Source organism: Balaenoptera borealis (assembly GCF_965194805.1).
Source record: "Balaenoptera borealis genome assembly, chromosome: 15".
NCBI lineage: Eukaryota > Metazoa > Chordata > Mammalia > Artiodactyla > Balaenopteridae > Balaenoptera > Balaenoptera borealis.
The window spans coordinates 2,084,806-2,373,163 of NC_138871.1; the positions used below are offsets into that span (position 1 = coordinate 2,084,806).

At 48.9% G+C, this 288,358-nt stretch overlaps 1 protein-coding gene across 5 annotated transcripts; it reads right to left on the bottom strand.

Annotated features, from left to right (window-relative positions):
* Positions 1-48,177: 48,177 nt before the first annotated feature.
* NCK2 (NCK adaptor protein 2) lies at positions 48,178-187,584 on the bottom strand. Of its 5 annotated transcripts, XM_082357466.1 has the most exons (6): positions 187,159-187,414; positions 186,193-186,337; positions 121,829-122,011; positions 90,356-90,597; positions 70,620-71,329; positions 48,182-49,713 (listed from the first exon to the last, which is right to left on the bottom strand). In XM_082357466.1, exons 4-6 carry the CDS (start codon positions 90,579-90,581, stop codon positions 49,519-49,521), a joined length of 1,131 nt encoding a protein of 376 aa, XP_082213592.1. In that variant the 5' UTR covers positions 90,582-90,597; positions 121,829-122,011; positions 186,193-186,337; positions 187,159-187,414; the 3' UTR covers positions 48,182-49,518. The 5 variants fall into 5 exon arrangements, with proteins under 5 accessions (XP_082213595.1, XP_082213592.1, XP_082213594.1 ...); XM_082357469.1 differs by lacking the exon at positions 186,193-186,337 and having other exon boundaries at positions 48,178-49,713; positions 90,356-90,594; XM_082357468.1 differs by lacking the exons at positions 186,193-186,337; positions 187,159-187,414 and adding an exon at positions 187,492-187,584.
* Between the last annotated feature and the right edge of the window lie 100,774 nt (positions 187,585-288,358).

A 288,358-nucleotide genomic window follows, 5' to 3' on the forward strand; every position in this document is an offset into this window, starting at 1 on the left:
GAAAGGCACACTTGTTCCCTAAGACTGGGAACTGGGCAAGGGATGTTCACTCTCACCACTTCTAATCAGCATTGTACTAGAATTTCAATCCAAGGCCATTTATCAAGAAGAAGAAATAAAAGTTACTCAGATTGGAAAGAAAGAAGTAAAACAATCTCTATTTTCAGAGGATGTGATCTTGTATACAGAAATATTGATGTATATGACTAATAAACTATTAGAACTAATAATTCGGAAGGTTGCAGGGTACAAGAAAATAATTCCATCTTCAATAGCATCAAAAAATAGGAATAAATTTAGATAAAGGGGGCAACACTGCAAACTACAAAACATTACTGAAAAAATTAAATAAGATCTAAATAAATGGAATGATCCCATGTTCATGGATTAGAAGATTTAATCTGAAGATAGCAATACTCCCCATATTGATTTACAGATTCAATGCAGTCTCTATCAAAATCCTAGCTGTCTTATTTGTAGAAATTGGCAAGCTTATCCTAAAATTCGTATGAAAATTCAAGAGATCCTATATAACTAAAACAATCTTGAGAAAGAAGAAAGAAGTTGGAAGATTCTTAACAGTTAATGAAACTTACTACAAAACTACAGTAATCAATACTGTGTGGTACTGGCAGACATATAGAGCAATGGAATAGAATCTGGAGTCCAAAAATAAGCCAGTACATTTATAATCAGTTATAATCAACTTATAATCAGTTGATTTTCAACAAAGGTGCCAAGACAATTTGATGGGGAAAGCACAGTATTTTCAACAAATGATACAGGGACAAATGGATATTGACACTCAAACAAATGGAATCGTGCCCCTTCCTCATTTCATACACAAAAACTGACACAGAATGAATCATTAATATAAATATAAAAGCTAAAACTATAAATCTTTTAGAAGAAAATACAGGAGCAGATATCCATGATCTTGTGTTAGGCAAAGCTTTCTTAGATATGACACCAAAAAAATGAGTGACAAAAGAAAAAATAGATAAATTGGACTTTCTCAAATTTAAAAAATTTTCTGCTTCAATGAATACCATCAAAAAAGTGAAAAGACAAGACACAGAAATAGGAGAAAAATAGAAAGCAGAAAAAAATTAACCCTACTTTAAAAATTGACAAAAGATCTTAATACACATTTCTCCAAAGAAGATACAGAAATGGCCAATAAGCACAAGAAAAGACACTCAACACCATTTGCCATCAGGGAGACTCAAATCAAAATCATATTGAGTCACCATTTTATACCTGTTAGGATGGCACAATGAAAAAGACAATTATAACAAGCGTTGAGAAGGATGTGGGGAGACAGGAACCCTCATACACGGTCGATGAGAATGTAAAATGCTGCAGCCACTTTGGAAAACAGTCTGGTAGTTCCTCAAAAGGTTAAACATAGAATTACTACACGGCCCAGCAATTCTACACCCAAATTGTTCCCACCCTCAAATATGCCCAAAAGAAATGAAAACATACGTCCACATAAAAACGTGTACATGAATATTCATAGCAACATCAATAACAAACAGTGGAAACAACCAAAACTGATGAATCGTTAAGTACATCCACAAAGTGGAATGTTATTCAGCAATAAAAAGAAGTGAAGCATTGACACACGCTACAGCGTGGGTGAAATTTGAAAACATTATGCTCAGTGAAAGAAGCCAGTTACAAAAGACCACATGTGGTATTATTTCATTTGTACGAAATGTCCAGAACAGGCAAATCCAGAGACAGAGCATCTAGTAACGCCTCAGGCTGGGGCGGGGGAACTGGGGTGAAATGGGGAGTGATTCCTAGTACCGCTGCAATTTCTTTTGAGGGTGATGAAAATATTCTAAAATTGCTTGTGATAATGGTTGTACAACTCTCCGAATATACTAAAAGCCACTGAATTGTTAGAAAAGCCCAGTAAGCGTGCAGATGCAGTATGTATTTCACACGTGAGCTAGCTGGTGTTGTAGGGTCGAAATACTGAGCCCCCAGGGTGTCCACCACTGCGCTGGGTGATGAAGATAGACACACTTATCCTTCACAGAGCCCGGAGCCCGGCTTAGCACATGTCAGGCAGTCAAGTTCAACACTGACAAGTCTCAAAATAGAGAATTTAAAACAGAACAAATTCCATGCTTTCCTCGTGCTATATTCTGTTTCCGTCTGTCCACCGACTGGGAAGACATTTCAGAATCCTTCCGACCTCTGAAGTTAACCGTACGAACTGCATGAAACCGAGGTTTCCAGGTGCTGGGATCCACATACCAGACGGAACTTGTAATAAGCTAGACCTTTGTGTCCAGGTGCGGGAGATTTGTTTCAAGCCCCCAGGGAGTATTCTGGCGTGGTGTTGCTGGGTTTGCTTTATGTATTTTCCTGATTGCATTGACCATAAATTTCCATCAGCTTGTAGGGGTTCCCATTCTTCTCAGCAGGCCGCTGATCTGTGTCATAAACGGGCCAGCCTCTCCCGCACTCACCAGCCACTGAAAGTACATCCGCTCACAGACACGCCAACAGGCTGGGACCAAACCACAGGTCTTGTCTCCACCAGTTGCTCTTTCCATCTCAGTCTGGAAGATGGTTCCCTCTGATCTGTTCCCTGGTAACCTGATCCCCTCCCTTCTCATCTCCAGGAGCCCCAGCTAGGTCTTCAACAAAAACTCCTGCACACCTGCCTTCCCCTCATTCAACCACAAGCTTCTTTAGGAAGGGATGTCTCTCTTTATAACACCTTCCTTGTGAGTTCCTGTACTGAGACTCACACAGCACTTTCTATAAAATGCGCACAGGCAAGGTAACTTTTGGTTCAGCTACCAATTAGCCAGAGACTAGCTGGGACTCTGAAAACAGATTTTTCCTGCCATCTATTTCTGGTAAAAGAAAGTAGATTTGTAAAACACAAAGGATTGTGCCAGGAATTTAAAAAACAAAAAGATTTTGTAAAAACCTTCTGGGATGTGTCCGGGATAAACAGACAGACGTGATCTTTACCTTTACAGTTTCTTTTGGAGTCGAGTGGATGCTTGCCACATTGGCTTGAAATGTCACCCCTAGAGATTCATCTTTTAGTTCCAACCCTTTTCCTACTGTGTAAACGTAAATTCTCGAAAGATAGGTAATATATTAAAGTCACGTGGTTTTTACTGTTGTAGTGTGAATTAGTTGATTGGTGTCTCAGGTGACAGCTCACAACTCCTGAGGACTTGTTTTTGAAAGAGATACAAAGACACGGCCCCCAAGTTTATTAGGGAGGCGGGTGGGCAGATCCAGCCGAGCAGTGATGGTGCAGGTGCGGAGTCCGCCGGTGAGCTGGCAGTGCCGGCACCCAGTTGGAGGATACAAGGTGCCTCTCAGGAGAGGGGGCAACGCGAGGAGAAGGGGGGGAGAGGCTGCCGGAAGGAAGGAGGAGACGCACCCACCCCAGAACCCACGCGCAGATGCCTGGGGCCACTGGAGTTCTGAGCTCTCCGTGCGATGCTCCGTTGCGGAGCTGGCTGGTACGGCAGTCAAAGCTGTCGCGAGGTGCCGGATCCCAGCTCACCGTGGCCCTGTCACTCTGAGAGGCTGCTTCTCAAAGCTGTGACAGGGTCCTTGAACTCGGCCTGAAGGGTCCTCCAGGTTTCCCACGCTTTCTCCTCACCAGGCCCTACTTACACGTGAGAACTTCCTTCCTGACTCCCCGCTCGGGCTGTAGAGAAGCCTCCCGGGTGCCTGGCTTCTCTCAGGACCCCGCCGCCCCGGCTGCTTGTGCTTCTCCGGTGACCCCTCCCCACGTTAGACCATAACGGCCTGGAGACTAAGTGGTGCTATTCACCTTTAAGCTCCTGCGCCCAGCAGAGGAGACCCTCAAAAAATAATAATAACAAAAACAAATTTCTTGACAAATGAAGTGACTAGTTTACAGTGTTATGTTTACAAAAATACAGCCATGAATCAGTATTTCTCTGAGTAAATAAACCACTGAATTTGAGAAAAGTATTCTTTCCCAAGGGCTTTGCCACGATGGGCTCCTTGGGTGGGTAGAGAGCTGTTTATGGAAGCAGGGGTTTTCACCTAAATCCTTCAGTCTCCTGGAGCGTTCAAAGCCCCTATACACACACATTCTCAATTTCGCAAGGCAAAATATATCTTTCCCACCTGTGGTTCCATTGACAAATTATTTACAAAGCTAAAAAGGCTTTTTCCTGGGCCTTTGAAGAGGTCCCTTTTGTTCTTTGCCATATGACTGAAAAGCAAGAGCAAATCCACACTGCAGAAATAACTCTGCCGTATACCACGTGGGTCAGATAATGCTCGGTAATTCAGTCATCTGGGCCCTTTCCATGTGAAACTGATCCTGGCTAACAGGGCCAGATGAATTATGGGCTTGGGATTTGGTCTGGCAACACCATAAATCACAAGGAACTAGGCACCCTGAGACTGAATTCCTCCTACGTCTTCCCTGCGAGGGAGGAGGGGTCAACCAGCTGGGAGCCAAGGACCCTTGAGAAGACCCCGCCGCCTGCTGGGCCCAGGCTGTCCCTGGCTAACGGGGAGGTCCCTGCCCTTAGACCAGCCTTTCCTGTAGGGGTCCCCTGCCCTGTCAAGTCTGGGAAAATCAAACCAAACACTAAAAGACTATGGCACTAATAACACAGGGTGAAGGATTTCCAAATCTCCAAGGATAACATCTCATCAGGGATCAGGACTAATTCATCCTTTTTTTGGTGTGATTTTTAAACCTCCTTTAACCTTGATAACCTCTTGAATTTGTTTTTATTTAAATAGGTTGAAATGATATAAAAGCAAGTAAATAAATAGGCACATAAACTGGAAAAAAAAATCATTTTGGCTTAGGGATTCCAATACTGTGAAATTTTAATTAAGCACAAACCAACTTACTAGAATTCTAAATTAGCTAGAATTTTTAATATCCCAGTATGTATATATAATCATGTATTATTCATTTTGGTCTGTCCACATCTTTATGTATAATGTTATACTGGCTGAATTTCTATAGCCCTTCATTTTGGAAACCTGGGATTCACTGATAAATTTACTATTAGCACCTTTTTCTTTCAAATATTCCATTTAAAAAATAGCTTATATACATATCTAAAAACAGCTTACACATGCTTATTTTTTAAAAATAGCTTATATATACCTCCCTAAGGGAAGTCTGATGGACATAGCCAAGTTTAGAAGGCGTGCAATACCGCGATTCAGTTTTGACACTAGCCAGGCAAAGTTAGCACACGGAGTTAGGACTTGGTCCCAAAGAAGACTCCCCTCACTTCAGGCACCAGCCACAAGTTCCAGGGTTCCCAAGGCACCCACACTACTGACCACCAGGCTACAAATCCAGAGGGGGCTCACGACCCTCTCAGGTTCAATAATTCCCTGGAACGACTCACAGAATTGAGGAAAACACTACACCTATGATTACAGTTTATTATAAGGGATACAAATCAGGACCAGCCAAAAGAAGAGACCCCTGGGGTGAGGTCTGGGAAGGTTCCAATCGCGGAGCCTCGTAGAATTAATGTGCACTACCCTCCTGGCACATCGATATACGGTTACCAACCAGGAAGCTTAATGGAGATTTAGTGTCCTGAGTTTCTGTTCTGATTTTATTAAGTAGATAATTGATTAAACGACTGGCCACACTCAGTGCCTCCGTGTCTGGACTGTGGCTTCCATGTGAGGGGTACACCCTGGGGAACATGCCAGACACCCCACTGGGCCGTGGGAAAGAACATCAGAACATCGAGTTATATCTATATCGATTTTTCATTTGTTTGGTAGGTTTTACGGTGTGCAGAAGACATTAGTGTAGAAGTACATGTGTAGACATATAATGCAGCGATATGCTCAGACATTTGTAATGATAAGAACTGTGCTCTAAATCAGATGGAGAGCATGTTTTAGAGATTGAGGAGGTAACGTCTCTCCAGGCTAAAATCCTACATTTGGTTCCTTCTAACAGACTGTGATGTATTCCCCTCTCTTGATAGATTTACCCCAATACACGTTTGTTTTGTTTTAATGAGGCCCTCAGACCTTGGGCATAATATCACGCTTTGCACTGATCTCTTAGTGTTCAATGTTAGTTCTCTAAATTTGAAAACAAATTGTTTTTCTCTCCACTCTGCTGTAACAGCTTCCATGCTGGCAAATGCAGTCAAACCACCTAATCTTTCCGGGAGGGAGGACCAAGATTGCTGGCCTAGGCTACAGAGCACCTCCCTTTCTTCTCTTTCTCTTGTACTGGGGGCGGCAGTCAGCGTCTACGCCCTCTGGACACCTGAGGGAATCACAGAGCTGTCCTCAGGAAGCCGACAGGTGGCGCTGTGGTCCTGTGCTCCGGGTGGAGCCGGGGACGCAGTCAGAGAGCTTGTTCCCAAAGGGAGGACAGAAGGCACCTGTCACCGACCTGCGCGTGTCAGGTAAGGACGCTCTGCTTCACCGTACGATTGTGGAAATAATGGCAATTCTCAAAGGCAGCCCTGAAAGCTGGCGGAGACTGAGGAAACGCTTCCATTTTCCCCCAAACGCAATTTGACAGCAGCTTTCTTTCTGGCTGGAATTCAGGGTTGGAAATCATCAAAGGTCCCAAGGCTGCAGGACACGGCCGGCCACGGTGGGCGGCCCCAGCGCTGGTGACGGTTCCCTGGAGCTGCACCTGTCGTGAGGACCTGGTAAACGGTCCAGATGGCCCCTGGGATCCATCCTGTCAGCAGACCCCCTTCCCAGCCCACCCAGACCCCCAGGTACCCAGAGACACTCCCCGCTGCGGTGCCACCACTAGAATCTCTCCTTCCTCTTGTCACACACCAAAATGTACCTTTCCATGGCCCATTTGTCTCCGGTAACTGCAAAGTATTTGAATGAAGACTCCTAGAAACGAATTTTCCATCAAATTGAAAACCTTTTATCAATTTCAATTTCTCTAAAACTGAAATATCTGGCCAGGCATCGGGGAGGCCAGGTGGGGATATTTAACAGTAGAGGGCACTCGGGTTCCCTTAAAGCCATTGGTTTTCCACCCTGGCTGCACAAAATCACCTGGGAAGACTTCTAAAGTCCTGATGCCGCAGGGGACCCCAGCCCAGGGCCATGTTATGATCTTTGCGGGCCCCTCCTCTGTAGAAAGTACTGAAAATCATATTTTACGACTGTGTTGGTAGAAAGACAAATATCTTAATGTTGCATATAAAACCTTTCATCTAAAAGTTCTTTTTCTTCTGATTTTAGACAAAATACAAACACTCTGTGGGCCCGTAGAAGTTTTGTGGGCCGCAGGCACCATGCCAGCTGCGCCTGGTGGGTGAGTTGGCCCTGCCAGGAAGGGCGAAAGCAGACTTTTTTGGGTGGAACTAAGGCTTCACTGTTTTTCCTAACATCTCCTGCCATTCCAGGATGGAATAGACGCTCACGCCAACCATCCAGGAAGGAATGCCTACTCGCCGGATGGTGAAAAAGAGACCAGAGAGGTCACCTTCCTCTGGTCCCAACAGACCACACACAGCCAAGGTCAGCCTGAAATTCTGGCAGGACAAAGCAACACTAATTCCATCATCATCATGCCTCTGGGATTCTGACCCTCACCTGCCTGATAAGACAGCCTTGAATCTTAGAGTGGAAGAAACAGGAAGACCTGTACACCCATCTCGTTTCTACATCAGAAACAGCCCTGTTGCGGAACTGCCTGGGCCAAGGTCATGGAGAGGGGCTGGAGACAGAACACGCCTCCACATTTCACTGCAGGCCCCAAAGGGCAGCACGTGAGCTGCAGGCCAGGTGTGGGGCAGGACGGAGCAGGGCCCATCATTGTGCCCAGAAGCTTACTGGACCTGGCATCTCACAGATGCCATTTGAGCCGAGTTTTAACAAAGGTTCCTGGGTTGCCATGGAGATGAGTTTGGGGGCTGAGAAGGCACAAAGCGTGGAATTGGAGGGGAGTTCGAGTGTCCTCCAGTGCCACTGACTTAAGTGTTTCCCATTAGGAGTCAGGGCATTAATTAACTGCAAACACCTGAGTCATTTTCTTGGTGCCCTTTCTTGCAAAGGCAGCCAAGCAGCGGAGCTGAGTGCTTAGCTGGTGGAATTCTTTGTGCCTTCTGTGTACACCCCCTGAAAGTAAATACAATTATCGTCTGCCAAACCTGCATTCGTACAGTTTCCTCACAGCCATCAAATTAAAAATTGGGATTGGTGCACAGGTAAGACAGAGATGGAAATATAGCCCAGAAAGTGAAGGAAAGGACTGTGGGGAAGTAAAGCTTAAACGTTGATGACAATATATGTTTTCCTTGGTGGGGATGTCCTTCTCAACACTGCAATCAACACAGCTTGAAGCAGCCTTTCTGAGCCCATTACTGTTGGCTAGTTATTATGGTTTCTCACCAAATCTATGCCCAGCGAAGTACGGCATAAAAATGTTTTAAAAGCCCTTGATCTACCTTGCATTACTATTTTTAATCACTGCTTAGAGGAAGATTGAAAAGAAATATACCAAAATGTTAACCAGATTTGTGCTCGAGGGATGGGATTGTTTTATGGTTTTTCTTCTCTCATTTTTACCTTTTTATTTTAAATTAGATTCACAGAAAGTTAGAAGAATAGTACAGAAAGATCCTGTGTTTCCTTCACCCAGCTTCCCCCAATGCTTACATCTTACATAATAACTATAATACAATCACCAAAACCAGAAAGTTAACTATTAATCTGACTACAGACCTTATTCAGATTTCACCAGTTTCTACATGCCCTTGTGTGTGTGTGTGTGTGTTTCTATGCAAATTTATCACATATGTAGATTTGTGTTCTCATGTTTTTAAAACTTTTTATAATGAAAATGTTCTTGTCTTATTATAAAGAGAAAAGCTTTACTTTTAGATTCTTTTGTGGGAATCTGTCCCAGAAAAAAAATAAAAACTCTAAATATGTACATTGCTAGGCTCAAAAATATTTCTCGTTAAATTACTTATAAACAAATTTAAACCACTTAAGTGTCCAACTTGATGTAATTGAATGGAATTAACTGGAGTACATTAGCTTACTGGATGTTGTGCAGCCGTATGAACTGTTTACGGAAAAGGATGTGATAACAGGTAGGTGTCATGATGTGGTTAAGTGGAAACAAGCTACAGAACTGTTCAACTGGATGACTGTGGAAAGAGGTCAACACACATGGTGGGGGAATGGGAGGCAGACATACTGAAACCGTTCTTCTCCACTTTTCCTAGATTTTCCAAAATTCCCTTCTTGAGAAGGACTTTCAAATTTTAATGTGCATCACTGGTGACCTTATTAGAATACAGATTCTGATTCAGTGGGCAGGGGCCCAAGCAGCAAGTAGGGGCCTAAGATATGTTTCTAACAAGCTCCCAGGTGATATCGATACTGTTACTCCATAAGCCACCCTATTCAAACAATGGATTATAAGAAAACGGACCTTTTAGAAATAAAGTACTTCTTATGTTTAAAACTGGCCTCAAATGCCAAAGCATACCAAAAAAAAAAAAAGTCCATCAGAATCTCCAGATTCCACTTGGATTTCAAGTAACAGAAGTGCAGACCTGGCCTCATCCAGCCCTAGATGGTGAGATTATTCCTTTGCTCTGAGTTACCTTTTTTTTTTTTTTTTTTTTTGGCCACGCCACGCGGCATGCAGGATCTTAGTTCCCCGACCAGGGATCGAACCGGCGCCCCCTGCATTGGAAACACGGAGTCTTAACTACTGGACCGCCAGGGAAGCCCCCTGAGTTACCTGATTTTACTGAAGGTGGGAGCATAGTTTTCTACAAACTCTTAGCTGTACTTGCTTCAATCCAAAGCTTGAGTCTTGCTGACACACTGCTTCCCGGGGAGACCTTATTTTGTCCCCTTATCATGATGCCTAAGAACCTAGGACCACACAGAAGGCAGGAGAGCAGTGCTCTCGGACCTGACAACTACCTGTTTGTTCAAGAAAAGTAACTTGAGGAACCCAGACGCCCCTTATCTCTTGGCGGCCTGAACCATGAAGCACTTTATTTTTCTTTTAATCTTTCAGCAGGGGCTGTTTCTGTTCTTTGGTTGCCAAATTAGATTACGGTGCAAAACTTTCTATTTTTAAAACACCGCGGAGTCTTTCTTGGGAGTCAATAAAGCAATATATGATGCCTTTTATTTATTTTGTCATTCATAGATTCCAGGGCTCTTCTATGAATAGATTTGACCTTTATGACATATTCTTATTAAAACACATGCATGTTCTGTGCAGAATATATGGACTTTAAAAAATGTAATCGGAAAATAAACTCCCTAAGCTTACACGAGGGTGTTTTTTGCTTTGCTTTGGTTTAGCCTGGATATAACATGCACACCTCTTTATGAAGTTGCTATCATACTGTATTAACAGTCTTGTAATATCTGCGTTATCTTACTTCATTCTCAGAGTAGCCCTGGGAGGAAGCAGGGCAGATGTTCCTAATTCCAGGTCACTGGATTGGCTCACCGCAGTGGTTATTCCACAGCGGTTCCCAGAGCTGTCGAGACTGCTCCTTCTAGGACCTGGTCTGGCACCTCTACGGGGACACTGCCTGAAGGCCACTCACAGCCCAAACTGCTCCACAAATATATCGATGAAATAGACTCGGAGAAAGGGAAAGTTACTCCTAAATATTCGTTGGATGAAATGGAATTTATGGAGAACTGCCATCTTGGAAGAGGTGTCTGCAGTGAACCACATTGTTTCCATCTGTTACCCAGTCCAAGCTCGTCCTGCTCACCACACGACAGGCCAGTAAATTGAGAGACCAGTTGCTGGGGCAAAGAACAGCGACTTTATTCGCAAAGTCAGCAGACCAAGAAGAGGGTGGGCTCGCGCCCCAAGGAGCCGTCTCGCCTGCGTCAGCGGTCAGGCTCCTTTTATACCAAAAGGGGCGGGACTAAAGCCCAGCACTTCCTGGTTCCCGGCAGCCTCCGGAGGGGACGTGTTAATTTCTCCCTCGTGCAGGCATTCACAGGTGGGCCTGCTCAGGAGGGTCCCTGGGGGCTAAACACAGGTGTTTGAGCTGAATGCTCATTACCTGGGAGGCAGGGCTCCCAGAGATGGGCCGTTATGTAGAGTTTAAGCGTATAGGCAGCATCCCTTTAGTAATTAACTGGTAATAGGATACAGAGGTTCTTCTCGATGCCAATTACCCACCGTCAACGTCCATTCCACAGTCTTGTGGGAAAAAGCACAAAGACTGCCCTGGCTATTTCCTACTGAACGGGGGCGATGAATGTTCTTTAGAATCTTTAGTTGGTAGTAAACATTCCCCATGTTTGAAGGCAGAAATTCAAGATAAAACACAAACAGCACTTACAAGCGCTAGCCTTCAGAGAAGCAAACGAACCAGTTCACAAGTCGGGTAAAAGTCCAACAACTCCTTCCTCTCTCCAACAGGGTATACCCCACTCCAATACGAAACAAACTGGCTTATTCCAGAGAAAAAGCCCCAAACGGAGAGGAATAAAGTCGCCGGCTGTACACGCCGGAGCCACTTACCCTAGCGTACGCAGCCCGTCGGCTCCCAAATGTCGATTCCTTCCTTCCACTGCCAAGCGCTGGGGCGGCCGGTGCTGCTTCAGAGAACTTTGAAGGGCAGGTCCTCAGGACAGGGGGTCCCGGCAGCTGCTAGGGTCTCACCCCAGAATTCCCCAACCAGGGCGGGCAGGCCACGAGCAGCAAGGCTCCTGGGTGGCTTCATCAAAATTGGTTACTAAGTCCAAGCTTGTACTGCTCGCCACACGACAAGCGCATAAATCGAGAGGCGAGTTGCTGGGGGCAAAGAATAGTGACTTTATCTGGGAAGCCAGCAGAGCAAGACGGCGGACCGGAAGCCCAAAAAACCGTCTTGCCTGCGTTAGCAGTCAGGCTCCTTTTATACTACAAGGGGCGGGACTAAAGCCAAGCACTTCCTGGTTCCCGGCAGCCTCCGGAGGGGAGGTGTTAATTTCTCCCTCGTGCAGGCATTCACAGGTGGGCCTGCTCAGGAGGGTCCGTGGGGGCTAAGCACAGGTGTTTGAGCTGAATGCTCATTACCTGGGAGGCAGGGCTCCCAGAGATGGGCTGTTATGGAGAGTTTAAGCTTATAGGCAGCACCCCTTTAGTGATTAACTGGTAATAGGATACAAAGGTTCTTCCCTATTACACACCCAGCCTAGATAATGACACTAATCAGAAGTGTATTAAAACCAAGTCTCTAATAAACAGATTGTGGTCTTTGTACACAGCGGAGTTCTATAGTCTAAGGAGAACAAATGCTCTCCAACCACATGCAACAGTATGAATGAATGCATCTGTAAACATAACGTGCAGTGAAAGAAGCTATGCACAAAAGAATACACCTTGCATGGTGACATTTATATAAAGTGCAAACACAGACAAAAGGAATGGAATCCATGGTGTCAGAGGTCAGGAGAGGGTTCCCACTGGGAGCGTGGTGACTGGAAGTGGCAGGGGACAGGATTCTGGAAGCACTGGTAACATTTTGCTGTTGTTGTTGTTGCTGTAGAAAACAGACTTTTAAAAAAACACTTAATTGAGTTATGATTGACACACAAAAATCTATTTGTATTTAACGTATAAAACTTGGTGAGTTTGGACATAAGTATGCACCTATGAAACTATCACCTCTATCTATCCCGTAAACACATACATCACCTACAAAAGCTTCCTGCTGCCCTCTTTATTATTATTCTTTGTGTGTGTATATATATGCTAAGAGCACTTAACATAAGACCTACCCTCTTAGCAAATGTTTAAGTATACGATACAGTATTACAAACTAGGGGCACTGGGCTGGACAATATATCTCTAGAATTTACTCATTTTGTATAACTGAAACTTTGTACCCTGTGATAATACCTCCTCGTCCTCCCGTCCCCCCAGCCCCTGGCAATCACCATTCTACTCTCTGCTTCTGTGAGTCTGACTTTTTTAGATTCCATGATCACGGAGTGTCTGTCCTTCTGTGTTCGACTTATTTCACTTAGTATCATGTTCTCCAGGTTCATCCATGCTGTCACATGTGGCAGGATCTTTTTCCTCTTTAAGGCTGAATAATATTCAACTAAATGTATATATATGCAACTGTACATTTTTCTTAATCCATTTATTCATCAATAGACACTTAGGTTGCTTCCATGCCTTGGATATTGTGAATAACGCTGCCGTAAACATGGGAGCAGAGATACCTGAGATCCTAATTTCAATTTTTTGGATACATACCCAGAAGTGGGATTGCTGATTGTATGGTGGCTCTATTTTAAGTTTTTTTGAGGACTCTCCATGCTGTTTTCCACAGTGTCTGCACCAATTTACATTCCCACCGATAGTGCACGAGGGTTCCCTTCCCCGCAAGTCCCCCCTCAGCAGCACTTGCTATTCTTGTCTTTTTGATAATAGCCATTCTGACAGGTGTGAGGTGATACCTTACCATGGTTTTGATTTGTGTTTCCCTGGTGATTAGTGATGTTGAGCATCTTTTCATTTACCTGTTGGCCATCTGTATGCTCAAGGGCACAATTCCACACCCTGGGCTTTAAAAAAATCTGGTTATTTGAGGATTTTATGTTGTTGAGTTTGGGGAGTTCCCTATATACATTGGATATTAACCCTTTGTCAAATATATGGTGTGCAAATATTTTCTCCCATTCTGTCAGTTGCCTTTCATTTTGTTGATTTTTTTCCCCTTTGCAGCAGCTTTTCAGTTTGTTGTTTCCCACTTGTCTATTTTTGCTTTTGTTGCCTGTGCTTTGGGTGTCATATCAAAGAAATCATTGCCAAAACTGATGTTGAGGTGCTTTTCCCTTATGTTTCTTATTAGAGTTTTATGGTTTCAGGTCTTACATTTAAGTTGTTAATCCATTTTGAGTTAATTTTTGTGCCTGGTGTAAGATAAGATTGCAATTTCATTTTTTTTTTTTTAATTTTTATTTATTATTTATTTATTATGTTTTTTATTTTTGGCTGTGTTGGGTCTTCGCTTCTGTGCGAGGGCCCTCTCCAGTTGCAGCGAGTGGGGGCCACTCTTCATCGCGGTGCGCGGGCCTCTCACCATCGCGGCCTCTCTCATTGCGGAGCAGAGGCTCCAGACGCTCAGGCTCAGCAGTTGTGGCTCACGGGCCCAGTTGCTCCGCGGCACGTGGGATCCTCCCAGACCAGGGCTCGAACCCGTGTCCCCTGCATTGGCAGGCAGACTCCCAACCACTGCGCCACCAGGGAAGCCCCAATTTCATTCTTTTTTATGTTGACATGCAGTTTTCCCAACACCATTTATTGAAGAGACTATCTTTTCCCCATTGTGTATTCTTGGTGCCTTTGTTCAGATCACTTGACAAAAGACTTTGAGACCAAGGAGAAATGTAAAGACTCTGAGTAATATTGTTTCATGATATGGGAGAGAAAAGAGACAATATTTCTTAATTAAAATGTGATTTTTCAATATTTCTCATTATCAGGTTAACTGGCACGTATTATAAGACTCCCGATTATGTCACCTGTGTTGCTAGAAATTCACATATTCAGATGGGCCATCCACTTTTCTGTGGGGTTTTCTCTTTGGGAAGGTGGCAGCTCTCTCTAAATATAGGGTGGCACATCTTGCTTCTTGATCTGGAGAAACACTGGGGTATTCTGGAAAACCTTTGAGCTGCACGCTTCCCCTGAGTGCACGTTTCTGTGTATTCTATTTCACTGAAGAAGTTTTAAAAGCCTGTTGTTGGCACTGAGAATTGAAGGGCGGTAGAGTTACCTCTGCCTCTGCAGCCCTCACACCCCTGCCACGCGAAGCCCTCTGACCTCACGGACCCAAGAGCCGCCAGCTTACTCCCTGGGGACTCAGTGGGGACTTGTAAACCCAGTGGAGCCCTTTCTTGAATCTCCAGGATGGCAGACCAGCTGTTTCACCTCTTAAAACACTGACCATTGGGCTGCTTCATCCTGGCTTCTGACTGTGGCCCAGAGCCGTACCCCGCTCGCCTCCCCCTGGGGTGATGGAAGATGCTGCCTGACCCTGACCGGCCTGGGTTGGGGGGATGCCGGGTCCTCTGCTGAGGGCACATCTGTGCCGTCCCCAGCCTGTCTGCCCACAGGAGACCAAGAATCTGTCCCTTTGCTCACTGCTCCTCAGTCCATGGAAGTGGGGATCATTCTCCTGCTTTTATTCTTTCAGGCCTCAAACATCTGAGCCTAGCTGGGCAGGGCCAGGGGCGGGCCTGACAGCACAGAGGGGAGAGCTGCTGTCCGTCTGGTGAGAATTTGGCCCATGTGAGTTTTGATTAACATCCCTCGGAGTGAAAGGAAAGCTGGAGCTTGCTGGCAGGTTTTATCTGGACACTGTCGGTTTTGCTAGGGAGGATGGCGGCTGCCTTGGGGACCTGTGTGGGTTCCTCCTGACCCCTCGGAGGCTGGAGGCCCTCCCTGCTGTTTCCCTGCATCTTCCCACCCTCTCCCACCCACCTGTCATAGCAGCCGCTCAAGGGCACAGTTCCACACCTGAGCTCTGCAGGTGATGTTCTGAAGGACTGGGGCCTTGCATAACTGTCCATATTCAGAAGGCGTCCCCCTGGCTGGGAAGTGGTGGCAGCAGAGACAAGCCTTGCTCTGCTTTATAGCCTAAGGGCAGATTGTCTGGAAGTCTTCACTCTTTGGGAGGATGCAGCTTAAGTCGTTTGGAGCAAATTTTTCCAGGTGGTGTGAAAGAAGCATTTATTGGAGCTGCGAGTGGAAACAAAGGGCAGGGCTCTCACGGGACAGGAGGTGTTTGTCAACGAGGTGGAGAGTGAAGTCAGGAGCTCTGCAATGTCTTCCAAGTCTAACATCCCCTGTTTGTAGCCTCTGTTTCTAAATAAGGGAAAATATAACCAAAAGTTCCGAAGGATAACTCATCCTTCACTCATCCAATTCACTGAGGACTGTCCATGTAGAGGAAAAGTTAAAAGTGAATAAAGGAAGCTGAAAATGTTTAAAGGTAGAGTTGACAATTCTAAAACCTAAGAAATTGTTTTAAGAGATGAATTCAAACTAAGTAGGAGCTGACAGGCAGAGAAGCCGCACAGAACTAAGACCACTGAGTGAGTGCAGTCCCAAGGACACCAGAAGCATAAAGAAGTCAGGTGCAGGAGAGCCTGTGCAGGGCTATTTGGTGGCTCCATGAATTTGTCAGGATCTGCTCTGTCATTCCCAGGCCTGTCCCATCCTCCTGGTCCAGGAGGGAGTGAAGCTTGAGCCACTTCAGCTGACATCTAGGAAGAGAGAACTCTGGCTTCAAGGAAAGCGATTTCCTGCGAGTGCCTTGGGCAGGTCTGATTGCATCTCATTACCTAGAACATCTATATGTGACCTCTGTAGCTGCAAGAGAAGCCGGAATGCCTTTTGGTTGGGCAGGAATGCGGATTTTGTTATTTTGAGAGAAGGGAAGAATGGCTATTTCTGTCTGCCTCTACAGAGGGTAATATATAAAACTCGGGATACACAAAACACGTAAGAGAGGTGATGATTCGCTCTACATGTGACATTTTGTTTTCCCTCCGTAGCAAGAGCCGTGCCCCGCAGCTCAGCATCCGAGAACCTTCCTAACAGTCCCTCCTCCTCCCCTCCCTCCACACTTACCTCCTCGTCACACCCCAGGCAGCCCTGCGCTTCTGCTACACGAGGGACCTCTGAGTTCTGAGCCTCTGCTCGCTTCACCCCAGCTTGAAGCTCAATTCATACACGAGGGGCCGTGCTAAAACCACTGTGTTAAACTAAGTGGGCAAAGCAAGAGCAGCCTCTGGGAGGGAAGCTCGTGGACACACACATGCACAGACACACAAGCACACACGAGTCAATGACTCCCCCAGGAAGGAGAGCCCCCTGTGCACAGATTAGAAACGGGATGAAGAGCCAGTGGGCTGGAAGCACAGTAGGTGCACACAGCCCGTAGCTTGTGGGATCTGATGCCATCTCCAGGGAGACTGGGTCGGAATTGAGTTGAATTGGACGACACCCAGCTGGGGTCACAGGGAATGGCTGGGTGTGGGGGAAAAAACCCATGTTGGAACTGGGTGCAGAATCCTTAGCCCCCAAAGGATTTATTTAGTTTATCAGCACTAGTTGAACCCTCCAGCCTGACAGCAGTTCTGGGCGACTAAAGATCCACGTCTGGGAAACGTGACCAGGCACCAGCAGGTCCCCACAGGCTTGCTCCGTGTCCCTCTCGGACCGCAGCCAGCGGCGGATTTCTGGGTGGAGAGCGACGCAGCGGGGACACAGTAGGGCCACCACCAGCACATGTGTCACCAGGAAGGCGGGTGCACAGAATTCTGCGCTGCTGAATGAGGGTGGGTTTTGAGGGTTTTCACTCTGCCCTTAGCTGAGCTGAGCTCTGGCCTCTTAGCGTAGAGCTGGGGCAGAGGAGAAACATAGGAACTTAGCAAAATGTTTCAAACAATGGTCCTTCCAAAACTCTCCTCATTTGCTTCCATTAAACTGGACCTTACTATTTATATGAGACCTGGATGTAAGTACATTGCTTTTTGTCAGCTGTTAACCATATGAAATGATTCAGAGTCAACTTAGAGTTGAATAAAAGCTAATATTCTAAGTACCACTTAATATCTTAGTTATATGAAAAATTTTCAATAAAAAATGAGATCCAGTGGGGAGGAAAGCCTAGGCCTGCTTGAGGTGACATGAAATAACCGACTTTTACTAGCACAGCAAGTGTGTTACACGTAGCTTCATCGAACGCTGTGTGTCTTCAGGGTGTACGTGTGACCCAGGACTTTATTAAAGTATGTTAACCGTACAGTATGAAAGGGCATTCCCAAGTCAACGGGCCTGCGTCCTTCAAATTTCCACAGTCAAGTGAGGGGTCCCAGAGCTACACTAAACAGGTCATGGGAATTAGAAAAGAATTGTTTACTTATAGGACATAAGGTGACATTTATATGTTGTTCTTGTGGTCATTCCCTAAATATTTAGTGAACCCCTATCTTAAGAGGAATTATCTAAAACTTCGAAATAAGGAGTGGGGCACAGCTTGTTCTGTCAGTGTCACACTGTGGCATTAACAAGCCTGCCCAAGGGGTGTTTAAATCTCTAGGAGAATATACCTGTTCCATGTTGCTGGTCACTGGTTAGATCCCAGGCTGTGCAGTCACTGGTGGATTTCTACCCACTGGAGAAGCTGTGGTTCCATCGTCCTGTAGAACATTAAACCACTGTTTACAGATAGAATTGACAATCTTATTCTGCATTCTGTTTCTCAAGATGCCTAAAACTACCCCATTCCTTCAACTGCTTTCTGAATCACCATTATTATTATATGTGTTCCCTTATTAATAATCTAATAGGTCTTTGACATATTTATTCAAGCTTAGGATGACACCACAGTTTTGACTTGTTGGAAGTTGTACTCTGAGCTGTGAAAGGTATGCAGGAATATCAGTGACAACTCCTGCCCTGTCCACAGGGGAAGGCTAGAGGAAGCACAGCAGGAAATCAAAAGAGTAATGATTTAGAGCCAGAAAGTTAGGGAAATCTTTAAGAAAGCAGGGATGTCTGCAAGAGTCTGGCAGTGGGTAAGGCGTGGGCCATGACCTCCCTGTGCTTTGGGAAATTTAATTTCATTCCCTCTTACTTTTATCCCCTTGTCTTTATTTTCCTTCACTTTTTAAACCCCCAGACCCTCTCCTCCTTCCTCATGCTCACCTTTCCTCTTCTGCTCCTGTCTCCCTTTGCCCCCAACCCCTTCCTTTGGAAGAACCATCCTTAGAGGAATCGGGCAGTGGTGCCTCCCTCCCATAGACACGGAGCTGAGCTCGGCTTTCAGCCAAGTTGCCAGTTTTGTGCAGTGGGTTGGAGCTCATTCTAAGACAAAAAGCCTTGAGGTAACAGAGGATGAAAACAGAGGCCACGGAGCTGGGCAATCTACATTTATTTAAAATGGTTTCATGGGGACTTCCCTGGTGGCGCAGTGGTTAAGAATCCGCCTGCCAATGCAGGGGACACGGGTTCGAGCCCTGGTCCAGGAAGATCCCACATGCCGCGGAGCAACTAAGCCCATGTGCCACAACTACTGAGCCTGTGCTCTAGAGCCTGCGAGCCACAACTACTGAGCCCACATGCCACAACTACTGAAGCCCACGCGCCTAGAGCCTGTACTCCGCAACAAGAGAAGCCACCGCAATGAGAAGCCTGCGCACCGCAACGTAGAGTAGCCCCCGTTCGCTGCAACTAGAGAAAGCCTGTGTGCAGCAACGAAGACCCAACACAGCCAAAAATGAAATAAATAAATAAAATGGTTTCATGGAGTTGGCTGTTCCCTTTAATAGGCAATTTAAAACAATATCAACATTTATGTGGCGTTTATACAGCTGGGACTAATACCGCCAACCCCTCCATCCTGAGGCACTGAGGATTATATAGACACCAGTGGTCTAAGCCTTCGGGGGAGCAGAGCAAATTTCTCCCTGGAGCTGAAATCACTCTTCCAGGGACGAGGGGGGCCATTTGCAGCCCGGAAAGAGGATCTGTGCTCAGTGGTCCCGACAGCCCTCCAGGAGAGCGCGGTCCCCTGCCGACGCCGGCCGCCGAGGCTTTCAGGCCCCTCATCCCTCCGATCAGCCAGGATCCCAATCAATCCATCAGTCGAGGCACAGAGGCCGAGACTGCTGTCCTCAGCGGTTTATCTGATCCCATCTTAGCTGGGCCAAAAGGAAGGCGCGAAGACGATTACTTTCCTCTTACAGACCCAAGCCATCTTGCTAAGTGAGTGGATCCAGAAACAAATGACAGCAACGAGAACTTGGACCCCAGCCTCACCCCGGCTCACACTCCACACATGCGGCAACTCCTGGGGCCGGAACAGAGGCTGCAGGCTCCCCTGGGTCCCCACGTGTGGACCTGGACAAGAGGCTTTTGCTAAACAACTCTACTTTCCCGTGGAAGAAACAGCGGCACTTTCCCACTTGGAAACGACTTTTGTTAAAATTTCTTTTTATAGAGAGACTGAAAGCCCAACTGTGTCCAAAAATGGCTCAGCAGAGGGGGTGGTGATGTAAACAACGTCTTCCTCTCAAGTTGACAGAGGCTCATTATCTTCACATCGCTTCCAGCGCCACCAAGATTAGCCTGTGTTGATTCTGAAAGTTGTCACCTCCAAGGTTACAAGACACCCCACTGCCTCTGATCTGCAGATCCCTGGGGGCCTCTGATCAGCCGAACACCGGCTCCTGACCTACTTGGAATCTGCACCACTGGAAACTGTGCGGAGTCTTGTAGAATTGGGGGCTGGATTATAGGAGTACCAGGCAATGCTGCAGGTGAGGGACTTTCACTGTGACTGACCCCAGGGCAAGGGACTCAGTCTTTTGTCTGAGAAAAATACTGCCAAGGAACCACGGGGCAGTCGAAGAGGCCTTTAGACGGTTGAAGACTCAAAATGAGGCTAATTGTAGAGAAAGAGCAAGGACACAAAAAAGGGAGGGAGAAACTTCAGGAGAGGGGGTCAGAAGAGGAAGGGTGGGTTGAAAGCAGGATCAGACATCAGAAGAAGGGCCGCCAGAGGCAAAGGCTGGTCCTCGGGGCTGCCAACCAGCTGCCTATCTGGCCTGAGATCATTTCTTTGTTGATTAGACTAGAACGTCAGAATGCTCGGGATCACGACAGTATCCCGGTTCTGGGCTTCCCTCCAGACCAGAATCATCCCGCCTCGCATCTGCTTCCTACAGCAATCCCCGTGTTTCTAGCGACAGCTGCTCACAGCCATCTCTCCTTTCTAAAATGTGAGCAGCAAGGAGCACATCCCTGATGCTTTGTTTAGCCTGCCTTTCCGTTCAACTAGCAGGATTGCATACTGAGAAGTGCCTATGTTGTATGCAAACACCACGCTGTTTCATATAAGGGACTGGAGCATCCGCAGATACTGAGGGACGATCGTGTATCCTGAACCTGTTTTCAGGTTGCCCATTGCAGATCCTCTCGGCACCCCAAGTGTTTGGTTTCCCCTTTTCTTAAAATTTTTATTTATGTTTGGCTGCGTTGGGTCTTCATTGCTGCGCACGGGCTTTCTCTAGTTGCAGCGAGTGAGGGCTACTCTTCATTGTGGTGCACGGGCTTCTCATTGCGGTGGCTTCTCTTGTTGCGGAGCACGGGCTCTAGGCATGTGGGCTTCAGTAGTTGTGGCACATGGGCTCTGTAGTTGTGGCTCGCGGCCTCTGTAGTTGTGGCTCGCGGGCCCTAGAGTGCAGGCTCAGAAGTTGTGGCGCACGGGCTTGGTTGCTCCGTGGCATGTGGGATCTCCCCGGGCCAGGGCTTGAACCCCTGAGTTGGCAGGCGGATTCTTAACCACTGCACTACCAGGGAAGTCCCTGGTTTTCCTTGAAAGCCTTCCCTGGGCCCGGGTAAGTGTGTGTTTGGTTTCTGAATGCCAAGCCCTTGCATCATTTCAGCTTCCGCACAGGCTTGGGCAGGACAGCACAAGTGTTCCCACTCCCTCTGTTAAGCTGTCCGTCCGGGAACTGAGGCTCTCTGCGCCATCCAGCGCTCGCCCGTCCATGGAGCGGAGATGGTCCTGACAGAGCCGCACAGGGGCCGCTGCCTGCAGCTCGGAAGGAGGAGGTGGGCGTGTCCTCCTGCTCAGTGTCAACCGTTCACATCTTTTCCCAACAGGGGAGAAAGTCCAGGCTCGCTCGATATCTTGGCACCAAACTTAACAGATATTCTTTCTTCCTTTTTCTCAAGAAAGAGATTCCTAAGCGATTGTCCGTCTCCATGAAGCACGTACTGATCAGCATGGCTTTAGTGTTGCCCTTCCTTTTCCAAAACCACATCATTTATTGATGGGGGCAGGCAGGTCAGAGTCGAGGGAAGACGACGAACAGCAGGTTAATTGTGAAGCCCAAAGTGATGGCGCGAGAGGAAAGGAAATGGGTCTTGATGCTCTCCGTCTGCAAGGGGACCTCACGATGCAGGAAAGGAGTCCTGCTGCCTTCGGGGCAGGACTGCTGCTGACCTTGCAGTAAAGCTTGGAAGGACCACACCCGACTCACTTGAACAAAGAGGACAGAGTCCTGGTTCTTGGCGCTGACCCCTTGCTTTGTGGAGGATTGCCACCGAGGACCAGAGAGGTCAAGTGCCTCACCCAACAGCACACAGAGCCTCTGTCACCCAGACTTCCGTTTTTGTTCCCCTCCCTCACTACTATTTTTGGCCAATTATGCCTATATTGCTTATTTGGCAATGTCTTCATGAGTCTAAAATTTTTGATTTCAGAGCCAACTGTATTGTTTGAAAGAAAATTGGTTGAACATCAAGGTTTTCTAACCACTACACAGATAACTTTTGATTTCATCGTGTGTTATTTTTAAATGTTTAAAATTCATTTTAAAACATTTTTCTTATTTCTTATTTATGTTTAGAAATTTTAGATACTTAAAAAATTGTGGTAAGATATACGTAATATACAGAAGGTGAAATTTAGCATTTTAATTATTTTATGTGTCTAGCTCAGGCAGAGGTGCCAGAGAGCGAACGGAAACAGACAGGCACCCCGAGGCCTGGGCACAGAATCGGCACAGCGTCCCTTCTGTTTCAATTCACTGGCCAAAACAAGTCACGTGGCCAAAGTTTAGGGAGGGAGATGTGTTCTTCCTCTTGGGGAAAAACCGTAAGTTCACACAGCAAAGATCCAGGTACAGAGGGGGTGCTGAAGAACTGGGGTCAGTAGTGCACCCTCCAAATCCAGCTGTGGGAAAATAACCGAGCACAACCCATCCTCTCCAGAGAGGCAGTGGCAACCCGGCGGCATCCAGATGTGCTCCTTCAGCACCGGACTGAGGACCCCAGCAGGACGCAGCCAGAACCCGGGGGGGAGGGTGTGAGAGAAAGAACCACACACCTGCCCCTCCCAGGGCGCTACCTGGGGTCACCAGCATAGCAGCAGCCGAGAGAATGAGGCACTTGCCTTCCCCACGCGGGTGGAAATTGTCCCTTTGCCTCAGATTCTCTTCACAGAATCTCATTAAATGGCAAAAATAGTCTTCTGACTATTTTGCTAGAGTAAACCCTGCTCTTTCCTACAAGAGAAAGAAGAAAAGGTATACCTTCCACCTTGCGCACAATCCCTCCAGGATGCAAGGGCCGTTGGCATCAGAGGCTGTTGTGATGGCTTTGCTCTCCAGCAGCTGGAGGTGAGCACCTGGGACGAGCTCAGAAGCAAACAGCTCGGCCCCTTCTGCTGCCACTCGGGATCCAGGTGCGGGGCCAGGTAATTAGAGCGACATGCCTGTGGCTCGTCTCACTGTGGCAAGGCGGGACACATGGGAACAGAGTCCCAGCCAGGCTGGGCTCCTTTCAGATGCCAAGTTCTCATGAACATTCCGGCCACATCGTGGTCCACATCAGGGATGCGGCCGTGGGAGGGCTGGGTGGCCCCAAGTCCCCTGCTGTCTGGGTCTGGTCACAAGAGGGAGTGTCAGAGATACAGGAGGGAGGAGTTGCCGGGGGCTCCCCTGCACAGCTGCTCACCTTGGAAGGGCCCGGCCGTGGGCACTCCTCCGTCCTGAAAGCTCTCCCCAGAGCTCTTCCTCGGTCACAAGGATCTGAATGACCCCTTTTACTGAGACCATGTCTTGGGGAGGCGGGGCTCTGGGAAGCAGAGTTTATGCAAAAAAGACAATCGAGGTTGGAGGTGACGTGATGAAAATGGACATCAGGGAGAACAGGAGAGAGACCTCTCTGTGGATGGGTCTAGACATGGTTAGAGAGACAATAAAACTAAGTGTATTTGTATTGCTAATCCGTGGTGGACATGACAGACTTTTTTCCATTTTACCAAAGTGCATTACTGAGGACGGACAGATATTGACAAATCTGTCCCCCAAACTCTTTTTTTTTTTAGTTATTTATCTTATTTATTTATTTATTTTATTTATTTTTGGCTGCGTTGGGTCTTTGTTGTTGCGCGCGGGCTTTCTCTAGTTGCAGTGAGCGGGGGCTACTCTTCGTTGTGGTGCGCGGGCTTCTCATTGCGGTCGCTTCTCTTGTTGCAGAGCACGGGATCTAGGCGCATAGGCTTCAGTAGTTGTGGCGCACAGGCTCAGTAGTTGTGGCCTGTGGGCTCTAGAGTGCAGGCTCAGTAGTTGTGGCGCACCGGCTTAGTTGCTCCGCGGCACGGGGGATCTTCCTGGACCAGGGCTTGAACCCGTGTCTCCTGCGTTGGCAGGCGGATTCTTAACCACTGTGCCACCAGGGAAGTCCCTCCCCCAACTCTTAAAATACAAAAACTAACCCAGACCCACAGCATTTCTGTTTGCCCCTAACTGTCCCTCCAAAGACTTCATCACAGCTCTCCCCCGCATCATGGCCGTATTTCCCTCCCCATCAGCTCTGGGCTTCCTTCCTTCTGGAACAAGCTGGACCATAAGCTCTTCGAGGGCAGGTATCCCCCCGCCACCCCTCTCACTGGAGCATCCTGGGCTCTGACTTGAGTCTGGCACATGGAGGGTGTCCAGGCACCGTCTTGGCATGGATGCAGCCTTGTGACACAGCCAGGACAGAACGAGCCTGCAGGGACGGGAGCTCCTAGTGGGGTCAGCCTTAGACGCTTCTCCGGCCTCTCCCAACTTTAGCGATGGAGGTGGTGGTGATGGCAACTTGACGTAGGTGTTCTTTACTCAGAGAGGAAACCCATGCATGACTCAGCTCAGTTTATGCAACATTCCCTCTATTCTGGGCCCTGCCGACTGCATCCTCCTGGGATCCTTTCGTACACCCTCTCCCAGGTTTGCAGGATCGGGTAGTTGGAGCTGTCGGCTCCACCAGGTTCAGACCCAGTTCTGGCAAGAACTCCTCGTGGGTGGCGCTTGTCTTTCCTGGTGCATCTCAGGAAGAGGCGGGCCTGCTCTGGGCCTGCTCAGAGGTCAGTCTGCCATTTGCTATCACTATAACTTCCCACCCAGAAAGGATGAGATGGGGTGACCTTTAAACTCCCACCAGAGTCTGCTTACATCCACTGAAAACACCGGGGCAGTAAGAACACACTCTGACCTTGGCAATGGCCACACTGGTGGGGTCAGCCCTTCACAAGAGCTCAGCCTGGGGCCTCGCATTCAGGAGGCCCTCGTTAATAGTGGCTGTTTTTACTTTATAGATGAGAAACCCAGGGCTCGGAGAGTTAAAAGACTTACCCAAAGTTCCCAGTCAGTGGGTGGCAGAACTGGGGGAAAAAAACAGCTCAGTTTGATCTAGAAAGTTTGGTCTTACTCCCTGACCGCGCTGCCTCAGTGGGGACACGCCTGCGTGGCAGAGGCCTCGAAAGCCAGACTAAGCCCCCGAGGGACTCTCCCCTGTGGGGATGGGGAGCCCTGGATGGTTGCGTAGGAAGCAACCAGAGACGTGGTAACTTAGAAGCCCGTCTGGCGGCACAGAGTAGGGGGATTTCTGTGAACAGACGCCAGGGGCAAGGAGACCAGCTAAGATTCTATTTTAATAGGAAAGGGTGATGGCCCGGGGGGAACACCGAGCTTCTGTCCGGTCCCCGGAAGATAATGGTAACATTGGGGGAGGGAACCCTGGACCCCAGGGTCTGAGGATCATAAAACTGGGAATCACCTTCTTCTCAGCCCGCTGCTCATTAGCTGGGTCACCCAGGCTTGAAGACGTCTAGGCAGGTCTTATTCCTAAGAGTAACCCAACAAGGCAAAGAAGAGGGTGAGATACAGTAACAGGAAGATGAAGTGAGGGCTGTAAGTGGAAAGGAGTGTGTGTGTGTGTGTGTGTGTGTGTGTGTGTGTACGTGTGAGTGTGCATGTGTGCTCGTGTGTATGAGTGTGTGTGCGTGTGTGTGCTGGGTAGAGGTGTGGGAGTGTGTGTACGTGTGTGTGCATGTGAGTGTGTGCTGGGTAGAGGTGTGGGAGTGTGTTGCATGTGTGTGTGCATGTGCATGTGAGTGTGTGCTGTGTACAGGTGTGGGAGTGTGTGTACGTGTGTGTGCATGTGAATGTGTGCTGGGTAGAGGTGTGGGAGTGTGTTGCATATGCGTGTGCATGTGCATGTGAGTGTGTGCTCGGTAGAGGTGTGGGAGTGTGTGTACGTGTGCGTGTGCGTGTGAGTGTGTGCTGGGTAGAGGTGTGGGAGTGTGTGTACGTGTGCGTGTGAGTGTGTGCTGGGTAGAGGTGTGGGAGTGTGTGTACGTGTGTGTGCATGTGAGTGTGTGCTGGGTAGAGGTGTGGGAGTGTGTGAGTGAGTGTGTGTGTGTCCACGTGTGTACGTTGGATGGGGCGTCTGAGCAGAGGACCGACCTCAAGCCGCAGGTACACGGTTGCATCTGGCAGTGAACATCGCAGGCACATCCCTTCCATGAAGCTACCTTGGTAGATGTGCCCTATAGTCGGGCCCCTGCTCTGAATACTGGACCTTCCGATCTACGAGAAGGAGAAAGTCCCGGCATCTGCTGTTGTCACAGGGATCTACCCTACACGCAGCCACACACTTCGCGCCCCAGATGGCTCGTGCTTTGAGGCCACGAGGACGGTGGGGCCGTTTCTCTGCCTCGACTCTGTCGCCCTGGTGGGCACACGGCGAGGTGGGGTGAGGCATAGGCTGGAGGGGGGCTGGTGAGGCCACTTCAGAAAAGACGGGAAACTGGCGGTCAAAGTGCTGGCTAGAGCCCTCAACACAGGCAAGAGAAGCCTTAGGTGTAATTTTGAAAGCTTTGACAAATGCAGATTAAATCTTGAAGAGGTTGGCTACATGTTTTGGGCAGAGGGAGAAAAAAAATTTTTTTTCAAGTACAAGAAACTCTGGTTGAGAGGAGCAGATGCGTTACCAAGAGTTGCACTTAATCACTTAGCCATCATTTCCTGAGAACTCTGAAAGCCTCTGCTTTTAGGTTAGAGATGTAGCAGATTGACCTCAGGAGGAAAATCTGATTCAGGCTAGATTCAATCTAAGTTGATTCCCATACCTCCAAGACCCAGGGGCATTTTAAACACCACAATTGCGTCACTAACTACTTAAACAACTTTCTAACTGCCCTGTCATTTTTGAGTGGCTTTTGCAGCTTCTCACATTTCTGACGCAGCCGTATTTTAAGTAAAATATTATTATTTTTAAGGTATTCTGTCCTTTCTCATCATCTTAAAAAGATCTTTATTATTTTCCTCCAGGCTGATTTCGTTTCTCTAAGGTCATCAGGGAAAACCCTCTGGTTTCTGAAAGCTTGCCTTGGAAAGCCAGCGCGTGGTGGAGATCCAGTGTCCAGATGCAAGACTCACACAGCCGGGCAGCAGGAGGGCCAGATGCCCTCGCAGCCTCTCTGCTCTGACCCTGTGCCTCAGGGCGCCCTTCACCCAGATGTCCGCGTGAGGCGGGGACGGGCTGCCCCAATGCCCGGCCAGCAGCCAGGGAGGTTCTTGAGCCTGATGACGCCCAGGACCTCCGCTTTCCTGAAAGGCAGAGACATGCTTCCAGCTGGAGGCCCCCGAGGTGAAGCAGGGGCCCAGTGGGGATCCTAAGCGGGGTGTTGATGACTTTGTACAACAAACGAAACAATTTGAAAACGATCCTGGAATCTCTCATTTTCCCCTTAGTTCCTTCTTACTTACCTTCGGGTCCATCGCTCCTGAATTTCTCTAGAATTATTGAAGCGGATGGATCCGTGAGCACATCTCACCTTGTAGACGGGCCCAACGGGTGCGGATGGAGAGACAGGGCTACCCTGTGTCCAACCCCTGCCCCTCGCTCGCCCCACGTCTGTGCCCAAACCCAAGGACCGGCCACGGCCTGGAATCTCTACGTCCTGCAGCACCCACCACTTGGGGTGATGGAGAGCCCAGTTGTCCTATGAGTGTCACAGGTGCTGGTAGCTTCTGTCCCTGAGCTGCGCCCTCCACATCCCTGTAGGCAGATGTGACCCCTGACCTCCCCTCCTGGAGCGTAAGCACCAGAGGGAGGGTCTGGGGTCTGGCACTGCCCACGGTGCATCCTGAGTCCCAGCACTTGGCCTGGCCAGGGCAGTCATTCAGTTAACATTCTAGAATAATGAACAGACGACCATCCCTCCCACCGTTACTGCTCCTCCAGGCATCTTTCCTAATCTCCTTAGCACGTCTCCAAAGTCCAGGGGATAAAGAATGGCTTTGGTATTATTTCCATTGTCACCAAGTAATCCTGTCTGTCCTTCTGCTTCTGTCTGTGTCACCTCCATCTTCAATGTGAGGACAAGACACCCCTGGCAGCTCCGGAGTGTGAGCCCCTCAGATTCCCTGAGGCTGGGTCCAGTCAGAGCCAGCACCTCGGGGCTTCCTAATTTCCCTCTGAACAAATCGGGGTGCGGAAAAGCCCTTCCTGTTCTTCGGCAGCTTCTTCAACCTTGCGCACAGGCCCCTGGTTGCAGAGGGGCTGGTCACCCACGGTATCTTACACTGACTGCTCTGGGTGTTTCTATTCTGTCTTCCAAAACCCACAGCCTTGTTTGTGCAATTTCTTTAAGGGTTCGGGACCTTGGCCTTGCTTTCCAGTGACATTCCCATGGAACTTGAGAGATGGACGCTTTCAGAGCACACCCTCCCTTGGTGACATCAGCGGACTGCCTGGGTCTGCGGGAACATCAGGGCCACGGCCGGCACGGCGCCAGCTCCAGGGCAGCAGGAAGGAGGGCGGGGGACGGACGCGGCCAGCTTGGCTGTGTGTGCTTTTTCCTTTCTCCTCCTTCCGAAGGGGAAGAGCCAAGACCCGCTTTCTTGGCCACATGCTCTTCAAGAATGTAACGTCAGGGGAGAGAAGGGAGGAGATGCTCTGGGATGAGGTCCAAAGGATGCATGTGCCGGTCCAGCCCCCACGTTTGGGGCAGTCACAGGCTCTCCCTCCCTGCAGCGAGCAGGTGGCGGGGCCTCTCGTTGGAGCCTCCCCTCCACCCAGCAAGGCTCTGTCCTCAGAGACAAGAGCCTCTGTGACCCCTTGAGGCGGGAGCAGGGAGCAGGCCCTGAAGAAGCCCTGCTCCCCCAGAGGTTTCCCGGAACTCAGCCCGTGGATCCGGGCCTCGACCTGATACGGCAGAGTCAGCGCTCACGAAAGCGGGGGCAGCTCCCCAAAACCACACTCTCAGAAGACAGGAAATCACAAAACGCTGGATACCGTGTTTAAAAAACCAGTCTCTGCACAGAAATAACTACCTTTCATATAGAAAGTATGAGCGTTTGATAAGCAGATAAGGCAGACGGTGGAGGGTGGAGGTCCTCGGCTGCCATCCCCTCCCCCCCCAGCCCCCAGCCTGTCACCAGTCACCAGGCGGGGCCGCCCCCAGAAAGGCACGGAGCCCCTTTACCAGGGTCCAGTCACGACTCGGTTCATCGAAGACCACTTGCGCTGAAATAAAATTTTTTCAGCCCTTAATTTTAGACTTTTCACCCAACCATCTTTTTAAGCCTGTCAGAAGGTAGCCGTGTCACTGGGTTTCCCTGTATCTCCCTTTCCCCAGCTTCCTTTGGAGAGACTTGATAAAAACAACAAAAGTAAGAGAAAAGTGGCAAACGAGGCAGGATGTGAGCTGGAGGAGGCTGGCGGGTCCTGGGGCAGAGCTGGACCAGACTCCTGAGGGGAATGGTCACGCAGCAAGTCGAGGTCAGGCCTGCAGGAGCTCAGAACGGTCGGCGCCTGGTTGGGCCTCTTTGGCTGCTCAGACGTCTGGCCTTGTGAAGGGAACGCCTTTAAGTCCATCCCATGGCACTTGTATTCTGGAACCGCAGGGCAGGAAGGGCTTGTTGGAGGTCTTGGTGCCAGGACCTCTGCTGTCCAGGTCCTGGATCGCTGGGTCGCTCCCATCCCCGCACTGCCCCGAAGTGACTTCTTCCCAGCGTTAGCATGTTTCTCTCCAGACAGCCCTGGAAGGCTGGGGCCTCACGCTGCAAAAGGAGAACCAGAACATAAACTGGTCAGCAACTTGGTCTTGTAGGATCCTGGGGGAGGGCGCATCCTGGTAAAAGCGGCAGAAACCGGTGGGCGGGGGCCGGGCAGTGCGGCTGGGTGACTGCTTGCCCTGCTGGCAGGCCTGTGCCCCCCGAAGCAGACAGCGAGCGGGAACAGGGCAGAAATTCAGGGGGTGGGGGCAGGTGCGGAGCAGCCCACCCCAGACCCGCTTAGCCGAGCCCCGCCTCTGACAGCCCCCAAGCGGGGGGCGGTGCCTGCGAGTTCCAGGTGCCTCCGCGGAGGGTGGGCAGGGAGGGGTCCCGGGGAGAACCGGCTGCCCTCACTCTGCCCCAGGAGGACACCTGAACTGGGGCTTGGGACGTGGAGGCCACTCAACGGATGTCTGAGGAGTTGGCCACATCCAAACTCACCCCCTGATGGGGCTTAGACCCAAGTCTGTCCAATTTGAAGCACGTTTTCTTTCCTGGATCAAACTGAGAAGAAAAAGTGATTGCTCCATGCAGATCATCGGTGTCAAAGGTCAGGGAGCCGAGGGGGTGGGGATCAGATGCACAGACAGACAGACAGACGTGGCTCGTCAGAGGGGAGCCCGCTCACCACACGTGTGCCAGGAGGAAGCAGGGATGCTGGGGACACAGGTCACAGGAGACTTTCGGGAAAGCAAAGGACCAGTGTGTCTGGGGACCAGACGGTGATGAAATGCTGGGGCCTCCTGGAGGACTCCGTGATGGGTGGGGTTCTCGGCCTCGAGATTTCCCAGGACAGAGGGTGTGGGCCGGGGTTCTCCAGAGACACAGAACCGACAGGGTACACAGAGACATACAGACGGGGTTTATCACAGGGATGGGTTCACACTGTGACAGGGCTGGGAAGGCCCATGGTCTGCCGTCTGCGAGCTGGGGACCCAGGAGGCTGGTGTGTAACTCAGGCGAGTCTGAAGGTGTAAGTTCTGGACGGAATCTGGAGGACCGAGGGCAGGAGATGGAGGCCCAGCTCACTTGGACGGCAAGGTCTCCTCCCCCCACCTTCCCTCTCCACCCAGGCCCTCAGGGGATTGGACAGCGCCCACCTGCACTGCGGAGGGTGGTCTTTCACTCAGTCCACCAATTCAGATTTATTTTTATTGAAGTCTAGTTGATTTACAATGTTTCAGGTGTACAGCAAAGTGATTCACTTATACATACATACATACATATATCTATTCTTTTTCAGATTCTTTTATAGGTTATTACAAAATATTGAGTATGGTTCCCTGTGCTATACAGTAGGTCCTTGTTATCTATTTCATATATATTGTGGTGTGTATCTGTTAATCCCAAACTCCTATTTATCCTTCCCCCCTTTCCCCTTTGGTAATCATAAATTTGTTTTCTATTTTTTCTATTTGTTTCTGTTTTGCAAATAAATTCATTTGTATCAATTTTTTAGATTCCACATATAAGTGATAGGGTATTTGTCTTTCTCCGTCTGACTTACTTCACTTAGTATGATGATCTCTAGGTCCATCCATGTTGCTGCAAATAGTGATATTTCATTCTTATGGCTGAGTAATATTCCATTGTATATATACACCACATCTTCTTTATCCATTCATCTGTTGATGGACATTTAGGTTGTTTCCACGTCTTGGCTATTGTGAATAGTGCCGCTATGAACATAGAGGTGCATGTATCTTTCTAAATTATAGAGTTTTTGTCTTTTCCAGATATATACCCAGGATTGCTGTATCATATGGTAGCTCTATTTTTAATTTTTTAAGGACCCTCCATACTGTTCTCTATAGTGGCTGTACCAATTTACATTCCCACCAACAGCGTAGGAGGGTTCCCTTTTCTCCACACCCTCTCCGGTATTTCTTATTTGTAGACTTTTTGATGATGGCCATTCTGACCGGTGTGACATGATATCCCATTGCAGTTTTGATTTCACAGATTCAGATTTTAACATAGTCTGGAAATACCCTCACAGACACACCCAGAAATGATGTTTGACCAGCTAATGAAGCTCCCCCTAGCCCAGTCAAGTTGACACAAAATTTACCATCTCAGAGGGGAAATCACAATTTAACCCAAATACTTCCACAGGGCAGGGTAAGCCCGGAACCCGCTTCCTGTCTCGTGCAGAAGCTGTACCAGTCCAGGGCTGGGCTGTCCCATCTGGAAGCATCACCACCTGCAGCCACTGGACCCTTGGAACGTGCCTGAGGTCTGAGATGAGATGTATTTAAGCGTCAAACAGACACTGGATTTAGAAAACTTATTTAAAAAATCCCAAAAAAGAAAATATTAATAATTTTTATTGAATACTTGTTGAAATAAGATTATTTCAATATATTGTTTTAAATACAATATATTATTAACCTTAATTTCAAGTGTACATGGCTACTAGGAAATTTAAAATGACATCTGCGGGTTGCGTTTTTGTCTACTGATCTAGAAGGAAATCAAAGATTCCCTTTCACACGTTTTCTGACTCCAGGACCCCAGGAAGGAAGGGCTCTGTGGGACTTCCAGAATTGTCTGTTTTGAACTCCCCCACCTGAACCTTTAGGCCCTCCTGGTTCTCCAGAGTCAGAGACACCCAAGAAGATGCTCCTCTAGTCAAAAACATGCCTCCCCCAGGGACCCCTCCTAAAAGGGCCTTGGGAAAGGGACCCTGCAACGGCCTGGAGACTCTGTCTAGAGCACCCCCAACGCCGCTACAGCATCCCATGCCTGTCTCCCGGTGCCTGTTTCTCTGTGTGCTCTGTGGTGTGACCCGCAAAACGCTGTTAGCGAGCTCCAAGGGAGCTTTTCCTGGTGCAGGAATCCTCAGGGCCTTTATACATCAATAGGTATTGTGACTCCCCGAGGGCCAAACATTTCCTGTGACTTTCCCCAAATCGGATGAGGACGGATCCCTGCCGCCTGTTTTGAGCATCGGCTGAGCGTCCATGAGGCAAGGTAGTGTGTTCTCTAACATCCGTCCTGCTCACGGCCCTCCCCATCCCTGGAGGAAGTGGCCAGAGCTACGAGGTACCCACGGCTGGATCTGAGCGGGAGCTGGAGCTGCTTCTTTCTAGAATATTTTGTTCACTGGCATTTGGCAAAATGGCAGTTGATTTACCAACCAGAGGAATTTGCCAATTTTCAACCAACCACTTTCCTCTGCCTGGTTTTGACATTCTCTCCTCTAGCCCTTGGAACAACTTAAGTGCCCTCTGATTTACATGATCATAGGAGAGCTCAAAAAAATATGTGTAATTTCTGTACTGGGGGTAAGAGAGGGAGGCTTCCAGCAATGCCTGATTCATTTAACTCGGGGGGGAAAATATATTCGGTTTCCAACAGGCAGCTTTAAGATTTGCAAAGTGTTGGCTGAAGGACCTTACTCAGTAATCATCCGTATTATTTCATAAAGGGGCTCTAACCCTCCCAGAGTGCGGGGTGGCAGAGGATAAAACCTCTCTGTGGCTGGTGGCAGGGAGCTAACAGCAGGCTGGGGCTGTCTGGCTGGAAGGGGGCCAAGAAGATCATTTTCTTCCATCCATTTTGCTAACAGTGGCTGCTATGACACTCCACCCCAGGCCGCCCGCCCTCCTTGCCCCCTACCCCTCTGAGATCCTCCCGAAGACTCCACTCAGGCTACAGAGAAGCTTACAGCTCCTGCTATCCGCGTCTATCATTAGGGTCCCACATCCGGCCCATTTTTCTCAAAAACCAGAATGCCACAGGTAGGCTGGCCTTGCCACCCGAGGCATTTTCTTACTCCTAGCTCTGCCTTGGTTTCACATCACTCAACAATGGTTTATTAAACAGAGCAGGTACGCGTGCCAGGCCTGGGGCTAAGGGTGGGTCACAAAGAAAAGCTCCCTCTGGACTCTGCGCAAATGGACGAAATCGGTTGAGTTGGTTTTTTTTTTTTTAAAAAGCTCTCACTGGTTGAACTCATTGTTCCTCCTGGTTTCTTTCATCTTGATGACAACTGAATGAAAGTCTGGTCCTGATTCGTGCTGGACCGCATCCTCCTCGAGAACCCTCCCCATGGAATCTCTCCCACCGCGCTGAGCTGCCAGCGCCCCGGCCTTGGGGGGCCTGCCTTCCCTTCTCCTCGGTGTCCAGTCCAAGGGCAGGGCCACTACCGGACTCCGCCTCTCAGCAGGCCTGTCGCTGTGCTGACGCAGCAGAGACCCAGTTTCAGCTGACAACCTCATACCGCAGGTCAGGAAACAAAAGAGCAATTCAGTTCTTGCGAAAACTTGCCAGATTTCCGTGCAACCGATTTTTCCTTCTTGAAATCACTTTTTGTGTTTCCATCACAGAAGTGAATTCGAAGGAAAATGAGTCATTGCGGGTGTGCTCAGCACCGCTGGTCTCCCACGAGTAAGTCCATTCCTGCGTGAAGCTATTAATTTCCACTTCTAGGGTTTTCAGATGTAAAACAAATGTTTGATGTAACGCACACCACTGCCCTGTTATAATTAAACAGCCTCTCACTGCCTTAATTGGCGAAGCACTTCATCGATCAGCATAAATTTGGTCCTTGGGAAGACTGCTTTTACATTAGTTTGACACAGGGGAAAACAGTCACGAGCCTTTTCCTTCTTTTTTTTTTTTTAAAGAGCTCCTGACTTATTTATTTATTTTTTAATTTTTTTTTTTTTTTGCTGTGTTCGGTCTTCGTTTCTATGCGAGGGCTTTCTCTAGTTGCGGCAAGCGGGGGCCACTCTTCATCGCAGTGCGCGGGCCTCTCACTGTCGCGGCCTCTCTTGTTGCGGAGCACAGGCTCCAGACGCGCAGGTTCAGTAGTTGTGGCTCACGGGCCCAGTTGCTGGCCTCGCGGTGATTCTCACGCCGGGGGGCGGCCCAACGCACATGGGCTTGAAAGGGAGTCTCCAATTATGGATCAAATAGATTCCACTCGGTTCCTCTGCAATACCATTCTGGGCACAAGTGCCCCGTATGTACCAGAAGCTGGTCCTGGGGTTTAAGATGTGGCCCCCATAATTCTAAATGTCTTCTTTCATCTACTTTTTTCCGCTGCAAAGTGGGGATGCTAGATTCCTGCCAGGCCTGACAACCTAGAATTCCTCCCCACGCAGCCCAGAGGGGCCCCGATCCATCCCTTCTTGCCCAATTATTAGGGCTGCTGGACTGCCACATGCAGGCGAGTGCTCGCCCCGGATCCTAGAACCGTGAGGGAGTTGAAGCAGAAAGGGGTTTATCCCAGGCGGCTGGGTGGCTTCCAGAATGCTTGGAGAGCAGGAGCAGGGCCCAGGAGGAGCCACCCAGCAGACCCAGCTGTACCCATGATGACCAGGCAGGGGCCGCACCACCAGCGCCCAGCCCGCACCTGCTGGCTCCCGGTCCCCCACCTCTGCTCTCCTCAGACAGCGACGCAGGTATCTCGGGCTCTGCCTTTCTGGCCACCTGACTGCTTCCAAATGAAATCTCCCCCGTTTGCATCAGGGGGTGGACCCGAAGCGATGCCAGCTTCCAGCTGCACCGAGGGGGGCTGAGGAGGGAGCCTCGGGCCTGCAGCGGCGTCATCGCCTCCTGGAAGCCTGCCAGGTGAGCCCAGCCCCCCCACGGTCTGTTACACCTCCTCCTCTCTGTCCCCAGGCAACATGATTGTCTCCGTAGAAAACCTGACGGAATTCACAAAAAGCTATTAGAATCAATGAGTTTAGCGAGGTTGCAGCACACAAAATCCAAATACAAAAATCAAGTACTTACCTACATCCTAGGAACAAACAATTGGAAACTGAAATGAAAATCAATTTTACTTAATATCACATCAACCATATTAAGTTCTTACGGATAAATCTGACCGAAGATGAGAAAGATCCGTGTGCTGAAAACGGCAAAACCTTGCTGATGGAAATTAAAGAAGATTTAAACTAATGGAGATATAGACCTTACTTATAGGCTGGAAGATTCAATTCTCCTCAAATTAATCCACAGATTCAAAACAGACCCAATCAAAATCCAAGCAGACCTTTTTTTTTTGTAGAAATTAACCAGCTGATTCTAAAATCTATATGGAAATGCAAAGGACCTAGAATAGGCAGAACAACTTAGAACAAAGTTGGAGGATTAATGCTACCTGATATCAACAATTATCGTAGAGCTACAATGATCAAGACAGTGTGTTACTGGCATAGACATTGGCAAACAGAATAGAGTTCAGAAGTAGACCCATCCATATATAAACAACTTAATTTTGACAAAGGGGCAAAGACAATTCAGTGAAGAAAGGATAATCATTTCGACCAATGGCGCTGGAACTATTGAATATTCATAGTTTCAAACATTCATAATTTACATTCATGTAAAAAGTTAAGTTTGGATTCATAACTTGCATCATATACAACAATCAACCCCAAATGGATCATAGTCTTAAATGTGTGACAATAAAACTTCTGGAAGAAAGCATAAAAGAAAATCCGTGTGACTTTGGGTTAGGCAATGATTTCTTAGTTACACCATCAAAAAGAATGATCCATAAAAGAAAAAAATTAACTTTTGCTCCTTGAATGACACAGTTAATAGAATAAAAAGATGAACCATAGGCTGGGAGAAAATATTTGCCAGATATATCAGAATAAAGATTTGATAACTCAATAATAAGAAAACAAACAACCAGTTTTAAAAATGGGCAAAAGGTTTGAACCGATATTTTACCAAACAAGATATCTGGATGGCAAAAAAGCACAAGAAAAGATGTCCAACATCATGTGTCATCAGAGAAATGCAAATTAAAGCCACAGTGAGACATCACGACACGCCTGTTGCACTGTCTAAAATCTAAAAGTGCTGGTGAGGGTGTGGAGCAACTGGAACTGTCCCTGGTGGTGGGCTGCAAAATGGCACAACTACTTTGAAAAAGAGTTTGGCTGATTCTTGTGAAGGTAAACCTACACTTACTACGTGATCCAGCTTTCCCACTGCAGACACTTACCCAAGAGAAAAGAGGGCACGAATACATATCCAGACCAAGACTCAGATGTTTACAGCAGCTTTATTTGTAACAGTCAAAACTGGAAGCAACTCAAATGCCCACTAGCAGGTAGGGGGATAAATTCTGGTCCATCCGTACAACGGGACACTCTTCTGCAAAGAAAAGGAATGGATTGTGGAAACATGAAACAGTGAGGATAAGTCACAAATAAGCCAGATGAAATGTGTACACACCGTGTGAGTCTAGAAAATGCAACTCATCATTGGTGACAGAAAGCAGGTGAGTGGTTACCTGGCGGAGGGCTGGGGGAAGGAGTACAAAGGGGGCAGGACGGGTCTGTTCATTATCTTGGTTTGGCGATGGTTTCGCAAGTGTATACCTAGGTCAAAATGATCAAACTGTGCACTTAAATATGTGCAGTTTGTGGTATATCAGTTATAACTCAACGAAGCCGTTAAAGAAACAACTAGGACAGACTAAGTCTGCCCTCTACTCAGACCCTCCACTTCACTTGGACGGGAAGCCCGGCTCATCCACTGGCCCAGTGGGACTCATACCCTCCAGCTTCTCCCGGCCTGTCTGCCCTCCTCTCTGCCTTGATCACTCAGCTCCAGATGCAGCATGTGTGCTCTTCACACAACTGTTCAAAGATATCAGGCATTTGTTACCCGGATATCTCTGTGGCAAGCTCCTTCCTTTAAGCCTTTGCTAAAATGTCACCTTCTCAATGACACCCACCCTGACCACATTATTAAAATCACATGTCCAACCAGCACCCCACCAAAGTTCAGGCCCCTTTCCCTATTCAATTTTTTCCATAGCACTTATCACTTTCTAATGAGATAAGGTAATTTACCCATTTTTATGTTAACTATTTATTGTTTGTCTTCCCTCCCCCCCCCACCCCAGAATATAAGCTTCATGAAGGTGATGTTTACTGTTTTTCCCCCTGATGCATGTCGAGACCTGGCACAGAGTGGGCTTTCAGTAAATATTTGTTCAGTGAATGCATGAATGACTCACTAATACGTGAGTAGTTCTCGCTCAGGCAGAGATAATAACCTGTAAAACCTACATAAATGCTGTTATAAAATCCAGCTCAGAAAATGCTGACATACTTCTTTTGAGAAATGGAAATTCTTCTTTTTAATGGGGTTGCATTTGTCTATTATTTCCTTCAGGATTTACACATTTTATAAATTTTTTTCCATTTCAAATTCACAAAAATCTTGTTTAAGGCGTCCTCTAAAAGCTTTGCTTTTCACATTTATGCCTTTATTTTGGCTGGGATCATGTCTCCTGTTGTAAGTAAGAGGGTGAGGGGTCCTCGACGGTGGGCTGGGTGGTCTCTCCTCCTCGCGGATTTGCGATGCCCTGCCCCCTTCTCTCGAGACCACCACCTAACAGCTACGTCTGGACCAAATGTCTGCATAATGTGGTAAAACTGCCCTTTCCCAGTTGTTCAGTTTTAGGCACTTTCTATCACGTTCCTGCTGTGACAGACCAGGACTTAGCTTCTGCATCCTCTCCTCCGTCTCCCGGTACTTGGGATCATTTTCTTCTGGCCATTTTCTCCCATTTTCTGGGGGTGAGAATTCCTCATAGTTGATTGTTAGTTCTGGTATATCCTATACTGTTCTTACCTCTTCTCTCTATTTTAGAAGATTTTTCTCAAAAGTACTACTCAACCCCTCTGATAAATCTATTAATAAGGGCATCTTATGTTTAATTTCCAGGAGCTGCTTTGTTTTCTCCCTGTTCTTGCTCTGTAGCACCGTCCTTTCCCTCTCATGGCCACACTGCGCTCCAAGGACAGAATTCTTCAACAGTGAGAGGTACGGGCTGGAAGGAGAAAAAGGGGCCCAGCTGGGGGACCCGGGGAATTCAGGTGGATAAACAGCCCAGGGGAACTCTGTCCCATAAAATATAATGTGACCCAATTATGTCATTTTAAATTCTCTAATAGACACAGCTTAAAAAATGAAAAGAAAGAGGTTGGAATGAATTTTAAGAAAGCATTTTCTTTAACCCAGTAGATCCAATACATTTTCATTTCAACATATTATTGATACAAAAACGTATTAATGAGTTATCTCACATTTTTTGGTGCATCTTCGCAACTGGGTATGGAATTTACACTTCAGCACATCTGGACTCGCCACATTTCAAGTGCTCAAGTGCTACACGCGCTAGACAGCTCAGGCCAGCTCCAGGCTCATTTCAAAGCTGCCCTGGCTCCCCCAAGAATGTCCTCCAGTCTTTCTGGAACCTGACCCCCAGCTCTGGCCGCCCTCCTGGCCCATCACTCCTTCCCAGATCCCCGTCAGCTGGGCCTCACCGGCCCCCGCCTTGGACATCATCTGTATTTGTGCATTTGCTCCGGGTTTAAGCCCTTTGAAAGTGCTGGTTCCCCAGGGATTGCCCCGCCCGTCTCTCCACCAGGTCTGGTTCTGTGACTGGCATCCTTGGGCTCCACGTATGAGCCCAGCTCTGCTGTCCCAGCCTCCGTACCCTGGGCTACTGCCCAGCCGACCAGCCTCTCAACCAGGCTAGAAAGGCTGCAGCCTGAAGGTTTCAGGAAAGCTGGGACAGGGCTCATCCCTGAGATCCTGAGCCCTGGAGCCGGTAGGCGACCAGTTTCTGCCCAACCTCTAACTCTGGGTGGGGTGCGTCTCCTACGTGTACGGGCAGTTCTGGTCACGACTGGCTCAGGAACTGGGGTGGGCTGGGGGGCTGCCGTGTCCAGGGCCTGCGCTCAGCACCTCTGTACTGGCGGAGAGAAGGCAAAGCCAGGATGAGGCAGGACAGGGGCCCCCAGTGGTCAGGCCAGGGGCCAGGGGTGTGGAGTGAGGCTCAGGGCATCTGGGGAGCTCCGCCCGCCCCAGCCCTGAGGGAGGGGCTGGGCAGGTGTGCCTGGTGAGTCAGCCCTGGGCCCCACTGCCCTCCCGATGACTTCCAGCTCACACAATAGCACGATCGGGTCACTGTCTTTGGCTGTGGCTTCCGTTGCTACCCAGGGACTCAGCCCAGGGACCTCTAGGGACAGAGGGAATCGGCTGTGAGAGGTCTTTGTGTAAATCTGTCCTCAGGAAGGAGCCAGGGTCACGGAGAGCAGGGCTGGCCCAGGAGGAAGAGGAGCCGGTCCAACGAGCTTGGACCACTGGCCTCTGGGTGTCGGAAAGTGACAGGGAAAGCTTATCAAAGTGGTGTGGATTGACCATGCATTTTAAGCAGGTTTGCAGACAAAGGAGCTTGAAAGTCTGAAGCCCAAGAGAGGAACCCAGTCGATGGATGTCTGGGCCGGGGACCTCCCCCATCATAAAAAATCCCTGTAGCCCAGAAGGCAAACCCAGATTCCTCTTAGGAAAGTTAAGCCACATTGTTGGGGATGACAATGATTTTTTTTTTTTTTTTGGTAGATAAGTACTTCTCAATCCTAGGAAGATTTTTGAATTAAATATATAGATGTTTAATTGAATTAAATTATAGCATTAATATTTTTGAGATAAGAAACTGTATATTTGGTAGTTCATGTATTTATAAAATTTAAGAGAATTTGCCTTGTTAATTTAAAATGTATAATTGAATTTAGACTTTTGAATTTAGGTTGGAATCTTAGTAAATGTATAAACAGCACTGGAGTATTTAAGAGAGCTTAAGACTTAACCATATTTATACGTTTCATTTATTAGATTTCCAAGGATTACTTAAGTACTTGGAAAGGTTTGTTAATTACATAACTTAAGCACTTAAAAAAGGAAATTTAATTAATACACATATAAATGAATTTAAAATACATAAAGGAGTTTAATTCCATTTTTAAATGAAAACAGACATTAATCAAAGTAATTAAAAGGAATTGTCTAATGCTGGGTTTGTAAATAGAATAAGAAGATTTGTAAGCTGGATTTTAAAATTTAAGGAAGAACCAGGGTTTGGTAACTGTATTTTTTTTTTAACTCATGTAACTTCCTTTCGGATAATCTTTTCTATTCTGACACATGCTACAAGATGGATGAATTTTTAGGACATTATGATAAGCTCATAAAAGGACGAATACTATATGATTCCACCCATATGAGGTCCCCAGAGGAGTCAAACGCACAGAGACAGAAAGTAAATGGTGGGTGCCCGGGACTGGGGGAATGGACTGGGTAGTTAGTGTTTTTAACGGGGACAGAGTTGCAGGTTGGGAAGATAAAGAAGTTCTAGAGACAGATGGGGGGGATGGTTGCACAGCGACGTGAATGTACTTAGTGCCACCGAACTGCGCCTTTAAAAATGATGAAGCTGGTAAAGTTTGTCATGTGTATTTTACCACAGTTTTTAAAAGACTCACAATAGGTCACAGGCCACACGTGGTGTCTAGTTTAAAGGATTTTCCAGAAATGCTGTGGTAGATTAGACAGATAAGAAATAACAGCTCTACTGAACGAGACCCTGGGCTCCTTTCCAGATGACACGTGATCTTAATCCGAGATGCAGACCCAGGGGCCGGTGGTCTGTCCTCCCACAAGGTTTGCATATAAATCAAAGTACCACTGGGACCTGGAATATACTTTCCGGCCAACATGCGATCATATGCCCAGGCCTCCTTCTGAGTGTTTAAGGTGGGTTCGGTTTAACTCTCGTTAAGCCAGAGAGAAGGATGCGATTTTCGTATTTTACAGCTTCCCTTCTTCTCTCTCGTTAAGCCAGAGAGAAGGATGCGATTTTCGTATTTTACAGCTTCCCTTCTTCTCTCTCGTTAACCAGCAAATATTTGCTCAGCTCCTGCAATGTCCGGGAGCACGGTGTTAAGAACTTTGAGAAAAGTTTTTAGGTTGAACCTTAAGAAATTGCCAACATTCAACCATTCTGACCTGGAGAAAAAAAAAAAAAGGCATTTCTGTGCTGTTCAACCTGATCTAGAGTTGCTGACAGTCTGATGGGAGAGAGGAGACACACACACACACAGAGGCGGGCTAGCGGCAGTCAGGCACAGACACACGCCGAGGTCTTCCAAGAGGGTCAGTGTGACCAGGAGGAGGTGGGGGTGAGGCTCGGACGCGGGCCCGATGGGCAAAGTCACGCTTCTTACAGAATCGGCCGCGGAAGGGAGGCGGGAGTGGCTGGCAGAGTCTGTCTGTGGGGTTGTGAGAACCTAGTTTTGATCAGGAGACGCTGAGAAGCTGAGGGGCCAAGGGCAGAGGGATCGTGCCAGCTTCCGGCGTTTGGACGTCATCGTGCCTGTGGGCAGGAAGGAGCGGGTGGGCTCCTAGCAGCCAAGCGAGGAGACGGAAGCCCGTGTCCGGGAGGGACGGATGGTTGAGGGGAGGCAATAGGCAAGGCAGCGCGGTTGGCAGTTCCTACTCAGCACAGCGGGGCGCAGGAGGAACAGGGAACGGGGCGCTGTGAACCGGGGGCCCGTGAGCCCCTCACGGAGGAAGAGGTGGCGCGGGGCTGGAGTGGCCGTGGGAGCTGCCCGAGAAAGGCAGGAGCAGGTGATGAGGTGGGGCGGGGGGAGGACGGGAACACAGACGGAGACAGAGCGGGGCTGACCAAAAGCCAGAAAGATGATGGAACTTCACCTAGACTATTAAAAGAAAACACGTGGATGCACTAACCGTTCCCAGCCAAGCAAGCATCTTTTTCAAGGGCGTCCTCAAGGCACGTTCAGGGGTGAAAGGACTGAATCCACTGCTCCTTTCTCTCAGGTTGATTCACGCAGAGCTATTCGACAAATACTGAGTCCCTACTACGTGCTAAACACTGCTGGCAACACAATATCCCCGCCCTCGTGGAACTTAACTCCAGCCCTGCGAGGTGTGTGTCTACAGACAGTAAATAATAACCAGAGTCAATCAGGGAATTATCCAGGATGTCAGAGATTGGTAGGTACTATGGAGGGGAAAATAAGAGCAGGATAAGGGAGATCAGCATGGCCAGGGCAGCTTCACTGAGAAGGTTCTCAAGGAATCTTTCTACATGACCTAGATTACGAATTCAGTATTCTGCACCATCCACCATGCTGTTAACTGACTTCGTTACATTTTAAAATTTGACAAACGGGTTTCTAACAGGCATTTTTGATGAAAACATTGACTAACGATAAAATTATTTTCTAATACCACCAGAAACCAAGCAAAGTCAGCAGCAGAAATCTCTCTCCTAAATATTTTTCTACAACCAGTGCAACTGATGGGACACTGATTTTTATTCACCCAATTTTGGCCCATGCCATTTAAAATACATAAGGATTTTTAAAAATGTACTTTTCGGTCAGATCGTTCATATCCACTGTAGAAAATCTGGGAAATATTAGAAAGTGTGAAGAAAATAAAATGCCACCAATTCCTTACAATGATTTCTAGATAGTTTTATAACCAAGGCCACCATTCCCACCTAAAAAAAAAACCCAAAATACAAAACAACAACCCTAAAGATCTACCACAGGGAGTCAAAGGCTGAACCACAGTAGAGATGGGCTTTCTCCAAGGAACGAGCCAAAGCACTTCAGCAAAGATGTTGCCCTTAAACCTCCAACACCGAATGTGACAGGTGATGAATTAACACCTATTTGGACATCTGCATTCTGGTTGGGCAAATATGTTAATTGGTTTCATTAATTCAAGGTCATGCCTTATGATTATTCTCTACTATTCATGGCATTGGAAGGGAGCTCCTGGTCTTCGTAGAAAGGAATTCTGCGTCTGAATTCCATCTGTGGCTAGACCCATGTTCTAGGTTGAAATCGTTTGAACCAGGCCTCCGTGGTCCCACCAGCAGATGTGGTCTGGAAACTCGGATTACCAATGGCTTCATTTAGATAATAACTCAGCATATTAATCTATTTTTCCCTTTTCATTAAGATCATTTAACAGGCTGTACAAAGGTTCCAAGCATTTTATGTTATTATGCAAAGCAGCTCACCTTATCTACACGTATGATAACGTCTAACAGTTATAATATCACCCTTAAATGGCTGAGCAGAGAGTAGGTCTGCACCCATGCTTCCAAGGCCATGAAGGCACAGGGGTTTCAGGACTTGGCAGAGGTCATGCTGCTGGAGTGACCCAGGTCAGGCCCCCCATAGTACTTACCAATTTCAGGCTTAGATCCAAGGTGGACGCCAAAGTTGCAGTTCAACAACCAGGAAGGGAGGACCACCGCTTCCTTGGCCTTGGGGTTTCCCCAGGCCGTGACCTATTCTTCCACGGGCTCACCCATCAGCGGGAGCTCGAGTACACGGCTCTGGTCCTTTGGTTCCTGACTTTGGCTGCAGAACCTGGTCCCTGAGCCAGCTTAGGAGCTGGCCAAATGCCCGTCCCCTGGGAAGGAGGCCATGCATTTTAAGACACTGTCACTGTGGGTTTTTTGGGTTTTTTAAAACATCTTTATTGGAGTATAATTGCTTTGTAATGGTGTGTTAGTTTCTGCTGTATAACAAAGTGAATCAGCTATACATGTACATATATCCCCATATCCCCTCCCTCTTGCGTCTCCCTCCCACCCTCCCTATCCCACCCCTCTAGGTGGTCGCAAAGCACCGAGCTGATCTCCCTGTGCTATGCGGCTGCTTCCCACTAGCTCTCTATTTCGCATTTGGTAGTGTATATGTGTCCATGCCGTGGGTTTTTATACCAGCCGTCAGGCTCATCCATCTTCAGTAGTGACTTCCAGTCAAGCAACAGGACCTCCCCCCCGCCCCCAGGATGGAACATCACACGTCTTCCCAGTTAGCTTGTGAGGATGGGAGCTGTGCTAGGAGAAATCCAAGTGGAGGTGCAGGCAAATAAGGAGTGGTTTGGTTTTTTGTGTTTTAAAAAAGCCCATTCTAGTCATTGACAACTGGATGTTTCTCTCCAGACAAGGCACAGAAAGGGCAGGCTGTGAGGCTGCAGGAGGTGTGCACACAGAGTGGGAGACAGAATAGTACCTGCCGTGCCGGCTCCACTACCCACAGGAGGTCCCGGGAGCCCCTGCCCTCCAGTGGGTATCAGCGCAGTTGAGGAGCTCGTGGAGGAGCGTTTTCTCACGGGTGGAGCTGTTACCCTCCAGGTCTGAATCGCTGTATCCGGCAGTGGGGTACCACCTGCTGAGAAGAGGGTGCTCCGGGCTGCGTGTTTGCATCCGGCCCCCCAACAGAATCTGGTGGTGGAGGGATCCCACTTCTCCAGTTTCTTCCTTTAGGGTAGTTTGCTGTACATGGAAAAGACTGTTATCAAACCTGTCATCTGATGATATCCTACTTAAGAACTTATGAGACTACCATCATTTCCTTAATATGGCAGTGTCTTGATTGAAGAATTATACTTTTAATTTTCCTGGGCACCTTCCTCAGAACAAGCATATATTTTTAGTATGTCCAACTTTTTCCATTGCCTCTAAGTTAAAAAATATTTGTATTGCAATAGTTTTTTGTAATATTTGTAATGCAATAGAAAACTGCATTTTCTACCATGAAAGAGGTAGAGCCTTAAAAAACCAAAACTTTCTTTTCCAATCCATTCAAGTCGCCAGCATCACCCACATAGCGAGAGCAGCCAGAGAACCATAAACACGTTTGTCGACCCTCGGAACCTACCAGTAACGTGTGCTTATTAACTAGGTACGCGGTACCTCCAGGGAAGTGCTCGGAAGAGGCAACCCGCGGGCCCGTGAGGGGTCAGGAGGTGGGGCCTTCGGGCGGCGATGAGGTCGTGAGGGTGGGGCGCTCCTGAAGGGGGCTGGCGCCCTCATCAGAGCAGCCGGAGGGCCGCTGGCTCTCTCTCCGCCATTGGAGGGACCAAGTCGGAGGTCTGCAAACTGGGAGGCCCTCGCCAGAGCCCCGCCACGCTGACACCGCCACCTCAGACCTCCAGCCTACAGAACAGTGAGGAGTAAATCTGCTGTTTCTACGCCACTCAGTTACAGTATTTTGTCCCAGCGACGGCAGCTGAGACAGGGCAAAGGTCTTCAGGAACTTTGGTTGTTGGCTTGTTCAGCTTTTGCTTGACGCTCGATGGCTATGGTGCTGCCAGCTGGGGCTGAGAAAGGTGAGGGCTTCTTCCCAGTAACATGGAGAAAACCAAGGGGTGTCCCCCTCAAGAGAGGTGACTTCCAGGGATACGGGCTTGTCAGCTACCCAAGTGAGGATGCGGTCAAGCGTGGCGTTGGGGCTGCAGCTCCAGGAGGGGGAGTTGGCTGGAGCAGCACCTCTTCAAACGCTGGACGAGGCTGAGCTCTAAGAGAGGCGGCGGGTTAGCTCTAAGACCGCAGGGTGAGGACCACGCTCCCTGAGGGCCTCCTGGGGCCAGAGCTCTGGGTGGGGCCCCTGAGGAAGCCCGCGGGGAGCGAGGGCAGCGTCACGCGGGTCACGCGACACACGGAGGCCTGGCTGGCGTCCCCTGTGGTCGTGGCCACATCATACGCTCCTGTCCAGGGCGCCACCCCAGCCGACCCCGCACAACCCTCAATACAGAGGTGGAAGCAGCCCTACTGACTTGTGCGCAAACACTCAGAAAGGCTGGATAATTTGCTTGAAGTCACGGGGCCAAGAAGGATGACCCAGCACTCCCACCGGAGTGGCCACGTCTGGACAGGGGAGGCTGTTTCTGGGGACAGCAGAGGGCACCCGGGCCAGGTGTTAGAGCGGAAATGATGTTAATTACATGAATCATACGCTCAGAGATGAATAATGCTGGATTCTAGTGAGCAAATGGCCAAAACTAGACCTGTGTTTATTGAAAAGTAGCATTTTAAAAGAATACTTTTAAGCTTTTTTATCCTCTCAGTTCTGAACTTTGATCTTGAGAAATTATTCTGGCATTCTGGCGCTGGGCGGTAGAAATGGTGAGAAAAAGTAGATTATAAACCAGTAAGTACATAGAAACCAAAGACAAAACTGTAAGGCACCAAAAATGCTTTGTTTGGAAATGTCAGAGTTTCAGGAGATACAAAGATTCTAATTTACAATTTAAGACTTTAATTGGTGAGGCACTTTGGAAGAGAAGATGGAGTTTTAGCTCCTAGAAACAGGATTTAATGGCATTTGGCAAAAGCCACTTGTGAAGAGCCTGGTAGTTCCAGACTGTAATGCACAGGCTGTGAATGGAAAATGAAGGCACATTTGATGCAAACAAATGAGTAAAGACGACCTCATTGTCCCCTGCTGTCTGTGCAAAGAGGCAAGGGAACAGCAAAACCAGATTTGTCCAGGCAATCTCTGGCCAGGCAGGAAGGTGATGGCACAAGTGCCACCTGGACAGAGCGTCGGTGGTCCACACTCCAAACCACACGGGTACCCTACCTGGCACCCCCTCCCCCGCACCCACTCTATCGACAGGCTCATACTGGGACGACCAGTTCACCCTCCGCTGGCCCCCCTGGTGCTAGGACGTCCCGGAGTGCAGAACCTCAGAGATACGAATCCTGATCGAGCCCACGCAGCTGGAGACTCCTACACGGTCGTTTGAGATTAAAAATAACTGTCATTGACAACTATAAGCCTTAAAGAAGTTCCTGAAGCCAAAACGTGTGTCTGTAGCGTGCCCTTTAATTGTTTCTTCCTGAACTGCTGTGTAAATCAGCGTTTCTGCTGTCCAGGCACTCACCGTGTAGAGGGATTCCCGCGTGATGTCAACGTGGTACACACAGCAGGCAGATCAGAGAGTCGGGAGGAAGTGGGATTTCCATGACAACGTCCAGAACCCACCTGTTTTGGCTAAGGTGATGGTCTGCCTCACTAACCTGGAGCTCTATTCTTATGTAACTAGGTGCCCCCAACCTCAGGTCCCAGACACCAGACGTCTAATTTCAAAGGCAACAACTAAAGATACAACGGACTCACAGAGAACAGGAATGGTAGATTCAGTGCAAACTCTCTCACCACATACCTTACTTCTCCTGGAAGCCTCCCCGGCCGCTGTTGGGAGGGCGTGGCCCCGAAGCCAGAGTCCTGGGCTTGTCACATGCCCCACGAGGCACCGGCCATGCCCCGTGCGATCACCTGTGCCTCACCTTCTCCATCTGTGTGATGGGGACGATCCCAGGACCGCCTCGAGGAGCTGGGACGAGGATGCCATGTCCGGCCCAGAGGGAGCGCTGAGCACATGTCAGCTGTGATCAGCCATGGGGGCACCAAGGCCGTGCCCTGTGGCTCTGTATTCCCGGTGCCCAGTGCCCTTGGGGGCTCGACAAAGGCTTTCCCGAGCGCACGGAAGGCAGGCGGGACGGAAGGCAGGCGGGACAGGGGAGAGGAAAGCTGGAGGGGGGAGAGGAAAGCTGGAGGGGGGAGGGCTAGCTGACAACAGTTTGGTGAAATATTTTTAACAGATAATTTCCAAAGAGTAAAGGTAAGATCAAGCTTGAGATTCTGGTTTCTCTTGGAGTCGCTCTAATTAAAATTTATTATTTCAAGATACAAAAATGCGGCGGTAGAAAAAGAAAACACACAAGTAATAAATTTGTTAGAACACCTCTCCAGAAATGCTCTCCTTCGGGCACTGAGCATTTCAGGAAAGGCTGCAGGGGCTCCTGCCCCATCGCTGAGTCCGCGCTTTGCCACAGACGAACACACACAGAGTCGTGTCATAACACGTTTTATTACAATATCCAACAAACTGAGTATGCAAGTTTAGGAGGTCTCAAGACCCCTTCCTCAGCTGTAGGAATGTGCCATCTCAAGAGTGTATATTTAAACTATAAAGGAGTTCAAATGTAAAGAAAAAAGAAAATGCAATTTCTTCATAAACATTCTGTGTCTCCTACTACCAATCACATATCCTTTTGTAAACCCTGAAAAATTTCCCTGTAAAGCAAATTTTATATATATATATATATATATATATATATATATATATATATATATATATATATATATATATATACAGTGTGTGTGTGTGTGAAGTGTTGGTCGCTCCCCTTTCCCAAAGATCAGCTGTTTTCCTTAATCATCTGTATTAGTGTCAACAAATGGCTATAGATACATATTACTTTGAGAATTAAATATATCATTGTGAAATTGAAACGAGCCAAAGGGCAACAGGAAAAAGCACTATGCAGATGGCACATCTTGGGGGAACATTTCCGAAACCTCTGTCTTTCTGAGTCTCCGGACTGACTTTCCAGGACTTCTTTTCTTTATTGCAAGTGCAGCCCCAAAGGCACTGGACAGCTTCTCCCCTCCCGTCTCACCCGGTGGTTCCAGTATTGCTACGCGTGCCCGGGGTCACCCCCGGAGAGTCTGGGAGCTGTGTGAACGCAAATGACACAGATCCAGGGATGCCGGGACCAGGACAGGTGGTCCCTGGGCAGGTGCCACCCAGGGCCCGGCCCCGCTGTCACGTGCGCTGTGGCTCATGGAAGTAAGGGCAGCTCCGGTGCATCCAAACCGCGCCCGACGTCTTTAAAGGGGGGGGTTTGCTGGCACGAGCGATTTGAACAGACTAAGGCTGGCTCCCACGGAGAAGGAATAAAGTGAGTCGACTCGCCCCCTTCCACCTCCCCGTCACTAAAACCGTCCAGGAGGGCCTGGGACGGCAAAGGAGGGCGGATGGCAAACGACCCGACCCGGACAGAAAGGGAAACCAGCTGGAGAGAGCAAGGACGGGACGGCCGCCAGGAGCGGGCGTGCAGGAGAGGCCGGGCCGGGGCGCCTTTCCGGGGCGCGTCCCCTGGGCTCACTGCAGTGCCCGGACGAGGTAGAGCTTCTCCCCGCGCTCGCTGGTGAAGATGGGGGCCTTGTGGTAGTGTGCCACCAGCTCATCCATGGTGTGGAAGCGCCGCTGCCCGATGCAGTAGACGTCGTCCACCAGCTGCACCTTGAAATGCTTGTTCTTCCCTGATGCTTTGAGAGACACGGAGAAGTCACTGGGCTGCAGGGGAGAGAGAACACCAGTTACCACCCGGTCCTGGGCCACGAGCCGTGAGCAGGGCCGGGGGCGGGGCACCGGGCTCTGCATCCACACCCGGGGGGGCGGGGGGGGGGGCGGCCCCTGATCTTCGCGATGACCCGGAGGCCGGCTGAGATGCCCATGTTCTGCAGTGAAGAAAATGGACGCTTTGCTTAGTAGGGTTTCGGTGCTAAATGTATGTCGTTACTTGAAAACTGGAGACTCGTTATGGAATGGACGGCACCAGTGTTAACTGGTGTTAAATGTTCATCTCCCCGAGCTATTTCTTGAATTTGTAAAAAGTGATTTCTATACAGGCAGCAGCTAGAAGTTTCACTTTCTCTGACTTCTACCACTATTAGAAGTTCACCCAACAGCATGGTGCTGGCACAAAAACAGACACATAGGTCTATGGAACAGAATAGAGAGCCCCAAAATAAACCCACACACCTATGGTCAATTAATCTACAACAAAGGAAGCAAGAATATACAATGGAGAAAAGATAGTCTCTTCATTAAGTGGTGCTGGGAAAGTTGGACAGCCACTTGTAAAGAATGAAATTAGAACATTCTCTAACATCATATTCAAAAATAAACTCAAAATGGATTAAAGACCTAAATGTAAGACTGGAATCCATAAAACTCCTAGAGGAAAACATAGGCAGAACACTCTGACATAAATTGTAGCAATATTTTTTTGGATCTGTCTCCTAAAGCAAAGGAAATAAAAGCAAAAATAAACAAATGGGACCTCATTAAACTTAAAAGCTTTTGCACAGCAAAGGAAAAGAAACCATCGACAAAATGAAAAGACAACCTACTGTGAGAAAATATTTGCAAATGATGTGACCAATAAGGGGTTATTTATATATATCCAACATATATAAACAGTTCATACAACTCAATATCAAAAAACAAACGACCCAATTAAAAAAATGGGCAGACGAACAGAATAGACATTTTCCAGAGAGGAAATGAAGGTGCCAACAGGCACATGAGAAGATGCTCAACATCGTTAATCATCAGGGAAATGCAAATCAGAACCACAAGGAGATATGACCTCACACCTGTCAGAATGACTGTCATCAAGAAGAACACAAATAACAAATGTTGGGAGAGAGTGTGGAGAAAAGGAAACGCTCTTACACTGTTGGTGGGAATGTAAATTGGTGCAGCCACTGTGGAGAACAGTACCGAGGTTTCTCAAAACACTAAAAATAGAACTGCCATATGACCCAGCAATTCCACTGCTGGGTATATATCCAAAAAAAACAAAAAACCCAAAATGCTAATTCAAAAAGATACATGCAGCCCAACGTTTCTTAGCAGCATTATTTACAATTGCCAAGGTGCAGAAGCAACCCAAGTGTCCGTCAACAGATAAATGTATAAAAAAGATGTGGTACATATATACAATGGAATACTACTCATTCATAAAAAAGAATGAAATTTTGTCATTTGCAGCAACATGGATGGACTTGGAGGGCATTATGCTACGTGAAGAAGTCAGGCAGAGAAAGACAAATACTGTATGATATCACTTACATGTGGAATCTAAGAAATACAACAAACTAGCGAACATAAAAAAGAAGCTGACTCACAGATATAGGGAACAAACTAGTGGTTACCAGTGGGGAGAGGGAAGCGGGGAGGGGCAATATAGCGGTAGGGGATTAAGAGGTATAAACTTTAGGTATAAAATAAGCTACAAGGATATATTGTACAACAAGGGGAATATAGCCAGTATTTTATAATAACTGTAAATGGAGTATAACCTTTAAAAATGGTGAATGACTACATTGCACACCTGTAACTTACAGAATATCGTACATCAACTATATTTCAATTTAAAAAATTTAAATTTTTCTAATTCTAAGCTATTTAAAAATAAATATTTTAAGAGCAGTGGAAAATTCTGGTTGCATTTTAACATGGTTCATAGTATCCCAGAGGCGGCTATACTATGGTTCACATACAGATTTTATTGAGAAATGTTTAAATTTGTGATTATGTCAGTGCCCTACGTATATGTGAATGTATTATATTTTAGAAAGATGTTATTACTTTTATTAAAATTAGTCTTTCATCTCATTTATTGAAAAATATGTAGGGTAAGACATTGAATGAGGAATATTCTTTGGGGAAAAAAAGTATTGCTGAATTGGATAAACAACTGGACTCACACGAGACAGGCCACGCCCTGGATGCGTGCGCATGAGAGCACAGCATGTACGCTCTACATGGGTTTCTGCTCTCTTGGAAGTGGCCATCCAGTGGGGAAAACAGATAAAGAAGGAGCTGGTATATAGGTGCAAACTGTGCTGAGTTCTGCAGAGAGAAAGGAGAGAGTACTGAGGTGGCGCAGGGCATTTAAACTCGGGGCGGGAGGTCAGGAAAGGCCTCCACAGAAACCGGACCTGGGCGCGAGAGGCGCGCTGGTGGGTGAGCGCTGGGGAGGGGAGGGGGGACGTCGGTGAAGAAAGGGAGAGGGTCCTGCCTCTCCGGAGGCACTAAGTGGCCGGCGCGGCTGAAGGAGAGGAGGACGGACACTGGCCTCCCTCAGTGGCCTCAGAATAAAACCCAACCACCCACCACGGCCCGCCAGGGCTGTGTCACCTGTCCCTGCTTCCCCAGATCCGACCAATGAAACAGAAGGATGCCCTTCCCAACCCCAGTCCCATTTTCACTCCTGTTCATGTGGTTTCTGAGCCAGCCTTTGTCCCCCTCCTTGGTCGACCATTCCCGTAGGTCTCAGCTCACAAGCTGACCACCCTGGAGAAGCCTCCCCATGCAAACCGGATAAGCTCTGCCCCACTTGGCTACTGTCCAACAGAAAGCGTCCTGACACACCAGGCCCCGTAGGGCCGTGTCTAATTCACGGCTGTGTTCCGCAGGGAGCCCTATGGATGGTGGGAGCCGGATAATCCAGGTCTAAACTGAATTCCTAGACCAGGCTGCCTCCTTTCTCCAAACCCAGGAACTTACTGCTGGTGACCACCCACCAGCCCGGCCCCTGCTTCGTGTCCCTCCCAACAGGGCAAAACCAGCAAGCACCCCGCCCCCGTCCTCTGGCTTTTACGCTGACTTTGCAAACATTTGATTTAAGGTGTACAAATCTTGCAAAACAAGAGATCACTCCATATAAACGAATGACAACTCAGGGAAATGGGGGTCTGAGAAAATCCAACTGTGGGGCGGGCTGCCACCTGTCACAGCTGTCGGCAGAAACGCATCTCAGAGACAGATGGATTTATAGTTTGTATTTGTGTGTCCCTTTGCCCCAAACCGACCAAATAAAAACAAATCTTTAAGGGAAAAAACTCATCTTATCCCCATACTAAACCCAGGGCTTGACGACTTGGAGGAAACCCAGGAAGAGACAGGAAGTTTTATCTCTGATTAGGCCTTGGGCTATGTATTATTTTCAGAATCATGGCCATTAGAGGATTAGGGGCCCAGAGCAGGTGGGAAAGGAGACACAGAACTTGAAAATTATTTCCCCAACTTGATCTCTTAGAAATGAATCACCATGGGGTGAAGATCTTCTGAGCCAGCCCAGGAGGGCGACTGGGGATGGGGCGAAGGGGCCTTGGATGGCCCCTCAAAAAGAATGAATCATCACGAACGCTGATGTCACAGATGACCCTGTCAACCAGCGAAACAGCACAGAAGGACATTCTAAGTGATCATCTGCGCAATTCTCAAATCACTACTATTTTCATGAAACTGAACACGATGGATGCGAGCTGGCCTCAGTGTTTTCAGTATTCCCACCCAAGTTGGATGTTGTATATGGTTTTGAAAATAGAACAAACTAAAACAGGTACCGCCCGACAGGTGCTCTGCACCGGATGGCCCGGAGCATCGGCCCCGGGGCCACTGTCACACGGTGATCAGTCCTGGCGGGTGAAGGAGAAGCTCCGTGGGCAGTCACCACGCCCCTGGGTCCAGCAGCACATACACACTAGGGACCGCTCAGCCCTCTCCTGGGGCTTCAGGTTTTTGTGAAGTCATATTTAGTTTCAAGCATCTGTTAATTTCTATAAGCATATACATTCTGTGCTGTAAGTCTGTGCCTTCAGATAAAGATAGAAGGCGACTTCAGTTTTATAGTTTAACACAAGCCGGGCACTGAGCTAGTTTTAGAGATACTTTAATCAATTCATAGACAAAGTGGCATCGTACGGAGGGAGTAGGTGAGTCAGTCAGAGTCGGTATGTGATAGGCTCAATTTTAATTAAGCCCCGTGATCAACAGATGACTCTGAATTTGCTTTTAATTTAAGCTCCTTAATTTAACATCATGGTGTGTCATGTGTATATGCGCATTACAGCAGTAAAACCAATGCAGCAGAGAAAGTAATTTTTAATCTCTGAGTAGAAACCTTGAAGTTAAGGACGTAGAATGAACTAAATTTATGTCAAGCAGGGCTGCTGAACCTTTGGGGAAATCTCAATTCAGCATGAGTACATTTTCCAATCTATGTACTAAAATGCACTGTTACGTGTTACCACTGAATTCTAAACGAAGCCTGAAGATGAACTGGACCAGTGGTTCTCAAACTGAGCTCCCAAGACCGCACCATAAGCATCTCCTGGGAATCTGTCAGGTGAAAAATTGAATTCTCAGGAACCCCTGAATCCGCAGCTCTGGGGCGGGGCCCAGCCATCTGTGTTTCATGAGCCCTCCCGGGGATCCTGATGCAGTTTGAGAAATGCTGAGCCAAACCACCAGAAGTGTTTTCAAATGCTCAGAGCCACGAGGACACGACAGGAATGCGATTTACGGGCTAAGTAGCCTCTCGAGGGAGGCAGCTCTACGGCCAAGCTCACCCCGAGGCAGCGGACGCCCTTCAGACTCTGTCCTGAGAAGTCAGGCCCTGCTCTAGACAGTCCCTGTGGGGAAGCCCCCTGAAGGGACAGCAGGGACTCTCTTCCCTTCACCCCGAGCCGGTCCCCTGGATCTGACGGAGACGCGGCTGCTCCAGACCCAGAACGAACCTGCCCCGCACGACCCCTGAGAACTCGGCCCCGTCGGCCTTGTACACGAGGGCTGTGATCCTTCCAGGCTCAGCTCCCAAACAGCCTCCGGGGAGTTGAGGGGAGTCAAGCGAGGAAGGACGGAGCCACACTCGCCTGCACTGGCAGGGGGTGCCGGCGGGAGGGCTCAGCGATGCTCCAACGCTAAGCTTGTCACAGAACCTTGACAGGTGTCTGCTGGCCTGTCTGCATTGAGCAAGAGGACCGAGACCCACCAGCCCAGCATCTGCGGCGCGAATGATCTGGAGACGCAGGTCCACACGAAGGAGCGCTGTGCGCTTCCCATGCTGGGTACAGGGTGAGTCCCTCATCCAGAGCCAACAAGCCACGGTCATTTCCGAGGTAGGGAGAGAGCTGGACCGGGAACCCCTCCCAGTGGTGGGAGCTCGAGCCAGAACTGCTGCGGGCCTGGATACAGGGTCTCTGCGTCATCGAGAAGCTGAAGACACGCTTTGTCCAGGACCCGGCTGTTTCACCCCAGGACGTGCTCGGGTTCAGAGGAGCGTGTGTACAGGCGCAGCAGGGGACAGGGTCATGAATGTCTGAGCAGGACCACTCATGCTGGCCCCAGGTGCCGACATGCCTCAGGTCCACCACAGGAGTCGATAAACACAGGAGGGGACACTTCATCACACAACAAAATGAATGCGTCAGCACGGACTGAACGATCTCACAAAGTGTGGACAAAAGAAGAAAGTAAGAACAGAACAGCCACAGTGCGATACCAATGGTACAACCCAGAAGCAGACAGAACCAAAACACACAAACGTAGGTCTAAAACGGTAAAGAAAACGACCAGCTCAGAATGAAAGGGAGCAGTGATCTCTGGTAGGAGGTGTGGTGCAAGCAGGAAGCACACACAGGTATGGGAGTAGCTTCCAGAGGGCCAGCAACGTCCTACCTCTTGACCTTGACCTGGGCCCTATTTTTCAACCTTCCTGACCTGGGTTCAACAAGTACTTTTTTTTTTTTTAATTTATTAATTTATTTATTTTTGGCTGTGTTGGGTCTTCGTTTCTGTGCAAGGGCTTTCTCTAGTTGCGGCGAGTGGGGGCCACTCTTCATCGCAGTGTGCGGGCCTGTCACCATTGCGGCCTCTCCTGTTGCGGAACACAGGCTCCAGACGTGCAGGCTCAGTAGTTGTGGCTCACGGGCCCAGTTGCTCCGCGGCATGTGGGATCTTCCCAGACCAGGGCTCGAACCCATGTCCCCTGCATTGGCAGGCAGATTCTCAACTGCTGCGCCACCAGGGAAGCCCCTCAACAAGTACTTTTCAAATGAAATTTTTTGGGTATTATGTGTCACAATGAAAGATGTCCTAAAGGTGCAGAACTTGAAGCTGGAAGACCAGGCTCGGCCACTAGTGAGTCACGGGGCAGGGGCACATCTCTCTTCAAACACAGCTCCACTCTCCTGTCCACCCCCCACCCCGACGTCCCCTCTTTGGGGACACCAATTACATGTATGTTAAACCTCTCACTTGGTCCTGTAAATCTTAGTTCTGTTTACGACAACAGAATACCGTAAACTGGGTGGTTTAAAAATGACAGAAGTGTATTCCTCATGGTTCGGGAGGCTGGAAGTCCAAGGTGAAGTAGCCAGGAGATTCAGTGTCTGGTGAATACCTGCTTCCTGGTTCACAGCCAGCCATCCTCTCACTGTGTCCTCATGTGGCAGAGGGGCCAGGGAGCTCTCTGGGGTCTCTTTTATAAGGGCACTAATCCCATTCATGAGGGCTCCCTCCCAATCCCATCATATTGGGGATCAGGCTTCAGCCTATGAATTTAACAAGGTGGGAAGTTGGGGGGGAAGGACAACATGCAAACATTCGATCTGTAGCAAAATCTCTACGCTCTTTTCTGTATTTTCTGTCCTTTTATTTTTTTGCATGTGTATCCTAACATCTCTCTTCCTCTGAGCTATCTTCCTATTTACTAATCCTTTCTTCAGCTGCGTTTAATCTGCTGTAAACCCACCAAGTCCTTAGTTTCAATTACTGTATTTTTTAGTCCTAGGATTCTCACTTGATTCTCCCTTATTACTTCTAATTCTCTGCTCAGATTGATCTTGCTGAGTTTCTTGAACCTATTCATCCATATACCTGAAAGACTGCATTTCAAAACTCAAAATCTGGACTTCCTTGGTGGCACAGTGGTTAAGAATCCGCCTGCCAATGCAGGGGACATGGGTTCGAGCCCTGGTCCAGGAAGATCCCACATGCTGCAGAGCAACTGAACCCATGTGCCTCAACTATTGAGTCTCCATGCTGCAACTACTGAAGCCTGCGCATCTAGAGCCTGTGCTCTGCAACAAGAGAAGCCACTGCAATGAGAAGCCCACACACTGCAATGAAGAGTAGCCCCCGCTCAACACAACTAGAGAAAGCCTGTGCGCAGCAACGAAGACCCAATGCAGCCAAAAATAGAAATAAATAAATAATTTATAAATAAATAAAAACTCGAAATCTGTGGGTCTGTTCTAATGTCTTTTTTTTATCCCCCCTTTGATTTTGGTCATCCAGTTTTGTCTCCTGGTAATTTTTCTTTGAATGCTGCATATAGTGTATAAAAAAAAAATCAAAGAGACACCCTGAGGTTCTCAATGGTGTTACTGCCCTCCGAGAGGGTTTGCTTTGCTTCCGCACCCGGGGTGGGCAGGGCACCTTAGTTCAATGAGGGATGTAAAGTAACTGATTACAGTCTGGTGTTATTCCCAGTTTGCGTTTGATCCCAGTGTATAGACTTTTGGGGGCCCTGCCCCCTCAGTGTGCCTGACCTCCCATTTCTGCCCCCCAGCACCATAGGACTACTGAAGGTCTACTTCTCTGCTGCTTTGTGTTTGTCTCAATGTTTCGTCCAGCTTTTCTAGCTGTCTTCAGCAGAAGCACTGGTCTGCAAGAAACCAGTCCACCATGAGCAGATGGTCACGTGACATGGGCAGGCGGTGACCCATCCAGGCCCCAGTTCTCCACCACAATCGTGCTGCTGAGAAGCAGGAGAGCTGAGTCACTGGCTCCGTTACCAGGCTGCCTGCTCTCCTATTTTGGCTCCTTTACTTACTGGCTTTGAGACCTTGGGCAAGTTTCCCAACAGTTCTTCAGTTTTTGTAACCACGGAACAGAGATAACTCCTGAAACTGGGAAGAGACTGGGGCAGTTGGATAAACTATAGTAATGTCAGAAGCACAACGTCTTTGGGGAGGTATTAAGCAAAACTGTCACCTAGTGCCCCTTCTTTAAGTTCCTTCTATGAAGCTTTATAAAGCCATCAGCATCTCGTCGATTTTTTAAAATGTCTTTCAGTTAAAGTCTCCAGAGAACATACTTTCCACACCACTTACAAGAGGCCTACATCCTATCACAGAAGCACTACACCGCACTGCACCTTGATCAGTCATCAGTGCTTGTTTACATGTCTCTCCTACGAGGCTCTAAGCTTTCTGAGGGAGAGGCTCCTTCTTTCTTATTTTTATATATTTGGGAGAAAAAACTGGGCCTGATACATAATAAGCACTCAACAGATGGTCGCTGAGCTAACTGGCCCAGGAGTGACTAAGGCTGTACAGACCCCTACATCTGCCACCTGGTACCTCTGAGGTCTCCTCCTGGGTTTCAGCAGAAGGAAAGGAACATCGCTGACATGAAAGCCACCTGTCTGTTCTCTCTTTAAACACAAAGGGCAAAGCACGATCTCCTGAACTTTAATTTTCAGTTCCTTTTGTCTCCTATCTTATTATGGTCCTGTTTTCTACCTGGGCTACTCGTACTATTTGTCTACCGCTGTGTAACAAATCTCCCCCAAACCCAGTGGCTTAAATAACAATTTATAATTGGGAATTTGGGAGTACCTTAAACCTTGACTGACCTGGAGCCACCAAGCTCCATCAGGCTGTCGTGAAGACATGGGCTGAGGCTGCGGTCATCTGAAGGCCCAGCTGGGGAAGCAGGTCCACATACAAGGTGGTCCGCTCACATGAGCCGCTCAGAGGCCTCCGTCCCTGGTCTTGCAGCCTCCATAGTGCTGCCTCAGCACCTCCACAATGCGGCGGCCGGCTCCCCACATATCAAGCGATCCCAGACGCAGCAAAGCCACGTGCATTTACAATCCAGTCCCCGGAGTCGCCCACCACCTCTCCTACCACATTCTGTTCATCAGATGTGAGTTATCAAGTGACACCCTGCTGATGGGGAGGCCGTCACCTCCACCCTTTGAAGGGAGGGTTATCAGATGATTTGTGGACATCTTTTTAAGCCACCACGGGACCGCAACTTGTTAAAGCTGCCTTGGGCTGGACTAAAACATAGACTGGGTCCTGTACCTGTTTCCAGTTTTAGAACTAGCTTCCGTCCTCCCTTCAGTCCTATCTTCCTGCTTCTTCCCACTGCCCAAACTTCCCCATGGTTCCCTTTCTCGTTATTTGGTATAATTTCTCTTTGCAGAATACTGTGCTAACTTTTCAAATTCAATTTGAACATCACATCACTTCTTGTTCTCTCCTTCCCTCGACTATTCTTCAAAGGATTGACTTTTCTATTCTCACAGTTTTTGAACCTGGGGTTCTGAAGAATTATCTGTTAGTTTAAGTCATTCACTCACCTGACATTTTAGGAAGTCATTTTCCAAGGGGAATGTGAGGACAGCTGATAGACTGACAAAAAATCACCCTCTCTCAGGGCTTTTATTATTATCACTATTTTTTTTTAGGTTTTAGGTCCCTATTTGAATATAATCCCTCTAAGTACTAGAACCTGATTGAACTCCACGTCTCCACACTGGGATCACAGTAGGTGCTCAATAAGTGCACTGACAGGTGAATCTCCAATTTGGAGCATCTCTTCCACTATTCGTTCCTTCAGGTAATTCTTACATCTTACCTCTTTGCAATTTCTGCTCACAACAACTTTTAGAAAGGAAAACCAAATTATACCCTCTTTGATACTATTTCTACAGCTTCACTAGCTTGATCCATTGTTTCAAACACTTGCTGAAAAGCACCTTTGCATTTTTATAAAGTTGACGCCCGGGTCAAATGTTTCTCTCCTTTACTCAAGATTTAATCACGATTTTCTCATCACCAGTATTAAAAAAAAAAAAAAAAAAAGGAGCACTGAGAACAGCCCATAATATCCTTTGCTTCATTCTCCATCCCCAATAGCCTAGGTATTGATATGATTTTTTTCTAAGCATGTGGCTGTGAAGAAATAATAGAGGAAGCAGGGACCTTGCTCCCAGGCCCTCCTGAGTCTTTTTTTTTTTTTTTTTAAATAAATTTATTTATTTATTTTTGGCTGTGTTGGGTCTTCATCTCTGTGGAGGGCTTTCTCCAGTTGCGGTGAGCAGGGGCCACTCTTCATTGTGGTGCACGGGCCTCTCACTGTCGCGGCCTCTCTTGTTGCGGAGCACAGGCTCCAGACGCGCAGGCTCAGTAGTTGTGGCTCACGGGCCCAACTGCTCTGTGGCATGTGGGATCTTCCCAGACCAGGGCTCGAACCCGTGTCCCTGCATTGGCAGGCAGATTCTTAACCACTGTGCCACCAGGGAAGCCCCCTCCTGAGTCTTTAATAACCTTAAAATGTCCACGTATCTTTCACTTCAGATTTTAGGGCAAGATGAGAATAGAAGTGCCCCTGGTGTGGTCTACTGAGCCTCCCAGGTGGGCGCTGGGTGGATTTCTGGTCATGCTGGTCTTCAAGCACCAACAACTGATACAAATATTTAACGCTCTCTCTGCCCCCAAAGAGGGGTCACCTTGTCGGTTTCTTATCAAAAGCTGTATCATTCTTTCCCCCTTGTCTGGTACATGGAAATTCTTCTCTCTTTTTTGCTTCTTTAAGGAAAGTATTCTTTTGTCCAGAGAAGTAGTTCCTTTGCCAAAGAAACCTGAGAGCCAGTGGGCTGAAGGCAGATTGTACTCCGCTGATCAATACTCTCCCGGTTCTAATCTCAGAAAAGTGGCCTTCCAGGTCCATCACCCATTAGATCACCGCCACCCCCAGCCGTCCAGCAGAGCCTTTTTAAATCAAAATTGACTCCCTCTCTATACAGGAGCTCTACTCTTTGTGTTTACATCAGTTTACCTTCTAACTGGCATTTTCTATTCTCCTATAAACGTGTCTCTGAAATATTTACTCTGTAGGCCTAAAGCCAATCCCACAGGTGACATGATCAAATATTATGGCTCTCATTAGCTTCTGAAATAAACTTGTTTACACAAGTGAAGAGAAATCGACCAGCAACCACAGTACGGCCCTCAAAGTCCATCTACCTAATCTTTCAACGGAAGTGTTTACGGTCCATTTGTAAGTTAGTATGTGCATGTGTGATTATCCCTCTCTGCGTCCCCAGATGCATTTCCTAAAGTTAATGGGAACACCTCAGAGGACAGACTTTTAGAATACTGCCCTTGTCATTCTCTGTCTTTTGGCCATGCCATGCCTGGAGTGACTTATCAATAATAAATGGTATTATATATTTACACATATCAATTGACAGCTTGTGGCATAAGTACAGACAGGGAATCAATTTTGATTACAAGAAGGCTATACCGGGACTTCCCTGGTGGTCCAGTGGTTAAGACTCCACGCTTCCAATGCAGGGGGCGCAAGCTCAATCCCTGGTCAGGGAACTAAGATCCCACATGCTGCGTGGCATGGCCAAAAAATAAGAAACTAAAATAAAAATAAAAGAAGGCTCTACTGGACGACTAGGGAGGGTGATCTAACAGAATGATAAAACAGCTTTCTGTGTTACAAGCTCCGTGGGGCGACTCTTTTATTTCTCTGTGCTGCTCTTGCCGTGCTACTGAGGCCACGTTTAGGAACTGCTTGGTAACAGCGCCGTGAGAAACACTCACAAATAGGCCAAAAGCGCAGCTGAGACTGAAAGGCTCTGTGCTGATGTAAACCGGAACCACAGTAAGGCACCACTTTGCACCTATGAGGCTGGTGATTATGAAAAAACAAAAAACCAGAACAACAATTGTTGGCAAGGATGTGTAAAAACTGGAACCTTATGCACAGCTGGTGAAAGGTAAAGTGGTGCAGCCGCAGTGGAAAACATACTGCGGTTCCTCAAACAATTCACCAACGAATCACCATTTGCTCCAAAAACTCTGCTGGGTATAGACCTTCAAGCACTGAAGGCGGGACTTGAACAGACACTTGCACACCCGTGTTCACAGCGGCATTATTCACGGTAGCCAAAAGGTGGAAGCAACCCACGTGTCCTTTGACAGATGATGGATAAACAAAGCGTGGTCCATCCATACAATGGAGTATCATTCAGCTTTAAAGAAGGAAGGACATTCTGACCCAGGCTACAGCATGGATGAACCTTGAGGACATTATGCTGAGTGAAGTAAGCCAGACACAAAAGCACAGATACTGCATGATTCCACTTATACGAGGTACTTAGTCAAATTCATAGAGACAGAGAGTAGAAAGCAGCCTGGGGCTCGGGGAGGGGATGGGGAGTTATCATTTAATGGGGACAGAGTTCCAGCGAGGGAAACGGAAAAGCTCTGGGGAAGGATGGTGGTAACGCTTGCACAGCAATGTGAATACGCTTAACGTCGCTGAACTTGCACTTGAAAATGATTAAAATGGTCAACTTTTATGTTATATATATTTTGCCACAATAACAAACATTTTTTTAAAAAGCTGATGTGCTAAAAACTGGTGAAATTCCGGTGGAAACCTTATAATCTGGACAGAGGAAACCAAAGTAGCAGGATGCGTGAGGACACGTGCTCTCCTGCCTTGGAAGTTACTGCAGGAATTGGCAGGGGGGTCCTGGCAGAAGGGATGCTGAGAGGAGGGGCCTCGGCGGGGGTACAAAGGAGCCCATCATTTCCTTCAGATCACCCTCGACACGGCTCAGACCCGGCTCCTGAACCAAAAAGGGTTGCCCCCCCTCTGGCCTGGGGTCAGGCAACAATCATCCCTGAACTTGACGTTTTTCTATCTCCACCTCCTCGAAATGCAACAGGGACTCTGCCTGGCTCTGGCTGGCACACCCACCGGGCCTCCTGAGTATCTGAATATCGGGAGTGTTAGTGAGATGCCTCAGACACCATCTCTGCTGGGCAAGTACGTTCCTCGCCCGCATCTTGAGACCAAAACCTAAGTGCTTCTTGTAGAATTTCTTCTGCAAGTCGCCAAGGAACTGTTTCCAAAGGACACGCGGTGAAGACCCCTGGCAGCAGGGAGAGAAGAGGCGGGCGTGCCTGCCTCCAAGAAAGAAATGCTCAGCAAGCGCCGAGCAGAGCCGAAGGCAAACGTTCCTCCCTCTGTCCAGGCTTCTCACCTCGCTTCACAAGGTGCTTCCCCTTCACCAGGGGAAGAAACCACAACCCGGGCAGAAAACACCCGCCGGAAGGGCCCACGTGCGCCTGCTGGGGCGGTAGCCCCCCGCCCCTCACTCCAGGTCTGTCTGTGCGTGTGTGCTGTTAAAAACAACAGGTTCAGTTCAAAGAAACCCTAACAATTTCAACCATTTCCTCTCATTGCTAATAGAGCGCAGTGACCATCAGACTATAAGCCTTTCACCTCTTCTGTAAACCAAAGGGGGCCCTCGGTCTAGAAGACAAGCCTATTCAGGGTTATTTCTACAGTTGTTTCTTTCCAGCTGTAGCTAAAAGTAAAGACTGAAAGGTCTACACGTTGCATCCATACACACCTTTCTAATACATTAAGTGCCAAAAACTTATTATATTTGATCCAGTTTTTTTAAAATTTCCACTACAGCTTTTTAATATTTGGGGGCAGTGCATGGTGTGTCATCCTGTTGGCCCTTGACTCCTAGCTCCGCGTGGGACTCCAGGAAATGTTCTCCACATTCACGTGTGGAGATCGATTGTCCAGAGCGTGCGTGTGGACAGTCCCTATTCCTAACAGGGACTAGCGATTTTACGTGACAGCAATATAAATGTTTACATCAAGGGAGCTAATGATCTGAGGGACTGTTATGGAAACACTTCTGAATACTATCATGGATGAATTATTTACTTTGACACAGTTTTCTTTTCTAGCTTGAAAGAGTGGTTTTTCAGTTGCCAGTGGTTTACTGGACGACCATCTCTCTCCCCATTACACTTGCAGGCCTGAGGAGAGGGCGTCTGGACCCTCTGGCGGCAGCAGTCATGAGCCAGAGGCCACCGGGTCCGACCCAAGCTCACGAGTGCGTCAGCAGGAGCCCAGGGGGCAGCAGGCACAGAGGAAGGGTTGGGCATCCCCCTGCTGCGGCCCCTGCCGGGTCCCCGTCACCCTGAACCCACACGCACGTTCTGGACAATCGACCTCCACACGTGAACGTGGAGAACACTTCCTGGAGTCCCATGTGGCACAAGGCGTCAAGGGCCAGCAGGACGACACACCATGCACTCTGCGTGCGGAGCTGGCCGTGATGGGGCTGGCACAGCCGTTACGCCTGTGAGCACAGGATCCGCCGTGGGACCCAGGAGCGCGCCCGCAGGGAGGTTTCCCAGAAGCCGAGGTGGCGGAACGAGGCGTGAAGGCTGTGTGTGCACCGGAGGGGGCGGGGACTGTACCCCGGAGTCCTCCAGATGTGTGCAAAGGTCCAGAGGAAGAGAGAGCAGGGCCCACGCAGCACGGCAGGAGCGCAGGTGTAAGAGGGAGAGGCTGGCGGGGCTCTGGGGCCTGGAGGGATGCAGGTGTGGACAAGGGGGACCCGCCAGCTGCCATCAGCCATGTGACTGCGACACCCCAGAGCGTCCGCTGTCCCAGCCCAGCCTGCACGGCCTCCCTCTGCAGGTGCCGTGAGGCAGGTGGGTTTCAGGTAACAAGCCTCTCTCTGCTCTGCTTTCTACATCATCTCCCTCCAAACAAAAGGGATTTGGTCCTATTTACCTTCTTTTACCCATAATACAGCAGAGATGAAACTCCATCCGTATACACTACTACTACATATAAAACAGATAACTAACAAGGACCTGTACTCAGTACTCTGTAATGGCTTATATGGGAAAAGAATCTAAAAAAGAGGGGATACATGTATATGTATAACTGACTCACTCTCCTGTACACCTGAAACTAACACAACATTGTAAATCGACAACACCCCAATAAAAATTTTTTTAAAGTTAAAAACAAAACAAAACAAAACTCCATCTAAATCCCTTCATAATAAATGATAGCTTTGAGGCTGAAATTCCACGATTCTCAAGTGCCTTCTGTATTACTGAAAGGCCGGTTATTCTTTGCCTGCTAGTTCCGTGCTCTGTTAACAAGCTCTGTACCAACACAGGAGCCCCGAGGTGGAGCTCGAGGTGGAGCTCACACAGAATGGAACCAGCAAGGCCCCACCTTTGGGAAGAACTGGGAGCCACACCTTTAAACGAGGCCTCGGGCAGCTTAGGGGTCCTCCAGGGGCCCCGAGAGAAAAGAGGACACACTGAGCGGGGGCCACTATTGATTATACTTTAGGGACTAGCTTTAGATAGGACTCGTGTCTTCTTCACTGACCCCAGTATAGGGTACGGGGCTTTGCATCTTGTTTGGTTTTTTAACGTCCAGTATTGAAGAGACAGTCAGGGCCGACGAGGCTGGGGTCTGAGAATCAGGTGACGAGGAGTGAGCTCTTCTTAGAAAAGTGCCCAAACGAAATGATCTTTGTGGCCCTTCCAGGTTTAAGAATTAAATATGCTTGAGGTGAGAAATATTTTTAAAAATCTAGGCTTAAAACTTCCATCAGGTCCTGGGCCAAAAGCCTGACAATTAAAAACAACATTATGTTTGCAACCGGAAAGATGCGTACAACAGGCTTTTTCTTAACATTAACGAATTTATGAGGAAATATCTAGGGATCGTGGTGTCAGACCATGGACTTAGGAAGCTTGTCAGCAAGTCTCTGCAGGAGGGAATTCAGGCCATGCTGCTCATCTTCTGAGCTGTGTAGGGAGCAAACCTCACTCCGCTCCGGCTCTGAAGCCTTTCCCATCCTCTGCCAGAAACGCACTGCAAACACAGCTGGCTTGTCACAAAACTCTAAGCAGCTAAAAAACGAACAGAAAACACTTTCCGGAGATGAATTCCACTCAACAAAACCTAACGGTCTACATAAAATTAAGCCTTATGGTAATTATAATCTTCACCTTTAGGCATCTTTATATTTCTTGGAAATGTAGTAGTAAGCAGAAATGAGTTTAAATAATTGCTGTAAATATGTATAAAACCATGAAGATGTCACAACAGGAACCAGGGGTTTTCAAAGTGTGGTCCCTAGATCATCCACATCACCAAAGAATTGCTAGAAAGGCAAATTCTTGGGCACTTTGTGGGTTGTTGGGACCAAGCCCTCCAGAAGCTTCTGACACACCTGCAGTTTGAGCACCACTGATCTGGAGAGATGGAGTGATGAAACTGCCTGAAAACAGGGTTTTGGTTAAAAGTTCCAATTACTATAAGAAATGCAATTTGAAAAATATAGCAAGGAACTATGCTAATCCTTCTATTCTGTTTCTTCCTGGCCAAATAATTTTAATAGATTTTTTTTAAAAGAGTAGATGAAACCCAAATATACTGTTAGTGTGGCCAATATATACAGTAAGTTATCTTTAGCAAGTCTTTTCACACGTGAATGTGCTGTATGACAAAAGATTAGTATCTAAATACTACTGTCAGACACAATAAATAAGGTGAAACAGATGCTCTCTTTGGGATCCTTAATGTCTTACAGAGAAAAATGCCTTCCTATACCACAGGCTGATGCTTTGCAGACCTCATCCTAGTTGTAACCTGTCACTTTCTATAGTAATGGAAAAAGTAAAACACTGACCACTTACAGAGCACACAGAAATCTAGTTACTGGTTATTCTTCATCGTAAGTACAGCTTCCTAACCATATCCACAGGATAAGACTGAACAAATATATAAGGATTTACGATAAGCATCAGAAGGCAGGTAGGAATTTTGAATTTGCTAGATTTAATGAGGCTTGGATTAGCAGGTGGAGGTATAATGGTTAAACATGGAGAATAAGAAGCCATACCGTTTCATCTTTAGCTGCTGAGGATAAACGACAATTGCAGATGAGGGAGGAGAGAAAGGGAGGGGGAGAGAGAAGATGAAGAAAGAACAGTTGATATTAAGATTCAGGACAGGAAAGAGAGCCAAAGCAGGGTGGTCCGGTTCATTCACTGACTGATAAAACATGTCTAACAGATACCTCTGAAACACCCAGCATATCACTGACCTGGGATACCGCAGGATATGCCAAAGTTTTGCTTGTTTTTCTGAAATATGCACATCCCTCCCTCCCCCCCGCATCCGTCCCCGCAAGCACAGATTTCCCAGGACTCAGAGCTGGGTATATTTTTACTTTTCAAAACAGAAAAATATGAAATATTTTTAAATGCAAAATATCAAGCAAGAGTCGAGCTTATTTATCTTGGAATCACTCAGGATATTTTAAAAATGAAACACATCTTGAAGATGCACTCTAAAAAAGCCGTACTTACAGAGGAATCACAGGTCCTGCAGTGACCTCAACCAAAGGCGAGCCCTGGGCCCAAAGACCACAAGGAAGGAAAGGAAATTAAATGGGGAGGCTTCTGAGTCCGGCAGGAACACTGACCCAGGAGCTGTGCAAGATTATGAAGCTAAGGGCTCACACCGGCCTGGTGGTGGCTTTGGAAGCCAGGCTCTCACCTTAGAGATGCCAAGATGAACAGAAAAAAAGACAAAGCAGGGGAGGAAAGGAGATGCGGAGACAGTGGCAGGAAGCAGAGGCAGTGGACGGTGGAAAAGGAATAAGCAATGAACTTGTCCATCTGTACGTCCGGACGGTTCCTCACAGCTGCAGACGACAGCTGAGGACAGACTGGCTATGAGCAGGAAGACAGCGCAGCTGGCCTCTCTCTGTCGTGGCCCTTCAGGAGAAGAGCAGCGACACACCTGAGAGTCCCCTGAGCGTGCCTTTGGCACAAGGCAGGCGCACGAACAGCAGAAAATGCCACATGTCACGGCGAGTTCCATCAGGACAAGCAGCCCCGCGCACCCTCGGGCCACCTGGCAGCCTTCAGCCCAAGCCAGTGCCACCGTGGGTGCAGAGCTGACCAAGTCCCAGCAAACAAACCCCTTCCTCTGCCCCGGGAATCAATGGCCCCAGCACACGATGAGATGTCGTAGCTTGGTTTTCTAAGTTAAAACAGAAGGAAAAAAATCTGGAAAGGCTCCCATAAAAAATGGTTAAAATAAAATATAAACAATTAATGTCTCAATGATTTAGAAAAAGTTAGCTTTTTCTCTAATAACGCGAGACAAATGTGACATTGGAGCTTCTTCAAGTTCTGGGATGGAGGCCAGATAAAGCAAGTACCCCTCCACCTCCAAAAGGACTCGGACCCGAGATCAGACAGTGACCGCTGCCTGCATGTGTTTGTCCCACGGAAAAGTGACAGGTCCTCCCTAAGCCAGCGATGCCTCTCCACCTTCTGCCAAGGACGGTCCCCTACCCCAGACCCGGAAAGAAGGACATGGGGCGCTGTCTCCACACTGGGGGGCCGCTTTCGCCCCTCTCCCTTCTAAGATGTCTCTTCAAACCCAACATTCCTAAATCAAGACGATACTCCTCGACTCTGGATCATACCTGTCCCTTGATCACCTCCTACTGTGATCGGGTTACCGGTGCTTCCTCTGAGTTTCTCTCAGGAGGGCTGGAAGTGCTCCGGACCCGATCTCTGAAGCCTCCGCCCTGATCTGTGCACGGAGCTGACCTCACGTTAGAACAACTTAACGTGATGTCCTGCCAGAAACCACCAACTCTGGATAAGAAAAGCTCAGGGATATCATATGATATTTGTCTTTATGGTATCGCTTATATGTGGAATCTAAAAGAAAGGTACAAATGAACTTATTTACAAAAGAGAAGTAGAGTCACGGATATAGAAAACAAACTTATGGTTACCAGGGGATAAAGGGGGGAGGGCTAAACTGAGAGAATGGGATTGACATACACACACTACTATGTATAAAATAGATAACGAATAAGGACCTACTGTATAGCACAGGGAACTCTACTCAATACTCTGTAATGGCCTATATGGGAAAAGACTCTAAAACAGAGGGAATATATGTATATGTATAGCTGATTCACTTTGCTGTAGACCTGAAACTAACACAACATTGTAAATCAACTATACTTCATTAAAAATTTTTTAAAAAAAGAAAGAAAAGAAAAGCTCAGCATTCAGACTTCAGATGCAGTTAACATTCAGGCCCTGTGCGCTTGCCCAAGCACAGGGCAGGCGCCGCCGTCTCCACGACCTGCTGCCACCATCAGGGGGGCCAGTTTCCACCACCATCACATCTGCCCCCCTCTCTTAAGGGGAAAATCACTTCTGGGGCCCCGAACTCCTCCCAGATCAGTCAACAGGGAACCTTGACTATGCACTTACTTATTGTGGTATCAACCTTTTCAGAAGACAACAATTACAGTACATAGCACGAGCTTACTAGTCTTACAGGTTGTGTTTAAAAAATTAAACTGGGACTTACCTGGTGGCACAGTGGTTAAGAATCCGCCTGCTAATGCAAGGGACACAGGTTCGTTCCCTGATCCAGGAAGATCCCACATGCCGTGGAGCAACTAAGCCCGTGTGCCACAACTACTGAGCCTGCGTGCCACAACTACTGAAGCCTGCACGCCTAGAGCCCGTGCTCCGCAACAAGAGAAGCCACCACAATGAGAAGCCCATGCACTGCAACGAAGAGTAGCCCCCACTCGCCGCAACTAGAGAAAGCCTGTGCGCAGCAACGAAGACCCAATGCAGCCAAAAAAATAAAAAATAAAAAAAATTAAAATTAAACTGAAGTCTGCAGGAACCAATACAAAGTAATTACACTGGACTCTATCTTCAAAACTCTCCTTCTGGGGGGACTCACTCTGGAAGGTGTATTTGTAGGGATCGACAAAACCGGTTTAGTAGTACCTCCACAATGAAAACACAAAAAGGCTAATTCCTGTGACACAGCCCAGTTCCCCAAGACGGGCTCGGCCACACACCTGAAACACAGACCTCCGAATTTGTGCTGGAAACCAATCTGCTCCAAGTCGAGAGGCCTCATGCCGCCGACTCTGGTCATACACACAAACTCCTCTCTCTCAACAACTGTCTTTTCCCTTTCCGTTCTCTTCCTAAGTGCTTTAAAAGCTTTTCAGAAATAAACTCAGTGGTGCCTGAGGCAGAGATGTACTGAGGATTACACGGCTTAAAAAGCAAAACCGACCAACCAACAAAAGGCGGTGTCAGAAACCGGGTGCCCGCCTTGCTGAGAACATCTGATGTGTCTCAGACCCAGAGAGGAAACAAGGTCAACCACCAGGGCTGAGACGGCGTCATTAACTGGGAGAAACCAGGGGAGAAAATGACATTTGAGTCTGCACGACAGAACAGGGGTGATCTGAGTCAAGAGGCAGCAAACCTTCAGAAGCCTAACAACACACTGTACTTACCGTGCCATCTGCAAGAAGGCACCTCCCGGAGAAGAGGTGCAGCTAAGGCCGGGCAGTCCAGGCGGATTTCAGCCCAAGGCAGAGCGGGGCGTCTCAGGACACAGACCGAGTGTGTTCATCCCTCTTAACATGAGCCCCACATACCCTCGCTGTTTGAGGCCATTCACACACCTGAGAAGGGAATGGCACACGCACGCACACACATACATACTCTCCGCTTCCTTCGAGCGTTCCACTCCCCGAGGACTCTGTCCCTGATGAGCAAGCCGCCCTGCGCGCCCCGTGCACACACGCACACGTGTACACATCACACACACAGACGCGCACACGCGTGCACACACACGGGCACACCCCTCTGCCCCCCCAACCCCGCACTCACCGAGGACTCGCTGTCGCGGACGAGGAAGTCGCCCTGCACGCCCCGCGCGTTGAGCGCACACTCGGCCTGGTGGCGCGTCACGTTGCCGTAGTACCACTCGCGGCCCGCGAACCGGCCGGCGCGCGCAGGCCCCGCGGGGCCAGAGCCGGCGTGTGGGGCCGGGCCCTCGCTCAGCACCACCACGTAGTTCTTGGGCACCAGGCCGACCTGGCCGCGCGCGTTGCGGCAGCGCCACCACTCGGGGTCGTTCTCGGGCTTCTCGATCACCTCCATGGTCTCGCCCTTGTCGAAGTTGAGCTCCTCCTCGGTGACCGAGCTGAAGGGATACAGCGTCTGCACCACGTGCAGGACCCGCGCGCCCTGGCCGTTGCTGAGCGCGGCGCTGGGCCGCAGGCTCGGGCCCCCGGGCGCGTCGGCGGCCGCCTCGTCCAGCTCCTCCAGCACGTAGTTGGACGGGAACCAGCCCACCTGCCCGTTGTAGCTGCCCCGCCACCAGCCGTCGCTGCACTTCTCCATGACGGTGACGCGCGAGCCCTTCACCAGCGACAGCTCGTCCTCGCGCTCGGCCGCGTACGCGAACTTGACCACGGCCGGGATGCTGAGGTCGTAGATGCGGTCGGCGCCGCCCCCGTTGGCGGGGAACTCCGCGTCCATGCTGGGTGTGGGCGATGCATCGCGTGCGCTTGTCTTCCTGCGGGTCCTGCCGAGGCCTGCGGAGACACGGCAAAGCTCAGTGCGCGGACGGGGCTCAGCACGCGGGGACCCGGCATGGGCTCCACGCAGGCACGGGGCTCAGCGTGCGGCGACCCGGCAAGGGCTCAGGGCGGGGCCTGGTCCAAGGGGCAGCAGCTGCACCTGATATAGGACGGACTGGGTCCCGTGGCTGGTGACCAGCCAGTCACCAGCAGAGAAGGTGACAGTGGCTAAATGCCTGAAAGCTGGGAATTACCAAAACTGATCTCTCTGCTTTCCTCAAAAAACTGCTAGAGCACCAGCAAACCAAGAGGATAAAACAGTGTAAAGCCTGAAAATGATTAGAGAGCATCCCCGTGCCACTACTACAAAAGACAAAACAAAAACAACAAAAAAAACAAGGCATCAGGACAGAAAACGTCTTATGCGTTTTGGATGGGAAGTTGGACAAAATGAGCTTGCAGAGCCGCCCCAGCTCTCAGCACCCCTCAGGGCTGGCCTGTGCTCAGGCCAGCACCCTCTCCTCCATTCCGAGGACACTCAGTGCCCTCCCAGGGCCACCTGGCAGTGGAGCGGCCCCACTGGGCAGAGACCCATACCCCTCCTTCCTCCTGTTCTTTTCTTTCAACACTGCAGAGACTTCTCACAAGTTGTGATGAGTGAATTAGAAGAAAAAAAAATAGCCGATACATTAAATCTAAGGCAGAATTTTTCACATTCTGATTGAAAAACCACTAATGGATCAGAAAATCGGTTTAACGGGGTTGTGACCAGCCTGTATGTAGGTGCTGTCTTCTTTTTAAAAGGGAACAAAATAGAAAATCTCAGAGTGCATCAAACATAGAATTGCTGCTTCAGTCACATATGTGAGTCAGTGCTGAGCTATAATGTGAAAATTATCCCTTCCTGTGCCTGAGGAACACAGCTGGAAAAGCCCTAAGGTAAAAATGCTTTAACCTGGTTAAAATGCACAGAATTCCGGGACCTTGTAGAAAGCGAGCCGAGGGGAGGAAGGCACGTCGGCCCCAGAGATGGGGACGTGCCCCTGGACCAGGGGCCCGCCGTGCCGCTCACCCGCCATGTCTGCCAGCTAAGTCAGTGTGGAGGTTTTCGTGGCATGGAAACTGTGGCCACTGGCAAGTGTTTGTTTCTTCCTGAAAGGACACCAAAGCGCTTTTATGGGTAGCTTGTACCTCCTTCTCCCTTAATTCCCTGCAGTACAGACAGCTTGGTCCTGAGAATTACCTTTGCTTCTACTCCCCTGCCACGTGGGGAGGTCAGAGGAATAAAAGGAGGCATAATGATCGTGTCCGACCACGGAGAGTTGGGCGCTGGCTTCCAGGGCAGACCCGCCTCAGGCTGCGTTCTCTGCCCCGGGACACGTGCTCTGCTCAGTGCCACCAGCAGAGCAAGGAGTGTGAGGTGACAGCACTCCCGTGATAAGCATTCATTCACTTGGGTCTTCAAGTGGAGACACCCTTTTTCTTTTTTTAAAAAATATATTTATTTTATTTGTTTATTTTTGGCTGTGTTGAGTCTTCGTTGCTGTGTGCGGGCTTTCTCTAGTTGCGGCGAGCAGGGGCTACTCTTCGTTGCGGCACGTGGGCTTCTCATTGTCGTGGCTTCTCTTGTTGTGGAGCACAGGCCCTAGAGTGCCTGGGCTTCAGTAGTTGTAGCATGTGGGCTCAGTAGTTGTGACATGTGGGCTCAGTAGTTGTGGCTCGCGGGCTCTAAGGCGCAGGCTCAGTAGTTGTGGCACACGGGCTTAGTTGCTCCGCAGCATGTGGAATCTTCCCAGACCAGGGCCCGAACCCATCTCCCCTGCACTGGCAGGCGGATTCTTAACCACTGCGCCACCAGGGAAGCTCCGAGACACCAATTCTTTAAGCTAATGGCTTCTGCCGTTTCTTTTTGTTCTTCAGCGTCTTACTCAAGTGCACGGGAAATAACGAGTAAGCCGGGACACTGGACCAAGTTAAACACTTAGATTTCCACGTAAGAGTTAATTTGCTTTACGCCTGAAACCATGAGAACCTCTCAACCTTTGATCTCAAAGCTAGGTGAGTTCAACTCTGCAATGACACGGCATTGTGATGATTCAATGGCGTCCTAATCCAGAAGGCACACAGGACAGTTCATGGAAGTAAACTTCCATCCAGAAGTCTTGGGCACGAAGGCCTTCAAACCTCCCGGGGCAGTCGGCACGCCGAGCAGGAATGGCCAGGCAGAGTGCAATTTTTATGGGTAACAAAGATTTCAAGAAATAACATTTAAAAATAACTCTCTAGGAGACCTTTCCAAATTTGTGAGCAAGGAAGCCTACTTGAAGAGCCAGGGAAGAGCAGCTTTTAGAATATTCATGAAGACGTAAAGGTGTCATCGCACACTACTATATATATGATAGATAACCAACAGGGACCTACTGTATAGCACAGGGAATTCTACCCAATATTCTGGGATAGCCTATATGAGAAAAGAATCTAAGAATGAAACATACGTATATGTATAACTGAATCACTTTGCTGTACACCTGAAACTAACACAACATTGTAAGTCAACTATATAATCCAATAAAATTAAAATATATATTTAAAAAAGGCGGAAAGGTGTCCAGATCAACAGAAAAGACAACAGCAGACCTTACGCCTCGTAATACGTGGTGGAAGACACGTAAGTCAGTCATACCGCTGACTTACGAACATACTACTTTGTCTGCTTTTTTTCAAACACAAAACAATTTAATTACTTCAGCCTTGAGCTCCTTCCAGGAACCTTCCTAGACTCTGGGGAGAGTGAGATAAGACAGGCACACTCCCTGCCCATAAGAGAAGCTTATATGTCTCTATCAAGACTGGAACTTTCTACATACAAACACCCCTGGAAAATTAACCTGTTTTGCTCTAATATGACCTAAACAGTCTTTGAGGCAACAACTCTGGGCTGGGGTCTTGGGGGCAGCACAGCAGAGTGACTGAGAGCACAGCCCCAGCAGGAATCCCGAGTCAGTCACTAATTAGCTGTGTGCTCTTGGGCAAGTTACTTAGTCTCTCTGGGTCTTAGTTTTCTTACCCTAAAATGTGGACAACGATGGCACTGGATCAGTCTGCAAGGGGGGGCCATAACAGACTGGGGGGCTTCGACAACAGAAACGTGTTTTCTCATGGTTCTGGGGGCTGGAAGTCACAGATGAAGGGTCAGCAGGGCTGGTTCCTTCGGAGGCCTCTCTCCCTGGCTTACAGACGGCTGCCTTCTCACTGCGTGTGCATTCTGTGTCCTAATTTCCTCTCCTTACAGGACACCAGTCATGCTGAATTAGGGCCACCCTCAGAAACCTCATTTAAACTTAATTACCTGTTTAAAGGCCCTATACAAATACAGTCACACTTTGAGATTCTGGGGGATGGGACATCAACATATGAATTTTGAGGGTGGACAAATCAGCCTAAAACAGGTACCTAAATTCAGATTACACATATAAAGGACCGAACGTGCTTTATGAATGACAATTATTACTCTTACTAACTGGTGTTGAGCTGGGTGTTGAATTTCTTTTTTCTCAGATGTTTTACCAGGAGAGGGTCTAAGTCCTCTCTGAACACTCTTGGCCGTGGCCCTACGTGCCAAACGACCACCCAAACAGAAACTCTGCCCATCAGGCGTTTGGCACCTGGGAAACATTATCTTATGGGAGCAGAGATACATGGCGGCCGGCGCAGTGAAATGCAAGAGGCAGATGTGTGTCAGGGGCGGGTAGGGAGGAGCCCGACCTCACTGACATCTACATGATGTGAACCTCACAACGGTCCTGTGACAGACCAGGCTCCCCCCATTTCTGCAGATGGGGAAACCGAGGCAGAAAGAGACCAGGGAACTGGCCCAACACACGCAGCCAGCGGAGTGGCACAGACAGACCGTGATCCAACGAAAGCCTATTTAATCCAGAATCATCAAGAAGCACAGTTCCATTAGAGGCTAGTGTGAAGCGTGATGGCAGATGCTCATTACTTGTGTCATGATTTCCATGGGCAAATGCATTCAGGGCTCTGAAATGGGGTTTCAAGATCCCCTCACGCACCCTCCCAAACTGTGATGAACCCTTCCTTTGATTCTAGGGAATGAAATGGGCCCTGTGTGTCCGGGTGGAAGTGGGGCTGAGGTTAGGGAAAGAAGGTTTGGGATAAGAAATGCATCAGGAGCAACAGGCCAGGGCCCCAGGACAAGTTTTGGGGCAGCTGGGGCAGGCTGGAGGGGGCGCCGGGTGGAAATGTGTAAATAGAACAAAGTCACCTGGGTTGCTGACAAAGGCTCTCCCCGTTTCCTCTTCTTCCCCAGTTCTTCCCTGACCCTGATTCTGCCCGAGGCCAGAGCCCGGGTGGACGGGGCCGAAGGGCTGGGAGCCCCGGAAAGCAGCAGGAGGGAGCAGGAAGGCGTCAGAGGGAAGGGGACCCACCCACCAGCAGCCAGGGCGGCCTTTCTGAATGAGGACAACCAGGTGAAGGGCTCCGGAGAGTCAGGCGGCCGGGATCACAAGGACGTCAAACGAGCCGGCTCTGGAGGTTCAGGACCCTGTCATCTCCCCCTGCCTGGACCTCACCCGAGGCCACGTGACTGCCGCCGCGTGCCAGCTACGAGATGCCAGGTCGGAGGGGACAGAGACCCGTGTGTGAGCCCCAAGCTCTGGACGGCCTTGGCGTCCAGGTGCTAATTCAAAGGCAAATCCGTTATCTTTTAGGGAAGGAGGCAGTGTGGGAACTCCCCTGCTCCCCACTTTCCCTGCCTGTGTATTTCCCCACATCTTCTGCTTTTTTTTTTCTTCGTTCATTCAAGTCAGACCACCTCCTTCTTCCAGTTGTAGCAAAAACGCAACCTGACTCCAGCGTGTGTTTTGATTTTAACAAGGATAATGTGATTAATTTCCTTCTATGATTTCACATTTTTCCCGACAGGAGAGGCAAGAGCCTCACACCCCTCCTGCCAAGTCCCAGCCCATCTTCACCTACCGAACAGTAACTAACCAGGACCTGGCCCACCAGATGCCCTCGCTAACGGGGGCTTCCGCTCGCCCCCGCTCTGGATCACGTTTGGGAGAACGTGCTTCCCGGCCCTTTCCAAGGCCTGCTCCCCAGGGCCAGAGCGTGGATTCCGGGGCAGCCTGGGCCGCAGACGGAAGCACCTCCCAGAGCAGCTGGCCACACTCCTCACCACACCCGGGCCTCGGGTACCGACCATGTGGTGCGGGACACCCAGGCGGCTCCGGCCAGGCCACGACGGACGGACCGAGGCCCGGGGAGCACTAGCACGTGTTCACAAGATCTAGGACGAATTCAAATGCTGTGCTTGTCTTTTAGTTCCCAAGTTCATCGTAAAGTCCTCCACTGTACAGAATGTGGTGTTTGGACGTCTTGCTGCAGGTGTTGATGCGGCCCGCACTGGGCCCATCACATCGTGGATGAGGATACGGAGAACGCGGCCACCAGGAAACCTTTCCTACTGCCAGCACGTTGCATTCGGTGATGTGAAGCAGCTTTTTTCCCGCAAAGTTATGACTTTCTCTAAACCCGTTCAATAATGTATAAACTGCCATACCTTCCACGAGGCAAGAACAAAGAAGGAATGGAAATCACTGTTGAAAAAAAAGAAAAAGCAAGATGCTGTCTGACGTGGCAGGTGCTCAGGGGTGCTCAGGATTCTAATGTCCTCCATGAAGACCAGGCTCTGAGACCACCTCAGTCTCCTTGAATCTACGATCATAAGGTTGTGCTATTTAAGATGGAGAGGAAATCTCAGAGACGGGCTTGCTCAGCTGTGTTCTGGTTCCGGCTGCGGGAGCAGGCGGCTTGGGAGGGGCACCGAGCCTACTCTCCCCGCCCCCAGCGGCTCTAGTGAGCTGTGCCCCCACCCTGGGGTCCCAGGCAGGAGCCCCTCCGCAGCTGCCCCCGGACAGTCGGCCGAGGGAGGTGGCAGCCGAGCTCCTCAATGGGGCCACGTCCACAGTCACCACATGGAAGACCAGCCACGCGCTGTGCAACACACTTTATCTGCATTTAACAACCGTATAAAATATAACGTGTGCCGGGCTTCCCTGGGGCGCAGTGGTTAAGCATTCGCCTGCCAATGCAGGGGACACGGGTTCGAGCCCTGGTCTGGGAAGATCCCACATGCCGCGGAGCAACTAAGCCCGTGCACCACAACTACTGAGCCTGCGCCCTAGAGCCCGTGAGCCACAACTACTGAGCCCATGTGCTACAACTACTGAGACCGCGTGCCACAACTACTGAGCCCGTGAGCCACAACTACTGAGCCCGTGTGCCACAACTACTGAAGCCCGCATGCCTAGAGCCCGTGCTCCACAACAAGAGAAGCCACCGCAATGTGAAGCCCGTGCACCGCAACGAAGAGTAGCCCCCGCTCACCGCAACTAGAGAAAGCCCACACACAGCAACAAAGACTCAACGCAGCCAAAAATAAATAAAATAAATAAATTAAAAAAAAATACGCGTGCACCATCAGGAATAGGCATTTGATTCTGAGCAGACAGCGTCATTTTAAGTGGTAAACAGCTGAGTTGGATTTAAAGGTAAACTATGCTTTGAAAAAACCTCACATTTACTAATCTTAAGGATTTTTTGAAGGGCCACCGTTTAGGATCAATGCAGTAGTTCTCTCTTGCTTTAATCTGTTCCACACCCTCTACGCCATCCCTCTTCAACAGAGTTCCTCTCTTCTCGTGGTCTCAGCAGGGCCCATCCCCAGGACTCGGAGCAGAGCTCCCCCTGCAGTCTGGGGCGGGGGGAACCGGCTCTCGGAGTCAGTCACACCCGCAGGCGCCTGTGTGAACGAGAGGCCCAGAGACACAGAGACAGCACCTGGATGACGTGAACTGAGCCCGGGAATCCAACCACACTTCCCAGTGATGTGAGCTAATCCCTCTTTAAATTGTCCTCTTCTCCCTGTTGCTTGTTTGTTTTCTTTAGCTGCTTTTGAGTTGATCTCTGTCACTTCGATTAAGGGCTCTGGAAAAAATAAAATGACCCTCCCCCACTCTCGCTCCTCTGCTCCCACCTCACCTCCTGAAATACGCCACTCAGAAAAGAGGTATGCTTGGGTGAGTACGCCGCAGAAAACAGAGCGAAAGTTGGGGAGCCCCCAGGCTTGTGCGCGGGGGTGAGCAGACACAGGCCGTGCTTCCTAATCCCAGGGTAGCCTGGGGTTGAATATTTACCCCAAGAGCCCGCACTCGAGGTCTGTGACTCTGGGAGGCATGGATGTTAGGCTTAACTGACCGAAGCCCCCCGACTTCGACTTCTGCTCTGCTCTGCACGGGGACCCAGGGCCACCGGCCCCATCCGAGGTGGGTCTCGGAGGACCCCCCACCCCGGGCAGCCCGGAGAGCGACGGGCTGGTCAGTGCAGAACATCTCACACCCAGCCGGCGCTCAGGCCAAGCAGACTGGGGCGTGGCTGCCCCAGGTGGCACCTGCCCCTCCCGTCACTCAGAGGCACAACCGCTGCTGCCTGCTGGACGTGCGAGCCTGGGGAGGGTGAAGAACATGTGGAGAGCGGGGGGCGGATCCGGGCAGGGGCCCAGGGAGGGGACGGGAGGGGAGGGAGGAGCAGACGCGTCCGGCGGAGGCAGCATGACTGTGGCGGGCAGGGCGCAGAGCTGGCCCATCTCACCCTCGTCCCCGCGTCACTGCTGGAAGATACTGCACGTGGCACCGCGCCTGCCTCACTGACAGGGACCGGGTCCACTCGAAGAGGAGGACACCCCACTTCCCAGCCGCGTCCAAGACGGAGGACCAAATGCAGCCCTAGGCGTCCAGCTTCGTCGTCCTCCCTGGGCTTGCACGCCCAGCGGGTCACACCTTGGTCACGCCTCTGAGTGAGTGGCAGGAGGGGCCGGCGCCACCTGGAGCAGCCGGGTGATGGCTCTCGTGCCCAGGTCTGAGACACTCGGTACTGTCCCGCTGGTCCCCGGGGACCGATTTCACCCGCATGAAACCGCAGCCCTGCGGCTGCCGCTGCCAGGGCCACATCAGTGCCAGCAAAGCAGACACTTGCCGTGTAAGGTCCTGACAGCAAGTGCGGGGAATGCTTTCTCCTGACGGGCGGGATGTGCCAGACCCCAGGGAGGTGAAGGGCTGAGGATAAAGTCGGGCCAGGAGCCTTTCTCCCGCTAGCAGCTTAAATCGAGCTTTTGAAGATGAAAACCACTGTCCTTTCCTAAAGCGGAATCAGCCTGCTGTACGGCCTGTGGGAAACACCGGGGGCTCCATGGTCCCCCCCCCGAAACTGCCATGAACCCAGGGGGTTTACTTCTTTATTCCTAGGCATGTGCACCTTAGGTGTGTACCCCTCACCCTACGATGAAACGTGCCCTTATGTGCAGTACGGAACCCCCAAGTTCAGGGAGGGGTGGTCCAGGACGGGGCAGGGGGAGGAAGGAGCCTTCCTCAGATGGATGGGAGCCGCCACCCCTGTGGCAGATCCACACGGCCCGCGTCGGGCCGCCAGCTGACCGAGGGACAAAGGAGCCATTCACCATCCACGTGCCCAGATGGTCCCCTTTCCAGTGGGCAGAAGTGCCAGCAGCCAGCGCAAGACGGAGAGGCGTCGGGGGCAAAGGCTACCATCGCACGGGTCCACGGGTCCAGGGCCCAGAGCCGGAATTCCCATCCCTGCCCCTAAGAGAGCCCATTCCCTTGTGAGCAGGCAGGCAAATAACATGACTGTATGTGTAAGCCTGAAGAAAACTGGTTTAGAAGCATAGGATGGTCTACCAAATGCTTATGTCAAATGGTAACATGGATGCTAGTGAAAAGAATTTTTTAAAAAACCGTAATTATAAATTGTAATGAAAAATACATATTCAGTACCTCTCAACACACATACCTGCTGCATCAGCACAAGCATCTCTGAACGTGCAGAACGGGGGTGGGAGTGGGCCGTGGACGCGCAGGTATTCAACGTGACCTTCTGAAGCACCACGCAGTGTCAGCCCCTGGCAGGAGCTCACAAGCGCAACTTTCTGAGCCCACGCCTGCTCAGCAAAATGAAATATGGTAACAAAAGAGAGACAGCGAGTAAAGGGACGACACACTGGTGGGTGCGAGTGGCTGGCAGACAACTGGACCCCAGTTCTGACCCCGCTCCAGGCCCGGCTCCTGCCCCACTGGCTTGTGGCCTTGGCAGTTCTGCACTCTCTTCTCCCATTTCTGCATCCGTAACACGAGGACGTCAGTGGCACTGGCGGGGCGGCTGTGAGGGTCCAAAGCCTGAGGAAGGGGCCGAACGCAGCGTCCCGTACACAGCAGGAGCCGCGCGACTGTTGCCGTGGTGTTTACTGCTCTCATCGCTCCATAAATTGTTTTCCTCTCTAGCTGAGGGCCAAGGTCCGCTGGAGAAAAGAACAGGTGGTGCTTTCTCCACGGAGATGCGCACGTGTCTGTTTTCTCCCTAAAACGCTCCTGCGGGACAGCCTGACCTCAGTCCTGCTCTCTGGGTCAGGAGCAGCTAAGACACGAGGGCCGCTCTGAAGCATCTCAGGAGAGGATCCCCCTCAGTGCAAAGCTGGCCTTCAGTTAGGAAGTGGAAGAGGCACCCCATCTTCCCAGGCTGGACAGAAGGGCTTCCACGACCACACGCTGCTCTGGACAAGGCGAACGCCGGTTACTAAGAGGCCAGGCCCCCGCCGGTTCCAGGAAGGGGTCCTGATGTAGCTGGGCTCGGCCTCCAGGCCCTCGTTCCCAGATGGCTTTTGTGGCAGCGCCCTGCCTGGGCCCAAGGCCTGCTCCTGGCTCTGCTGTGAAGCACCTTGTTACCCTGGACAAGTAACTCAACGTGCCTGATTTTCATAGAAAAGCTGTGGACGAGGTTATCTCCAGAGCCCCTTCCAGGATTCAAGAATTCTACACAGAGAGCCCAAAGTGTCGAGTGAACTTCACTTTTTAAACTTAACCGTACATACTAGGCTATACAAAAACAACCACCGAAGAACCGTAAGTGGCCCTTTTGGATCCTACAGCCAACTCCTGTCACCAGTGTTTGGCTGAGCATGTTGGGCTAAATATTACAGGACGGGTCACTTTAGAGCAGTGCCTAAGGACCCCAACCATTTCACTACCAATTCACGCTCCACTATGAACACCCGCTTGTAAATTTTCCAAGTTAGACACGCAACTGCTTTGCTCCCTGAAAAGAGCCAAAGCTACAAAATCAATGGAGGTTCCCTGCAAACAGCCACCCCAGGATGGCTGGCTTCCAGGAGGAAACACGGGCAGACCCCCAGCCTGAAAACTGACCAAGAGCTGCCCTCCAGGTGGCTTCCCAGCCCTGAGAAGCACGGGGGACAATCTGGATGCTCGCAGAATCCGTGAGTTTGGAAGCAGAGGAAGGAAGTTAAGAGCTGAGAGAGAGGGACGGCAGCCTGCGGGGGCTGATCAGGGCAGCGGCTTGTGGACAAAGATGATGTGAGCAGGGGCTCAGCGAGGAGGAGAGAAACACTCTGCCCACTCGAAGTCACTGATGCTCGACAAGTAGAGCCCCGCCTCACCTGGGTCAGGTGAGCAGGGGCCCTCCCGTACAGAGAGCAGCGGTGGGTGCTCGGGGGAGGAGGGGCCTGGTTGGCCTGCCAGGAGCCCCAGAGGCTCTGCAGTCAGCACCACGGCACCCGTCCTGAACAAACCCCCCTGCGCCCCACACCGGCCCCCGGGGACAGACATGAGCGTGTAACAGGGAAAAGGAACGTTTGAGACATATGGATGAGATCTAAAAATGAGTGCGGGCCATATGGGGAAGCGCAGTTGGAAACACGGAGAGAAGATTTTACTTAATTCTCAGCATCTGTAGTCCACGTTTTCTCTATTCTAAAACCGAAGGCTCCCACTTGAGTAACTCTGAGTCAAGAAAGGCTGGTATCGATGTTCTTTAGAAAAACGATAATTTTAAGAAGAAGCAACCCGGGTGCCAGTCGCTGGGAAAGAAACTGGGAAATGCTTTACGTGGTGTCCTTGTCCTTCCTCAGGGCACGAGGGGCCCGGGGGCCGGCGTGTCTGGCTTCAAGACCCCGTGTTACCGCACACCTGCTTCTCCTCCATCTCCCGAGTGTAGACCCCTCCTCCTTCCCCATCCCCTCTCCTGGCTTTTCTCCCATTAGCATTCTTTTGAACAATCTGTCTCTATTTTGTCTCTAATTATCCTCCCACTAATCTGTTGTGAGTTGTTTTACGTTTCTTGTTCTAAATACTTGGACACTTACGATATATGCAAACAAATCCAAGTTTATTTTGGGCGCTGGCACCACAATCGCTGTAGACATTTCCATAGTCTGTGGGCATTACATTTGGCGGGTCATTTGTACCGTGAACGATCTCGCAAGACAGAATTCTAAAGCGTTCTAAGTTATGCCACATAATACGTAATTCGGGTTCGTACAACGGTAGATTATACAACAGAGACCGAAAAGGTCAACCTCAAGTGTTAAATGCAGCTCTGAAAACCCAGAGTCCCTGCTTTAATACGGGGAAGAGATGATAGTTTAGAGAAGCTGGACCTTTAAAATCAAATTGAGATCTGTCAATCTTCTTCACATGTTACGTACAAACTTTTCAAGGGGCGTGGTCTGGCTCTGCACTTTAAGTGAGAAAAATGTACTTTGTACTTTTTGTACTGATTGCTTAGAAGGTGACTGAGTTTAGGAAGTATGTTTAAGTGACATGTAAAAAGACTAACGGTAATTTTCTTATTCTTTACGGACATTCAACCTAGAAAACCACACTACTTCTAAGACAAATGCACTATAAAGAATCAGCTTCTCCTCTTCGGGTTTATACAGAGCATCATGACCACTAAGGAACTGGGAGGCATGGACCAAACTCACTTGGCAAAGATCCCTTCCAGCACGTGTCGCGATCAGGCTTCCGTGGAGAGGGTAGACGTTTCAGGACTGACTGCCTGGTGACAGTGGTATTGACGCCAGGAAGTCACCTGTGCAACCTGATTTTGATGCTACGTGTGTAGAAATACTTAGCACACAGATGCAAATGCCAACAGTGATTATTTCTGGGTGACAAGATCACAGGTGATTTATGGTTTTTTTCTATTTTCCAATTTTTTTTTAATAAGTATGCCAGTCTTCAATGAATAGTTTTATAAAAGACAGGCATTTCAGACATGACAATTCTGAGGACTACCTGAGTGCAGAAACCCGTGTCACACAAAGAGCCTGTGAATGGCAAAGACGGCTGAAATCTCACACGCGCAGACCCCCTGAACATGCCTGCTGCCGACACAACTGCTGCCAAGATAAGCATCGATTTAAGGAAAAGCAGGTGTGTTCCTGGGACATTTGGCTTCCGAATCATTTTAATTAATGGCTCCTGCTCCCCTCAGTATGAAGGAAACAGGCAGTTATTGATAAGTGAATCCCCCAGGGCCGGGAGAAAACGATGCTCATGAAGTAGCTGGTCCCCTCGAGTCCCAGGGGCTGCAGCAAGGGTGGGAGAAAACCTACCCAGCCCTGCAGGTGGGACCAGGGAGTGACTGGATGCACCAATACCGATGCCAAGCAGGCAGCATTCCCCCCACCCCCCAGGGCTCCCCGCAATCTGAATCCCCAACCCCCGAGGCTGACCAACAATAGCAGAACTTGAGGAGTCGGGCAGACCTGCTTTGAATTTCAACCCATCGCTTACTGTGTGTTCTTGGGCACACACATCCCTTAACCTCCGAGTCGCATTTTTTTCACGTGAAATATAAGGATGTTATTACATTCCTCTGAGGGTTACTGGGAAGATTAAACAAAAAGGTGTACAGGTAGGCAGCACCAACGAGGCACACAGAAATCATTATTACTGCCTACACGCTGGAAAACGCACCCGACATCAGTCCCGGGTCTCGGGTTGAATTTTTCTGCTGCATTAAGCTTTCCCTTTGGCTTCGGGTGCGACGTGGGTGTCGGGAGTACAGGGATGGTGGTTACGGAAGCCGCGGGTCCCAGGCAACGGCTGGCACAGGGCCTTCCTGCCAGGGGAGGGCTTGGGGGCGGCTGTAGAAAGTAGACGGAGGCCTGGGACCAGCCCCCGAGACCACAGCGGAGCGGAACCTTGGTGGAGGAACCTCGCGAAATGCCTCAAACACCAGGGCCCCCCTGCAGGCCGAGACAGAACTGTTTCTACTGGTCAAAAACTCAGCTTCCCGTCAGCACAGCCCGTATGCGACAGCAGAAATCTGAATTCTGTCTCCTGAAGTTGAGACTCAGGCCTGAAGCCTGAAACATTCCCAGCGAAGGGCCTGCCGTCAACTCCAACGCGTCTCGTCATCATGGCCCAGGTTCTCTTCCTACTTCCCTAACCCTCTGGTCTTTCTGCTGGTTGTTCATTCAGGCTGGAAACCCTTGAGTCACCTGTGACTCACCTGCTGCTTCACACCCAGTTGGCACAGAGTTCTGGGCCTTCCCTGTGAAGCCCAGGGCCGGTGACATCCCCCGGGCCACCCTGAGGTCTCGTCCCCAGCCTCCTGCTGACACACTGGCACCTCCACTCCCACCCCGAGGACCAGGATCAAGATGCCTGCCATACACCCCGACGGCCACCCCTCCGTCCACCACGGGGCAACCGCTGGGGCTCCCCTTTTCAAAAGCATCAGGCCTAATGACGGGGGCCTCCCCAGTGCGGGTCACCCAGGGCCCTCAGTGCCGCCGGCTCACTTACTGTCCTCCCACACGCCCCCTGCTCCGAGCCTCTGCCTCTCCCTCCACCGAGGACCAGCCCCGAGTATCCTTCACGTGAAGGATTTCAGTCTCAACCATCTGATGAGACAAGCGGTCCCTTATCCCGCCCTACGGACGCCGCAGCTGAGGCTCTGCGGCGTCCACGGCTCGCCCCGAATCGCTCAACCGGCGTGTGGGCGTGTGCCGAGCCTGGATTTGAAAAGACCCCAGCCTCACCCTCCTCTGTATGCTGCTTCCGCAAGGATAAGACAGGCCCGAGTGGCCCCATCCAGCCGTTTCTGGTGGGCCAGGAGGGGCAGCGCCACTGTCCTAATGACCCCCGCGCACCCGGGCCAGTGTTACTCTTCCGGTTACATCACAGGCTCCAGAGTCAGGGGCTGAACTCTGCCCGCCGGACGAAAGAACGTGCAGCCGGCCTCCCCCGTCTGATCCACACACGCCCTGTGACACGGTGCTGATCTCGACAGCACGTCTGCATCCCTGTTTCAAAGCCTTTGGTTACTGTTCCCAAAGGTCGCTCAGCGGGGAACCAGGTGGCTTAGAAGGACTTCCAAGGGACGGAGCGAGGGAGGGACGCCTCCAACTCAGCCTGCGACAACCAGCGACTACAGCATCCATCACCCATGGCTCATCGGGACAGATGGCCTGCCCTGCTTCAGCCCTACTGGGAACGCTTCTGATCACAGCAAAGACCCACAGTCCTGCGGTGCCGGAAAGAAAATCCCCCCACAGCCTCACCAGCACGGAGGCTGGAGCCCATCTCTCGCCCCATCTCTGTTGCAACAAAAATGCCTACATTGAACTGGCACAGAGCAGCCTGGGCCGGTCCAGCAGGAAGCGGGGTTCCCTCACCTGCCTGCCAGTGATACGGAGGGAACCTGCTGGATGATTACGGGAAGTTCTGAACCAAGTCCCGGGGAACCGTTCTGAGGAAGAATCGGTTGGCACATTCACACCGGGTGGCAACCTCGTGTGTTAGGTCCAATCTCGGCAGGTCCTCGGTGATCCTCTGACCTCTGAAAGACTGATGACAAATGCAAGGCCCTGCGGCACCGCAGATGCCCCGGATAGAGCAGGAAGCCCGAGGTACAAGCTCTCCCCTGCTATGATCCAGCACCGAGGCCTGGGGTAGTCCCTAAACCACTCTATGTCTGCCCGTTTGGTTCAATGTACAGAGAAGCTGTAAGAACAGCACAAAGGACGTTATTTTCCCTGAACTATCTGAGAGTAAGCCGCCAGCGTCCTGTCCCATCACCCCAACACCTGGCGTGCGTCTCCACACACAAGGGCGTCCTTCCTCCTCCACACAAAACCGGGACGTTAACACCGATACACGATTACTGTCACACTCAGACCCCACTCCGGTTTTGCTAGTAAGGTCCTGGTTTTCATCTGTAAAACAGGGAACCCAGTATCACTAGGATTCCCTCTAACATCCTAGCTGCTTAACTCTGTGACGCAGCCCCATCAAACGCCCACCCAGTAAGCCCTGATATTCAACTTGGTGAAAAAAACCCAAGTTCAAGCTAAAGGCATGTGACCTGTCTCTGTCACAGGCCTTCTCTCGGGGAAGATGCTCAGTCAACCGTACACGGATAGGCCTCGAGGAACCCTGGGAACTTCACCCCCAGGAACCGCCCCTCCCCGACCACAAGCATCAACCCAGACAGCGCAAGGACTCTTTTCGTTAGTGAGCGCTGGTCGCCTCCGGTAGCCGCTCTCTGCTCCCAGGTCTGGCTTGGAGTCGCAGAGGCGGGGGGCCGGTCCCGGAGCTCCTCACCGGCAGGTGACTAACTGACCTCAGGCAGGGTCGCACTGGGGCCAAGGCTAAAGCAGCAGCCCTGGGGGCAGCTCACTTCTGGTTCCACGTGCCGCAGGAGGTGGTCAGCGAAGGATGTGTGTGCCTTGGAACAAACCCTCCACGGGCGGATGCTGACAGGTTATAAATGGAACCATAGCTTCCTGGGTAGCCCAAGTCAGCACCTGGGCCCAAGGCAACCATCGCGAAGACAGGTAACCTTCGGGGCTTCGGCGGGTTCCAGCTGCTGTCGTCAAGTGGTGACAAAAACCGTTCTTCAGTAAAATCCCTCCCTGGGAGCAGCTTCCCCATCTCACAAGATTTAGCACAATGCTTTCCAACACCTAACCTGCATGGTTTTATGAGTCGGGTTGTGTAAAACACCAAGGCCAGGCCGGAGCCCAGGAACGCACCGAGCCTTTCAAAACATCGCCTGGGCTCTGCCGGCAGGAACAGTTCTTGAGGATGGCTCCTTGTTATCTGTGGAAAAGTTCTCTTGGACTAATCGTGATCGTAAGTTGAACGTGAGAGGAGACCTAGTGTATCAACGTGCTACCCGTCTACAAATATGAGCTCATATTGTTTTATTTAATTATAAATTATTAAGGGAAAAGGAAGAGCACTAGTCCTTTCCTAACGGAGAGACCTTTTCTGGAAAGGTACTGCTTTCTGGAGGTTACTGTAACAAACTATTACATGTGATTAAATTAAATTGGCGACCGACCTCCGCACAGCACAGGGATACAGGAAAGCAGGAGAGAGCTCTGCCGAGTCACGGTTACCTGCAGTTAGAGATGCCGACACGCAAGGAGAACACAGGGACTTTGAGGGGGAGTCCGGTGCTATTGTGTTTCACACCAGGTGCCTGCCGGGGAAATCTTAACCACGGCTTTAGAAACTGGGTGGATTTCCATGGCAGTAGAATTACAAATGTGGATGATGTCATGAGCCGCTATTAGAAGGTCAACATGTGTGGTGGTGTTTTTGACGTTGTTTTCACGCCTTCTAATACGCAGTAGAGAGAATTTCTGCTGGGTGCATAATCAGTCTACGATCACGCTATAATTCCAACAGCACACCCGTCACGGTAGTTTACACAGGAAGCCACGGATGCTTTAGCGCCAGTCTTCTCTGTAACGGAGACCAGCGGGCGGCAGGAGAGGCTGCGGAAAGTTTTCCCACCTTCCTTCTCGACGCTGATGCCTCGTCAGGTCTGACGATGGAGAAATAAGTCACACCGCCACGGTGGTTCTTGTCGGGGTACCTCCCTTCTCTGTGACACCGTTCAAGGGGGCAATGGAAAACTCACGCCGAGACAACAAGGTCTCTCTTTGTCCAACAAAAGCAAGGCTTTGGGTGACCACGACAAACACATAGAAGCAAAAAAGACAGACAATGAATGGGGGCATTTCTCCCCGGCGATGGGCATACTGACCTCCAACAGTCTCTAGACTACAAATATTAACTGCCACGAATAGACATGGACGTTCAGAACACAGCTTTGCTGGTGTTTTTACATTAAATAATGCTAGGTACAAACGTTTCCAAGGCAGTAATGTGCCTGGCGGGGGAGGAGGCCTGGAAAAGGGTGGTCAGTCCACAGAGGAGAAGCAGATCTCCCCAGCACAGCTCTCGAGGGCCAAGCAGAGCCGAGGGGAGAGAGTTAAAGAGAAGCCAACTTTGACTCTATTTAAGGAAGAGCTTTCTAACAATCTGTGTTCTCCCAAAATGGAACTTGGCTGGCTCTGGGGAAGGAGACGTGTGCCCGCAGAGCTGGGGGGCCATCTGTCGGGGTGGGGGAGCCAGCCCGGCACCCACACGAGGACAGGCTGTCTGAGCCAGGCCCCCCGAGTTCTGAGAGGAGCCCCGGGGACTGACTGCCGCTCGTGAAAAACCGAACCCCAGCGCCAGATGTGCTTCGGAGCTCAGCTGTCTTCTCGTGCTAAAAACTGAAGGGAGGGATGACAAGCTGTTCAAGGGAATTTGTAGGTAACTCAGAGGGCTTGCTTCGCCTTATTTCACTCCCCAGCGTTCCGTTCCATTTCTGGGTGTTTCATTCTTTACTAGAATCTTGAGAATGTAGTTTTGAAAAAGGATAAGAAGACAAAACAAGTCAACAATGTTGAGCATCTCCAAAAAAAGGTACTTTAGTGGGTGAGAAGCTGAAATTGGAAAAAATAGATAAAATTAAGCGCAGGGCACTCCTAAAGTATTTACCTACTCATGCTCCCCGCATGTCTTAGTCACAGTTAATAGAGAGTTATAAGCACAGGACAACAACGTTTCTTTCAAGTGACATGCTTGGAAAAAACGATAAAGAGGGTCACTTGTGAAAAAGAATCAGATTGCTCATGAAAAATGGAATTTCTCCATCAGGCAGAATCTACGGTAGCTGGTGTGATTCTCATGCAGGCCAGTGTCTCATTTCTCTCTCCAAGCCGTGAAAATAACCTAACCCACAACACAAAATTACTACCCAATGAATGAAGGCTTTACTTGGTTTTGAAAAGAGTTAGTGGACCCTTCAAGATTGCAGAAAATGAAAGATGAATATTTTGCAACACTCATCACATTCAGAGTTTAATTTTCTTTTCAGGTTTCCTGCCTGTTCCCCTCCCTCAAGTGAAACTAATTCTCTTGTTAGCATAAAAAGGAAAACCTCAAGGAAATGTAACATGGGTGATAACATTGACCTGTTTCAAGAGTAAACTCTTCCGTGATAACCATCGGTCCCGGGGGCCACCCACATGGTGCTCACAGAAGTAGGCGTTGCTGACTTTCAGGAAGTCACCCTCTCGCATCCTCTGCAGGACGTCCACGCAAAGGCGAGATCGGACACCATCAACTTCAGGGGACTTGGGGTCTTTCCCACATCCGGACACCAGGGAAGGGAACAGGCACGTGGGAAGAAAGCTGGGCACCCAGCAGGCCCCCTGCGGGTCACCCTGGCGGCCTCGTATCACCCCGCCGCTCGAGTCCCCCCGCCTTAGCTGCCACCGTCCGGGACTGCGGCATGAAACACCACCAATTTAACAGAGGGAAAAAATTCCCCGGGTTCAAAGTGCTTTTTTGCCATCTCTTCCTCTATGTGCAAACACCACACACACAGGACTTCGTGAGAGAGAAAAAGATTTGATGGGATGACCTGGGCGGACCTGGGGAACATGCCCGGAGGTGGTCATTCCATTTCAGGACCCTCCAGAAAGTTGATGGCAGGAGACAGAGACATGAAGGGGGCTCCGAAAGACAGAGAAAGGCCAGCTTACATAAACCTCCAAACTCGAGAACCTCTAGGAAATGACCAGCCGGATATTTCTGCACTGGATCTCTCAATGTCCAGAGATTTTTTAAAAAAACAAGTAGAAAGATGTCAATATTTAAAACATACCCCCTTTTTTTTTTTTTCCCCTCAAACGCAAATGAAAGAGATGCCCTCCACCCCGAATCCCGCTGAGAAAGCACCAGGCCCCCCCGCCCTCCAGGCCGGGCCCGGGGTCCTGCCGCGCCCGCCACTCACCGAGCGTGTCCTTGAGGTTCTTCACGAGGGAGCCCTTCTTCAGGCTGTTCTTCCTCTCCACGTAGTTGGACGGTACGTAGCCCGTCCTGTTGGCCGCGTTCCGCACCCGCCACCAGGTCCTGGAGTCGTCCAGCAGCCACAGGCGCTCGTTCTTCTTGATGTCCAGCTCCTGGCCTTGCTGGGCTGTGTAGTCCCACTTGGCTATGACAATGACCTCCTCTGTCATCTTTCATGGAGTCCTTCTGCCAGCGAAACATTCGGAGAGGCTCATTAGACACCCGGCCAAGCGCCATGGCTACTGCATCCACTCGGAAAACTACACCCGGACAGCTTTTCGTTACAGCTTGGCAACCAGCTGTCTCCAGGGTCTCAAACACTCAACCTTAAGATGACCTCCTTTCAACAAGCTTTAGTGCGCTGTTGAGAAACGGTGACCTTATAAAAACGAATCTTAATTTTGCACGTGGGGAATTCTGCTTCTCTGCTAAAAACAAAGAACAACAGAAAACTTGCCAAAAAATTCTAAATAACCGTATCACGATTAAACGTGTTCACTGGATTAAGTGAACACCAGATCCTCAGAGCTGATATCTTTACATCCATTTTCTCAGGATAAGCTGAATTTTATGACCATATTTAATGACCGTGACACACCCAAACCGCAATGTGGTATCCTGGATTGGATCCTAAAACATGAAAATTAGTGAAATCCAAGTGAAGCCAGTCAATAGTCTACCACTAACCAGCGTTAATCTCTCACTTTTGACAAATGTCCCTGGTCAGGTAAGATGTTAGCACTAAGGGACACTGAGTGAGGGGTGTTGGGAATGCTTTGCACTATCTTTGCAGCTTTTTCATAAATATAAAATTATTCCTGGAACTTGAAACACAGATGGTTATAGCAGCTTCATTCATAATTGCCAAAATTTGGAAGCCATCAAGATGTCCTTCAGTTGGTGATAGATAAATAAACTGTGGTCCATCCAGATAATGGAATATTACTCAGTGATAAAAACAAATGAGCTGGGCTTCCCTGGTGGTGCAGTGGATAAGAATCCACCTGCCAATGCAGGGGACACAGGTTTGAGCCCTGGTCCGGGAAGATCCCACATGCCGCGGAGCAACTAAGCCCGTGCACCACAACTACTGAGCCTGTGCTCTAGAGCCCGCGAGCCACAACTACTGAGCCCGCGTGCCACAGCTACTGAAGCCCTCGTGCCACAACTACCGAAGCCCACGCACCTAGAGCCCATGCTCCACAAAAAGAGGAGCCACCGCAATGAGAAGCCTGCGCACTGCAAGAGAGTAGCCCCCGTTCGCCACAACTAGAGAAAGCCCGTGCGCAGCAACAAAGACCCAATGCAGCCTAAAATTTAAAAAATTAAAAAAAAAAACAAATGAGCTGTGAAGCCATGAAAAGACATGAAGGAACTTCAAATGCACACGACTAAGTGGAAGAAGCCCATCTGAAAAGGGTAAGACTGTATGATTCTGTCAAAGACTCTCTCCTTGACCAAACTTTAGTCAGGCTCCTCTGAATCCTCTTCCCAGACTAGGCCTTGACTACTGTATTTCTGTGTCTGTACTTCCATGTCGATTGCCCAATTTCAGCAAGAATCCTGCTGAGTTGGTTCAGCCAGAATCCTCCATCCCTCACCCAGGTGATGTCTGACCATCCTGGCCTGTTTTCAGGAAGGACCCTGTTAGGTCAGGGCAGCCAGAATCCCCTCTTACCTCTGACGTTTCCTCTTAGTAGTTTTCCATCCATCTACTCCCCACCCAGCTCCTGGGCTATACATTCCTACTCTTCCTTCTTGTATGTGGGCTTGAGCCCAATCTCTCTCCCCTATGGCAAAAATCCCTCGGAGTCCTCCCCTAAGTAAAGTCTGCTTAACCGTTCTTTAACAAGTGTCAGTTTTTCTTTAATAATTCCAAGAATATAACATTCTGGAAATGGCAAAACTACAGAGACATTACAAAGGTCAGTAGTGGCCAAGGGCACAGGGGAGAGAGGGGTGATTAGGTGGAGCACAGGGTTTTTAGGGCAGTGAGACAATTCTGCACAATACTATAATAGCAGACACATGTCGTGACACATTTGTCAAGACCCATAAAACATTCAATACCAAGAGTGAACCGGAATACAAAATTACTCCAAAATTAAAAGTTTATTAAAACAAACAAAAAAAGACAGTACATCGCATACCTAGTTAAGTCAATCCTGGAAGTAATAAATAGCAAAGGTATACCTGAATGACTGTAATGAATACAGTTATGAGCTATTTCGTAACTTCTCGGGTAGAAGGTGGGCATTTTTGCAGCAGAAAAATTCAACATTCAGTCCTTTAAATGACTAGACGTTTACTCAAAACTAGGAAGAAATGAATAATGGAAAGACTATTGACTCAAATCCCCTTCTTTTCTGACAGAGAGGAGTTCTCATTATTTATAGGGATGGCTTCAGGATGACAGAGGGGACCTAGCGCACTGACTCCACAAAAGCATGCATCCCATTTTTAAATAACATGACACTTTCTGCTAGATGCTAAAGACACTTATAAATAATACATGTTCTCCTCTTTCATGAATTAACTTCCAAATTTAGAAATAACAAACCTTTGGGGAAGGAGGAGATGTTTCATAAACCTTATGCATAATGTACACAATATCCAAGAAGATAGTGTTTACACAAATCTCATTTCCAAATTGTAGACAATATTGTTATCTACTTTCAGAAAATCTCAAGTCTACGCCGTGTCTCCCTCTATACTGAACTCACTGTCAGGTTAGACTTCTGAAGGTCATGAAGGTCGTTTCTCTTTTTTCAGTAATAATGGGAGGGACCAGAGCAGTAATAGGAATGGGCTTCAGAGAATATTTTATTTGAATACCGGGTTTGTGTCTTCATTACAGTTTCAAAAAGAGATTTTAACAAGAACAGACCATCACTTAAGACCAGTCAAAACAATTTATAAATTTTCTGCACGACTTAGCTACATGAAAAGCAGGTAAGTAAGGCACTGGCTGGGCCTGGTAGGTCTCAGTGCACATCGAACACCACACGGGAGGGAACCTAGAAAATGCCGTGCCCGGCTTCACCCCCATGGGACCCTCTAGGAGCTGGGCCTGAGCATCCACAGTGTGCCACAGGCCCCAAGTGACTCTGACAGCCCTCCTCACAGGTGCTCTTCAAGGGTCCGGGGCATGGCCTAAGCGCACTGCTCAGTCTGGGGGAGGACACTGGAGTGCATGGGGGCACTCATTCACTCGGCAAACACCCGCCTTTCAGGGAAGTGTGAGCTTTCAGGAGACGGAGAATCAGAGATTCAGTGCCTTCCTGAACAACAGAGCCAGGGTTTGAGCGCAGGGCTGTGCTCCTGTGCTCACTTCTGGGGTGAGCTGGGGAGGGGGTGAGAACTAATGTGGGGTCTTTGACAGGCTTATTCCACCCAGGACATCTGTAACTCTGGGACAGAAGAAAAATAAGTTTCCAAGCACCTAAAAAATGAGCAGCTGTTCCTTGGACATAACAAAGGCCTTTAAACCTGTTGTAATTGACTTATGAAAGCTTCCCATCAGTATAAAAGCTTCAGGAGTCCATCAAATCAACAACCAACCACCCCACCCAGGGATCACAGCCCCCCGTCAACAACCACCCCACCCAGGGGTCACAGTCTCCCATCAACAACCATCCCAGCCAAGGATCACAGCCTCCCATCAACAACCACCCCACCCAGGGATCACAGCCCCCCGTCAACAACCATCCCACCCAGGGATCACAGCCCCCCGTCAACAACCATCCCACCCAGGGATCACAGTCCCCCATCAACAACCACCCCAGCCAAGGATCACAGCCTCCCATCAACAACCACCCCACCCAGGGATCACAGCCCCCCGTCAACAACCACCCCACCCAGGGATCACAGCCCCCCGTCAACAACCACCCCACCCAGGGATCACAGCCTCCCGTCAACAACCACCCCACCCAGGGATCACAGCCCCCCGTCAACAACCACCCCACCCAGGGATCACAGCCCCCGGTCAACAACCACCTCCCCCAGGGATCACAGCCCCCCATCAACAACCACCTCCCACAGGGATCACAGCCTCCTGTCAACAACCACCTCCCCAGGGATCACAGCCTCCTGTCAACACCACCCCACCCAGGGATCACAGCCTCCTGTCAACAACCACCCCACCCAAGGATCACTGTCACCCATCAACAACCACCACACCCAAGGATCACCATCACCCATCAACAACCACCCCACCCAGGCATCACAGCCTCCCATCAACAACCACGTCACCCCAGAGAAGGCTGCCAACCAACAAGCTCTATCCCAGAGCCTCTGAAGGCCAGCCAATGAGGACGCCTCACTCGAGTACAGTCCACCAATCAACAACCTGCTCACTTCAGCGCTTCGCATGTCAGCCAATCAACAGCTGTCCCGTTGTCCTAAGCAGCATCTGCTGTTAAGGGTCAACCAATCCGTGAGAACTTCCGCCTCAGATACTCGGCAGATACCGACCTGGTGGTGCGGAAAGCTTCCTGAGCGGAGCGGAGTGGGGGCCGAGCGGGCGGCCAGCGCCCTGGGTGAAGGCGGATGCGGTCAGGGTCCCTTAGGGCCCCGCTGTGGACCAGGGGAGAAGAGTCGCATGGACGGGGACACGGACTGGGGGCTGCACGACCCGGTGGGCGAGGGAGGGACAGGACATGAGGGCCGCGCTCAGGACGGGGCAGGAACCCAGGGCTAAGCAGGAGGAGGTGGCGTAAGTGACCCCGGACAGCGCCTTAGAATAAAACCCCAGATGCTTCCTCTCCTGCTTGCGGTCAGTCAGCGCGCAGGTGCAGCAAGACCCCCGCCCCGCCCCGCCCCGCCCCGCCCCCCAGCACCCGGGCCACAGACCCCACGGCCTCCCTTCGGACGCCCAGCCTGGAGGGAGCCGTGCGGGGGGCGAGAGTTGGGGGCTCCACCCGAGGCCCCGGGAAACTGCTCCAGGAGCCCAGCCGGAGCGGTTCCTTTCAGTCGTGAGCGCTTTGCTATGAGCGTCGGACAGACTTCAATAGCAAGAGGCTGGAGCTGAAACAAGATTATTCCCCAATAGAAAGGAGAGTACAACTGACTTAAATTCCTAATATGGAAAAGCTGTAACAGAGGGAAGTCTGAAAAAGTACATTCTGACTACTGCAACTTTAAGTCAGAAATGGGATTCTGATTTAGTCTAAGAATCACAGAGGTCAGATGCAAAGCATAATAATGCACGTTTATCCCTCCAGCTTGGGCAGTTCAAGAGAATCTAATTTTTTGCCTTCATTAACTAAGCTAGTTATCACCCACCGAAAGACAACAGAAAGAAGAGCCACGAATTTAATATTTTATAGCCAGATCACGTCTCATGTCATGTGACCAGTCTGGAATAGAGCTTAGCAAGAACCCCATGCTATACTAAAGAAAAGAAATTCTCAGAAAACCTAACATGATAAGCTGCTTTTTCAAGTCTTGGATGGAAGAAGATTTTTTTAAAAAAACCCAAACAGACTAGAATAGCTATAAAAACTTTCTTGGCCCAGTAGTTGTCACTAACTCCTAAAATAATATCAATCCTATTCTGGGACTCTCTTTCTAAAAAGGATCCCCTGAACTGCGTCTTGGCCAGTTTATGACTGGGTTACATAATCCTCCTGATAGCCAACACCCCAAAACGCTCACAGGTACTTCCAGAGGGGTCACGGGGACCACGTCGAAGCACTCGGTCATAACCGCAAACAGAAAACATGAGTCAGGGATCTGGGATTCGACGCTTAGCTGAGCCATTTGCGCGTCCTCCTTGGCCTTCGGCTTATTCTGTAAAATGGGAGCAGCAGTATTTGCCTCGCCTCAGAAGATACTTCGGATGCTCGGGAAGCAGCCTGATAATGTCGTGTGTAAGGGGTCGGGGTTTTGTGTCATACGGGCCGGGCTTGGAGTCCTCTGTGCACCTTAGCCCAGCTGCCCTTCTGTCACACGGGGTAAGAAGAGCACCTCACCCGGGAGCTTGTGAAGACAGTTCCGAGCACCCTGCCCACACAGAGAGACCCAGAACGGGAACCACAGTCAGAATGAACGCGCTATGTGCACTGCAGCACACGTGGTCCGTGTAGGGGGCGGGGCGGGGGGGGGGTCGGTCCAGTCCTAGTGACCCCTCCCTCCCTCCCTTCCTCCCTTCTTTCCGTCAGGCTCTCCTGAGCAGCAGATATGCTTCCAGGGCACCAGGGTTCCCTGGAGAGTGTGCAGACCCAGGGTCCGCTCTCTTGTGATTCAAGCCCCAGGCACAGAAGCACCTCTGCAGAGACCCCTCCCCTTCCCTCCCCATCTAAGCGTCACCGTCCAGGGTCTCCTCCCCAGAGGTCATTAGCGTACGACCTACGGCTGTCCTTCCCCGAGAGCACTAGCATCACCTGAGGTTACCTGTTCACTGTGTGGGACACCCTGTTATGTGCTGACAGTGGCTGCTGAGGCTTCAGCCGCCCTGTTTAATGGGAAGGTCAAGGAAAAGCAGACTGATAACTCAAAGTTAACGTATTCAATACGTCTGCCTCATTCATCCTTCTACGGACTGACCAATCTAGCTGGCCTCGGAGAAGACCAGGGTCATATGGCTTTAAAAAAACTGCCAATCCCACTGTGTAGTAGAAACCTTACATGGATGGAATACGATTTATTGAATTCAATTCAAAACAGAGACAGAGAGACAAAACAGGTGTAACATTTTACCTCTAGGATATTAACTCGGAATTTCAGAAAAATACCTGTGTGCACACATGGATACAGACATATCAAAGTATAGAGCTATGAGCAAATAACTGGTTTAGAGAGGAACCAGGTAAGAAAAGAGACTGACTACATGAAAAAAAAAAAAGTCACACTTGCCGTGATTTTCAACATACAGTCTGAATTACTCCAATAATATAATCTACTTCAAGATGCGTCTTGAGGATTTTTCTTTGTACCATCTCATGCCTTCGAGGCAGTCAACCGATTATTATGGAAACTCACTCAAACAGAGGTTTTCTGTAGATGCAGTTGGAAGAATAATAGCCCAGCGCCCCAAAGAGGTCCACATCCTCCTACCTGGAACCTGTGAGTATGTCAGGCTACATGGCAAAGGGAATTAAGGTCAGCTCATCTTGAGGGAGTATCCCGGGGGGCCCGGTGTGACCACAGAGCCCCCATGAGCCGGAAAGGAGACAGAAGAGTCAAGGAGGGACCTGCCAGGACGAGGGCAGCCCCTAGCAGCTGGAAGAAGCAAGGAACAGGTTCTCGCCTGGAGCCTCCAGAAGGTACCAGGCCCTGTGCAACCTTGACTTAGCCCTGTGAGACCTGGGTGGGACTCGTGACCTCCAGAACGGGAAGAGAATACAACAGCCGCAGAAAACCAACGCAGTGAGCAATCATGCCAAGGTCAGTCCAAACAAGGAACACTTTCTATGTTTTCCCTCATTTATCACCATGTTTTCCTCCCTTGGTTCTTATTTGCAAACACTTCAAAACAGTACATTTGCATTAAGGAGACCCACTCAAAGAAACAGTCTCAGAAGCAGCTTTAAAAGACCTTATAAATTCTTTAAGTTTCAGGTCGTGTTGTAGATAAAAGACTTCCCAGAGGCCAACGAATCTGACAGGAGTTGGCAGGAACCTGTGGTGTCCTGGGTGGAAAGGTCGGTTGGTGGCTTTGTACAAGCAGTATCGCTGATTACAGCTGATGCGCTTCAGCTTTAAGTGGGACACAATATGGAATCTCATGGCTGTTTCAACTCTCAGCAAGTTAATTAACCTGTGACAGGGGTCAAGGTCTTACCACTTCCCTGAGGCACAAAAATACACTATGTGTAAAAGAGAAAATAAAGAGAGCAGGCTTGGCACTCAGTCACAGGAGGAGCCGCCAACTCCCCTCGTGCCCGCGGGGCTGTTTCCTAAGTGAGCTCATCCGAGGTCTACAGCCACCCTCTGAAACAGAGAGGATCTACACACAGCCTGAGTGAATGATGAAACGGGGGCTTCGAGATATCAAATAACTCGTCCAAATCCACAGGCTAGAAAGTGCCTGGGCTGGGATTCAAACCCATGAGAACGGTCTTATCCCAAAGCCTGAGCTTCCTTCCTCTTGCAGCTGGTGGAGTCCTGGGTAGCAGAATTTTGCAGCATGGCCAAAAAAAGAAATCCCAAGGGTAAGGCGGGTGCCAATAAACAAAAACTGAATTTCAATTTCATTTTGATAAATTTCATCCGTGAAAACACCTGGGGGAAAGAGAAATAGCTCCTATCTTCCAGGTCTGATCTGGGAAGACTGGTGAGGCTCGCTGGTGAGGCTTGAGGAGAGGCCAAGGAAGGCCAGACCAAGTTGAAGGATAAACTTTCCCAATTTCAAAACACAGGGTCAAAGAGCTCCATTCCTCAAGCCCTTCCCTCTGGGGGTGCGGGGGGGGGGGGAGGGGGAGGGGGGGGCAGGGAAGCCCATCTTTCCTGCTGTCTCCTGTCCCGCTGTCACCCTGAGCAGAGGCCTCTTTCCTGCAGCTGCTCCTGCTGGGCGTGGCTGAACGGTACAGGGCAGAGGCTTCTGAGTCTCTAAGACCCTAGTGACCTTTGCTCCGTGGGTTATTCTGGAGAATGTCTTTTTATGATTTTTCTAATTTTGTTGGATCACAGTCAAAGCCTGTGGCCTGTACAGTCTCTGTCTTTGAGTCTGGAAAGGTCTCCTCTGTGGGCACCGATGGGAGCCATTCCCAGGAATGTTCCTCTCTGGTCGGAGGAGGCCGGGGATGGGAGATCCAGGCTCAGTACCTACCAGTGAGCGACCCTGGGGGGAAGTTGCTTAACTTCTGACCTCCGTTTTTGTTTGCAGACATCAGGATGAAACGAGACAATCACAGGAAGTACCCGATACCTGGTCAGTGCTGGGTAAATGTTAGACATCCCCACTCTACCTGTGTCTGTGTGACGCCCAGTGGCAGGTCTCACTGGACCATAATTCTATTTCTGATTTTTTGAGGAAGCACCATATCACCTGCACCAGTTTACACTCCCACCAGCAGTGCACAAGGGTTCCAATTTCTCCACACCCTCACCAACACTTGTTGTTCTGCTTTTTGGTAGCAGACATTCTACTTACTGGGTGTGAGGTACACAAAATTTCCTAAATGAACTTTCTTGAACAGGATTTGTTAGTGGGTGGCAATTCTCAATAAAGACCAAATTTTATACTTTTTTTTTTTTTATAGCAGGTTTTTTTTTTTTTTTAAGCGCTCCTGACTTATTTATTTATTTATTTTATTTTATTTTTTTGGGGGGGGCTGTGTTGGGTCTTCGTTTCTGTGCGAGGGCTTTCCCCAATTGCGGCGAGCGGGGGCCACTCTTCATCGCGGTGCGCGGGCCTCTCACTATCGCGGCCTCTCTTGTTGCGGAGCACAGGCTCCACACGCGCAGGCTCAGTAATTGTGGCTCACGGGCCTAGTTGCTCCGCGGCATGTGGGATCTTCCCAGACCAGGGCTCGAACCCGTGTCCCCTGCATTGGCAGGCAGACTCCCAACCACTGCACCACCAGGGAAGCCCCTATACTTTTTTAATAAATCTAGGGTTTCTGCTGCACCTTCTCCCCGTCTTCTTTAAAGTGAATTTCTACTATTAATTCATCCTTCCTGCCAGGATCAGCACTTCTCTCCCCCAAATTAAACCACATTAGAAAAATACCTTAAAATGTGAGTCAGTTTTCAAGAGATCATCACCCAGCAACTCATTTTACTATGTGAAATGCCTGGACAAAACCAGTATTCCAAAGACTAGCCTATAAGTCAATACAACTCACTAGCGCCTAGGAAATTTTACAGAAGAAATAGGACTGGAGACTCTGTTGTTTCAGCTAGAATCTGGGAAATACTATTTTTCGCACATAATTTACTGCTCAAGCCCTGGAGTTCCCATTCTGCTAACTTTTGCTAACCTCTCTCAGTTTCCTCCTGGGTGTCTTAGACATTCATCACACTGGGAAGAAGGTCATGAACATCAGGTAACAGCCAAGCACCATCATTTTGGAGAATCACAGTCAATTTAATAAGCCAATTTTATTATATGGTATTAATTGTAAAACAGATGAAAGTCCATAAAACTGCACTGGACTTGGAATCAACACTGCCTTACGCCAACCTGGAAGACATCACAGTTAATGGAGTGATGGGAGAAATGCCAGCAGTGGGAAAATGCCCCAAAAGTCAGATTCACAGAGACAGAGCAGAAGAGTGGCTGCCAGGGGCTGGGGGGAGGGGGAAACAGGGAGAGGTTGGTAAAAGGGTACAGTAGAAGCTTTCAGCTATAAATGAATAAGCTCTGAGGATCTAACGTAAAACATGGTGACTACAGTTGATAACGCTGTACAGTATAATAGAAATTTGCTGAGAGAGCAGAACTTAAATGTTCTCACCAAAAAAAGATAAACATGTGAGGTGACAGATGTGCTAATTAACTATATGGGGAGAATACTTTCCCAATGTATACCTATATCAAATCACCACCATGTACACTTTAAATATCTTACAATTTTGTCAATTACACCTTGATAAGGCTGAAATTTAAAAAAGAAAATAAAAGGAAAAATACCCATTTTTGAAAATGGACACTGATATCTTTGGTGAAACTTGACCTTCCTCTAAAACGTCAAGAGAGCATGAAGTATTTTCAGACAATGCCTACCACTGCTCCCAAAGTAAACAAACAGCCCTCTGTCACTGTATTTAGGGGTTTATTAAGCCTTGCTATTTTTTTCCACAACCATGAAAGTAGTTGTAACTTCTATAACTTAAACACCTGGTTCATAAACATATCAAAGTATAAATGTCATGAGCTTCCTTGAATCAGCTAATGAATTCAGCTACACTATTGGATACCTGACCTTTTTCCTGGCTACCTTATTATTCAGGATTCTCTGCCTAATTCCAAAACATACAAGGGTAAAAGAAGCAGAGTGATTTACAAAACACACTCCCTGTGATCTGGGTCTCCTAGCATCCAAATATGACTAAGCTGTCACAACCATTTTAGTTCTTCAGATGTATGTGGTTTATGCCCACATTCCTACACATTCTGGTTTAGATTTTCCTATTTAATGGGAAAGGTAATTACAGAAAGCCCCTCTGTTCCTCACTCTGGGGACAAGGACCCGCACCCATCATGCTCAGCAGGGCAGGAACCCAGTTCCTGAGAAGGGACCTGAGCTACTCTGGTTTAATTACTAAACAGACACCTCTACAAATTCTAGAAAGATAAATGCTAACGTTTATCCCAAATGTACGCTTCTCTTAAGGAAATCTTCCCTATCATTCAAGAAAACAATGAGGAAATAAAGATTTCTAGCATCTGTACGCGATTTTTTAAAATAAATTTTATTTTTTAGAACTGTTTAGTTTCCCCTATTATTAACATCTTCCATTACTATGATACATTTGTTACAATTAATAAACCAATATCGATACACTAACTAGAGTCCACGTTTCACTCAGGCCTCCTAAGGTTTTTCCCTAATGTCTTTTTCTGTCCCAGGATCCCATCCGGGACACCAGCTTGCCTTGACTCGTCACGTCTCCCGACCCTCCTCTTTGCTGACAGTTTCGCAGACTTCCCTCGTTCTGATGACCCTCTCGTTTTTGAGGAGGACCGGGCAGGTGTGCTGCACGATGTCCCCCGGGTGGAATCTGTCTGATGTCTTTCTCTCCACAAGGGCTGGGCTCTGGGCTTTGGGGAGGAGACCACAGAGGTGAAAGCCCACAGTCCCTGCGTTGTCTCGGGGTGCCTGCTGTCACTGTGACTGCCCCCTGGGCTGACCCCGTCACCTAGCTGAGTCCTGACTGTCTGGTTTCCCCCCTGCAAAGTCCTTCTCTCCTCTTCGCCCCTGGGCTTTGGGGAAGGAGGCTCTGAGCACAGCCCACAGTTGCCGTGGGGGTGATGCGCCACCTCCTTGACGGACAGGATCTGCAGAAATTATCTGGGATTCTGCCTGGGAGATTTGCCTCTTCCTCCCCGTTTTTAGATTTATTCAATCATTTATTCATATTAGTATAAACATATTTATTTTATACTTTGAGCTACAACCAATACTTCTTATTTATTTTGTTGCTCAAATTGTGCTAACTTTGGCTGTTGGGAGCTCTTTTCGTTGGCTCCTGTGTCCCTCTGACATACCCTGTCATTGCAAGTGTGTGTCTGTGTGTGTGAATTTGTGTGAGTCTGTGTGTGTGAGTTTGTGTGTCTGTGTGAATTTGTGTGAGTTTGTATGTCTGTGTATGTGTGTGTGAATTTGTGTGAGTTTGTGTGTCTGTTTTTGTATGTGTGTCTGTGTGTGAGTTTGTGTGTGTGTGTTTTTGTATGTGTGTGTGTGTGTGTCCGTGTTTTTGTATGTGTGTCTGTGTATGTATGTGAGTTTGTGTGTGTGTGTTTATGTGTGTCTGTGTGTGTATGTGAGTTTGTGTGTGTGTTTTTGTATGTGTGTATGTGTATGTGAGTTTGTGTCTGTGTTTTTGTATGTGTGTGTGTGTGAGTTTGTGTGTGTTTTTATATGTGTGTCTGTGTGAGTTTGTGTGTCTGTGTTTTTGCATGTGTGTCTGTGTCTGTGTGTGTGCACACGTGCATGCGCATGCGCTCAGAGCACATCCTGACTTTCTGGCGCCGCGAGCTACTCCGGCTCACCGTGTGTACCTGCCGCCCCAGTCTCGGGACCACTGCGGCGGATTGTACTGGCACCGGCGGGACCTACGTCCCACTTCTGGTGTGTGTAACACGCAGAGCCCTCCTGCGGTGACACCAGTCCGGCTCCTGGGTGTTGTTGAGAGCAAAGAAGCTCTTGTGAGTGATGGGACTTGATGTGTCTTCCACGCGCCTTCCCTCCCACCACACAATGCTTTTAGGTGACGCCTTCCGCTGGGTCCCTAACCTGCTGCTCACGGCGTCTGCCCTGCGGCCATCCGTCCCCTCCATGTCCACCGTCACCTGCTTCTCCAGGTTCGGCGCCATCACCCCCTCGCTGACCTGCCCCGAACCGGCCAGGCTGCCCTAGTCCCACCTGCGGTCTTGGCTGTACGCACTTCAGCTCCTCCAAGCGTAATCCTTCACCCTCCACTTAGCGGAGCCAGGACGCGGTAACACGTCAGGAGCACTTGCAGCGGTGTCCGTGCTGTAAGTCAGAGCCCCAAGCGCACGTGTAGAGAACTCTGGCGGCACCCGCTCCCCACCTGCCCCAGGGCAACCGATCGTGCGAGAGACGCACCCGCCCCCCGGCCCACGTCCTGTCGTCCTGTCTCTGACCCCGGCTCCCCTGGCAAGCCACGCCCACGTCCTCTGTGAACGCCCTCCCCGGTGAGGGCTGTTCCAGATCTTGCCTCTCTGCCCTTGAGCACCGCCTCCCACTCCCGCGTGGAGCTGGTGAATGACCTTGCCTCTTCCTTCACTGAGGAAGCAGAAGCCATCGGGGGTCCCAGGGCTGCAGGCGCCTCTGTCCCTCCAGTCCCCGGGTGACCGTCGGGGGCCACCTCCTGCATGTCGGACCCCACCCACCCCCTCTTCCCGAAGGATCTGCTCCTCTGGTCATCCCCCCCTTCTCTCCACCGTGGCACGAGTACTCCGCTCTCTTCTGGGTCATCCTTCCTGCCCGCTGACGGCGGACACGGCCCGTGAGCCCGTCGGGGGCAGCTGCCCCTCACTCGGCTCCCTGGGGTCACGCAGCCCTGCTCTGCCTCCTGCCTTGTCTCTTACTGGCCCCTCCTCGTACCCAGAGATGCGGCGGCCAGGCCTCGACCCTCCCACCCCCGTCTCTCCCCAGGCTGCTCCCAAACGCAGCCTCCAGCCCTGCTCCCCTCCAGATGCCGCCTGCTACCCCGTCGCGGCGACACCTCCACCTGGATGCCCCACCGCCCTCCAGACCCATCCAGACAGAGCTCGTCGCCACCCACACCGAACCAAAAGCAAAAGAAAACCAATCACATGAACGGCAACCACAAAATCCCACCCCCCGTCTCCCCAGGTCCCCTCTGAGTACACGAACATGAGACGACCATTCACCCAGGTGCCCCTCGGGGCAAGAATCCTAGCACATCCCACAGCACGCGGCGTCCCCATCGTTTCATCAGCAAACCCCGCAGGCTCGCCTTCAAGATCCGCCTCAGATGGGACCAGCGCCGGCCCTGCCGCCGCCCAGCTCCGAGCCAGCAGCAGCAGGGCCCGGACAAGGCGGCCTCCTCCTCCCCGGTCCGTGCCCACCCTCTGGTCTGACTCCCAGCAGCAGCCTGTGGTACCTGCGAACGGACAGCGGGCTGGGCCTCCTCCGCTCAAGCCCCGCCATCCCTTCCCATCACGCTAGAACACAACCTGAAGCCACTGCCAGCGCCAGCTCTTCCGCCAAGCCCACAGCCCCCGCTCCCTGGCACCTCCCTTGCCCTCCTCTCCCTCTCACGTCCACATCCCAGCCCTGATGAAACCCAAGCCTCCGCCCAGCCCCACGGCCCCAGCTCATCTAGAAGAGCTGCTGCGTCCCCCCTGCCGCCCCCGCCCGACAAGTTCCCTGCTCTGCTTTCTCTCTTCCTGGCACTTACAGGGACTTCGCGCATTATTTCTGGCTGTCTTCTCGCTGAGTGGGACTCCATGAAGACAAGGATTCTGTCTCCGCGCAAACCGAGACCTCAGAAGCGCCTGAGCCCGTGTACCCAGCAAGCACTTGAAGGCGTGCGTGGACGCTCTGCTGCTGTGCCAGCCCCGCCACCAGCGTGGACACAAGACACTGAGATGCTGCCTCCGACGCTGAAGCCCTGGTTTGCGGTTGGATTCAAATTTAAGCAACTTCATTTAGAACAATCTCACCTCTGGATACCATCATTGTTACTCTACGTAATAAGGGCTCTTCACTCATGAGGGAAGCCATGGAAGAATTCCAATTGAAAATTTAAATTTCATGTCGTGCAGCTACTTTGAATAAAACGGGGGAAGTACATGGAATATACATAAATATTCATGAAATACAGATCAATAAGGAAGGGTGAATCTTCCAACTTTTTCTGACAACTGGTGAGAGCCAGCAGCAGAAAAGGAAAGATGAAAGTTTAGCAAAGCTCATTAAACTACTGAGAAGGCACCGTCTCAGACTCTACGATATACCTGGCAAAAATCAGTTAAGTACTGTCAATAAAATTCCGGCATTTCAAAACCTTGCATTTATCTTTATCAGCCCCCAAATTTAAAAATAGGTTGTTGAACACTGAAACAACACAAAATACATATAAAACCCTTCCAGCAGAGTTATAAGAATACAAGACTCCCTTTTATAAGAAAGCATTAACGTTTATAAATAGTGGTATGCCATTTGTGCCACTGCTGGCACAGTAAAAGACTCTGTTCAAAGAAAGTCTGGATTCTCAAGTGAGAATTATCGATCTTCATAGATCAAAATATGATGAGATATACTTGTAACGAAAACAGTACATATAATAACAAAGGACTGGTACCTAGAATATATAGAGTCCTGCAATTCATGAAGAAACAGACCAACAGCTCAATTGAAAGCAAGTGAGGACAAAGTCATTGCCCACAAGGACAGCACAGAGGATGAATCGACACAGAAAAAGTTCCACCTCGTCCATGATCTGAGATGACAGTGAGATGCCTTTTTATGCTAGATGGACAGAAATGGACCAGGTGATGGATGGCGTGAGTGTCAGGGGGGCTGGGGGGCAGTGGGAGTCCTCATATTCTGCCAAGACAGGAACACGGCAGCCCTGCCCGGGAAGACAACGTGGGGTCATCTGGTAAAGCTGGGCGCTGACACAGCACACGGGAAGCACCTCCATGCAGAGAAACTCTGCGCCGGGTCAGGGGGCCTGCAAGCTGCAGGCAGAGCAGCCCTGCTTACGTCGGTTAAAGAGGGGCCGTAAATGAGAATAAATGAGAAAGGAGCAAGGCAATGGATGGCCGAGTAAGTCAACCATTGGGGGAGAAGGCCAACTTCCCCAGGAGAATTCAAGGAAGTGACACGGATCCTCCCCACTGGAGGAGGTAGAGCGTAACTCCCACCCTCAGGGTGGGCTGCACCTGGAGACGCCCTCCCAGAGAGGACAAGCTAAGAGCGGGCAGGAGACAGCTGGCAGCTGCGCCCGCTCACCAACAGGTCAGATGCACGTGTGAGCCCTGATGCCCTGCGGTGAAGATGGCACTTTACCTCCGTGGTCCGCCCGCCAAAGACACACTACCCCAGTCCAACGAGGAGAAAAAGAGTGGACAAATCCCACCCGAGGGGTACCCAACACGTCCTCCTCAAAACTGCCGCGGTCAGGTCATAAAAACAGGGCGAGCCTGAGGAACCCACAGCCTGAGGACACACGGCAACTACCTGTGACGTGCGTGATGCGGGTCCTGGTGGGACCGTCCACACCCGCGGGTCGTCCTCACTCTGAAAGACACTTTATCTGATGTTAGCACAGACATTCCTGCCTTCGAAGTTTCCATTGTGATTAATGTTTCCATGGTCTACCTTTTTCCATCCTTTTATTGTCAACATATACACACACATATAAAACGTCTATACAGCATGCCAGGAGAGTAAAGGACACCAACTTGGCTGGTATTTCACGCTGACAGGGAGGGGTGCCGTGGGGAGCAGTCAGGAACGGCCCCTGCCCCGGGGCTGGCGCTGGTCAGAGGAGTTCAGGGCCCTTTACCCGGGAACCCATACTGGAACCTGGCTCTCATTTGGGAGTTAAGAATTGTCCGGCATGTTAGTTACATTTTTGCAGGACAAGCCCTGAGTGACCAGGTGTTCTGAACACCGGCCCCCTCAAGTTTTCCATCCCTGAGACAGTCAAAGTGACAGCCTCCCCAGCCCCCCGCAAATGTCATCCACACTGCAAGCAAAACACCTGTGGGAACAGAACTGGGTCTCCCGGGGTCAGCCTCCCAGGGACAGGGAACATCCGAGGCCCAGCCCTTGAGTCAGGAAGGACACAGCGTAATCATCTTCTGGTTATCAGAAGATCCGCTGGGATCCTACAGGGCCAGGAGCTCCGATCCTGACGGTCAGGACGCGTCGACGGGAGGGGCTCGGACCCTGAGGGCTGCAGGGTCCAGTTCTGGAAGGGAAGGCATCGCGAAGGTCTTCAGGGTTTGCAGGGTATGACACAAGTGACAGAGCAGGACTGACCACGTGCACTGCCTTCTATGAAAGTGGAACCAGTTCCCATCCCTTCTCTGCAGGTGACCCAGATACTGGCCCCACTGGGCAAGAAATCCCTAAAAGAAGAGAAATGATCATTTCCCTCTCACACAAATAATACAGACTCTGCCATGTGATTTCTCCACCAAGGACCTCCGCCCCCCCACCCCGGCTGGAATCTCCAAGCACAGAACACAAGGCGTGGAGGGCAGGTATCGGCTCCCGGGCCGGCTGTGATCTCAGCACCACGGTGCCCGGCGCTACTGCCTGCTTCTCTGTCATGTCTGTTCGATTTCTGTGCCTGAGAGCAGTCTCCCTCGAGGGTCAGCTCCCTGCAAGGATCAAAAACCACAACTGCCAACACACACTGTAATTAGGCCTGGAACGGAATTTTTTAAAGGCTCAGGAATTATCTGAAGTGTGAATATATGAAAATCCTCCAGTGGAGGACCTCAGAAGGTCCCTTTAGGGGAGACGGGTGGCAACATACAGACGCTCAGGCCCCTTCGGCCCGCTCCAGGTTGGTCTGGAGTGGGGTCCGAGCGTCCCAGGCGGCCCCGCGAGGACAGTGCACATTTCAAGGTGGCCCAGGGCCCAGCGGGGGTGAACGTGCACAAGGGGAGCCGGCAGGGCCAGGGGGCCGATCCCCCGCCTCCCTCTGACCTCACTAGGCCTCAGCCCCAAACGAGCCCCGCGGCGCCCCAGCTGGCAGGGGATGCAAAACCCAGGGTCCGGGTCAGCAGTTTCCAAACTGGTGATCAGAAGGACTTGGGAAGCTCCAGAGAGAAAGCACGAACGTCTAGGCTTCCCCAAATTCGAGTCCCTGGAGCTGGGGCCCGGGGTGCGTGTTTTCAGAGGTCCTCCACGACCCTCAGAAGGAACCAGGTATGGGGATGTCTCTGATGAAGCACTGACACCTCGGTTCTCTCCTCCGCCAGCTCCTCGGAATCCCGGTCCGGGGAGCTTTCAGCCCCGGAGACCCGGACCTGCCCGCCCAGCCCAGAGTGCAGCCGGCAGGCACGGGGCAGCTGAGGCCTGTGTGCCTCTTCTGGAAAGAGGAGGGAGGTGGGCCGCGGTGTGTCCCTCTCCACGCCGCCCCCAGCCCCTAACCCAGCGTCCGTCTCCCCCTGCGCCCGCCCCACGCGGCCAATGGGAGAACGAGGGCCGGCAGCCTCCGCCGCTGAAGCTCAGGGAGGCCCCGGAGCCCTTTCCTGGAGGTGGGACTCAGGTGGCGGACGGGCGCCACGAGGTTGCTGCGCCTGGGGAGGGACCTAAGCTGTCGCACACCCTGACCTTTGCCCAGAATCTGCGGGGTTGGCTGCAGTCCTGTCCCTAGATGCCCGGATCACAGACCCAGCGCTCACCCAGTGCCTCCGCGCGACTGTCCCGGAAACTAAGGCCCAGAGGGCAACACACACGATGGGACTCTCAGCCCCTCCACCGCGCACCTGACGCTTCCTCCAGGAACTTCTGTTCCGAGCACAAGTTGGGATCTACCCCCTGGGAAAACATGACCAACGTTCTGCAAAACTGTCTTCATTAGGAGCTTCCGGGTGATAAGATGTGGTCATTTGAAGGTGGCCTGTAAGCATGCAGCTCCTCCCACAAAACAGGCCCCCACAGACCCAGGCTACCGACAGGGAAGATGTCGATGGCTTTCCCAGCTCTTGCCGTCTGGGCACGGCATGTCCCTCTTAGCCTTTGTAAGTGCCACAGACTCTACCTCAAGAACTCAGGTTCAGAGCACAGGCTACAAACCCCCAATGCCTCCAACCAAAGCCAGTCTGACTGGGCAAGGGGGTCTCGCATCCCCTCCATTTCCCACTCATTCCCTGAGAGCTGGGGGACCCAAGCAGAAAGCAGCGTTCTGCGGAAACACCCCATCTGTGGATGAAGCATTCTGCTTCCCCAGTGGGCCAGGGGGCTGCCCTGGGCCGTCCTTGACCGCGGCTTGCCTCTGTGTGCCCAGGCAGGTCTGCACACAGAAAGGTGGGAGAGCCAGGGGCGGGCCAGGGAGCCTCCACCAATCCTACCAATTCACGTGTCAACGTGACTGTGGGACGAGGTCGACTCCGAGAGGCTCAGAAAGCAAATGTCATCTCACAGGGAGATGTGGGGTTGGCCCCGAGTCAGGGCCCAGCAGGTGGACACGGTTTCCCCACTCACCAAGCACTGAGGGGTACTGGCCTCCATCCAGAGAACCTGCTTCTGTTACTATCCTGTTCATTAACACAGCACCAAAAGTCGCTCTCCTTCAACGGTGATCTTTCACGGTCTTGAGTTATTCATCCTGTTTTATAACCATCTTAACATCTTGGAGCCAGACGGTTTCCAAAGAACGCACTTGTGGTGTTATAACAAAGGCCAACAGGAGAGTCGACACTGATCAGCAGAAATCTGAAGCTCAAGGTGCTCTGTGCGCTGAGACACGCCAGCGACAGGGGAAGGGGGGGGGGGGGTCCCTGGGGCCACCACCAACCCTCCACGGTGTTCCGGGACCAGCAGGCTGCACTGCACTTTGCCACCCAGCCCCTTCAGGTCAGCATGCCCTGCAGGTGGGTCCGTAGAGGGATTCTCATTCTGCCGTGGCAGTTTAGCGCTTTTCAGCTTTATCGAGGTACACTTAACTATGCAAGGAGTTGCACGTATTAAATGTGTACAACTGGGTGAGTTTGGACATATGCAAACACACCTGGTACCATCACCACAAACAAGGTAATAAACACATCCATCACCTCCAAAAGATGTACCCGTTCAAGGTCTAGTTTGCTTTCCAAAAGCCTACACCCCCCTACCCGGCAATACACACAAACACACAGCAGGAATGTGTTTTGCTTTTCTGGAGGAAGGAGGCCAAGGAAAACACTTCACCTCTCCTACTTTGGGAACCTCAAGCGCAGCAGTGCTTTATTTAAAGCTCCGTGTGGCCGGTGTGGCTTGTTTTTAAGAATCGCTCTCTCACATCTGCATCGTCTACACGCCTGGTCCAGGGACTCTGAGAGCAAACAGCGCGTGTGCGGTCAGCACCCTGCAGCCCCGGTGCAGCCGTGAGTCACGGGTCACCATCTGCCGGGCCGTCTTGGCAAGTAAAGCAATCTCTCCTGGCTCTTTTCCAATTTTTATAAAATGGGGGTTGGGGGGACATAGCCACATCACCTGATCTCAGAAAGAATCTATATGAAAATGCCTTTGTAAACTGTAAGGTACAATTCAGAGAATAGTGGAGAAATGACTGCAAAGTTAATGAATTCAGTTCTACAATCTGTCCTAAGCAAAAGAACTGGGGTGCGGGGAAGGATTCGCTTTTTGTGTTTTTAATTTGTGTCCAGCCTTCGAGGAAGCCACACCGTTGGGGCATGTCGGCTGTGACAGAAAAGAGAAATGCTTGGCTAAACTTTGACCGTCACCTCAACCATCAGAAAAGGATGATTTCACTGCCACGTAAAGAAACGGTAAATCTCGACTTTATGCAGCTTCGCTCTGGACACAGGTGCCGTGGGAAGAGCAGGGGACCCCAGGGATGACCCCACACACAGGAAGTGTAGGAGGTCCTTCAGCCTCCACAGATGACTTCCCTCTCAGAGGTCAGTTGGGAGTCACAAATACACGGCAACATCTGGGAAGATCACAGGTGCAGGTCCCAGGCCTGCCGAGCTGGCCTCAGCTGGGCCTTGAGCTGCTGAGCTGGCCCTGCGGTCTTCAGGAGGTACCGAGGCCTTTGGAAGATTCAGGTCCTGTCTCCTACCCCCCAACCCCTCCCAAAGCCTTCCTCCCTCCTCCCATCTTTAGGTTTCCAAAAGGGGCTCGCTTCCAAACCCTCCTCGGTTGCTCGAGATTTTGCTACGGAAAATAAATAAATAAAATTCACGGTCAAGTAAGAATGAAAGGCTTTGGGTCAGGAAGATGTGGGTTCACAGCCCACTCTGCCCTACGAGCACAGGGTTTTGGCCAGGTTGTTTCATCTCTCAGAGCATCAAGGGGTCCCAGGTTCAAGGTAAGCACGCAGATAACAGGTCGCTGCCGTGTCATTGCCACGGAAGGTCAGAGCCGGGGGGCAGACGGAACGCGGGCTTGGAAGCAGCAGCTCGGGGCCAGAACGGAACACGCTGCTTGTGGGTTCCACTCTGTGACCCTGGGCAACCCTCTTCGCTCCCCTGAGGCTCAGTGTCTCTGCCTATGAAATGGGGGTAAAAAGATCTGCATTCCAGCCCCAGATAATATCCTGCAGGAGACATGGGGGGGCCAAGTACCTGGCAAGTGCCCGGTACATTACAGGTGCTCCCACTGACTCACCAGCAGCTTAACTGTGGTAGAATCAACACAGCAATATTTTTTTTCAGCAACGCTCAATACCTATTGGTCAACTATTTAATCAATTATTACAGATCTAACCACTATATCGACTGCAACATCAAAGTCTACGGCCATCCCTAGACATTCAGTAGCCCCTAGAAAGACTCAACTAGTCCAGCTGCAGAGGCCCTACCCCAGGTGCCTCAGGGGTCCCAGTGAATCGGGAGTCGTGGTAAGGGGATAGGATGGTCCCTTCTATTTTGGCAGAAACTCAACAAGGTACTTTCAGGTATCTAGCCTCCCAGCAACAGCTGTGACCCTAAAAACTTAATGACAGAGAAATGGGTCTTGCATGTGAAAAGTCTTTCTAAAGAATCTCTGTGGGTGCAAAGTGAGTGACCGGCAATGTCCAAAATACCAAAAAGCTGGGATATGGTAAAAGACAGGAGTAAATTTAAGTCAACTTTACTTAGTATATGAACCTTGGGAAACTGTTGTTATAAAAATTGAGGCTGATATGAAGGCAAGTAATAAAAATTTCCTTTACTAAAAGAAATATGACGGGATAGCATTCTTACAAACATGAAAGTGACAGACATGCTTAACTTATTTTCTCCTGCTGGATGCACAATTCAACAAACCACTGCTGCTTCTACAGTAGAATGGAAAATGATGCGTACAGACTTAAAATTGTTATCAGCTTAAAACATACTATTATAAGATGTTTTATGTAAGCCTCATGGTAACCACAAAGTAGAAACCTATAACAGAGACACAAAAGAGAAAGAGAAAGATATTTAAGCATACCACTCCAAAAAAATCAGCAAATCACAAAGAAAAGAGACAAAGCGGTGAAAAAGAAACAAAAGAATATAAAAACAGTAAGAAAACAATTTTAAAAAGGGAAGTACATACCTATCAATAATTACTTTAAATGTAAATAGACAAAATTCTTCAATCAAAATACACAGAGTGGGGCTTCCCTGGTGGCGCAGTGGTTGAGAATCTGCCTGCCAATGCAGGGGACACGGGTTCGAGCCCTGGTCTGGGAAGATCCCACATGCCGCGGAGCAACTAGGCCCGTGAGCCACAACTACTGAGCCTGCGCGTCTGGAGCCTGTGCTCTGCAACAAGAGAGGCCGCGATAGTGAGAGGCCCACGCACCGCGATGAAGAGTGGCCCCCGCTTGCCGCAACTAGAGAAAGCCCTCACACAGAAACGAAGACCCAACACAGCCAAAAATAAATTAATTAATTTAAAAAAATACACAGAGTGGCTGAATGAATAAAAAACAAGACCCATCTATATGCTGCCTACAAGAGACTCACTTCACCTTTAAGGACACACACAGACTGAAAGTGAGGGTATGGAAAGATAGCCCATGCAAATGGAAACCAAAAGAAACCCAGGGTAGCTTATTCTTATATCAGACAAAATAGACTTTAAGCCAAAGAGTGTACTAAGAGACAAAGGAGGGAATCATATAATGATAAAGGAGTTGACCCAACAAGAGGAAATAATAGTTATAAATATTTATGCACCCAAAATAAGAGCACCTAAATATATAAAGCAAATATCAACAGACCTAAAGGGAGAAATAGACAGCAATACAATAATAGTAGGGCACTTCAATATACCACTTTCAACAATGGATAGATCATCCAGACAGAAAATCAATGAGGAAATTTGTACTTAAACTACACACTAGACCAGATGGACTTAACAGACAATGACAAAACAGTCCATCCAACAGCAGCGGAATACATATTTTTTCTAAGGCACACATGGAACATTCTCCAGGATATCACATGTTAGGCCACAAACAAGTATTAATAAATTTAAGAAGACTGAAATCACATCAAGCATCTTTTCCCATCACAATGGTGTAAAACTAGAAATCAGTTACAAGAAGAAAACTGGAAAATTCACAAATATGTGGAAATTAAATAGCATGTTACTGAACAACCAATGGGTCAAAGAAGAAATCAAAAAACATCTTGAGACATTAAGAGGTACAAACAACTACGTTTAAGCAACAAGGATATATTGCACAGCACAGGAAAACATAGCCATTATTTTGTAATAAATTTAAATGGAGTATAATGTATAAAAATATTGACTCACTATGTTGTATACCTGAAACTAATATAATATTGTAAATCAACTATACTTCAATTAAAAAAAAAAACCTTGAGACAAGTGAAAATGGAAATACAATAGACCAAACCTCATGGGATGCATTAAAAGCAGTTCTAAGAGAGAGAAGTTCAGAGTGATAAAAACCCACATTAAGAAAAAACAAAGATCCCAAATAAACAACCAACTTTACACCTCAAGGAACTAGAAAAAGAACAAATGAAGCCCAAAGTTAGTAGAAGGAAGTATAGAAATAAATGAAATAGACTCTAAAAAGATCATAGAAAAGATTGATAAAACTATGAGCTGTTTTTTTTCAAAAGATAAAGAAAATAGACAAACCTTTAGCTAGACTCACCTAGGAAAAAAGAGAGGACTCAAACAAACAAAATCAGGAAAAAAAAAAAAAAGAGGAGACATTACGTCTGATACCACAGACATAAAAAGGATCATGAGAGATTACTATGAACGATTATACGCCAACAAATTGGACATACCAGAAGCGGATAAATTCCTAGAAACATCAAACCTATCAAGACTGAATAATGAAGAAATAAAAAATCTGAACATACCAGTTATTAGCAGGTTGACTCAATAATCAAAAACCTCCCAACAAACAAAAGTTCAGGACCATATGGCTTCACTGGTGAATTCTATCAAACAATTGAAGAATTAATACCAATCCTTCTCAAACTATTCCCAAAAAATGAGGAGAGAACACTTCCAAACTCATTTTAAGAGGTCAGCATCAGCTTCCCTGGTGGCACAGTGGTTAAGAATCTGCCTGCCAATGCAGGGGACATGGGTTTGAGCCCTGGTCCGGGAATATCCCACATGCCACAGAGCAACCATGCCCGTGTGCCACAACTACTGAGCCTGTGCTCTAGAGCCTGCAAGCCACAACTACTGAGCCCGTGTGCCACAACTACTGAAGCTGCATGCTTAGAGCCCGTGCTCCACCACAAAGAGAAGCCACCTAAATGAGAAGCCCATGCACTGCAATGAAGAGTAGCCCTCACTCGCCAGAACTAGAGAAAGCCCACGCACAGCAACAAAGATCCAACGCAGCCAAAAATAAATAAATAATTAAAAAAAAAAGAGGTCAGCATCACCCTGATACCAAAACCAAGAACACTAAAAGAAAAGAAAACTACAGCCCAATACCCCTGATGAACATAGATGCAAAAAATTCTGAACAAAATACTAGGAATCTGAATTCAACAGCACATTAAAAGATCATATACCATGATCAAGAGGGATTTACCCCAGGGACGCAAGGATAGTTCAATACCTGCAGATCAATCTACATGATACAGCACATTAACACAACGAAGGACAAAAAACATATGATTATCTCAATAGGTGCATAAAAAGCATTTGACAAATACTCATTTATGATAAAAACTCAACAAAGTGGGTATAGAGGGAACATACCTCACCATAATAAAGGTCATATATGACAAGCCCACAGTGAACAACATATTCAACAGTGAAAAGCTGAAAGCATTTCTTCTAAGAGCAGGAACAAGACAAGGATCCCCACTCTTGTCACTTATTGAACACAGTATTGGAAGTTCTAGCCACAGCAATCAGACAAGAAAAAGAAGTAACAGGGACCCAAATCAAAAAGGAAGAAGTAAAACAGTCTATATTTGCAGATGACATGATATTATGCATCATAATATCAAAAACCCTAAAGAAAACTCTAAAGACTCCACCAAAAAACTGTGAGAACAAATGAATTAAGTAAAGTTGAAAGATACAAAAATCAGTTGTGTCTATACACTAACAATGAACTATCAGAAAGAGAAACTAAGAAAACAATCCCATTTACAACTGTATCAAAAAGAATAAAATACCTAGAAATAAATTTAACCAAGAGGGTGAAAGACTTGTATACTGAAAACGATAAGACACTGATAAAAAGAAGCTGAAGAAAACACAAATAAATGGAAAGATTTTCCATGCTCGTGGATTGTAAGAATTAACATTGTTAAAATGTCCATTCTATCCAAAGAAATCTACAGACTCAATGCAATCCCTGTCAAAATTCCAAAGGCATTTGTCTCAGAAATAGAAAAAACTATCTCAAAATTTGTATGGAACCACAAAAGACCCTGAATAGTCAAAGTAATCTTGAGAAAGAAGAACAAAGCTGGAGACATCATGCTCCCTGATTTCAAACTGCCATTGACCCTTGAACAATGCAGGGGTTAAGGGCAATCAAAAATCCACTTAGAGCTTATAGTTGGCCCTCTGGATCCACAGTTCTGCTGCATTTGCAGTTCCACATCCATGGATTCAACCAACCATGGAAAGTGCAGCACTGTCGTATTTACTATTGAAAAAAATTGGAGTAAAAGTGGACCCCCACCGTTCAAACCCAAGTTGTTCAAGGGTCAACTGTATAGTCAAAACTATAGTAATCAAAACAGTATGGTATTGACATAAAAACAGACCTTGAGATCAATAGAATAGAATAAAGAACACAGAAATAAGGTCACTTAATTGGCCTAATGTGGGCACTTAGTTTACAACATAGGTGCCAAGAACATACAATGGGGAAGGTCAGTCTGTTCAATAAATGGTGTTGGAAAAACTGGACAGCCACATGCAAAAGAAGGAAACTGGACCACTATCTTACACCATACACAAAAATCAACTCAAAATGGATTAAAGACTTGAACATAAGACCTGAAAGCATAAAACTCCTAAAAAGAAAACATAGGGGGTAAGCTCCTTGACAACTCTCTCGTGATGATGTTTTGGATTTGACACCAAAAGCAAAGGCAAAAATAAGTAACAAGCGTCTGCACAGCAAAGGAAACCATCAACAGAGTGAAAAGGCAACCAACGAATTGGGAGAAAATATTTGTAAATCATATACTTGATAAGAGGTTAATATCCAAAATATATAAAGAACTCATACAACTCAACAGCAAAAAGACAATCAGATTAAAAAATACGTAGAGGAGGGCTTCCCTGGTGGCGCAGTGGTTGAGAATCTGCCTGCCAATGCAGGGGACACGGGTTCGAGCCCTGGTCTGGGAAGATCCCACATGCCATGGAGCAACTGGGCCCGTGAGCCACAATTACTGAGCCTGCGCGTCTGGAGCCTGTGCTCCGCAACAAGAGAGGCCGCGATGGTGAGAGGCCCGCGCACCGCGATGAAGAGTAGTCCCCACTTGCCGCAACTAGAGAAAGCCCTTGCACAGAAACGAAGACTCAACACAGTCATAAATAAATAAATAAATAAATAAAAGAACGTGAATTTCAAAAAAAAAAAAAAAAAAAATACGTAGAGGACATTTTTGCAGAGATGTGCAGATGGCCAACAGGCACATGAAAAGGTGCTCAACATCACTGATCATCAGGGAAATGCAAATCAAAACCACAATCATATATCACCTCACACCTGTCAGAGTGGCCATCATCAAAGGGACAGGAGATAACAAGGTCTGATGAGGGTGTGGAGAAAAGAGAACACTCTCGCACTGTTGGTGGGAATGCAAATTGGTGCAGCCACTATGGAGAACAGTACGGAGGTTCCTCAAAAAAATTAAAAACAGAACTCTCATGTGATCCAATAATCCTACTTCTGGGTATCTATAAAAAGGAAATGAAAACAGGATCTGGAAGCGGTATCTGTACCCCCATGTTCACTACAGCATTAGCCATGAAAGCCAAGATATGGAAACAACCTAAGTGTCCATCAATGGATGAATGGATAAAGAAGATGCGATACGTCTGGAGCCTGTGCTCCGCAACAAGAGAGGCCGCGACGGTGAGAGGCCCGCGCACCGCGATGAAGAGTGGCCCCCGCTCGCCGCAACTAGAGAAAGCCCTCGCACAGAAACGAAGACCCAACACAGCCAAAAATAAATAAATAAATAAATAAAAGAACGTGAATTTCTTCAAAAAAAAAAAAAAGAAGATGCGATACATAGGTACGTATATGCATGTAAGCACACATACATAGCGCAGGAATACTGTTCAACCAGAAAAAGGAAGGAAATTCTGCCATTGTGACAACATGGACAGACCTTGAGGGCATTAGGCTAAGTGAAATAAACCAGACAGAGAGAGACAGACAATGCACAGTAGCATTTACATCTGGAATTTTTTTAGAAGTCTAAGTCCCAGAAACAGGGAGTAAAAAAGTGGCTGCTACGGGCTGGGGGGGTGGAGGAAACAGGGAGAGGCTGGTAAAAAGATTTCAGCTCTAAGACGAATAAGATCTGAGGATCTAATGTAAAACGTGGTGACTACAGTTGATAACACTACTAAATAATTCAGATTTGCTAAGAGAGGAGAACCGAACTGTTCTCATTTTTAGAAAAGGATAAATATGTGAAGCGATGGGTGTGCTAATTAACTAGATGGGGGGACCCTTTCACAATGCATACGTGTATCAAATCAGCACAATGTACGCTTTAAATATCTTACAATTTTATTTGTCAATTATCCCTCAATAAAGCTCAAAAAAAGAGAAAATGATGCCTACGCTCACATTTACGTTTTGGGTATTCACATCAGCATCCGACACAGTCTGAAATCCAGGTCTCGATTACTTTCCTCTACCCGTAAGTCTTGTCCCCTACGCACCGTCTTCCCCCCATAACGCCCACGTCCTTCCACTCACCAGGCTTCTCTTCCGAAAAAGCCTCCAAGTAGATTTTCAAAAGATAAACAATCTTCTGTACAGCATATGATGCTGTTCACATCCTCCATCCCCAGGAAACACCAGCCAGCTTCCCACAACAGTGAATCACACTCAGTGTTCAGTTATCCAGGGAAGAATTGGGCGCAGACTATACATTGTCAAGTTCATTCCAGTGGAAAAGGAAGGGGTGTGTGGCCACGCTCCTCCCATGAGCTCCACTCCCCCTGCAGCAGGCAAAGTCAAGCCAGGGAGTTCTGAAGTCCGTAACTTCAATATGTGTGTGTGTGTGTGTGTGTGTGTGTGTGTGTGTGTGTGTGTGTGTGTGTGTGTGTGTGTGTGTGTGTGGTGGGACATTGGGGAGGGCAGGGAGGACTGAGCTGGGAGACAATACAGGGCAGGGAAATGCAGCCCCTGGACACAGGGGGCTCAGGGACCCCCTCAGCTCACCCTGAGATGCAGCTCAGACATCCCTCCCCAAGACCGCTCCCCTCGGCCCAGCCCCAGGGGTAGGTGGGCTGAGACGGCACCAACTTGGGGTGCCCGGCAGCGGGGAAACGCTTCCGAGGCTGACCCCTCACGTAGCACTCTACCAGGTCGGCACTGCTCTCCTTTCTTTCCAGGACAGGGCAAGTGACAGGCTGACCAAGCCGTCACTTTTCCTGCGGGCACATCCAAGACCCCTGACCCAGCAGCACATGCGTGTTCCCACCCGTTACTGCTTAAACGACGTGGAGACCGCTTACCCGCTAAGCCACCCAGCCTGCCCTGTGCCACGGGATCCATGACGCCTCAGTTCCACTCCCCCCTTCTTTAAAACTCACTCAGTTTACCCTGCCTCGGGCACCTGAAACTTGCTCTAAGAGCCTGACTGCAGCTGTCACCAGAGCCCCAGAGCTGTCAGGGTCGCACCCCATCCCACAAGGCCACGAGAAAGAGAGTCCGGAACTGTATTTCATCTATTTTTGTAGCTGCTAAAACAGTCACTGCAGGAAAAACAGCCCAGAATCCAGCTGTGCTCACAGTCAATATTTATTACACGAATGGACAGCCCTAGTGGTTTTCCCACTGGACAGTTTTCAAAACCACGAAAGTAATTTTTAATAAGTAAATCAGGGCTTTGGTGTGGCTCTCATAAACTTATAGGAGTAATTATTTAAAATTACGTGCATATAAATATTTTTGTAAGTATATCCACGTGATAATCTATGTATGACTGTCCATCTAGTGGTACCCAGGCATCGACTCTTGTTTGTGTGATGGTAACAGACTTCTCCTGGGCACCTGTGCAGAATATACTGCCCCAATTAAGTGTGTGACTTCCCCGACTCACCACTTTCTGGAAGAGGACCCTGACAGTCACTGAGAGTCTATTAATGTCACCCATGACCAAGACCTTCTAAAGAAGTCGTGTAAGACTCCGTGACTGATGAATCACTAAAGAATTCTGATGACCAGATTCCAGGATCTGCGCTAATTCCTAGCTTATATTCCCATGAAATCTGACAAACTGATTAATACATGACTGCATTTATAAATGACCAAGTTTTAAAAGGTTCCACTTCAATGGCTATTGAAAACGTTGAATGGTCATAGCCAAGACTTTTTTATGTAATAGAAACCTCCCAGGATTAGACATGAAACACCCAAAGGCGTTCTACCCGTATAAGGTCTGGAAGAGAAACCTTGGAGGGTCCGACCAGCGCCTGGGGGGACGTAAAGCCACTGAAAACCAGCAATGTCCTGGGGGAAGGGGGACCTCAGGGTCACTTACGGGGACACAGTAAGGGGGAGGGCTTGGATCAGCTGCTGAGATGAGCTCTAGGCTCTCAATTCCAAACCAGGACCCAGACCTGGAAATCATAATGGACGCCTCCCCTCTTTAAACAGGTGGGAGACTGTCGTTTGCTCCAAGGAAATCATAAAGGAGAATTCATCATCTTACCCTATGAAACACTACATATTGATTCCATGCCCTGTGCTCACCACACATCAAAGGGGAACGTAATTGAAATCAAGCTGGATCCAAAAAAAAAAAAAAAGTGGTTGAGGAGAAAAACCTGACTTACAAAAATTTTAGTAGTAGTTTTAGACCAAATGAAGGAAAATTCTAACTTATATTAAACTAATAAATCTACAGCAATCAAACCAAGAGATTTTATGGTCCAAAGTTATACGTTCAAGAATAGTTTAGAGCCAAACTTATGGTTACCAAAGGGGAAAGGTGGGTATATGTATGTGTGAGTGTGTGTGTGTATATATTCAGTCATATATATATGACTGAATCACTTTGCTGTACACCTCAAACTAACACAACATTGTAAATCAATTACACTCCAATGTAAAATAAAAATTTTAAAAAAGAAAAAGGATAGTTCAAAGCAATTTGTGAATAATAGAAGCAAAATAAGGTTTTGAAGGAAAGCTCATAAATTGGGTGTTACCCCTACACTTCGGGGCAACACTCTGGAGGTGAAATTGGACCTTCTCATAAAGCACTTCTACTGCCCAGACAGAGCTGGGACCCCAGATGAACTGAACCATTAGACAGCATCTCTTATAATCTAAATCAAATGTCCCAAACCCTTTGTTAGGGCTGAGAAATGTCTGTTACAACACGTGCTTTTGTCCAGCGTCTGCTATGATCTCAATCCACATGCTGTATCACAGGCACGATCTTATTTTAACGCACGAGCGGATTTCTCATACAAACCCTTCCTCAGAATCCTTATCTATTTGCATGTTTTGATGCAGACTTATCTTCCCAGCATCCAAATTGGAAAGAAGCCTTCACTAGACGGAGCTCACCCTGAAGACAGCTCCTATATATCCTGGACCTCCCCCCGACCCGCCACTGGCCCAGGCGGCACACAGGAGGCCCAGCTCCTCCAGACCCAAGACTACCTGTCTGGTCCAGAAGCAGAGGCGCTGGGGTGGCTCACAGGTTGGATGTGCCCACTGTCCTGCTTCCTAGCTACCTGATGCCACCACATGCCAAAGAAGGAATGGTGAGTCTGATTTTTGAACCAGATCCGTTGCAAACTTACATTTTACAAGGCTCAACAAATCAGAGCTACCTTTATTGCCATTCTACTAATGCAGAGCGAGCATCTGAGGCAAAAGCAGCAAGTCCTCCCGTCTGTTTTAGGCAGGAAGCCGCACTCACCTTCGGCACTCAGTTAGGAGAGAGGACGCACGACACGGAGCTCCTCAACGAGTGAATTCTTCAACTACCAGCGCCCCCGAAGTCAGCAAGCTGCAGGAATTCTCCAAATTCTCAAATCCAACTCAAACCTCAGCGGAGAATGGTGATCCGGGAAATCACTCGTAGAAAAGGAACATAGGAAATCTGAAAAGAAACAGAAAGAACTGTCTATTAGGACCGCTTGCTTGTTTGATTTTAAGTCACTGCTTGAGAAATAACTGATTACTTATTTGCCTGAAACCATTATTTTTAATAGACCCCAGAAAACAGGTGCTTTATATTTACTGACCTCAACCCAATCAGAAACGCCCTCACCCTGCTCCACCTTCCAGGCCCCGGGCCGGCTCGGAGGCAGAGGCTGGGAGGGTTGGGGACCCCTGGCCATAGCCGAGGGACCTAAGCTCCCAGGTGTCTTCCAGCCCCCTCGCCCCAATGCCCCTGCCCATGGCCTCAGAGACTGCCGAAAAGAAAAGAGCGGTTGCCAAGTAGAAATTCAAAAAGCCTGTCTGGGAGCCTAATTAGGGAGAAGAATTACAGAGCGTGGCTATCATTTAGAGACTCCATCTCCTGCACTGGCCGTTCACTGAGAGAGATGCACCCCTTCCCCCCAACCCACAGCTTTGTGCTTATTGGGGTGAACGTACACACACTACTCTGTATAAAATAGATACCTAACAAGGACCTACTGTATAGCACAGGGAACTCTGTTCAATACTCTGTTATGACCTCTATGGGAAAAGAATCTGAAAAAGAATAGATATATTGTATGTGTATAACTGATTCACTTTGCTGTACACCTGAAACTAACACAACATTGTAAATCAACTCTACTCCAATAAAAATTTTAAAAATCCCTGCAGGAATCTGAGGACAGCATCCCGAAACTACAAGGAAGTCAAGCCGAGGAGCTGACAGAGGGGACCCGCAGTCCCCTCCCTCCTGGCCGTGGAGCTTGCTGTCACCTCATGACCACCACAACTGGGTAACTATTTTCAGTCCCAACCTATCATTTCAGGGGACCCTGAGGCTCTGTGGACCTCCGAAGGGGTTCACTGTCATCTTTAATTACGCTTCAGACCCAGAAGGGATCCGTCCTGACAGTTCACTCAGACAAGATCTATTAATTCATCCCCAGCATGATGATGACCCAAAACGTTAAATACCCCACAGAAAAGTCGAATTCTATTTTAGTCAAATAGAAAAGGATAATTCAAGTAGGGCTCTCATAAAAATGTTATAAGGCAAGTTCATAAATTTTGATTAAAAAATGAATTCCTCTTTATGCATTCTCTGGCATTATTTTAAGGGCTTGCATGATTCTTTTCAAACGTACGATTTAACACAGGACAAGGCACTGGGCAAACACAGCGGGGATACGAGATCGGGACAAGATGTTAGACATACAACAGGATGACGGCGCCCTTCTCCCTGCCAAGCGTTTACAGTAACGCGACAGGTTCTGCAGAAATAGACGTTCTGGTATCTGGACTTGGGGGTCCTGACCAAGGATTCTGGTTTCCCACTGTGGGCCTTACACGTGCCGTTTACTGGAGAAAGTCACCAGCTAAACACAGCTGCGCCTGCAAGCACCAGCGCTGTATTAGTATTTTCATGGGTCCTTCTGGACTTAAGTTGTAGTTTTAAATTTTTCATTGAAAAGTGAACATGCCTGAGTCAGATCTCCCCAAGCCAATGCCCGTGGGCCTCTGAGGGCTGTCTGGGTTGCTCTCCGCGTGCACAATGCTCTCACGGGGGGTGTTATTTAACCCTCCCAATAACCACCCGGCTTAGATATTAACACCCACTTTAATTACACGGGGCTTAACGATCTCAGAGAGCTGAAAGGCTCTCCTTAGTAGGCTTTAGAGTGAGGAATGCAGGCCTCCAAAGCTCTAAACCCACCGCACCAGTAGCAAACTTAGTGCCGGAGAATTTACCCGCCCAGTGCAAAAGCACGATGGCCTGGCTCTGGAAGCCCGGTCCTCTGACACTCGGTGTGGCGGAAAAGCCAGACCAAGGTGCAGGATCTGAGCGAACGGAGAAGCCCCAACCAGAGGCTCTGCTTCAAGTTCACGTAAAGATGCCCTGGCCACCTGGGGACTGACTGTGGGAGATGAAGGGGCAGCGTTTTCCTAGAGAAAAGCGTTTCACTGACGAAGCGTCAATGAACGAAGCACACACCTTGGACAGAAATGAACACAGAGGCCAAAACCGCTCTCTTGCTGGGTCTACATGCAGTGTTCCCACTACCGTGCTTAACGTGGGTTACGGGCTTATTCAAAACCTCTGTTAAGGATGAGCATTTCAGATCAGGTCTTCATTACAACCTGTGATCAAATCCATCAGGAAAGCGTACACTTTTGTGCAGAAAACCACCTCCGACTGCGAACGCTGCCAGGTTCAAGGTCACTGGGACCGCGGAGGCCCTCACCCAAGAGGTCACTCAAGGACGTCGCACAGCCCGCTCAGGCGGGAGGGGACACATGGAACGGTGCACGCTCGTCTTCAAAGATATTTCTCCACGAGCATCACCTGCATCTCCCCACAGAAATAAGAGAGGAGGAGGAAGGAGTGGAAAGGAATTAACACGAATACCAAACGCACCTCGTTCTCCACATTGATCTGGACCCCAATCACTTTACCAATGCAAAATCCACGCGATTATCTGAATTCCCTGCAACAATGAGGTTTTCTTTTTCTCAACTATGTTTTGGAAAGCCCAGGCCCGACCTGGGGCTCTCCACAGCCTCAGGGGGCGTTCGGCTGAGCGCCCACACCGGCGAGGGTGCCCGGGGTGGCTGTCCCCCCAGGAGCACCGTCTGCCCCCGCGGGCCTGGCTTCTGGACGCCCGAGCCAGCCGTCCCAGCCCAGCCTGAACTCCCAGTGCCACAGGGTGCCTGCCCCAGCTGGTGTTCTGGAGAGTCTGGGCGGTCTCCTCCGAACCTCCGTGCGTGTGGCCGTCCAGTGTTGGCGTCCATCACTAACGGGCTTCCCTGCACTGGAGTCTTCAGGGTTAATGAGAGGCCCGTGCCCTTCTGCTGAGGCCCAAGGTCACTGGACACGCTGCCCTGCCCACTTCCCAACTGGCCAAACTGCCCAGGGGACTAGAACCCCCAAAAGGCTCCCTGCAGAGACCAGCCTCCCTCCTCCTGACTCGCAGAAACAGAGGAGCAGGCTGGGGAGAAGCGCCTGGACACGTCCCAGAGGACACAGCCCTGGCGGCTCCACCTTCACCAAAGCGTCGTCCACCTTCATGGCAACCCTGGGAGACACACCTGACCATCAGCTCAGGAACGAAAGCACCAGACCCTCAGGCCACAGCCAGGATTCGAGCCCAGGCCTGTCTGACTGCAAAGCCCTCTTTCTCCCCACGAAGATCACCACTAAAGGGCCAGAACCTGGAGACTCGGGCAAAGGTCATCCGTCGCCACCACCTGTCTGGAGTGTCTGCCACGCTGGGGGGCCCTGCTTCAGCCACCCAAATCAGGGAGGGACAGCATCACATGGCTTCCAAGACTCAAGCCCACGACCACACACACCACCTTCATTTGAGAAAGGGGGAGGGGAGGTGGGGAAGGGATGGGACTGGGAGTTTGGGGTTACTAGATGTAAACTATTCTCCATAGGATGGATAAACAACAAGGTCCTACTGTACAGCACGGGGAACGATATTCAATGTCCTGGGGTAAACCAGAATGGAAAAGAATATAAAAAAAGAACGTATGTATATGTATAACTGTGTCACTTTGCTGTACAGCAGAAATTAACACAACATTGTAAATCAACTATACCTCAACAAAAATTTTTTTTAATAAATTATATAAATAAATAAAAACAAAGGTACTGATTCTCTTAGATGTCAATGCAGAAAAAAAAATGACTGAGTAACATTATCTGACTGTTGAACACTGCACACAAGCTGAAGATTCCCAGGTTACAGCAGGTGACCATCATGACTGAACCTCATACTTTATGCAAAACACACCCAGGGAACCACCCAGACCCCTGATCTGCAGACACAGCTAAAGGCAAATGTCTTTTTTCTTTTATTAAAAAGAAAAAACAAGCCATGATTATTATAGGCCCTTTCTTCGGCCTCTTCCCCATCCCAATGGGACACCACTCTCCAGACCAGACCCCTCGGTGGCCCAGGTGGTCGCCCAGCTCAGAATGAACACCAGGATCGCCCCCTGAGCAGGCCCACCTGGGCCAGCATGGCCTCGCTGACCTCCCGCAGAACTGGCTGTATTTCACATCTACTCAACGACTTGGTGGAAAACTTGATTCGAGTGGGAGAATGCTGGTTTCAGACACGCAACAGAGCTACACAAAAGTCTCCGTGAATGACCTGGCTGAAGATGAACCCTGGTTCCTGCCTCGTGTGGACGGACACCAGGCCGCTTAGAAAACGCTTCTGGATCTGACACCTGGGCTTCCAGGGAGAGGACACACCCACCTCTCATCACCCCTCGCGCAGCGGCCCCGCCAGGCCTCAGTGCTGACGGCCAGATGCGGGGTTCCACATGTCAGGAGGTCCCGCCGAAATTAGGACTCTTACTCAAGATAAAGCTGTCCTGAAAAGGAAGCCATCAAATTCTTCCGCAATGGGCTGGAATCGATTTTAAACGATAACACTGGTTATCAGTTGATTGTAGCTGTGGATCAGACGTTGATTAATGAAAACGGGGCAGGGGCTTCCCTGGTGGCGTAGTGGTTGAGAATCTGCCTGCCAATGCAGGGGACACGGGTTCGAGCCCTGGTCTGGGAAGATCCCACATGCCGCGGAGCAACTAAGCCCGTGAGCCACAACTACTGAGCCTGCGCGTCTGGAGCCTGTGCTCCGCAACAAAAGAGGCCGCGATGGTGAGAGGCCCGTGCACCGCGATGAAGAGTGGCCCCCGCTCTCCGCAACTAGAGAAAGCCCTCGCGCAGAAGCGAAGACCCAACACAGCCAAAAACAAATTAAGTAATTAATTAATTAAGTTCCTCCTTAAAAAAAAAAAAAGAAAGAAAGAAAACGGGGCAGAAAAAGCACGAGTTTCTAACTCTGTGGACAGCCTGAGAGAGACAAGCCTTCCAGGACGGAGAACAAAACTGCCCACAGTGGGTCAGCCACGCGCACCGGGACCAGAGTGGCACAAGGCCGTGGGTCCCAGGCCCGGCTCAGCCCCCACACATCCCGGTGGTCCTGCGCCTCTGTGTCCTCTTCCGTGACGAGGGTCCCCAGCTCCAACCTGTAGCTGTGAGATCAGCACATGGGAGTGGACATGAGAATTATCCAAAATCAATGGTGTGGTACCAAAAATGTATTAAAGCTTATCTGAAATACCATGACAAGGAAGTCATAACGCAAATCTTAATATGGACTTAAATTTTATAGTTGCCGCCTCAGAATTCTAGCAGAGAGGAATGACATCAGTAACACCAGTTCTGATGGTTTGTAAGCTTTTGTGTATATAGTTGATGTTAGCCTCTTAAATACAATAGTCCCCCATCCTCCAAAAGTCCTGATAGGCCTTTGTCTTAAGCTCTTTCCACTAACCCAAACCGTAGTTTTCAGAATCAGCATATATACATATGTGTGTGTGTGTGTATACATCTGAACGCCATCACTAGACAGTCTAATTACATAAGACATTTTAAAAGGGTCACCCGCGTTCTTTATGAAGTGTCTGCAGGATTTCACTGTTGCCCAGGTAACTACACCACTAATAAAAAGCATGCTGACCAAAATAAACCTTCAACACAAAAACACACTAGAATAAAACCCCTTTTGTTGAAAACGACAGACAGAAGGAAAGACAGACAGAAAGGAAGAAAGACACACACACAGACACTGAATTCTCATCCGAGATAACTTAGACACCAGGTGATCCAAAGGGCCCGTCTTACTGTGAGTCTCTGGAAGCACTATTTTGATTATTTTGCTGAAGTTCACGTCCCTTACCTTTGGGGGATGAAGGACTGAAAGAATGAGGGAAACTGCAAGAAAGGCCATACACACATACACACACACACACACACTTTTTAAAAACAGAATCTTGGAAAGCAGGCAGGAGGCCCAGACCAGGGTGTGCCAAGAGGGGTTACAACTAATAAACTTGTGGGGTGGAATCAGGGGGGAGGTATAATTTTACTTTTAACTGGATTCTTTTCTGGAACACGTTCACACTGTGTCTCACTCGGGTAATGAAGATGGAAGCTGTGAGATCAACTCCGTCCTCCCTTTCCTTCCCTCCTCCACTCCGTCCTCTGCCAGAAGCCCGGCCGGACACGGGGAGCACCTCCCTCCCTCCCATCGCCGAGCAGGCTGCGAGGACAACGTGGATTACAGGGCTCCAGGGATCTGGCGTGTCACACACCCACCTGTGTCCCAGGTCACATCACATCGCCGACCTTTTAAGAAACAGAACAGGCCTCTCACCATGAGTGTGGAGGACGGGTTTTTACAGCAATTAGATGAAGGTGATGGGAAAAAAAGACCGGGAATGGCCCATGCATGACCTTTGGCATCTGAGCAGCCCCTGGGAGGGCAGAACTATTAAGCTCTGCAGCAAAAGGTCGGGAAAGATTTCGTGGGAAGGTTGGCTTTTTTTTTAAATTTTATAAATTACTGGTAACTGAGAAGCCTCCTGCAGAATGGATTTGGGTCTAAGAAATGGTGAAAAAACACCTCACTTCACATTGCCCTACTTCACTTCTGATGGGTAATGAGTCAACGTGATGTGTTTCCCCCATTTTTGTGTAGGGTTGATACTCATGTAGATTACAGTATCCCATAAATGTATTCCATAAAAATTCCACAACGTATAGAATGAAAAGGGAGTTGAATAAATTAAATTTTCCCATTAAAAAAAAAAAAGGCTAATAGTTATAAAAATGTAATTTTCAGAGAACAAATTTACGATTATTCCAACTGAATAGAAATTTTAATGTCACTGTGTTTTTAAAGTATATTTAGGGGGCTTTTGAATATTCTGAAAACGGTCAAAGTGTATTCACCCACATTTTCCCCAAATGCCAGCTGCTTTCACAATTCTGTGCCTTTATGTCTGCTATTTCTTCCGCCACCCGGGGAACAGCCTTCCTACCTCCAGTCTCCCAAAACCACTGTCCAGCCAAATCCAACTCATTGCCCAGGAATGAACTCAACGGCCCCATCTTCTGGAACGTTCTACAGGAATGTCCTCCATTCCTGCAGCCATCGCTCTTTTATAACCAAACTCCCCTTTTAAAGGCTGTGCAGACTGAAGTGCCTCTAGGAAGGGACGTCCACATGCTGGTGTCCATATGGCTCTCGGCAACATGGCAGGCTCTCGGCAAAATGACTCTTATCAGACATTCATCATCCAATAAACTTCCACTTCCTCAGTGATATCTGTAAGATCTGATGCAACTACTGTGCAATGCCTGGCCCACTCAGCGCCCCAGAGTCCAGAAGCCTCTTCTCCCAAACTTCAAACCAAGAGACCACAAATCCCTTACACAACTACCTGAACCAGCCCTTCAGTATCAACACGGAGCCTTCAACACAGAAAGCAGCACATCTCTGCCAAAACCAAATGATGGTTCTGCTTACGAGCCATATGTCTTTTTATTGCTACAAATTTATTTTTCTTGAGTATTTCATTTACTATATAAATTAGCAAGAAGCCAATGAGACAGACTGAATGAATCAAAGAGGACTTCTAAACTCTAAAGCTCGAAAATGTATAGATGACTTCCCATGGCAGCTGCCCAATTGATGTCATCCATAAAGCCATTTAAATACTGTGTCTGGGCTGAAATCCAATTAAGTCATTTCTGTCCGAATATCCCCAAAGAGCCTCCTGCTGAGTTTGAAGTGGAAATAATTGCAAATGCCAGATTAGCTGTGTAAGCACTTCCAGAGCTGAAACCCAACAAGAGCATGAAAATCTACATGCCCAGCTTTTCAACTGGGCACAAAGGAAACATTTCAACGATCGTCTGGCAGAAAGAAAGCCCACGCCCTCGTGCAGCCAGGTCTCCTTAGATAATCCTCACGCCCTGCACGCGTCAAAGAAAAGCTGCGATCCATTCATTTACGCGCGCAGTGAAATGACAAACTTGGGCTCCACCATGCCATTCTGTGCACGGAGGAAACAGAATCAAGACGAGATTTCAAGCCTTCCCTGAATTCATCATTTCCCTGACCGACCCCTTAGGCAGGACACCCTGAAATCAGTAAACCCTGAAATCCACCACCGTCTTCGTGCATGTAACTTGTTCCGTGAGAATGTGCAAGCAGAGACAGGACAGTCAGGGAATAAGATAAATCTCCCCTGTACCTTGTGATCCATTACTCAGATTTACAACTCAGCAAAACACAAGGTATCTTCAGGTGACGTGCAAGAGCTGAAACCGGCGTGTTCCAACCACACATTCCAGAGACGGAAAGGGTCCCCCCTGCCTGTTCACTGCACGCAGATCTCACTGACACCTGCTGTATCGGACCTTCTGGAGTTGGTTATGACACCAGCCCCAGGTAAGAACCACTGTTGCAGAGAAAAGGAGAGCAAGTGAGAAGGGTCGAGTCAAAAACATTTATCTCCAAACCCTCCATATCGAACACCAGGCTTGTCTGAAAGAAGAGTCACCCAGGTGACGAGGCCAGCCACGCCTCCGCATGTGACAAAGGACACAAGGAACCTCTTCTAGTGGCCGCACAGCCCAGTCTGCCTCTTACCAGCTGCGTGCTGTGGAGGCTGTCACTTGGCTTTGGACACTGGGTTTCCTTGGAGACAGTATCAGTCACCTCGTTGATAAAAATAAAGTCACACTTATTCAATGGAAATGTGATGCACATCTGCTCCGTGCAAACACTGTATGTAAATAAGGCACAGCACAGATGCCGTCCTTCTTAAGGGACTCGGTCCAGCGAGGGGCCAAAGTCAAGCGTGGGATGACACAGTGGTGCTTCTTTATTGTATCTGCTGCAAGAAAACTCACCTATAAAAAATTCAGTTAAACTTTTCTAGATAACTTCGAAAGCAGATGTGTGCTATCCAAAATACCTGCTAACATCTGCCTTAGAATTAAAAAAGAAAACTCTAAGGAGACAAGCAAACAGTGTATACATGAACATAATAGTTTTACATAAAAAGTAATTCATGATGGACTAGAAAGCAGGTCTGATCTCTCCTTCCCGAGACTAACCTTCCAACAGTGAGAGGAACTGCAGTGTCCCTTGGGGCCTCTTCTGCAAGCAAAACCTTCCTAAGTTGAAAAATGACAGGTTTCCTAAATGTTCTCTCTTCTGGATGGACGTCAAGATAAGTCACCCCACAAGCATTTCTGAAGCCCTCCGAGCACTGTGCTGGGTGCCGGACACACAACAGGCAACACAGACGTAGGCTTTGCCTCCACAAAGCAGACACACAGACGGGTGGACGGTAAGAGCCCAAACGGGATCTCAGGCCCCTGCGGGTCACCCTCCATCACCTCTGTATGTGACACGCGGCCTCGGTGGGGACATCCTTGCAGAGAGTGGAGACGCCGACGATGCGAAATGCATGTCATTGCTGCCCGGGACGTGTCGCGTAGGCAGCACCACACCTGCACGGCCTCTCACACCGCACCTGGCAGGTGTTTTCTGAGAGGAAGCAGAGGACACGTGCACTTCCCTGACCCTCCTGGTCCACGTCTTCACTCCACTTTCAGTCCAGCGCTCCAGCTTCTCGAGAGTTTTCGTTCTGCTTCAGCCCCGGATGACCCCATCCCTCCATCCATGCCTCACCTGCAAACCCCACACGCCCGTTTCCAGGTCTCTGCGTCCACGCTGCTGTTCAGATCATGGTCAAGGGCAGGACACACCTGAGACCTTCCTTGGGAGGGAGCAAACTAGCAGACCGCACTCTGGGGACGGCCATCCCATCAGCCACCACTGCACACGACAGTCCTCCGCGTAGGGAGACGGGCGTGTCACCTGGGTGCGTGAGATGCCAGCTCCATCCCCGACTGGCCTGTCTTTCGACAAAATGCCTGTCTCTAAAGCTCAGTTTTCTCACCTATAAGATGGAGGACAAGGAGAAAAGTATTACCTTGCATACCTGCTGTAGATACTAAATAGCATACAAAGCACCTGGCAAAGTTCCAGGTCCATAGTAGGTGCTCAGAGAAAAGGCTACTTTGTCCCCTGTACTAGCATCTTAATATAAAGGGCCGGCGTTGGGGGGGCGGTGAACAGAGGGCCACCCTGCCCCAAACACCCCACCTCTGAACTGGGCCTCCTGAGACGACCCGAACAACCCCGGCAGCTGCCATCACTGTGGAGATAAGAAGCCGCTGGGGGAGGGGGGACTTCCCTGTGGTCCAGTAGCTAAAACTCCGCGCTTCCACGGCAGGGGGCTTGGGTTCGATCCCTGGTTGGGGAAGCTCCACGAGCCATGTGGTGCAGGCCAAAAGAAAATAAAAAATTAAAAAGTTTTTTAAAAAGTGTGCAATTCAACGGTTTAAAAAAATAAGAAGGAAAAAAGACAAAGAAAGACAGAAGCCACTGGGGGGGGTGAGAGGACATGGGGGGATGAGGGGCACTCGCCGTGTTTCCTTTGTGCCCTGGACCACACTCCTCACCGGACTGGCTGAAGCCAGCCCTGGGCTAGGGCCTCTCACCACTCTGTCCCTTGGACCTTCTCCTTTTCTTTCTGTGAACGTCCTACACCCTTTGTGTGTGTAAACAGACTACGAAAGTAAAAACGCAACTGTCCCTCAACCATGCGCTGTGTCACAAGACCATGCAGGGAGGCAAGAGAGATGGTCAGCGGATGGGGCCGGGGTCCCACAGAGCACGGCGAGGGCGGATGACCACCGGCCATCCCCAAGGAGCCGGCGGCCCAGGGCAGCAGGAAGGGTCCAAGGCGAGAACGTAGGGTGACATCTAGACCTGAGGGCTGCGTTCACAAGGGGGTCCAAGCTGACCCAGCCGCCTGCGGAATCAAGCCACAGGGCATCGGGGGCTGGCAGAGACGCCCGCAGGCCTCCCAGCTTCACGCCCACTCTGTAATCTGTGCAGTAGTCTCTCTCCTGATCTTGCTTTTCCCTCCATTTAGAAAATCAGAACATCTGCGGGCTCCAATCTTCCAGCCCTCCTCTCCTTCGAGGCCACCGGAGAATCCCGGCAGGACTTACGCCAACCAGCCGTGAACACACATAAACATCCCAACTCGATTCCTGCGTGTGCAGCCGCGAGGTGCTCTCCCACGGATTGCCTCCCGTCTCAGTGCAAGTCCTTCTTAACGATGCGTGTTCAATACGCTCTGTCTTGAAGATCATTCTTGTGGACAAAAGACAGCAACCAAAACACCCAGACACACGTGACACTTGATCACGCGGGCTCCTGCTCCCGGTGGCACCTTCACGAGCGCCGAGCCCAGACGTCCCGCCATCCTCTCAAAGAGACCAAAGTCAGACCCTGGAACGCGTGGGCGAACCTCCCTCACCGGGACCAGCTTTCTGCGTGCTCCTCACACGTACCTGCCCCTCTCTTATCCACCCTAAGCCCTGCCCTGCCTACCTTCACCTTCAGCCCGCGAGTCCAGGAATTCTGTGCCGCGGAGCTTCACACACCGAGGAAAGGAAACAGACCGAGGAACTGGCTGTCACTTACTCAGCACTTACTGGGGATACAGACAAGGCTAAGGCTCCTCCTGCATCGTCACCTTCCGTCCTAACACCAGGACGACACTTCACTGTCCCCAGTCACACCAGAGAAGTCAGGGGATGTACACAGGTGTGCCATGCGCACAGGTGTGCCCAGTGCACAAGTGCAGTGGGAATTGCAAGCCCGCTGACCTGGGAGTCCCTAGCCTTGACCCTGGGCGTGCTTCCCCTCACGCGGAGACCAAGGAGAGCCAGACGGCGCGGGGTGACCGAGCCAGACGCTGCACTGACCCTTTCTTCCAGAGGAGCAAGTGCTTAGGCGGAAACCAGTAACGGTCTCTGTCAAACACTGAGGTTTCACTGTGTCATCTGAACACAGACAAGATTCCTAAATGATACAGAATTCCTAAAGACCAGAAGCTAAACTTACTAAAGAAAGTTCTTCAGGGAACTCTTACATACTTTCCAAAATGTTCCCTCCCCGCCCCCATTAAAAAAATGTTGTCACTGGGACTTCCCTGGCGGTCCAGTGGTTAAGGCTTTGCCTTCCGATGCAGGGGGTGCGGGTTCGCTCCCTGGTTGGGGAGCTAAGATCTCACATGCCTCTCTGCCAAAGCAACCAAAACGTAAAACAGAAGCAATATTGTAACAAATGCAGTAAAGACTTTAAAAACGGTCCACATCAAAAAAATCTTAAAAAAAAAAAAATGTCACTATTTTCATTCAAATTTCCCACCAGGCATCCTTCCCTCCTCCTGCACCCAAGAACACAGCTGGCAGGATGCGGAGGGGGGTCCAGGCGAGGCCACCGTAATGACTTCTTGAATGGATATTCATTTTTTTACCCACTTTTGGGTGCACAATGGAGGGGGCCATCTGCCTTCTACCCCGTGCCAAACACTCAGTGACCTTCCGGCCTGTGCTGTCTCATTTACCTACATGTAAGCACAGGAATTAGCTTTTCTTAGACTCTGATATAATGCCACTTTGTTTTGTTTATTTAAAGTAATGGGAAGATTTCAAAGAACTCACCTGTTCATGTTTGGTGTGGGCTATAAGGGACAGACTAATGACACATGAGGAAATAGGAACACAGCCCCAAAGCACCTGGGAATTTGGTGCATGATACAGGGTGCCAGCTCAAGCACTGGGGAAAAGCTAAGACTTCTCAAAACAAGGCCACAGGATACCTTGGTAACCGTCTGGAACCTTCACATCCTATGACAGGACAAACTCCAAATGCATTGAAGATTTACAGTGAAAAACAGAAGCATAGGAGGACATATGGAAGAAATACTTTATAACCTTGAAGGAAGAACTTTTTTTAAATCTAAGATTAAAAATCCAGAAACCACAAAAGATGGATGAATTCAATATATATAAATATAAAAACTTTTGTACACGTCAAAATATACTCCAGGCAAACTCAAAACACAAAAAGTTAGGGAAAATAATATTTGCAATTCATGACACAAAGGGCTACTTGTCCTGGCACAGTGAGCGCTCCTTAAAATTGATTAGAGAAGGGTGGGAGGGAGGGAGATGCAAGAGGGAGGAGATATGGGGACATATGTATATGTATAACTGATTCACTTTGTTATAAAGCAAAAACTGACACACCACTGTAAAGCAATTATACTCCAATAAATATGTTAAAAAAAATGATTAGAGGAAAAGAAAAATTGGTTAATTTGAAAGAAGAAAAACAAATCAAAAGAACAATGGACACAGGAAAACCAGGAAAGAAGATACCTGGCTCTCAAACAGAAGAAAAGGTACTGCACTTCACTCATAATAAAATAAACGTAAACTAAAATCACACCAAGGTATCACCTCTCACCCATCAGGTTGTGAGATCAGAAAGTACTGGGTGGGCCAAAAGGTTCATCTGGTTTTTTTTCCGTAAGATGGTTCTAGTAGCACTTAGTTGTCTTTAACTTCATTCGAAACAATTTTGTTAGACCGTACGTGACAACTGTCATATCAGCGTGCATTTAAAAAGACTTATCAAAATTGGTGAATTTTTGTGTAGCCATTTTAATATTAAAGATGGAAGAAAAAAAGCAACATTTTCAGCATATTATGCTTTATTATTTCAAGAAAGGCAAAAATACAACTGAAATGCACAAAAAGATTTGTGCAGTGTGTGGAGAAGGCGCTGTAACTGATCGAACGTGTCAAAAATGGTGTGCGAAGTTTCGTGCTGGAGATTTCTTGCTGGACAATGCTCCATGGTCAGGGAGACCAATTGAGGTTGATAGCTATCAAATCGAGACATTAATTGAGAACAATCAATGTTATACCACAGGGGAGATAGTCGACATACTCAAAATATCCAAATCAAGCACTGAAAATCATTTGCACCAGGTTTGGTTATGTGAATCACTTTAATGTTTGGGTTCCACGTAAGTTAAGCGGAAAAAAACCTTCTTGACCGTATTTCCGCATGCGATTCTCTACTTAAACGTTCTGTTTTTAGAACAAATTGTGACGGGCAATGAAAAGTGGATACTGTACAACAATGTGGAACGGAAGAGATCGTGGGGCAAGCGAAATGAACCACCAACCACACCAAAGGCCGGTCTTCCTCCAAAGAAGGTGGTGTTGTGTCTGTGGTGGCATTGGAAGGGAGTCCTCTATTATGAGCTCCTTCCAGAAAGCCAAACGATTCATTCCAACAAGTACTGCTCCCAATTAGACCAACTGAAAGCAGCACTCGACGAAAAGCGTCCAGAATTAGTCAACAGAAGATGCATACATAATCTTCCATCAGGATAATGCAAGACCGCATGTTTCTTTGATGACCAGGCCAAAACTGTTACAGCACGGCTGGGAAGTTCTGTTTCATCCACCGTATTCACCAGACATGGCACCTTCGGATTTCCATTTATTGAAGTCTTTACAAAATTCTCTTAATGGAAAAAAAATTCAATTCCCTGGAAGACTGTAAAAGGCACCTGGAACAGTTCTTTGCTCAAAAAGATAAAAAGTTTTGGGAAGATGGAATTACGAAGTTGCCTGAAAAATGGCAGAAGGTAGTGGAACAACAAAAGAGGGAATACTTTGTTCAATAAAGTTCTTGGTGGAAATGAAAAATGTGTCTTTTATTTTTACCTAAAAAACCGGAGGCACTTTTTGGCCCACCCAATAGGATAATAGTAGCAGGGCATCTGTGTCAACTTCCTACTTTGTGCAATTTGGTTAAGATGTGAGGGAGCTGGATAAAGGGTATACAGGAATTCTTTGTACTATTTTTGCAACTTTTTGTAAGCCAAAATGTACTTCAAAAGTAAAAGTAAGAAAACTTAATTTTAAGTGTGATGAAATAGCATACCGCAATGGGTGGCAGTGGACGCAGGTGCTCACAGGCTGGTGAGGAAAGTACAGAAGCACACGGCGCCACGGGGAATGCGGGTAGGACGTATCAAAATGGACCAAAAGGACACGGCCGAAATGCCATCAGTAGGCAAACAGTTTAATAAACAGCACCATACTGAAGTACCATCCACCTGCAAAACAGGATGAATGTCTCTTAAGTTCTAAATAGGCAAGACTTCAAACATACATTCTGAACTCAGAAAAGTAAGGTAAGGACATTTTGGGTTCTTCTCCGCAAATGTATTTTGAGATGCCTCACCCGAGTGAACTTAACTATGTACCAGGAACCTTGGTGGGTTCCCCACAGGCTTCTCCATCTAAACAATACATAAAAACATGTTTTCAACCCAAGCTACGCAGATCTTTGGGGAACCTCACTAGTCCCTTGTGACAACATAAAGAGGAAAGCGTTCCACGCTTCATTCATTTCTTCTCTCCAAATCAGTCCCCAAACTCTAAGGCTACTCTTTATTAAATCGAAATGCAATTCACAGACCATCAAAATTCACCAACTAAAGTGTACGATTCAGTGGTTTTACTTATTTTTAAAAATAAGTAAAGGAGAGGTGCCTTCATATTATAAGAAGAAAGAGGCAGAAAGCCAGAAGAAAACAAACAGCTTGAGTAACCTAGTACTTAGCTATTTCCAGAACATTTTGGATGTACACACAAGAAACCGTGGCCTTGACCCTGCTGAGGCACCATCTGGATGCCTGAGACAGAAGGGAGGCTTCCCTTGATGTTAGGTTTCAGCTGCCTTTTTTAAAAAAAAACGTGCGTTAAAATTTTTTTTTAATTTTTTTCGACAAAATGATAATAGTAGATAGAAGAAAACAAAACTTAACAACAAGCTAACTTTAACTCCTACGCCTTTCACAGAATATCAAAATCCCACAGAAGTTATGTTCAAACACGCATCTTTGGGAAGTAGGAGATAATTGAATCCTGGCTCTGAAATAGATGGATCACAACGGTAAATTAATGAAAATGGAGTTGTAATTTTGTTCTCCTAGGAAATGACTTGAATCAGATTAATACAGCTAGTCATCCTGCAGTCAGGCCTTACTTAAGGTGATGAAACGGCTTAGATATCTGCAGTCAGTGTCAGAACCTTTAACAAGTTATGAAACCATAAACTAATGAGTCCACACTACATCACTGACAGAGTTCCTTCAGTGCCAGACTTCTGAGCTGGTTTTCTTTTCTAGAAGCATCCAGTTTCTATGGGAAGGCAGACACCAATAGGATTTCCCAGTTTAAGGCCTTTTGCTTTGTTTTAACTGATTACGGTTACCAAAGGCTTGGTACCTACCCCTAAGCCCGACCACGGGAGACTCACAATGAATCCATGACGCCTTCCTTTACTGTTACAAGGAGCTTCGTCCACCGCTGGGCAGGGATCCCACAAGGCCAGGACCGTGACCCCCATCAATCCTGAAGCCCGAGGGGCTGTCTGGAACGTGGTCCCCCCATACCTGCGCAGGAGTGCTTAAGAACTTCATCCCACCTGCCCCCATCAGAAGGCCACCAGCCGCTAGGGGTGCCCTCTTCTCCTCCTTGGAAAGACGTGGAAACCACTTTGCCCTCACAGGGCACTACTCCCTGCCCTAGACCCTGAGTTCAACACCCACCACCCAAAAACAACACAAACCGTTTATTTCTGTGCTGAATAAATTAAAAAATCAACCAAGCCTTCAGACCCCTGTCAATATTTAGGGGCTGCCCCCAAAGCTAGTATAAATGCTGAAATAGCGGTGAGTCCTTCCAAAGGTTCTCAATGTCCAAGGGAAGAGGCCTGTAAGTCAATGTCAACCCTTCCTGAGAGGGGATGGGGGGAGGCAGGGGAAACACTGAACGAAAAGGGTTGGTGGTATAAGATGCCAGTCAAGGGTCTAAAAAGGATAATAAATGTTATCTCTTGGTGCCATGAATCTAAAATCAAAAGGGATTTTGGTGACTTGATCTATTTCTGCAGGACCACCCTTGTAACCATCACAAGACACTTTCACCCCCATGAGTGCCATCCAAGCAGCCCCAAGAGTCAAAGATCACAGGAAAACGTTGAACAAAATGATCCTATAAACCCAGCTCCCCAGGGCTGACGACCTGTGAGCCGTCACCTTAGGGTCTGACTTTCCCATGACACCTCTTCCTTTCCACGGAATCAACCTGTACTGCGTTCACTTGTGTCACAGAGACATGATCAGTGTCTGTCCAGCTGGCTGAACTGACCTGGAGAAGGCTGGGCAGTACCGGGGCGGGGAAGAGCGGTGACACAGGACCTTAGGGAAGGACACCACATCACCTGTCTCCTGCATCACCACAGGCAGGAGGGATGCTGAGATCCAAGGCCAGCAAGCCCATCACAGCACCAGACACGACCACCTCCAACACCTGCTTCCGACGCCCCGCGATCACACTCTAGGCCCTCCCTCTGCTAATGCTCGAGGGCAACCAGGGCCCTCGCCGATACCCCTCAGGTGTCCCGACATGAGAAAAGGAGTGAGCTCCACAACCATGTCACCTTAAACCACAATGAGATGGAATCACTCACCCCTCTTCTTAGCTGAAACTGAGTATCTCATAAGAAACTGAAGGGCGGCATGGGAAGTACAGAGATGGGAAAAGTTCCCCCAGAGGAAGGGGGAATGTCATCAATGACAAGAGAACTTCCTAAGAGCAGCAAAGCTGCCCACTGCCCACTGGTCACCTACACTCACATGTGCCTGTGAATGAACTTCTTTCATAAGCGGGTAGCACGTCAGGATCCACCGTGAAGCCGCAGTGTCACCAGAATCACAATTTCAACTTCAAGCACTTTAAACCGTCCTGCTGGTGGGTGTTGCACGTGCCTGCACCGAACAAGAAATCCCATCTTCCTGAGACCCGTCATAAAGCAGAATCTGCTCCCTCCAAAATACTTGGTCGCACACAGGATTTATGCCAGAGTAAAAGGAAATTGCGCTTTCTGGTGCTGGATTCTCCCTCCACGCAAGCCGGGAAAGCACAAGTCACTGATGTTCTCCTGCCTTTTCATTGTAAATGGTTTACGTTTTCCTAAAGCCCTAGAGGTAAAAATCTAGTTTTACTGGAAAAGAAGGGAGAAAAGGGAGGAAAAAGAAGAGAGGGAGGGAGGGAAGGAGAGGGAAGGAGGTGACCCAAGCTCTCAAGGCCCCTTGGGACCAGGCAGGGTTTCTGACCAGACACACGGACACGGACACGGACACGGACACGGGGCCTGATGCTTCTTGGCTGGAAGGCTGTCCCACGCGCTGCAGACGCTGAGCGGCTGCCCAACCCTCCCTCGAGTTGTGATGATCAAAAACATCCCCAGACATCTGAGGCGATGCCACACGTCCCCTGGGGATGAAATCACCGGGCAGAGAACCACTGAACTAGAATACATGTAAATTAAACAGGCCAGGTTTGGGTTTTTTTTAAAACAGCAAAAATAAGGCAGAAATAGTCACGCATTTTCTAACTATTTTGGAATAGGATTAGACTATTTAGGCGGCAGTCGCCTTAATTATCCCTTCCAAAATAACCGAGTAAGTAGGCACACACGGTTTAACTCAGTGTCATTGATTAACTAAGATACAACTTGCCCCATCATTAGAAGACAACCCTTCAAACTCTAGTTTGGGCTAAGTGTATAGACTATGCTATTGTTTATCTAAGAAAACATCAAGTATTAAAAACAAATATCTAACTTATGAAGACATGTACGTGCTTGCATTAGAAAGCAATAAATACAAGGGAGAAAACAAAAATAATCCGTTTAAAAATAGTGATGGAAGGAGAGAAGACAGAAACACAAAGTGAACCTCTCTGAGGACATTCTTTTGGCTCTGGACCATGTAAACGGTTTACATAATTATAAACCAATATTAATTTTTTAAGTCCTAAAAATCAAAAGCAGAATGGAAACAAATTAACCAAATTATATACTGAGGTGGTGGCATTAACACAGAGGGAAAATACTCTGAAAGACTTTGAAGCACAGTCATTTGACTGCATTTTCCTAGTGGGATAAATGGTGAGGACAGAACATCTTCAGCTGTTTTCAGTACTCATGGTGTTGCCAAAAATATTGGTGGAGATATCCTAAACCTTTCTATGGTTTGTGTATAAATAAAGTAGGATAATCAAGCGAATAAGTGATTACGTTCATGTTCTCAGGGACAAAAATTTTCGGCCTAAGAGAAAAGAGATACAAATATAAAATCAAAGAAGTAAAATGCCTTGTAATTCTAATTTTGAATTAATAATCGTGTAAATTTACACTAGATTATGTTAAAAAAAAAATGGATCAAAACAATACCACCTTTGTGCACTGAAAAGCCCCAAACACAATGGCCAACCGGGGGGCACTGAGCATCCCTGACTCCCAAACTGTGGTCCCCAAATTCCATCTCCTGCTGAAGGGAGCCGGGCCAGAGGCAGACACTGGCCTAAGGAGCCTGAAGCCCCACAGGTGCTCACCAAGCACCCCCAGGGAGCCGGCACTGGCCGCAGCTGGGCCTCCCCACAGCAGCAAGGATGTCAGCTGCAAGCGACGGAAACACCTGAGAAACACCTGAAATCACGAGCTCCTGATTTCTCTAAAACCAGACAAACACCTCACTGGTGGCTTATGAGGACGCGGGGGAACCAGCACTACTTCCTCTGAAAACTGCCAAATAAAGCACTGACCTCCCAGCACAACTGGGCCTTGGGCACAGCTGTGTGTTCTCCTCGCTGGGCTGGCAGGTGTGGAAGGGCAGCCAGGGCCGAGGGCCAGCATCCCTCTGGAATGATGAATCACGGACCATGGCCACGACCTCCACGCCTCCCATGTCCCCCCGATACCAAGCAGGACCCTGTGGGACTCCTGGGCACAGAAACCTTTCTGCGTTCCCCAATTCTTGATTACAGGAAATAGGCTTCATTCAGCCTCCAGGACCTTCCCTGAGTTCCAAGGAGCAGGTTCGAACAGTTGCTAATCAGGGAAGGGAGGGGACGCAGAGACAATAGAGGAGCAGCCAGGAAACAAGAGTGCAGCCTTGGGCCAGGGTCCTGGTTCCCCTCAAGGGATGCACACAACAATATCTTTGAGCTGTTTTGCAGACACTGAAACCCCCTCCAGGTGGGAGACGTTAACTGTCTGCTGCTCACAAGCACGGAGACCCCAGACCAGTTGGAACCAGAGGGTTGGTGATGCCCACTCCCGATGACCTCACCACCAGCCAATCAGAAGAGTGTCCACGAGCCGACCACGCCCTCTTTGAACCATTACTATGAACCTCCTCACGACCCCCTCCGGGTTGGGACACGCCGTCTTGAGGGCATTAGCCCGCTATGGCCCCCTCTGCCTGGCAAAGCAATAGAGCTCTTCTTTTCTACTTCACCCAAAACTCTGTCTCCGAGATTTAATTCTGTGTCAGGGTCCAGAGGCCGGATTCGGCTTCACCCTGACAGAAACATGCACGGCACCGTGGAGTCATCTTGCCGGAAAATCAGGCCAGAATCAGCTTTCCGTCTGGCCGGCAGTTTACAGGACACACGAGGACACAGAAGAAGGCTTAACGGGGGTCTAGTTAGCAAACCGCAGCAGTGGGAAACCCAAACTGGGGACAAAAGACCCGGTTCCTGCAACCAGTCAATCCACAGCGGAGGAAAATATGATTCCACTGCAATGTATCGACCTTATTTGGATCTTGCTTTGAACAAGCAATTTTTCAATAAAATGTTTGAGATAGCTGGGAAATTTGAACACTGGCTGCCTATTTGGTTCAGTTTATTAATTAACAAAAATTAATAAGGAATTTTTGTTACTGGAATATTTCCTATGATATTTTCAGATGAAAGGATAACTGGGATTTGCTTTAAAAATAAATCATTGGAGGGGCTTCCCTGGTGGCGCAGCGGTTGAGAATCCGCCTGCCAGTGCAGGGGACACGGGTTCGAGCCCTGGTCTGGGAGGATCCCACATGCCGCGGAGCAACTAGGCCCGTGAGCCACAACTACTGAGACTGCGCGTCTGGAGCCTGTGCTCCGCAACAAGAGAGGCCGTGACAGTGAGAGGCCCGCGCACCGCGATGAAGAGTGGCCCCCGCTTGCCGCAACTAGAGAAAGCCCTCGCACAGGAACTAAGACCCAACACAGCCAAAACTAAATAAATAAATAAATGAATTTAAAAAAAAATTAAAAATAAATAAATAAATCGTTGGAGAGGGTGGCAGTTTAGATAAACAAGACTGGCCATTAACTGGTAAGTCCTGAAGCTGACATATCCATGATTCATTCTTTGATTCTACCTTAAGAAAATGACACTGAATTGATTACGCTGTTAACTAAGAAGTCCCATCTTACAACAGGACAGCATCAGAAGATATGAGAGCTTGAAGGGCCTTTAGAAAACTCTAGGCTCCAGACTGCTTTCTACGCACGAAGGCCAGCGAAGCAGCTCCAGGGCAGAGAGCTGTTACCCGCAAGGCCACGACGGGCACCTCCTGTCTCCCCAGTTATCAAGGCCTGACCGGGTAGAGGAGATGGGGGAGGCCACAGAGGAATCGCTACAGAGCCTCATGCACACTGCACGAGCCTGCGGTTTACAATCAACTGCTAAGACACTAAGGCCCTTCCTGCTGCTTCTGAACATACTTCCAAAAAAAAAATCAAAAAAGGTTTTTAGCAGGTTGAACTCCCCCCCGCTACCCGCCCAAAATGAAATCCGTTCATTCGATAGTCTTACCTATGCAAAGGCTGCATATACAACAGATATTAAAACATTTAGAGTCGGGATTCCCTGGTGGCGCAGTGGTTAAGAATCCGCCTGCCAATGCAGGGGACACGGGTTCAAGCCCTGGTCCAGAAAGATCCCACAGGCCGCGGAGCAACGAAGCCCGCGTGCCACAACTACTGAAGCCCGCGCACCTAGAGCCCGTGTTCCGCAATAAGAGAAGCCACCGCAATGAGAAGCCCGCGCACGGCAATCAAGAGTAGCGCCCACTCACCGCAACTAGAGAAAGCCCGCGTGCAGCAACAAAGACCCAATGCAGCCACACACACAAAAAATGTAGTGTCCTACGAAAACACAATGAATATGAGCAGCTGTGTCTTTTTCACACCGATCAGACTCTGCACACTCCTCCCGGCTCACGGGCGACAGGAAGAGTGTGAGGCCCTGATGTGTCTGAATTATAAAATTATAGAAATGAAAAACTGCATCAAGCCCTTCCTTATAGAGGTTACGGTGATCAGTTCTAGTATAAAGTGAGCCAATTAGAAATGCTCCTTCCTCTAGAAAAGTTGACCATATAAAACAAAGGAACACATCGGAGCGCTGTATCAACATACAGTAAACTACACACATAAACATACAAGAGTAAGGACATCCCAGGGACAGTGAATCGAATCACGAGACCACCGCTGGAAGCGCTGGCTGGTGAGGACAGTGAGAGGGAGAACGTGCATTCCCTAAACCCACACCCCATACACCCTCGGCCCCTGCCAGCCCCAAAGGACAGTCATCCTTAAATCCACACAGCTCACTAGTCTTCTGGGGTCAAGAGGCAGAGATGGGAGCACGGGAGGTTAACGGGGGGGGGGGGGGCAGAGGAAAAATGGCCAAGTCCTTACAATGCGGCTGTAATTGACATCTCTACCCAGGCTCCTCCAGAAGAAATCCACATTCTCTTACAAATTACTAGAAATTAAACCCTAAAGGGAAGGATTAAAGCTCTTCAGCTCTAAGCACTTCACTTAACAAAGGAGAAAAGGCAGGTGCAGGACGGGTGAGCCCCAGGCCACAGGGTTTCGGGGTGGATCATAGTATCAGGCGCCTTCGATCACGCTGGTCCAGGGTATTTCCAGAGCCCCAAAGCGTCCTGAGCTGGAGGGGCCACACCCCAGCAGTGTCCTCCAACTCCTGTCAAGTTCCAACGACAAGAGAACTGTCCTCGGGGTTTGGATCTGTGTGCTGATGTGAAAGGGGGATCGTCGGGTTCCGGCTGATTCCTTATGAAGCCCTGTGGGCGACAGCTCTCCTCCCTGGCCACACGGGCGTGGACTAGCCAGCCAGACCCCTCCTGGGGCACAACTCAGAGGCCAAAGCTCAAGAGGCGAACGCTCCACCCACGTCCTGGCTGTGCACACCAGCTGGCGGTGAGAGGCCCACCTGGACGGGGCCTCCCTCCCCCAGGGGCTCAGAGAACAGGGGCACCTGCAGCCCACCTGGCGCCCAGCTGTTCGCCTGAAAGTGAGGACACGCTGGGGGCAGCGAGACCCCCCCACGACTGGTGAGACAGTCCATGCAGCCTCGCCTGGAACCGGAGGCTCCACCGGCCTCCTCTGGGATGGGGGGCGGCTCGCAAGAAGGGGCCGGTGGAGGTTCAGGGGGGCTCCCGGGCCCCCTGCCCAGGGATCCACTTTCCAGCAGGCCACGTCGCCCGCGCCTGGCCCAGAGCCTCACCCCGTGCCAGCCCAGGGGCCTGAGAGGCAGAGCCCGGCATTGGTTACCACCTTGAGTCAACAGTGCGGGAGCCACTAAAAATAGGAGGTAAGCGATTAAACAGGCTGCAGGAAGGGAGGAGACGAGAGTCTGCAATCATAATCGCATCAACCGATTCTGATGACAAAAGCGCCGTTTCCTAATGGCTACTTTTACATGTAAAACACGTGCAGGCCCTCCTGGGGGCTCCGAGGAAGGAGAAACGGGGTACCGCATATTTAGCTCACAAATCAACTCTGAATCCCTCCCGTCGTACAAACAGGGGATAACATTTCACACGGCAAAAGCAATAAACACTGAGGTATTTGAAGATGGGCCACTTCTGTTCTTTTGCGTTCAACGGATGCCTGAGGACACCAGGATGCTAGACTCCAACGCAGACACCCCCCATCAAAGCAGGGAGAAGGCAGAGCCGACATCCACGTGTACAAAGTCAGCTAATGCTACCAACGCCCAGGCTGTTCTTCCTTATCCGGTGGCTCCACCTGCACCCGGACCAGCGGCAGCACCACCTGGGAGCTTCTTAGAAATGCAAATTATTGGGGCCCACTCCAGACTCCTGAGGCAGGAACTGGGCATGGGTGGGGTGCGGGCAGCATTCTGCGTCTTAAAAAGCCCCCTGGTTAATTTGGAACAAGTTCAAGTTTGAGAACCAGGAACCACAGGGCCGGATCCTCACAAGAGACCATGATGGGCAATAATGCTTTACCGGGTGTTTTCCAGACCTTTATATTGGCAATATTATTAGGATGGTACCTGGCAAGAGAATCAGCTTTATCGGAAAGACTCAGAGAAACTTCATTGGGAAAGAACTCTCTTATTTGGATCAAAAGAAGTCGGTTAATTTTTTTCTCATTGAAAGAACTTTTTAAACACCCGGGTTCAAGTTCACCCTCGGCCTGGTCATCACCCCATGGGAGGGTCCCGGTCAATCAGCTGAGGAAGGAGAACAAGTTCGGGCCCTCGACTGGCCCAAGCACTGGAGACTGGCGGCCTGGGGGAGGGGAGACTGGAGGCCTGGGGGAGGGGAGACTGGCGGCCTGGGGGAGGGGAGACTGGAGGCCTGGGGGAGGGGAGACTGGAGGCCTGGGGGAGGGGAGACTGGAGGCCTGGGGGGAGGGGAGACTGGCGGAGAACGTGCATTAAACAGATCGCGGTCATCATACATTTTAAATAGGAATCTGTCTATATCCATTTAGAATTCTGGAAAGATGAAATGCAACTCCAATACATTTTTAAGAACTCAAACCAGTAAATAAGAGCTCCATGGTCCTCTCTAGTCGTCCTCTGTCAAAAACACACAGAATTAATACAGATGGCTTTTGTCTTAAAGCACAGGGAACTGAATGGCAATGGTTTAGAACTGATTTAAGCTATTCTAGAATGAAGAAAAGGAAAGAAGAAAACAAGGGGGGGGAAATATGCATTTTATGGATAAAGAACACTGACAGAAAACAAACAAACATCAGAAAGCCCTAGGAGAAGGGACACTGGGGGAAGGTTAGTCAGTTCTGCAATGGTAAACAGAGGAGTCTTACATGCCCTATACAAACTGTGATAGATGGTACAGCTACATATACATATGCAAATGTTTAAATATATAGTTATTTCTATTATTGGGTTGGCCACAAAGTTTGTTCGGTTTTAAGTGCCTAAAAAACACATTTTTCATCTTCACCAAGAATTTTATTGAACAATGTATTCGCTAACTAAACGAACTTTTTGGCCAGCCCAACATCGGACAAGAGATGAGGTACAAGCAACAGTAGTTTCAGACCATCTAGCCCTGTTAGGAAGAAAAGTTAATCTGGGTAGACAGACAGCACTCACGGGGCCGCTGGGGGCCGGCAGGTGCCAGGTCCTTCACAGGGTTAACTTTCACGGCCCTGAATGGAAGGAACCCCCAGGCATCTCGTGCCCAGAGAGGGGCAGGCAGAGCACCGAGGGGAGGCGAAGGCCAACCCCTAGGTGGGGAGGCCAGGTCCCCAGTCACAGGCCTTCCTGGGCCAGCCCACTGCCTGCGCCGGGGCGGCTGGGATGAGGGGGTGCCGGGTGCCAGGCCCTGCGCCTGGCTCGCGCTCGGGTAGCCATGACTGTGCTGTTACGGACTCAGGATAAGCGCTCTGTTCTCTGTGTTCGGTGTCACAGGCATCTGTCTACACGCCTCCTCCTCCCTCACAGCGGGTGCTGAGAGGTCTGCAATTTACTGGTCCGTCCAGCACCCTGGTCACGCTGCCCTCCACGGAAGAGTGGATCAATAAAAGGCCGGATGAGTGGATTAATTAACTGGTAGAGAAACGGACGGTGGAAGGGACGTGAGAATAAGGCTGGTGAGGCAGGAGGTAAAGGAGAAATGCCACGGCCACACGTACGTAGATGAAAAGACGCGAAGAAAAAAGAGGTGAAAGATGCTCAGTGCCGGGGAAGGCGGTCTGGGTTGAATCGTTGGCCTCTCCCTGGGGCATCTTTCGGGAATGGACCTCTCTCACCACCAGCAGCTACGAGCACTGGCTCGCCGGAGCACACCAGCGAGAACAGACAGACACAGCAGGTCCTGGGAAGTAAGCCCCCTACCCCGACCTCCCGCCAAGTCCCAAGGCAAACGGCACCGCGGGGCAGGGGAGGGGAGGGGAGGGTTGCAGGCTGGGGACACTGGAATGAGTGTCAGAGGAGCTCAGGCGGCTTCCAGGCCACCGGAGCTGTTGTAGATCTGACATTTCCCGTATGCCCAGGGCAGAAAAACCCACTGGGTCCATGCAGAGTGTGAGAATAACCATAGTACAGTTCTCCACCGGCTGTCTTTTGATTGAGTCCCTTTTATCTTTTTGGATAATAGGAATTACATCCCCATGGCCATACCTCGACTCGTCTCTCCTAGGGCATCTCAAGGGAAGGAATCTTCCCACCAGGCTCCTCGGTGGCGGGGGGAAAGGATGGTCCCAGTTCTTCTCCCATCTGTCTATAGACACTACGGCCGCCTCGGGCTCCAGCTGCCCAAGTGCACCCACGGTTTCCTAACTTCACCCACATCTCCACGCAACCAGCATCACAGGACGAACGACTTGTGTGTATCGTAGGAACACTGAAATGGGAAATGTCAGCAAGGCTAGTGGCCTGAGGTCACTCCCCCGCTGGCTCCTCGGGGCATGGACCGGTGGCTGGACCTCAGGCCCGGAGCAGGGAGCAGGCGTGCCCTCCCCAGGCCAAGCCTTTCATGCCCTTTGTTCCCAATTGTGATGGCGCTACAGTTTCCACGAGGTGAAGCGAGAAACTTTCAATGGAAAGTTACAGAAACAGACTCACAGACACAGAGAACAGACTTGTGGCTGCCAAGGGGGAGGAGGGGTGTGGAGGGACGGACTGGGGGTTTGTGGTTAGTAGATGCTATCTATCACATATAGGATGGATAAACAAGGTCCTACTGTAGAGCACAGGGAACTCTATTCAATATCCTGGGATAAATCATAATGGAAAACAATATGAAAAAAGAATACATGTGTATAAGTGGATCACTTTGCTGTACAGCAGAAATTAACACAGCACTGTAAATCAACTCTACTTCAATAAAAAATAAATTTAAAAAAGGAAGTGTTTATTACAGCCTGAACCACAGATGTGCTCAAGTTAAATGTGAGTGATGATTATTTTTATTATAGGAATGAGTCAGTGCATTTATGCTCACCTATGTTGTAAAAACCCACAAACCTCTTCACACTGCATAGCCCTGGACCCTTCCCCACTGGGACGCAGGGAGAACGACATACATTCCTTTGCCCTCTCAGCACCGTGTCGGTTCACAGTAGAAACACCAAGTGTTTCTTGGATTTAACATGTCCCTTCACCTCAGTAAAAGCAGCACCAACACTTACGGGCCTGAACAGGCTGTTTTAAACACCTTGCTACGGCAGCGAATTAACCCCTAACCCCTCCTCCCCCTTTCCCCTACCCCCCAGCTCAACCAGCAGGTGGCAATGCTTCTCCCTGGGTACACCACTGGAGTGGGAAGAAAGGTGGCAAATTTCTGTTAAAAATAACATGGTAAACACTTTCCTGAATAAAAATGGATTACATCACTGCCAAATGCCATACACTAGACTGTGGTGTGGAGGCAACATCCTACAGAAGGGACCTGCCCCTTAGCGGAAGGGGGTCCAGATAATTACACGGTAACCCTAAAAGGCATCCGCAGGGAAAGAGCATTTCACTTTGTCCTGCAAATCCCGAATTCATTCAGATTTCTGACTGTCCCAGGCAATAACATAAAGAAAGAACAGAAATGACTCCTACTTCGGGGAAGGAAAGTCCTTGTCGCCCGTCCCCAGGGCCTCTGCATGAATCCCCACCGCACACTCAGGGACCGGGCTGTCTTGCTCTTTCACTCTCCAAGAGCTGAAGTTTTCCATTTTTTTTTTTTTTTTTAAATTTATTTATTTATGGCTGTGTTGGGTCTTCATTTCTGTGCGAGGGCTTTCTCTAGTTGCGGCAAGCGGGGCCACTCTTCATCGCGGTGCGCGGGCCTCTCACTATTGCGGCCTCTCTTGCTGTGGAGCACAGGCTCCAGACGCGCAGGCTCAGTAGTTGTGGCTCACGGGCCCAGTTGCTCCGCGGCATGTGGGATCTTCCCAGACCAGGGCTCGAACCCTTGTCCCCTGCATTGGCAGGCAGACTCTAAACCACTGCGCCACCAGGGAAGCCCAAGTTTTCCATTTTTAATCTCTTATCGGAGGAAAATGCAACCTGGACATATTTATACAGGACTATTACTTGGAATGTTCATTGGGTTTCCTCATGCCAACCTGATTTACAATCCCCAAGGGAGGCAAAGTGGAAAAACTACGCCCTTCTTCTAAGTAAGGGTTGCCTCCCTAGGAACCCGCCCACTGTGGGAACTACCACAGATCAGCACACGCCAATTCAGGTGCAAAGCTGACAGCCAGCAAGAAGGGCCAGCGCAGAGTCACGTCTGCATGAAGCTATTTTACCCTGAAGAGAAAGCATGGTATATGTGAGCTCCATGCAGAGTCCCAGAACATGGGCGCCCTGAAACACTCACTAGCTCTGCCTCTGACGGAAAATTCCATCGGAGGCAACTCCTATCCAGCTGTAGACCAGTTAACATCTCAGTGACATCTAATCAGGAACAAATTAATGCAGAGACTGCTAACCGTGCCTCCATCCTTCCCATCTTCCGGGCTAGGCTCTAAGGTCTTTTAAGACTTTTTTCCTCCTCCCTCGGCCCACCTATTTACTTCCTCATTAGCTTACTGGGTTCTTCTTTCAAAATATCTTTGGGTGATTTACCCTCTTCCCTCATCCCTGGTGTCAACCTTGTCGACAAAAATCTCACAGCAGCTGAGCCCATCCCTCCAAGAACAAGAAGAGCAGCCAACATTTCAGCGCTCACTGCCGGCGGGGCCGTCAGGGGAAAGGGGGGACGAGAAGGAAACACACAAAGCACAGCGAGGCCGGCAAGGCTGCATCCGCCGTCCCTGCCGCCGCGATGGGAGGGTCCAGTTGAGATGGCAGCCACACCCCGTGCATTTCTGGGCTCCGCCTCAAGAGCTAAAGGGGTGCCCTGATGCCTCACAGGGAGCATGGGCAGCGGCCGGACTGGCTGAGCCCAGACAAACCCAGGAACCCGCATACACTGCCTGCTGCCAGGCCTGAGCCTCAGAGGAGCCCCGAGAGGCCAGGAGCCTGCCCTGTGGGCCGACCTCTGTGCCAGGAGCACCTGCGAACATGCACGCGTCCCTCCGCAGCCCCCCAGTGCCCGACGGGGGACCTGCAGGGGGTCACAGCGGCCGACGGGGACCTGCGGGAGGTCACACACGGCCGAGGGAAGGAGTGGCAGGGCCTGCTTCCCACCGCTCCAGGACCCATGTCGGCTGTTCTGTGCTGCAGTATTTTTATTTACAGAAAAGGGATTTATCTACAGCAACTTGGCACTAGGGTTGCGAATTGCTAAGCGTGTCCTCTTCTAACAGATACAAGGCTGGTCTTCCACCTGCAACGCTCAGAGCAGTGACGTCTCTGAATTTACCTGTGACACAGCAGCTGTACGAGCCCATTCGAGGGACAGGCCAGCACCCAACAGCTGAGCCGGGGTCAGGCCGAGACGGCCATGGAAGAAGGTTGGATGGATGTTCTTTTTTCCCCTCCCAACTGCACCCATCACAACCGGAGCACAGTGAAGGGGGCCTGGCCCTATGTGACTGGTGTCCTGGTAAGAAGACGCAGACACACAGGGGCTGCCATGTGAGGGATTGGGGAGGCAAGGATGGGTGCCCACAACCTGGGAACCTGAAGCTGGAAGGGGCCAGGAGGGACAGACTCCCCCTGCAGGTTACAGAGGGAGTGTCAGCGCCCTGACCTCCGACTTTCGGCCTCCAGAACTGTAAGACAACAGATTTCTCTTGTCTTAAGACACCCAGTTTGTTGCCACAGCCCTAGGAAACTGATAGAGTTAGTTTCTGGGAACTCGGGGAGGCCTCCAAGGCCAGACCGTGGCCGTTCTTCCGAAAGGCTCCAGCCTCGACGGCCGACGTCCTACAGTTCAGCAGCAACTAAGTGGCACCAAGGAGCCAAACCTGATAAAGAACCAAATGATTTCCTCTTTGACTTTAATAATTGGGGGTCTTTTAAAAATGGCTGTAAAGCCATACACAAAAAGCGAAGAATTCTTTTAGAGCTGGATCAAAGAAATTAAAAACACCTGAGATCAGACACGCGCTCTCACATCTCTGGGGAAAGAAATACACTGCAATAATCACTCAACTCACTGACCACAAAACAATGCTCTTTGAAATTTATAATGCTCTGAAGAAACACCAAAAGAAGTGACTTAATCATTTACACAAAATAAAAGCTTTAACAGAGGAGAGTCAAGAAAGTCACCTCCAGGGGATACGTATTAAAAATCAAATATCAACACTGACAAATCAGTAACGTTATCAGCACCAACAATTACTCACCTACATCATCTCATACACACAGCAGACATACGGCACGTAACACACAGAACAGTTCACAAATTGCCCAGCGCTCTTCAGAAGTGATCAGGGGTTGAGGCCAACTCCGTGCCCACAATCGGTCCTAATCTGTCATCAGCCAACAGCATCACACGGGACTCTGCGTTCTGCCCCTTCCCACCCGAGCAATCTCCACCCACCTGTGGTGGAAGAGACCCCCATGGGGAGGTAGATGTCCCAGGACGATGTGTATCGTATTTTACCATCTGCCCTCCACCCCCATCCTCGGTAGATAGAAAAGTACCCGCACATGCCTGCTCATCAAATTGTAATAAGATGTTCGCGTAAAGCACAAACCCAGGCTCTCAGTTTCGAAAGGATCTATCACCGTGCCCGGGCGGTTGACCCCTGACACGACCATCGGCATTTCTGAGCACAGTGTACCCGGGGCAGGGGCTCACCAGGAGCTGCAGATGCTACGGGCGATGCCGTCCATCCTCCTGGATTCGGCACAGCCTCGGCCGTTCCGAGCAAACCCGCCCGCAAGAAGGGAGTTAGGGAAGCTGCCTCCGGTGAGTGACAGAGTGCAGGCCCCCCGGGGAGTGGGGCTGGGGGCCAGCCAGGCTCAGGCAGCTTACAGAGGGCCCTGGACACTCCTAAACAGCAGCACGCTCTCACCGCCACTGCTTGCCCCTTCTAGATCCTTACGTAGCTCAAGGAGAGCCCGACGTGAAGGCTCGCTGCCGCCGTGTTGGTGCAAGGCCAGCGGCAGCCAAGAGCCAGGCTCTCTCCTTCCTGGCCCGCGTCAGGGGAAAGCACAGCAGATCCCAGGAGGGGTGACAACCAACTCTCAGAGCTCTGCCCTCCCCTAACCCTCACTGGCCGACAAGCTCCAGCAAGGCAGCTTCCCGTCCATCAATCCGAGGTGCCCACGACCTGGCCTGGCCCCAGAGCAGCTCGCTGCCTGCATGCTGGCGGGACAGCCGCCCTCGCCGACAGATCAGCTGCAAGCGGTGCTTGTGATGACCTGAAATAAAGGGGCAGCGCCCATCTCACCCACGGGCACATTGCAGCAGTCAGCAGTCACTGCCCCTTCACCCACCAAAAACAGCCAGCCTCACAATCGGGAACGTCAGGGACGCTGCGTCAGCCCATGTGACCTGAGGTCAGTTCTGGGGACACGCGCTCGTTGTCGCCCGTGCTGGAAAGAAGCATAACTGCCACCGCTCCCCCGAACCGCCCGCAGCTGCCGCTTCTCCACGGACAGCTCCAGCCAAATGATTTCAACAGGCGGGATCCTTGGACTCTCAGAAATTATCAGAATCACCAGATCCTCAGCACGACGGCGCCCTGCCTCCCAGGAGACAATTCGGGGGATGAGGAGGCGACGCGTATTAACTGGAGAAGGTCCGGGGGGGTAACGCAGAGCCTTCAAAGGGGAGATGCCATTTCAGGCCCGCAAGGAGGCGGGGGGGGAGGTGGGCCAGGCACTGGGAACGGCACGTGCAGAGGTCAGGGGTGGAAAGTGCATGTCCTGGCTGGCAATGGCCGGTGTGGAATTTACAAGTGCCACACGCTGGACATCGAGGCAGAAGTCAGATGCGTAAGGAGCCCAGGCTTTAGCAGGACGTGGGGACCCAGAGGCTCATAGGAGAGAAGTGAAACAGTGCAGTGTATGTATTACAAAGTCGAATGCAATAAAGAGGCTGACGAGAGGGAGAAAAATCTGGAGCAAAAGACACAGGACCACAGCCAGCGAGAGACGAAGGCCCCGTGTGGGCAATGAGAAGGGAGGGGCCGGGTTCTCAAGGCTCCGGGGACCACACGCTACCCTAGCCCTGTGGCTGCAGGCTCAGCACCACTTTCCACTCGCAAAGGGGTCCTGGTGTAGACAAAAATACGATCACCTTACTCCATTCCATTTGGACAGGTTGTAGGGCATGAGGGAGAAGCAAAATGTGCAGGTGGACATAAGAATTTTAACCCAGAGACCAAATAAAAACACGTGTGTGTGTGTGTGTGTGTGTGTGTGTGTGTGTGTGTGTGTCCTTTAGATAAATTCACACATATGATGCCAAAGTATGAAAACTTGGTGATGGACATCTACGTGTTTATGACTATCAGCCCCCAACTCATCCCAGATGCTGAGAAGCAAAGGTTTTAATACTGAAAATATCACGTTTAAGTCCTTTCAAATGTTCTACAATAAAACTCATTACTCTTGATTAATCATGCAATTAGAAAATGTTTTTCAATTCAAAAACATATGCCTAGTTTCTCATGCATCCAAAATATGCTTGGTTAAAATAACGTCATATCATAAGGAAAAGGCAAAAGTACACAAACAGCAGGAGGAGTGGCTTATGAAAATCAGAGTAGAACTGAATTAAACGATCGAGGGACAGCAAACACGTAAACGCCAGAGAATTCTCAGCGGTAAAGCGTGAGGGTGCGCATGCGATGTTACGTGAGCAGGCAGGAGAAAGGAAGTCTGATCACACCCGGTTCCCGTGGGCGCTGGTCCCCCAAACTGCTCTTCTCGCGTCAGTTCCTCCTTTTCTACAGCGAAGAAAATTAAGCCCATCATACAGATTTAGGAGCTCCCTGAAATAAACATTCTGCCCGGGATGTATGTGTGTATACAGGGGTGTGCTATACACCACGGACTCACCAAGAAGTCCAACGCCAAAGCTGATTCGTGGAATAAAATCAGAGTTCTGCCCCCCTTCCTTCTCCTGTGCACCCCTTCCCCCAGCCCCAGAGTGGGGGGAAGTCCCCCCCTCCCTCCCGCACCGCGAGCCGAGGCACAGCACACAGCGCGCCAGCTGGTCCTCCACAGAGTCTGGACTCTGGGGCCAAAGTCGGTCCCAGGAAACCAAGGTGAGCTGCAATGCTGCACCCTCCCCCTGGCAGGGGGTAGAGCGGGACACGGCCACACTCTGATACGCAAAAGACACTATAATGATTAGATGGCAATTGACCTAAAGCAGCCGCCTAATTAAATTAATGCAAAGAGATTAAAAGCCCTGAATGCTGGCCTTTTGAGTGATTCTGAGACACACTAATCATTGCTAATAAAATTTCTCTCAGTAATTTCTCAATTTAAATCTTTTAAAACCAGATTTCTGCATTTAGAAAACTATATATTCTTGGAGCATATTCGCAAAGCTCTTTTTAAACTAATCTTTACTCCAATTTATGGCACAACCAGCACGGTGACAAGGGCATTCTTTCCTCCCGTCCAGGCGCAGTGCACGGGGACGCCAGCTGGGCGTGCAAACCCCACGCCGCCCCCTGCCCTGGGGCCCTTTTCCCTACTCCCAGCGTGTGGTTATTATGAGGGCGCCTGCCCTGCAGGACAGCACCCTCTACCCCGTGGGGGATGGTCCCCTGACTGGCTGAGCACCCCACCCGGGAGGTGGGCTTCAGAGCAGAGCCAGTGGCAGACGCACACCCCTCCCCTCGCGGTCGGCGGAGGCCACTTCCCACCATGCGCGCTGGAAGGGGGACAGAGGGAGGGGCTTCCCAGGCCCCCTACACGCCCCACCCAGCACCGGGTCCCCTGCCAACATCCCCTGACAAGACATCCTCCCTAGTGACAACTTCCTCTCTTGCTCAGGGAGCTGGAGAGGGCGTCTGTCGCCTCCCCAGGCCCACTGGAGAAGAGAGAGGCACATGTGGCGACAGAAGCTGGGAGCCACACAAAGTCTAGCCTGAGACGAGACAGCCTCCCAGGTCAGCGGGGAAGCTAGGCGGGTGGACAAGGAAAGCCCTCTGCCCTGGCTCGACCCTCCTGAGCCGTCACCCAGCAATCTTCTCTTCGGTGAGAGCCAGGAGGACACAGCATCCTCTAGATGCCTGGGGCTGCTTCCTGCGTGTCGCTGGTGAACTGCCTGCACCAGGGCTTCAAAGAGAGGCCTGTCCCTCCACCCACCACGTGACCTGCCAGGGGAACCGCAGGCCCCCGGGTCCTCACACTCAGCAGCCGGATGAGGAACGGACATGCAGGCGCCCAGGACCCGTTACCCAAGTCCAGCAGCGCCGGTCACCTCTGTTAGCCCGGGCCGGCCGTGCCAAGCCTGCCTCGGTGCGCGCGTCCACACCAGCGGGTGAGCAGGTCTGCGGGACGAGTGGACCCTCCCCCGCGGCTGGTCCACCTCCGACCCCTCAGGGAAGACGCCCGGCAGACACCACCGTTGCCCACCACGGGCCAGCGCACTGGGTCACGCGCTCTGCCCACACCTCGAGTGTCCCCGCGCCACATGTGGCTGCTGGTATGGGCATCAGTACCGCTCTCGTGCCGCCGGGGAGGAAAACTGGAAAGCTCTGTTTCCCAGGCCCGTGCCAGCCGGATTCTTGTTAGTTCTGCCGGAGAGTGGCCCTGGTGCGACATTAAAAGGCAGGCGGAAGGGCAGAGACTTGCGGTCCCCGCCGGGAGGCTCCAGCTGCTTCCCGGGGCTGGGGGCCCGCGTGAGCCCACAGCTCCGCTTCCTGCTCGGGGGGCGCGGTGCAGGGGTCCTGGATTTGCTCCCCAGACCTAGGACAGCGGCAGCTTCTTAGTTCCCATCTTTGGGTGACTCACCTTCTCCCGTGGCTGCTGCAGCCCTTCTCACACTTCATACGCACCCCCTGTCCGATCCGGCCTGGCCGAAATTCCTGAGAGGTTCCCATTTCCTAAGAGAGAGGCCCCAAGGAAGAACCCGCGGCCCAAGTAAAGCAGAAGTCACCTGGAAAAGGAGGTCGGCAGTGGTGACTCCCAGTCGAGTCGAAACAGAAAGAGACCAGAGGGCTGTGTCACTCCTCACCTGTCACCTGGGGTCTGATGGCTAACGATCCCTGGGCCTGGGCAGAGACCACATCGTCCTGCAGGACAGTAGCACTAGAACCAGCTGGGCAGGCAGCCTGCAGGAGGAGGCCACAGAAGGAGGCTGCGGGAGGGAGGCCATAGGAGAAGGCCACAGGAGGGAGGCCGCAATAGAAGGCCACAGGAGGGGAGCTGCAGAAGGAGACCACAGGAGGGGGGCTGCAGGAGGGAGGCCGCAGGAGGGGGGCCGCAGGAGGGAGGCCACAGGAGGGAGGCTGCAGGAGGGAGTCTGCAAGAAGGAGGCCGCAGGAGGGAGGCCACAGGAGGAGGCCGCAGGAGGGAGGCTGCAATAGAAGGCCACAGGAGGGGAGCTGCAGAAGGAGACCACAGGAGGGGGGCCGCAGGAGGGAGGCCGCAGGAGGGAGGCCACAGGAGGGGGGCCGCAGGAGGAGGCCACAGGAGGAGGCCACAGGAGGGAGGCCACAGGAGGGAGGCCGCAGGAGGGGGGCTGCAGGAGGGAAGCCGAAGGAGGGGGGACACAGGAGGGGGGTTGCAGGAGGGAGGCCACAATAGAAGGCCACAGGAGGGGGGCTGCAGAAGAGGGGCCGCAGGAGGGAGGCCACAGGAGGGAGGCCACAGGAGGCGGCCACAGGAGGGAGGCCACAGGAGGAGGCCACAGGAGGGAGGCCACAGAAGGAGGCCACAGGAGGGGGGCCGCAGGAGGGGGGCCGCAGGAAGGAGGCCACAGGAGGAGGCCACAGGAGGGAGGCCGCAGGAGGGGGGCCACAGGAGGAGGCCGCAGGAGGGGGGCTGCAGGAGGGAGGCCACAGGAGGAGGCCACAGGAGGGGGGCCGCAGGAGGGAGGCCACAGGAGGAGGCCACAGGAGGGGGGCCGCAGGAGGGAGGCCACAGGAGGAGGCCGCAGGAGGGGGGCTGCAGGACGGAGGCCACAGGAGGGGGGCCGCAGGAGGGAGGCCGCAGGAGGAGGCCGCAGGAGGAGGCCACAGGAGGGGGGCCGCAGGAGGGAGGCCGCAGGAGGAGGCCGCAGGAGGAGGCCGCAGGAGGAGGCCACAGGAGGGAGGGAGGGAGGTAGCCAGCCCTCAACAGCCACTCAGCAACCAAACCTATGAGGAAATTCTCAAGTTCCTTTCCTTAGTCATGTTCCAAACGTCAAAGGTCCTTCTCTGGGCCAGGGGACAACCAGGATACTCACACGCAGCCCTCCACAGGCGGGGAGGGGAGGCACAGGAAGCAGCCGGCGTCCACAGCTGGGTGGCCCTGCACCGGCCACACAGATGGCCCACCTGTCACACGCCTGGTGACAGTGGGTCCTGACCCCGCCCCCAAACTTTCTTTGGCTACTTCCAGATGACGTTGAAATTTCAAGATATTTGGAATGCTTTATGGAAATTAGGGAGAACGATAGGAACCGAGTGTGCTACAGGAAATCCAGGATGTGACCACCATAGGTGGGACAAAAGTTGGGGGCCTCCCACCCCACCCAGGACAGGAAAGGGAAGCGAGAGCTGCCGGTGACACCGGACAGCAGCGCAGACCCCGCCAGGACTCCCTGGGGATGGCCGAGGGCCACACGTGGCCTCCTCCACACCCACCTCTCCCCGGAGGTGGCCTGCAGCCAGGGACATCCGCGGTGCTGTGCCACAGCAAAACGCCAGGCCTTCATTTTCTTCAAGCCATGTCCTGGGTGGGAGTCATGAACTCCCTAAGCAACTGGGGGTCAGCAATCATGCCTCATACTGGTTTTTTTTTGTTTTTTTTTTGCAACCGCAAAACCAAAGGGAACTTTAACAACCAGCTTGTTCACAGATGAGGAGATTAGGAGCATGACTAGTGCATAAAGAAAAAAAATTCACATCAGAAGAATCCCAGTGAATCAGCGCAGCTCTTGGGAAGCTTACACACTGGGAAGTGGGGGTACTCTAGTTATGCCACCCAAGCACGGGGGTCAAGAAGGGAAGACACCTAATTTTCAACAGGGTATAATTAGCTGATCATTCTTCACTTGAAAGGTAGCCTGAGACAGACAGCTCCTTTGTCTACAGCAGAAGCTATTTAAATTAAGCCGCAAACTCATACATAATGTTTAAAACCCAAAGGAGACAATAAAGAACATATCAAGGGGCTATCATGACATGTGAGAAAAATAAACAAATGGGAGGAAACACAATTTCAAACAAACCAATTTGAAGTTAAAGTTAAAAATTACATTCTGGTTAAAAATAATACCAAGAAATGATATATACCTGGAATTTGCTTTACAATAAAGTAGTGGGAGCACGGCAGGGGGTGGAGGGAGGGGTGAAGATGGGACAAGACTGGCCCCCAGCTGCTGACCGCTGGGGCTGGGTGACATGCTTGCTGGGGTTACCACTCTCTATATTTCAAAACTGTTAAGAATTTAAAATCCACATCAAAACAACCAAATTCTCACCAACTAGGTACCCGTGCACCACACACAGTGCAAATTACTTAGCGCGGAACGGGCACATAAACACCACCCTCGCCCGTGAACATCACTGATTATTGTTTTTCACGAAATACAGTTAAGTCAAAATCAGATCACAGGGTATTCAGACGATGGGACATTACTCAATTTCTAAACGATTCAATCTGGTACCCATTTTAGAAAGTCTTTTTTCAATTACACGTCATATAAAAGTTGGTAACTGTATTTCATTAGATGAACACATAACTCAAAGAAAAAGTTGCTTTATCGATGAGATACTAGGTATTACTCAATCGGAGTCCCACAGATACCGCATACAAGTTGCTAAATAAACGTGAGTTAAACCTGGATCTGCTCGTGGACACAGATTTCTGTGATGGGGCACCACACGACTTGAGACCCACCCACCCCCGCCAGTGTCCCCCATGGTGGGGTCTGTGAGTCCTCTGGCCACAGCTGACCAGACCGGCCGTGGACCGCTGCCCTAACAGACAAAGGAAGGGGCTCTGGGGCCCGGATACACCACTCCAGGGACTTGGCACCAAAGGCACCCCTCTACCCTCCCCAGACGGGCCACCAGATTCCGACCAATACATCAGCTTTATTTTTGCTCGTATAGAAAACACTGAGCGTCGACCAGACCATCATCACACAGGGCAGAGGAAGAGCTGCTGGGAAGAGGACCCTGTACCCAAAACCTGCTTCACGGAGACACCCGTTAGGATTCCTAGACGTGTGGTTCACTTGGGGGCTCTGGCATTTTCCTATGATACAAATAGGCGTGTTTTTTTTTTAAACAAACTAAATCAGGTAAACAAATCATCCTCCAACTACCCAAAGGAGTCCACACCACCGCGCGCTCTCCGAGAAGCCGCCGGGGCCGCAGGCTGGGGGAGCAGGGCCTCCCACAGCGTTCAGCACAGAGCACACACTCAAGTACTTGTTGAACAGGAGACTGAAGCTTGAAACCTTTCAAGGAAAAGATAACCACAGACCAAGAAGCTACAGCATCTAAGTAACGCACTATCATGTGCTCAGGGGTCGCTGCTACGGTCTGAGTGTCTGTATCCCCCCCAAGTTCACACGCTGAAATCCTAACCCCCAAAGTGATGGGCCTGAAGGTGGGGCCTTTGGGAGGGGATCAGGTCGTGAGGGCGACACCCCCTGAATGGGACCTCACAGAGCTGCCGGCCCCTGCCACCAAGTAAGGACACAGGCGAGGCCCTCACTGACCGCCGCCCTGGATCTCGCACGTGCGGTCCCCAGGACTGAGAGAAATAAACGTCCGTGTCTATAAGCGCCCAGTCTGCGGCACTTCACGATATCTGCCTGCACGAACCGGGCCAGTCACTACAGTGCGGGCGCTCTTACAGGACTGGGGGTAGGTGTGAGGGGCGCGGACGACACAGGAGCCTTCCCACTGAGCATAGAGCCCCCTGCTCTGCAGGCCACACGCACACATCGCGGGGGGTCACAAGCAGAGCTCGGGAGACGTGGCTGGCCTCCGAGGTGCCCTCCCTGGCCGAGAAGCCAATTCCAGAAAGCGCTCAGGAAACAAAACTCAGAGGCCCCAAAGGTGTGCCGTCTCCTGCCGTGTCCCCTGCAGGGAGGGTCCCGAGCTGACCCGCAGTCACACATCCAGGCTCGGTGCGGTCAGACGTGCAAACGCGAGGCTGCCCCGCACGGGGGCAGGGGGTCCAGGCCCGGGGATCAGCCCCTTCCGGAGAGTCTGAGACGGGCCGGGCCGTCCGCACGATGGATACGAATGAGAGCAGGACGCGGCCCACACTCACAGGAGGGACCAGGACACGCTTTCCTTTCTCCAGGCATCACCCCCACTAGCCATGGGCAGGTGGGTGGGACACGGTTCTATCTGGAAGGTTCTCCCGGGGACTAAGAAAGCAAGCGGAGTGTATGAGCTGGGCCTTGAGAAAGTTAAAATCAACAGTCTAACTCGTGGCTCTCCAGCTTGGGGCCAGAAAGGTCAAGCATCCCCGAGAGGCTCTGAGAGGCGGCTGCGAAGCAGCCGAGAAGAAACTGCTCTCCGACACCGTCAGCATCCCTCACGGGGCGCCCTCCCCGCCGAGACACCTGTCGCAGGTGAGCAGGGCTCCGGGGCACGGCCGCAGACAGGGGACAGCGCGCCTGCTCTAGCTCCCCGAGGCTTCAAGCTGAAGTCCTGGACGCTTCCGCAGCAGCAAATTTCTAGACGGTGGAAGGGAGGGGATGGAAAATTAGGCCCTCCAACTGCCCTGGGAGGGAGCGAGTCAGCCAGAAGCCCTGGGAACAGCTGCAGGAGAAGCACAGAGCTGAGCGGTGGGCGGGCTTGTCCACGGAAGGGAGCCCTGGACACCAGCAGGGTTTTCCACTTCAGACGGAAGAAAGTCAGGTAGGGGCAGCGGCAAGCTGTGTTAAACCAAGGCACATGCTTTTCCTAGAAAGGTTTACGAAGTCACAGCGAGTCTCAGTAGCTTCTGTTATGACTGAACGTTTGTGTCTCCCCCAGATTCATACACTGAAGACCTAATCCCCAGGGTGATGGCATTTGGAGGTGATTACAGGTCCAGATGAGGTCAAGAGAGAGAGGCTCCGACGGGATAAATGTTCTTAGAAGAAAAGGCCAGAGCCCCTCCCTCCACCCCGTGAGGGCTCAGCAAGAAGGCAGCGTCTGCAAGCCAGGAAGTAGGTCCCAGCAGAAACTGAATCAGCTGTTCCCTTGATCTTAGGCTTCCAGCCTCCAGAACGGTGAGAAATAAAGGTCTGCCGTTTAAGGCCCCCAGTCTGTGGTATTTAGTTACAGCAGCTCGAGCTAAGACAGCCTCTACCTAAGAAACATTAGCTTTTAAAAAATTATCCTTTAGTCACAAGAAAATAACATTTAAAATACATCACCTAAGCCATGTGATGAGAAAGAAAATATTCTTAAAATATCTGTCCAAACCATAACTTAGTTTCATGCTTCTCACTATACAGTCAGAATGAAAGCTATGAAAGAGGACAGAAACAGTGATATTAACAGCAGGATTGTCAACATGGAAAACTGAAATTGTAAGCAATCTAAAAATCTGTCTAATGCACTATAGCTTACTTCCCTAAAATGACTTTCTTGAATATCTGAAAGAATAAAAAGGCTAAAAATACTTTTTCAAGCATACTTTTCTTGACCTGTTACAATCAAGATGTCTGAATGTAAAACAACAAAAATTAACTCAGAACACTTGAGTATCCGCATCCATACAGGCAGGCAGCCCTGTGTGACGTGACACGTGATTCAGACTCTAAAGTGGGACGCCCTCATTTTACAGATCAGAGGCCCACGTTTCTGGAGCACACCCTTCGGAAACGATAGGTTTAAAATAATAAAATTATTATTAATTTTATAATTTTAAAATAATAAAATTATTTTAAACGGGATCATTTTGATCACACACATGCATTTTACAGTAAGTTTCAGCACTTCTTAGCTGTAGAAAAACACTGTATTTTATCACTGATGTAGCTATAACTCTTAGAAAGATAAAAGCCAGATACAAACACCACCCTTTAAAGATCTTCAACATTAGACAGAGTTTAGCACTAAGTCTACTTCTAACTCAAGTCACAGTAACAGAAACTTTAATCATGCCCTCAAGGTCTGAAGAATTTCGCGTAGGTCATGTCCAAAATTCTGATGATATTTTTGCATTTTTTAAAATTCTGATTCTTAGAAATTTCTTTAGCAACCATGCCCCACTCACACAGTTCCCGGACTTTGCTTTCACTCATTTCTCCTCATTTGCGTCCTCACGACAACCCATTTTCCAGTGAAGGCCACTGAGGCCTCCAGGGGTGAGACAACAGGCCTGACACAGAGTCCTCCCGGTTGGCCAAGATCTAAACTGTTTCCAGAATCCTGGATTTCAAACTACAAGGAAAAGCTAAGAACTCAACACTAAGAATGCAGATGGGCTTCCCTGGTGGCGCAGTGGTTGGGAATCCACCTGCCAATGCAGGGGACACGGGTTCGAGCCCTGGTCCGAGAAGATCCCACATGCCACGGAGCAACTAAGCCCGTGCGCCACAACTACTGAGCCTGCGCTCTAGAGCCCGCGAGCCACAACTACTGAGACCGTGTGCCACAACTACTGAGCCTTTGCTCTAGAGCCCACGAGCCACAACTACTGAGCCCGCATGCCACAACCACTGAAGCCCGTGCGCCTAGAGCCCGTGCCCCGCAACAAGAGAAGCCACTGCGATGAGAAGCCCGCGCACCACAACGAAGAGTAGCCCCCGCTCGCCACAACTAGAGAAAAGCCCGCGCGCAGCAACGAAGACCCAACGCAGCCAAAAATAAGGAAAATAAATAAAAATTTTTTAAAAAAAGAACACAGAAACATCACGCAAGGAAGGGAGACCAAAGCCTACGTGAGGAATGAAAATCCCAGTTCTTCCCTGGCTTTCCTCCTAAACCAGCCTTACTGGTTATCCTCAGTGCGCACGGTCCACGCCGGGGAGGAGCCTGACAGCCGGCTCCCAGCAGCGGGAGCTGCCAGGACCCAGATCTAATTGACCCTGTGGTTCCACCCGCAGCAGGCGGCGGGACGGCTTCTCCACACAGCCCATTTCTCAGAAAACCTGCAGCCACAGATGCCTATCTTCCACAGTTTCATTATTCTTCTTGAAGTTATTAGAAGCAGAGTCGCAATTTTTGTGCCACACTTACACCGTCTGTATCTCTGAGCTTCCCTAGAAATGTTACTATATTTTTCCTGAGAACCAGGAACTGGGGGAGTTAGCTGCACAGTGAGAGCCGTGATTAGCCCAGAGGGTAGAGAAGAATGTGAAACGAGACCGCATCAGCTGTTTCACAGAGGAGGAATGTTCTCCAAGGGGGCACAGCCCGCTGGGGAGGAGGAAGGGTGGGGAAGCAGTCAGGCGTCCTGATGCGGCTCAAATACGCGTGGTCCTGGTCCCCAGTTCCCGGTACAGAGCTCCTAAGGCCCGGGAATGACCAGAGCGATAGGAACGTCCCTGGTTATTGGTACCCAGACCCTTACCCCAAGCGCAAGCTGAGGCTAATGAAGTGGCCCAGCGCTGGCCTCCCCGCGTGGCTTCGGGATGGGGCCAGGAAAGACCGGCCTTGAGATCAGAGAGTGAGAACTGCCGGCCCCACCAGGGCGAGGAGGGGGCTGGAGGAACAAGATGCAGGGAGCCCGCGGGCTGCTCAACACCCCGATGTGCTGGGAGGAGAGGGCACTCAGACTCTGCGCCCCTCGTCCCCCCGAACACCTGGCCCTACGCCTCTCCTCCCTCGGGCTGTCCCTGAGCTGTATCCTCTGTAATAAACCATTGATAGTAAAGTGCTTTCCTGATTGAGTCATTACAGCAAATCATCAAACCTGAAGGGGGCAGGGGGGTGTCATGGGAACCCCCAGCTCATGGCCAGTGGGTCAGAGGCACAGGAGGCTCAGGACTTACACCTGGCATCCGAAGGGGCGGTCTTGTGGGACTGAGCTCTTCACCTACGGGGTCTGCACCAACTCTCAGTAGCTGGTGTCAGAATGCAACTGAAGTACGGGACACACGGTTGGTGCCAGAGAATCCAAGACCCGTCCAATTCACAAGCCTCTGGTCCCACGGCTACTGAGCGCTCAAGATGCAGCCAGTCTGGCTGTGTCCTGCTCTAAGGACACACCGGGTCTAGAGATGGGCATGCAAGAAAAAAGCACAAACGTTTAAAAATCACATATCCCAGACTTCCCTGGTGGCACAGTGGTTGAGAATCCGCCTGCCGGTGCAGGGGACGCAGGTTCAAGCCCTGGTTCGGGAAGATCCCCCATGCCGCGGAGCAACTAAGCCCATAAGCCACAACTACCGAGCCTGCGCTCTAGAGCCCACGAGCCACAACTACTGAGCCTGCACTCTAGGGTCCGCAAGCCACAACTACTGAGCCCACGTGCCACAACTACTGAAGCCCGCGTGCCACAACTACTGAAGCCCACGTGCCTAGAGCCCGTGCTCCGCAACAAGAGAAGCCACCACAATGAGAAGCCTGCGCACCACAACGAAGAGTAGCCCCCGCTCGCCGCAACTAGAGAAAGCCCGCGCGCAGCAACGAAGACCCAACGCAGCCAAAAATAAATAAATAAGAAAAGGACTAAAAATAAAAAATAAAAATCACATATCCCACTGGTTTTTATAAGTTGGAATGATATTGGGCTGTATACACACATTACTAAAATTAATTTCATCTCTCTTTCTGCTTTCTTAATGGGATTACGAGGAAATTTAAAGTTCCCTATTTAGCTCGCATTTGTGGCTTATATTACAGTTGTAGTGAGTAGCGCTGTTTTAAATGCCTTCACTTCTGAAAATTCAGGGACTGAAACCCTGTTTGCATCTCAGGTTTTTACAGGTAGAAAGAGAGCGGCTCCCAGGATGGGAGGGTGTGCGTGACGACGAGGCGGAGAAGGCGCTGATGCGCACGCAGTGTGTACGCTGCGCTGGGTCTGAGGGGTGGGTTCGCCCTAACGCCCCCTAGTGGCGAGCATCCCAGCCTCTTAGCACAGAAAACGGCGCCGAGCTCCCGCCAGCAGAGTGACAGAGCGAGGACCCCCGAGCGTCCCTGCACTCCAGGGTGGGCGGACTTCTCCCAGAAAAGGGCCAGATAAATATCTCAGGCTTTGCGAGCCAGTTTCTGCTGCCATGACTCAGCTCTGCCCCCGTACCGGGAAGACAAACACAGGCCGCGTTCTAATACGACTACTCACGAGACCAGCCTGGGAGCGGGTCTGGCCCCCAGGCCAGAGTGTGCCAACCCCTGCTCCACGCTGCTACAAGCAAGACCACGGCCCCCAAGTGGAGTCACCTGCCGTAACCCCACGTCACCAAACTGAGACCTCATTACAGTTTCCGCTCTCCCAGAAGCGGAATCTTAACCCAGTGGGTCAGGAACCGCCTGACCAGCACCGGTCAGCTGCCTGGTAGACACCTGCCACCCGCCCCCTACGGGAAAGTGACCCTGCAATCACCAACCCGCTCTGGCCAGCGTCACTTCCTTGTCCCTGCTCCCTTCTGACGATGAAAGTCCTGCATCTGTCCAGCTCCTCGAGGCGCCTCTCTACCTGCAGATGGGACGCTGCCCTTTTCATGAACGCTGAATAAAGCCAGTAAGATCTCTACACTTACTCAGTTGAATTTTATTTATTTATTTTTTTTAATAGCGGCAGCAGGGCACATAGGCGAGCCCATCTTCCACCACTGACTATTTATTTATTTTATTTATTGATTAATTGATTTATGACTGTGTTGGGTCTTCATTTCTGTGCGAGGGCTTTCTCTAGTTGCGGCAAGCGGGGGTCACTCTTCATCGCGGTGTGCGGGCCTCTCACTATCGTGGCCTCTCTTGTTGCGGAGCACAGGCTCCAGATGCGCAGGCTCAGTAGTTGTGGCTCACGGGCCTAGTTGCTCCGCGGCATGTGGGATCTTCCCAGACCAGGGTTCAAATCCGTGTCCCCTGCATTGGCAGGCAGATTCTCAACCACTGCGCCACCAGGGAAGCCCCGAATTTTATTTTTTAACAACACCATGAACAGAAATAGACATCCTAAATACGTGATTCTATCTAACATCGGTACACCAAAATACAACATTTATAAAGGATACCTTTCACAAAATAGGGTACTGTTGAAACAAGGCTGACCCAGGGAAGTGAAAGCCTGCAAGGTAACTTACTGTTACTTTTACTGGACATCACAGCAGGCCATTTAGGCATCGTCCCTAGAGGTAGTAAGTTCAACGTGGATGACGCATGTGACAAAAATGAAATTAAAATGTTCACCCAAGGGAACAGATGGAGGGATAAAGAGGCCTCCTGGTCAGCGTAGGTCCTGCCTCTGCAGAGAGAGGGGAACACCAGGGCCCACGTGTGTCCTGACCTGGGGGGCTTCCTGCACAGATGCCACGCACCTGGGCGGGCGAGCGCCGCTGTACTCGAGGTGCCAGGTCCTCTTGGATGAGGTACCCACGCCAGCCTTCTCTCCATTCGCAACTCTGACCGACACTCTCGGCACAGCAGGAAAACGCAGCAGGAAGCCTCCAGTCAGTTATCAAACTAACTTGAACACTTTTAAAAATACTGGCTCATGAATCTAAAACTCACTACAGATGGAAATGGCTTGGGGGAAAAACCCACACGCCCTCCAGGCAGAGGGAAGGCCGAGGAAAGGAGGTGTGGGGACCCAGCGAGGCGGCCAGGCTGTGCACCTGGGGACCCTCACTCCTGGCTTCTCTGCACGGACCACCCTGAAGGGGGCCTGGTGGATAAACCCCCAGGGGACGCAGCGCAAGCGCTAAAGAGCATCGAAACCAGAAGGTGAGGGAGACAGAAACCCGGGGAGTCTGCCCCTCGCTGTGGCCCCCCGCACCCCGCAGCTGGAACGGGCCCCCTGCCCATCCCTGCCTGTATCGTGCTCCCCTTCCCCCCCCCAACTACCCCCCTTTCATTCCTTCACTTTCTTTGAAAATCTTTTTAAAGGGTACACGATAAAGTGATCTCTACTCTGCCTTGAGCCGACTAGGGTTGGTCACAGAAACCCGACACAGAAGCAGGGCTGTCGTTTCAGGGAGTCCTGCCTGGCAGGGAGCACAGCCGGCTGAGAGGCAGGGAGGACCGTCAGGCCTGGATGCCATCAGTCACCCTCCGCTGCGAAACACACACCGCCTGCCACACACGGCGGCTCCAAACCGTGCGGCTGTGTCACCTCTGGAGCTTGCACGGCTCTCCTGGGCGCTTCGCTTGTTACCGGACAACAGACAGCACACACCCAGCTAGAGACTCTTCCCACGTACCCCTTCCAGGCGCGGCAAACGTACTGGAAACGTCTTGCAACGCTCTCTCTGACATGGTCCTTCGAGATCAGATCACTGTTTAAACAAGAGTGGTCCCGTTACCTCTGCCTCACCTGGTCAGTGACCAAACCCAAGCTAATCCTACGCCATCACCCCCTTTACACCCCAAACAAGGCTCCAAACAATGATCTGTTACTAACAAAAACTAAATTCACCCTCAGAGGGACAAGACATGCTGGGGACACTCCAGATGCTGTCACAGAGTCCTTTCAAGAACAGCCACCAGCTAGGAGGTAAGCTCCAAGCTTGGCCTTGGGATGGCCGGGAGGGAGCTCTGATGGCAGAGGGCACTGGCCCTGTTTCATGGTCACTCTGAGGTGAGGCCTTCTGGAACCCGTCGACTCCAGGTGCCTGTCCAGAGGGGCCCTCCCACCCTGGGGGAAACTGATGCTTGCACATGACCGAGAATCGGTGCGGCCGCTTTAGAAGGGGGGGTTTTGGAAACACGTATCAAGAACCATAAAGACATCCATACCACTTAACTCTGCAGCCCCCTCGCCGAGGAACTTATGTCAAGGAACAGCTCAGTGGAAGAAAAGAAATATAAAGGAGCACACAGGCACCTCGTCTACTGGAGCAAGAATTTAAATGACCAAGTCAGCGGGGAGCAGCTTACACTACTGAGGGCGCTGTCCCTCTATGGGATATCGGGCAACAACAAGAAAACATCACCAAGATTACTAATAAGGTGGGAAAATGCTCATATTAAGAAGAATATGAAACTGTACAAATGGTCACACATACACTTCCAAGGACTAATGACAAACGTGAAAAGTTTCTCTTTTAGGATGTTAAGGTGACAGGAAGCATTTTCCTTTTTTAAATACAGTCTTTAAGAGTTAGTTAGTAGGTTGCCTTTATCATTAAAAGAAACTCCACCAAAAAAAGACAAAAAGAGCAGTGCCAGAAAAGATGTGTCGGAAAGCCAGGTCTCATATGGGAAGGTGTGTGTTCAGCCTGCACGTTCACATTCGTAGCTGGCAGTGCTGCAAACCTACCTGCGGAGACCAGAGCAAGTGACCGGGATCATGCTGCTGCCAGGGAAGGGGCAGTCTGGAGAGCCAGCAGGCACAGCGGGGCAGCTCCCGCGGGGATGCAGCCCTGAGAGCACACAGCTCGCCAAGCCCAGGCGGGTGCACGAGGGATGCGGGTGCACTAGGGATGCGGGTGCACGAGGGATGCGGTGCATTAGGGATGCGGGTGCCTTAGGGATGCGGGTGCACTAGGGATGCGGGTGCACGAGGGATGCGGGTGCACTAGGGATGCGGTGCATTAGGGATGCACGTGCACTAGGGATGCACGTGCACGAGGGATGCGGTGCATTAGGGATGCGGGTGCCTTAGGGATGCGGGTGCACTAGGGATGCGGGTGCACGAGGGATGCGGGTGCACTAGGGATGCGGTGCATTAGGGATGCACGTGCACTAGGGATGCGGTGCATTAGGGATGCGGGTGCACGAGGGATGCGGGTGCACGAGGGATGCACGTGCACTAGGGATGCGGGTGCACTAGGGATGCGGGTGCATGAGGGATGCGGGTGCACGAGGGATGCGGGTGCACGAGGGATGCGGGTGCACGAGGGATGCGGGTGCACTACGGATGCGGGTGCACTACGGATGCGGGTGCACGAGGGATGTGGGTGCACGAGGGATGCGGGTGCATTAGGGATGCGGGTGCACGAGGGATGCGGGTGCACGAGGCATGCGGGTGCATTAGGGAGGCGGGTGCACGAGGGATGCGGGTGCACTAGGGATGCGGTGCACTAGGGATGCGGGTGTCTGCTGCACCCCCCCCCCACCTGCCTGGTGAAGACGCCCAGCCAGCCGCCACCAAGGGTCACCGCACACGTGTGCAAATACAACACACCCACGTGAAAACGCTCCAGAAAGGCCGCCAGGACCGCACTCGGATAAATTCCCTATTTACACGGGGAGGAGGCAGCCTGCAGAGGCACAGTGAAGAGCATTATCAGAGGAGGGCAGACGAAACGTTAGGTAAATGTCGGCGGTCGTTACCGCCGAGCTCATTCTTGAGGAAGGGTCCTCCACACAGCCCCGCAGCTGATATCACAGCTCCGTGCACCAACTCTTCTTCCAAGCTACTTCTTATTTTATAACGTATTCCTGTGAAATACGGGGTCAAAAACTCCAGGGACCCTTCTGCCGTTAACACCCGAGAACCAGAAAGTCAAACTCTTTAATGCGAGAGATTTTTAAAAGTCCCTGACAGTTTCCTGACGCTGGAAGTTACTCTAAACCCCTAAGTCCCGAATCCACAACCCAACCCAATCACTAGACTATTAAATCATCACAAATCCCAGAACACTATTTACATTCATTTTTTTCAGATAATAAACAGATATGTAATTTCCCACTATGACAATTTAAATAATTAAATTTACAAAAACTGACTAGGTCTTCTATCTGATTTAAGTACAATTAATTATTCTTAGGTTTTTCTTACACACAAAGGATTTTATGTTATGCGCTTGGGGGATGTTTTATCATCACCGCACGACTGGAGAGACTTCTGTGAGGCAACAAAATTAAATTACTTTCCGCGACACCCATGTGGACCATCTCTGGCCCGAGGCTTGGGTGCCCAGCAGCTCCGTCATCAGATAAGACAGCACCCGGACCTGCCAGGCCCACGACCTGTGCCGTGCACGCCCTCCCCATGTCAGAAGGGGAGGCCCAGGGCCTCCCGCTCAGGATGCTTTTAAATGGTTTTCATTTTATGCAGTTGCATGAGAAGACAGTTACTAAAGTATGACTTAAAAAAAGAATTTGAGGGATTCCCTGGTGGCGCAGTGGTTGAGAATCTGCCTGCCAATGCAGGGGACACGGGTTCGAGCCCTGGTCTAGGAAGATCCCACATGCCACGGAGCAACTGGGCCTGTGAGCCACAACTTCTGAGCCTGCGCGTCTGGAGCCTGTGCTCCGCAACAAGAGAGGCCGCGACAGTGAGAGGCCCGTGCACCGCGAAGAAGAGTGGCCCCCGCTTGTCGCAACTGGAGAAAGCCCTCGCACAGAAACGAAGACCCAACACAGCCAAAAATAAATAAATAAATAAATAAATAAAAATTTAAAACTGGAAAAAAAATAAAAAAGAATTTGAGATGGACATGTGCTTCTTTAGGAATACGCTAACCAAGAGGGTATGGCAGGTCTAATAACCCCCGTAATTTCAAAGGAAGATGAGAGTAGCCCAAATCCCAACCATCTGCAACCACCACGATGGTTTGATACAAAAGCCCGGCTCATTTCTCTGATGGCCGTGAACGTCACGCGTTGTGCTCCCTACTTTCACAACGTAAGGAAACACTAGTTAATAGCTAGTGAAGATAAAAATGTAAGTTTTTCACCCCAAGGCCACGGACCCCCTGAAGTCCATCCTCTCCCCACAGGGCCCCCGGAATAAGAACCGCCTTTGGGGAACCACTCAGAACTTCCCATGATGTCATGGACCAGGGCAGATTCAACAAATCCCTAGATTCCAGACTCGGGCGGGGCCCCAGGGAGGACCCGTCAGAGCAGAGGCTCCTGTGCTGTTGTAACAGGAACGCGTGTGGATGTGCGGAGACAGCCCGACCCGGGAGCCCAGGGCTGGACCAGTCCCCCACTCCTTCCCACACCCCTGGTTCGACGCTCTGCCACCTACTCACTACCGTTGCCTCCAGCAAGCCCTCTTCCAAATTGAAGCTGGAAGGAAGCTGAAGAGACCACCTTGTTCAGCCCTGCTTCTACATATGGAACGCTGACTTGCTATAAAGAAAACCCAAGCCCAGCCAATTCCAAAAATGCTGTCCTTAAACGTTTCCCAGCAAAGCGGGAGTTCTCATTTTCATGTCATGATTCTTCTACACATAGACGCCAAAACTCACATAAGCAACCCCAGTCAAAACAAAAAATTCAGTGAAAGATTTTTTTAACAATTATCAGAAACTACAGGTCAAAATAGAAGTCATAAATTATACTTTAACACGGAGGCATGGATTTAAAGAAAATAATGTTCAAAAAAGTCACTGCAGATGTTTATATGCAGTCAATTTTAATAAACAAAATGCACTAATACAAGCTATATGAACGCGAATGAACGTAACTGATTCTCTCTAATGTACGTAGCTCTGGGGAGGGCGGAACGGTAAGTAGTATCCCAACAGGGGGCCTTCCACCTCCACCCTCAAAGCATACCGTCAGTGGCAGGGCGCAGGGAGGTACAAACAGGAAAGCGAAATAGGCTACCGGCCCTATTAACCCCGACCCTCTCTGCACCCCAGAGAAAGGCCAACCACTCTTCGGCCTGATCAGCCACTGGAGGAAAGCCCCACGCCATCCCCTCCCCAGGCCAGCTCCTGAGCCCACTCCCCGCAGCCCAAATCTGCTAGCACGCACACCTGGAGCCGCGTCAGGGCACCTGGGCAGCTGGTAAGGGCCGCCAGAGCGGCTGTGTCCACAGATGCAGCGCACCTTCCCTGGGCTGGGACTGCAGCAGGACCTCCGCCCGCCCTTCACCGGGTCTGCCTGAGCACAGGATGGCCATCTCAGAGCGTGAAGCGTCGGGCCTGTGCCGAAACCAGGAAGATCTGCTTCTGGTTTTTATTTGCCCAAATTGGACGAAGTCCACGGACACTCCCATCGTCACACGTGCACACACTCACCTGCTCTCACTCACACACACACATGACAGAACCATTTCAGACAAGCCTGGCACTGAGGACCGTCCTCCTCTGGCCCAGACTGACCTTTGCAGGGCAGGGTTCACGGCTGTGACTCCATTTCCCTCCACCGGACCTCTGAGGGCGTTGGGCTTCCTTCCAAGACTGCAGCGCAAACAGAGGAGCCCTGGGTCACTCCCCAGTGGGCCCGCAGCGGACAGCCTGGCAGAGCCGACCTCGGCCAGGAAGTCAAGGTTAGCGGGGACAAGCCACGTTGATATCATGCACCCTTGACAGGATGCGATGAAAATGACGCTCTCCCTCTGTGGTCTTCTCCCCCAAACCTGTGATCCAGCCTAATCACGAGAGAAACACCAGACAGATCCCAACAGGGGAACATTCCACAAAACACCTGACTGGTCCTCCTCAACGCTGAAAATATCGTCAGGAGGAGGAGAGTCTAGAAACTGTCACAACCAAGAGGAGCCTCAAGAGACACCGTGAGTAAATGGAATGCGGTCTCCAGGATGGGATCCTGGGGCAGAAAAGACCATTAGGGAAAAAGTAAGAAAATCCAAAAAAGTACGGACCTCAGTTAACAATAAAGTACCAGTCTTGGTTCATGAGCTGTGACCAGTGTACCAGAGTAACGGAAGATGTTAACAACAGTGGAAACCAGATGCTGGGTATGGCAACTCTCTGTACTCTCTTTGGAATTTTTCTATAAATCTAAGACTTTTCTAAAATTAAAGGTTCATTTTAAAATATATATGTACTGTACACACTACACATAAATCCATATATGCAAAGCATAACATGAATGCCTTTCAACAATTACACAGTGTACTCTGGAAAAATTAGTAAAAACTGTACGCAACAAAAGGACATAAACACATTCATTGATTAGCTCAACACAACAGTATAAGGTTATTTACTTGGTTGAAACAGAACAATTTTTGCTGTTCTTCAGAGAACACATGACCTGTACTTACATACATAAAATAATACTCTACACGAGTCTGTAAACGACAACAAAAATCTTGCTTCCTTGAATGAGACCCAAAAAAGACTTATTTAGCATGAGTTAAATTCTCTCCTATTAAGGTCCCTGAGAGCCAGGAATCAATGTATTCCAATCAATCTTTAAAACGGCCAACACAAAACTCATACTTCAAATTAAATTCTCATTATTCTCAAATTAAGTTTCACTTAAACACTAAGCATTAATTACAGTGTATCACAAATCAATTACAATGTATCACAAAAACTATTTTACACTAACCCATGTCATCAAAAGTTAAAGGAGGAACTGTAAACTAGTTCAGTGTGAAACAGAGGACAAATCACTAATTATGATTTGAATTGTTTTGAATGCCAGGATTAAATTATTTCCGGATGCTAAACAGAAACACAGAATCTGGTCCACCGACTTGCTGTTAAAAGGACACAATGATTTGGGAACTAGATGAAGCCGAGGTCAACGACCTGAAACACTGCATTTGAAAAAATACAAAAAATAACATCTATAATGGAGCGAACAAATAGTTCACATTTCAAAGGAAACACTTCGAACTCGACAATCAGGATAAAAAACAAACCTGCAAAATGCCTGAACAGGACAGATTTACAATATTCATCACCAATCCAGGCGAAGCAGTAATCTGACTAAATAAACCTTTTCTAGATTAAAATGTAACGGCATAATGCACTTATACCGTCATCAATTAGAAAAAAAAAAAGGAATTAGAAGTATCAGTGGGCTTCCTGACACCAGCATTCCATTAAAAGCAGCAGTAAGTAGTTTTGTTCTTTTTCTTTTTAAGAGCTAAAAGTCGTAGGCAAATAAATCACATGTAAGCAGAGTTTATATAATCTGAAAATTACGGAGTAGTTGACCCCAAAACCACATGTTCATCCTAAGCAAACTGACAGCGTGGCCTCACGCAGGCCCTGGAAGACAGCGCCGTCCCGGGAAGGGAGGATGGTGTCGGGGGAGGACAGGGTGCCGGCCCCAGCTGCAGTGGCCACAGAGCTTTACCAGCGGCAACTGGGACCATCCCTGCTCAGCGGACACTCCACGGTCTCAGGGCTGCCTGACTCTCCCGAGAATATCTGAAATGAATTCTCCCTGGCCTTGAGGACTTTCCATGGGTCCTCCTTGCACCACCCACAGGACCCCACAGAGAAGCATGGGCACTCATTTTGTACACTGAGATGAGAGTCGATTGTGAACCTGCAAAATCACTCTGGGCTGGTTCACAAGCTCCCTGAGGGCAGGGCTTTGTGTGGTCCACCTTCGTATGTCCATGGCTCCTAGCACGGTGCTTCTGCTGTAGCCGACACTCTAAAGTATTCACTGGGTGACAATTCAGGGACAGCAAACTAGTCCAGCAGTCTGATCTGTGGGTCAGATCGGGATGGAGAAGGCAGCTTGTGCTTTGTCCCCGCACACGTGCCCTTCGGTCCTCCAGCCAGATTCACAAAAAGGGACCAAGCAGCCTCAGTTTACCATACGCAGGCCGGTTCAGCCCACTCTGCTTTGAAGACCCTGCTCGAATAAGGAACTGCACAGCTGCAATTTCTAAACAGGGAAGGCAGAGCCACAAAAGGTCTTTGAAAACATCAGCGTTAAGCCCCTGCTTCTCAGAAGATGAGACGGAGGTGGAGAGGCGTTAGAAGCGAGCCGGGCAGCTTGGGCCAAACTAGCAGCAGGGGGAAAGGAGCACGCGTACCCTCGCTGCTCACAGGAAACCAGACGTCTCGAGTTCACATTTAGACCAGCTATTACTGAAGTTCAGGATGAGGCTGCTTGAAGCCAGCCCCTATCATAATGAAAAGGCAGGAAGTTACTGCATGCCGGCAAACGTTTTATTTTGAGGGAAGAGGGGGTTTCAATACCGTAAACACAAAGCCCTGAGGAAGCCCTGCGTCCCGCAGCTCCAGATCCGGGGCATGACCTGACAGCAGGACCCCTGCGGCCAGTCCCTGCCCCTGTGACCCTCACTTTCCTTCTCTCCGCAGTGGCCAGGTCACAGTACTTGCTCCTCCACCGATGTGTCAGGATCAAATGATACAATGACACACGCAGAACAATTAGACACACACAATGTTATGCAGCACACAACTGCAGGATCTCCAAGTCTGTCCAGGGAGTTACTATTCATCTTTCCTAGGTCTTTCTCAGTGCCCACGAGGATGGGAGGTTAAGGAAAGAAATAGACTGACTGTACTTTTAACCATTTCCACCGAGAAAAGTTCAAAAATGTCCAGAGCGCTGATTCTGTGTTTATCCTAGCAACAGAACAGGAAGAGAGGAGATACAAGAAGTGACCAAGTAAAAGGGAAGAGCAATACAACAGGAAATGATTTACAGAAAACAGATCTAGATTAAGCCAAGGAAACTTCTAACCGGCAGCCCTCTCAATTTCTAGGCTTCTCTGACTTTATCAAGTCAGAGCCTGCTTATAAAGAAAAAGAAGTGCAGAAAGAACATGACAATCAAGGCCAGCTAACAGGCAGCTCTGCCACTGAGCCAGACGCTGAAAGAGACTAACAACCCAATTATCATCTTCCCTTTCCTCTTCCCTGGATAAGGTCTAATTTGTGATATTTTGGTTCTCTCTCCCCTGAAGAGTTTATTTTAGAACTATATAAAAAAAGGAGGGCTTCCCTGGTGGCGCAGTGGTTGAGAATCTGCCTGCCAATGCAGGGGACATGGGTTCGAGCCCTGGTCTGGGAAGATCCCACATGCCACGGAGTAACTAAGCCCGTGAGCCACAACTACTGAGCCTGCACGTCTGGAGCCTGTGCTCCTCAACAAGAGAGGCCGCGATAGTGAGAGGCCCGCGCACCGCGATGAAGAGTGGCCCCCGCTTGCCACAACTAGAGAAAGCCCTCGCACAGAAACGAAGACCCAACACAGCCATAAATAAATAAATAAATAAATAAAGCATGACACAAATTAAGCAATGTGAATACCATCAAGCTTTCATCATCATTAAAAAAAAAAAAGGAAATAAAACATTCAAAAGCTAACAGATGTGACCAGCTCAAAGATTAGCAGGCTGAACCTAGGATCTTATAAACTTCAGTAACAACAAAAACTTTTTTTTTTTTCTATAAACAATCACCAATTGTAAGGATTCTGAGCTAAGTAAACAGAGGTCTTTGATTAAACCAAACTCTGAAAATCAACTACCTATTAAAAGCCATTGATAAGGGACCCCATTACTTCCCTGTTTGTGGACATTCTAAAGGGAATGTGTTGTCACCCCGGTTCAGCCAGATTTCATAATGCTTCCTACAAAATCAGCATTTCGTATTTATATGGTCCAAAGAGGCAGAAGTAGAAAATTTAAAAAACAATGCATGCCATACTTTACCACCAACAATATTACAGATAAACCATGGTTAACTCAGTTATATTAAAGTTTCTCCTTTATATACTTAACTGTAGAGGTGTATAAATACTGTTTAGCTTTCTAAATAGGTATTATTTTTCATGTTTACAAAACTGCAGGGAAAAAATGATCTCCAAGAGGGCAACTGTGTGAAAGAATACGTGGGCCATTAATTGAAAGGTTTAAGCAAAGTATAAGAGCAGTCGCTCGTAACAAGGCTGCTGAAACACTGACTTTTCAGGCCAGTTGACCCTCTGATGTGGGGACAGTCTGGTGCATTGTGGGATGCAGGCTAGCATCCCTGGTCTTTGCCCACTGGACACCAGGACCACTCTCCAGTCTTGACAACTGGAAAATGTCCTCAGACACCACCAGTTGTCCAGAAGGGCAGAGCCACCCCTGGCTGAGAACCACTAATTTACATACAAGAGTAGAGGATCAAGTCTCAAGTTCCTTTTTTTTTTTTCTTAATTATTTGTTTACTTATTTATTTTGGCCGCGCTCTGCAGCATGCAGGATCTTAGTTCCCCAACCAGGGATCGAAGCCATGCCCCCTGCATTGGGAGCGCAGTCTTAACCACTGGACCGCCAGGGAAGTCCCATCAAGTTTCTTTTTTTAATATTAACCCCTGAAAAGGTATCCTCTTGTATTTGCAAAAGTGAATTGCTTTTATTTCTTAACCCAAATCTACCAGCTAGGAAAATTCAAAAACGAATGGGAATTTTCAGGTATGCAGTATGTTGAAAACATTTTCTGCCTTTGACTGTAACAACCCTCTCCGACCTGAGACATTAAGGAAAAGAGGATCTCCTTCTTCCAGAAGGCAGCGCAGCCTTCCCTCCCGGGGCTGAGCTCGCCTGGTGTAAGGCACAGTCAAGTTCAAGCAGCAACAATTACACACCGGAGCCCTCATCTACGACCCTCAACGGAGCCTCAGTTCCACCCAGGCACCCTTGAAAATGAAAATGACAACAGCAGAGGGTCTGTTGTCCTCCCCCCATTTTTAAGAGGACAGTTTCTTTATAGTCACCGCTGGGTCTTATCTCCTGAACCACATGAAAGAGACCTACGACGGAGACGCTAAGAAGGGAAATGAAGCAGCACAGACGTCTTAATAAAGGGAGGGGAGCTTGTACATACGAGCCAGGCCAGTCCGAAGAAGGCAGTAACTGAACACGTAAAGGAAAACCATCCGAGTGCAGGTAAGCAAGGCAGATGACTTCAGCTGCATGGTCAGGGTCGGGGAATCACACACAAATGTGAAATACAGAGGGAAGAACCAAAAGAAAGGAAAAATCTGCTTTTATATCCGTCTTGCCAGATTCTGCTCCTAAATCTGTTCCTTAAAAAAGAAAGCAGTTTGGTGAAAATTCACTATTCACCTATATCAAATGTCCTGAAACTGATTCTAAAGTAACTCCCTGAATCCCTCGTTATTTCATGGTCTCTTAAAAATACTCCAGCAGCTTGCAGTTTTTACGTCCATGTCCCCAAGCTGGTTCCCATCACTCAGAACAACAAGAGAGCTGTTTATCCCCAATCCCGACATCTCCCCACCACCCCTGCCCACAACACACACGGACTTGAAAACAGGGACACAAGCTTTTAAAGGGACTGTCCTTAAAACGAACACAGCTGGAAAGGGGGAAAGAGACAGAACTGCTCTTCTGTAGCCAGGCTTGCAAGTGACATAATTAAAATATCTGTTGACTCGCAGACATCCTTAAATGCTCAGCCAAAACTCATAGGATACGAAACTGAGGCACATCCTTTAAGGAAGATCGATGCAGACACTGATGGGCTTCGTCCAATGAGACAGCCACTGGCGCCTTCTCTAAGCATCTCACGCCCACCTCTCCCTCTTCTAAGATTCCTCCCGAGCTGGCCGCCCTCACCGCCGCCGCTGGGAGAATTATTAAGCTTGTTTAAGTAAATAAATCTTTGCTGCTCCTCCTCCTGGGACAGGCTGCACGGAGAGAAGCAGCTGGACGGCAAATCTAAGCCTGTGAATTCAGAGAGCCTGCCCGCGTGACAGCCCATCGGAGACCACCGCCTTCCCGACCTGGAAACACACAGAAGTCCCCCCAACAGCACCACACTCTCGACTGTATGTCAGTTCCATCTGCCCCGAGGGGAGGCTACCCAGTGCTTCCAGGGCCCCCCAACAACGGAAGGGCGAGTTTAGGATGGTCCGGCACTAGAAGCCTCGCCTAGGACGCCAGCCGATGTCAAAGTTCCCACAGAGTTAGAACAGCAGTCTTCCAAAATTCCAAATCACCTGAGAACTCATCAGGAAAGCAAACTCTCAGGCCCCCCTGCAGACGCTCTGGTGTGCGTCCAGCCACGGGAGCTTGAAGGGACCCTCCAGGGGGTGCTGAGGGCCTGCTCTGAGCTGGACAGTGTGTCTGTTCGGGGGCCCCCTGGCCCGTGGCACTCAGAAAGGAGGGCCGGCAGGCAGGAGCAGCAAGGGCGGCGGTGCTCGCCGCTGCGCCTCTGTGACCCTCTGCGGCACACGCGCCAGCACCACTGGAGCAGCTGGTGATTATTCGTGGTGCCCTTCCAGAGTCCAGCGACGCCAGCATAACTTGGCTGGTAAGAGGTTCCCAGAATGAACGACCTCCAAGCTCTACTCCCTATCAATGGTTTGCCATTATGCTTCTCCAATCTTACACCATCATAAAAGTTTACAGCTCTGTTTATGCATTTTCAGATACACCTTAATGAAGAGATGGTGGCCTAGCTTAGTGGATGAGAGCAGAGCCTCAGAAGTCAGACAGCCTGAGTGTGAATTCCAGACCTGCCACTGACCAGCTCTGGAACCTTCGGCAGCCTGACCTGCTATGTCTCCATATCCTCGACTATAAAGAGAAACGCAAGAAATCACACTCAGGTTTTTTTTTTTTATAAATTTATTTATTTTTATTTATTATTTTTGGCTGCATTGGGTCTTCACTGCTGTGCACGGGCTTTTCTCTAGTTGCGGCGAGCGGGGGCTACTCTCTGTTGCGGTGCGCGGGCTTCTCATTGCAGTGGCTTCTCTTGTTGCGGAGCACGGGCTCTAGGTGCGCGGGCTTCCGTAGTTGTGGCACGCAGGCTCAGTAGTTGTGGCTCGCGGGCTCTAGAGCGCAGGCTCAGTAGTTGTGGCGCACGGGCTTAGTTGCTCCGCGGCGTGTGGGATCTTCCCGGACCAGGGCTCGAACCCGTGTCCCCTGCATTGGCAGGCGGATTCTTAACCACTGCGCCACCAGGAAAGCCCCACACTCAATTTTTGAAGGCATTCAGTGAGCTAGTATTTTGTGTAACGTGGTCAGCACAGTCACTACAACGTGTGGTGTGTGTGCGTTAGGGAGGAAGCCAGTGATCACTAAAGAAATATGATTTTTAGGTTCTATACTTAGAAATTAAGTACTTAAATATATCGGAAATACACTCAACACTACAATCCCCCAAAAGTTATTTTGCATTGGTAACTTAACCTCTAGAATTCTACACACATTTTAAAACGTTTGTAAAATATACAAGTATCCTGATTCTAGGTAACCACATCTGGTTTGAGTACTCTAAAATTGCTTGAGTACCTGAAATATCACAGTATTCCTTAGAACTACAGATTACACCTTTCCCACTAAAGAATAATAATTACCATTATTATGATCCCAGGTTGCTTCCTCTGTGTCTTTTCAGCTATCTCAACTTAGGAAAACACAGACTAAGTGAAGCTTGCATCATCAAAGTGTACAGACCTGTGCTCTCCAGCATGCAACCACCAGCCTCAAGGGGCCACTGAACACCCAAATGTTGCGAGGGAAGAGGTATGCCATGAACGGAGAACACGTGCTGGCTTTCAAAGACTTCACAAAAATAGAAGAATGTGAATCATCACATTAATAATGTTTTATGTTGAACACGTGGGAATAAAAATACTTTGGCTCTACCAGGTAGAAGAATAGATTGTGAAAATTAGTTTCACTTGTTTCTTTTTACATCTTTAATGTGGCTACTAGACAGTTAAAACCCCATCTGTGGCTCGCATTATATTTCAATGGGACAGCACGGCTCCTGACAATCTCTTCAAGGGGCGTTTGCAGGAAACACCCCGCATTAAAACAGACACAGGCAGCGTTTTCGGCACCAGCCTCTCCTCCTTCCTTAAGGGTCAGGTACAGTTCCGGGGCACGAAACTGCAGTTGCGCCGTGATGCTGTTATTACAAGGGTAACACTGAATCGGCCCCAAAGTACAGAAGTCTTTAAAAATAAACTGACAATAAACGTTATCACAACTAGCAGGCAGCCATCCAGTGTGTACTGGGGGGTGGGGAAGCATATTTAGAGGCTGGGAAGGCAGCGAGGAGCCCATGGTGCAGGCCCACAGTGGCCACGCTGAGGACTGGGGACACTGACCCGAGGGCAGTGGAGAGCCAGCGATGGGACCACGGCCAGGCTCGAGTACCCGGGCGCAGTGAGCAGGGTGGTAGGCGTGGTGAGACAGGTGTTCCGCCAGTGCGAGAAGGGAAGTAAGTACCGCAGGGCTCAGATGTAAGAGATCTTTTGGAGGTAGAATTAGTAAGATTGGGATTTGGGAGGCAAGGGAGAGTCCAGGATGACGCAGTGAGTCAATGCTGGGGACATTAACGAGAAGGCAGGCAGGTCAGGAGGTGGTGCCGACAGCTGTGACGTTCAGAGTTTTCAGTGGAAATGACCGGAGAGAAGTCGGGTGATTCACTTGAATGCCCGACTGAGTCATGAACGAACAGGTTTGCAACTGGAGAGCTGCGGTCACACAGGTGATCACCTGGAACAGCTCACGCTGGCCCAGGCCAGCAACGCAGGCAGCGATCGGGGTGGACGTCACCAAACCCGCCCGCACCCGCCAAGGGGACGCTGGCTCCCAGCAGATCCACGGTCTCAGCAGCAGCCCCAGCAATGCTCCTGGCCCCAGGCTCCATCCACGGCCAGGAAACGCTCTCGTTTCCATACCAAATCCAGCACTTTCCGTACATCTCGTAGTTGATCATGATCCTGATCCAAAAACCGTGCTGCAGCTGAGCCAACACCGGCTGAGGGCAAGCGTCCACAAATGGAACTGGTCAGGGATAGTTCTCTCTCCTAATGGTTCTCCTCAAAGCCTGAAGCATCTGGATCCCGGCGGCCGCCTTCCCCGCGTGTGGAGGCTGCGTGACGAACACTGAGCTGCCATCCCCTCCCCTCCCCACCGCAGATGTCCTCAAGCACCAGATTCCAGATCGGGGGTGACAGAAGCCACAGGAAGCCCTAAAATCAGCAGCCTGGTTTTGAACAGAGTGACGCACTGTTATGAACTGAACTGCCCCCCAAATTCACATGTTGAAGCCCTCACCCCCGACGTGCCTGCGTCTGTAGAAGGAGCCTTGGCAGCAACTAAAGTTCAATGAGGTCAGAAGGGTGGGGCCCTAACCCAACAGGACTGGTGTCCTCCTAGGAAGAGGAACAGACACCAGAACTCCCCACATGCAGGGCGTGTGAGGGCACAGCAGGAAGAGAGGCTCACCGAGAACCGAGAACCGAGTCTGCCAGCACCTGGATCCTCACTTTACAGCCTCCAGAAGGGCGAGAAATAAGCTACCTTTTCACGCTCAGCCTGTGGGATCTGTGAGGGCAGCCTCAGCAGGCGTGCACACACTGAATGGGGACAAGCGCCCTTCAACTCGCAGAGACTGTCCAGGCCGACGGGCTCAGACACCGAAATCAGGACAGGAGGTCACCTCCAGAGTGAACTCACCTGCCCGCCCCGCTCCCACCTGCAGCCGGGCAGAGGCCCACTGGGTCCACACACTCCGCCCATCAGGACCTGCGGCAGACCCGCAGCCTCCCACGGACTACCACGCCCAGCACCTCTGGGGGTCGTCTCCTCCTGCTGAGCAGGCAGGGGGCTCTGTCACCCCGCCACTGTCTCTGGGCTCCGGGGTCCTCACACAGACCTCAGGGCCAGAGCCCACGTCACCATGTTATTTCGATACTAAGTATGGTGGCGGATGGGAAAGCTAATTGGTAAACCATAATTTTCCATTTGAACACTAGTACCTGTTGTTTTTATCTGACTTGAGCGTTTCAGATCTTCATTTAACTACCAACCAGCAAAACAATCCCACTTTCCAAAACTCTCAAAAGGGGAAATTGCAGTATTTCGATTCTGAGCGCACTTGAAGCTTCTTTTCTTAAAAACATTAAAAAATGGTATAAAAAGAGGTAAGAGGAAACTAAATGGCTAGCTTACCAGGCCAGGATAACAAATGCTCTGCCCAGAGTTTCCAGTTCAGGTTAACCTGGACAGACAACCTATTGAAAAGTAAAATATTTAGGCAACCCACCAGGGGTTTATATAGCTGGGTTTGCTTTTCGTCTCCTTTTTTTTTTTTTTTTAATTAATTTTAGCTTCAGGACTATAAATGATTCCTTTGACAGAGAATTTACCAAATAGAGAGGCCACCAGACCAAATCCTCCCATTGTCTGGACCTGGACATGCTGGAAACAAAACCTTATGAACCTAGAGCCTTAATGACTGACAGGCTCAGAACTCAATATTCACGTGTTCGATCAGTATTTTCCGGGCATCCGTGTGTACAAGGGATGAACACAAACCACGGGGCCAACTGTGACAAATGTGTGTGTGTGTGTGTTGGGGGAGGGAGTTATAACTGGTTAATGTTGATTATACCTTCAGAAATTGACACACTTTGGGAACCATTCAAAGTGAAATGCAGGAAAAGAGAAAAACAGTCTAATTTTTAAAACCGTGTTACTAAAATGGCCTAAAGAAACAAGAAACTATCTTTACTTTAGCTCCATACTTTTGAAACCGTTAAATGGCTCTCTTGACCTCCTTCTAAACTGCCTTAACTCAAGCATTTAACAGTATCATCACGATGTCATTTTTAGCCTTTGAAAACACGCCACAAAGGGTTTCCATCACTCATTTTAGGAAAGAGAAACATTTTGGAAGGGACATTTGCAACTCATCTGGATGGGAAAACTCATCTCATAAGCCTCAGGTTTGAGTTGTGGGGAGTTTCCAGTTCATCTGTGAAAAAAGTTAGCTTACTAGATTTCCAAACATGGTCCACCACCCTACCCTGCAGTTCTAGCGAACAATCTTCCCCTTGATTCTTCATATAGGAGAAGCATGTCCCCGGCCCTCTCCCCTGGTTCACTGCAGGCCATTCTGGGCAGTTACAAGCATGAGTATCCCGGAGAAACATGGTAACACGGCCTCATCCAGCCGATGCTAATGAAGTGACCAAGGAAAAAGCTCCAGGTCATTCTGGGCAATGGAGAAGACTTCAGGGTATTTTAAAAGGTTATCCAGTTTGTATACACACAAGAAAGATTTCGGGTGTGTTTACAGTGGACGATAACGCATTTCTCAAATACTGTGTACATATGATCTGTTTGTTGGAAAACCTCAATAATCCCCCAATGCAAATATTTTAACAGAGGCTGGGAAAAATGGCAGCTTCAAAGAGATGAGGGATGAAGAGAACTGAAGTATAGGGCATGTAGTAAAGAAAACCTCAAAGCCTGACAAATGAGCACAGCTACTTGCAATCACCTTAATCAGGCCCCATCTTAAATGGGGAGCGAAGGCGATGGGTCAGCCTATCCTCCGGATGGCAATTTACCACCCAATTTCATCCCGTGGCCCAGGATCAATCCTGCTGAATATTTAGGTAGCAGCTGAGAAGCCCGGGGCCCAGGTGGGGCCTCTAGGTTACTACCAGCTTACAGCTGCTTTAAGTTCCCAATTTCAGCCTCAACTAGCTGCAGCCAGAGGACCACTAAGATCCGGCCACTTTCTTCAAAACTACTTCTAGGGCTTCCCTGGTGGCGCAGTGGTTAAGAAGCCACCTGCCAACGCAGGGGACACGGGTTCGAGCCCTGGCCCGGGAGGATCCCACATGCCACGGAGCAACTAAGCCCGTGTGCCACAACTACTGAGCCCGTGTGCCACAACTACTGAGCCTGCGCTCTAGAGCTCGTGAGCCACAACTACCGAGCCTGTGCTCCGCAACAAGAGAAGCCCCCACTCACCGCAACTAGAGGAAGCCCACGCACAGCAACGAAGATCCAACGCAGCCAAAAATAAATAAATTAAAAAATAATAATAATAAATTAAAAAAAAAAAAACTACATCTAACCAACCTGGAGAAGAGAAACATCAAAGTAGGATTTTCCCTCGTGGTCACTAATTCAGAAACACGGTTAACACCCACGTCTGGGGAAACCCCTGTTCCAAACACCTAAAAACCTACATTGACAGCTCAGTCTCCTGGTTAGGCCCACTCGATCTGCTCATGTTCACTGGCTGCCACCCTCTTTATACAACCCCACCACCCATGCCTGAATCCTGTCATTAATTTACCCGTTTATCTAGGGCCACTGGGTAAGTGAATTAAGGGAGTGTTCAGAAGCAAAGTTTTGATCTGCTTTGATAAGTTAAAGCAACCCAGATTAATTTCATTTTCAGTCGTTTTAAGCCTTGCAAAGCCCTGCTGCTTACGATATCAAATGCAGTGGATGAAACACACCCTGAATAACTCTCATTCCTACCAAAATCCCTTTGGCGAAGCCCAGGAGAAAGCCGCACTGGGCCGGGGCCAGGCAAGGACTCCCCTACCTGTGGGTCCCGCAAGCCACACCGGGCGGCCTCGCAGGGTGCAGTTTCTTTGGGGTCAAAGGAAGGGGTGGGCCTGCGCGGGCCCAGCGCTGCGGCCTGCTCATCCCGTTGTGCAGACGCAAACTTGCCAGGTTCAGCCCTAAACCTGTTGGCAAAATAAACAAAGCCAGATACAGGGGACACTGCCGACCTGACCTGTCCTGGGTGCCAGAGGCCGACCCGCGCCCGCTCCTGCTTTGTCCCCCGCGCTGTAGAGACGCCAGTGAGTCCGGAACCCCCGGGCACCCGCGCAGCCCTTCCAGGGCGATCTCCACGGTCCACAAACGAAAGCGTTTTGCGATCACACCCCCCGCACACTCCACGCCGACTGCGCTCACCAGGGAGTTACCGTCTACGCCCTCAAGTCACACACCGAATTCTTCCAGAACCAATGGGTGGTTCGATCGCCCAGAATAAGCCCTGGGCAGCGCGATCGTGAGAAACTTTGTTTCCGGGGCCGGTGATCTCGGGCAGGATGCGGAGCCCGGCCCCGGCACAAAGCGCCGGGCCCGGAGAGCCTCCCTGACGCCAAGTGACAGCAGCTCCACGCGGGTTCGCAAACAGTCGCGACCCACAGAAGTTCCACGGGCCGCGCTCGCCTCCCGCGTCCTGAGCGGAGCCTGCGATCCGCGCGGTCCTCCCCGGGGGCGCGCCCGGCCCCCGCTCCGCGCCCCCGCGCGGGCCCAGTCCCAGGACCGCCGCGCAGGCCCGCCTAGCCCGCCCGGCCTGGGGAGGGGACGAGCCGGAGGTGCCGGCGGCCGCGGGGCCAGGCCGCGAGGGGACCCGGCTCCCGGCCCCGGCGCGCCCCGCCCCGCCAGCCCCGCGGCGCCGCAACTCCGAGAGCGGCCCAAGTTGGCGGCCCCCGCCCCGGTCCCGGTCCCCGGTCCCCGGTCTCCGGCCCCCGGTCCCCTCCCCGGCCCCGCTTACCTCGCGCGCCGCCCGCCGAGGCCGGGGAAGCGGCGCGGGTCCCGGGCGGCGGCCGCCCAGCGCCCGCCCAGGCGCCGCTCTTTGTCTGCGCCCCTCGCTCCTCCCGCCGCTCGGCGGACGCTCAGGCCCGGGCGGACCCCGCGGGCCCGGCCGACCCCAGCCGCCGAGCCCCGCGCCCGCCGGCCCGCTCTGCTCCGGCCTCCGCTCCCGCCGCGGCGCCCCCGCCCCTCCCGGCAGCGCCCGCCGCGCGCCCTTCCTCCTCCGCCTCCTCCGCTCCGCCCCGTGACGCCGCCGGGGCCGCCCAGGCCCGCGCGCCCACCGCCCGGGACCCACCTGGGCGCGCACGGCGGCCGGGCTCGGGCGGCGCCGGAACCGGCGCGGGGCGCGGGGCTCGCGGCTCGGCCGGGTGCGCAGCCCGGCCCGGGGGACCCTGCGCGGGGCCGGGCCAGGCGCCGAGGAGAGGGGAGGGGAGGCCCCGCTCCGACCCTGCGCGCTGGGGGAGCGAATAGGAGGACGGGAGAGGCGAGCAAGGCAGCAACTTCGGCATCGAAGGACCGGCGGGTGGTCTTTCCATCCTCTTTTTGATTTTCTTATCAGGACGCCCTGGGGCTCGGCCACCGCCCCCCTCCCGGAAGCCTTCGCCTGGCACCCTCGGCGAGGCAGGCCTGCGGTCCATCAGAAAAGTGACTTAGAAAAATGTCACTTCCTCTCTGTAATTGCTTCTGGGCATTTTTATTTATTTGCCTTGTATCTATTTACTTTCCCAGCCAGACACTTTTTGACTCTGTTATCGTCGGAAGCACTTCTTAAAAGCAGGGGAGGAAACCCAAAGTGTGTGCCTGAGTTCCCTCGTGTCCAGCTCGAGCCCGCCCACCGGGCAGAATCCTGGAAGGAGTTGTAGGAATGTGGGCCCCAGAGGGAGTTGTCACTGGTAGTGGAACCCTCCGGTCACCTGGCCACATGCTTACCTGTAACCCCAGAGAAGGGGGAAAGACGCAAGTTTCCTTAAACAGGCACATGTATCCAGATGTCTGTCATCAATCCCCTCCCCATATGGCTTCCCAAAAGGAAATCCTAAGTACTCAAATGATTGATTTCCTGGTGGAATAGCCCGGATCCATGTTAATGAAATTCTTTCTTAGGCTCCAGGCTTCTTATTATATTAAAGCAATAATAGTTTACCCAAGGTGACAAGGCGTTGTCACTGAATGAATGGCTCATCCCCTGCCTTGTTCCCCAGCAGAAGTACCCAAGGAGGGTCCTTGGAGCCAGTATAACTTTGAAGTCGCAGTTGAGTGGTTGAGTCTCTGCTTCTTCAACTCCAGAACAAGTGTTTCTGAACCTATCTAAACTCTATCACATGGGGAGATAATATTTACCTCGCTCCCCTGTTAAGTCCCTGGCGTGTAGGAAGCACTCAGTGGTCAGTGGCTGGAGGGGATACAGTGCACTGAGCCAGGATGGGTCCAAAGTCAGGGAGCTGGACAGCCACCTGCTCTATGGTGTTGAGAAAGAAGCTCCCTCAGTCCATTGTTTCGTGAAAACGTTGTCTTCCTAATAAGGAAAGCAGAATTATAGTAAATGGTCTGGCCCAATTTTAAATTAGTTTACTCAAAATGGGTATAACAACATTGACCCAATTTCTTACTGCTTGTCTGTTTTGTAACCTTCGCTGAATCAGGAGTTGAACTCCTCATCCTTCTCTGATTCTTTGTAAAGTCACCAAGGACATTATCTAAAACCCAGTGTCTCTTTCTCGGTCTTTATCCCATGCAGTTTTCCGAAGCACATGGCATTTGTGCTATTTCCTGAAATGCGGTTGTCTGTTCGATTATGTAACACAGCTACCTTTCTGACCTGCCCACGTCTGTCCTCGTCGGGCATGCTGTCCTCCCAAACTCTAAAAGTCATATTCCCAAAGCACACTTTGGCCCTTTGTTTTTCTTCTGATAAGTGCCTTTTTTTTAAAGAGAGTTGATCATGTTTTGTACGTTTCCAGTCTGACGTTCAGTGATGAACTCCCAGATCTGCAGCCTTAGAGAGCTTCCTGCTCATCTGCAGCCCCTCTGGGCGGCTTCTCAGCTCTTCAACATCACCAGGTTCAGAAGGAAACTTATCTCCTTCCCAAGGAAGCTCTTCCTCCAATGACCTCAGGCTTGGCCAAGAGGCCACCAGGCATCTCAGCTCCTGGGAGAAAGTCATTGCAATTCGACTTCTTCCTTCCTTCTCTCCAGGCTTGGCCTTGGCAGGAGGCAGAGTGGCCTCCTCAGCCTTTCCACTCCCAGACGCCCCATGAGAACAAATGGCCTGGGATGGGCCAATAGACCCCTCCCACTCAGGACTCTGGAACTGGAGAGGGTACCAAAGGCCAGGGAGGAAGAGATGGAGTTTGCTTTTGCCCAAAGGATCCCAGAACTTCCCTACAGAGGCCATTAACCCTCCTGGTGTCCCCCCTTCTCCCAGCTCCTCCAGCCCCGCCCTCTGCGAACTACCTGATTTCCTTCAGTAAGTCCCTGTTCTGCTTAAGATAGCCAGAGGTACTCTCCCTTCTTGCAACCGAAACCCCCGAATGATGCAAACGCTAGGATTTTGGAAACAGATGGGGAGGGAGCTTAGAATCCTGAGGACAGAGAGGGGGAAAGTGGGAGGACTCCAGGAGGACAGAAGATACTCCATTTAGAAGGGAGCAAAGGATGCCTGCAGAGGATCCTGAGGAGGTAAGACCAGGAGATACAGGAATTAAGTGTGGACGTCATCATGGTGGCGGGATGACTCATTTGGTGCCCGTACCAAAGAACGCCGAGGGGTAAGGAAGAAAGAGCGGTCAGACGTTTGCAACACTTAAAAAAATAAAAGATAAAAATGTAAAAATAAATTTTTAAAAAGTCTGCAACACTTAGAAAGGTAATAACTCAAACTTGGGTGGAGTGACTGGTTGGAGGAGGGATAAACTGGGAGATTGGGATTAACATATACACATCACTATATATAAAATAGATAACTGACAGGGACCTACTGCAGAGCACAGGGCACTCTACTCAGTATTCTGTGATGACCTATATGGGAATAGAATCTGAAAAGGAATGGATATAGGTATTTGTATGACTGTATCACTTTGCTGTACACCTGAAACTAACACAACGCTGTAAATCAACTATACTCCAATATAAAATAAAAATTTTTTTTAAAAAGTTTGCGACACTTAGAAAGGTAATAACTCAAACTGGGGTGGAGTGAACCAGTCTAGGACAAGTTGAGAGGGAAAGCCCAAAAGGAATGGGCATTCCTGGATATGGCGGCGGAGGAGAACGGGAATCCAGTGTCACCTACAGGTTTGGATATGGGTAGCTTCAAAGAGGATGGTGCCCATATCAGAAATAGAAAAGCTGGGTAAATTGGTTTGTGAGAGATAAACAGTTCTGTTTTTTGGGTTTTTTTTTAACTAATTCTCTGTTTACTGCCATTTTTGCTACGATTGGTATCTTTATTTATTTTTATTTTATTTTTGGCTGTGTTGGGTCTTCGTTTCTGTGTGAGGGCTTTCCCTAGCTGCGGCAAGCGGGAGCCACTCTTCATCACGGTGCGCGGGCCTCTCACTGTCGTGGCCTCTCTTGTTGCGGAGCACAGGCTCCAGACGCACAGGCTCAGTAGTTGTGGCTCACGGGCCTAGTTGCTCCACGGCATGTGGGACCTTCCCAGACCAGGGCTCGAACCCGTGTCCCCTGCATTGGCAGGCAGATTCTCAACCACTGCGCCACCAGGGAAGCCCCCAACAGTTCTGTTTTTGTATGTTCAGTTACATTGAATGAATCTTTATTGCTGACGAACTACACAGAGAGTGCTCTACAGGAAGCCAGAAATGAGCAAGTCACGGTTTCTGCCCTCAAGTGACTTTTTGCTAGAAAACTAGCTATTAGTGCTGTAGGTATTCCACTGGTATAATGAGCTTTATTGCTCTTTGTGTCATGTCTCAGCTCGGATGTAAACAGCCTGAGGGCAGGACCACGTCTGATTTTCCTCTGTGACTCCAGTGCCTTTTCCTCTGTCCCCAGATGATGGACGGAAACGCCAAACCTTTATGAGTTCGCCAAAGAGAACAGAGGACTGTGTTAGCAAGGAGGCCTTGAAAGAGGCCTTTATGAACTCACTGTAAGAATTTCAAAGCAAATGCTGGTGGACTTGCAGATTTCAGCGTTTCATTTTATCCACATTCTGCCTACAAGGAGAAGGGACAGAAAGATGGCATGATAATTTCTTACCAAAACTCCAAAGTACCTCCCCATTACCTCTTCATCCATCTCTCAGGAACTGACAGGATTTTTTTTTTTTTTTAAAGCCACCCATACAAAGAGTAAAGTTCATACAAAACAAAAAAAGTAAGATACTGTCCACATCTGATCAATACAATTCTCCTGCTTCTAGCTCTGAATAATGATCTGGATTTCAGGAAACAGTTATGTGTTACCTAATTGTTTAAAGAAAAACAGATGAGGTAACACCATAAAGTCAAGTGCAATTTAGCGTAAAAGGAAAATTGGAGGAAAGTTAGCGTGCTATGCAATCTTTAGTATGTGTTTTGTCAAGGAATACTTCCTGTGGTTATAGATACACACGTCAGAACTTTAAAACTTGAAGCCTGCTTGCTCTGAAATAGAAAAATGATCAAACTTTAAATTGTTTTTGATTATTAGCAGCAGGGTGAATTAATTTCAGATAGGAAAAATCTTAAGAGGAGCTCCAAAACTTTAGAAAAGCTAAGAGGATTTTACTCACATTTCCATTTTGAAATCTGCCTTTAGGTGAACATCACCAATGAAACATTTCTGCGAGATACAATAAACCCTCAGTTAATCAGGCTGCCTCAGGAATGGGCTATTCTGCTAAATTAAATTTTCATTTTGGGTAAGGATTAACTAGAAAGCCCCTTTAGCTGGAACATAAGTTAAAATCTTAAAAATATATATTGCAAATTGCTATCTTACCTTAAAAAATGCAATATAGTAAGTGAAATGAACCTTTTTGATGTTGGGGTACCCATAATGCCTCAGAGTCACCATTCTGAACACAAATCCTCATTTTATGGTGCTAAGTGTGTGTAAGATTGGGTGGAGTGTGCACTAAGTCAAGGCCATGCGCTAAAATTGCTTTTTAAACAGTTAATAATACTTCCCTGGTGGCACAGTGGTTGAGAATCCACCTGCCAGACACGGGTTCGAGCCCTGGTCCGGGAAGATCCTACACGCCACAGAGCAACTAAGCCCGTGCGCCACAACTACCGAGCCTGTGCTTTAGAGCCCACAGCCACAACTACTGAGCCCACGTGCCACAACTACTGAACCCACATGCCACAACTACTGAGCCCACGTGCCACAACTACTGAAGCTCGCATGCCTCGAGCCTGTGCTCAGCAACAAGAGAAGCCACCGCAATGAGAAGCCGGCGCACCACAACGAAGAGTGGCCCCTGCTCGCTGCAACTAGAGAAAGCCCACACGCAGCAACAAAGACCCAACACAGCCAAAAAAAATGTTTTTAATAAATAAATAAATAAATAATAAAAAGTTAATAAAGCATATCTGTTTTTCTGAATTTACTACTTGTTTTTTCCCTAAAAGTGGAGTACTGAGCAGGGAGACGTACAGTTAGTGAAGGTTCCCGTTATGTAAAGTCTAGTTATTCAATGTCTTACAGGCATATTTTAAAAGGGAAGATTTCTAGAATATAAAGCAATTCTCAAGTAGAGGACTGGTGGATAGAATGTTGCTTTCATTAATCACACTCTTCGCTAAAGCACAAAGAAGTTAATGCAACAGTATGTTCTAGAAACACCGTGATCTGATACCTTTTTCACTTCGCTGTTTGTGGTGTGCTGCTCGGAACAGCTCTCTCTATTCAGTGAATTTGGTGGGAAATTTTAAACTGGAAACTGGCTGTGGGTGAGGAATAATCCTGAGCGGTGTACACCTGGTGGTCTGGGACACCCTCCCTTCCAAACAGTGTCTTCCACTCATTAGTCAGTAAACCCTCTCTCTCCTTGGAATCCCTCTCACTCCCCACACTCCTGCTGGGGTACTTAGCCCCAAATGCCTCGATTTACGTCTAAGTGATACTGAAAGACCACAAGCTGACTCAGAGCAGGAATGATTTCTTTGAATTCTCCAGAGTACCTCATACAAAGTTGGGAGTTAATAAAGGTTTTTTGAAGGGATGCTGTGGGATTAAATTAAACTCTTTGGAAATAGTGTTTTTTAAATGCAATATATGTGCGGCTATTTATATTGTAAGTTATTATTAATGCTATAGTTACTCATTCACTGTGTTCTTACCACTTGCCAAGTGCTTTGTCTGCTCCTCACAGCACACCGAGGGAAGCCCAGTGGTCCCCATTTTAGAGATGAGGCTTAAAAAGCTTCAAAACCTTGTCTAAGTTCACAAAGCTAACAGGTGGTTGTGAATTTTTTTTTCATGGTCTCTCATACAAATATTGGTTCACAAGGTGCCTGAGAAATACAACTAAGATAAATAAAGAGCACTTATTTTAATTACCCATTATATCGCTTTCATGCTATATTCTTTTTTTCTCCATGACTTATTTATTTTATATTTATACTTTTATGTTTTGTGACCCTCTTCACCTGTTTTGTCCACCCTCACCCTTACTTCTGGCAACCACCAATCTGTTTTCTGCATCTATGAGCTTGCAGGGGGCAGGGGTGGTTTTTCAGGGTTTTTTTTGTTTTGTTTTGTTTTTAGATTCCACATATAAATGAGATCATATAGTATTTGTCTTTCTCTGTCTAATTTATTTCACTAAAAATAGTGTCTCAGGGTCCATCCATGTTGTTGCAAATGACAATATTTACTTCTTTCCCCTGACTATTAACTATAATATTCCATTGTGTGTGTGTTTTCTTTATCCAATTCTTTATCCATTCATCCATCCATGGACGCTCAGGTCGTTTCCATGTCTTGGCTTCTATGAATAATGCTGTAATGAACATGGGGGTGCAGATATCTCTTTGAGATAGTGATTTCATCTCCTTCAGGTATGTACCCAGAGGTGGGATTGCCAGATCACATGGTAGTTCTATTTTTTTAATTTTTGAGGACCCTCCATTCTGTTCTCCATAGTAGCTGTAACAATTTGCATTCCCACCAGCAGTGCACAAAGGTTCCCTTTTATCCACATCCTTGCCAACACTGGTTATTTCTTGCCTTTTTGATATAGCCATTCTGACAGGTGTGAGGTGATATCTCATTTTGATTTGCATTTCCCTGATGATTAGCGATGTTGAGCACTTTCTCATGTGCTTGTTGGCCATCTGTATGTTTTCTTTGGAAAAATGTCTATTCGGTTCTTCTGACCATTTTTAAATTAGATTGGTTTTTTGCTATTGAGTTGTATGAGTTCTTTATATATTTTGGATATTAATCTCTTATCAGATATACGATTTGCAAATATTTTCTCCCACTTTGTACGTTGCCTTTTCATTTTGTTGATGGTTTCCTTTGATGTGCAGAAGCTTTTTAGTTTGATGTAGCCCCACTTGTTTACTTTTGCTTTTGTTGCCTTTGCTTTTGGTGTCAAAATCAAAAAGTCTTCAAGACCTATGTCAAGGAGCTTATGGCCTATGTTTTCTTCTAGGAGTTTTATGGTTTCAGGTCTTACATCCAAGTCTTCTGTCCTTGGCTTGCAGATAACCACCTTCTCGCTGTATCCTCACCTGGCCTTTTCTCTGTGTGTGCATCCCTGGTGTCTCTGCCTCTTCTGTTAAGGACACCAGTCATGTAGGATTAGGACTCCACTCTTACAACCTCATTTAACCTTAATTATTACTTTAAAGACCCTATCTCCAAATACAGGCACATTGGGGCATAGGACGTCAACATATAAATTGAGGGGGGGGATGCAATTTAGTCTATAACACCTACCAAATAAATCACTTGCACTCAAATCATTATCTCAGGATGTGACCCCAAATTAAAACAGCCATATACCAACTTGCCTCAGACCTTGAAAAAAGCTGTTATAAAGGACAGACACACACACGCACACCTGGTTCGACAAAGCGTGGGTTCTTGACATCAGAGAATGCACTGACCATCACAAGCAGTTTCCTGGCAGGCTTGGATTGCGTAATCCAAGAATAAAAGTTGGGGTGGGTGGTTCTCCTTAAAAAGATGAGCCTATGGGTTCATAGGATTTTGCTTTTTCTGCACCAGTTACTTTCCGTTTACCATTGTTCCGCACAAAGGCAGGTTGGACACATAGCTACCCTGATGGATGGGAGGAGATTCAGGAGACAGATTTCCCAGGGGACTTCCATGTCAGGAAGGTGTCATGTGATGTGTTTTCTGGGCACAGGAACACATGTCTAAAGCAGTTCCGTGGTAGACCTTTCAGGGTCCTCCTGACATGACCCCCTTTGAGACCGAGGCCCACCTTCAGCCGAGAGTCACTGCGGTGGGTCCCTGACCAGTGCGCTCTCCCCACCTGCGGTCTGAGCAAACCTCACCTCGTGCACTCACGTGCATTAACTGCTATTTTTCAAGTCCATGCAGATGCCATGGTGAGGACTAAAACACGAATTCGTGTTGTGATATTACTGAATTCACTGTAGCTTTTAGTCCTGTGACTGTCTAACCAAAGGATATTTAAACTACTATCACTAACACGAGAAGATATTTGAAAAAAACATGTGTTTGTGTAAAAAGGGATCATCCTGCTCAAAATTTTGGAGTCACTGTTCTAATCTGTAACAGAGAGACGTTTCTGACTCAGCCGAAGCTCCGTGGACAGGGTCTAAGGAGAGAGTCTGTAATCGGCTTCCTATCCACAGCCCCTCGGCCCCTGAATAGTTTCCTCTGGATTGCCAGGCCCGCACTTCTTTGCTCTAGCCACCCTCATCCTCTGCTTCCTGTCTCTTGCTCTCTTCCGCTACCTGTATTTTTAATTCTCTTCAGGTAGGCGTTCCCTCCGCACCTTGATCAGCGCTCTCTGTGTTCTTCAATTCCTTCTTTGAGTCACCATCCGCCAGTATCCCCATCAGGTTTGAAGAACTTGCCCAAATGCAGAGACGGAGAATTAGACTAGAGAAGGTGAACTCGGGTATACATCCATCCTCGAAGGTCGGCTGCGCCCGGTGTAGCAGACACAGCTGGCGTCCAGCCGCGCCCCTGGAACCCACCCTTTCCCCGCCCGTGGGCCCAGCTTCCGCCGCCAGGGATACAGTGCCCCAGGCTCTCTCTGGCTCAGTGTCTGTTCCCCTCAAGCGCGGGGCAGAGGTGTGAGGGCAGGAGCACCTCCCAGAGTCCTCCCAGCCACTGACTGCTGGGAACTGCTTGGCAAACATGCCAGCTCCCTCCTCCCTCGGGTGGCATCGCTGGGGTGTGTGCCCCACTGGCTTGCAGAGTTCCCCGTGCGATGATCGTCCAGGTGTCTGCAGGAGTAACTTGCTTCGTAAAAAACCTTACGTCACCCTCCGTCCTTCTCCTGCTCCCCCCGATGATGTTTCCTGGGCTCCCCTCCCAAATAACCTTGTGCTCTAGTCCTAGCGATTGCTTATGAGGAACTCCAAATTAAGATGCCCTGGGAAGTTCTTTGGCCTGATACCTTTTGAACGACCTATTTCTAGATGAAAGAAAAGGGTATTTGGCGGTGGTCTAGTACTGCTTGGATTTATAATTCCATTACCTGGATGGGCACTTAAATAGTTGTGACCCAGGTAAGACACTTAACTTCTTCATGCCTCGGTTTCCATATGGTAGAATAAGGGTCTGCACTGGAGAAGTGATTTTCAAAGTGTGGAATTCCCCTGAAGGATTTTAAAGATTCTCCAGAGCTCCAGACAACAGTAAAACCTGAAAATGAAAGGATCCCATAGAGTTATTCGAATTAAATTGCAACATTTCAGGGCAAGGGGAAGAACGTGCTATTGGGTATCAGGAGATGATTATAGGTCTTTCATGTTTGTGCTCATCCTGCAAACAGAGGCACTAACAATCTTCATTCCAGACCATCTTTTCAAAGATGTTGCACAGCAAAGAGCCTTGGGAAATACAGGTAGTATCTTCCAATGGGCCAGGGCGGGCTTATTTACTGTCCAGTATAATAAAGATCATGATTCCCCCCAGTGCAGTGGTTGAGCAAATTTGATTGCTTGCTGCCCATTATAAGAAGCTCAGGTTCCCTGAGCTCTAGGTTTTTCAGCACTGATGTAAACCCACCACATGCACAGCGTCTACTGGGCCACTCTGTGTCACCCCCTTGAGACTGGAGGCTGGGGGAACCAAGGCAGACACGAAGCTCATGCCACTTGCTGTCTGGGAACACTAAGCCCTTTGTCTCTGACCCAAGCATCTCGTGTCTTCTGGTGGCGTTCATGAGGCTATGCAAGCTAACTTTTCTTTTTTTTAATAAGTCTTTATTGGAGTATAATTGCTTCACAATACTGTGTTAGTTTCTGTTGCACACCAAAGTGAATCAGCCATATGCATACATACGTCCCCATATACCCTCCCTCTTGAGCCTCCCTCCCACCCTTCCTATCCCACCCTTCTAGGTCATCGCAAAGCACCGAGCTGATCTCCCTGTGCTATGCAGCTGCTTCCCACTAGCTATCTATTTTACATTCGGTAGTGTATATATGTCCATGCCACTCTCTCACTTTGTCACAACTTACCCTTCCCCCTCCCCATGTCCTCAAGTCCATTCTCTACGTCTGCATCTTTATTCCTGCCCTGCAGCTAGGTTCATCAGTACTTTTTTTTTTTGGGTTCCATATATATGCGTTAGAATACGGTATTTTTCTCTTTCCGACGTACTTCACTCTGTATGACAGATTCTAGGTCCATCTACCTCATTACAAATAATTCAGTTTCATTCCTTTTTATGGCTGATATAAAACTCTTAGAGGAAAACACAAGAAAAACACTCTTTGACATAAACCACAGAAAGATCTTTTTTGACCCACCTCCTAGAGTAATGGAAATAAAAACAAAAATAAACAAGCTAACTTTTTATTTAGGTAAAGTCTCAGACCCTTCACAGTACTTAGCTTTTGGAGAATGCTCCTGAATCCTGTGCTATTGGTGCTGCCAGTGAGATGCGGGCTGGTGAAGGTTCGTATCATACGACGATTGCCAGTGTCCAACGACATGGTCTAAAATAGAACCTAAGAGCACAGACCCAAGTTCTGAAACAACTGGCTTGAAGACCGAGATGAGCAAAACCTTCATATTGCAAATAGGCAGGTATATGGGTGTTGGTGATTTCCCCGTTTTGATGGTTTTACATGTGTTCCTGCAGGCAGACAAGAGGGTTATTTATCACTTTATAAAACTCTCACCACAGACACTTTAGGAAAGGGAAAATTTAACTGCTTAGAACACAACGAACACACCACACATAACCTTATAAATATGTAGCAGTGTCTGTGCAATGAGTGATAGTGTCTGTGTAATGAGTAGAAAAACTACTCACATAAACATGACTGCCAATATGTGTGCAAGTGTGTTTGCATAACAAGCCCTGGCTGTTACAAAGAAGCAACATTGTTTTTTAGGTGTTGGATAATGTCATACAAATTAACAACTTTTATTAAAGGATTGTCTTCCCATTGTAAGCTTTTCAGATATTTACAGTGATGAATGTGGTAAATTCCAAAATTTACTTTTCATACTGAAGTTCACTTCTTACACTGAGACCATTACTATCGCATAACAGAAGCATCTTTACCTAAAACCCTCAATCACAGCAGGGCTGTGCTGTTTGCACATCTTGCTGATATATTTTTTTAAATAGATCTTTATTGGAGTATAATTGCTTCACAATACTGTGTTAGTTTCTGTTGTACACCAAAGTGAATCAGCCATATGCATACATATATCCCCATATCCCCTTCCTCTTGTGTCTCCCTCCCACCCTCCCTATCCCACCCCTCTAGCTGGTCACAAAGCACTGAGCTGATCTCCCTGTGCTATGCGGCTGCTTCCCACTAGCTATCTATTTTACATTCGGTAGTGTATATATGTCGATTCTACTCTCACTTCACCCCAGCTTTGCCCTCCCCTCCCTGTGTCCTCAAGTCCATTCTCTACGTCTACCTCTTTATTCCTGCCCTGCAACTACATTCATCAGTACCATTTTTTTTTTTTTTAGATTCCATATATATGTGTTAGCATATGGTATTTGTTTTTCTCTTTCTGACTTACTTCACTCTGTATGACAGACTCCAGGCCCATCCACCTAACTACATATAACTCAATTTCGTTTCTTTTTATGGTTGAATAATATCCCATTGTATATATGTGCCACATCTTCTTTATCCATTCATCTGTCGATGGACACTTAGGTTGCTTCCATGTCCTGGCTATTGTAAATAGAGCTGCAATGAACATTGTGGTGCATGTCTCTTTTTGAATTATGGTTTTCTCAGGGTATATGCCCAGTAGTGGGATTGCTGGGTCATATGGTAGTTCTATTTTCAGTTTTTTAAGGAAGCTCCGTACTGTTTTCCATAGTGGCTGTATCAATTTACATTCCTACCAACAGTGCAAGAGGGTTCCCTTTTCTCCACACCCTCTCCAGCATTTATTGTTTGTAGATTTTTTGATAATGGACATTCTGACCAGCATGAGGTGATACCTCATTGTAGTTTTGATTTGCACCTCTCTAATAATTAGTGATGTTTAGCATCTTTTCATGTGCCTCTTGGCCATCTGTATGTCTTCCTTGGTGAAATGTCTATTTAGGTTTTCCGCCTGGCAACATCGGGCCCCTATGTTAGCATGTCTTAAATTACAGTTACGGTGTCAGGATTGAAACTGAGAACTAAAGTTTGGACTCAGGGAGAAAAACAAAGTATATTAGACATTTAGAAACTTCAAAGTACTATCTGACAAAGAATTCTGCACTACTGTATCTGATTTTTTTAAAATTAATATAGTTATATATTGTTCAAGATTACATTTAAAAAGTATTTCCTTCCCAGTGATAATTAAAATGGGCTGAGGTATTTGATCAACCATCACCAAATTTAACAACTATTAATTAAGATCTAACAGCGCTTCTTTGATATTGTTAGATAAAAATTGCCTTACTCTTTCTCTATCGAGCTTCTGAATTAGCTTAATTGATGTGTCTCCTAGGTTGCTAAAAAGCTGTTTTTAAAACTTTTACAATTTGGAACTACCTGTCTTTGTGAATTATAATTGTTTTAATTCTGTTCAGCTACACTGAAGGGTGCATAAGACTGCATCTGAGACCCATAAGTCCTGATTCTTAAACTTTGTATTCGTACTATAGTTCTCAGTGATTTATTTTATGAGTCAATGTTATAGATTTGAATGTGTAAATAAATATATGCTAACAAAATACCATATTTTTTGTTTTACATGTTAGAGTTCTACCTAAGATTTTACTTTTATAAGAAGCTTCTTGGGGGAAGATATTTTGAAAATCCCTAGACAAATTGATTTTTAAGGTGTTTTTTTTTTTCATTTCTAAAGACTCTGTTCCTCTAATTTGAACTTTAACTTCTCAATTTTCCAAAATTATTGAACCAGAAGACTGAAATATTACCCAAATGGACATATATCCAAAAGATACACACACACATGCACATTCTTGTCTTTCTGTCCCAGCTTTGCTTTCTCTAATGTGATCTAGTTGCATTTTTTTAGTCACTCTCTAAATCAGACCTGCTGGCTTTTCTGATTATTCAGTTTGTAAGTCCGTGTTTCTCTTCCCTCAAGCTGCTTTTGCTCTAGTTCTCTGATCATCTATACTTCTGCTGAGGGGTGGATGGAATAATTTATGAATAACAACAACAAAGGAAAGCAGGTCATTTGGGGGTAGTTTGTTAACTCTAATACAAAGCTTTTAGTGGAGTAAAGAGTTAGAATTATTAACTGGGACAATAGTTTAGTCTTTCATGCTGCCCTATGAAAATATGTGTAGGATGAAAGATTCTGGGGAAACCTCATATCACACAATTGAAATGTTCTGGATCTCTGATCAGGGTGTTGTGTCCCAGGCTATGTATTAGCTATCTCTTATTGTGTAACAAGTTACCCCAAAATGTAACACTTAGAGCCATATGCACATGTGATCTCACAGTTTCTGTGGGTCAGAACCTGGCGCAGTTTCCTAGGCGCGTCTGAGTCAAGGTCTCCCATGAGGTTACTGTCATGCTGTTGTCCAGGGCTGTGGTCACATCTGAAGGCTCTTCTGGGGATGAGGCTCTGCCTCCGAGTTTCCAGGTTGACCCACGAGGTTGTTGGCGGGATTCAGTCACACAGGCTGTTGGGTTGAGAGCACAAGTTCCTCACTGGCTATTGGCTGGAAGCCTCCTTCGATTCCTTCCCACATGGACCTCTCCTCGGTCAGCTCACAACACGGCAGCTGACTCCCCTGAGCATGAACAGGAGAAGGACCTCACATGAGCCGGTGCCCAAGACAGAGGCTGCAGGCTTTTTGCAACCTAATCTTGAACTTGACATCCAATCGGTTTTTCCATAATCTCTTTACTAGGAGCAAGAGACTAGGTCCGGTGCCCACTCAAGGGGAGGGAATTACACAAGGGCTTTAACACCAGGAAGTGCAGATCACAGAAGTCCATCAGAGACGTGCCCACCACAGGGTGTGATGCAGACTCCGCAGTGCCCACTCTCCCAGCAAGCCCAGCTCCTAAGTGCGGATGGCAGCCTGAGTGAGCCCACGTCACACCGTAGGTCGTCTGTTTGGCTGGCACCACTCTCTTCAGGAATGCAAAGGAAACAAAGGCTTCCCTGTCCTCATCATGCCAGCGTTTTGTAACCATCCGAGTCAGAACGGAGGGATGGTGGTGGACAGCCTCTCCCCTCATCACAGACACTGAGAGCCTTTCAGCGGGGACCCCACCCCCCCAGAGCTGGAGATGGCAAGCCCAACTCTGCCCCTTGGAAACGGCAGGGCACACCACACCAGAGGGCCTCTCCTGCTCTGTAATCACACCTTGTCCCTACCTGTCAGACTGTTACCATGCCTCACTGCATACAAAGTGACTTTTTAAGGTTAAAGTAATTCTTGCCCCTAATCGGGGTTGACATACAGCAGGTCTGCTGCAGCCAAGCCTTCGCTGCTCCGACTGGCAGTTTCCGGGGCTTGCTAATTGGTGTGTGCCCAGGTTTCAGGACTGTGCTTGCTTCAGCAGCTACGGAAAGCAGCAGCTGACGTGCCAAGATCTCTGCGTGGCCCAGCCCCTGCTCACCCATCAGCAGTAGCTGCACTGAGAGCCACCTGGGTGAAGCTTGGTTACCTATCAGCTGCCACTGCTAATAAAAATAGCATCTGCATGACGCGATTAAATAAAGCGCTGGACATATGTGTGGAAAACGTGGATCTACACGGAAAAACCTGCATGATGAGTTCATTCATATCCTGAAATGCAGAGTAGACAAGAGGAGGTGATAGTGTCAATTTGGGGATGAAGTAGAGTATCCCTCCCTGGAACACCCACGGAGGGTGACATCAAAATGGGCAAGGAAAGCTCTGGCTTTCATCAGTTCGCAGTAAACCTCAAAGCATATATGGTTCCAGACAGTCCAAGTGCAGATCGGTTTTTGCTCAAAGTTATGTTAGCATTGCAGTCTTGGGGACTTCCCTGGCGGTCCAGTGGTGAAGACTCCACGCTTCCACTGCAGGGAGCACGGGTTCGATCCCTGGTCAGGGAACTAAGATCCCTCGTGCTATGAGGCACGGCCAATAAAAAAAAAAAACAAAAAACTGCAGTCTTTAGCAGCCTGTCTGAACCCGACTGCTGGGGTGTTGGGATGCTGCAGGAGCGCTGGTGATCGCAGTGGCCGGAGCAACTGGATTCCCTGAGGCTTCAGCTGCTCCACCTCCCAGTGCAGAGTGCAGGGTGGGGGTGAGGGGGGCAGGCGCTAGGCCAGCAGCTATTTTAAGGCTTGTACATTAACTAAAGAGGCGGATGTATTTTTAGCCCAAATTTATAAATGTTTATTACCTGAAACCCAAGAGGGACGATGAGAGCCAGTTGGCGGTTCCTTCTCTCCCCAGCAGATCCTCATCAGATTCTCAAGGGGAAGCATCAGAGGTATTCGAATTCTTCTCCAAGCAGCTCTTCAAACATGCATTAGTTTTGACTTGTAAACTTTGCCAGTTCTTTGGACACACCCAACGCTGCTACTCCCATGCTGTAAGATCAGGGGATGTATCTTCCGCTTTGAATGAAGCCTGGCTGACACAAGCTCAAGGAAGAAGCTTAAAGGTAAACTAAGGAGAGAATTAAAATCGGAAAAACCGATTGGATGTCAAGTTCAAGATTAGGTTACAAAAAGCCTGCAGCCTCTGTCTTGGGCACCGGCTCATGTGAGGTCCTTCTCCTGTTCATGCTGAGGGGAGTCAGCTGCCGTGTTGTGAGCTGAACGAGGAGAGGTCCATGTGGGAAGGAATGGAAGGAGGCTTCCAGCCAATAGCCAGTGAGGAACTTGTGCTCTCAACCCAACAGCCTGTGTGACTGAATCCCGCCAACAACCTCGTGGGTCAACCTGGAAACTCGGAGGCAGAGCCTCATCCCCAGAAGAGCCTTCAGATGTGACCACAGCCCTGGACAACAGCATGACAGTAACCTCACGGGAGACCTTGACTCAGACGTGCCCAGGAAACTGCGCCAGGTTCTGACCCACAGAAACTGTGAGATCACGTGTGCATATGGCTCTAAGTGTTAATGTTTGGGGTAATTTGTTACACAATAAGAGATAACTAATACATAGCCTGGGACACAACACCCTGATCAGAGATCCAGAGCATTTCAATTGTGTGATATGAGGTTTCCCCAGAATCTTTCATCCTACAGATATGTATAGGGCAGCATGAAAGACTAAACTATTGTCCCAGTTAATAATTCTAACTCTTTACTCTACTAAAAGCTTTTTATTAGAGTTAACAAACTACCCCCAAATGACCTGCTTTCCTTTGTTGTTGTTGTTGTTATTCATAAATTATTCCATCCACCCCTCAGAGGAAGTATAGATGATCAGAGAACTAGAGCAAAAGCAGCTTGAGGGAAGAGAAACACGGACTTACAAACTGAATAATCAGAAAAGCCAGCAGGTCTGATTTAGAGAGTGACTAAAAAATGCAACTAGATCACATTAGAGAAGGCAAAGCTGGGACAGAAGGAGCCAGATGGTCCGGGAGGTAGACACAGAGTGTGGACAGGCTAATGGCATCTGGGTTGCTTCCTTTGTGCCCCAACAGATTCCTGGGTATCTCCATTTCCCATCTTCACATTGTGAAATATTAGTAATAAATAAATAGTAAAAGCACAGAATTTTTTCATTTAATACAACTATATTCCTCTTACAGTGAATGTGAGGTGCCAAACTTCGGATTTTCAGGATTGACAAAATAAGGAATTAATTTTTTTTAAACTGACGTTGCCGACTTGAATAATTTTTAGGGTGTCGTCTATTACGTGCCTACATGTGTTGTACTCTTCCCCATCAAATGTCTTCCACTCTATTTCTGAAGATTTTTCTTTCCATGGAAACACAGCTCTGGCTTTTCGACGGAGCTCAGTAGATGAATAATTGACAGTTAATGGACACTTGCTGTACAAGCTACTGAGGTACAATTATCTGTTCCCTGGTGAAAAAGGAGGCATGGATAAACACATGCACACAACCGTTTATCACACGTTACTGTTGTGAAGCGCCAACCAGGGGTCCCCCCGCACTCCCCCTATTTTCTTGTGCTCCCCACTCTGTGATGTAGGGCGCCCCCCCCATCCATGGCCTCTGGGGAAGATCAAAGGACAGAACTCAGGGCAAAGTGTCAAAATCTGAGGCCACTTTGGACAAACCCAATAGATTTGGACGTCTATCTGGCGGCTTTGGTTCCCAGCCAAGGAGTGGGGAAAGAAAAGAGTGAGACGGAGACTCCTGTGCTCCTGAGCTTGGCCCGGGGGGGAGGAAAAAACCCTACAGAAGTTCAAGGATTCAGAGATTAAAGAGGTCGTGAGCCCCTTTTCTTGGCAAGAGCCCCAGGAGGCGCCAAGACACTCCATCCGGAGCCCATCGAATGGCGCTTCAGATGCTTCTAGATTCTCCCTGGAACCCAGAACTGGGAAGGACCCACAGATTAGCTCCCGCAACAAAGGGTGGCACGGGTGCCACAAACAGATGGCCAGACCCAGGAGGCCCGAGGGGCTCGAGCAGGACTCCATGGGAAGAGGAACATCCCTGAGGGCCAGCAGGATGGGTGTCACCACTCAGGGAGGCCCCAGTGCCCTGACACTAAATATGCAGACCAACCTTATGAACAGCGTTTTGTGTGTGTGTGTGTGTGTGTGTCTGAGGGGACACTGCAGTCATAAAGGTTAAGTTTATATCACCTGTGTGGACTGTACCCTCCAAAGAGAATTCAGTTCAGTTATAGATGAATGAAGACCACCTAGGGTTTCTGGATGCAGGTTTTTACCCGTTGTCCAGTGGACTCCTACACGTGGCTGTATTTACAAGGTCCCCGACTTTCTAAAATAATACAAGATGGATTCCAAAGGGACATGTTCATATTTCCTCAGGGAATGTTTACCATGTGCTATGAAATAGTACTTCATTTTTTAACAGCTTTAGTGAGGTAGAATTGACATTTTCTAAATTGCCCCTGTTTCAACTGTACGATTTGATACACCCAAGAAACCATCACCACCATTAAAAAAAAAAAAAGAACATATCAGGCTTCCCTGGTGGCGCAGTGGTTAAGAATCCGCCTGCCAATGCAGGGGACACGGGTTCGAGCCCTGGTCCGGGAAGATTCCCACAAGCCGCAGAGCAACTAAGCCCATGCGCCACAGCTACTGAGCCTGTGCTCTAGAGCCCGCGAGCCACAACTACTGAGCCCACGAGCCACAACTACTGAAGCCGGCATGCCTAGAACCCGTGCTCCACAACAAGAGGAAGTCCACGTGCAGCAGCAAAGACCCAACAGAGCCATAAATAAATAAATAAATGAATGAATGAATGAATGAATGAATGACATTACCAAGCAGGAATAATTGAGCTGGAAAAAATAATGAAAATTTTAAAAAAAGGAAACTAGACATGGCAGCTCAGGAGAAACACAACTTCATTCTCTTTCAATTTTTTTTTTTTTTTACCATCCTTTCCACCTTTGCTACAGAAATGTCTAATCTTCCCAACCCTTCACACTCAGCGCCATTTTCAGTGCAGAAGAAGTGATACCTGTGTTCTTCAGGTTTTGAGGGTTCATCCAGCTTGTTTGTATCGTGTCATCAGGTCTGTGTTTGCTTAGATTCCAATATATGAAGCTTTCCATCAAGACTTGAGTAGGGTATCTAGTACCGACCCTAAATGTGCTCCTACGTTTACTTTATTAATGTTATTCTTTTCTTGGCAAGACAGATTTGGAATCTTCAAATGTCTTTTGACTGTATTGTCAGAGATGGAGATTAAAATAATGTTCATTTTGTCAATGCATCTGTCAAAAGAAGTAAATGCTCTCTCCTTGAAAACCTAATAATTTATTTTAGGTGCTTAATAGTGACATGTTTCTGCATATTAAATAATCACAGCAGTGGGATGAGGGCACTAGCCAAGGAAACAACACTTTTGTTGGAACAAGCATTATGTCAGGAGAGGATCACCGTGAACAAAGGGAAAGGTGTGTCTTATTTAACAAATGGTGTCTGGACAAGTGTTTAGCAGTTCTGGGGAAAATCTACTTAGATCTTGTAGCAAAGGCTGTAATTTTCCTCTAGGTCCATTCCCCCCTGCCTCTTCAATAAAACCTCTGAGCTGTAGCAGAACAGCTCGGTTGCTGCCCAGCTGTGCTCCCGTCTCCCTGGCAGGTGGGTGAATCATGCACCTTCCAGGCACTGCCTTTACAAAGAGAACTGCAGGCTCTTTATTCTCTCTCCTGCCCGCAGACCAGAACTCAGCCTTGCTGGCGGCAAACAGAGTGGCCATGTGGAGAGGACAACAGCCTAGAGGGTGAACACATGGAAGGAGCCTGGGTCCCTGGGCGGCCTTGTGGAGCAGAGCCTCCTATCCTCATCTGCTCTGAGCCCTCAACAACCTTGGCCATCATATAGCTTCCTAAATAATTACTGAATGAAAAATTGAATGACTAACTGAATATTAAAAATGGAGACCAAAGACAAAAGATAGAAGAAGTTCATGGGAGAGGAAATATGATAGCTCCTGAACAGGAGAAAAAATGTCCACTTTACTCCTAATACAAAAAAGCCGATTAAAATAACACTTTTAACCCCTCAGATTGGCAAATGATTAATACAAATTGATAAAACAAAAAGTGTGCTTCAAGTAAATAATCGAGGAAAGGATGCAAATAAAAATCATCCAGAAAACGAAATACATATTGAAAACAAGCCAACATTTCCGTATATTAATTGGCAGTGTCGCCAATAACAGGGTGAATTGTGTACATTCCAACAATGTTGAGATGGTGAAATTGGTACAACCCTTATGGAGAACCATAAAATTGGTTTTTTGTTAGCCTTTGACAATCTATTCTAATGAAATGATTCAAAATACAGCAAAGGCTATAAACATAAAGATATTCATAGCAGTCATTAGTAACAGCCAAAAATTAGAATCAAGATGCCCAAATAATATGAGATGGCTATTGTGTAACCACCCACTGGAATAGTACAATCCTTTAATATACCACTTACGAAAGCTGCAGCCAATGACACGAAGATTGATATGTTTTTTTAAACGGGAAAAGGAAGATTCAGAACTTATATACATTAATTTTGCTGTTTCACTTTCTAGGCCTACATCGTCAGACTCTGTATCTTCAGGCCAGATCCGTCTTTTCAGCAGAATCCTAAATTTCAGATGGATATTTCTACCTGCATAGGCCTTGTCCTTCTCCAACAAATCTTCCGCACTTCTGCCAAATTAATTCATCCACTGTTTATTCAACAAGTATTTGTTGAGGGCTAGTCTCTGGCCAGGAAGAACCGCAGAAGTAAGGATGCTCCAGTCAACGCAGCGAAGGGCTCTGATCGCCCAGAGCCTGCGTTCTGGCCTGGGAGACACACGGTAAGCGCAGGTCAGCAAACTACTCCGTGTGTTAGAAGGTGGTGAGTGCTGGGGAGAGGCTGGAGCGCTGAGTGCGGGGTGGTTGTGAGGTGGGAGGGGGATGCAGAATTCAGCGGAGCACTCAGCAAAGGAACCGGTCAGAAGGGATACGCGGGAAGGGAGGGGAGTTAGCGGGGGGGGGGGGGGGGGGGGGGGTGGTTATGCAGGGCAGCGGCTCGTCAGGCAGAGGCAGCAGGTGCAGCCAGAGCTCCGAGGTGGGAGGCTCTCAGCGGCAGGGGGTGAGGGGAGCGGGTCAGGGGGTGAGGGGAGCGTAGTGAGAGATGGAGCCCCTGTGAGGAGTGTAGCTCCGACCCCAGGGGGATGGCCCCGCACTGCAGGGCTGGGCAGGGAGGGGCAGCTCTGATGGCTGTCGAAGAGGAGTTCCTCCCCTGGGCTGAGGATGGAATGAGGGGGCGACAGGGACACTCCCAGGCATGGGGGAAAGATGAGAGGGTGAGAGTTGATCAGATTCCAAATATCTTTTGGAGCTAGAGCTACAGAATTTCCTGGTGAGACATGCGAGTGGAAGAGAAAACCAGGGATGATTCCGAGCCTTTTGGCTGCAGGAACCGGGGGGATGTCATTGCCGCCTAGCGCGGTGGATACGGGGGTTTGTGAGGGCTGCCAGGCCTCCAGGTGCTGGTGTTGAGTAGCCGGGGATGGAGGGGTCTGCAGCATGAAGATACATCAGACTGCGTTTCAGGTACAGTAATTCGGACATTTACCTGCTGAGGGCTTGGGTGGAGTTCCCATTGCCTGGTTAGCAGGGTGTTATGTCACCCACTTCCACTGCAGAGTCTACCCCTAGTGTTAGGGCTAATCATTTTCTCTCAGTCCCCAAAGGCCCTGTAAAGTCTGCAGGCCTTGGGCACTGGGTCTGTGGCCCTGATGCATTAAATGGGCTGGCAGAGTGGACGGTGCCCCTTGGCCATGAGCCCCAAGCTAACTTCCCGGCCCAGTTTCTGCCATCAGATCCTCTGCAGCTCATCCACACCCTTCTCCCTGTGTCCCCTCTACACAGCCTCACACCTTATACCTTTTTTTTAAAGTTTATTTTCTTCTTTTTTTAAAGATTTATTTATTTTTATTTTTGGCTGCATTGGGTCTTTGTTGCCGTGCACGGGCTTTCTCTAGCTGCGGCGAGTGGGGGCTACTCTTCGTTGTGGTGAGCGGGCTTCTCATTGCGGTGGCTTCTCTTGTTGTGGAGCACGGGCTCTAGGCGCGCGGGCTTCAGTAGTTGCGTCGCGTGGGCCCAGTAGTTGTGGCTCGCGGGCTCTAGAGCACAGGCTCAGTAGTTGTGGCGCACGGGCTTAGCTGCTCTGCGGCATGTGGGATCTTCCCGGACCAGGGCTCGAACCCGTGTCCCCTGCGTTGGCAGGTGGATTCGTAACCACTGCGCCGCCAGGGAAGTCCCCACACCTTGTACCTTTAATCACACTGCCCCTAATGCAGAGTCCCTCCTCCCTCTTCTCATGACATGTTTGTTGATTGAAGTACTTAAGTCCTAAGAAGACAAATATCCCCAAATGATAGGAGCTTCTGATCATTTTCTCTGCATTTTTGAGAATTCTGTAGTTATACTGTTGGAAAAACTCAAAAAATTTGAAAGTCCATTATTTTTTTTTCAAAATGAACTGTGGAAACATTGACTCTAAAAGTATCACATGGATGTCGGCTTTTCCGTTTACACGCAACTTCTAGTGATGCTTTGTCATAAAAGTCCAGCTGTGATTGTCTTCCTACCTTTACTTACATGCTTGTGATTTAATTTCTTACGACTTTTGAAATGAGCCAGTTCACAAATTAATCCAAAATGACAGCCATGCCTTTTCTGCCAGGCAAGAACTCCGTCCGAGACAGGAAACTAGGTTCCCAGCCAAGCTCCGGAGGGCACGGCCGCACTGGGCTCTGGGCACGTGGTGAAAAGAGCAGCTCTGGGTTCAGGTGGCTGGCAGGGCAGGGTCTGGGGCAAGGTGAGCGTGAGAAGGAAATGGACAGAACTTCGAGGCGTCCGGCGTGAGGCAGGGAGGGCAGGCATCCCGGCTCAAATTCTTGCCTCTGGGAACCCAGACATACCTCTCAACAACTCTGTTTCTTTATTTATAACCAAGGACAATAAAACTGTGTCGTAAGGTTCAGTGTGTGTGTAAGGACTGTGAAAGTTTGGGACACACACGTGCCTGCAGGGCTGTGCGCTCAGTAGATGTTAATTTCCCTTCTTTTTGCTGGGATATTATAACATTCGAAGTGTTATTGATCTAATAAATCCACACGCTGAGATGGCTCCTAAAGATTTTGCGGATATCTGAGATGCCTTAACACTTACCCTGGTTCTCAAATAATCAGGCTGCATACTTATATAACAAGAGCTGAGGCTGACAGTTTTAAAGCACCAGCCAGGGCTGCAGGCACTTGACCTGTATTTTACAAATCAGCCTTTCGGGGAGATACAAGCCTCAGGAGCGGGAAGCCACGCCCCCGCCCCCCAGGTCTGGTCAGTTAACAGGAGAGGGAGGTTCTGACAGCCACCAGGTTCTAACCACCCCCCCAAGCCCCCACCCCAGCCTCCCCGGCTCTGCAGGTTTAACTGGTCCGTGCAGGGTGTGAACATCCCTGTCAAGGGCTCCTGCATCCTAAATGCGCAGGCAGCTCCTGCTGAGTCAGTCTTGTTGATCAGGTTCAGACACCCTAATTCACTGTGACTCCAGCACGGCTATTTTCACCTTTCCTGTGTGGTTACGAGGCTACAATGACATTGGCAAACATGTGATGTGGAATGAAACAAAGCATTCCTGGAAGCTGGATTTGCAACAGGGCTGTCACTGTCTGCCAGCTTCCTCTCCTCTCACCCCAGGAAGCCCCCCGCCCAAGGGAGGGAGGCCAGAAAACACCCTCCTACAAATTTCCACCCTGACACTCTCTGCCAACCATCTCGCCAGTACACGTCCCGCCCCTGCCACTCACTCACTGAGTCCTTCCTCGGGACGGGGGGATATCAGGATGTCACAGTGGGTCACTTCACGTGGGAGGTTGTTCCATCTCTGTGCCATCCTGTAAGGACCACCGTCAGATCTTTAGGGCTTTGCAATGTCAAGTCCCCGTATTCATCTATTTTACTTCTGTTGACAACTGACTGACTGAAAATTGCCTTTGACTCTTGTTCAAACATCTGAAACCTGCATCTCATTGTTCCCGGTCCCCAAGAGACCCTCAGGAAACTGCGCAAATCCGATGACTGGATGGTAAATTCCTGAGCATCTGTCCTCTCCTTTGCTAGGAATCCGCCTCAAGCTCCATGCCTAGAGAGAACCAAAATCTTTGTCCAAAAATTCCACTGTGTGTGAGCGCAGGAAAAGGTGGCGGGCAGGGGTTGGGGGTGGGGGGAGGTGTTTGTTGATGATGAAATCGACATTCCTCAGAGACAGGAGGCACTGTCTACTCAATACATGCCGCACACCTGAGGTCAGTCGCTGCAGGAAGTGACAGCTGGGCTGTGGAAGGAGGAGGAGGGTAATTGGCTAAATTAAAATTTAGGTCAGAGTTAACAGTCCCATGTGTGAACCTCACAGTGTGATCTTAAGTCAGCTAACGCTCTTTGGGATCACAGTACTGTCTGGGCTGCATTTGAATTTCACCACCCATCCCCATTCCTGGCCGTTTCCCGGCCCGCCGCCTCTCTTACCTGGATGGCGTGGAAGGACCGACCTTCCATAGCGCCCCCGACGGGACCTCATCACTCAGCGCTCCCACACGTGAGGGACAGGGGAATCCCGGGCGGGGTGGGATGCTTCCTAAAGCACAGACTGTCCAGCCCACCCTCAGAGCCCTGGAGTCAAAACTCGAGGGTGGGCCTGGGGATCAACATCTCTGACATTTCCAGGTGATGCTGATGTGACTGTGCTGGTCCACGGACCACACTTTGAGAACCACTGGTGTACGTAACAGGGACTAGGAATCCTTCCTAATTTCTATACGTCCAGTGGAGCTGGGTTAAGGATGGGAAAGGAATTGGTCTGGGATTAAACAGAGTCCCAGCACTGCCAATTACCAGCTGCGTGAACCTGGAGAAATCCCTTAACCTCCAGGAGGTCCAGCACCCTTACCTGCAGGACGTGAACAATAAAGCTCCCTGCAGAGTGGCTGTGAGGACACACAGGCTGCAGGGGCCCGCAGACATCAGCTCAGAGGCTCTCTCCACCCCGGACCTTCGTCTCCACGTAAGCCTTGACTGCGGGTAACAGAGTCTTCCAAAATGCTCACTCCTAAGCCTTAACCCTTACCCAACAAACAGGCATCTCTTTCTGGGACATTTTGGCCTCTTATTTATATTAATATTGCCTTTTTGCTTTGGTTCCTATTTCACCTGACCACATGGGCAGCTACAGCTCTGTACTGATTTTGTCCTGAGAGAGAGAGAGAGACTATCTATCCAAACTGACTGGTATGTGTCCCGGGATCACAGCATAGACACATGGAGAATTTTGCATCAGAATGTCACCTGTTAAAAGTTTGGCCCGCAGTTCTTAGTAGCTCATGGCTGGCAAGTGTAACCACATCTCTACAGTGTGTCCAGTTGACTCTGGTATTTGCTGGTGTTGCACAAAGCTACATGCGAGCTTGGTGAGCAGACCTTAGATGAAGTCTCCCCCAGACAATTCCCTCCTATGATAATTCCCAAGAGAGAATGGGGGCCAGGCCAGTGATGATTCCACTACAGTGACCAAGAACAGAGGCTCAGGAAGGTGACTAAGCCCCTCCCGGGTCCTGTGACCTCAGTCACTCTGTGTCCCATTTGGTTAAACACTAATCACTCAAATGAGATTTTTTAAAAATATTATTCAAATTCTTACCTATCTTCACTGAAAACTCAGGTGACACATTCATAGCAACATTATTCACAAAAGCCACTGTCCCACAACAGGTGAATGGATAAACAAAATGTTATTTGCCTTAAAAAGGAAGGACATTCTGTCACACGCTACAACACGGATGAACCTGTGCTCAGTGAGAGAAGCCAGTCACAAAAAGACAAATACTATATGATTCCCCTTATACTAGGTACTTAGAGAAGTCCAACTCATAGAGACAGAAAGTAGATGGTGGGGGCCAGGGGCTGGGGAGGAGGCGGGGAGTTAGTGTTTAATGGACAGAGTTTCAGGTTGGGAAAATGAGAAAGTTCTGGAGACGAAAGGTGGGGATGGCTGTGCAGTGGCAACGTGAAGGTGCTGGGACTTCCCTGGCGGTCCAGTGGTTAAGACTCCGTACTCCCAATTCAGGGGGCGCAGGTTCGATCCCTGGTCAGGGAACTAAGATCCCACGTGCCGTGCGGTGCGGCAAAAAAAAAAAAAAAAAAAGTGAATGTGCTTATTGACACTAAACCGTACCCTCAAAAATGGTTAAAATGGTAAATTTCATGTTATGCATATTTTACCACAATAACAAAAAGAAATTCAACAACAGCAACGAAACTCCATGAGTTCAGCTCAGGGCCAGGGCTGTCACTAGATAAATTTGGAGAATGAATAAAGTCTGGGTCCTCTGGCTTCTAAATTACTTCTCCAACATGAGGGTTAATCCATCGCGGTGTCTGGAGGCTCCCTAGACCCCCTTTAAATCCATCCCACCAGCAAATAGCAGGAGGAAAGAACTTACACGAGGAAACAGTAAGGTTCTGATGAAACCAATAGGCTTATAACAAAGGGATGTCAAGTAAGAGCCCAGCATTTCCTGCAGTTCACTGAAACAGAAGAAAACCATTGCCAGGCGGTGGGGATTAAATCATTTATTTCCCCCGGCTACACTTTTCTCACATCCGCCAGCCGATTCTATTCCCTGTAATTGAATCTCTGGGGGAGCCTCTGGACATTCTAGAAAATGACTTTTACTGACAAATTCATTTTGCAAAAGCAATGGAAGAAGGGTCCACCCCCAGCTTTACCCTGTGCGCCTTTGAAAGGCAGAAGGAGCTTTAGGGCAGAGGGACGGGGGAACCTCAGAACCCCTCCCATATCTTTCAGCCACACTTCCCCTTCAGCACAGCCCTGTCGGCGAGGCTCTCCTTCCCTCACGAGTGCTATTACTAACTTATACAAATCTAGGCACAAATGAAAGCACATGGAGACGCCCAACTCCATAGCTCATTCAAGGATGGCCTTAAGCCCTTAGAGAATTGCAGAGGTGGGACAAGCCACAGGAGGGGGAACCATTATGAGTATGTAGGTGCCCGGGGCTGTTCCCGGGTTTTTCTCTTGTGTTCCTCACAACATCCCGTATTGGTGTTACCCTTATTTTACAGCTGAGTAAATGAAGGCTCAGAAAAGTTTTAAAAATCTAAATCAGATCCCACAGCTAGTAAGTAGACAAAGTAAAATTTGCAGTCAGATCATTTGCATTTTTATTCCCACTAATGAAAAAACAAACAAACCACTGATTTTCTGTTTCCGTTTATAATCTCTGATATAAATATTCCTTTAAAATCAGGAAGAATCAAGAATGTTTACTAACACTTTTTCTAAGTCCCAGTCAGTGCAATAAGAAAAATAACAAGAAACTACCATACTTGAGGTCTTTTAGTGTTTTCCTACAAGAGAAATGTCTAAAGGTCAATTGCCTTGGTTTATTCAGTTTAAAGGCACTTAAGACCTAGTGATTGTTGAGAGGAAAAAGATTCTAGCCCTCAGGGAGCTTGTGCTCAAACATCATTGCATAGGAAATCCACTGAATCAGAAAGCTACATGTAAAATACAAAACTAATAAAAACTAAATGTCAAAGGGATACAGGCTATCATAACATTCATTGTATCAACCATCTATTTTGTCAAATACTATCACAGATTGACTCTTCACAATGGCCCCAGAAGTTAGGCATTTTTACCACATTTTATATATTAGAAAACTAAGACTTAACAAAGTCACACCTAGCAGACCTCAAAGAAATTTCAGTTCTCAGGGCCCCTTGACATAGGTGTCCTGAGGTGGGTGGTGTGTGGGCTCATCACCCACAGGGTCCCCAGTGCAGGTGACCAGAAGCTCCGGCCACCTCCTACTGTGGCCTGGCCTTTCCTCCACGTGGCCACACAGGCCGGCTTCACCCAGCCCCCATGCCTCTGCGGGTGACCCTTATCTGGGCCCTCCTTTTTTCCATCCAGTTTATTGAGGCAAACTCAAGGCCTTAATCTTCCTGGGCCTTCCCTTTGGAGTCTCAAGAATCTTTTCTCAAACAAAAGCCAATACTTGCAAATCAAAAGCTCTGGCTTTCAAAACCATTGCTTCTGATGGCAGCTTCCAGAACCTATTTTAGAGATCAAAAAATCACATTGGCTGTTTCTCTTTCCATTTCTGCTACAACCATCTTAAATTCTAACTTTCCTCTTGGCAATTTGAATACCTCTAAATGACACTTGGAGAAATGTGCATATAAAGAACTTTAAGAAAGAAAAACCCAAATATTAATATTCCAAAGTATTATCTTCCTACACACATAGCAAGATATTTTTTTCTCCCCCGAATGAATCATGTTAAAGTTTGTCTTCTCCTGCCTACACGGTTCTAGCACCGGGCTGCCTGAGGGGCATGAACCAGACCCAGCTTCTCTGCCTGTCCTTCTGGAACTTACGTTCCAGTGGAACCCACAGACCAAAAGCCAATTAATGAAATAATTATTTAATGAGAATTATGAAACATGTTTCAAAGAAGACTTATGGAATGCAGCAAGTGTGTTACATTGTGGGGAGGAGAGGCTTTCCCAGATTTTCTGGATTTTTTTCTGGACGTTTGGGTGTTGAACCCAGATCTCAGAGAAGAATCAGAGTTAGGATGGAGAGAAGGGCAAGGAAAGAATTTCTGGTCAATGAATACTTTCTGTCGCATGATTTTAAGTGACTGAATAGTATTTCTCTATAATTTATTGAACCAATTTCTTATTGTTGCAAATTTAAATCCTGTCTTTTCCCCCTCCTACTATCAACACTGTTCCAAGATAGGTGAATCTCTGAGTACAAGTATATTTATTTCCTCAGGATAAATTTCTAGAAGAGGAACTCTTTTGTCAGAGGGGATACAAAGGTTCGGATGTTTGATACATATTGTTAAAATATGCTCCAGAAAGTGTGTACAGCTTACACCTCCGTCAACAGGGCATGGGAAATTCATTTTCAGATGTCTGATAACTATTACTATCTCTAAAAATTTTGCCAATTTTATAATGGACACATAGGATATACTTATTTTATTTTATATTGTGTGTTTTATTTCTGGTGAATGTTGACATATACTCACATGTTTAGCAGTTACTTAAATTTCTTCTTTCATTAATTGAATACTACATTCTTTGCCCATTTTTATAATGTGGTGTTCTTTTCTTGATTAAGTTTGAGGGCCTCTCATGTATTAAGAATATTCGTTCTTTTCAGCACATTATAGTTGGCCTTTTACTTTTCTTTCTGGTGTTTTTTTTTTTTTTACATACACAAGTACATGAATATTTCCATATTAGTAGGTGTGTATACATATACACATTGGTGCAATTGTGTCAGTATATCTGTAATGTAAATTCCTATAATATAAACGCAAATGGAATTACTGGGTTGAAGAGTACGTGCATTTATTTATTTATTTACTTATTATAAATTTATTTATTTATTTATTTTTGGCTGCATTGGGTCTTTGTCGCTGCACGTGGGCTTTCTCTAGTTGCGGCAAGCGGGGGCTACTCTTCGTTGTGGAGCGCAGGCTCTAGGTGCATGGGCTTCAGTAGTTGTGGCACAACGGGCTCAGTAGTTGTGGCTCGCGAGCTCTAGAGTGCAGGCTCAGTAGTTGTGGCGCACGGGCTTTGTTGCTCCGCGGCACGTGGGATCTTCCCAGACCAGGGCTCGAACCCGTGTCCCCTGCATTGGCAGGTGGATTCCTAACCACTGCGCCACCAGGGAAGCCCAGTAGGTGCATTTAAAATGTTGATAGCAAAATAAAATAAAATAAACATAAAATAAAACAGTGATGGCTGTTCCTAATTACCCAGCTCTTTTGATGGGCACAGCAACCCTCTGAGATTGTTATTATGATTGAGGCGCTGGTGGCAACCTGCTCTGAGGCACCCAGCTAGAAACTGAAGGGCCCAGATTGGAGGCCAGGCCTCTCTGCCTCTCACCCCTGTATGCACTGTCTCTGGTTCATTCTAAAAGGGGAAAAAAAAGGACTTGATTTTCAAGTTCCCAAACGTTTCCTCTACCAGAAATTAGGATCATAGAGACCAAATGAAACAGTTTATTTTAAACATCAAAAGAGAACATGACCTCAGTTAGGAAAGGGGAATCTAAATTGTCTGCCACGTGATGGTCTCAGCGCTGTGGCCTCCTCCAGCATCGAATGCCTGACGTTGCTGAGAACAGACATCTGGTTCTGTCCTCACAAGGGACAGCCCTTCATGTCAAATCACAGAAAACACATTCCTACGTCCTCAGTATTATTATTTTTTTTTAAATAAATTTATTTATTTATTTATTTATTTATTTTTGGCTGCACTGGGTCTTTGTTGCTGCGTGCCGGCTTTCTCTAGCTGCAGCGAGCGGGGGCTACTCTTTGTTGTGGCGCATGTGGCAGGTCAATGGCATCTTACAATGGACAGCTTGCCTGTTTATTTGTCTCAGATTTTTTGTCCTTAGTGGTACGGAAGATAATCGTGCGTCTTCCAACCACTGGCACCCTAAATTCGTGGAAGCAGAAATACTGACGTACAGACGAGCAAGGAGTGGGGAACATTTTAAAAGAGCAGGTGGCCAGCACTCACACCCACAGTTATCGGTTAAGTGTAATTACAGTATCAGGGGCCGGCACACGAGACTTCAGAGCAAGGCTAAAGGGGACTGAAGCATTTGGGGAGGACAGGAAGGTGAAAAAGGATGATGGAGCTGCTCATTCACTGTTCAACTAAGACCACAGCCTGAGCCCAGCCTGGGAAACCGCCACACGACTTCACCTCCCAGAAGCAAATAAGCAGTTTATTTGTTTTTAAGTGCATTTCATGTAGTAGCATTAGAGACTGAAATCCAAGTGAATCAGGGTTTTTATTGAAAGTTTTGGATTGTTTTGAACACAGTGTTTGTAACTATAGGTTGTGATTTGTAACAATTAATTAATACTCAGATGTAACATCTAAACAAAACACTTCTGTTCTAAAACGTGATTATAGAATTGATTTTCTACAAAACATTTTAAAGCGCTGTGGAGTTACACGGCTAGGGAGGTGTAAGGGGAGGAGCCTTAGAATTTGAACTGGAATCAATTCCAGCCTTTTTAATTTGGAAAAGTACTAACAGGACACCAAGCCGTGACCCCAGAGACCCCAGACCCAGTACTGCCTGAGCCTCGCTCCCTCACTGAACAGGAAGTTGGGGGAGATATCCGCGAGGTCCTTTCCAAACACACACGGTCATCGTGCGACCAGGCCACCTGCCAGCTGCTGTCACATGAGGCCTGAGAAGAGGAGTGACACAAGGGGGGATAAATGCCATGAGTGTTCGAATGACCAAGCCCTGCTTGGGATGGAGGAGAGAAATGGCTTCGTGGAAAAGCCCACAGGAGATGGGCTCCCAAGGGGGGTTCCATGATGACTCTGTGATGAGAAGCGGGCAGGTGGGCCTGTTCCATAGAGAAGGGAAAGCACCTGCTAAGCACAGTGGCAGGAAGAGCTGTGTTCAGGACGGTGGCTCTCGGCCTGCCCGCGTGTCAACATCACCTGGAAAGCTTTAAATAGGCGATGCCTGGGCCCGGTGCCACCCCACCCAGCCCGATGTTTACGGTCTGACCCGCCTGCATCGGGCTGGGTGGACCCCCCCTGCCCCCCAGGTCAAAGGAGCCAGACTCTCTGAGGGTGAAGCCCAGATACTGATGCTTCAAAAAAAAAAATTTTTTTTTTGAGTAATTCTGATGTGCAGCTGGGTTGAAGTCCTCTGATTTTTGGTACCCCAGGTAGAAGAGTTTCACTGACGTTCAGGGTACGAGTTGGGACGGTCAGAGGGAATGAGAACTAGATTTGTCTCTTTCCTTCGGGATCTTCTCCAGAGGGTTTGTATCGTGACGGTCCTGGCAGGAAACAGAATCCAAATCAGCCGGGTCAAGAGGCTGTGGGCAGGGGTAGGGGCCTCAAGGAGAGACACGAGGGCATCCAGATGGTGGCACGGACGGCAGCCCATCAACCCTAGGCCTGGGGAAGGAGGAGGCTTCCTGGAGGAGGAGGCCGGCGTCCTGGCGTGGCCCTGAGCAGGGCGGGGGCGGGCGGGGGGAACGCAACCCCTCTCTTCCCGTCCTGCAGTTTCCTGCAGCTTCTTGACCAAACCCAACCAGCAGCCCCTGGGCTGGCCTCCCAAAGGCAGAGCCCGACAGGGCTGGGGGGGTGTGGGGAGGGAGGCGGCAGATGGAGTATAATCGCGCAGCGTGAAAGGCACCCGTGGAAGATTTGCCTGAACTTGGAGTCGTGATTAGAAGCATGCCTTTAAAGGTTTTGGCTCCATGCTATTAAACATTAATGTGAGTGGGAAATATGGACATGTAGTTTGATCGAGGCCAGAAGGAAGCAGGCGATTTCCGGCCTGCACGCTGCCCTGCGGGGTCAGAGGGCCTCCTGGGGCCGGAGACGTCGCCAAGAGCAGTGGGTGATCCGCGGCAGCCGCCCTGACCTTGGCCTGCCTGCGCGGCTTTCTCTTGCTGCGAGGCTCCCTTCTGAAGAACAAAGGCCTGTCTGTTACTAAACCACATTTACGGGATGGCTTCATCCCGTGTCAACACTAAGGAACTATGCAAATGCTGGCGACGCATAGGAGCATGTAGATTCTGAGCCCCTGCGTGGGACTCGGGGACGGATACTTCCGTGAAGAGGTGTGAGAGGGAGGGAGGGCTTTCTGGCTGCAGCCGCTCTGGGAAAATCCTGGCCCGGGGAGCTGGCTCCACTTTCGCGTGGGAAAAGGACCTCGGAGGCTGTCACTCGCCAGTGGTTCTGACCCGAGCGCTCTCAGCCGGGGCCCAGTCGAGGTACCTCCTTTGCTGTGGGTCAGCGGTGAAGCGGAGTCTGTCTGTAAGTGCAGCTCCCCCTTGGCAGAAGGAAAGGTCCCCTCCCCCTTGCCGTTTCTAAAGCAAGAGGGCAGAGGAGAATGTTCAAGGATGATCACCGGGGTCCAATGTGTGCAGAAACTCGAGCGCTCAAACTTGACACACACGCATTACTATGTATAAAACAGGTAACTAACAAGGAGCTACTGCCCAGCACGGGGAACGCTGCTCAATACTCTGTAATGACCTCTATGGGAAAAGAAGCTAAAAAGGAGCGGGTATATGTGTATGTATAACAGACTCACGTTGCTGTACGCCTGAAACTAACGCAACATTGTAAATCAACTCTACTCCAATAAACATTAAAAGAAAAAAAAAAAAAAGGAATATTCTGACTTGTGAAACGTGAGCTGTCCATCCTCACAGGGACCCCAGCAGGTGCCTGGCGGGGACGTGTACGACTGATGTTTTGGAAGACGTTTCTGCAAAGGGACCAGAATGAAGGTTGAATTGGGTGACCTTCTGTCATGGGCAGAATTGTGTGCTCCCAAAATTCACATGTTGAAGTCCTAACCCCCAGTACCTCAGGATGTGACTGTATTGGGAGAGAAGGTCTTTAAAGAGGTGATCAAGTTAAAATGAGGCCTTTAGGGTGGGTCCTAAGGCAAAATGAATGGAGTCCTTATAAGAAGAGGAGCTTTGGACACAGACACCCATGCATAGAGGAAAAAGGACCCATGAGGACACAGGGAGAAGGTGGTCATCTACAAGCCAAGGAGAGAGGCCTCAGGAGAAACCAACCCTGCTGAACCTTGATCTTGGCCTTCCAGCCTCCAGGACTGTGAAAGAATACATTTCTGTTGTTTAAGCCACTCAGTCTGTGGTAGTGGGTTATGGCAGCCCTAGAAGACTAACACATCCTTAATCTTTATAAGATTCTGCTATTTGATTTGAAAATTAAAAAAAAACATTCACTGGAGTTAGAATAACCTCAGGATAACAAGCCTTGGCGGTTAGTAAACCAGCAGGAGCCTCAAGCTGCAGTCACACATTACTTCCCTTAAATAATTGAAACGGGAGAGTATCACAGAGGAGAAATCACACGCAGGATGTATTCACTCATTAATGAATATCTGTTGAGGGCTCTCTGTGTACCAAGCGATCAGCTGGCCCGGTTGGCAGGAGGCAAGCAGGGCTCGCCAGCAGTTGGGCAGGTGGAAGGCATCCAGCTAGGTGGGCACTGGGTACCTGGGTGTTAGAATGTAGGAACAAATGGCTCTTGTATGAAAGAGAGAACTGGCTTTCTCTGTACTCCTACAACTAAGAGCAAACAGTGGAAGTTTCTGAGAAGTAGACTTTAGTGCATCATTAGAAGACCTAGCAAACTCCCAAAGTTCCATGGAGCTGAGATGGGTTTCCAGGGGGAGGAAAGGGGATAAAAGCATTGGCTTTATAATCCCAGGCACGGATGGTCCAGCAGGGCTCAAGAACCACAAGTGAGCTAGACTAGAACATCGTGGGAGCTTCCCAGCCTTGACCTCCCACCAGGTTTCAGGACAGTTAGCTCCACAGTGGGAAAGCCTGTTAGGGAGACTTTGGAATCATTCAGTTCTGAGAGGCTGTAGATCTTTGTGAGGCCCTGCCAGCGGAATGAAGAGCTGGACGTGGAGCCTCCCCTGTACGGCCCCCCCTCTGCCTCCAGGCTCCGACGCCCTCTCCCTGCCCGTCTCCCTCTGGGTTTCAGAACGGCCGCAGATCCTCTGCTCCTGGCCTGAGTTCCTGCACTTCGGTTCCCTGCACTGGGCCACACTTTTTTAAGCAAACCTCCTCGGATTATCCTAATCTGAGTGTGCCATCTATTTTCTTTCTTCTTTCCCCTCACCCACACAAATTGCATAGCTGAATTTGGTCAAGGATAACTTTTCTGTAAATCAGTGTATTTCCACATGCACTTCAGCGCTGGGGGGACAGTGTCTGTGTGTGGCCAACCAGGTCTTCTCCGTTTACCTCTTGGGCTTCTCCCTAAAATTTTACGCGTAAAAGGATTTCACAACTGAGACACAGTTTGAAAACCTCTGGGGAAAAGAAAACAATGCCTGAATTTAAAGGATGGATGGAGAATCGAAGTTCTTTGTCCAAGCCTTGTCACAGACCTCAGGCAACCCAGGACCTCGTCCGTTGCCCAGGCTGTAACTTCGCAGGACGACAGCAAATGGAGTCTTGGCATTTTTCCATCTAATTTGATAGATGCACACCACTGGCAAGGTGGAGTGGCTTAGTGACTAAAAAAATCCACTTTGCAGTCTAAATTATTCAGGTAGCCTGTCTATATTAATCAAATCAGTTGGATATTTGCCAAATCACCACTTCTTAGGGCTGAGATGGGAGGAGGAAGTGGGTGAGAGGGCGGGGAAGTGGGCTCTGCCGACGTCCTCATAAAGTTGCCCTGAGAGAGAAAGCCGGCTCTTCTCAGAGCTGCAAGAGGCTGGTAGCAAATACTTGTTATAAAGACGGCTCTGCATAAAACGTGAACATCAGGACAAACCGGGCCCCCTTGGGAAGAGACAGGGGCAGCACCGCACTCTAGACGTCTGGGGGGGACCGCGGTCTCCCTCCCAGGGCAGTGGGCTGTCAGCAGGGCGTCAGAAACACCTGCACTCAACGAAGACCCCCAGAACAGAAGCGAAAACTAACCGGAAAGGCAGAGGGCCAGTCATTTCAGGGCCATGTCAAGAATCGTGGAGTATTTGGAACTGTTTGGTTCAAAAGGATATTTCTGGCTTCTAGAAAAAATAAATGTTTCCGGTTTGCAAAGCACCAGACCACGGGGTGGAAGGAGGCGCACCCGAAGGGCCGCAGCAGCAGACACTGAGTCCTCCGCGCAGTTTCCGGGCTGGGGACCCCAGGGCGGCTCTTCAGTAAGAAGTGCCGCTCATCCCAGGCTGTCGTGTCTGGTCACTACTTTTTTCCCAGCAGAAGGTGGTTCGGAAAGAGCATTGACTGGGCCTCAGGAGAGCTGGGTGCAAGTCCCACTGGGCGCCACCAGCCCTGAGTACAATGCTAAAGGCACAATCGCTGCAGCAGAATCCACGTGGTTTGGAGGGGCGGGGCCACAGGGAGGGCGGGGTCTTTGATCTGCGGAAAGCTTAGTTTAGCAAATTGAGCCAGAGGCAGCAGAGAGAGGCCTTCACACGTGGGATCCTCTTGGGCTGGATTCCCAGATGGATCCGAGCGTGGGTGCATGGCTGGGTACACAGGGGAGGGGCCGTAGGACGGCGGGGGCGGGGCTCGCTGCGCCTCACTGGGCTTCCGTCCCTCTACCCAAGAGAAGGACTTGGTCTAAACGATTCTGTCATTCCTTCTGTCCCTAATGCTCTATGATTTTATATCTGTTCATCCATCAAACACCAATTCTTCTCTCTGCACTAATTGCCCAGAAAAAATTAATAGAGTTCTTCACATACTCAGAAATCTTTCCCTTACTTTTATTTCGTAAAATAAAAAATGGAGACAGATGGCTGGTTTTCATAAACAAACTCTAAAACTTAAAAAAATTTTTTAAATTTTTTCTAATGAAACCTATTGTGTAGTTCTGAGTTGCTTTTTATATTAGAAGCAACTTTTTAATTGGTGGTATTTTAGCCGAGATAAGTGAGAAAGATTACCTTCCACGCTTTGGCAGTTCCACGGACAATGGAAAAGTCCCAATTCTGTGCCGGGCAGATCTGATCTAAAACTGTGAAGGTCAAAACTCAGAATCCTCAAGTCTGGATGTTCTCTTTAAAGGTTAAAAAAAAAACCCCACATACCAGGTGGGATTGTCAAAAAGATAAAGACTATTTCATCTTCCTTCTCCCAGGAATCTTTCCTGGGAAACCGAGTGTCATCCCAGGAGCTGATATGCTGACCCACAAACTTACATTTTCTGTTTTCCAGGATCAGAAGCCCGTATCTAAACTAGAGGCCAGAAAATTCAGAAGTTTCTCCTAAAACGGCTGTTAAAATACTAAGTAGATTGGTTTTTTTCTTTTTTGATTTTTTTTTTTTTGATGTGGACCATTTTTAAAGTGTTTATTGAATTTGTTACAATATTGCTTCTGCCTGATGTTTTGGTTTTTTGGCCCTGAGGCATGTGGGATCTTAGCTCCCCGACCAGGGATCGAACCCGCACCCCCTGCATTGGAAGGCGAAGTCTTAACCACTGGACCTCCAGGGAAGTCCCTAAGCAGATTCTTAAACTGTGAGAAATCCATGGCTCAGAGAATTTGAAATAAGAATAAAAATTGCCCACCCCCACCCCCAAATCTGCAGTATCTGGTTAGAAAAAAATTCCATGGAATTTAGATCTTCTCTGGCCCCGTCTCTTGTCCTGGTCATGTGAAGACAAACACCCCTCCAGCAGGAGTGATGTCTCATCAGCCTGGAAGGGAAAAAAACATCACGAACCCGCACACACCACAACCCAGGACTCACCCAGCCAGGTGACGTGCGTTAATGGCGTGAAGGGAGCGTGAAGGCTTTTCAAGTCCAGCAAAGCGGCCTCTTTTCGTTATTTCAAGTGAACAGCTAAGACCAAGGCTACGTCGAGTCATTAAAAGATGTCATGGTTAAGTGGTCTTTTGAAGGATGGTTGATTGTATAATAATAACATGAAATAATTGCAGGTAACTCTTTCTCACCTGGGGCAGGGCCTGCAGCACTTTTAGGGAGACGGCTTGTAGGAACACAAGTAGTGATGGAAACATAGCATCCACAGACATGCTCTACCAGGATCTGGAAGGACAAGAAAAATGCCAGGAGGTCGTGCGCTTATTTAGAAGTTGACCTGATGAGTGGGTAGGTATTAGTTTCTCTCTCTCTTTCTCCTACTCACACTTCGGCAGCGTTTGCTTGTTCTGCTTTGGGCAGCAAGGAAAGAAGATGCTGAGGGCAATCCTGAAACTCCAAGCCTCCAGGGATGAGTCTGGTTTCAAGTGCACCTGGCATCTTGGCCCAGGTGAGCTGGTCCTCGAAGCTGCGCGGCCACAGACAGAGGCAGGGCCTCAGGCGGCAGATTGCTGCCCTCTCCTCAGGGCAGGACGTGGTCCAGAATGTGGCCCTGTGGGCTCCGACCTGAGCAGCCAGTGATGTAAAGTGACTGCGAATCCCAGGATGTCTCTAGAGAAAAAATCCAGAAATCCTTTCTCTGCAGACAAAAAACAGATCAACTGCCATGTGACTTCATTCAGATTCAGAGTGAATTATTCAATAAGGCAGTTAAGGCATTTTTTATCAAAATATATCATAAAATATTTATACCAACTACACAGTTGTATCTTTGAATCATCATGGAATATATGAAGGTTAGAGTTTTTTCATTAAAAAAAACCCCTCAATATAGTACATGCTTTCAAAATAAAATAGAATAATGAGCTTAAAATAAAAGTTTTTCTACCCCATTTCTTCCAAAAGAAGTTTTAAGACCTTTATAGTATAGATTTTAGGTACAACTGTTTTTGGAATTCCTAACATACATAAAAATATGAATAAAACAATTCCTGAGGATGTAATGTACAGCATGGTGACTATAATTAGCAATTCTGTATTGTATATTTGAAAGTTGCTAAGAGAATAGATCTTAAAGGCTCTCATCACAAGGAAAAAACATGTAACTGTGTGTGGTAACTAGATTTCTTGTGGTGATCATTCTGCAAATACACAAATATCGCCTCATTACGTTGTACACTTGAAACTGATATATTGTTAAATGTCAATTATACCCTAATAAAAATTTTTTAAATATTAAAATGCATCCACTGCCTTATTAAATGTAATTTTTGGCTCTAGAAATTAAAAGAATTTTTATCATTCTACTTTTGAAATTACTTATCTTCAAGTGACTCAGCAACCATGGAAACTGCTGGAGGATTTTTGCAAAATGAAAAATCTACAAACTGTTTTCAAGTGCATTAAAATGTCCCTGTATATTGAGTTTAATAATTAGCCAAGTTGATATATGATATGTTTTGTAGACATTTAGTGAGTCGTCTGTAAAGGTTAATTTAGCTGCTTTCTTTTTGAGTTTTGTTTGTTTTGTGTGAAAGCATAGCCTGGGGTCTGACAGCCTGATTTCCTCCCCCTCCTATTCTTCCTGAGACTGTGACCCAGGCTCTTTATATCCCCTTCCTGTCCCTCTATTATATAATTTGTAAAATGGGGCTCCTTTAATCCCTCATCTATGATTTTGAAATCCAGAGAGTTCGAAAACTGAGAGTTTTCATGCAAAATCTGGCCTGCGTCAGCGTGAGGCTCTGTACTTTCTGCATTCATGCCAGTGACTGTACACGCTGCGTGTTTGATTCTGCGGGGGGGGTGGCTTGGGTGATATATGATATGGGCACCCTGTTTCTGTTCTGCAATCAGAAAAACTCTGAATTCTGAACCGTCTCCCCAGAGCGTTTCCGGGGAGGGGTCGTGGGCCTGCAGCCCTCCCTGCAGGGCTGGCAGGAGGTGAGCTGGATGGCGGGTGATTAGCACCAGCCTGGTGCACGGTGAGAGCTCGTGGGCAGCACACGTGATGACCTCTCTTCTCGTTCTTCCCAGGTCTCAGAGCGTCCTGTATGCCTCCTAAGAGCCCTGAGCCCGAACCCAGCCCTTCTCCCCTCAGCCCCGCTCCCCGCTGTAACTAGTCTGCTTTCTGTTATTCACGTGGGCGCCAAGGCACCTCCACATCGTGGCTTGGATTTCTTTATTCACTTCCCCCCGACACCTTGAGCCTTCACTGTCGGTGACGCATGTGGCCCCCTCCCCTCCCTAGGAGGGCTCCCTCCCTGTTTCCTTTCCTCTGCTGGTGTGTTTCTCATCGCATCCACCACAGACACTGCCTCCTGTCTATCATGTCAGCTCTGGAATCGGTGACCCTGCATCTCTTCTCCGGTTCTTTAACTTCCCCAAAGTGGGGAGGGGGTGGTCTTTAAAGGCTAAACATGGGCTTCGTATGACTAGCTGATGTTTTACTGTCAACCTAGCCGTATCAATTTAATTTTAACTGGACCTGTGTCACAATGAGGCTGGGATGCCCACGGAAGAAACAGGAAACATGAAGAAGGGCTGGGGGACGTGGTGCTCGGCCCCCGGAGGGGACCCCAGTGGCAGTGACAGACTCAGAAGCTGTGTTGACCTTACGGGTGAAGCTGCTAATGAGACAGAACAGCATGGGTTCTGAAGCAGAAGTGACCGCTCGGTCCTGTAGATGAGAAAACTGAAGTTCAAGGTAAGGCATTGATTTGACCCGAGTCTTGTAACCGCGAAGCTTTGGTAAGAGCTGACCTGGGCTGGACGCTACGTCTCCTAAAGTTCAGGTGTAATACACTCCAGGCCCACCCTGACCCTCCCCACCGGCGAGAACAACGCTTGTTTGCCTGGGGAGGATATTGTGTGTCCTGTGATGCCTTTCCTGATGTATTCAAAATATAACCACAATAGGTCACTCTTAATGGCCTTTCCAGCCACGCTCGGGTGCAAGCCCTGTCCTCGTTTGCAGGGGACTTATTTCCACAGCTGTCTAAGCGGTCTCCTCGCTTCTACGCTCCCGCCCGAAGCTTCAGTGCAGGTGGTGCCTTTACACCGTGTGTCCGAGCGCGTCCCTGCCGTGCTCAGAGCGCCGCCGGCCTTCTCCTCGCTCAGAGGTCAGAGCCTGCGTCCCCTCTGCGCCCTGCCTGACCCCGCTCGACCTCACTTCCCAGGGCTCTCAGCCTTGTCACCAGCCCCCACCTGCACTGATGGCCTCATTGTCCCTGAGCCACCGGCTTACACCGCCCTCCCCTCAGGCCGCGCAGTGGGGGGCCTTGAATGCCAACCTCACCACCCGCGTCTCTGAGCCTGAGGACCCTCTCCGAGCTCAGAGCCCCAGCAGCTGGAAGAGCCAGAGAAGGAGCACCCAGCACCCCGTGCTTTCACCCACTGAGCGAATCGGTGGACAAATACCCCAGCTCCCTCTCGCCCAGGGGAGGCTGGAGCTCCAGGGTGCTGTTCAGGGTCCCCAGATGGATGGAACACCAGCTGCCCTCGTCGGTAACTTGCTTAAGAACAACCTCCTGTCTCCATCAGCTCCGGCTCTTGTGACAAAAAAGACTTGGGGCTTAAAGGACAGGCATTTGTCTCTCACAGTTCTGGAGGCTGGACGTCCAAGGTAAAGGCACCAGCCAGCGTGGCTCGTCCTGGGGAGAACCTTCTTCGAGGCTCCCAGGTGGATGCCTTCTTGCTGCATGTTGGAGAGAGGTCATCTCGCGATGCTTCTTCTAGGGCGCTAGTCCCGTGCCTGAGGGCTCCACCCTGGTGCCCCGACCACCTCCCACAGGTCACACCTTCTCACACCATCACACAGGGGGTCAGGGCTTCCACAGATGACCTTGGGGGACACAGGTTCAGCCCAAAGCTCTGCCCTCTGCTGCCTGCCTTGCCTTCATTGCCCTGGGACCGTCTTGCGGGTAAACTACTTGTCCTACACTTCTTCTCCGAATCTACTCCGGAAAAACCCCAAGAAGACAGTGTGGCACGAATGACGTCTAGGGTTCCGTTCTCCGAGATCAAGGACTCTAATGTTCAAATGTGAAAGGCCATGTTTTAGTTAGATGCTTTCCTCTTCAATAGTGATAAAGCAAGATTCACAGAAATGAATGGCGTATGGCCAATTGCCTATGAATCAAGTTTGCAGGGTAGTTACTGGAGAACCTTTACAAAGGAAAGTGCTCAAGAGTTGTTTGAATTTTCTGTTCAAGGTGAAGTCTGCACATCTGGACCGGTTGTGCACCTGAGGGTGCAGGGTGGCGAAGCCGTGAGGCCAGGCTGGCCCCTGGGGTGCTGAGGGCCTGCCCATCAATGGCAGCCACGTGCGCCCACAAACCGCCCAGAGGGCATGCCGGGCTCAGGAACCGCTTCTGGTGTCAGCGTACAGAAGCCCCCGTCGGTTTTCCCAATTTCTGATTCAAGAAACTGCAGGAGCCTGTGTTCAGAGCCCCCGGGACCATGCCTGATAGAGTGATCACAGCACCGTGGAAAGAGCATCTATAGAACAGACGCCCTGTCCTCGCTCAAATTTCCTTCGTATGAAACCGCAGCCTACTTCTATCAAGACACAGGCATTTTTCCACCGGCTGGAAAACTAGCCCGCTGTATTTTGGTTTATAACAAACAAAAGAAGCAACAGTGCTGAAACACTGCTGCATATTTATCCTTCAATGATTGGAGACGGGTGGAAGATTCCCCTGACTACAGCACGTAAGTACAATCCCTGAAAGACAGCGTTCTTCATAAAAAGAAGGGGGAACATTGGCATCTGTGCCCACAAAGCACTGATTCACTGCAGTGGCGCTGGGGCTCCACTGTGGGGTCAGCGCCTCACGCTGAAGGCCCAGGTCAGCACGCTGGACGCTAGCCTATAAAACAAAGGCAGATCATCAGAGGGTTGTAACGTCCCCAGGATGTTCCCAGGAGCCCCCTTGGGCAGCACCTGGAGTTGATTGTCTCCTTACAGCCTCTGAAAGGAAAAGTGGGCAGGATAGAAACGGTTAACTGGGTTCTAAATTTATTGATGTCGGTGATGAGAAGCAAGACTGATTTATACTCCTCTTCCTGGCATTTAGAACATGATTAGTTGAATATTCAAGAGGCAGCTAAAGTTAAATGGAAATGTGTTTTTGAAAATGCCTCGGCGGAGTGAGGGAAAAATCCTAGGACTGAACAGACTATTACTGTTTATTCCTATTCTAGAATAAACAGTTTAAAAACATCTCTCTTCTCTGGCAGGAATGAGAACCATTTGACTCCAAATGCTTCTTTTTTTAAAAAAACTTTTTGATGGAAATATAGTTGATTTACAATGTTGTGTTAGTTTCAGGTATACAGCAAAGTGATTCAGTTTTATACATATATATATATATATATATATATATATTCTTTTCCAGATTATTTTCCATTATAGGTTATTACAAGATATTGAATAAAGTTCCCTGCGATGGCTCTAAATGCTTCTGCGGGGGAAGCCGTGCCCGGAGGTCTAGGGCAGCATCTCACCCCCTGCACCGGAGCCTCCCACGTGGCAGGCAGGGGTGCCGTCCACACCGTCCACCCCGAGGGGACCCTGCTCCAGGGGCGCAGCTACAGCGGCCTGGAAAGTTCCAGAGGAGACCTGGCAGGGCTGTGCCGCTCCACATTTGTGCCATAAAATACCGAGTGACCAGAAAAGGCAGGATGGCTCACGCTTTCCTGCAAACCCCTGCGGCACTGTCAGTGAAGGGCAGTGAAACCTGTGGGAGGTCCCGGGAGGAGCCAGCGCCCTGGGCGGTCAGCAGGTGGGCGTGCAGCCCCCTGGTCACCAGGAACCAGCCTTACATAAACGGTGTGAGGGAGCTGGGGGTGGCGAGAGGCTGCGCGAGTTTCCATCCAACAGGCCCTGGAGGGCGTGGCCTCAGGGAGACGTGAAACTAGGCAGCAGTGGCCGAGTGACAGTGAAGGACGTGAAGAGATCGATGCTACACACACATGCAAACTGGGCCCAGGGTCCCTCACACCCTCAAGGGCGCCTGGCTCCTCAGGGCAAACAAACCCAAGTGTGAAAATGGATTTCCTTACCTTCTCTCCAACACGACAGCTACCTCCCCTCCGGTTACTTAGAGACGTTTCCATTCTCTCAGTCACCTGTGTTAGAAACCTGGAAATATGTTCAGATGCAGTCACCCCCGCTGCCCCCACCCCTACCCCACGCACACCGGTCCTTCTGGGTCCCCTGAGTCCCTCTCTCCTCACGTCCACCACCGTGGCTCAAGGGCAAAATATTTTTCGCCTGGAAAGAGCCAGCTGGACTGACTCCTGGCTTTCTGAAATGATTTCCTGCCACCTCCCTACATTAATTTTTCATCCTGGTCATGATGAACAATTTGCAGCTGTTGAAGAGAAAAGTTTCTTAGGCCTCCCTGCCTGTGCGCTCACTGCTCTATCTGTCCAGAATCAGGAGGTCTTCCTCACCTGCCCCCAGGGCCCCTCTGCTCATCCTTCCAGACTGAATGCCCTCTGTGTGTCTTCCTACAACATCCTGAGCACAACCGCAAACCACAGGACTGACACATGCTGGTTCGGTGAGCACCCTAAGCTTTCCATTGAAACCCCAGGAAGGCCATGCCTCAGGAGTAAGTTCTGTGTCCTAGGGCTGGAGGGTTCACCCTAGTACAAAGGAGAAACCAGAATAGATTTCCCCCAATAGAACACAAAACCAAGTCTTAACAATTCAAGGTGGTCAGCCATTAATTTATTGCCTGTTAGAACAAAACCAACACTCCTTGGAGCAAGAGCATACAGAATCCCTACAATGTATCCTCCACAAATGTTTAGTGCAAAAAAATTTTTAATTACTCAACATATGAAGAAATAGAAAGATGTGAACCAGAATCAAGAACAAAAGTAGTCAACAGAAAGAGAAACTGAGATGGCTCAGACACTGGAGTGGAACTTTAAAACTGTTCATCTAAAGACGTTCCAGGAACTCCAAGGAGGAGATGGTCTTAATGAGTGAACGATGGAGAATCTCAGTAGAAAAATGTGAATTAAAAAAGACAAAACAGGAGATTGGTTCAAGATGGCGGAGTAGAAGGACGTGTTCTCACTCCCTCTTGCGAGAGAACCGGAATCACAACTAACTGCTGAACAATCATTGACAGGAAGACACCAGAACTCACCAAAAAAGATATCCCGCATCCAAAGACAAAGGAGAGGCCACAGTGAGACGGTAGGAGGGGAGCAATCACAGTAAAATCAAATCCCATAACTGCTGGGTGGGTGACTCACAGACTGGAGAACACTTATACCACAGAAGTCCACCCACTGGAGTGAAGGTTATGAGCCCCACGTCAGGCTTCCCAACCTGGGGGTCCAGCAATGGGAGGAGGAATTCCTAGACAATCAGACTTTGAAGGCTAGCGGGATTTGATTGCAGAACTTCGACAGGACTGGGGGAGACTCCACTCTTGGAGGGCACACACAAAGTAGTGTGCACATCGGGACCCAGGGGGAAGGAGCAGTGATGCCATAGGACACTGAACCAGACCTACCTGCTAGTGTTGGAGGGTCTCCTGCAGAGGCGGGGGGTGGCTGTGGCTCACCGTGGGGACAAGGACACTGGTAGCAGAAGTTCTGGGAAGTACTCCTTGGTGTGAGCCCTCCCAGAGTCTGTCATTAGCCCCACCAAAGAGCCCGGGTAGGCTCCAGTGTTGGGTCGCTATAAAAGAGGAAATCGACAGTAGCACAATAATAGTGGGGGACTTTAACACCTCACTTACACCAATGGACAGATCATCCAAACAGAAAATTAATAAGGAAACACAAGCTTTAAAAGACACAATAGACCAGATAGATTTAATTGATATTTATAGGACCTTCCATCCAAAAACAGCAGATTACACTTTCTTCTCAAGTGCGCATGGAACATTCTCCAGGATAGATCACATCTTGGGTCACAAATCAAGCCTCAGTAAATTTAAGAAAATTGAAATCATATCAAGCGTCTTTTCTGACTGCAACGCTATGAGATTAGAAATCAATTACAGGGAAAAAAAGGTAAAAAAACACAAACACATGGAGGTTAAACAATATGTTACTAAATAACCAAGAGATCACTGAAGAAATCAAAGAGGAAATCAAAAAATACCTAGAGACAAATGGCAACGAAAATAGGACGATCCCAAACCTGTGGGATACAGCAGTTCTAAGCAGTTCTAAGAGGGAAGTTTATAGCAATACAAGCCAACCTCGAGAAACAAGAAAAATCTCAAATAAACAATCTAACCTTACACCTAAAGGAACTAGAGAAAGAAGAACAAACAAAACCCAAAGTTAGTAGAAGGAAAGAAATCATAAAGATCAGAGCAGAAATAAGTGATATAGAAACAAAAAAAAACAATAGCAAAGATCAATAAAACTAAAAGCTGGTTCTTTAAGAAGATAAACAAAATTGATAAAACATCAGCCAACTCATCAAGAAAAAGAGGGAGAGGACTCAAATCAATAAAATTAGAAATGAAAAAAAGTTACAACAGACACCGCAGAAATACAAAGCATCCTAAGAGACTACTGCAAGCAACCCTATGCCAATAAAATGGACAACCTGGAAGAAATGGACAAATTCTTACAAAGGTATAACCTTCCAAGACTGAACCAGAAAGAAATAGAAAATATGAACAGACCAATCACAAGTGATGAAATTGAAACTGTGATTAAAAATCTTCCAACAAACAAAAGTCCAGGACCAGATGGCTTCACAGGTGAATTCTATCAAACATTTAGAGAAGAGCTAACACCCATCCTTCTCAAACTCTTCCAAAAAATTGCAGAGGAAGGAACACCCCCAAACTCATTCTATGAGGCCACCATCACCCTGATACCAAAACCAGACAAAGATACTACAAAAAAAGAAAATGACAGACCAATATCACTGATGAATATAGATGCAAAAATCCTCAACAAAATACTGGCAAACAGAATCCAACAACACATTAAAAGGATCATACACCATGATCGAGTGGGGTTTACCCCAAGGATGCAAGGATTCTTCAATATATGCAAATCAATCAATGTGATACACCATATTAACAAATTGAAGAATAAAAACCATATGATCATCTCAATAGATGCAGAAAAAGCTTTTGACAAAATTCAACACCCATTTCTGATAAAAACTCTCCAGAAAATGGGCATAGAGGGAACCTACCTCAACATAATAAAGGCCACATATGACAAACGCACAGCAAGCATCATACTCAGTGGTGAAAAACTGAAAGCATTTCCACTAAGATCAGGAACAAGACAAGGATGTCCACTCTCACCACTCTTATTCAACATAGTTTTGGAAGTCCTAGCTACAGCAATCAGAGAAGAAAAAGAAATAAAAGGAATACAAATTGGAAAAGAAGAAGTAAAACTGTCACCGTTTGCCGATGACATGATACTATACATAGAAAATCCTAAAGATGCCACCAGAAAACTACTAGAAGTAATCAATGTATTTGGTAAGGTTGCAGGATAGAAAATTAAGGCACAGAAATCTCTGGCATTCCTATACACCAACAATGAAAAATCAGAAAGAGAAATTAAGGAAACACTCCCATTTACCATTGCAACAAAAAGAATAAAATACCTAGGAATAAACCTACCTAGGGAGACGAAAGACCTGTATGCAGAAAACTGTAAGACACTGATGAAAGAAATTAAAGATGATACAAACAGATAGAGAGATATACCATGTTCTTGGATTGGAAGAATGAATATTGTGAAAATGACTATACTTCCCAAAGCAATCTACAGATTCAATGCAATCCCTATCAAATTACCAATGGCATTTTTTACAGAACTAGAACAAAAAATCTTAAAATTTGTATGGAGACATAGAAGACCCCGAATAGCCAAAACAGTCTTGAGGGAAAAAAACGGAGCTGGAGGAATCAGACTCCCTGACTTCAGACTATACTACAAAGCTACAGTAATCAGGACAATATGGTACTGGCACAAAAACAGAAATATAGATCAATGGAACAAGATAGAAAGCCCAGAGATAAACCCACGCACCTATGGTCAACTAATCTATGACAAAGGAGGCAAAGATATACAATGGAGAAAAGACAGTCTCTTCAATAAGTGGTGCTGGGAAAACTGGACAGCTACATGTAAAAGAATGAAATTAGAACACTCCCTAACACCATACACAAAAATAAACTCCAAATGGATTAGAGACCTAAATGTAAGACCAGACACTATAAAACTCTTAGAGGAAAACATATGACGAACACTCTTGGACATAAATCACAGCAAGATCTTTTTTGATCCACCTCCTAGAGTAATGGAAATAAAAACAAAAATAAACAAATGGGACCTAATGAAACTTAAAAGCTTTTGCAAAGTAACAGAAACTACAAACTAGACGAAAAGACAACCCTCAGAATGGGAGAAAATATTTGCAAATGAATGAATGGACAAAGGATTAATCTCCAAAATATATAAACAGCTCGTGCAGCTCAATGTTAAAAAAAACAAACAACCCAATCAAAAAATGGGCAGAAGACCTAAATAGACATTTCTCCAAAGAAGACATACAGATGGCCAAGAAGCACATGAAAAGCTGCTCAACGTCACTAATTATTAGAGAAATGCAAGTCAAAACTACAATGAGGTATCACCTCACACCAGTTAGAATGGGCATCATCAGAAAATCTACAAACAACAAATGCTGGAGAGGGTGTGTAGAAAAGGGAACCCTCTTGCACTGTTGGTGGGAATGTAAATTGATACAGCCACTATGGAGAATAGTATGGAGGTTCCTTAAAAACCTAAAAATAGAACTCCCATACGACCCAGCAATCCCACTACTGGGCATATACCCAGAGAAAACCATAATTCAAAAAGACACACGCACCTCAATGTTCATTGTAGCAGTATTTACAATAGCCAGGTCATGGAAGCAACCTAAATGCCCATTGACAGACGAATGGATAAAGAAGAGGTGGTACATATATACAATGGAATATTACTCAGCCATAAAAAGGAACGAAATTGGGTCATTTGTAGAGACGTGGATGGATCTAGAGACTGTCATACAGAGTGAAGTAAATCAGAAAGAGAAAAACAAATATCATATATTAACACATATATGTGGAACCTAGAAAAATGATACAGATGAACCGGTTTGCAGGGCAGAAATAGAGACACAGATGTAGAGAACAAACGTATGGACACCAAGGGGGAAAAGTGGCGGGGCGAGGGTGGTGGTGTGATGAATTGGGAGATTGGGATTGACATATATACACTAATATGTATAAAATGGATAACTGATAAGAACTTGCTGTATAAAAAATAAATAAAATAAAATTCAAAAATTCAGAAAAAAAAAGACAAAACAAAAATTCTAGAACTGAAAACTAAAATATCTAAAATGAAAAAATTCAATGAATGCTATTAGCAGCAGATTTTAGCCAGATAAATAATAATTACCCAATCTAAAGAAGAGAAAGATAAAAGATGGGAAGAAATGAACAGAATCTTGGTAACTTGTGGAACATAATCAAGCAACCTGACATGTGAGGAATTGGAACCTTCAAAGGAGAGGAGAGAGAAAATGCAGCAGAAAAAAAAATGTTTGAAGAAATAATGGCTGAATATATCTGGAATTTGATGAAAAACATCAATTTAGAGTTCCAACAATGTCACGGAAACCTAAGCAAGATAAACACACTGAAAAAACCACATTTAGACACACTATAGTCAAACTGCTGAAAACTAAAGATCAAGAGAAAATCTTGGAATAGGCTAATTAAGGGGATTCTATTATTACATGTAGATGACTTTTCATCAGAAACAGTAAAGACCACACACAATGCAACAGTATCTTTTAAGTGCCAAAAGAAAAAAAAAAAAGGTAACTCCAAACTCAACATTCTACATCTAGCAAAAAATTCTTTTACAAAATAGAATGAAATAAAAAAACATCTCCAGATAAACAGAAGCTGAGAGAATTTGTTGCCAGTAGACTTGTACTGCAAGAAATGCCAAAAAAATTCCTTCAGGCTAATGAGATATGATACCACATGGAACTCAGATCTATAGGAAAGAGTGAAGAACCCTGGAAATAGTAGATGTGTTGCCAATTTTTTTTTAAAAAAGACTATTTTCCCTCGATTTTTAAAATAGAGAACAAATGGTTTAAAATAAAATTATAGCACAGCATTGAGGTTTATGCAGAAAATATGACCACAATAGCACAAAGGAAGGGGGCAAGTGGAATTACATTGTTCAAATTTTCTCACAATTTATGACAAGTGGTACAATATTACCTCTATGCAGACTGTATTAAACTAAGGATGGATATTGTGTTCTCTAGGGCAACTACTAAAAAGATTATAGAAGGTGATATAATTAAAAAGCCAACAGAGGAATTTAAATTGAAGATTAAAAAAAAATTCAATTAACCCAAAGAAGGCAGAAAAAGTTGTTGTATTCCCCTTACACACAGAGGTAGTGCCTCCATCAACTCATTGGAGAAAACTTCCACATCCGTGTCTGGGGACGGAGAGATTGGGGATGAGGCCAGGAGATGCCATCCTACACAAGATCACCCTCCAACCTTTCTGGAAAAGGCAAAGGTCTTTCAAACAAGTGATTCCAGAGAATGTAACAAATACACTGGGGCTCACCATCCACTGCTATTTGCATGATATTATGGGAAAATGTGAAATTAGAGTACTGTCTTGGTCCACTCGGGCTATAAAACAAAACACGACCGACTGTGTGGTTTATAAACAGCAGACATTTCTTTCTCAAGGTGCTGGGGGATGGAAGTTCAAGGTCAAGGTGCCGGCAGATTCAGTGTCTGGTGAGAGCCCACTTCCTAGCTCATAGTCAGCACTTCTCTCTGTGTACTCACCTGGTGGAAGGGGCAGGGGAGCTCCCTGGGGTCTCTTATCGGGGCACTAATCCCCACCAATGAGGCTCCACCCTCATGACATAATCCTCTCCCAAAGGCCCCACCTCCAAACACTATCACTTTGGGGATTTGGTTTCAGCATATGAATTTTAGGGGGACACAAACATTGAGTCCATTGCGAGTACAATTTTCATATAATCCATAGGGACATTCAGTTATTTTTGCCCTTAAAAATGTTAGTCATTCTTTGTGTGGCAGTAAATTTCTGTAATTATATGATTTTTGCTTCCTGGGGGTTTTAATTATAATGTTAACATAAAAATATTTTTTAAATGAGAAAGAAAAAGGACTAGACTATCTATGTCATTACGATATTTTACTAGCATGAAATTCATGTAACGTAGATTTGAGAAGTTGCTTTTAAAAAATACATTATTATGGGTCTCAGAGATTTATTTTATTAAAATGCATTCTATGTTTATTTCCTTATTGAATTTATTGAATTAAAACATGACACTCCTTTTTTAAGTGTCCTTTAAGAAAAATGTGGCAGGAAATTTATGAAAATAATTATATTGGTTACTTTTATGAGTTATACATATTTCCAAATATGCAATTATATGCTTACACAAAACCCCTCATATTTAATTGATATTTTAAAGCACAGACTAGAATTTTCAGAAAATAAACGAGATGTGCTATAGAAAACATTATTTATCAAATACAGTACAACTTTAGAACAAAGGCTAAGTTTTTTAAGTCAGAGAAGATTGAAGTCAGACTAAGATGAGATTTTTTTTACCCCAACATAGAACCATGCTAAAGGGCAGTGGAAATTTTTGTTTTTATCTCAGTTCCCCAACCAGGGATTGACCCCGGGCCACAGCGGTGAAAGCCTGGAATCCTAACCACTAGGCCACCAGGAAACTGCAACGGAAATTTTTAGGTCAAAATTCCCAAAGCCGTAATGGAAGCAAAGGGACTCTCTTCTTTGATCATATAATCACAAAGACTTTCTGTAAATATTAAGATTTACACAAAAGGATACCTCTTAAAAATCTAGTTTGCAGCCTCTGGTCATGATGTCACGTGACTGTCTCATAGGCCAGTTGGATTTGTGTGAAAAAGCTGGGTTTTACCCAAGTCTTCCTCAAGGATGGTCTCGTCACTCCCCAACCAGGAGGTGAGTTTCAGTGGCCAGATTTTTCTGACATTAGTCACCAAGAACAGATCTGGCATTTGTAGACCTTCCATTTGGAAATCAAGAGGAATCTCTACAAATAGACGTTACCAAAAAAAAAAAAAAAAAGTAAACAGTCATAAACAAAATACCCTCTCAGCCACCACGTGACTTTACATCGCTGCAGGTGTAGTCTTGCAATTTAACGGTGGAGTCTTGTTTCTGATAACGTTCTATTTTTGGATGATGAGAGTACCACTGAAAACTTGCCTGAATAAAAACTGAAGTTCAGACTTTTACCATTGTTTGGCGGGGAGTGGGAGGTGTGCTAACTCAGGGCATCTTTGCCCTTTTTGGCTTTTAAGCCCACGTTGTCCCCTCTGCAGACCATCTCCTGGAGGTCATCTTGTCACGATCTGGTCTCCTCCTTCCTCAGAAACCACATCTGCTTCCCCGCGGCCGTCTGCCCCAGAGCGTATTCCATTCGATACCTCATCTCTCCAGGCCTCAGGCCACGGCCTCCTTCTGGCAGACGCTGTCTCGGTCTCGGGTTCCAGCAGGAGACCTGCTCTCAGTCACAGAAACCCATGTCCCAGGTGCTGCGGCCCAATCTTAGGTGCCTTACAGACGTACCCGCTGCCCAACCGCCCGTACACACACACCCCCACATAGTATATAAGCTGATACACTGTTTAAACTGCACAACGCACACATCCACACACTGCATAAACTCTCTAACACACGTACACACACTACGTAAACTGTATATAACACACCATATACACACATACACATACACACACCCTATAAACTATACACACACTATATAAACTATATAATACACACGTACACATTATACACCCATGTACACACACTATATATACACATCCATACACTATATCAACTGTATAACACATGTACACACACTATACAAACTGAGTAACACACACATCTATACACTATGTAAACTATATAACACACACGTACACACACTACATAAACTGTATATAACCCACGCCATATACACACATACACATACGCACACTATATATACACATACACCATGTAAACTATACACAGACATATACACACACTATATAAACTGTATAACACACACATACACCCTTTACACACATGTACACACACTATATATACACATACACACACCATGTCAACGATACACAGACATATACACACACTATATAAACTGTATAATACACACGTACACCCTGTACACACATGTATACACACTATATAAAACTGAGACCCATTTGTAGAACACGAGTTCTACATGCTATGATCCCAATACTAATCTTCAAGTCGCTCTTGGAATGTCATTTGGAATCTCCCCCCACCCCCTCCCCCGACCCTTTTACATTAAAATAGTGTTTGAAGGCAACTCTAAGTAAATCTGAAGCATGAACTTGTGGTGCCTTGTCTGATGGGCCCCGAGGCTCCGACAATATTTAGTTCTAGGACACACATCTCCAAAACGCTGAAACCTGGCAGCAAAAGAGAGAAGGAACCACTGGTCCAGCAGGATGCTGGAGACCCCAGGGGTCCATCCATCGTGATGGAAGGTGGTGGCCATGGCAGCTGTCAGATGGCGACAGAAGAACAGGGTCATGGGTAGAGGGGCCTTTTAGGGATTTGTGCTTCTGCCATGGGGATCCAAACCGAGCGGGGCTAGCAGGGGCCCACCTTGCGATGCTGGGACTGTCCTCGCGGGGCTGGTGCCCTCTTCCAGCCTCTTCTAAGGAGCGTCAGGCTCCTTGAGGGGAGAGAAAGTTCCTCCAGCTTCATCTAAGTCCAAACCATCCTGGGAACTAGGGTCCCGAACAGCCCGCCCAGCCAGGCGACATCCGCGGACACTTCCCTTCAGAGAGGCGAGTCCACCAGCCCTGCTGTGGCTCTGGGGCTGCAGACGGCTCAGCCTGCACCCTTGGTCCCAGCTCCCTCCTGTTGCTTTAATTCTCAGACGAAGAAGTGATTTTCGATCACACAGATGCCACTTTAAGACGTGTGAGGTATTTTTGTGCTGACACTCGGTAGGAGGTTTTTTCCTCCCCTACGTAGGATAAAGCCCCCCTCTCCGCGGGTCTGTGAGGGGAGGGCGGCCGGGAGCAGACACTGGACGGCGTTCTCTGTCCGCTGCTGCTTGGTTTCCTTTGCCTGCACGCGGCCCCCCGTCCAGCCCGAGCTGAGCTTCGGGGCAGGTGCCCAGGTGTAGCCACAGCTGAGAGCGTGAGCCCACCTGGGAGAGGGCGAGGCGGCGGCCCAGATGTGGAGGGTACTTGGGGAGGAGCTCAGACAGGAGGTGGGAGCTCTGGGCTCTAGTCTTGGCCCTTTCTCCACTGGGGGCTCGGCAGTCGCCGGGCTGGTACCTCCCGAGGAGCGAGAAGCTCTTCCATCGGGGCCTGTGAGAGGCCGACCAACCTGGGGCATCTGAACCCCCTCCGCACCACGGGCACGTCATCCTCTGTCCGGCCTCCCTCCGACCACGAGCCCGCAGTCAGTGGAAGCTGGAGAGTCAACAGGATGCGAAACGTTACTGAGCACGTTCTGATAGCTAAAAAAAACGACAAGAACTTTCCAGAACAACTTGAGAACATCCAAGGGCCAAAACGTGCAGGAGAAAAACGTCTCTCAGAAATAATCAGGAGTTGGCTAAACCGCCTACGAAGCTGTTTACCCTAAACCACAGGGGAGAGGCAGACAGACGGCACGAGAAAATGCAGGTTAGGTCTGGGGGCAGGAGACGTCCTCGCCCTCTGCTCCTGCAGAATCTTCCTCCCGGGCAAAGGAGACACTCTTGTTTACGGAGAGGTGCCTGGTGATCTCGCTTCTTCCTGCTCCAGCCGCTGACTCACTGTTTACGGACGGCAAGGAGCAGACACTCTCCGTCTTCTGTAATAAACCTCATCTGCGTCCCACAGAGACAGCACAGTCGGCCACTTGTCACACGCAGAGCAGTGGCAAAGCCTCCCAGAATCTTCTACCATCTCAACCCTGGCCCAAATGGCTTTTTTTAAAAAGAAGGCTACTTTTCCTAGCCTGTGGAGCCAGTACTTACTGTGTGACCTTGAACGAGTTTCTAAACCTCTCTGAGCCCAGTGTCCATATTTGTAAAATAGGACCGATAATGGTATCCAGCTTGCAGAGTCATTGCTGTGGTTAAATGAGATAATATATGCAGAGTGCTCTGTGTGAGGACATAGAAAAGTCCTCAATGCATGTTAGCTATTAAATAATTTTTTATACAGACTCTATTTTTTAGAGTACTTGTAGGTTCACAGCAAATTGAGAGGAAGGTACAGCAATTTCCCATATAATCCACATGTGCACAGTCTCCCCTGCCCTCCAGCTCCCCCATCGGATGGCACATTTGTTACAATGACTACATGGTACATCATCACCCAAGTCCACGGTTTCCACAAGGACTCACTCGGTACATTCTATGGGTTTTCATAAATGTATAACGACATATATCCACCGTTATTATATCAAACAGAGTGGTTTCACTGCCCTAAAAATCCTCTGTGCTGTGCGTACTCTTCCCTCCCCCACCCCTACTGCTGGCCACCAATGAGCCTTCTACTGTCTCCGTTGTTTCGCCTTTTCCAGAATGTCATTTACTTGGAATCGTGTAGTCTGTAGCCTTTTCAGATTGACCTCTTTCACTTAGTAACATGCATTTAAGGTTCCTCCATGTCTTTCCATGGCTTGATAACTCATTTCTTTTTAGTGCTGAATAATACTCCATTATCTGAATGGACCACAGTTCATCTATCCAGCTATTACATTATTTTATGATTATTATTTCTCACATTTGTGCCAGCACAAATTTGTGCCAGCTATACTTAGAAAGTATAGCCCTAGAGGAACTCATAAACCAGTTGGTTAAGTAAGACATACACACACATGCAATCACCGTGGACCAAGATGGCAAACTCTCCATCCGCCTGGATGTAAGTGTGCATATAATCAGCTAGTGTGCAGAGCTGGGCAGAGAGAACGGGACATTTAACACGGGGCGAATGGTGTGCTCTGGAGACAAATCATAAGGAGGGGAGGTGGCATCGGCTGGTATCACCAAGAAAAGCCTCTTCCCAGGGACGCTGGTCCTGGGTGATTAGGTGGATAGAAAGTGGCCCGGACATAGGGGTCAAGGTGTGTAACCAAGACGGGCCGGGCAGCCGACTGAGTGCAGGGCGAGTACAGGGCGTGTGACAGAGGAGCGTAGGAGACGGGAGAGGCCTCAGCAGTGCCCGGGCCGCGCACAGTGGACAGACCACTGGGTGGGTCCATCCAGACAGTCAGGAACAGGCACGGGGAGCAGGGGACAGTTAAGACTGTGATGCCACCGCGAAGGGACTGGACACCCGTCTGGCCTCGAGGAGGCAGGTGGGGAATGGAAGGTCCCTGAGGCCTGAGGAGGTGGAAAACGTGTGACCCAGAACACTAAGAAGGGGACGGGGCAGAAGGGCTGGATGAACCCTTTAGAAAAAATGATTAATAGGATTTAGTTTTAGACTCTTTGAGGTGGAATAGGTTGTAACAAATTGTGACAAATCTGTGTCCCCACTGCAGATAGATCATAGATAGAAGATGGGTACGTAGATGGATAGATAGATAGATGATAGATACAAGATAGAGATGATGATAGATGATTGATTATCTATGTTATGTATAGATTAGATAGGTAACTAGCTGGATAGAAATAGATGATAGATAGAGAGATACCACATATACACACACCCCACCTCCCCAATCCTTCCACGGAGCAGGGCAGGCTGATCATGAAACCCACATGGAGAGGTGATTCCAGGGTGTATTTGCAGGCTGAGGGCTAAGTGCCAGAGCCCTCGCTCCACAGACCTGCACTCCCCGGCCCCCCTGCCGTCACTGCTTCTCCTGGGGGCTCTGGCCTCCCTGCCTGTGAAGGTTCACGGCAGGGGGGAATGGGGATAGGAAGGCTGAGGGCCTCTCCTGGCTGTTCATTAACAAAGCCTCTCTGTAATTTGCTTGATAAAGTGCCCAGTGCAGGCAGGTGCTTAAATAAAGATAATGATTTATTCACTTTTTCATAAGCTGCCCCTCTCCACTCCCGGTTCCCAGCTGACTACCCTCCTGGTTTCCCTCTGGCATGCGTGAAAAAAGGTTTGTAAATACGTGGATAAATATCGATGAAAGCTTCTCTCGTGGATAATCCTGACTGTATACACTTGAATTCATCACAGGCCCCTGGCAAGGGGCTTCCTTACCGCTAAGGGCCAAGAGGGAGGAGAGACGGCGGCGGCCACGGGCATTTCTCTCTCCTCTGCTGCCACGGCCAGCCCTGATGACCTGCTCCCGGTGGTCCGCCTGGAAGGACAGGGTCCGGCCTGACAGCAGGGGCTCTGGACCCGCCCCTTTGGATGTGGACAGGTCGCCCAGCCTCTCTGTGTCTCCATTTCCTTGTCTCGAAGTTAGGATAACGAACACGGGCTCTTTTGAGGGCTAATGAGCTAATATGTACAATCACACATGAAAGATGAGCTCTTACTCTCGAATTAGGGTCGGTCCAGGGTGGGCTGTGGTAGCAAAGGCTTAGAAAGACCCCTCTCCCTCCTGCCCTCCCATTTCCCTGCAGTTCCGGCCCCCCCTCCTCCAGACCCCTACGTCCCCTCTGTGCCTCGTGGAAGAGCTAACAGGTGCTGCCCCCTCTCTCCCACCCCCTTCCTTCACTGGGGGCCCTTCTCCAGTCTGAGCTCCCGGGATGAAGCACTCAGCCCGGCCCAAGGCCAGTTTCCATCTGACCTGGAAGGAAATCTTACTTGAGTCCTTTCTCATCCCCAAAGATCCCTTATTATCACCTGTGCATGACTTTCTTTGGGAATTTTATGGGTAAAGAGTTGATAACACCAACTGTTCAGCCCTTTAGATCTCAGTCTACCAGAAAACTGTGGCCGGTGCATCTATTAACACATCATGTGTGCATTCTCCATCAGGAAGAAAGGCAAGATGGAAACCATCACAGGAATAGCTTTCAAAAATTGCAACTGTCTGTTGTTGTTATGGGAAGACCAGTTATTATGTCTCAACCCTTCACGGTCTCTGAGCACATTTAACCAAACTTCAGGGGCGCCTGGGATGACAGGGGCCCCACGGGGACCACACACCCCTCCGAGGGCCACCATATCCCTTGTCCTGTGCTTTTACTCTTTAGGTACCAAAAGAACCCTCACTAAGAATTGTGTGGCTCCCTTCCCCCATCCCACCCTCCCTTCTGTGTCCTCCCCACCCCCTTCCCTCCCCCAGGCCCTGCCCCCTAGGTCCCCCTCCATCTCTGAGGAGTTGCCCCCTCCCTGCCCTGCACACCTCCCACTCCAGCTGAGACACTCAGCCTTTGAGTCTACAACTTCCGGGGCTGAGAGGTCACCAACCCAACCTCCTCGATGGTGAATGAGAAAATTATGTCCCAGAGACTTCAGGGAGCCGAGGGCATGCAGCGGTCGGCACGAGGCTGGGGCCAGAGCCGGGCCTCCCGACCCCGAGGCCACGGTCCTTTGCTGACACGTGGCTCGGTCCCCAGGGACTCCCACCTGCCCCTTGCTGGCCTCCCTGCTTTTGTCACCCTGCCTGGCGTCTGATCTTCTGATTATCCTAAGTCTCACCACCCAGAGACCTCGGCTCTGTCCCTTCACACACCCCAAAGGCACAAAGTTCTTGAGTGACGCTTGAACTCAGCTGCGGGCACGGGAGGGGTTAAAGCTCCCAGCACTTATCGGTGGATAAGAGCTCTGAACAGGGCTGGGCTCCGAGCTTTACCCCTTATTCTTCACTCAGTCCTCACAGCCGTCCTGTGGGGCAGATGAGGAAACGGAGCCTTGGACAGGATAAGGAGGTTTGCCAGGATCACGCCACAGGAAGCAGAAGGGCCGGACTTCAGCCTCCAGACCCACTGGTCCTGGACCCGCGGTGTCCACAACTCCTGGGAGCCTGTCAGAAATGCCGGCTCTCCTCTGCACCGCAGACCCGCTGAATCGAATCTGAGGGCGAGGGGCTGGCACGCTGTGATTTGATAAGCCCTCGTGTGATTCCCAGGGGCTCAGGCCAGAGCCTAGGGACCGTCGTGCTGGACCACACAGCATCCCTCTGGGGCACTGGACAACCCAGGATCACTGCAATTCGCCGGTTGTGCACAGAGCACAAATCTGCACTGTGCACAGAGCACCCTGCCCTTCCATTTTACAATGAAATCTGGAGGTTTGAGATGCTTTCCAACACGCAAGTAGAAGGTGGAGAGGCCCCGTGTGGGGCAGAAGCTGGGAGCTCTCACACCAAGTAATTCTAATCTTAGGGAGCAGTGCCCCTCCTCCTGGCCCTGGGCTGGGCCTGAAGACAAATAGCTAAGGACCTAAAATAAATGAAAGCCACTCTCTCCAAGTAGATCAGTAGTTTTCTCCTCTAATAAGGATCTTCTCTGCAGACCCGGAATGGCCACTGCCAGTACTTATCTTAGCAAAGCCGCCAAGTCCTTTCTGCCCATCTTAAACACTCCAGGTTTTATCCATCATCTGTGCCCTGGGGACCAATGTGCTCCTGCGGGGTGGGGGGTGGGGGGGTGACGTCAGAGCTCCCGGCTGCCCTGAAGATGCCGACAGATGGTGCACTGTTCACGGTGGCATCTGTCACACCATCGCTCTGTTTATACTCCTGCTGCAGAAGACAACAGTGGACGCAGAGGTGTCTCCCCGAGGGACGAGAGAGAAGAGCAGGGAATGTTCATTTCACACGAAAAATCAGGTGAACTCAGAGCTGAGGAGACGCAGTCTCGTTTAGTCCACTGGAGGCTGACAGTAGACCCTTTAACAGATGAGCAGCGTTGCAGTGATTCCGTCCCGGCCGCCTTGACCCCATTCTCACACACGGGACGGAGACACCCTCTCCCAGGCCACAGTGAGAACCAGGGGAGACAAATGCTTCAGCAAAACTATTTTAGGAAAGTTTATGCCTGAAATATGCAGCGGAACCCGGTGAAGGCCGTTTTTTTGCAACCTGCTCCGCACATAGTAGGTGCACAATTAAAACAGCGTATTGGCTGCTGTGATGCCTCCTGTCTCTTTGATCGGCAAGGGCGTCAGCTGCTGCTGTTTGGATTCTGTATTTATTTTATAGCAACCGTCCTAGTCATTCATGTATCCCATTATTTATTCATTCATTATTTATTCCTACGCAGCAGGCATGTGCTAGAAGATGGAAATCCAATGATGAATGAGAGTCCTCCACCCAACCTCGCCTTCCAGGAACCGATGCTCCAGAGAGGGCGCTGGGCCTGGAACCCCGGCTCCGAGAACAATAGGGCATCTCCTTAACTCACGTCTCTCGTTGGACACTGTTGGCATTGGTGAGGGAGCCGTCAGACTGTGGTGCTGATTTTAAAGCCAAGGCAAAAATGAGGGCTGTCTGATGAAAAGACAACCTCTCCAAATAAGATTTCTTCACCGGCTTTTACACATGGTGAGGACAGAGCTTTGCTTTCTCAGAAAATTCTCTTCCTCTTCCAGAGCCACTTCCTAAGCTGTGGGCCCCTGTGATGCCAAGAGGCGGGGGGGTGACAAGCACACTCTGCGGAAGGGGTGACTGGCCCTGCTAACCATCTGGCGGGCTTGCTGCTTCCAAGATAGGCTCCGACAAGGCTCGGAAGTGATGCCACGGCTTCTGCTGAAGCAGATGACGGAGATAAAGGAGCTGTAGACACTCCCGGTGCTGCCTGAGCTGGGAGGGAAGAGGAGGGGCCCGGCCTCTGACTCCCTGGGGGGCCACGTGGATGCGAGGGTGGGAGGCCTCACCTCCCCTCTGCTGTGGCTTCTCTTGGCCACACGGCATCCTCAAGCCCTCGTAAACAATAGGTGACCTCAGGATCAAAGTGCAGGGAAGACAGGCAAGGACCGGGATCCTCGGTCACTTCTCCTCTCCAGAGGCCCACATCTCACAGTCTTGCCGAAGGGCTCCTTAGATGTGGGCGGCCCGTCAGAGCTTAGAAAGCTCAGCCCTCGGAGAGCCAGGGCTGCGGCGGGGTCTCACTGTGTGCCCCAAATCGAGGAGAGCTGCATGAAAAGGAAACCTCTCCTAGAAAGGGTGCTGAATCGTAGACTCATCCGGCTAGGTAGTTTGTTTGTTTTTCTCTAAAAATGTGCATCTTTATGCCGTCTCTGTCGACGTTATTTTGTCTGAGTTAAACACCTGCTAGGCGCCAGGCACTGTTCTGCACCAGGTTCTGGCACCGCATCTCGTGGATTTTTCATTTGGGTGCAGCTGCCTTCGCTCTGCCTTGCTCTCTGGCCCCTCCGCCCTTCCTCGGGCTGTAGCTCATCCCAGACAGTAAAGCACGTGGACTTTGCAGGAGCGTTTGGGGCGTGAGCAGGTGGCATCTGCCGTCCAGGTCACCGGGTCACCGGAACCAGGTTGGATCTTTCTGCCCGAGCATGTGGCCCAGAGATGCTTATGCACACAGGCCCCTCCCCTTGGCCTCTTGGTTGTGCAGTCCCAGACTTGGTAAAGCAGCATCCCTGGGGCAGAACAGATTCAACTGCAATAGAGAAATCTCACAGCAGAGCTTTCTGAGCAGCAAAAAATGGAAATTTCCCTTCTCCGGGCGTTGCAGAAATATCATTAATTTTCCTTGCAGCAGTCAGCGCGTGCACAGGAGACCTCACCAGAGCTCTCTCCCTGGACGCGGGACCCTCTCGGGACTGCAGTTTTGATGGTCCCTGAATAAACCGCAGCTGTGTCCTCAGAAGATGAACACAAACAGTGCAATAAACAGAGACTCAGGCTCGGGGGTCCTGAGTGGGAAACAAGCGGGGCTGTAAACAAGACCCCCGTCTTTAAAAAATGTGTTCCCAGAACTAAAAATGCCATCTTTTTCTGGAGAACACCTGTGCTCGGCTGGGCAGGGGCGCTGGAGGGGACATTGCTCATCTGAGCCTCTGGATTGTTCTTGTATGTTGGCGGGAGTTTCCTTCCAGCTCACAGCTGTTTTATAGTCAGGGCATCATCTGCTCTGAAAACCAGCTGAACTGTTTATCTGGAGCTGTCCTCCTGCCAACCCCGCATGAAGAAGGGCGGCGGGGCGGGGGGGGGGGTGGTCACTGCGCCCTCTATTTGGAAAAAAGAAAAGGTAACACGTGCTTTAGAGAGGCAGGTTGCGTGGTCTCAGATTCACTCTGTCTGCTCTCCTTGTGAATACACAGGGAGAGAGGGAAGCTGGGCAAGGCTGTAACCTAACAGGCCCTGATCAGTCATTCCCTGCTTTGCTTTCAGTGTCTTTACTTCCTCCTCTGCCTCGACAGCAAGAAAAAGCTCTTTCTAACTGATTAAGATGCACTAGCCGCCTCTCCGTGGCTGCATCTAGTAACTGAGTACCAGACGCCCCGTGTCGGGGCTCCACATTTGTGCCAGGAAAAGTCGACGTTGTCAACTTGAGTTTCTGAAGTCCCACAGACATCCTGCAGAAATCCCTTTTCAGACATCGCGACCGCAAACTCCTCTCTCGCCGGCCCTGAGCTGGGGTGAAGGGAACACATTCTCCAAGCCTCAGCACCTTCTCGGACGGGCTTTGCTGCGCACACGCCCCCGGGTGTCAGGACGCGCCGTCCAGCCATCCTGGTGAGAAGTGCCAGACCTTTGCCGGGGGTCTCAGCAGAGCCACTCTGAGAAGGGGCCGGTGGGGAAGGAGGCTGTGAGGACTGCCCGCACGGCCTTCCTTTTTTTTTCTTTTATGTTGCTTTAACTTTATTATTTACTTCATATTTTCTTAGCCTTTGACTCTAAGAGATGTACTAATGGGGAAAATACGGATATTCTTTTTTTTATTGAAGCGTAGTTGATTCACAGTGTTGTGCCAGTATCTGCTGTGCCGCAAAGTGACTCAGTTACACACACGCATACCACATAGCCTTCTACGTACCGTGGGTTAACTGCCTCCCTGGGAGCAAGAGAAACTGACCCCAGGACCTCTGAACGGGAAAGACAGGAGGTCCTAGCAACGGGCTGACGGGGGCCACCACCCTCCCTCGGCCCCACTCCTGGGGCCCCTCCCTCCCACCTGCTCCTCCTATCTCACTTGACCTTCAAGTTCTGCATCTTCCCTGCTCCCACCCAGCCTCTCTTCCTCAGAATTCTTAGATTTTGGCGTCCAAACCAACTATTTGACTCGTATAAACTGCCTTGCAGTGCGATTGTTTTCCCTTGATGTAATTTCTCTTCTTTTGAACCAGAGATAAACTCCTCAACCTCAGGGCTGGAATCCTTTTCCCTCTTGTCGCGTCATTGCTTTGCAAGTATCAGGGACTTCATGGAGTTTGTTCATCCTCCATTCAACGCACATGCCCCACCAGCGTTTGAGGCGGAGACACAGACTGTATCCATTTCCAGTGAAAATAAAGCAGACATGAGGCTGCAGCCCTGTGCAGGGACACCGCCTCAGCCTCCAGGAAGGGCCCGCCTCTGTGTGTGATTTCCCCCGTAACCACCTGAGCCTCCCATTTGCAAAGGGAGGAGATTGCTTCCGACACCCTGCAAAGGTCTCTTATTAAACACTAAACTCTGCCAAAGTTCACTGTATTTCCTTTGTTGTACGATAAGGGTTCAGTCACCACAACTTTACGGTGCTGAAGTCCCATCCGCTCCCACCCTGCCTTCAATGGGCGTCTCACCAGTCTCCTTCCCTGGAAGGCCTGCTGACATGGAGCTGGAAATCTCCTGGAATCTCATGGAAATCTTCCTCCTTTTCAATTCCATCCTCAGTTTTTAGTTCTGCTTTTGAAGCCACATATTCAATTGAATCCACCTCTCTCCGGACAACTCTTCAGTTGCTAGGAGACAGGCATCACCAGCCACCCCACTTCCCATCACCTTGTGCAGCCCTGACCTGAAGGCCACCCAGACGCAGGGCCTCCGTGCAGGCGGGCAGGCATCCTTGGCCAGCGCTGGCTGCAGTGCCCCAGATGGGCCGTGCTCCAGGAAGTGTACAGAACAGTGGGGCAGTGATCACCCTTGCAAAGGACACTGTACTCTTATTAGTACAGCTTAAAATTGCACTAGCTTTTTTGGACAGCCATGACCCATTTTTAGCTCCAAATAAACTTGTGGTTTTCTAAAAACTGCCATGCCCTTTTCAGAGAGAAAGCCAAGTTGCCTCCCCAAGTTCTGTTAACAGATATTTTTTTAATCTAATTTAACTTTTTATTGAATCACATTTACTAACTTCTCCTCATTATTTGTTTTAAAAGGGTGGTTATTGTGTAATAGGAAATTTTCTTTAAGATTATACTTTTGAATATTATGTTACTTGGATAATATTTTAACTTAATAAAATAAAAGAACCATTTTCGGTACTTCCATTTCTAAAAACAAGGTTTTTTCTATGTGGATAAGTGGGAGTTGTGATCTTTGGAACTCTGAATTAAAGAAGAGTCTGTATTCTATTCACCCATCTCTCACTCTCTAGTGTGTAGATTATTCCAAATATATCGGTCTGTGGTGTTTGGGAAAATTGGGATAATTTGAGCAAGGGAACGCTGAGTAATTAAGTGATGTTGGTGGGAATGATCACCCAGGTGTGTTCTGGTTGCTTAATTGGAAACGAAGTTAATTATGAGATTCACAAATGAAGTTTTGCAGTTATTGGATTCTCAGACATTCTCAAACCCATCTGTACTTTTGGGTACCCTTCTTGTTTGGGGGTTTGTCAGGATTTCAGTGGAAACAAATCATCCGAGGGCTTTATTATTAACCCTGGGCTGGATTTAACCTTGAGAAGCATGCCAAGGCCTTCTTACTCCAGTTTGGTAGTTAAGTCATTGGGACCACAGACACAGTGGTGTCATTCATAAAGAAAAGCCTTGAGGCCTTGGGGGTCTGCGCTGGAGCATCTGGTGGAATTTAGGACCTCGGTGCCAGTGAAATATGAGGTAGCATCCAACTGCCCAACCATCCAATAATCGGCTTTAAATGTGTTATTCCATAAACCCTGTCATATGTGTTTTTCTTTATAGAAAGTGAAATTCATCTGGAAAAACACCTTTGGAAATATTTGTGAAGTCATGTGGTCTCCCAGATTAGAGCCACCAAAACGAGCCTTTTCTCTGACACCTGTCATTTTAAACTGCGAGGGCTGCATTTGGGGTTAGGAAACATCACCCAGCTATTTTTGGAATGTGTGTGTGTGACATTTTGCTTCCTGTTAGCGCCTTTTTAAAAATAAAACATTTTTCTTGTAATGTAACATATATATGAGATATATATGATATACATATCTTCACTGCAGAAAATCAGAAAAGTAAATAAAAATATAAAAGAGGAACATAATCTCAACATCCTAGCCAACATTCTAGTGTATTTCCTTATTCCTTTTTTTTTTTTTTTGATTCATAAATATGAATATGTAGGGTAATTTTTAAACAAAAAAAGACATCATTTTGTACACATAATTTTGTAAGCTTCTTTTTTCTCTTAAAATTATAAAGTAAGCAATTCCACACATCATTTACTGTTGTTCAAGTATCTGATCTTCAACGGCTATGTAATTTCCATATATATGCACATATAAATATAAATATATAGTATTTCTCCTAATTTAGCACGTTTAGGTGGCTTCAGCTCTTTTGCTGTAATGATGCTGTGATAAATGTCTTTGTGCATACATCTTTGACCATATATCAGATTATTTAGAATAAATTACTAGAAGCAGGAACATTCAGTTTAAAGGAACTCACAGTTTGTAAGGCTCTTGATACATATAAACCAAGTACTTTTAAGGAAACTTTTCCAGTACAGATTCATTTCAAGAGAGAATGAAAGTGGCCCTCACATCATCCTTTGTAGCACTGAGTCTTATTTTATTTTTCATCTGCCAATTTTATATGAAACAGTAATTTCTAGTTTTAATTTGCACATCTGTGATAACTATTTACAATGAACGTTTCTACGTGCTCTGTATACAGGCTCCTTTTATGAACTGGCTCTTCTTGTCATTTGCATATGTTATGAATTTTATTAACCCTTACCCCCTTTTAAAAGATCTTAATGGTTGCCCTTTTAATAAAAGACTCTGGACTGTGCCTGCTTGTAATGTATTGTTCTTGTAAATTATAAGTTAACTGTGGGTTATGGAGGGTTCAGGCTGGTGATTCTTTCCAAAGCATTCAACTTTCTTTTTGTTCAAGCAATCACTTTCTTTCCTTCTGTGCTCATATTTCGCTGGTTTAGATAATGTTCAAGGAAATTATACAATGTTGATAACAAGTGCTTAACAGATAAGAACAATTTTAAGAAAGGATATAAATGAGATTGGGAACAAAGCCACCTTGCTTGTGGCTTTTTGATTCCACCGGTGGGGTCAGACACACCGTGTACATCAGGGGGACCTTGGAGCCTTCGGCACAAGCTGGTGCACCTGGGTCCAGCCTGTGTGTTTTACAGGGGATGGAGGGTGAGGTCTGGTCCAGCCAGCCAGCCTGGAGGGTAGAGCTGGGCTGGGGGTCTCCTGCATCTCACATTTGAAGAGGAATTTTACCCCGGGTTTCTCTTCGTTTCTTCTTTCCTCCCTTTAACTCTCTGGCTCACCCCTCGGTGCTAGGAAGGTGATTCACTGACACTCCCTTTATTTTTCTAGCAGCTCTTTGATGCTCTCCTCCCGCAAGACAGCTGCAATTTTGACAGGTATTGGTGAAGTCTCATAATGACATGCAGAAACTCTGACATCTGGGATAAATAAGTAAGCGAATGAATAAATGGATGAGTTGTCAAATGTTAATCATAAAAACCACAACAATGACCTTCCAAAGACTGATGCTCAGGCTCTAATTAGGGCAGGATTATCCTTCTAGAAGATGGGCATTTTGCTTAGAGACCACTTGACCGTCTGCGGACTGACAGCTGAGGAAATTTCCCCCAGAAAGAGGCCATAAAGCTGTGGCCCCGACACCGAGGCATTTGGGGGTTGGAAGAGGTGACTGGGTGTCTATATTTTGGCTGTAAGGTTAGTAAGTTCGTGCATTTTTGAAAAGAAGACTTGGTGATCCAGATATCAATTCATGAACAGAATTAAAAGGAGAAAAAAGTGGGAAACGACGTTGGGTGAAGAGAATAGGGAAAAAATAATCATTTGGAAGTACTGAAGGAAATACTTTTTGCACTGTAAACTGGGGACATATTTTGAAAACAGGATGCAAAACAAGTCCTTCCCAAGCACTCCCGGCCCCCTGGGTGACCAGGTGGGACAGGCAGCTCCAAGTAGGGAGAGTGGGTGTCTGCACGCAGCCTTACACCACCCCCCATGACACCTACCAAAATGGTTTGCCCGGTGAGAATCCCCCTTTCAGCAAAAATCAGGGCGGTGGCACCTGCAATCGGAAGAAAAATGTTGATGGGGAATTTGCCGCAGGCAGGCACCTCTCAAAACCTAAGTGTAAAAATGCAACAGAAAGGTTCCAAGCATGAAATCATGACAGTGGGTGTTCTTTGCTTTTACCCAAGCACATTTTATTGGCCTCTGGAATCTCGCTTCCCTACACTTGCTGCTTCTCTCTAGTTTCCTGCCAATGTAAAAAAATGACGTCACTTATACGTGGAGGCATCAGACAGACACCAGACCGGTTCCTGCCAATGGAATGAGCAGAAGAGAGGCGTGTCACCTCTAGGCCAACTTGGGGGGGGTCTCTCCCTCGCTCTTTCTCCCCATCTTCCCGTGACCATCAAGGCCCAGGGCTGCTGGAAGCTTCATGCTGAAGATGGCAGGGTCTCCATCAGCCTGACTGTCTGAAGGACCACATGGACCCAGCCTCCACACTGGACCTTACACTATGAGGAGACAGACTTGTGTCGGGTTCAGTCACCGAGATTCAGGGCCGACCTGTCACAGCGGCCGGTGTCACTTTAATACTCGAGCATCCCCCCCTTCTCAGAAGCCTTTAGCCTCTGCACACATGGCAGACATCTCAGCAAGAGATGTGCCCCTGCACTGCCTCGCTGAATACAGGGCTGCACCATCCCTCTGCAGAGATGGGGGAAGACCCACCCGGGGGTCTTGCTGCCCCAAGTGTGGTCCACAGACCAGCGGCAGCAACACGAGCCTCTCTGAGAGCCCCCATGTCAATGCCCTCGCCTTGTCAGTCGTTGGTTAAGAGTGGGCGCCACGGGGCAGCCCTCCCAGCAGGGGCTTTGGGAGGCTTTAGGAGCCAGTCGAGGGGACAAGGGCGGAGCGATCAGTGTCTCCTACAGACAACGGTTTAAGGAAAGGCAGAATCACGACTCAGCGCTCTCCAGACATTCCAGGGCTGGCTTATGATATGACGCCTTCGCTTACCCATTCATTCACTCATTCATTCATTCCTGATGGCTCTACCATCCCACCACCTTCCCTGCTTGCTGTCACTTCCATTCACCCAAAGCCCTAGTTGGGGAATAAAAAAGAGAGAAATATTTGTCACCTTCAACATCTCCTTGAAAGACTGTCATCACAGACTCAGAGACCACGCTGTCACTTGGCTCTTCCCACCCAGGCCAGCAGGGAAGGGGGAGGAAAGCACGTGGGGACAGCCCCAGGGGCCTTGCTGAGCTGCCCCACGAGCGGAGGACCGGCCGGTACCGCCCACCCCAGCCCCTCCACCACCACACCCACCATCCCTGGGCAGCTGCCGTGCAATCAGATCGCGCCATGCACCGCGCTGATCTCTCTAGCTGTACCCTCCAAGCCAGGACTGGCCGTCAGAAAACCCACAGGAGCTGTGGGACCTGCTGGGAGGTGCTGGCCCCTGTGCCTGGCTTGGCGTTTGGTGCTAAGATCACCGAGGACAGTTTTGTGGATGTATTTACACCTGGACTGTGCTGAGCCTCCCAGGCTGCAAACACGGGCTCCGCTTTGCTGTGTTCTCCGCTCTGGCTTATACTCCCCGGGTATGATTTTAAAGAGTCTGTGTTTTCACATGAAGAGAAAAAAGGGGAGATGAGCTACGTCTCCATATGCCCTCATTTAAACCTTTGTGCTGCCTCGTGACGATGTATCAAGCTGTACAGTCACGACGTGCAGTGGTCTGTATTTGTTATACTTCAATAAAATGCTGAAAAAATAAACAGCAGGTCACATTTTGCCTCCAGAGCGTCGCCAGCATCCATGAAAATCTTGTTTGTTCCCGTCTTGCACTTTAGCTGGAACCCCTGTGTCAACAGGCACACAGGCGGCTGCCGTTCACCTGCCCCAAGTTCAGAGCCCAGCCCCTCGTTTGCCCGGTAGCCACGGTACTGGGTGGAGCCAGAGTCAACCCCATGGGGAGCAGAGATGAGGTCACAGAGAAAGGGGGCAAACCCAGAGGAGTGAAAGGAAAATACTGTCCGTTTTAGAAGAATATGAATCTCAGGCATCACGAGCTTGAGTCTGAAAACAAAGTACCAGGCACTCAATTATTTATGGCATATTTCTAGCTCGCCAGGAATATTTTGTGGTTATAAGCAGAGCTAGCTGAACCCTATAACTCTGTCTGTTTGCGTGACCCACACGGTCTGAGATAGAATTCTGGAGGAAGGTTCTGGTGCTGAATAAGCAGACGCAGGAGGTCACTGTACCTTTCTGCACCCTGGCCTCCGTGAGTAGAACTCCCCCAAACTCCCCAAGTCTGACTTAAATGATGTTTCGGAGATGGGGTCCCAGGCCTCTTCTCACCCTACGTAGCCTGTAACTGTAACTCCTTCCCGTTCTAAAATTCTCTCGTGTGTGAAAGCTTTTTGGAGAAGAGATGCTAAAGAAAAACCAAGAACCAGGTCAAAAGCATTTTGAATGTTTCCTTCAACTGGTAGAGTCAAAGCTATGAACCGTGCAAGGCTGTTTTCAGAAGCCGCCCCCTTCTATCCCCAGGACATGTGCAGGGGGTTAAATGTGTGGAACCAGCATTCTTTGCTCTCCCCTGACACTCTCGTCCCTCGGCTCAATGAATGGCTTTTCCAAGACTGATACTTACTAATAGGAGACTAGCCCTGATTCTGACCTCGATGATGACTTCTGTCTCCAAGGGGTAATGACTTTGTAATTAAGAGGCTTCCAATGTGCTTCTGCAGCCTTCCAGCTCTACTTTAACAGACATTTACCAAGAGCACCCAGAAAGCTTGCAATTTAACCCAAAAATGTGAATTAAATCACACACCAATCAAAGGCCCAATAGGTTACTTGTTTTAAATTCAAAATATTTCAATAAAAATTGTATTTTCTGGTGATAGAGGATATTTAGAGAGGCATAAAGGTGAGAAGAAATAAATGAACATCGTTCATAATCCCAATACTTAGAGGTAATGACTACATTTTGTGTGTGTGTATGTGTGTGTGTATGTACACACATAAAATTCTATTGAACGTAATTCCGTATTTTGCCTTTTTCAATTGATATTATATTGCATCTTTTCATACCATCACGTAGTCTTTAAAATTATGCATTACTTAAAATTCACAGATAGGAAGAACATCCTTGCAACCAACTCCCAGCCAAAGAAATGAAATATTCCATGATATAAATTTTTAAATGACATGGGAAAATAACTACATGTTATTTGAAAACAGCAAATTGCAAAGCAGTTTATGTAGTATGATTTCAATCTTGGAAAAATAATTTTGTATGTGTACAGAAAAAAATAGAAGGATACTACCAGGTGAGGGAATAAGTGATTTTGGGGGGTGTGCTATTCTATATTTGTCGAATTGTTTATAATAAACTTTACTTTTCCAGTCAAAGAAAAAATGAAATGAAATATTCTAACACAGCCGAATCTCCCCGTGCACCCACGCCTCCCAGTTCTCACTCAGTTCCTCCCACTAAGAGGAAACCTTCCTTCAGATTTTGGTGATTACTTAAGGAATGTAAGTAATCACATTTATTTGCTGATTACAAATAAATTTTGGTGATTAGTTACTGAAATAAATGATGTCTTGTTTTTACACATTTTTCTTTGTCTTGCTTTTTGTCCCCCATTATTTCTGGGAGGTGATGTTTCGTCTGGACCTTCCCGCTTATGGACTTGTGTCACCCTAGGCCACCCGCCCCCTGCTACGTGGTACCCACCGCCCAAAGGCGCCACCACACCCGCCGTCCTGCTGATGTACAGATGTGCCCCGCATTCCCCTTTATCTCCAGTTTCACCTTCCGAGGTTTCAGTTAGCCTTGGTCAACCACCATCTGAAATGTTTAAATGGAAAATTCCAGAAATAAGCAATTTGTAAAGTTTAAATTGTGCACCATTCTGAGTAGTGTGATGAAATCTCGGGCCATCCCACTCTGTCCTGATGGGACACAAATCATCCCTTTGTCCCACCTATTGGTGACCTAGGAGGCATCTCAGTTAGCTGATGAGCTGTCACAGTATTGCGAGGCTTGTGTTCAGATAACCCTTATTTTCCTTAATAACGACCCCAAAGGGCAAGAGTAGTGATGCTGGCAATTCGGATACACCAGAGAGAAGCAGCAAAGTGCTTCAAGTGCAAAGCTGAAAGTTCTCAACTGAATAGGGAAGGGAAAAATCGTATCCTAAGGTTGCTAAGATTTACTATGAAGATCAAGTAAGAATGAATCTTCGATTCGTGAAACAGTGAAGAAGGATGAGAAATCTGTGTTGGTTTTGCTGTCGTACCTGAAACTGAAAAAGTTACGGCCACAGTGCGTGATAAGTGCTCAGTTAAGACGGAAAAGGCATTAACTTTGTACAATAAGATATTTTGAGAAAGAGAGAGAGCACATCCACATAACCTTTATTACGGTATATTGTTATAATTGTTCTCTTTTATTAGTTACTGCTGTTGATCTCTTACTGTACCTAATTTGTAAATTAAATTTTATCAGAGGTATGTATAGGAGAAAACATAGTGTATGTAGGGTTTCGTACTACCAGGCCTCCATCAGGGGCCTTGGACCATATCCCCCCCACGGATAAGTGGGGATGACGTCTTGCCAAATTCATCTCCAAAGTGGTTGTCACAGCTTTATTTCTACAAGCAGTGCATAGAATTCACATAGTTTCACCTTGGAGCTGCCAGACATTTGGATTTTTACCAGTCTGATGAATGCAACATAATATATCACTGTGGTTTCATTATCTTGCCCATTGTTCCAAAACACGAGTTTTAATAGATGCACCATACGATTTCATCCTAAGGAGAGACCAGAATTTATTCACTTTTCCCTTATTATTGGACGTACAGTGTGTTCCCAATTTTTCACTATGTAAACAATGCTTCATTGAATATCCTTGTGCATAACTCTTTAACTAAAACGGCATTGACATTCCTTAGGATAAATTTATGAAGATGCACACGATTCAAAGTGCTGACACATGTTGCCAAATTTCCCATCAGGAGAACATGCCTGCTTACTACCAAGTGGCAGCTTCTAAGCGTGCCTCTTTGCTTGCCCCTCTATAAACACTAGCTAAATACTATTTAACAAATGATATTTATCAGTTTAACGGGTGAACAATTGTAACTTGTTTAAATTTGCATGTTACTTTCTTACTGGTGAGTTTCATCTTGTATCTTATATGTTTATTGATTACTTCTTATTTGGTCAATTATTAACACGTTCTCATTACCTATTTTCATATTGAATGCCTATGGAATAAGATAACTTGAAATTTGAAAATACTGTAATTTAAAACAAATTTTCTATCCATACAGTTGCAGAAAAAAAATTCCCGTAAGCAAATGAGGTCTTTTGTAAAATGGTGTCTGTCCAGAACGGAGCATTAATGATCAAGTCACATGGTACCACCAGGAGATAATTACATGGATTCAGACTTTTTCACTCGTGGACTCAGGTTTTGATTTTAGTTTGAGCCAAGCCACTTGATAAAGTTTCTTAATAATGATAAGCCTGTCAGTAAGTTTAATATTGAAGATAAATAAAATATGTTAAAAGAATATTTTCTATAAATTCAGGGTGCATGTTTAGGTGAGAGAAGTCTCACAGGACCAGACAGCTCCTTCCAGGGTATGTGCTCACACACAACCTCATGGCCAACTTCATAATTAAAAGTGGCCATAGATGAGAACATAATTCAGGGCTGAGGCAATTTTCTATGAGGACACAGAGCTGTAAGAAAGAGGCTCACCCCAGCTAAGAAGGAAATCATAAAAGAAGCTGGTGGTGAGCCTCATTTGCAAGGGAAATGCAGCATTTGTATGAGCTGAGCTGATTGCTTTCCTTAAATGGGAAAAGACTTGTTGTCTCTCTAACCTGCCAGGAAGGCTCTTGATGTCTCTTTCAGGATTGCCTGTCTCCCAATCTTTTCTCCCCTCCCTACACTGGGATGAGAAGCTCAAGATGTTAGTATGGCACACAATTAAATGGCACTCAATTCATAAATAGGCAAGAATTGTGAGAAAATGGCTAGTTGGATGTGAAATGAAATCGCCATCGATCTGAGAGAAGTGTAGTGTAGAAATTAAGTCCAGAGACCAATCACCTAAACATGTTTACAGCCTACTCTTGTTATGCACAGTAGTTTCTATCTAGAAAGTCGCCCCAAACACTGAATTAGTGAGACTTGAACCACTGCTCCCAGGAGAAAGACAAGATTCAGTTCCTGGGAGCGTCTGGTCACCTGATCGATACATAACCTTGTTTCTTGTGTGTTTCTGTTTAAAGACACCTTATTTAATGTATATTGTTGATCGACTGACTTTGAACTCACAGCCAACAGCACCATAACTCATGCCTAGACAAAGCTCATTCAACACACACATTTTCTCCATCAGGTACATCACAACCTACTTGTTCCTGGGACTTCAGCATAACACACAAGGGCCATTTTAAACCTGAAGTCACCAACAAAAAGCACAAAAGTGCAAGATGTTTAGTGGTACTAAGTAGGCTGGAAAAAGGACACTTGTTTCCGGTCTTGGAGCCGAGCCAAGAAGACAGAGCATCACCTTGGGCCACCCCAGCTGGAATCGTGTGCGTTGGGCAACACAAACTTGCCCCCTGTTCACGTCTGTGAAGGACACAGAAGCACCAGGAGTTCTGATCTGGTGGTTGCAGACACGTTCTAGTGAACAGACGAATTCCTGAATCCGGATCCATGAACAATGAGACCCAGTGTGTTTCAAATGCTCCACTCCAGCGTTGTCTTTTTTCTAGGCACCAGGGTGAAGCGAAGCTTTGCCCGCTGTGGTAGACTTGTGTTGTTTCATCCTCGTTCCTTCTTTTTTTCTGATAACACCTCTTAGTTTTTCTTGAGAAACTCCCCCTTCCTCCACAGTGAGCATTCTTGGTGGTGTTTCAATCAATGATCCTGTTCTCTTAGGACCAAGGAATGGACGTGCCACCTGAGCCAGACCAACAAGAATCTCCTCTCTGGGGACGCGATTCTTGAGTTGAGTGACTCATGGAAATGGTTGAAGCTGATTTGCCTGGACAGCGGCACCTGCAGGAGATGGTCCTCTGGATCCCATGCTCTAGATCTCCATGTTGCTCTGAGTTATGTCCTTGCAGCTTCTTCCCCGATTATCAGCTACCTCCCGTCTTTCCACTGGATTTCTTTTCTGCTTGAATTAGCCAGAGTGAGTTTCTATTGGTTCTAACCAAAGGATCTTGACTGATACTCATCCTAAAAATACGGGAGGGCAGGCACCGGGTCCATCTTGGCTCCTCCTTCCCAACCATGGTGATTCCTGTTCATGGATAAGGATAGAAGCTGGTCCTGGTATCTGCACATTTTAAGGCCTTCACATGAAATTGTGGGTCATTTCCATACATTTTTAGTGCATGTGTTTGGCATTTGTTTTTTTCTTTTGAACCATATCATACTAATTGTTGGAAAAGGACATATAAACTTGCACATCAGGGACTTCCCTGGTGACGCAGTGGTTAGGACTCTGAACTCCCAATGCAGGAGGCCCGGGTTCAATCCCTGGTCAGGGAACTAGATCCCACATGCATGCTGCAGCTAAGAGTTCACATACCACAACTAAGGAGGCCACCTGCTGCAACTAAGACCCGGTGCAACCAAATAATAATTTAAAAAAAAGATAAATAAATAAATATTTAAAAAAAAAAAACCATGCACATCAGTCTGGCCACCTTCAGCTTTATTTGTTGGCAGTTAAACTTCAACAGCTTCAGGGAGCCTGACCTCAGGTCTCTATCGGTGGTGGGAATAGAAGGTTCTGGAAAGCAGGAACCACTGTCCTCTTCCTTCCCGATGTCCGAACTCCAGTGAATAAAGTAAGGCCTCTATTATTACTTCTCATTCAAATGAAAGATGAGACTCTCAACAGATCTGAAATTTCTTTAGTTAAATAATTGGCCTTATTGTTAAAATGGAAAGTTGAGTTCGTGTTATACAAGGGTACTCCCAGATATTTTTATTTGAAAAGTGACAACAGAATTAACCTAACTACTTTGAAGGCAGCTGTTCTAAGAATCCTAGTGAGTTCATCTCTTCAATAAGCATCTAACAAACACCTGCTGTGCTGTAGGAACAGACAACCATTCTGTGGTTCAGGAACATTGGCTGAGCCTTCAGGGAACGATCCGCTGACCCTCTGGGACCTCTCATTCTGGTGGAAGAGGTTTACATATAAACAAACGACAGTAAAATACCCTCCGTTTGTGTTTATTTTGTAGACCTTAGCTACTCAGAGTACACCTTCTTCCATGCTATTCACACCTGTTTCCATTATTTTACATTAAAAGTGAAAGAGGCCTTTCTTCTTTACAGTCAAATAACAAATCCCTTGTCCTAAACACTGGATCTTTTTTGTTTCTGCGTGGGGAGATGGTAATGTAAGCTGCCGGATGGTTCCTAATCCTTTATTTGAATAACATTCAAATAGCAAAAAGCGCTTACTGACGCCACACGCGGTGTGTATGCGAATCGTTGGGTTCAGTTTGCATTTTCTGCAGGAGTTTTTCAGGTTCCAAGGCAAGACGGCCTGTGCTGGGATCTGGTGAGCCCTGAGTCTGTTAGCCTCTGCGGGGCCTCATCCTGGCCTGTCCAGAGCGGGAAGGAGGAGTTCTCTGGGCTCACAAATTACAGACTCTCCGAGAAGAGCAGGGGGGTAGGTTCATCCCCACGGAGGGGCTGGGACAGAACCGAAAATAAGCCTCATGCGTGCTGGGGCCTCGTGAGCGTGAGTTCTCGTCTGTAAACTAGGAATAGCAACCCGGGGGCACAGGGCTGGGGAAGGGACTGAATGGGTGGGCGTGCGGGGCAGGCGCCTGGGCGATGACAAAGCGACAAGTGCCCACATCCTCCTCCAGCTGTCGCCTTCAAATTCAGACAGTGTGGTTGGTTTTAACTTTTCTTCTCTTGGACATTAAATGTGCCGCCCAGAGAAGGCAACGCTAACCTGAGGGAAAGCAGGTCGAATGGTGGCGGTTTGAGTGCAGAGCTACAGGGTGGCGGGGACACTGGGCGGGGACATGTGGCTGAGACCGGAGGATGTCCTGGGCGGCTGGCTCAGCACCACACACAGTGCACAACCTTGGCCTTCCGGCCCCTGGGGGCGTCCTTCAGGCTGAACAAGGACGGACCTTTCCCCCTCGGGAAGAGCAAGGGCAGGCGCTGCAGATGGAAGCCAACGGGGCATCCTACGGGGATACAGGGCTCGAGGCAACGCAACAAAAATCCACCCACGGAAAGATGCACTTTCATCCCTTCCTATTCTGGACAGATGCTCCTCTAGCTTCTCAGTGCACAGCAGCCCTCCCCCGGCCCGCCCTCTGGCAGGCCCTCCGTTTCAACCCAGACTCTCAGAACAGCCCTCTCCTGGCCCTCGGCCTTGGTTTTCCCAATCAGGCTGTGAGGCTGGGCTCACCACCCCTCAGGGCTCCAGTGCTTTTCGACCCGTGGGCTTTAGATTGTGTCTAAGGATGGAGCTCTCCATGAGGGCGTTCCTGACTCCCGTGGGTGAGTACCGTGAACGGAAGGCCGCCCAGCCTCAGGAGAAGGTCTCTGCTCCCGTGCACAGGAGTGCGTGGGCCAGAATCAGCACGTCTTCATCACCCTCAGTCACCGCCCCGGGCTCCTTCCCCACTAATCACCGCCCACTCCAGCCCGAGTGCCCACCAGGGATCTGGCAGCCCCCCTGCATTCCCATCCTGTCAGGCAGGTGGGCGCCCCATAAACCTGTGCGTGTGTACGTGCACACGCACGCGTGTGTGTGTCTATTCTGAGAAGGCAGAATAACACCCTGCCCGCCCCCAAAGATACCCACGTCCTAATTCCCTGTGAGTTTGTACCTTACGGGGTATAAGGAGCCTTGCATGATTCACCTAAAGACACTGAGGTGAGGGGACAATCCTGCTCGAGCCCAACATAACCACACGAGTCCCGAGAAGGGAAAGGAGGTGGAAGTCAGAGTCAGAGGGGGACATGTCGAGGGAAGGACACAGCCAGAGCTCGGCCTCGGCCACCTGTCCCTGGCTGTGCCGGTGGAGGAGGGGCCATGAACCAAGCAGGCATGTGGCCTCTGGAAGCTGGAAAAGGTAGGGGATAGGTTCTCCCCTGGAGCCTCCGGGAGAAAGTGCCCACACCCCGCTCTTAGCCCGTGAGGCCCACGCAGACTGCTCCCCTGTGGACTGCAGGAGAGCAATGAGGTGTGTTGTTCCAAACCTCCAAGTTTGGGGTCACGTGATATAGCAGCTATAGTAGAAACCAACACACCCCTCCAAAGTGACGTTAATAACATCCACTCAATAAGGAGATTTTTTTTTTTTTCAAATAGCTATGGCTTCAGACAAGTTTTGTCTTAATCCCCAAGCCCAAGCAGGTCAAATGTAGCCCATCTATTCCCAGAACACCTTTTTAAAGATGATGTCAACACAAAGGAGGAGTAGGGGACGTGCTCCAGGCCACACGGTTTGTTAGATGCCACAACAGCTCCAGAAGTCAGGCCTGTGGGGTCTGTGAGACCACGTTTCTGGGAAAAGGTGGGCTCAGCCCTCTCTGTGCATTTTATCCCGTGGCTTCTGTGGCATCTGTTCTGTTTTGGCTGTAACCGTCTGACTCACATACAGACACACACGCACACCCTAAAAATGAAGGGGAACAGAAGCTTTCTTTAACGTTGCCCCTCAATTTAAATCACCTTCCTAAGCAGAACAGTGTCTAAATGGTCTGAGATTCAGTCTAATGCAGTTAAAAATCATTTACTGAATGATGTATCATGTGACCCTGTAAATATTGTACAAAGATGGGCAAGATCATCTCTGCCCTGAGCAGCTCAGCCAGGTGGTTGGAGAGGAGGGGAGAGGATTATCTCAGTTCTGTTCCAAAGGTGCTCAGAGGACAGTGGCCCGCCCCCTGGGACCAGGGCTCTGTCCCCGCCTCCCCGAAGCTCTGCTTTCGGCCTCAGACACTCACCGTCTCCTCTTTGCCAGTGTCCCCTTTCTCCTGGCCCCGAACGGGGTGCACCCCGGGTGTGACCTTCACTGATCGCTCCAGTTCTTCTCTCTCAGAGGTGCCTGCCCTCCCCGTCCACTCCAGACCCAGCCCTGCCAAGCCCTAGCCTCCTGCTCTGCGCCGACACTCCCCTGGGTTGGCTGGATGTCTAAGCCCGGCCCTGGCCTCTTCCTGCCCACACGGACACACCACCTGCACCCCGTCCCCGCCGGGGGCTCTGTCCCTTCCTGTGAGTTCTCTTGGAACCACTGCCCCTCACCTCAGTTCGGTCCTAAGTCCGCTGCTCTGTTGTTCATTTTCATTTTCCTCTTACTTCTTAGGTGATTGCCCATTGGGCCAGACACGGTAGTCCCTCCTCTCCTGTAATTCCTACAGCCTATGAAATGGGAGCATCATCTCCACTTTGGAGAGGAAGAGACTGAATCTGGGAACTCAAGTCCACAGGCTGGTAAGAGCCAGCCTGGGACTTCCCTGGTGGTGCAGTGGTTAAGAATCTACCTGTCACGCAGTGGTTAGGAGTCTGCCTGCCAATGCAGGGGACTCGGGTTTGATCCCTGGTCCGGGAAGATCCCACATGCCGCGGAGCAACTAAGCCCGTGCGTCACAACTACTGAGCCCGCGTGCCACAACTACTGAAGTCCACATGCCTAGAGCTCGTGCTCCGCAACAAGAGAAGCCACCCCAGTGAGAAGCCCACGCACTGCAACGAAGAGTAGCCCCCGCTCACGGCAACTAGAGAAAGCCCGCATGCAGCAACGAAGACACAATGCAGCCAAAAATAAATAAATAAAATAAATATATTTATTAGGAAAAAAAAAAAAAAAAGAGCCAGCCTGGGTCTGTCTGGCTTGTCTTCTGTGTGGATTAGGGTTTTAATTTTTTATATTTGATGATGTTTTGACATCTCAGGACCTCTCGGACCCGGGGAGGGGCTGTCCCTCCCAGGCTTAGTTATTTCCTAGAGAAGCAAACATTTGACGTGCAACCAAACAGCCTGGAGGCCACCATCCAACTGCCTCCTCTCACCCCAGGCTAACGTGTCCCCTGCAGCCCCCCAGGGTCCCAGATAACCAGGGACCACCCCTGCGGCCCAGAGCCCGCTGACGTTATTCAGACTCTGCAATCCTGAGCTTATGCAGCCTGCCTACTCCGTCTCACCCAATTCTTACCAGGAAAACCACAACAAAGGCTCTGGCCCGTGCCCTCCCCCGGCTTTTCCACCTCCAGCACCCCCGTCCCCGTGCTTCCCCCTGGGCCCTGTGTGGTCCCCACCCCCTTGGGAACTGTGAGAAATAGGTCTTCTTCCGGTGGTGTGTCCTGTCTCTCTTCTCACCTCGCCTGCTTAGAAGAAAACCCTGGGTACCTTTAAAACAACTTCCTGTTTCCCCTCCTTCTCCTGGCGATTCCCCTTAATCCTCCTTCTGGTAGCGCCTTCATTTCAGGGCACGGTCAGGAGCTTCTCGCCTTAACCAGAATCACCTTGGGAACCTTGAACGCAGCCACGCCCCCCTCACCTGCCCTGCAGTCCTGAGTTAGTTGCTCTGGGGGGGCCGTGTAGATTCTCCACGTGGACGGGCGTCAGCATCACCTGAAGGGCTGCTAAAGCACAGGTCGCCCAAGACCAGGGGCAGCTTCTGTTAGTGATTCTCCTCGTTCATTTTACATTTCTATATTGCTTATTCTTTTCCTAGAATGATACCGGTGTCCCTGAAAGGAGAGGAGATAAAAAGTGTGGGTTCAACCTGCCATCTCAGCCCAAATAGCTCTTTCCATCTCAAATGTCTTCAAATTTAGCTCAGGTTATGTTTCATGTCGTGGCCTTGTTGGCCAGAGAGAAGTCTGGTTTCGCCCTTCTAATCTCTTGTCTTTGGCTGTGGAAGGTGTGTTTGTGACCGAGGGGCTTAGGCGAAGGCCGTGCTGTACACGGTGGGTGTCACGGGTCCAGATCCCTGGAGACAGACCCCGAGACTCAGATTCCGTGGGCAGCTCCGTGGGGAGCAATGTCCTTGAGGAGTGAGGGTGGGACAGGGCAGAGCGGATGCTGCAGCAGGGGCCTCATCACCCCTCAGGGAGCTCAGGGGCGGGGAGGCACTTTGGAGACTTTCCAAACCCAGGTGAGGGACCAGGACTGCCTGGCGCCCCACGTTGAGCATCTCGGGTGTGGACTCTCGCTGGGAGGGTGCAGGAGCGCGACTGAGGGTGGGTCCCAGGGTGCAAGCGGTCAGCAGCCCCCAGTGGGTCTGCGGGCCTCGGCCTCACTTGTCACTTCCGGGACCTGGGGCAGACGGGCCTCAGAGGACTGCCGTGACCATGTCCTAGCATGAAGGCATGCCCACAGTAGGGCTACCAGGCAGCAGGAGGAAAGGCCAATGTGGATTCTGGACCTGGCTGCACTCAGTAATCTCCTTGCATGAACAGCACCGGACATGGAAAGGCCCGGATCCCTCCTCCAAGGGGCAAAAGAAACCATCTCGATGTGGATGCTGTGATTGGCTGAGTTAAAGGTGAAGACCTGCAAACTGAAATTGTAAAACTCCGAGGTGGTCTGAGCCTCGCTGTGGGTTGAATTGGGTCTCCCCAAAATTCATGCATTACAGCGCTAATTCCCAATGGGGTGATAGTTGGAGATGGAGCCTCTGAGAGGTTAACTGGAGTTGGATGAAGTCGCAGGGGTGTGGCCCCCATGATGGGATTAGCTCCCTTACAGGAAGAGACAGCACAGAGCTCGCTGTCTCCCTCTCTCTGCCACATGAGGACACAGCCAACAGTCCTGTGCAAACCAGGAAGAGAGCTCTCACCAGAAACAAAACCCGCCAGCACCTTGATCTGGGACTCAGCCTCCAGAACTGTGAGAAATCATCGTCTGTAGTTTAAGCCATCTGGTCTGCGGTATTTTGTTACATCAGTCTGAGTTAAGAAGAGCCTTAAAGAAAATGCAATCCAAATGGTACCTTGGTGTCTGCTGGGCTTGGAGCAGTTGAAGCAGGGAGGACGTAAACTTTTACACTGTTGTAGGATGGCCCCTGAAGATATCAGCCTGATATGATGTGAAGCCAAAGCCCAGAAACTTCAGGGGGATGAAGCAGCAAAGCCCAGCTACCTGGCACATTTCTCTGTGATCAGTGAGGATGCCGTGAGGATGTTTTGCTGCCCCTCGGGAATAGTATGGACATGGAAATGATCTAGATGCTGATCAAGAGGTGAAAGGTCTGCCACGTGACCCAGACAGCAAACAAGCCCAGACACACCCCAAGGTAGATTCCAGCCTGGACAGTGGGAAGCCTGACCCACCCCCAGGAGTTTTCTTAAATGGGCTGCTGGGGACTTCCCTGGTGGCGCCGTGGTTAAGAATCCGCCTGCCAGTGCAGGGGGACACGGGTTCAAGCCCTGGTCCGGGAAGATCCCACATGCCACAGAGCAACTGAGCCTGTGCGCCACAGCTATTGAGCCTGCACTCTAGAGCCCGTGAGCCACAACTACTGAGCCCACGTGTCACAACTACTGAAGCCTGCGCGCCTAGAGCCCGTGCTCCACAACAAGAGAAGCCACCGCCATGAGAAGCCCTTGCGCCGCAATGAAGAGTAGCCCCCGCTCGCCGCAACTAGAGAAAGCCCATGCATAGCAACGAAGACCCAACGCAGCCAAAAATTAAATAGACAAATAAGTAAATAAGTAAAAACAGAAAAAATGGGCTGCTGCAGTTTTGTGACTGTAAACGGTGGAAGGGCTTGGCTGTAATCCAGACAAGTTCAGAACAGAGTGGAAGACACGTGAGCTGTGGTTTTCTTCGTTTTTCTGAAAGAGTATTTTGTGGGTCCAGGGTAGACACAGCATAAGCAGAAAAGGCAAGGCACATCCAGCAGGGGCTGAGTCAGCTCAGCTCGGGAGGAAGGGGCGAGCTCCCTGCAGCAAGGAGGAAGCAAGAGCAGGGCTGCGGTCTAGAGGGTCAAGAAGGCGAAGCGGCGCCTTCTTCAAAGGACATCGGTTGTAGTTTTGTTAATTTTCATTGGAGTGTACTTGATTTACAATGTTGTGTTAGTTTCAAGTGTAAACAAAAAGTGCATTGATTGTGGACGTTTAAGACACAAACCCTGTATAGAGGATAACAGGGGGCCCCCTGTGCGTGCACCACCCAACTTTAAACGTAAGTCACTGCCAGCAGTGGCGTCTGCCTCCCTCGGACCAGTCTTCCCCAGGAAGCCGCCCGTCTAGACCTTAGTGCTGGGCACACGCAGGCGTCGCTTTGCTTTTTGATGTGTTTTTCCTTCTGGGCACAAACATGTAACGGGGAGGCGATGGGGAGCAATGCCGCGGCGTTGTTGAGGATTTGGCCTAGGGCAGGGCTGGGCCAGAGAGGAGCAACCAGGAGACCAGAGGCAGGAGAGCGCTCGGAGGGCATTTGCCACTCGGCCACTCCTGGGGCTCCTTCTGGCCCCTTTCGTCCCCCACCAACTTTAGCCCCCCCCCCAGGCCCAGGCCTCTCCTGCAGTGTGGAGGGGAGCAGGGCAGGGCCTGGGCTGGGGTCTCCCCAGGCTGTTTAGCAGATATGGGGCTTCCCGTAAGGCACCCCACATGGGCTTCGGGGTTTGTTGAGTAGATAACCTGACATTCATAGATTGGAGACCTGGTCCAAACACAGGCTGTCCGCCCTTCCTGGACATTGGCCCGCATCCCTGGCCAACGCTCTCAGCCCAGCCGTCCCCACGTGGGAATATATACTGGCAGGTAAGGATCCTGTCCAAGGAGCCTCGCATGGATTTCCTAGGTTGTGCAGTGCCTCTGCCCGACATTATGACTAACCTGCGTGCTCTTTCCCATCTGTAAGTGGCACTGTTGCCCTGACGGCTTTCAAAGGCCAGGAACTGAGACAAGAATGTGGGTCCAGGGACTTCCTTGGTGGCGCAGTGGATAAGACTCCGCACTCCCAATGCAGGGGGCCCGGGTTCGATCCCGGGTCAGGGAACTAGATCCCCCATGCGTGCCCTCCTGCCTCAACTAAGACCTGGTGCAACCAAATAAATAAATATGAAAAAAAAAAAATGTGGGTTCAGTCCGTGGGTGAAAGAAAGGGAGTCACCAAGGTAGGTGACATGGGGCCCAGGCCAGTGGCCCCCCCCACCCTTCCCACTCCCACGTGTGACCTTTCCACGCAGTTTGTGGCGTCAGGTTAAGAGTCCCCGTGGGCAGGTGCTGTGCCTCATTAGAAGGTGCCGGTGCAGGTGTGTAGGAGGCCCTCGGAAAATGCCTGTGGAATTAATGACAGAGCGTATCAGAGAGAACAGTGGGTTCTCAGGCCTGGAACTGGGGCTTTCAAGGCCAGATGGAGAGTCTGCGACATGTCAGGACGATTAACAACGGTGGTGATGTAAGAAAGGATGCTGAACGGGTTAGACCAGCCAGGGACCCCCAGTTCAGCAGTGTGAGCAGCTATTAAACACTAGCATCGGGCAGCTGTGTTGTCAGGCCCCAGAACAGAAGCAGCAAAATGCGGACCCTCTTCATAGAAAGCACAGCCCAGCCTTTCTGCCCACGTCCAAGGGCAAGGCTGTCACGGCCTGAAGGTTGACCTAGAAATCTGGCTCTGAGATGCCTTGCTCACCGCTGGGAGAGAGTTATGTTAAGTTTATATATTTGCAAATAATATGGGAAGATGTAAACCATGATTTGTGACGTCTCAGTGTTTGGATTATACAACCCCTGCAGGGTCCTGAGCAAAAATTGGGAGCCCTCATCCCCGAGGGCTGCATTAGCGCCTGGATTTGCTTCTAACCAGACAGGATCTCCAGTCCTCAGCGTCTCTAGATGTAGTTGTTGGCTAAAGATCTATGGAAGCTGAGCAATCGGGGGGAGAAGATGAAGCCAGCAGGGGAAGGTGGGAGCCCCCGTGGCTGCGTCCACCACGTGGGAAAGCTCAGGGAGGCTTACACAGGGCACCTCCATCTCTGTAAGCCCACCCCTGTTGTCTTCCATACGTGCTCTACCTGGGGTTCCCGGAACTAGGAGAATTGGACCAGCTTAAGAATAACTGTTCATCCAAAGGACATCCTACATAACAAAGAATTTTGTGGTTCCTGCACAGCTTTTGAATATCCCACATACAGCATTAAAAATCCAAACTAGAGACTGTCATACTGAGTGAAGCAAGTCAGACAGAGAAAGACAAATATCATATGATATCACTTATATGTGGAATCTAAAAAAAGGGTACAAATGAACTTATCTACAAAACAGAAATAGAGTTACAAATGTAGAAAACGAACTTATGGTTACCAGAGGGTAAGGGGGAGGGGAGGGATAAATTGGGAGATTGGGATTGACACATACACACTACTATATATAAAATTGATAACTAATAAGGACCTACTCTATAGCACAGGGAACTCTACTCAATAGTCTTTAATGGCCTATATGGGAAAAGAATCTAAAAAAGAGTGGTTATATGTATATGTATAACTGATTCACTTTGCTGTACACCTGAAACTAACACAATATTTTAAATCAACTATACTCCAATAAAAATTAAAAAAAAAAAAAACTGTTGGTCCAATCTTGATTTCTACTCTCCCTTCTTTAACATACTTGCCTGAGAAGCAAATCCACAAAGACGAGGCAGCAATATGTCATATTCCAAAACCAGATTGTCAAAGCCTAATTCAGAGTTGTGTTCCCAGGGGACCCCAGCTCTAGGGTTTAAAATCTGAAATCACTTGTCCAAATGCCACTGCGTATTTACAGAAGCGGTTAAGGCTGTTTGAGCATCTTCCTTTGCAGTGTTTGTGGGTCAGCGAGTGGCCAAAGCAGGACTCACCCCTGTAAGTTCACAGAGATGTCAAACCCGGACGAGCAGAAGAGCCCATCTTTATGACCGACAGGTCAACTTAAAGACTGAAGATGAACCATCAAAATATTGTTTTCCAAAAAGTTATACATTTATTTAAAACTCTCGAATCCCCGCACATTTCAAGGGATGTAGTATTACATTATTGCTAAAACGTGTGGAAATTTTATGTCAGACATGAAAGGCATTCTATTTCCTTTTAAAAGAACTGCTTTCACAGTCTGTGTTTCAAAAATGTCATCTGGGTTAGAAATTTGGTTATGTCCTTCCTTGGTAGGGTTCGGAAATATTTTTAAAGCTCTAAATATTTCCAAACTATAAGGAAATAGCTTTAAAACATTTCAAGTTGTTTTAAATTTTAGATAATTCACAAAGTTTCGACCTATGCAGTCGTTTTCATTATATCTCTAATGCGTCATTCATTTGGCTACAGTTATATGATTTTCCTGTAATTTTTTGACACGTTATCTTCTCCATGTTTCTCTGCGGCTTTCTTTGACCCAGTAACCGGACTGTCCTGCGTGTGACTGCATTCCCTGGTTGCCATCTCTGAAGACACTTTTTCCCGTCTTTACATCATCACCCTTTACCTCAACACCCTGTATTTCTCTTTATCTCTGACCCTCTTCCTGGGGACCTCAAGTGATGGAATGAGCAGGGTCTGACAGGTTGATGTAGACACGATGCTTTTCTGGATCTCTGAGGGCTGATCCCTGAGGCTCTGTACTTCCATGTGACCTGCAAGTGTGGAGGAGGGAACAGAACACTCGGGCTGGGAAGGGATGGGGCACAAACACAGGGCCCCACAGCAGGAGGACACCCGTCACTTCCCTGACCTTTCTGTGCCTCTGATTTAACATCTGGGCAGGTTCCTCCTCACCTGGTGCCCCTCCCTGAAGCACGGGGAGTGCCCATCCCAAGGGCCAGAGAAGGAGCTGAGTCCTCTGTGATCACCCCCCGCGGCACCCAGCGCTCCCAACAAAGTGTGCAAAGTCAGCGAAATGCTCTGTGCAGGGAAAGCACCCTTGTCCACAGCTGCCCACCCACTGTGGGCACAGAGAGGAGGCCCGCCCGCCCGAGAGGGGCTCTGCCTGCAGACCCCCGTCTCCCAGCATCATGACCAGTGCTGGAGCAACCGTCCCGGGGTGGCTTCAGCCCTGCTCAAAGGCTCCACTTCCTTCCCACGTTCCCAACCCTGATGCTCAGCTACTCCTCGAAAACGAAACGTGGGAACCTCTGGTTTGGTCTCTGGGCCTTTTCGTCGGAGGACAATGTCCTGAGGTCACCTCTGTGTCCGTGTGTCTCTGTGCCACAGGGTCCCGGCGCCTCTGGAGGCCCCTCTGCTCACAGGGCTGGAACAGAGGTCAGGCCAAGGTCATTCGCTTTCTAGCGGAAGCCTTTATCATCCCGTATGAGTTTGGTTTCTTTTTGTCCTTATTTGTCCCGGGAGACGCTTTCCTGCTCGCTGACTCTCCCACCCCCGGCTCCCCTCCCTCCCCCTCTGTTTCTGCCATTTACAGTCAAAAACCTGTCCTTGGAAATCTAACCACAGCCAATCAGTGCGTGCTCAGGGGGACCTGGCTTCAGATTTTCTGGGTTCCGGAAAGTCACAAAGCCCACCTGACACATCTGCTCTTTTCCTGGCTGTGGGCAAACCCCGAACAAGAGGAGATATTCATCACGTGGGTTTAGCTATACTCTGCTCCTAGTTAACAATGATCAGAATGGTGTGACTCTGAATGTTCCAGAATCACATCACAGGAGGTTTCGTGCATCAGATGTCTCGGCATATTTAACATGTAAGAGCCCAGATGGAAAGACCTTGAAAGCGGCCGAGATACCGGTAGAGCGACAGGCCCACTAGAGGGGCAGCTGGTCATGCAGAGGGTTTAGAATTCTCCAGAAAGCCCTCTTCTGTCAGAAAGTTACCATAAATAGGAAGCTTGCACGAAGCCAGAAATAAAATGAAAGAGAGGAGGGTGCGCTTTCCCAGGGGCTCGGGCCAGAGTCAAGTGGCCAGTCAGCCAACAAGCGTCCACTCGCCCAAGAGTCTGGCTGCTCCCAGGCCTCGCCTCTCCGGACGGGCCCTCGCATGCCTTCAGCATCCTCTTTCCAGCCCTCCTCGGGGACCACGGCCACGGGCCCTCGGAGGAGCAGCTGGCTGCTAAGAGCCGGCTGTTGGGAGGGCACGGGAGAAGCGGGCGGTGATGCGGGGCAGGTTGGTGCCCGCCTGGGGCAGCCGCGTGCCTGGGGGGGCTGCTCCCGGGACAGAGAGGGCCGCTCGGCAGCGCCCCCCCGCGTCGGGGGGCTCCAGGGTGTCTTGAGAAAAGCATCCCGGGGCCCGTCCGTCCCAGGCTGCCCGTCTGGAGGCGTGTCCCAGCATCCGCAGCCGGAGCCAGGCCCTGAGTCATGAGGGGAGGCAGTCATGCGTCCTTTCTAAATAAAGACAGACTCTGCTGTGGGTGAGGAGAGAGCCTCTGAGGGAACTGAGCCTGCTTCCAGCCTCTGCAAAAACAGTATATCCCTGGACTGAGAGAATTACGCTCGGATGTTCACAGTATCCACGGAAAAGGGCACTCACTAGAGAGGGCGGAAGACAGTGCCCTCTGGGGTCCAGTCCGCCTGTGGTCAGCCAACAGCTTAAGGATAAAAAGCCTACACGTCAGCTCCCGGCCATGATTCCTTCCCTAGTTGAACTAGTTGGCCAGGCCCTTATGCCAGTCCTAGCCACACAGAGACAGGATCCGTCGACTTGATAGAAAGATGAAGAGGGAAAGGCAGATCTTGGGTGGCCCAGGAATGAGGAGCTGGGTGTCAAGAAGGAAAGAAACCTTGGCTGGGGAGGAGGAGATGCGATTGAAGACAGACTCCCAGGGTCCCCTGCGGCCTGTGCCAGATCTCGCCGCGACAGCGTTACCTGTAACCTGGCGCGAAGTGAAGCCCTGGAGGGATTTGACGTCTACATGATTTGTTTGTTAATATTTCAATACTGCTGCTGGGACCTGGGAAATTCATGGTGTTTTAGGGTCGCCTTCCTGCCCCTGGTTTCAAGAAGGATCAGCCATCTGCTTCTCACCTGCCTTCCAAGAGGTTCTTCCGAGGAAGCACAGCCCCACGGGATGGATCTGGGAGGGCGTGGGTCACCTGGCCCAGCCATGATGATTTGCAAGAGTCACACAGCTGCCAGTGGTAATAAGGCCAAGTAAAGGCATGATTAGAACAGCATCTGGGGACTTCCCTGGTGGCCCAGTGCTTGGGAATCCATCTTGCAATGCAGGGGACACCGGTTCGGTCCCTGGTCGGGGACCTAGGATTCCCACGTGCCGTGGGGCAAGTAGGCCCGCGTGCCACAGCTAGAGAGAGGTCCGCACGCTGCAATGAAGGATCCCGCGTGCCCCAACTAAGACCCAATGCAGCCAAAAATAAATAAATATTAAAAAAAAAAAAAAAAGGACGGCATCTGGCCATTCCCACCAGGCCATCCTAGAAAACAGTTCAGAAGAGCTCGCAATCATGAAAGCCCCAGAAAGGCTATAATAAGGATGGCACTGAACCAAAAAATAAAGCAGCGTGGGCACATTAAGAAGGAAACTGGAGGACAGGTGGGCAACCTGGTGAGGTGAGATGTGGTCCCTGCAGCCCTGCTGAACCTCGACACCACCTTCTGTGTAAAGAGATGGAAGGCAATCGTCCTTCCAATGCAGAAGAGTTTTTTGTCGTTGTTATGTTTTGTTTTGTTTTGTTTCTTTGTGGCCACGCCACATGGCATGCAGGATCTTAGTTCCCCAACCAGGGATCGAACCCGTGCCCCCTGCAGTGGAAACACGGAGTCCTAACCACTGGATGACCACGGAAGTCCCAACATGAAATCACGGATATACAGTTGACTTTCGAACAACTCAGGAGTTAGGAGTGCCAACCCCCCATACAGTCAAAAATCCAAGGATAACTTTACAGTTGCCCCTCCTTATCTGAGGGGCCATGTCCTTCGATTCACCCAACCTCGGATCATGTAGTACTATAGTACGGATTTAGTGTTTCCTTTTTAATGTCCCTACGCTACTTTATTTTTTTTTGTTCAGTACCATCCTATTTTCTAGGATGGCCTGGTGGGAATGGCCAGATGCTGTTCTAATCATACCTTTACTTTGCCTTGTTACCACTGGCAGCTGTGTGACTTATGCAAAAAAATCTGAGTATAAGTGGACCCGCACAGTTAGAACCCCTGTTATTCAAGGGTCAACTGTGTTTGAAAACTCTTCATAGTCTGTGAAGTGTGATTTGAGTACAGGTATTTAAAATACAGGTTTGTGCTTGAACTTGCACATCTGAAAGTTGACACTAGAAACACATGATTTCCCAGTCAATTTGCAAATGTTGCCAGAGAACTAGTTGCACAAAAATGAGATACACAAGCCTGCAGGTCTACCCTTAGGATCTGCCCGCCCAGGGGAAGATGAGAGAAGACTTACCCAGCACACGTCTAAATATTCAATTTCTAAACCATGCTAACTGTGGAGCAGGTTCCGGCCTTCTACCTCTCTATCGACCTGGGAGGCCACCTTCCAAGCTAAGAGCTCAGCTTCCTCAGCCGTCGTGCCAGCACGACGTGCCAATCTCGCAGCTGCTCCCCGTCTCTCTCCACCCTGGCCCTGCCTCAGCAGGACCAAAGCCTGAGCACGTCACCTACCTCAGCCGCATGTCCGAAGCCCGTGCACACCACTCGCAAGCTGCTGCTGCCCTAACCAGGCAGATGCCCTGGGAGGGCATGCCTGTGAAGCCCACAGGTGACGAGAGACGCCACCAGAAGCCATCTTGGGGACACTCCTGCCTGTCCCAGCTCCCAAGTGCTGCTGGGAGCAGGGCGGCCAAGGTCACCGACCTGAAAAAGACGTCTGGAATAAATTATTCAGCGGAAAGGCAGGTTTTAAAGTGCCATATGGAGAACAATACAATTTTTGTTACAGAAAAAACAGAGTGAGACATCTGGAAATATATACACCAAAATCTGTGATCTTCATTATCCTTTAAATAAGGCTATTTCTACTCCTATCTCTCCTCAAAAGCAATTATTTTTGATTGCTACTGTAGTGTGACACTAAGATGGATAGATAGATAGATAGATAGTAGATAGATGGTGGATAGATAGGTAGATAGATGATAGATAATAGATTGACGATGGATAGATAGATAATAGATGGATAATAGATCAATGATGGATAGATAGATGATAGACGGATAGATAGACAGATGATAGATGGATAGATAGATAGATGGATAGTTAGACAGATAGATGATAGAGATTCAAGTATAACAATATAATGTATTTCACAACTAGGAGAGGCACACAAATGATGGACATATCTGAGGAATATTCTCGACAGGTGATGACTGACCTGCGGTCGGAGGGGCTGGGGATGGAGAGGGAGGTACACAGACACCCGTTCTCTGTCTTGTTATGAACAACATCATAAATAACGTGGATAATAAAACAGCGTGTTCATACGTTGGAGGATGGGTGAGCAAATGCCGGGAGAGAGCGGGGCCAAAGGCAGGAAGGGCGGCTGGACCAGCGGAAGAAGAGCGCGTGCAAACAGACTGAACCCACCGCAGCCGGCAGCACAGCCCACCGAGAGCAAGTGTGGCCGGAGGAGATTTCAGGGCACAGCAAGCAGACAGGTGACAGACGAGGCTGCAACTAGGCTGCCCTTTCCACAGACGCACGTATCTGCTGAACCAGAATGAGTCCGAGGAAAGGGGCCAGGAATCACGCGATGGCCTCTGCCCTCATGACCGCTGGGCCGGGCATTGCCAGGGCTGTGGCTGGGGGGTCTCATACCTGAAGCAAGAAATAATAGAGGGTGAAGACCCTGAAATAATGACAGGTTTGGGCGTGAGAACTTTCAAAGCAGCATTTTAGCTGAAAGGAAAGAAAGTCAAAATATGATGGGCTGGTGCGGAAAATAATGTAACACCACCACACCACCCCCAGACTGGGGCAGAAATTGCAGATATAATTTAAGTGCCTTTGGCTCCCTGTTCCCCCTCCCCTCCTTCCTCACTAGAGATAAACAACTTAGGGACTGCTCTTAGGGACTGCTTTTCCTGACCATGTTTTGATATTTTTCCTATAGAAACTACTGTTTGGAGTAATTTTGAATAATTGATATTGATTTAAGTGATGTAATTTTGCAACTTGCCTTTTTCCCATGAGCTTGGCGTTATATTTTTGGCACTTGCTCATGACGAAATATGTTCCATTAACTTTTCCTCCTGTAGAGAACACATAGTATTCCGCTATATAAATATACTACAGTCTACCCATTTCCTGTTGAGAGACATTTAGATTTTTCCTTTCTTTTGCTGATACAGACACCATACAATGACCATCTTTACATATCTTCCATCGCACATGTATGAGATTTTCTCCAGGTTAGAACTGTTACAGTAATGCTACTGGTTGGGAGAATATTCATACATCTTCACCTGGACCAAATATCGCCCAGCTGCTCGGCAAAGTTGCTGAGCTGATTTATATTATACTTCTGCCAGGAACTCAAGAATTCCCATTTCTCTACATGGTCATCAATACTTGTTGGCTATAAACTAATTCACTGTAATTTAATTATTTTCCTGATTACTGATTACTAGTGAATAACCATATATACTTATTAACTACTCAGCTTTCCTTTTCTGTGTTTTCCCCAGTCATATCCTTTGCCTGTTTCTCTCTTGGTCTGTTGATATCTTATTGATTTGTAGAAATTTCGTTTCTATAGTAGATTCTAAGTTTTTTCTGGTTATATGAATTGCAAGTCTCTTTCTAACTTGTGGCTTGTCTTTTCACTTAGTTTATGTCTTTTCACATAAAAGTTTTCACCTACCTGTAGTGAAGTACATCAGCCTCTCCCTCTCAGTTTTGGGTGTATTTGGTCACATTTTAAAATATCCTTTCCTACTCTGATGGCATAAAGATATTTTCCCATATTTTCTTCTGAATGTTTTAAAGTTTTGTTGTTTGCATTTAGAGTTTTTAATACCTCTGGAAGGAGTCTATTTCCCCTACATTGATAGTTAATTTTCCCAAACACCATTTATTGAATAGTCCATCCTTGGGACTTCCCTGGTGGTGCAGTGGTTAAGAATCCACCTGCCAATGCAGGGGACACGGGTTCGAGCCCTGGTCCGGGAAGATCCCACATGCCGCGGAGCAACTAAGCCCGTGCACCACAACTACTGAGCCTGTGCTCTAGAGCCCGCGAGCCACAACTACTGAGCCCGTGTGCCACAACTACTGAAGCCCACGCACCTAGAGTCTGGAATCCGCAACAAGAGAAGCCACCGCAATGAGAAGCCCGCGCACCGCAAGGAAGAGTAGCCCCTGCTCACCGCAGCTAAAGTCCATGCACAGCAATGAAGACCCAACACAGCCAAAAATAAAGTTAAATAAATTTATTTTAAATAAAAAAGAATAGTCCATCCTTTATCCAGTGTGTAATGCTGTCTCTGTCATACCTCCAAGTTTCCATATGCTTGAGTCCTGGATTCTCTGTTCTATTCCATTGATCTTTTTGTGTACACTTTGTAATATTTATTTTTTGTAGGGCAAGTCTCCCAACTTTTTTATCTTGAATTTTTATGTTCTTAGGTTTAGAAATGTTTACAAAATCTGGTCACATTTTTCTGTTTCCTTTAGGACTATGGCAAAGCATCAGTTAGGAATCTTTCTCTTCTATGGTACAAAAGGTGCCTCTATTTTAAGCAAAAAGAAGCAGGAAAAAGATTCTTTTGGAAAGATATGGGTCTCACAGAATTGGTAGGAAGGAAACTAAGACCCAGCTTAGATGCAAGATGTCTTATCAGATGCAAGACAGTCCCAGGAGGCCAAGCAGGAGGAAGCAGGGACCCAGAGTGGCCGGGAGGCTGGTGGAAGTGCCACCTTCCTGCTCAGCAGCTGGGAAATGGACCCTCGGTGGGTATAACTGAGTTGACCTCATAGGACCGGCCTTTTACACACAGGAGGTTGCCCTAAAACAGGGTGATTTTATTTGATATCGAACCACTCCAATTTTCATTAGCCAATAGACAAAAAGACCCTGAAATCATGTCATCGAGAAGGACAAGCATATTTGACTTGTTCCCCTATGTATCAGGTATAGACAAATAGCGAATTCAAGTCAACCGGGTGAAATGATTTTTATATTGGTTCAAACAGGGGTTCTTAATCCTCGATGTGTATTAGAATCACCTGGGAAGCTTTCAAAAAGTATTGATCTCCTTGGCTCTCCACAGACCAATTAAGTCAGAATCTCTGGGGATGTGGCCTCAACTTCGGGACTTCTTTAAACGCCGCCCCCTTCAATCCAGTGATGCTGACAGGTGGCCCGGGCTGGGAGAGGGGGGCTAAGAGGATGCAGCCGCGCTAACAACCAATTCCAGGTGAGAGCACCTCCATCTCTGACCCGCCCAGTAGCCCCATCACACTAATTGAAAAGAGGCATTGGTAACTCGACTCTGTTTCATAACTGCATAGTCTATCAGTGGAAGTGAAGGCTGGTGAAAGACACATGCTTCAGACACACTTAAATAATCTTGATGAGATGTACCAGGCTATAATAGTGTTTGTAGTGAAATAATGGTGCCTGCAACCGGCTTCTCTCTCGAGGGCAATGTTAATTTTTGTTGTCCTTCATATACCTGAGGGGGAAAAAGTCATGTTTTGAAGAGAACTCATATTGAATAATAGACTTATAATTTAAGGGAGATAAAAGACTCCTTTCACCAAAGATGTAATATACCAATCTTTATTTTCATCGGGAGAAAACCATGCTGATAGACTTAATTACGGTAAACAGTTTGGCAATTAAATTCTCTCAGAAGAAGATCTGAGTAATTCTGATGGCAAGAGAGCAGCTGCTCCTGAGGCGTATTTTTCTTCTTCAAATTTGAGTGATTTAATTCTTTAGTATTGGTTAGAGCTCCTGGCTTCCAGGAGAGAGTATCCTTGGAAACATTTTATAGAGTTCTCTGGATGAATTTAAAGTGAATTACTTAGTTTAATCATATTCGTACAAAGATGTCTGTTTCCATAATCTTTTTCCAAAAGCCATACTTTGATGAACATCCTCAGACGTATCTGTGTTACTGATCCCAGTACCTGAGCCCATACTGTACACGTTATTCGTGGTGTGTTGGAGACATTTAATAACCAATTCTCCTGGGGAAAAAATCCTGGTACATAGTGATTTCTGTTGTGTAAGTGCTCCCACTAGCCGATTTAATTTCAAGCTACCAAATTGAGGCCACTTATCACAGAGTTGGGAAGAGTAGCATCCAACACATAATAATTCTCCTGTACAGATGTGTATCGATAAATGTATCGATAGATGTATGTATCTCAAGAGTAAAACTTGAGAACATAGATAATAGTAAAATATAATAAATAAGGAGAACATGGTGAGTTTTGGGTGTTTATTACCTCTGATTTTAATGTGCTTTATTAATTAAAATGGATACAGTTTAATTTTTAATAGATTTTATTTTTTAGAGCCCTTTTAGGTTCACAGCAAAATTGAGAGGAAGGCACAGGGATTTTCCCATATACCCTCTCCCCCGACCCCGCTCACACAGCACCCCCATTATCAGCATCCTCTGCCGGATGGTACATTTGTTACAACTGATGAACCTGCATGGGCACACCATCACCCAGAGCCCATTGTTTACATTTGGGTTCACTCTTGGTGTTGTGTAATCTACAGGTTTGGACAAATATATGATGACGTGTATCCACCACTATAGTATCATACAGAGTAGTTTCACTGCCCTAAAAATCCTCTGCTCTGCCTGTTCATCCCTCCCTCCCCCCAGTCCCTGGCAATCCCTGACCTTTTTATTGTCTCCATAGTTTTGCCTTTCCCAGAATGTCATAGAGTTGGAATCATAGTGTGTGGACTTTTCAGATTGTCTTCTTTCATTTAATAAAATGCATTTAGGTCCCTCCATGTCTTTTCATGGTTTGATACTCATCTCTTTTTGGCACTGAATAATATTCCATTGTCTGGATGCACCACAGTTTATTTATTCACCACCTACTGAAGGACATCTTCGTGGCTTCCAAGTTTTGGTGATTATAAATAAAGCTGCTATAAACATCTGTGCGCAGGTTTTCAACTCATTCGGAGAAATACCAAGGGGTGTGATTGCTGGATACATAGTTAATTTTTTTTTTAACATCTTTATTGGAGTATAATTGCTTTACAGTATTGGTTAGTTTCTGCTGTATAACAAAGTGAATCAGCTATATGCATACGTATATCCCCATATCCCCTCCCTCTTGCGTTTCCCTCCCACCCTCCCTATCCCACCCCACTAGGTGGTCTCAAAGCACCGAGCTGATCTCCCTGTGCTATGCGGCTGCTTCCCCCTAGCTATCGATTTTACATTTGGTAGTGTATATATGTCCATGCCAATCTCTCACTTCATCCCAGCTTACCCTTCCCCCTCCCCGTGTCCTCAAGTCCATTCTCTACATCTGCGTCTTTATTCCTGTCCTGCCCGTAAGTTCATCAGAACCATTTTTTTTTAGATTCCATATATATGTGTTAGCATACGGTATATGTTTTTCTCTTTCTGACTTATTGTCTTGGAAAGTTCCTGGAGGTTTAACAGCTTCCGTTAGCCAGCGCATGGCAGCCTTGGCACGTTGCTGCCCCAACATCGAATCCCCACCCTTCCTCCAAGTTGTACTTAATAAAAATTCAAACTTGAGCTCTCGGGTGCCTCTGAATGAAGTCCCTTTGTGATGCAGTCTTTAAAATGTTGCTTTTGTTTCTGTGTATGTATGTTCTAGTGGGTTTCTTACATCAAAAATAGACTGGTTAGTTCTCGGCTTTCCAGCTAAAAAGCGAATCAAGGCTGGTTGCCTTCTCTTTTGCTTCCCCCCAAAGCACCATGGGCGGAATGTGCTAAGCTCCTCTGATCCCAGCATCCCAGGGCCTGCAGAAGTGCCCCCAGGGAACCAGGGAACGTACCCTCTCCCCCACCTGGCCGTTCTCCCCAAGGCTCCTTCAACCAGAGCTTCTCCACTTTTCTATTTGATGGACAAGCTTTCTGCATCAGATGGTGTTTGAAGAAGAATTTTGCTGACTGGAAACGTTTTCAAGTCCCTGCCTTGGCATTCACGATGTTACTGAAGGAATTGTACGCACCCACACCATTAGTCCCTGACTGGTCAACCACGCTGTTCAAACCGTGCTTGCCTTCCAGCTCCACGAGAATTGCTCTGAGGATCAGAATGTATTTAGAGAGGAGACGCCTCTGGCACTGGGGTCCAAGATGTCCATCTCCATGGCAACGGTGGGAAACAGAGAACCATTTATTAAATAGTTACATTTATGTGTGGAGCTATTTGCCATTCATCCCTGGGGCGACCAGTTGACACTGTAAAGTTGTGAAGAGAAATAAGTGTGTTCAATTTTTATTTTCCTCTTTGACTCAACCATTTCTTCCTGGAGGGAAGACCCATTAAGGTACAGCCTTGGTTATCAGGGCTTTGAAGAATCAAAGGCTTGGCAGAAATATTTGCCAGACACATTGGGCGAGACGCCCTGCAGTTCATGCTGTTCAGCACAGAGTTTTTTTTACTACTGTGTTAAGAGGTTTATCACACTGACCCCAGGCATTATGTATTTACCTTTTATATGTAATTAATTGGTAAGCGCTGTGTATCATAAGTACACTCTGGAAGATCGGGAATGGGAGAAATGGATTTGTAAGGCATCCTTGGTACCCTGTCTGCTGGTTTTGATCACACCGCCTGCCAACCTCTCTGTTCTCAGGACAGAGGCATAGGAGACGTGGGAAAACTTTTTGCAGCTCTGCCTTGTGGGGGAAGAATCCACTGATTCAGGTCTGTTTTAGAGGTAAGTTAGAGGAAAATTCTCTCATGTACTTTTTTTTTCCCCTTTGCAGGCAACCTTGTTAGAGAAGTTAACAGATTTCTTTGTTTAATTTTGTTCTCTTCCTTCACTTGTTCTCATGGAGGGGTTGCTGCTGGGTCTGCCCCTGGTAACGGCTTGATAACTACTGTATTCTTAGATTTCATATTGGACTGATTCAAAGAAGCGTAAAGATTATATAAATGGTATTCCGTGGAAGAAGAGATATCAGATGTCATCTCACAGATGGTGCGATCGGAGCTGAAGGAGCGATACTGTTCCAGAAGTTCCTTTCAGTTCATTTGGGGACAGATCTCGTTGTGATCTGGAAACGATCAGTGATCTGAAACTCTATTGTATTCCCCAAATCTTAGAATCAAAATTTTCAAAGCGTGAGACAAGTTTGGAGTGCATCTGAGTGAGCCCTTTCATTTTACAAATGAGAAAACTGATACCCAGAGAGGCTCACCAGGCGGGAGGAGGCCACACAGCACAGAACCAGCCCAGGCAGTCCCAGCCTGTTTCGTGTGCCCGGGATGGAGCTGGGCTCTGGCTGGGAAGCTGAAAGTCCCTGCGAGGAGAGGAGTCTGGCCTCTTGTTTGCAGCTTGAGGTACTGACAGGATGGTTTCTCCTATTCCCCCTTTAAGAAAAAATTAAATAAGAACGTAAGGAGATCAACTGGTAGAATTCTAAGCAGTAAAGGGCTCTCTGAACCTAAGCGAGTCCCGAGAGGTGGAAACTACAGCGGCCTCCATGTTTTCAGGAAAGTGCTGAATTGCTCAGATGGTCCAGATGATGGGACTGGGCAGAAATGGGCCTTCCTTACCTTGAGTCAGAGGCTCTCAGCGCCCTGATGGTGGCTCCCGCCTGAGCCCGAAGTATGTTGCACCTGAGAGGGAGGGGACTCTAGGGCCAAAGGTCAAGCCTCAACCACACAGGTGTTGGCAAAGCCCAGCAAATGACAAACAGCCTGCCTGCTTGGCCAGCAGGATCATTTCCGGGGAAGCGAGGCGCGGGACTGGTCCAGGCACCTTGCAAAGTCGGTGAGCCTGCTTCCCTCTTGGGCTGCCACCCAGGGCAGCTGTGGCTCCAGGCCTGTCCTCCGCCCATCGCCAGCGGTTTCCATCGCAGCCCTGTAGCCCTGGGCAACCCTGTCTTCCCTGCCACGCCTGGCTAGCCTGCCACACAGCCTGGTGCCAGGCCCTGGGGACTGCAGATGGATTGATTCATCCCCTTCTTCCCAGGTAAGTGCTTTCACTTTAATGATGGCTGGCTGGGGACAACTTAATCGGATTATTCAGAGGGTAGAAATCTTCAGGGTGACAGCACATCACAAAGGGGGGAAGCAGAGAGGGGGAGAGGGGGAGGGCTTTGCCCACTGAGGGGCAGTCGGGCCCTCTGGCCGAGGGACCCAAAAAGGGACAGACGGCGTGGCATCTTGGAGGCTTTTCCCTGGCACCGGGTCCTAGGAAACACTCCACACAGATCTGCTTTTTTTGACATTCCCCAAATCACAAAGTAAAGGCTGGCGATGACCTGGCCGTGTTGGGCCATTTTATAACAAGGTGTGTACAGGGCACGCGCTCTTTCAAGGGGTCGTTCTTACAGGACCCGGGTGCTTTGGGGTGGCCCCGACTCTGGGGCACCCAGGTTAGGAATTAGACACTCTCCTTAACGTCCCCCTTCTCACACTTCCTTCTCGTCCTGGGGCAGACTTGCGGAGACTCAGAATTCTTTTTTGTACCATCAAGTTGCATGTTCAGTTCAAACCATTTTCACTGTGTTTCTACACTGTGGTTTAGCATGAGCATGACGTCATGGGAAATGTTTTTTAATTAACATCCTGGGAAGGAGGGACCTTGGTGCAGGTGTCTCCCGTCTGCCCGTGTTCCTGCTCTGACAGCCCTTGAAGCATCACCGTACAGTCACTTGCATCCTGGCGCAGCCCAGAGGCCCTGGAAATGTGTTCCTTCCAATGTCCACTCCTAAGTACCTGCTGACTTGAATCACCCACCCTCTCCCGGCTGCCCCGCTGCACCCGAGGGCGTCACCACCTGGGACCGGTGGCCCCTCTGCCCGTGACCAGCTCCACCTGTCAGCAGACATCGGGGAGAAGTGACCTGAATAGGATGGGTCATTACATCCTGCCTTTCCCCTCCCCATTGGCTGAACCAGTGTGCGTCCCCTCAGGACAACACCAGCCGCAGCTCGGGAGGCTGATGACCATGACCGAGGGGCATAAGACGTCTCGGGAAGCACAGCAGTGATGCCAGGAGACAAGGCACCCGCGTCCCAGGGCTGGAGCGCTCTCTCCACTCCGGGAATGATGACCTGGAGCCCGTGCCCCCAGGGGTTGGCGTGAGAGGCGTGGTAACCGCCTGGCACCACCAGGCTCACCGAGCACGGCCACTACTGCTTCTCCCCAGGGAGCAAGCGCACAGGTCATCAGGAGAAGAGCTCTTGCCTTCTGTGGAGCTCCGTCACTTTCCTTAGATGAACCAGCTCCACAAGAACACACGATCGGCATCTTGCAGACCATGCACACACACCCCCCCCCACAAAAGCATCACAACACTTCACTTTAGAAGCAGCAGAATCACAGCTGAGGTACCCAGGGATTGTCTGGAGGAGTGTCGGAGGACGGTGGCTAAGCATGAGCCCCTCCACACCAAGACAGCCTCCCCCGGCAGCGACAACTCAAAATGCAGTGTCAGCGACGCCACGGCTGACTTCCTCAGCGCCAGCCAGGCCTGGGAACTGCTCGGAGCCTCGTGCCACGCACTTAACGGACTTTCCTTAAAGTGGTCCTTTCTGCCAGGGCTGCTCACGGCTCAGGGAAGTGGTTTCCAGCGCCCAGGAAGAGGGAGCTGCTGGCACGCGCAGTGAGCGTGAGACGTGAGGTTACACGTTTCCGGCACATCCAACCAACACGTCACAATCTCTTTACAGACTCCTTTCTGGAGGGCGTTGGTGTTGGACCTCAGTCTGCCTTCTAGTTCCCTTCACGGCCACAAGCTGCTACGCTCCGGCACGTGGCCAAGGGGAAGTGTGGCCCCTGTGGCTCCGGCCAGGGCCCCGGAGCCAGCTCCAGAGGCGTCCCGAGAATCTCCACGGCACGACCACCTACAGGCCACCAGCTTATCCCCTAGAGAGAGCCTTGGCTTGACCTCTGTTTCCTGCTGGGTTTCCAGCTTATCTGTCAGGCCCTGGACACACTTTGTGGTGCATCCAAGCCCTGCTCTTCCTTCAAGGCCAAGTCCAAATTCCACTTCCTCTATGAAATCCTGTGGCCAGAGGTAGTAATTGCATCATGACGCCTTGCAAACACGTAAGGTTTTATAGCGTTGGTTTACATCATCTCATTACAACTTCCTAGAATCTCAGAGCTGGAAAGCCTTAGAGCATCACGCTGTGGTTTTATGGATGAAGAAGCTGAGGTCCCAGGGGGCTGAGCACACAAGGTGCCCTGTGGTTGGCAGGGTGAGAAGGATCTGGGCTCGCTTGTCCACCGGGAGAGCAGTGCATCTATCGGGGGCTCCCTGTGGGGTCACCCCACCTGCCTACTGCAGAAGAAATAACTGAGCCGAGACTCGCCCAAGACCACATGGCCAGTCCCACCGGCCTTTTTCGTGTGCAGGTGACTGCCCCCTCGTCCGGTGTTGTGCAGGAGACCAAGCTGCCCTGGCACATCCGGGAGTTCTTAGTGCAGAGAGGCTCTGGGGACGAGGGGGGAGGTTCATTCCATCACTCACACGACCCTCCGCCTTGCTGTCTCCAGCTGCTATTGTTACATCTGTGACCCCTGTAAGGTCCCCAGGAGAGAACAGGGCGGGTGTTCAGTAGTTCACATCCCGCTAGACCCCCTGCTGCCCCATTTCACAGTTCCGGTCCCTTCTGCAGGGCCTTCCACGGGGTGGAGCTCGGTGGGTGGAGAGGGACGCTGGTCCAACCTCTGTTTTACCTGCTTCAGAAGCAAAGGGGGGCAGGAAGCAGTGAGAGCACAGCCCTCTGCCTGCCTGCGAGAGGTGTCGGCTTCCTCCCAGGGGGCGGGGCGGGCAGGTGGGCACGGCCAAGGGAAGAGGCTGGCAGTCACCTCCTCCCAGACCTGCCTGCCCGGGAGGACTCTGCCCTGGCAGACGGCGGTCACACCGGCCAGCACTCGCCTGGCACCGCTCTGCCGTCTCCACACACCAGGGCCAGAGCCA

Coding starts and splice junctions, on each gene's coding strand:
- NCK2 (XM_082357469.1), bottom strand. CDS start 90,581: ATGACAGAGGAGGTCATTGTCATAGCCAAGTGGGACTACACAGCCCAG. Junction 71,330..90,355: donor GAACCTCAAGGACACGCTCG/GTGAGTGGCGGG, acceptor GTGTCTCCGCAG/GCCTCGGCAGGACCCGCAGG. Junction 49,714..70,619: donor TCCGCGACAGCGAGTCCTCG/GTGAGTGCGGGG, acceptor TCTCCCCTGCAG/CCCAGTGACTTCTCCGTGTC.